General features: G+C 28.3%; 1 protein-coding gene across 1 annotated transcript; it reads left to right on the plus strand.

Annotated features, from left to right (window-relative positions):
- Positions 1–51362: 51362 nt before the first annotated feature.
- On the plus strand, positions 51363–242521 carry br (broad-complex core protein). Its single transcript, XM_075381351.1, has 8 exons — positions 51363–51477; positions 97684–97874; positions 111396–111569; positions 123721–123888; positions 125264–125771; positions 135148–135204; positions 184061–184069; positions 242253–242521. The coding sequence occupies exons 2-8, from the start codon at positions 97689–97691 to the stop codon at positions 242519–242521; spliced, it is 1371 nt and encodes a 456-aa protein (XP_075237466.1). The 5' UTR covers positions 51363–51477; positions 97684–97688.
- The last annotated feature ends 42434 nt before the right edge of the window (positions 242522–284955 follow it).

Raw genomic sequence — 284955 nt, forward strand, 5'->3', positions numbered from 1 at the left:
CAAAAAATAGATAGCAAAAAAATATTAGATGTAAATTTCTTATTTGAATAATGGATATAATAATAATAATAATAATAATAAGTATAAAAATAAACAAAAAATAATAATTTGTAATTATTATACATTTAATAATAATATAATAAATTTAGTAATAATAATAGAAGAAGAGAAACTTCGACAAAACAAAATGATAATTAATTAATTTTTTTAGCGTGTAATTAATAAAGAAAGAATATTTTACGTTAATAAATAAAAACATATTAAAAAATTTTGCTAACTATTGTTTAAAGTTTTTGTATGAGAATAACCCCCACTATACGTGTGACCTTCGAAACACATTAATTTTTCGATCTAAACCCTTTAAATATATATATATATATATAAAGGGTTATTTTTTTCAAGGTCCGATGGGTCACGAAATTAAAACCACACCGAAAATAAAAAATTATTTATTTGTATCAAGTACGTACATAAATACAGTATTTCTCTACATAGTCGCCACTCCGATTTAGACATTTGTCGTAACGTGGTACCAACTTTCCAATACCCTCGTCATAGAACGGAGCCGCCTGTGTTTTCAGCCATGTTTCTACGCTGGTCTGCAGTTCGATGTCTGTGACAAAATGTTGTCCTCCTCCGTTTCATGTGAGCAAAGAGGTAAAAATCGGATGGAGCAAATTTCGGGCTGTATGGTAGGTGAATAAGAATAAGCGAAGAGGAATGTTGTCATCAGGCATTGTCTTTCTCCATGACAATCCTCGGCCGCACACTGCAGTTGTAACAAAGAAGCTCCTGCAGCGTTTTCGTTGGGAAGTGTTTGATCACCCAACATACAGCACGGACTTGGCTAGATAACGCCTAAAAAATTTCAGTATGGCCTCATTTCATTGGGGTAGCTGAAATCCGGGTGAAAATTTTTGCTAGTTATAATTCTATAATAAAGCGGTTTTGGTCATACGTTTGTATGATTTTTTTCCTAATTTTAAGCTCTAGAACTAATTCCCAAATTATTTCCTTTTCCTCCTGGATTACTCAGAATATATATATATATATTGTTCTTATTATTTCTATTATTCATTCCCTTTAAGGAAAGCTCTTGAACCGAGCCAATCATGGCTTTACTTCCTTCTCTTTCTTTTCTTCCCAAAACCTCTTCAGTCGTTCACTATGCTGCATCTTCCTTTCCTCCGTTCATCTTCTTCCTATCGTTTCTTTTTTTTTTGCTCTTGTTCAGTTTTCTTATTTCTAATTTCATTCCTTAATTTCCTTTTTTTCTTGATTCCTTCTTCTGAGATGTTCAGTCTTCCATGTCGTGTTTTCCTAACCTTGTCGGTGATGTGTCTGCACTTTAATATAATTCCTTTCTGCGTCGTTTGATCCAGGATCTATCTCTGAAAAACGCACCGTGGAATTTACGGTTTTGCTTCATGATTACACGAATTTTGGTCATTCCTCTGATTACTGTGGTTTCTGCTACATACAAGACCTCCGGTAAGACAGCTGTGTTGTAGAGTCGTAGTTTTGCATTACTAGATACTGCCCTTTTGAAGCTACCCTATATATATATATATATATATATATATAATTTAAATGGACTACCCGGTATATATATATATATAGGGTAGTCCATTTAAATTGAGACATCTATAACTCAAAAACAACACATTTTAGGGAAAAATATTTCCGATTAAAGGTTTTCCTTTTCAAGGGGGAAATACGTTCACAATCTATATTTTCCTTTATATATCAAATAAATGTAATTTCAAGGTCAACTTATTTTTTTAAAATAAGAACCTATATTTTTACTTCCTTGTACGAAGTAAAGAAAGTATTGTGATCGCAAAAATTTCGGTTTTAAGATTTCAACGGAAATATCCATTTTTTCCATCCCTGAATCCACTTTGACTAGTTTCGGAATTACGTCTGTACGTACGTATCTCGTATAATTTAAAAATGATTAGCACAGGATGTTGAAATTTTGAATTTAGGCCTGTTGTAACATATAGTTGTGCACCTTCCATTTTGATTCCAATCGACTTAACCAAAATTGTCCAAAAAAGCTCAAAATTCAAAAACATTTTAATTAATGACTTTTCTTAACTACAGTAATAAGTCCTCATTGAGAGCTTTTCAACGATATGTCATAAGTGGTACTTGTTTTCATTGGTTCCATAATTATAACCAAATAAAATTTTAATTAATGAAATATTTGGAACTTACAAGAGGAAGGCACATCGGTTCAAATCCGATTTCATGTCCTTTTTTTAACTTTTTCTTTTTTTATTTAAATATATTGATTTATTAATAATTACTAACCCCTGATTGTAAAAGTATGTTTGCGATAAATAATAATTCACTGATAATAATTTTAAAAAATATGAGAAAATATCAAAAGTTATTAATGAAATAAAACTTTATGTACTTTTGAAAATGTTTATATGTAATTTAATAGGCGTACAACGAAGTCATATGGTGCCCACACCAGATTTTTATTTCCTCATCTTCAAAAATACCGTAGACCTATAAATTGGCGTTTTTAGTTTCCTTACGTCTGGTCGAGCTACCCACCGGATTTGTCTAGTGGTGAATGCGTTTTGGCAAATCAGCTCATTTCGAAGTCGATAATTCTATCGTTCAAATCCTAGTAAAGGCACCCTAGTTACTAGCATCCTAGTACTTCATCCTAGCATCCTAGTTACTTTTATACGGATTTGAATACTAGATCGTGGATACTGGTGTTCTTTGGTGGTTGGGCTTCAATTAACCACACGTCTTAGAAACGGTCAACTTAAAACTGTACAAGACTACAGTTCATTTACACTCATACATATCATCCTCTTAAGTAATACTTGTCGATGATTCCCGGAGGCTAAACAGGAAAAAAAGTATATATATAGGTGTCCCACGGGAAAAGGAAAACGGCATACTTCGCAGGCGTATTCCTTTCATCAGAATAATGAAAAAAGTTTACATAAACATACGTCTGGAAACGCTTCGTTTACGAGTTATGGCTATCGAAAGATTTCGTCCGGAATTCACCTTCTGCGGTGAGATGAGGTGGTACTGAGATTTTTAGAACCTTAATCGTGAGGCAAAATAAATGGTTTCCTATATTTTTTGACCTGAAAAATTGAATAAAATAGGTTTCGGAATTGTATATAGCCAGTTGTTTTCATTATATCTGAAGTAAAATGAAAAATTTGTTGTCTGAAAACAGAGTTTTAGGTTTTCAATACAATGACTTTTTTAAATGACTAATAAATTCGTGAAATTTATTAACAAAACTTGTAGAAAATTAAATTTAAAAAATAATGATGTAAAGAAGTTCAATAAAAATGAAATTTTACTGAAGTAGAAAGAGAACAATATATATAATGTATTAGTGTACGCTTCTGAATTGTGTGTATGTTTTCAGTATTTAAAATAATTATATAAATAAATATATATATATATATTTTAAATCTCTATAAAATGGTAATATTATAATAAAAACTGGTATTAATCAGGTGATTTACTACATAAATCATAATCATTGAAATTATTTTCATTGTTTTAATATAACCAGAAAATTGAAAAATGAAAATAAGCCATGGATTTTTAAATTAAAAATGGATTAAATTTTATATTAATAATAATAATAATAACAATAATAAATAATTGATTATTGATTTTGTTAATTATTTGTTTTTTTGTTTGTTTTTTGTACTAATAAAATAATTCCGTAAAGAGATTTATTTAAATATTTCATATACAGCAGATTTCTTCTCTCTCTCACTCACTCACTCTCTCTCTCTCTACATGTCACACACATGCGTATATAACATTTTATATTAATCTCTAATCTCTACCTCCAGTTCTCCCTCCAGTCTGTCTCTCTTTTTTATTGTATTTTTCTCCTTTATCTTCCTAAATTCTCTCTTTTTATAATATATTTTTTGTTCGTTTTTGTCATGGAAAAATTATTAATAAAATTAATTATCAATAAAATTAATTTCTGTTTACTAAAATAAACATTCTTTATTTATTTTAAATAACATTTTACTATACAGAGTGTTTCATGAAATACGTAAGAAACTTTCAGGATATTTTCTACTGGTTAAAATAAATAAATAAAAAATGTATATAAGCATAGGTTTGGAAAGGTTTTGTTTGCGAGAGTCGGCTGGCAACAGATTTCTTCCTGATTTTTACGCTTTTAATAAAATTAAACCAGACTGTAATTCCTGAAATCGAAATTAAGGTGTAAATTTTATAATTTTAAATGAAATATGACAAAAAAAAAATTATACAGAACTGTAAATTTAATGGTTTTTAAAAAATCTGGGGTAAAAGTAGAATCTATTTTGTTTACCTATAAAGCGATATTTTCTCGAAATTGAATTTGCATATGGAACCACAAATATGTACGGCACCTCATATACAGAGTATCTTTTAAAGTTGAGGTCAAACTCTAGGGAGTAATTCTACTTAATATACTGAAGATAAAATGTCCAGTAAACGTAAGTCCGAAAACGCATATTTTTCTGTCTCTCCATAATTTTGTGTTTTTTAAGAAAAAAAATATTTTTCAACAACTGTTGGAGATAACGGAATAAAATTTTGTACTTTATTTTAAACTAATGTTTTTTAACAGGAAAAAAAATAACGATAATCTTGGTTGACAAATTTAAAAATGGCAGACGTTTAAATTTTTCAGTATAAAATATCTTAGGAATTATTACAAGGGTAAATCAATTATTATCCGCAATTTAGTTATATTTTTGTTTATGTTGGTAGTACTGTCGTGTTGCATAGATGACGCATGCGTGGTTTAATTGTTGTTATGTCTATCCAGGTTTGATGCTGTTAGGTTAGTTATATTATCGCTGCCCTGCCCTAAACCATGGCTGCTCCGTTTTCACTTTGCACCAAAGAAGAGCAACATTCAGCGATCCGTTTTTTGTGTTCGGAAGGTGTATCAGGAGCCGAAATTCATCGAAGATTTTCAGTACAGTACGGGAACAGTGTGTTGCCGCAACGGAGTGTCTACGAATGGATTGAAAAAATCAAAAACGGTCGCACAAGTGTTACGCATGATGAAGAAGCCGGACGACCGTTTACCGCCACAAATGAGGAAAACATTGAGCGTGCACGTGACATGGTTTTCTTAGACAGACGATCGATTAAGTGGCACATCGTCTGCAAATTAGTCACGGTTCTGCCTATGAAATCATCCACAACAGACTTGGGTTTTATAATGTCTGTGCAAGGGTCCCAAAACAACTGATACAGTTGTATAAAGAAACGCGGTTGGACATCTGCCAAAAACATTTGGATCGCTATGGTAACGAACGGGACATCTTCTTAGACAGATTCATCACCGGTGACGAAACATGGATGCGTCGTTACGAGCCGGAGAATAAAGGGCAGAGTATGGAATGGAAACATACAAATTCGCTCTGCAATAAAAAGTTGAAGACTCAACCGTCAGTCTCGTACATTTATCAAGTTGTGTTGTATTATAAAAAATTATGAAGCATTTTTTTGCAAACAAAACGACACTTTAGTCGTAAAAATCCGACGAAAAACAACAGTTATTCCAAAAAATATGCCTAAACCGATATGATGGGTATCATGTCTTTTTATTATCGTGGTTTTCTGATTAATATATGTCACACATATACAAAAATTTGATTTAGTTATCAAGTAAGTCACGATAATAAAACAAAATTTCTTTCGGCACGCCGGAATGTGAAGGTAGATTTCACCAGTGCTAAGTAGGGGATAAAAAAGATTTCCACTCTTAAGTTAAGAAAAACTTCAAATGTACTCAATACGACAATGGTTGCATTTGAAATAAGTTTCACATGTTTAGCATACGATAAGCCCCATCTTATTACAATTCCAGCAATATTTTGGTCATCCTTTGCCGTCAGGGTTGTTCATATCAAAAATTGTTTCAGACACAAGTATGAGGTAATGTTTAGAGGACTAAAGACCACTTTAAACCGATGCTTATTAAGGGAGGTGTGTTTATTTTGTCTTTGAGCTCCGTTTTTTCCACCCTCTAGGCTTTTATCCAAAGAATAGCAGCAACTTTAAACGAATTCGATATTTTACTTAAGAAGAAAGTTATAGCGATATTTTGATGTTTTTTTTTTCGAAAAAGCTCTCTAATTTCTACCCCCATGTTCCGATTTTGTTCATTAACGAATTAGACCGAGATTTTTAGATCGTTATATTTTATGTATCAATTTGTCTATTACATATATTTAACATGTATATTTTTTTTAAGAAAGTTTAAAATTAATAACTTTTTTTTTGTTGTCTTCAGTCATTTGACTGGTTTGATGCAGCTCTCCAAGATTTCCTATCTAGTGCTAGTCGTTTCATTTCAGTACACCCTCTACATCCTACATCCAATACTGAGATAACAATACTAACAATACCTAACAATACTGAGATCTGAATTTAAGAGAGCATTAAAAGATTTAAATGGCAGAAAGGCTCCTGGAATAGACGGAATACCTGTAGAATTACTGCGCAGTGCAGATGAGGAAGCGATTGATAGATTATACAAACTGGTGTGTAATATTTATGAAAAAGGGGAATTTCCATCAGACTTCAAAAAAAGTGTTATAGTTATGATACCAAAGAAAGCAGGGGCAGATAAATGTGAAGAATACAGAACAATTAGTTTAACTAGTCGTGCATCAAAAATCTTAACTAGAATTTTATACAGAAGAATTGAGAGGAGAGTGGAAGAAGTGTTAGGAGAAGATCAATTTGGTTTCAGGAAAAATATAGGGACAAGGGAAGAAATTTAAGGCCTCAGATTAATAGTAGAAGGAAGATTAAAGAAAAACAAACCAACATACTTGGCGTTTATAGACCTAGAAAAGGCTTTCGATAACGTAGACTGGAATAAAATGTTCAGCATTTTAAAAAAATTAGGGTTCAAATACAGAGATAGAAGAACAATTGCTAACATGTACAGGAACCAAACAGCAACAATAACAATTGAAGAACATAAGAAAGAAGCCCTAATAAGAAAGGGAGTCCGACAAGGATGTTCCCTATCTCCGTTACTTTTTAATCTTTACATGGAACTAGCAGTTAATGATGTTAAAGAACAATTTAGATTCGGAGTAACAGTACAAGGTGAAAAGATAAAGATGCTACGATTTGCTGATGATATAGTAATTCTAGCCGAGAGTAAAAAGGATTTAGAAGAAACAATGAACGGCATAGGTGAAGTACTACGCAAGAACTATCGCATGAAAATAAACAAGAACAAAACAAAAGTAATGAAATGTAGTAGAAATAACAAAGATGGACCGCTGAATGTGAAAATAGGAGGAGAAAAGATTATGGAGGTAGAAGAATTTTGTTATTTGGGAAGTAAAATTACTAAAGATGGACGAAGCAGGAGCGATATAAAATGCCGAATAGCACAAGCTAAACGAGCCTTCAGTAAGAAATATAATTTGTTTACATCAAAAATTAATTTAAATGTCAGGAAAAGATTTTTGAAAGTGTATGTTTGGAATGTCGCTTTATATGGAAGTGAATCTTGGACGATCGGAGTATATGAGAAGAAAAGATTAGAAGCTTTTGAAATGCGGTGCTATAGGAGAGTGTTAAAAATCAGATGGGTGGATAAAGTGACAAATGAAGAGGTATTGCGGCAAATAGATGAAGAAAGAAGCATTTGGAAAAATATAGTTAAAAGAAGAGGCAGACTTATAGGCCACATACTAAGGCATCCTGGAATAGTCGCTTTAATATTGGAAGGACAGGTAGAAGGGAAAAATTGTGTAGGCAGGCCACGTTTGGAGTATGTAAAACAAATTGTTGGGGATGTAGGATGTAGAGGGTATACTGAAATGAAACGACTAGCACTAGATAGGGAATCTTGGAGAGCTGCATCAAACCAGTCAAATGACTGAAGACAAAAAAAAAAAAATCCTACATCCCTAACAATTTGTTTTACATATTCCAAACGTGGCCTGCCTACACAATATTTTCCTTTATATTTTTCCAAATGCTTCTTTCTTCATCTATTTGTCGCAATACCTCTTCATTTGTCACTTTATCCATCCATCTGATTTTTAACATTCTCCTATAGCAAAATTAATAACATATTTTAATAATAGAAATGTAATATCTGTTTTGATATCAGTATCGTTTTATTAAAAACATTTTTAATTACATTACAGATATTCTTGTTTTAATATTGGAAGAAATAACACCTGCGAAACTCTTAACGTACAGTTTACAAATTCATAGTAACGTTTTGAATCGTACTTTACCCTTTAATACAATAGCTGTTCTATGTATTTCCTCCAGGAATGTAAAAAAACCAGTCAAGTTGAATAAAATCAACAGTTATAATTATAGACCGGATTATATGACCGCATATTAAGGCTATTCTAACCGGTTATTGCATATTTTCCTTAAAAACCTAGTGATGATACATATACAATATTTTTCGGTAGGGTACCTTGTTAATAAATGAAATCTTACTTTGTAGTCGGCCAAACGTATTAGCCTACACAGATCTTAGAGCGCAGTTACCAGCCGCGGAAAAGTACCTCTGATTGTTTATGTTTACAAAAGTAACAAAATGTTAAATAATCGATAATGTTAATTATCGAATTTATCAATATATTATTCAACTGCTTATTAATTGTATGCTGGTTTTGAAATTAAAAAAACTAAAAATTACAATTTTTTTTATTATTTAAAGTTGTATATTTTAAGCATTTTTCATGCATATTTCAAGCTCTTTATGAGGCATATAACTCTGTCTCTAGTTATAAAGTAAATAATGTAAAGTAAAAATCAATATAAAAAAAAATTAGGAATAATTTGTAAATTTTTTCCTCTACTGTCAACCTTTTTTTTTTTTTTTTTTTACTGTTTCTCTTTAATTCCTACTCACACAAAGGATTTCTCTTTTATAAAATCATTCGATAATGATATAAAAAAAATATTTAAAAAATATATATATATATTTGATTACATATAAAAAATTATTTTTTAAAAAAGCTTTTATTTAATTAATATTAAGAAAAACTCCATCACACTAAATTGCCTAGGATTTGCAGATGACCTCGCTCTTTTAGCAAATAATATTCAAGAAGCCAAAACACAAATCATGAGCCTTCAAAACCTAGCACAAAAGATAGGGCTTCATATCTCTTTCGAAAAAACTGAACTGATGGCCATAGATCCTCTGGTAATAGATCACATTACGGTAAACAATCAGAAAATTAAAATAGTAAAACAATTTAAATATCTAGGGGAAATAATAACTTATAATTTAAATGAAAAATTGACATGGCAAAACAGGACAAATAAAATGATTAAATCCCAAAAATTAACTCGGTCAACATATAACAAAAAATGCCTTTCTGCTAAAACAAAACTTAAACATTATAAAACTGTAGTACAGCCAGAAGTCACCTACGGAAGCGAGACCCTTTTTAAAATCACTCAGAAAAACCGAATTGAAAAAATTCTGAAAATAGAGAGGAGAATTGTCAGAACGTGTATCAATAAAAAACACCAAAAAGAAGGCCAATGGTGGATTGTGCCAAATGAGGTGGTGTATCGAGAAATAGAGCCTGTTACTGATATTATGCGGAAAAAAAGAATATCTTTCTTCGGTCATCTCATAAGGACACCGCAAACAAGACTGTCAAGAAATATCATTGAAAAGCTCTGGTTCCAAAAGCTAGAAGTAGGATGGATCAAAGAAATTAGAGAAGATATGAAAGAATTGGGAATTTCCCTGACTGACCTACAGAATAAAACTGGAAAAATTACAAAGCTAAAAGATAAAAGCATTAGATTTAAACAAAAGACAGACAAACGACAAAATACAACGAAGAGGGTGTTTACGGATGAAGAAAAGAAAGCAAGATCTGAACGGATGAAGAAATACTGGGCAGTTCGAAAGAGTAAAATAACACGCTTTTCTCAGAAAAGATCCAACTAAAATTGACTTAAGTGGTCCCATGTTGGCCGTAAAAGCATAATAATAATAATAATTAATAAAAAAAGGAAACAAATTAGAAACACCCTCTAAAAAGTAAAAAATAAGAATTAAATCAAATTTAGAATTTTAAACAAAAAAATATAATATATTAACAAATATAAAAATGCACTGAAAAGTAAAAAATAAATTATATAAATATCTAATAAATAATTATTAAATTTTAAAATTAAAAGTAATGAAAATTTTTATTTAAATAAAAACGTGGCACAGTTTTTATAACAATCTTTTCGAATAAGTATTTATAGACATTTGCTGTATTTTAAAATATATTTTTTGTTTAATGTACTTTATTTATCTGTAATAAAATAACTCAAGTTTTAATTCTTTGATGGTTCAAATTTGCACCGAGATGACCTTTAAGGGTTAATAAGATTAAAAATAAAAATTAAATTTAGAAATCTTGAACAAAGTTATTACATTTTGACGGTAATCTGAAAAATGATTAACTATTATCATTATTGTAATTGTAATCGTAATAATTAATTAAAATGAAACTTTTAGCGCGTTCAATTTGGCTTAGATTTCAAGCAGAATTCGAAGATGAACTTCAACTATGTGAGAACACGTACAAAGAAAGCGAGTGGGTGCATTTTCCCAGATTGTTACTTGTAGCTAGTCAGTCTCAACTGGAGAGGTACCAGCAGATCTTTCCGCCTCCTCGCGTCGTTATTGAAAATGAAAATGTAGATTAATTGTTGTAAAAATAAATGTTGTGTTGTTTTAAATAAATTATAAAAACTGCACCATGCTTTTATTTAACTAAATATTTTCATTACTTTTAATTTTAAAATTTAATAATTATGTTTTAGATATTTATATAATTTATTTTTTACTTTTCAGTGCATTTTTATATTTGTTAATATATTTTTTTGTTTTCTCAATTCTCAATTTGATTTAATTCTTATTTTTTACTTTTTAGAGGGTTTTTCTAATTTGTTTCCATTTTTTATTAATGTTAATATTAATATTAGTTAAATGAAAGCTTTTATAAAAAATAATTTTTTTATATGTAATCAAATATATTTTTTTAATTTATTTTTGTTTTTTTTATTTCTGATTTAAAGTTGCATATTTTGACGATTTTCTTGCATATTTTAAGCATTTTTCATGCTCTTTATGTGGCGTAAAATCCGGTCTCTAGTTATAATAAAAGTAAAAAATGTAAAGTAAAAATCAATATAAAAAAAAAAATATTAGGAATAATTTGTAAATTTTTTTTTTACTAGTCATCGTTTTTTTTCTCTTTCTCTTTAATACCTACTCTCACAAAGGATTTCTCTTGTTTAAAATCAATCTATAATGAACTCATCGTAAAATGCTTTACCTTTCCGTTTTATTTAATTTTTAAAAAAAACAAAAACAGGGTTTTTAAATTATAAATGTTTGAATGAATGATGAATTATATTTTATTATAATGAACTGTGTAACGAGGTACTTTATTTTTAAAGAACAATTAAAATTATTGAAAACGTTGTTCTTTGTGATTGTACAAGTTATGTTTTTTAAATATTAAAAAAAGTTATTTTCAAATGAATTGATTAAAATCATGAAATATTATTATTATTAAACGATTTTTTTTTTTTGAGAAAATTATAAAATGCTACGCTCTAAAAAAAATTGAATATAAGAAAAATTATTACAATGTCATTTTAAATAAATTTTAACAAAAAGATTTCTAGTAATTATGTTTTGTAAAAATAAAAATTAATAATTATATAAATTTTTTGAAGTATAGTTTTTTTTTTTTTTGTCTTCAGTCATTTGACTGGTTTGATGCAGCTCTCCAAAATTCCCTATCTAGTGCTAGTCGTTTCATTTCAGTATACCCTCTACATCCTACATCCCTAACAATTTGTTTTACATATTCCAAACGTGGCCTGCCTACACAATTTTTTCCTTCTACCTGTCCTTCCAATATTAAAGCGACTATTCTAGGATGCCTTAGTATGTGGCCCCTTAGTATAAGTCTGTCTCTTCTTTTAACTATATTTTTCCAAATGCTTCTTTCTTCATCTATTTGCCGCAATACCTCTTCATTTGTCACTTTATCCACTCGTCTGATTTTTAACATTCACCTATAGCACCGCATTTCAAAAGCTTCTAATCTTTTCTTCTCAGATACTCCGATCGTCCAAGTTTCACTTCCATATAAAGCGACACTCCAAACATATACTTTCAAAAATCTTTTCCTGATATTTAAATTAATTTTTGATGTAAACAAATTATATTTCTTGCTGAAGGCTCGTTTCGCTTGTGCTATTCGGCATTTTATATCGCTCCTGCTTCGTCCATCTTTAGAAATTCTACTTCCCAAATAACAAAATTCTTCTACCTCCATAATCTTTTCTCCTCCTATTTTCACATTCAGTGGTCTATCAATGTTATTTCTACTACATTTCATTACTTTTGTTTTGTTCTTGTTTATTTTTAATGCGATAGTTCTTGCGTAGGACTTCATCTATGCCGTTCATTGTTTCTTCTAAATACTTTTTACTCTCCGCTAGAATTACTATATCATCGGCAAATCGTAGCATCTTTATCTTTTCACCTTGTATTGTTACTCGGAATCTAAATTGTTCTTTAACATCATTAACTGCTAGTTCCATGTAAAGATTAAAAAGTAACGAAGATAGGGAACATCCTTGTCGGACTTCCTTTCTTATTACGGCTTCTTTCTTATGTTCTTCAATTATTACTAAGAATTAATAATTATATAAATTTTTTGAAGTATAGTTTATGAAATTGAATCATTTTTTTTTCGTTATGACATAATTTATGATATTTTTATATTCACAACTTTTTATTTGTAATTTTCGTTTAATTTTATTTTTATAAATTTATTATTTCAGTTTACCTGATAAAATTATTATGACCAGCAAGCTTTTAATTATAAATCGAAAAATAATTGAACTGATCTTAGAAAAAATACAATATTTAAATTGTGTCTAGACTAGAAGGTTGAATTAAAATAATTTTGTTTTAAAAAACATAATAATTATCACTACCTTGATCTATTCCATTAATTTTTTTTAAAGTTTGAAAATCATCAAAGAAAAAAATTTATATATATGAAAAAAAGTACAAGAAAAAATTCAAAGTAACAAAACATCATGAAAACTCAAGGATAAATGAATAATATACAGAGTATTCTTTAAAGGTGAAACTAAACTCTAGGAAGTGATTCTACTTAACATACTGAAGAAAAAAAGTCCAGTGAACATACGTCCGAAAACGCATATTTTTCTTTCTGTCCGCCATTTTGTTTTTTAAGAAAAAAATTATTTTTCAAAAATAGCGAAAAATAACGAAACAAAATTTTGTCCTTTATTTTAAACTAACATTTTTTAATAGAGAAAAAAAATACCGAAAATCTTCGTTGACAAATTTCAAAATGGCGGTCGATTCAATTCTTCAATCTTAAATATCTTACGAATTATTATTAGATATATGAAATTGTGTTGTATTGTAAAAATTTATGAACAAAACGACACCCTAATCGAAAAAATCGGAAGACAAAAAACAGAGTTATTGCAAAAAATATGCCTATACCGTTAATGCGGCCATCTTGTTTTAGGTATATTTTATATGAAAACTATCTACATTAAAGGGTACCATGATCTGACTTCTGGAAAATTTCGACATATCTCGCGTTTCACATCCCCCAAACTCCAAAAAAACCGTCAGTTCAAAAGTTTATATATATATATCGTATACATTTCACTTTTTTCTTGTGGACACGATAACTGCCGTCATTTTTCGCCAATCACTTTCAAATTGATACAAACAATAAAACGACCCAAAATATGTGTATATTTTAACTTTTTTTTTTCATTTAAATATAATTATTTATTAATAATTATTTAGAAATAACAAAGATGGACCACTGAATGTGAATATAGGAGGAGAAAAGATTATGGAGGTAGAAGAATTTTGTTATTTGGGAAGTAGAATTACTAAAGATGGACGAAGCAGGAGCGATATAAAATGCCGAATAGCACAAACTAAACGAGCCTTCAGTAAGAAATATAATTTGTTTACATCAAATATTAATTTAAATGTCAGGAAAAGATTTTTGAAAGTGTATGTTTGGAGTGTCGCTTTATATGGAAGTGAAACTTGGACGATCGGAGCATCTAAGAAGAAAAGATTAGAAGCTTTTGAAATGCGGTGCTATAGGAGAATGTTAAAAATCAGACGGATGGATAAAGTGACAAATAAAGAGGTATTGCGGCAAATAGATGAAGAAAGAAGCATTTGGAAAAATATAGTTAAAAGAAGAGACAGACTTATAGGCCACATATTAAGACATCCTGGAATAGTCGCTTTAATATTGGAAGGACAGGTAGAAGGGAAAAATTGTGTAGGCAGGCCACGTTTGGAATATGTAAAACAAATTTTTAGGGATGTAGGATGTAGAGGGTATACTGAAATGAAACGACTAGCACTAGATAGGGAATCTTGGAGAGCTGCATCAAACCAGTCAAATGACTGAAGACAAAAAAAAACAATAATTAATAACCTCTGATTGTAAATTTTTAGAAATTAAAATGAAAAGTACATAAAATTTTATTTATTTCACTAATAACTTCTGATAATTTTTCATAATTTTTTATTGTTATTGAAGTATTATTTATCGTAAAATCTTTTTTACAATCAAAGGTTAATAATTATTAATAAATTAACATATTCAAATTTAATAAAATGTGTTAAAAAAAGGAAATGAAGTCGAATTTGAAGGGATGTGTCCTCCCCTTGTAAGATATAACTATTTCATTAATTAAATTTTTATTTGGCTATAACTCTGGAACCAATGAAAATAATTTTTTTTTTTTGTCTTCAGTCGTTTGACTGGTTTGATGCAGCTCTCCAAGATTCCCTAAGTAGTGCTAGTCGTTTCATTTCAGTATACACTCTACATCCTACACCCATAACAATTTGTTTTACATATTCCAAACGTGGCCTGCCTACACAATTTTTTCCTTCTACCTGTCCTTCCAATGTTAAAAGCGCCTATTCCAGGATGCCTTAGTATGTGGCCTATAAGTATGTCTCTTCTTTTTTTTACTATATTTTTCCAAATGCTTTTTTCTTCATCTATTTGCCGCAATACCTCTTCATTTGTCACTTTATCCACCCATCTGATTTTTAATATTCTTCTATAGCACCGCATTTCAAAAGCTTCTAATCTTTTCTTCTCAGATACTGCGATCGTCCAAGTTTCACTTCCATATAAAGCGACACTCCAAACATATACTTTCAAAAATCTTTTCCTGATATTTAAATTAATTTTTGATGTAAACAAATTATATTTCTTGCTGAAGGCTCGTTTCGCTTGTGGTATTCGGCATTTTATATCGCTCCTGCTTCGTCCATCTTTAGTAATTCTACTTCCCAAATAACAAAATTCTTCTACCTCCATAATCTTTTCTCCTCCTATATTCACATTCAGTTGTCCATCTTTGTTATTTCTACTACATTTCATTACTTTTGTTCTGTTCTTGTTTATTTTCATGCGATAGTTCTTGCGTAGGACTTATCTATGCCGTTCATTGTTTCTTCTAAATCCTTTTTACTCTCGGCTAGAATTACTATATCATCAGCAAATCGTAGCATCTTTATCTTTTCACCTTGTACTGTTACTCCGAATCGAAATTGTTTTTTAACATCATTAACTGCTAGTTCCATGTAAAGATTAAAAAGTAACGAAGATAGGGAACATCCTTGTCGGACTCTTACTATATATATTTACTATATCATCAGCAAATCGTAGCATCTTTATCTTTTCACCTTGTACTGTTACTCCGAATCGAAATTGTTTTTTAACATCATTAACTGCTAGTTCCATGTAAAGATTAAAAAGTAACGAAGATAGGGAACATCCTTGTCGGACTCCCTTTCTTATTACGGCTTCTTTCTTATGTTCTCAATTATTACTGTTGCTGTTTGGTTCCTGTAAATGTTAGCAATTGTTCTTCTATCTCTGTATTTGAACCTTAATTTTTTTAAAATGCCGAACATTTTATTCCAGTCTACGTTATCGAATGCCTTTTCTAGGTCTATAAACGCCAAGTATGTTGGTTTGTTTTTCTTTAATCTTCCTTCTACTATTAATCTGAGGCCTAAAATTGCTTCCCTTGTCGTTTACTAGGAGTGCCAAAGTCTTCGGTAAATTTTATTTTGTTATTATGAGAATTAAAAATGAAAAGAATTGTCTTAATACCATCCAAGTTTTGCTGAAACGCCAGAAAAATAAAAAAAAACAATAGAAATGAGATAATTAGGATTAAGATATAAGTATTGGTGGGGTTGCGGGTGGAAAGGAAATAATAGGAAAGTTATTTTGATGTAAATAAGAATATTTGTATATAATTAAGGAAGCCAAATCAAAAAGTTTTTTTATATTTGTAAATAATAATTCTTACAAAGAATCTTTTTTTCAGAAACAGAAAAGGTAATATCATTTGTTTTCACCAAACACACCCACTCGCGCATGCACGCACGCACACACGCGCACAACCTGTAACAAAATTTAGAAATTATAATACAGTATTAATATTTCTCTAATTTAATCGTGTATTTTATTACACAAACATTTGCAATATCATTCCTAAAATTAAAAAAAAAAATTAAAAAAAGCCACTCGTGAACTTGATATGGTGGTATAACTTAAACTAACTAGTTTTTTGTATATAAAAACAAGATACTTGTTATAGATTTGTTTTATTATCCAATATTTATATAAATGAACAAACTTAACAACTATTTGGAATATTTATTTCAAATTTACATCCAATAATCCTTTTTTTTTTACTTTTTTAAGTATTTTGATAGAAAAATAGAAAAAATTCTATATTAATTAGATTATATATCATTATTTACGAGTACACGATTTAATTTATCTCATTTTTTTAAGTAAATAGAGAATACCACATAATTAAAACTACTAATCGAAGAGGTATTCGAACCCAGAAACTATAATATGAAATTAATTTATTCACAATTTTTTTTTTATATTAATCTATAACTCAAATTTTTAATTAAAAAGAAAAAAATCTGATGTGTACACTAGATGACTTCCTTGTACGCCTAGTAAATTACATATACACATTTTTTGCTGCACTTCATTTAAACTTATTTCATTTGTAAGTGAAATACGATCCGCCAATTCTTTAATTAAGTGGACAATTACATGATTTCATTGTGGTAGACACCACATTGTATCACATTTTTTTGTGGTGTCCGTATCAGCATTTTATATTAGTTTATATATTAATTTTGTTTCACGTCGCTTAAGTGATGTAAGTGAGAAGCGTCGATCCGTAACTATGCACACATTGGTTCGAATCCAGATTCATATACATATTTTTTTTTATTTAAAAATATTAATAATTATTAACCTCCTTAAACATTTTTGAATTAAAATGAAAAGTATATAAAATTTTATTTATTTCACTAATAATTTCAAATATATATATATATATATATATATATATATATATATATATATATATATATATATGTATATATACATAATATATATAAATTATTATTATTATTATGCTTTTACGGCCAACATGGGACCACTTAAGTCAATTTTAGTTGGATCTTTTCTGAGAAAAGCGTGTTAGTTTACTCTTCCGAGCTGCCCAGTATTTCTTCATCCGTTCAGATCTTGCTTTCTTTTCTTCATCTGTAAACACCCTCTTCGTTTTATTTTGTCGTTCGTCTGTCTTTTGTTTAAATCTAATGTTTTTGTCTTTTAGCTTTGTAATTTTTCCAGCTTTATTCTGTAGGTCAGTCGGGGAAATTCCCAATTCTTTCATATCTTCTCTAATTTCTTTGATCCATCCTACTTCTAGTTTTTGGAACCAGAGCTTTTCAATGATATTTCTTGACAGTCTTGTTTCCGGTGTTCTTATGAGATGACCAAAGAAAGAGATTCTTTTTTCGGCGTAGTATCAGTAACTGGCTGTATTTCTCGGTACACCACATATACAATATATATATATATAATTTTTTTTTATTGTTATAATTGAATTATTATTTATCGTAAAAGTCTTTTTACAATCAGAGGTTAATAACTATTAATAAAGCAATATATTTAATTTTAAAAAAAAGTTAAAAAAAAGGAAATGAGTCGGATTTGAACCGATGTGCCTTCCCCTTGTAAGAAATAAATATTTCATTAATTAAAATTTCATTTGGCTATAACTCTGGAACCAATGAAAAGAAGTACCACTTATGATATATTGTTGAAAAGGTTTCAATGAGGACTTATTACTGCAGTTAAAAAAAATTTGGATTTTGGGCTTTTTTTTGGATACTTTTGGTCTAGTCGAGTGCAATCAAAAGTGAAGGTGCACAACTAGATGTTATAACAGTCCTAAATACAAAATTCCAACATCCTACGGCTAATCGTTTTTTTAATTATGCTAGATATATACGTATGTATAGACGTCACGCCGAAACTAGTCAAAATGGATTCAGGGGTGGTGAAAATTGATAATACCGTTGAAATTTGAAAACCTAAATTTTTCGCGATCACAATACTTCCTTTACTTTGTACAAGGAAGTAAAAAAAAAATATATATATATAAACATAGTTTTCAAGATTATCATATTTTTGTTAAGAAAATGAACAAGAAAAAAAACACAGAAAGAAAGAAATAAAAGAGATAATAGTTAAAAAGTAAAAAACACGGCTGCTGATAAACATTGCTTTTTTTGTTCTGTTTTTATTCCACAGTGATAGCACGGAGTCATACATCTATATCGGTTCAGTCGTTGAGCTGCTATAGTGAAACAAACAAACTTACATACATACATCCTAAATATATTACTCTCCTTTTTGGGCAGTCGTGTAAAAATAGAGGGCTTTAAAATTTAATATTACAAAACGACTTTAAAATTTAAATGGCTGGATAAAATTTTAAATGATTTATGTTAAGTGTCTTTTAAAGATACAAACTAAGCTGGTGGACCATGAATTTAAGATATTCAAGTTTAATTAATTTGTAATAAAGAGACATGTAGAAAGTAAAAACTGTAGAGAAAGATTTGTTAATTGAGGATGTAAGAGATATTAAAATATGCTGTGGTTAAAACATCGGTATAGAATAGAAAGTAGTAGAAAAATGCTTTAAATAACCTTTAAAATGAATTTTATTTAATTTTTAAAAGAAACTGTAGTAATTTTAAGATTATCTTTATTAAAATTCCCTCTCACTTTTTTTATTTTACTGTATTTTATTGTATTTTTACTTTTTCGGTTATAGCTTTATTGCTACTGCAAAAGAATACCTATAAAGAGAATGTATAATAATCTACAAAAATTTGGGATATGAAGTTTTTGACAAATCTCAATGTTTCAGAACCCCCTTGATTCAAAGAAAAAAAAAAATTATAAAAATTTCCAGATTGATTGAGGTGTGATAAAAAAATACGGTGAATGAATTTTTATAGCGGCAACTACCGATGCTACATCCATATGCTGTAATTTGTCCAATCGCGTGATCAACTGAGACAGGCAGGGACAAGTTGTAACACATTCGAGCTTGCCAGTCAGCTGCCAGAGCCGCTAGAGTGAGGTTGTATTTATCGTGTCTGTCGCGCAACATGGATTTTGACCAACGCATTAACATTAAGTTTTGATTTAAGTTGCAAAAGAGTGCCAAAAAAACTCACGAAATGTTAGAATCGGTGTACGGCGATAATGTGGTAACTTTGAAGACTATGTACATGTGGTATAACCGATTTAAAAACGGAAGAGAGTCTGTTGAAGACGAGCAGCGTGCGGGACGTCGAGTAACCTCAAAAACAGTTGAAAATGTGTAAAAAGTGGAAACAATGGTTCGTTCAAACAGACGAATGACTATTCGAGAGCTATCGGAAGACCTTAACATCTCGTACGGATCCGTTCCATTTTAACTTATGAATTGCAAATGAGACGAGTGAATGAAAAATTTGTTCCCAGACTTTTGAGTGATGAACAGAAGGAAAATCGTGTGTCAATTTGCACGGAGTTAAAGGGTCGTCTTCATGCAAATCCGGACTTGATGGCCAAAATTGTAACTGGAGATGAAAGTTGGGTCTATGGCTATGATCCTGAGACCAAAATGCAGAATTCCCAATGGAAAATCAGTTCATCTCCTCGCCGTAAAAAGGCACATCAGTCAAAATCCAACATGAAGGTCATGCTCGTTGTTTTTTTGATAGTGAGGGCATAGTGCGATCAGAGTTCGTTCCAAGGGGAAATACTGTAAACTCTGAATTTTATAAGGGTGTACTGCAACGTTTGCGAAACGACGTACGAAGAAAGCGACCAGAAAAATGGACCGATGGCTTCCTTCTTCACCACGACAACGCGCCGTGTCACACCTCACTTCTCATTCGCAAATTTTCGGCCGAAAAAAGTGTTCCTGTCTGTCCACATCCGCCATACTCACCGGATTTAGCACCATGGATTTGGCTCTTCCTAAAAATTATAACTGTGTCTAAAGGAAAACTATTGACACCATTGCTGACATTTAGGGGGCCACGACCGAGCAGCTGAAAGTCCTTCCGAAAGACGTCTTCCAGAAATGCCTCCAGTCATGGAGTCAACGTTGGGATAAGTGCATTACTAGCCAAGGAGCCAAGGACAGTACTTTGAAGGATATTAAATCGAATTCTATGTAGCCTTATTACTTTTTTTAATAAAAAATTATTCACCGTATTTTTTGATCACACCTTGTATGTATATACGTACGTGTGTTGGCCTCTAGTTTTATATTTCTAAAATCATAAATTTAGAGCTTTGCTCAAAAAATGGGATATGGATTTTTCCATTTGTTGATGTTTAATGATCGAGGGACAACAGAAAACTAAAAAAATATCCCTTTCGACACGCTGGAAGGAGAAGGTAGGTGCTAAGTAGCGGATAAAAAATATTTCAACCTTAAAGTTAAGAAAAACTTCAAATTTACTCTATACGACAATGGTTGCATGTGAAAAAGTTTCACATATTTAGTTTACGACAAGCCCCTTACAATTCCACCAATATTTTGGTCATACCTTGCCGTAAGACTTGGTAATATCAAAAAATTTTTCAGACAAACGTTTTAGGTAAAGTTTACAGGACTAATGACCACTTTAACCCGATTTGATAATGTGTATTAAGGGAGGTGTGATTTTTTTTTTGTCTTCGAAACTCCATTTTTTCCAACCCCTGGGCCAGTGGTTGGTGATATCAAAAACCTTTACTTATATAAGATTTAGGTCCTTATCCAAAGAATAGTAGGAACTTTAAATCAATTCGATATTTTACTTAATAAGAAAATTATAGGGATATTTTATTTTTTAGATAAAGCCCCTCATTTCCACCCCCATGGTCCGATTTTGCCCGTTAACGAATTAGACCGAGTTTTTGGGTCGTTATATTTTATGTATAAATTTTGAAAGTGATTGGCGTAAAATAACGGGAGTTATCGTGTCCACAAGAAAGTGATATATATATATATATATAGAAATAAAAATGTAAATGCTCGTTTGTTCAAAATCTTAAATCTCCGAAAGTTCTTCACCGATTGCTTTGAAATTTTGACACAACGTTGCATTCGAATAAGCGCGTGTTTTTATGTACCTACTATTTATATACCTAAGATGTCACACCTGTGATAGGTATAAAAACAGCGCTATCTGTTGGACGTAAAAGCAACGCACGCTATACTAAATATTTTACGATTCAATTTCAATGTCTCCGATATGTGTGTCTGCTATAGACTAAAAAACTAGATATAGACCGATTTACGCGTGGGGAAAAAGGGAGAAAGGGAAAATCGAAAAAGGAAAAGGGAAGAACGGGAAAATGGAAAAAATAAAAAAGGGGAAAACGAGGAAAAGGAAATGGAAAGGGAAATAGGGAAAGATAAATGGGGGTGAAAATTGAAATTGTCCGGAAAATGGAGAAACGGGAATAATTAAGGGGAAATGTAAATTGGAGGGATGAAATGGGAAAATTAAAAGGTGGAAAGGAAAGGATAGAAAGGATAAAGAGGAAAAGGGAGAAAGGGTAAAAGGGAAAACGGAAAGGTTACATATTGTGAAGTTTCCTAATATTCGTTTTGTTAATGTTTTATGAAACTTTCAATTGTGTTCATCTTATCTATATATATATATATATATATATATATATATATACTCAAATCTAGCAATAGCGAAGCTCTGCCGGGTTTGCTAGTATATATATATATATATATATATAAAGATTTGAGCTGACGGTGGTTTTGGAGTCTGAGGGATTGAAACGCGAATATATGTCAAAATTTTCAGGAAATCGAATCATGGTACCCATTACAATAGCTAGTTTTCTTATGAAATCTACCTAATAAGCAACTCCCAATAGCCCAGTGGTATAAAGATTGTATGTATGACAAAGAAATGAGGTGTGGGCCGACGATTCCTGAGACGTTTGGTTAATTGAACCGCAATCATGAAAGTATATAAATGGTTTTTAAAATGTTTTTTTGCATATTTTGCTTCAGTAAAAAATATATCGAGTTTTTCTTTGTCGGGCTGAAGAAGTCGATGAACCGTTTGAATGCGATAAGGTCGTAATTGTAATCGTTTGATCGCCCGATGAACAGTTGATTTAGACAAATTAATTTCAGCAGACAAACGTCTGATCGATTTATTTGTCGAGGCGAGTAAACGGTCTTTAATTTCAGGACTGTATCTGTATTCAATACTAACGTGGATCTTTTGTGTTCCTTGTTATTAACAGAACCGGTCTCTTTAAATTTTGCAACTAACCTTAATATTGATGTTTTGTAAGGAGCTGGTTTATCTGGGTACTTATGGCGAAACAAATCTTGCACTGCAACCGCTGATTTCGTACTGAAGTACGACTCGACAATGAAAACACGTTCATCTAGCGAAAACACCATCTTGTCTCTAGCAATACACTGAACGTTATGATTGCATTGTTGTTACTATCGGTAGTGTTCTACTGCGTCGCCGCGATGTTCAGATGTTGGACGAGTCCATTTCAGTAACGAGTAGGGGGAGTAAGCTTGACTTTTGAAATTTCATGGATGAGTGATTGATGGATTTCGTTTTATATGGGACACCCTTTCTTTTTCCTGTGTAGCCTTCGGTAACTACCGTTTAGATAATTCTTCAGAGGATGAATGAGGATGATATGTATGAGTGTAAATGAAGTGTAGTCTTGTACATTCTCAGTTCGACCATTCCTGAGATGTGTGGTTAATTGAAACCCAACCACCAAAGAACGCCGGTATCCACGATCTAGTATTCAAGTCCGTAAAAATAGCTGGCTTTACTAGGACTTGAACGCTGGAACTCTCGACTTCCAAATCAGCTGATTTGGGAAGACGCTTAACCACTAGACCAACCCGGTGGGTTATATGGGACACCCTATATAATACTGCTCTGATCAAATTTTTTTTATCATAGTTTCCCTTGATCCATCCAGGCATTTTTCTTTTTGTATCCGTGGAGTCGTGATGTGATCTTTATAATATATTTAAATTTATATAAATAATATTTCAATAATGTAGAATAACGTTAAAATTAGTGGTACAAAATTTTGAAGGGCGATAAAAAAATTGTTCCGGCAGTAAATTAGGCAGTAAATAATGAATGTTTTTTAGAATATTTCTTTCTGTTTCACACAAGTGTAAATTCATGATATGTTAAAATGAAATCAATAAAGGATTTATTTAATTAATTTTTTTTTTTTTATAATTTAAATAAAGAAATGAAATAGCATAAATTAAAAGATAAGCAATTGATGATTAATGTTACATCAGTTTCAATTTTTTATGTTGTTATAAAGCAAATTATTAAAGTTCATACTTATCGCTAAAAATATAACCTAGCAAGAGAAAGTTGAATGCAGGGCACAAGGAAAAAATGTTTAATTTATAACGTTTTATATTTTTAATATATATAAAGTAAAGAAAATTAAATGAAAGAGGAAATGTTGTTTCTATAGCAACGGATATTTTCATTATAATGAAAAATACACTACGCTAAATATTATTCGTTAAAAATTTCAAGAGTATTTTATTTGATGTCATCACTTTATTTCATTGTAATTCTTTCCATTTAAAATTTCCTGAAATTTTATTTTTATTTTTATTTAAATATCAAAATACTAGTATTACTCCAAAAAATAAATTTCATTCATAAGATTTTTTTGTAAATTTTTTAATATACAGAGAGATTCAGGAAGAAAACGTAATAATTTGTCAACTGATACTAGAGCTTGAAATAAAGAAAAAAAATATAATACGAATGCTTTGTTATCGAGTTACGTTAAGCGAAATATTTCCTCCTATGAAAAGAGGTCATATTGAAATTTTTAATATGTTATATAAGGGGGTTAACTTGATGGTTTCTTATGTTTTTTGACCTAAAAAATCGAATAAAATAGATCCCAGAATTCTATCTTCCAAAGTTTTTATGATACCCAACGTAAAACATGAAGACTGTAGAACAAAAACACGTTTTTTTGTAGGTTTTAAGTAAAATAACTTTAATAAATAAAAAACCAACTTAAAAATAATTCTTTTATACCAGGGTGTCCCATATAAAACTCAACCCATCAATCACTCATCCATGAAATTTCAAAAGTCAAGCTTACTCCCCTACTCGTTACTGAAATGGACTCATCCAACATCTGAACATCGCGGCGACGCAGTAGAACACTACCAATAGTAACAACAATGCAATCATAACGTTCAGTGTATTTCTAGACACAAGATGGTGTTTTCGCTAGATGAACGTGTTTTCATTGTCGAGTCGTACTTAAGTACGAAATCAGCGGTCGCAGTGCAAGATTTATTTCGCCATAAGTACCCAGATAAACCGGCTCCTAACAAAACATCAGTATTAAGGTTAGTCGCAAAATTTAGAGAGACCGGTTCTGTTAATAACAAGGAACACAAAAGATCTGCGTCGGTGTTGAATACAGATACATTCGCTGAAATCAAAGACCGATTACTCGCCTCGCCAAATAAATCGATCAGACGTTTGTCTGCTGAAATTAATTTGTCTAAATCAACTGTTTGTCGGGCGACCAAACGATTTCAATTACGACCTTATCGTATTCAAACGGTTCATCGACTTCTTGAGCCCGACAAAGAAAAACGGTGACAATATTGTCAACGGTTCCGTCGATTTCTGCGTGAAGGAATTAATGTTATGGATTCGTTATTTTTCACAGATGAAGCACGGTTTCATTCGGATGGCTACGTAAACAGCCAAAACAGTAGAATTTGGAGTGCTTAAAATGCCCACGTTTATCAAGAAAAACAATTACACCCGAAGAATTTGGGCGTGTGGTGCGCGATATCGCGGAAGAAAATAATCGGTCCTATTTTTTTCGAGTACACCATTAATGCAGAACGATATCAGGATATTTTATTTCGGTTCATCGCACTTTTGGAAGAGGAAGACAGACACTGCTGGTTTCAACATGACGGTGCGACATCGCACTACGCAGGTTCAACTTCTGATTTCGTCGAGGAATTCTTTGGTAATCGTGTTATCGGTCGAGGCTTGTGGACACCAAGATCTCCAGATTTGACTGTGGCGGATTTTTTTCTACGGGGTTACGTCAAAGATAAAGCCTACAGCAACAAACCACGAACACTTGAACACTTGAAAGTGAATATTGAACAAGCTGTATTAAATATCCAGCCACAAACTTTGAAAAAAGTTGCAAGAAACGGTGTAAAAAGAATTGAAGCATGCATTCAAGAAGATGGCGGCCACTTCCAACATTTACTCTAAAGTAATGGATGGTAATAATAAAAATTAGATTTACATTTACACATGCCTTATTATTATTTCAATACTTACCAATATAAGTTTGGGTTGCGTTTTATATGGGACACTCTGTATATACGTTCAAGCACTTTCAGAATAAAATTCCATCATCAGGAACTTAAAAAATTTATATAACAATTTTAATAAAACTAAAATTTCTTTCTTTACGTAGATTTATTTACATAATGTAATACAATATAACAGTGGTCGTCAATGTTTAAAATTATGTCGGTTTAACATCCTGTCATTACGAAAATTTCTACTTTAATCCATAATTTGTGTCTCCACCGTTACGCATAACGGTAGAGATATTCATAATGACAGGACATTAAATCCACATAATTTTAAACTTTTGACAACCACTGTTATCACTGAGTTCGTTAAATCTTTTCTGTAAGAGATAACGAAGTCAACGAAATATGTTTGCAGTTATAAACATGACCTAACCTAACAGTGAAATGAAAATTGTATAAAAAATAAAATAAGCGGGAAGTATTGCGATCGCGAAAAATTTCGGTTTTCAGTTTTCAACGGAAATATCCATTTTGACCATCCCTGAATCTATTTTGACTAGTTTCGGCGTGACATCTGTACGCACTTATGTATGTATGTACTCACGTATGTATTTCGTATAACTCAAAAACGATTAGCTGTAGAATCTTGAAATTGGAAATATCCATTTTGACCATCTCTGAATCCATTTTCACTACTTTCGGCGTTGTGTATGTACATATTTATGTATCTTACATAACTCAGAAATGATTAGACGTAGGATATTGAAATTTTGGATTTATCACTGTTGTAACATTTACTTGTGTACCTCCCCTTTTGATTGCAATCGACTAGACCAAAAAAAAGAAATTGGATTTTGGAATTTTTCTTAACTGCAGTAATAAGCTCTTATTGAGATCTTTTCAACGATATATCATAAGTAGTACTTGTTTTCATTGGTTCCAGAGTAATACCCAAATAAAGTTTTAATTAATGAAATATTTGGATCTTACAAGAGGAAGGCACATTGGTTCAAATCAGATTTCATCTCCTTTTTTTAACTTATTTTTAATTTAAATGTATTGATTTATTAATAATTATTAACCTCGGATTGTAAAAAAAATTTACGATAAATAATAATTCAATAGCAATAAAAAAAAGAAAAATTATCGGAAGTTATTAATGAAATAAAATTTTATGTACTTTTCTTTTTAAAAAAAATGTGTATATGTAATTTAATAGGCAAGGTAATTTAATAAAGTTAAGTGGTGTCTCCAACAGATTTTTTCTTTCGGATAACATTTATTATAAGGGTACATTTATTAAATGAATTTTGCTACACATATAAATGAGGTGCTCTACCTGACGTCACTGTAGGGTAATGACATATATCTTTATTGACTGGAGCTAATGAAAGTATACTGTGTGAATGCCAAATTCCATTAATATTAATTTAAAAAAAAAAAAAAAATTGGGGGGGACTGGCGAAAAAGATTCTGTCACCATTGGGGTCGAATCGTGGACACGTGCAGGGTCAGGAAGGCAGCCTCTTTGCTGAGTGCGTTCGGGTCCAGTAGATGTCTGGATCAGGAAGTTCTGATGACGCATTGAGAACCCTCGAGGTTTGTGAGGTGGGCGTGTGATTCAGGGGGGTATGCGTGGAGTGCATATCCGGACCCAGACTGAGTGATAGGGTAGGGAAAGGTAGCCCTCTTGTGGAGAGTCACCATGGCAACCGGAAGGGATGTCATGATGTCTTAATGATCCTAGAGGGTCCCCGTCGGAAGATCAGCTTCAAGCTGCACAAAGGGGGGCCTAGTCTTCAGCCACGTTACTTGGGTTACCGGTTAGGCGGTTTTCGGTTGCTCTCAAGTGGTAAAAAAAAAAAATGAAAAAAACCTGTGATAAAAGAACATTTATTTTAAATTAAAATAAAACTAAAAAAAAAAAATTCAAAATTAAAATAAACTTTTTAAAAATATAATACATTTATGTAGAATTAATAAATTGTTTTTAATTTTAAATTCGAATAAAATGAAATGTTTTTTTTTATTTTTTTTATAAGCATGTTTTACGTAAGCGATACCCATTTCAGACGTCTGGTCTTTGCGGATGACCATTAGCAAAGCATCCTAGCAAAGCGAATGCTTTGCTAGCAGAAATAGAGAAAGAAGCGATTCAACAGGTAGAGAATCTAAAACAGGTGGCTGAGAGAGAGTTCATCTACAGATATGCTTTGATAAATCAGAAAAAATTTCCTACATCAATAACTACCCTAAAAATACAATTAGCACAGAATACGGAAGTTTTGGAGCATGGTCTAGTTTCAAATTACCTAAAAGAAACAGTACAATACAACAGTACGGATATTGCGGCAAGAAGAAAGGGAAGAAACTAATCGAATAAATTACGTTTGCTGACCAAGACGTCTACAAAACACCTCCCAGTAAGGGTCAAACTCAGAGTATAACGCTACAATGATGAAACCAATGGTACTATATGGAAATGAACGTTACACCATACCGATCTGGAACCGTTAAAGGAAATAGAGAGAAGAACACTGAATACGATATTAGGCTCCAAGAAAACAACAAAAGAATACAGACTGAAATCCAACCAAGAACTGTATTAAGAAATAAAGGATATCGAAAAAATTATAAGAAGTTGACTTAAATTCCTAGACCTTGTGAACGGAACTCTTGTGAACAAATATTCTTTAAACTCTGGGAACAATAAAGACAGAAACTTATTCAGACAAAAATATACGAAGTTGAGTTTGAAACGGTGAAGAAGAAGAAAAAAATCATACCAAAGAGAAATGATTGGAAGAGAGAGAAAGATCAGATACATGGAAAGAATATTGGGAAAAAAGAAATAGAAACACGAAGAAATTATATTTGCGTGGTCCATACAGTATCCAAACCGCAAAAAATGTAGGTTTTAGAAATTTACCAAAAAAAAAAAAAATAACAGACTGTAAGAAAGAGGTTAGGTTTTTACGAATATCTAAAAAAAAAATGGAGGACAAAAAATTAGCAAAAATTATTTAAAAATTTTTTTTTTTAATTAAAAATATCAAGAAATCTAAAAAGATATAATGGAATTAAATATTAAAGAAAAATAAATTTTTGACTGAAAAAACTTTAAAAAAACAAAAAATGTATCGAGTTTATTTAGGAAAACCAAGAAGGAAAGGCGGTAGATATATATATGGTGGAAATATTTTTTTTGGCAGAAATACTAAGAAAAGTTGTCTTTTATTGATCTGTGGATAGTTCAAATGAAAAAAAAAGTAGTGTATCGTGTTCGCGGCTCGATCAGGATATTGAGAGATTGGCAGTTGAAAATGTTTATATAATTACAATTTATTGGTTTAAAAACATAAGTAAAATAAGGCAAATAAATAATAACAATGACAATAATAAAACAAATAATAAAAATAGTAATCACAACCATAATAATAATAAATGTCTATAATAAACAAATATTAAACGTAATTACGATAATAATAATAATTATTATTATTTACTATGAGAAGGCTATGACATACTATGAGAAGAAATGGTGAGATTCTTCCTTCGGCCTCGCATGTTTTGACATTTAATAGGCCGAATCTTCCTGAAAAGGTACGAGCTGGCATCCATCGGCTTGATGTACGAGCTTTTATCCCGCAGCCGATGAGATGTTTTAAGTGTCAACGATTCGGACACACAGCAGCAAGATGTGAAGCGCAGGAAATATGTATATGTGGAGAAAAAACACATGAGGGTGACCCATGTAAAGAACCTCCAACCTGCGTTAACTGTAAAGGGCATCACAATTGTCGTTCAAGAAACTGCCCTACATATAAATTAGAAACAGCAATTCAGGAAGTTAAAACGCTTCGGAAGGTAAGCTATCCTGAACCAAAGAAGATTGTTAATAAGCGTACACCACGACCATCGACTTCTTATGCGGAAGCAGCGGCTGCCCCTCCCACATCTAAAATTAACGTGGAGCAGTTGCTTAACACGATGGCACCAAGTCTTGCGACGATGATTGAAAGAATCATTGATTCAAAGATTGAGTCGACTCATCATAGAAAACAAAGTAAAGATGAGAAGGCTCATCCCCGGACTGACGCCGTTGACATGAGAGACACACCAGCGCCGTTTAAAAAACCAGCTAAATCTGCGATTGTAAAGTCACCAACTTGTGTAAGAATTAAAAATCTTGATTTATCTGACAAAGAGAAACAGATCGCTCCGTCGTGTAGTCACAAATCTAAAGAAATTATGACAAGAAAAGCTGAATCTGCGGAAATGGAGGTGCAAGTTATTATAGAAAAAGAACCAGGCGCAGATGAAATAAAACCTGTACCAATAGAGCCTCCAAAAGCGCAAAGATCAGCTTTGGTGAGAGCATCTATTTCAGCCGGACCCAGTACTGCAGTAGAGATAGAGTCCGGCTCATCCGGCGCGGAGACATCATCGCACATTAATTTAGATTCTTTAGCAAAGATGCTAACAGCACCGGCGAAAGTTTCATCAACTGACGTCAGCCGAAGAACGTCACTGGCATCCGAAATAGAGGAAGACGATGCCATGTCTGAGGCCTCAGATACGCTGTCATCAGAGGTTGAAGCCGTCAGAAGAATGGAGAAACGTAAAAAAAGATGGCCGAAAGGAAAGCCTAGAAAGTAATTTTAGTGGTTCAGAAGTTATAAGAAAAGTAAAATTTTGATCATTTTTTTTGACACGTGAAAATGTGAAATATTGAACCCTTTTTTTATTTTTATTTTTTGAAGTGGGATGGGGCTAATGACCAAAGTAGTCGATGCCCCTAAAAACCTCAAAAAAAAAAATAATAATAATAAACAATGATTACATACAAAACAGAATTAAAGTAATCGTCAGAATTTATTCCCAGGTAGATAAATAATGAAAAGCAGAATTCAATCCCATTGACAAAATACATTAATATGACTGCTAGTCTTAATAGTTTTAACTACCAGTCTTGTATTAACAACAATAGCACAATAGATAAGACAAGTATAAAGTTCTTTTATCTCAAATACCTTTGCTGTTCACAAATAAAACTACCCTAACAATTTACGAATGAAATTTAATACATTATCTCTTTCACTTATAGTCTTACAGTAACTCACCGAACCATTTCTTGTTTTGATATACTGGAATTACTTGTAATGTAACCGTAATTGTACCGTACTTAATTCACTTAATTCGCTTCTTCACTGACCTTCTCGCTGATTCACTTCTCGCAGACTCTCCCTCGTGGAACTAATTCCAACTGGTCTTCTCCAGAATATTTATAGTTCTATCCTCTTTACCTTCTGGACCAGACCCAATTCGAAGCGTGACAATGTTTGACCGCTCTCACATTTTCCCATGAAATTCCAAACCTTGGTCCGGTAACTATTCTCATGGAACGACATCTATTTAGGTGTTGATACACCTAAATCGTCTTTTGTAATATTACTCACTATCAGTAAGTAATATTACAAAAGACGATTCTTAAACAAACCTGTTACCTTTACTAAAAGGGTTTCTTTTAGCCCTTTTTTGGGTTCCTCCCATTATTATATTTTCTACTATTTTCTTCTAAATTGATAGGAATCCATTAGTCAGGTCCGTTATACCGATCTTGTTACAGTATATTTTAAGTATCAAATTAAGTGTTAAATAAACTTTTATTTAGTTTGCACGTCTAAAACTTAGAATAAAATAGTATGAGATATAATTTTGTTTTTTTTCTGGTTTTATTTATCATAAAAGTAATCCGTTAAGTCATGTGAGAAGTTTTGCTAAATATAATTAATAAAATATATCTACTGTTTGGACGATCCTGGAAGTACTAAAACTACTTTTTGTTTAAAATAATGTAAATTTTTAATAGGTTCAATATTAGACAATTATAAATTTAAAATAAATATAATTATAATTGTAGTATGTATTGTTAATTGATATAGTATCGCTATCTAGCGGTACTAGTTTGATTCATTTCATAATATGATAATACTGTATATAGCTATCTATAATAATGTACTAACTAAAAGCAATTTTATTAAATATTATATTATTATAATTTTACATAATGTTTTTTATTTATTATTATTATTATTATTATTAGCATTTATTCGGTTATAATTTAATCGGATGGATAGCTTTTGTTATTTATTATCTTTATTATTATTGTTATTATTACTATTATTATTTATAGAAAGCAGGGAAACAACACAAAACACCGCACAGTACCGTACGGTAAAATATGATGAACGAGAGTGATGTGTGCGCGCGCATAATAATATATATATATATGTAAACTCTCAGAGTTAAATGTGCACGCTTCGGGGTCGTTTCCATAGTAACCGGGATGCCTCACCAGGGGTTGCCACACGTGGGTTTCATTTTTATAACACTTGTATTCTAACACTCAATAAAAGAAGGTAAAGAATAAAAATTTATCATAATTCATATTATATATATATATATATATATAAAGAGAGAGAGAGAGCGAGAGAGACCGACAGATAGACAGAGAGAGAGAAATGTTATACATTATTAAATAATAATATCCTGCAGATGAATGCGCTTGTATTCCCGTAACTTCCGTGCAAACAAACAGAAACATATATATACACCATCCTTTCCTTTCGCGGCTTCGCTCGCAGTATCCGTTATCAGAAATTAAACATGAATATAAAGATTAATTGGTCAACGTCAAGTTTATTTTTAATTACAAAAATTGAGTACTTATTCAAAAATACAAAGTATTTTAAATACGTATATACGGATTTAAGATTTTCCATAAATATTTATCAATAAATAATAAACGCATCCTTTGAGAATAATAATTATAAATAAGAATTAAAGCGTGTACAATTTTTGAAAACTATCAGTGTATTGTGTAATTTCTTCAGAGCAACAGTTTGGTCAGTACAGGACCTGAAACTTTTAATTATCTTAAAGTGTGGGTTTCAAAACAGTCGGCCTCCATCTTAAAAATATTAGTTATAACTAGTTACCCATACTTTGTACGGGTGAAATGTATTTTTCCCGGTTCTTAGCGTTACACGACAAACTACGTTACGAAGGAGGTGATTGTATTTCGTTTCTTTTTTTATTTTTATTTTTATTACTTTATTTTTTTTTTTTAGTCAAGGAAACTGAGTCAGGTGCACCCAGTCGCGTCGTACATACAATAACAGTGGCCGTGGCTGTGTTGGTTGAGCCGTCTCTCCGTACCTCTTTGCATTCGTTAAAAAATCGAAATTAAAGAAAAAAAAAACACCGAAATGGTTTTTAAATATTTATGAGAATTGTATTTGTAAGACCCAATTTAGTGAAAAATTAAGTCGGAAATTTGTAAATTTGCCATCATTGTATAAATTTTAGGTAGATTTCATAAGAAAGCTACCTATTATAATGTATACCATGATTCGACTTCCGGAAAATTTCGACATATATTTGCGTTTCACATCCTCCAGACCTAAAAACCACCGTCAATTGAAAAGTTAATATACATATATAAATATTTCACTTTATTGTAGTCACGATAACTGCCGTAATTTTGGCCCAATCACTTTCAAATTGATAAATAAAATATAATGACCCAAAATCTCATTCGAGTTCGTTAATGAGAAAAATCAAACCATGGGGTTGGAAATGGGGGGGCTTTTTAAAAAAAACAAAATATCCCTATAACTTTTTTATTTAATAAAATATCAAATTCGTTTAAAGTTCCTACTATTCTTTGGATAAGGACCTAAAACTTATGTAAAGTTTTTTGATATCACCAACCATTGGCCCAGGGGGTGGAAAAATGGAGTTTCGAAGACAAAAAAAAATCATACCTACTTTAATAGGCATAATATCGAAACGGTTTAAAGTTTTCATTAGCCCTCTAAACATTACCCAAAAATTTTGTTTGAAACAATTTTTGATATGACTAATCCTTACGGCAAGGAATGACCAAAATATTACTGAAATTGTAAGAAGATGGGGCTTGTCGTATGTTAGACTTGTGAAACTTTTTTTTACATGCAACCATCGAAGTTTTTCTTAACTTTAAGGTGGAAATCTTTTTTATCCCCTAGTTACCACCGGTGAAATCTACCTCCGCCTTTCGTCGTGCCGAAAGGGATTTGTTTTTTAATCTTGCTTCACCCCGTCCAAGATCGAATTTTGAAAAATCTAGAAATTGATTTTTAGATATATACATGAAAATTACACACACCAAAAATCAAGTTGATATTTTCATTTGTTACGGAGAAAAAAAAATAGCCAGATTCAAAAAAAAATTCAAGATCAATTTTAACTTTTTTAATTCGGAATTTTAAAAAATCTAGAAATTAGTTTTTAGATATTCACATGAAGATTACACACCAAAAATGAAGTTGATATTTTAATCTGTTACCGATGTATTAAAAAAATAATAAAAATTAGTGTTACCCTATTTTAACCCTTAAAAAACTCGGAATTTTAAAGAATCCTTTCTTTGTGTGCATTTACACCGTAAGAGAGAACATGTGTACAAAGTTTCATCAATTTATCTTCAGTAGAGTTTGATGGGCGTTGATTATGAATCAGTCAGTCAAGTCAAGTTGCTTTATGAAATATATATAAAACGTTTTTTTTTTTTTTTGTTTCAGTCATTTCCCAATAAATAAAATAATATTTTGAATCATAGTAAATACATTTATTCTACTTACATGAATTGGAGCTCGACGAGTAGAAGAACCATACATTATTACAGGACAAATCTTGACCACAATCTACTTCTCATTCTTTATTATCCATCCCATGTCTACAAAAATATGAGATAAATTGTAAATTTCAAGTTAATAAGCTAAAAGCAATATAACTTGAAATTATAGGAAAGTATAAAATACTATTAACTTTTTTTTCACCTTGTTTGATGCAGCTCTCTAAGATTCCCTATCTAGTGCTAGTCGTTTCATTTCAGTATACCCTCTACATCCTACATCCCTAACAATTTGTTTTACATATTCCAAACGTGGCCTGCCCATACAATTTTTTCCTTCTACCTGTCCTTGCAATATTAAAGCGACTATTCCAGGATGCCTTAGTATGTGGCCTATAAGTCTGTCTCTTCTTTTAACTATATTTTTCCAAATGCTTCTTTCTTCATCTATTTGCCGCAATACCTCTTCATTTGTCACTTTAACCACCCGTCTGATTTTTTACATTCTCCTATAGCACCGCATTTCAAAAGCTTCTAATCTTTTCATCTCAGATACTCCGATCGTCCAAGTTTCACTTCCATATAAAGCGACGCTCCAAACATACACTTTCAAAAATCTTTTCCTGACATTTAAATTAATTTTTGATGTAAACAAATTATATTTCTTACTGAAGGCTCGTTTAGCTTGTGCTATTCGGCATTTTATATCGCTCCTGCTTCGTCCATCTTTAGTAATTCTACTTCCCAAATAACAAAATTCTTCTACCTCCATAATCTTTTCTCCTCCTATTTTCACATTCAGTGGTCCATATTTGTTATTTCTAATACATTTCATTACTTTCGTTTTGTTGCGGTAGTTCTTGCGTAGGACTTCATCTATGCCGTTCATTGTTTCTTCTGAATCCTTTTTACTCTCGGCTAGAATTACTATATCATCAGCAAATCGTAGCATCTTTATCTTTTCACCTTGTACTGTTACTCCGAATCTAAATTGTTCTTTAACATCATTAACCGCTAGTTCTATGTAAAAATTAAAAAATAACGGGGATAGGGAACATCCTTGTCGAACTCCTTTCTTATTACGGCTTCTTTCTTATTCTTCTAAAATGATAGGCTGGCTATACTTTTTCGGATTCTATTTGTAATACTAAACAAAAAATATCATTAGAAAAATTTGCAATTTCTCCTTCGTTTTCCTCCTGTCCGTCATTTTGTTATTTTTATATAAAAATTTATATCTCAAGTTTGGGTAGAGGAGTAACATTAATATTTGGTTAGCGTCTTGGTAAAAAGTTATAAAATTACCAAAAAATCAGGAATTTGCAAATTACAAAATGATGGCCATGTTTAATTTTCAATCCGTTATATCTCCTTAAATATTAGTTTTATCAAAATTTATGTTTTACTAAAATATTAAGCGTTTTATTTTGAACAAAATGACATTTTATTTTTTTAAATCGGTTAACAAATGTCAGAGTTATGGGAGAAAATTGATATTGTAATTTTGTGTCTGTTTTCATGTCCTTCACTTTACGTTCAATTCGATAAAATATTAATTGTTTTTATTTATTGATAATTCCAGTACTGTAAATTAATAACAAATTGAGTAATAATTTTTTCACAATAATAGACCTAATGATTACGAACCAAAATTACAACATAAATGTTTTTCCCACAACTCAACTGAATTTTAAATGATTTTAAAAAGTAAAACGTCATTTTTTTCAAAATAAAAGGCTTAATATTTTAGTAAATAACATAAATTTTGATAAAGTTAATATTTATGGAGATATAACGGTTTGAAAAATAAACATGGCCGCCATTTTGTACTTTGCGAAGTCCTGATTTTTTCCCAATTTTAAAACTTTTTACCAAGACGCTAACTAAATATTAATGTGATTCCTCTACCCGAATATATTATTGAGATATAAATTTTTATATAAAAATAACAAAATAGCGACCAGGGGAAGAACGAACAAAAAATTGCTATTTTTCCTAAGGATATTTTTTTGTTTAGTTTTACAAATAGAATTCGAAAAAGTACATCCAGCCAACCATTTTAGAAACCCTCTGTACATACAGATTGATTCCAAGTTTCACGGAAATCAATCGGCGGATGATTCTATAGTCAAAAGTAGGAACAAAATTTCATATAAATATAGATCAGAAAACTGTTCGTTAGCGAGTTTCAACTCGCAAAACATTGCACTCTGATTTCTGCTTTCTCTGTCAAATTAAACCTTATTAAAATTCCTGAGATACAAATCGAGGGATAAATTTGATACTTCGTTACGGTTTTTCATCTAAAAAATTGAATAAAATTGGTCCCAAATATTTACCATATTTAGGTTTTAAGAAAAAAGGGGTAAAACATGTAAATATTTTGTTGGAAAATACATTTTTTTAGGTTTGGAATAAAATAACTTTGTTAATTTACTGATAAGCAAATAAAAATTTGGTACATACGTATTAAAGCCACCACAGCTACAGCTTTATTTAAAAACAAAGTAGTCAATCGGATTTCGGTGGAAAATGGGCCGATATAGAGTTTAACATAGATTCAAAACAGTCTCTTTATTTATTTTATAAATATAATTTAACCAAACTTAACCTACGCTCGCTAACCTTGACTAATTAACAGGAGTGTTTTGATTATTTAAATAATCAATAATTGTAATAATTACTGAATTTATTAAATAAATACTCAAAAATTACGGTGTTAATTAGTCAATGTTAGCGAACGTAGGTTAAGTTTGGTTAAATTACATTTGCTGATGATATAGTAATTCTAGCCGAGAGTAAAAAGGATTTAGAAGAAACAATGAACGACATAGATGAAGTCCTACGCAAGAACTATCGCATGAAAATAAACAAGAAACAAAACAAAAGTAATGAAATGTAGTAGAAATAACAAAGATGGACCACTGAATGTGAAAATAGGAGGAGAAAAGATTATGGAGGTAGAAGAATTTTGTTATTTGGGAAGTAGAATTACTAAAGATGGACGAAGCAGGAGCGATATAAAATGCCGAATAGCACAAGCTAAACGAGTCTTCAGTAAGAAATATAATTTTTTTACATCAAAAATTAATTTAAATGTCAGGAAAAGATTTTTGAAAGTGTATGTTTGGAGTGTCACTTTATATGGAAGTGAAACTTGGACGATCGGAGTATCTGAGAAGAAAAGATTAGAAGCTTTTGAAATGCGGTGCTATAGGAGAATGTGAAAAATCAGACGGGTGGATAAAGTGACTAATAAAGAGTTATTGCGGCAAATAAATGAAGAAAGAAGCATTTGGAAAAATATAGTTAAAAGAAGAGACAGACTTATAGGCCACATACTAAGGCATCCTGGAATAGTCGCTTTAATATTGGAAGGACAGGTAGAAGGAAAAAATTGTGTAGGCAGGCTACGTTTGGAATATGTAAAACAAATTGTTAGGGATGTAGGATGTAGAGGGTATACTGAAATGAAACGACTAGCACTAGATAGGGGATCTTGGAGAGCTGCATCAAACCAGTCAAATGACTGATGACAAAAAAAAATTACATTTATAAAATAAATAAATATAAATAACCATTTATTAAAATTAATAAAGAGACTGTTTTGAATCGTTAAACTCTATATCGGCCCATTTTCCACCGAAATCCGATTGACTACTTTGTTTTTAAATAAAGCTGTAGCTGCGGTGGCGTTAATATGTAAGTACCAAAAATTTCAAGTTAACTTTGTACAGAATTAAATTGTGAGAAAATTAATGTAGAAAATCTGTGTTCAGCAGATCCAGCGCGGGAGTAATTCGTTGGTTGTTCAAACTGTATACATTAAATAATTGCCGGATAACCAGATATTGTTAAGCACTTCCTTTATTTACTTTAAATTTACATTGAATTAATCATTATGTTAACAATTATTAACAATTAGGTACATTATCTTAACAATAGTTTCATATTTTTAGTTAGGTTCACATTTTTAAATATATATTAAATATGCTGTCTAGCTAGAACAGATCTAGATTTTAATAATGTTATTTCTTAAACATTTTAAAGGAGAGTAAAGATTTATACATTAATCATTCTAACAATTATTAAAACTGGTTCATCTATATAAATAAAAATGTAAATTTTGGTGTTATTGTCGATCTTACTTTTATTGTTTTAAAGGAAAAAGGTTAATACAAACATATACCAGAAAACGCTTTGTTATTCAGCTACGGCTAGCGAAAGATTTCGCCCGGATTTCAGTTCCCTCGATAAAATGAGATCATTATGAAATTTTTAAGGCGTTCTACAAATCTTCCGGGATTTTCATAACCTATTTATATTTGTAAAAATAATAGAAAATTTTGATATAAACATATATCCTAAAATATTTCATTTGCAATTTAGGACTAGGGACGCTGTTTTGGGAGGGGCAATGGAATGCTCCAAAACAATAGTCCGATTATCAAAATTCAAACGGGATATTCCTTAGTTGGTTTAAGGTTATTTTTTGTATGCATCACATACATTCTCGATTTAACAGATCATGGTTACTCGGAAATGTGTGTATATATATATATATATATATATATATATATGTATATATATATATATACATATATATATATATATAAATAAAAATGTAAATGTTCATTTGTTTAGAATCTTAAATCTCCGAAAGTTCTTTACCGATTGGTTTGAAATGTTGACACAACGTTCCATTCGAATACGCACATATTTTTATATACCTAAGATGTCACACCTGTGACAGGAAAAACATGTTTTTTTTTAAAAACAGCGCTATCTGTTGCACTTAAAAGAAACACACGCTATACTAAATATTTTACGATTCCATTTCAATGTTTCTGATATACGTGTGTTCGCTATAGACAAAAAAACTACTGGACCGACTTATGTGCGGAGAAAAAGGGGGAAAAAAGATCGGAAAAGGGGGAAAATTGAAAAAAGGAAAAAGGGGAAATGGAAAAGGGGAAAAGTAAATGGAAACGGGAAAGGATAAAAAGGAGGAAATGTAAATAAGGGACAGAGAAATGGTGGAAGGGAAGTGGAATGTGGTAAAAATGAAAATGGGAAGAGGAAAATGGGAAATGGCGGAAAAGGGAAGGGAGAAGGGTAAAGCGGAAAGGGAAGAAAGGGTAAAACGGAAAGGTTAAATTTTGTGAAGTTCCGTAATGTTCATTTTGTTAATGTTTTATCAAAATTTCAATTGTGTTCATTTAATCTATATATATACTCAAATCTAGCAATAGCGAAGCATTGACGGGTTTGCTAGTTAAAAAATAGGAAGATGACAGGAGATGTTTACATTTAAGCAAGAGGACAAAGAAAACAAATTAATCTGAACAACCTTTATTAAAATTAAACACAAATTAGAGAAGTTCAATTTATCTCAAAGAGAGCAAAAATCTGGTAAAATGTTTCGCGAGCCGAAACTGGCAAACGAACCGTTTTCTGATCTAGATTTATATAAATTTATCTTCTTATTTTTGTATGTACAGGGTCATTCACGGGAACCGGATGTTTTTGAAGTGGGTTGTACTCGAGCGTTCGTAGTGGGAGGGGCACGTGGCTGGTGTCTGACGTTTCCTTTGTTCATAGCATTTACATTTTAGTCGTTGAGATGGAACCGTGGACGCTAGACCAACGCCTGTACGCGTATGTCAGTTTTGCGCGAAATGACGAATCCGTAACTGCTGTTCAGCGAGATTTCCGCCGTCAGTTTAATATCCATCACGAGAAGGGATGCAAGCATCCCTTCTCGTAACACAATATCGCGACGGGTAAACGACCTTCGAACAAGCGGTTCAATATTGAAGAAAAAACCACCGTGTCCCCGACGAACCGCTAGCACTCCGGAGAACATCGAACGAGTAAGGGAAGCCGTTGTCAGAAGCCCACGCCGCTCTATTCAGAGGCATTAAGCAGCGCTTCAAATGAGCACAAGTACGGGTGAATTCTGCATACAGACCTGCATTTCCATCCTTACAAGATAGCCGTCGTGCAGCAGTTAAACGAGCAAGATTTCACGCAGCGATTACAATTTTGTCGACAAATGCTTACCGTTTTTGAAGAAAATGAAAATTTGTTATAGTTAATGAGTGACGAAGCCCATTTTCATCTGAATGGCTTCGTCAAAAAACAGAATTGCCGGTATCGGGCAGAAAGAAACCCGCATCGGCTTCACGAGAGACCACTTCATAGCCCAAAGGTGACTGTCTGGTGTGCAATAGGAAAGGTCGGTGTTATTGGACCGTATTTTTTTGGAGAAAATGACGCTGCCGTAACTGTAAAAGCTGATCGTTACATTGCGATGTTGAATACGTTATTCATCCCTGAGTTACGAAACCGGGGAATCGATTTTCAAAATGTGTTATTCCATCAGGATGGAGCTACAGCGCACACAGCGAGGGCAACGGTGGCTGTTCTCCGTAACTTGTTTCCGGGACGGATCGTTTCCAGATTCGGTGACATTCCTTAGCCCCCTCGGTCCCCCGACTTGAGTAGTTGTGATTTTTTTCTGTGGGGGTTTCTGAAATCGCTTGTGTACAGCAATAAACCGCGTAGATTGGAGGACCTAAAGATCGCAATTCGTCATCACGTCACCCAGATTGATGTAGACATGCTGCAAAGAATTGAGGCCAGTTACCGTGAAAGGCTACAACAATGTATTGCCCATAATGGACATCACTTGCCGGACATAATTTTTCGTTCATGAGTAAGTAACAAATGCTTTGATTTAACAAGTGTTTTAGTACCAATAAAACTTTTTTAAAGTAAATATTCAATTTTTTATGATTATTTTAAAAACATCCGGTTCCCGTAAATGACCCTGTTAGAATTATCTCCCCAGATATTGCTGTGAAATTTCGAATCACTCTGTATGTGTACATATATATATATATGTATTAACAATATAAAAAAAATATTACATTTATTAAAATGTATGTATATTAACTCAAAAAATAATAATATAGTAAAAGATAAATTTATAAAATCGTAACAAAAAGAGGGGCTAATGCAATATGAAAGGATTGAAGAACGAAGTTAAAAGGACGAAATAATAATGCGTATATGATATGTACTGTGGTTTAAACAGAAGCGGGAGGTTACTGGATGGTAACATAGAAAATGAGTTCAAAAGAGAGAAATAAATATTATATACATATAAAATCTACGGCATACATTAATAATCAATACAACAAAAATTATTTTAATTTCATCCCTTCTCTATAAATTTCTACCCCCACTATTTTATATATATATCTATATACATGGACGTAACAATACATTCATACACACATACGCACACGCGCGCATCACTTAACGCATATACGACAACAATACTGTTTGTTTTTACGTATAAATAAGATAAAAAAATTTAGTTTAAAGATTATTTAATCTATTTGTTACTATGTATTATATGAAAAGCAAATGGTTGTATCATGAATTAAACTTTATAATTATGAATCTGACGACACAAAACTAGTCATGAAAGAAAAAATATTGTTTTTGAAAAGTTATTTCTAATTGAAAAAGTTGTTTTACCATATTAAATCTTGAATTTTCGAAATTTTTTTTTTAGAATTTTATTTCATTTAATTTCTATTGAAATTACGTCAATTATTTAATTTTTTGCTTATTTTCTAAGTAATTCTGTTTTAAAATTCTGAATTTACGTTTCGTAAGATTTTTAACATAAAATTAAATTTCAAAAAACTTATCGTCTTATTTATCTTTTACCTGTAATAGAAAATGTCCTTTCTTTCTTTCTTTTTCCTGTTTACCCTTCGGTAATTACCTTTCAGATAATACTTCAGAGGATGATAATAAATACATATATTTAAATTAAAAAAAGGAGATGAAGTAAGATTCGTATCCATGTGCCTTCTTCTTGTAAGATCTAAATATTTCATTAATTAAAATTTTATTTGCTTATAACTCTAGAACCAATGAAAATAAGTACCACTTATATCGTTAAAAATATCTCAACGAGGGCTTATTACTGCAGTTAAGAAAAAATAAAACATCCAATTTTTTTTTGAATTTGGACTTTTTGGATACGTTTCGTTCAGTCGATTGCAATCAAAAGGGGAGATGTGCAACTAGATGTTACAACGGTTTTAAATCCAAAATTTCAACATTTTACGTTTAATCGTTTTTAAGTTATACATAGGTACGTATAAGTATCGTATAGACGTCACCCAGCAACTATTCAAATTGGATTCAGGGGTGATCAAAATGGATATTTCCATTGAAATTTGAAAAACAGAAATTTTTCACTATCACAATACATGTTTTACTTCGTGCGAAGAAGTAAAGATATTTTTTTCGCATATACAGAGTGCCCCATATAAAACGCAACCCGACCTTATATTAGTAGGTATTGAAATAATAAAAAGGCATGTGTAAATGTAAATGTAATTTTTATTATTACCATCCATTACCTTACATTTAGAGTAAATATTGGAAGTGGTCGCCATCTTCTTGATTAAAAGCTTCAATTCTTTTTACAGCGTTTCTTGCAACTTTTTTCAAAGTTTATGTCTGGATATTTAATACAGCTTGTTCAATATTGACTTTCAATCGTTCAAGTTTTCGTGGTTTGTTGCTGTAGGCTTTTTCTTTGAGGTAATCCCGTAGAAAAAAGTCCGCCGCAGTCAAATCTGGAGATCTCGGTGGCCACAAGCCTCGACCGATAACACGATTACCAAAGAATTCCTGAACGAAATCAGAAGTTGAACCTGCGTAGTGCGATGTCACATGTCATGTTGTAGCCAGCAGTGTCTGTCTTCCTCTTCCAAGAGTGCAATGAACTGAAATAAAATATCCTGATATCGTTCTGCATTAATGGTGTACTCGAAAAAAATAGGACCGATTATTTTCTTCCGCGATATCGCGTACCACACGCCCGACGTCTGCGGGTGTAATTGTTTTTCGTGATAAACTTGGGGATTTTCAGCACTCCAAATTCTACTGTTTTGGCTGTTTACGAAGCCATCCGAATGAAACCATGCTTCATCTGTGAAAAATAACGAATTCATAACGTTAATTCCCTCACGCAGAAATCGACGGAACCGTTGACAATATTGTAGCCGTTTTTCTTTGTCAGGCTCAAGAAGTCGATGAACCGTTTGAATGCGATAAGGTCGTAATTGTAATCATTTGGTCACCCGATGAATAGTCGATTTAGACAAATTAATTTCAGCAGACAAACGTCCGATCGATTTATTTTGCGAGGCGAGTAATCGGTCTTTGATTTCAGCGACTGTATCTGTATTCAATACTGACCAGATCTTTTGTGTTCCTTGTTATTAACAGAACCGGTCTCTCTAAATTTTGCGACTAACCTTAATACTGATGTTTTTTTAGGAGCCGGTTTATCTGGGTACTTATGGCGAAACAAATCTTGCACTGCGACCGCTGATTTCGTACTGAAGTACGACTCGACAATGAAAAGACGTTCATCTAGCGAAAACCCCATCTTGTCTCTAGTAATACACTGAACGTTATGATTGCATTGTTGTTACTATCGGTAGTGTTATACTGCGTCGCCGCGATGTTCAAATGTTGGACGAGTCCATTTCAGTAACGAGTAGGGGAGTAAGCTTGACTTTTGAAATTTCATGGATGAGTGATTGATGGGTTGCGTTTTATATGGGACACCTGTATATCAACATATCGATGTACAATAATATAACAAGTATATACCTGACTACCACGAGACATGTACCAATGATCGGGATTTTCCGCTAGTGATCGGTACATTCCGGTGCTAAGCTAAGGGCGATGGACACACGTACAAATGCCCTTTAGTAAGGTAGGATTATTCAAATCAAATTTAGCGAAACTTTAACCCCTTCTTTTTTTTTTTTTGTTAAGTTAAAACTCGAATAATATGTAATACCAGATCAGATACATTGTCCCCTAATGCATCATTGGAATATATTTTTTTTTACATTAGGAACTTATAATAGCTTTCAATAATAGATACTTTACATATATATATATATATATATATATATATATATTATTGAAACAAATTAGGTTATAATAAAATTAATTATATTTTTTAATTATTATTTTTTTTTATATTTTATTTTAAATAAAATGAATATTATAAGAAATATATAAGTACTAAGCAAGTTGGTAGTTAATAAAATAAATGTGTGTGTCTGTAATTTGTTGCGGTAAGCGGGTAGGGAAAGCAACAGAGTTTAGTTGAAATCGGTGAATTCAGTGAAGTGAGGTGCAATGCCGACTGACGGCAACTTTTCTGTAAAAGGAAAGCGGTACGAAGACATGAAATTGTATACGGCACGCGCCCGCATGCTTGTAAATAATTTGTGTGTTTATATATATATATATATTTATAAATATATATATATTTTATATATATATATATATATATATATAAAACTAGAATTTTTTAAAATCTTTTTATTTATATGAAATGTAATAAATTGATAAAATATTTTTATAAATTTATTTAATAATTGAAATTGTTTTATTAAATTTATCCATTATACATTTTATTATCTAAATCCCATCAAATATAACTATTTACAATAATAAGAGGTACTTCTTTCTTTGAACATGAATTTTATGACCTGATATTATTTCCTCCTAACTTATAGTACATTTTTTTTTATAAACTTAATTACATTTTTTTTTTAAATGTTAATCTATTTATCTATTTACTATAAAATAATTTTGTACCATTAAAATTTTATTATAAAGTTGCCTTTAAACATATTACCTATTTCATGTAAAATATCAGTTTTGTTGGTGGTGGACGGAGGGGGGATTTTATTATTATTTTTTTTTTAATTAACAAACTATTACTTTCCTAACATCTTAGTTTTAGATCTATTCAAAAAGGAAATTAATAGTAATCAATCAAAAATTGGATATGAATTTTTGTCGAAGTTTCATGATCCAGGGACCCCAAAAAACAAAAAAAAAAAGTGGGTGCAGGGGTAATGTTCGTACCTATATACGTGTGTTGGCGTGTTTAAACCTTAATAACTTTTGGCTGGATAAACCGATTTTAATGAAATTTTGTACAAATACTTGTGTATATTTCGGATATATACTGATGAAATTTTAGGTTGAATTTCTCTAGGGAGTAGTGGCTAATTTTTTTTTGGGTCAATTTTCTTTCAATTTTGTATACATAACCCCACTTTATATTAAGCTAAGTATATTCATATGTGTTTATTTTACCATTTAAACAAAAGATGTTGCCCCAAAAAATCCTCTTTACCCAAAAATCAAAAATCTTTTTTTTTATTTTATTTTTTAACCGATTTTTTATTTTTACTATCTTCCTAGGCATAGTAGTAGCGTAATCGCGTCAAGAAAATAATATTTTCAGGGAAATATTTGGGTTGGGACCGATCAGTGTTTAAAAATATATTTTTTTTGTATTTAAAAAAAATATTATTTGGTTTATTTTAATTTTTAATAATATTAAAGGTTAAATAACACAATTTTAGTAATAATATTACAATAAGATATCATCATAATTCACCCTTCCACCCCCAAAAAATAAATTTAGATAATTTTTTTTATTGGTTGTTTATTTTTTAGTTGTTTTTTTTTTTTTTAATTTCTTCCATTTAACATATTAAAAGTAGAAAAATCAAAAAAATTTCTTTGATGGAGGTGGGAAACCAGAAAATGCTTTTAAAAAACCAAATTTTTAAACTTTTTAAAACTTTGTTTGGTTTTTTTTTAAACATATAAAGATAATTTTACAAAAAAAAAACTTTATCATATTTTAACTACGCACCCCAAAAAAGAAATATTAGTTATCTTTTTTCATGTAACATTATTTTTTAACTAATAGTAGAAAGAAGAATAAAGAAAGGCAAACTGACATACAAGGCATTTATAGATTAGAAAAAGGCATTTGATAACGTAGATTGAAATTAAATGTTTAGCATTTTAAAAAGTTTAAGGTTCAGATATAGAAATAGAAGATCTAACGTTTTCAAGAACCAAACTGCAATAGTAATAATCAAAGAGCATAAGAAAGAAGCAGTAATAAAAAAGGGAGTCAGACAAGGATGTTCCCTATCCCCGTTACTTTTTAATCGTTACATAGAACTAGCAGGTAATCATGTTAAAAAAACAATTTAGATTCGGAGTAACAGTACAAGGTGAAAATACAAAGATGCTACGATTTGCTAATGATATAGTAATTCTAGCCGAGAGTAAAAAGGATTTAGAAGAAACAATGAACGGCATGGATGAAGTCGTAAGTAAGAACTTCCGCATGAAAGTAAACAAGAACAAAACGAAAATAATGAAATGTAGTAGAAATAACAAAGATGGACCACTGAATATGAAAATAAGAGAAGAAAAGATTATGGAGGTAGAAGAACTTTGTTATTTGGGAAGTAGAATTACTAAAGATGGACGAAGCAGGAGCGATATAAATTACCGTATAGCACAAACGAAATTTCATTCAGAAATATAAGTCGCTTACATGAAAACTTAATTTAAACGTCAGGAAAAGATTTTTGAAAGTATATATTTGGAGCGTCACTTTATATGGAAGTGAAACTTAGACGATCGGAGCATCTGAGAAGAAAAGATGAGAAGCTTTTGAAATGCGGTGCTATAGGAGAATGTTAAAAATCAGACGGGTGGATAAAGTGACAAATAAAGAGGTATTGCGGCAAATAGATGAAGAAAGAAGCATTTGGAAAAATATAGTTAAATGCAGAGACAGACTTATAGGCCACATATTAAGGCATCCTGAAATAGTCGCTTTAATATTGGAATATTGGAGAGACAGGTAGATGGGAAAAATTGTGCATTCAGGCAAGGTTTTAGATTATTTAAAACAAAAGGTATGTAGGAAGTATACTGAAATGAAACATCTGGCACTGGATACGGAATCTTGGAGAGCTGCATCAAACCAGTCAAATGACTGAAGCCAAAAAAATTACATAAGAATAAATCATAGGAAATTTTTATATTAGAATTGCAACATAACATTTCTTTTAATTTCATCTGTAATCCCAAAATAAACGTTTTTGAGTGGAGTTTTATGTACATACGAATGTATGTTGGCCTTTTTGAGGCTTAATAACTCGACACTCGGGAAGAGTTTTCTCAAATTTGGTAAGAAGATGCCTTCCTTAAGATGTAGTCAGGGTGATCTATTATATTAAATTTTTACAAAAATTAGAAAAGGGGGTGGGGGTGTTTTGGGCAAAATAAAATCTTAAAATTTTACTGGAGTTTTATATAAAAAAAATTTCTTACCAAAGTTTAAGCCATTTTAATCAGGATAAAAAAATTATCCAAATTTTTATGTTTAATATTCATCCCCAACCCCCAAAAAAAATGACTTGAAAAATTTTTTTCCCCTAGATAATGAGTTAATGGAATATTTTCATTTGAATTTTTTTTATATCGATGTACCTTTAAATTACTAAAAACATTTCCCCCCCCCCCCCCGGTTCAATTCGTAAAATTATGTGGCACCACATATTTAAAAAATTTTTTAAATTCAAAAAAAGTTTGTTTTTTAATAGTTAAAGAGATAAAGTATTATACCTCAATGTATAATACCCATACATTTAAAAAAAATGAAAGAATCGATCTTTCATTATTCTAAAATATCTGAAAAGTGATCAAACATTTTTATCACCATTCTAAAAGGTGATAAGTTGAACTTATTTAAAAATATGATTTTTATTTTTTCAAAATTTTTGAACAATTTCTTTTTCAAATTTAGTATTGGGATATATTCTTTAACATTAATTTAAGAATGAAAATCACCGTACCTAGTATTAATGTTGACTACATAGAGAAACGTTTTTAAAAAAATTGCATCCTGTCGGATGAGACGTAAGAATTTTGTTTTTTTATTATTTTTTTTTTTTAATAACTTTTAATAAATCTTTTCTTTTTTTTCAAGTTGTCGCAAACCGGTTTTTAACAGTTGATTTTTGAAGTCGAAAGTTTCCAAGTTCAAATCCTAGTAAAATTTAATTACTTTTATACAGATTTGAATATTAGACTGTCGATACCGTTGTACTTTAGTGGTTAGGGTTCAATTAATTAAACGTCTCAGGAATGGTCGGCGTGAGTCTATACAAGACCTCATTTACATGTCATCCGTATCCTCTTCTCATTGGGCCATGGTTTAGGAAGGGGAATTGCTTATTTTTCACTTCTTCCTTTTTTGCTGTTTAGCCTCCGGTAACTACCGTTTAGATAATTCATCAGAGGATGATATGTATGAGTGTAAATGAAGTGTAGTCTTGTACATTCTCAGTTCGACCATTCCTGAGATGTGTGGTTAATTGAAACCCAACCACCAAAGAACACCGGTATCCACGATCTAGTATTCAAATCCGTGTAAAAATAACTGGCTTTACTAGGATTTGAACGCTGTTCAAATCAGCTCAACTTCCAAATCAGCTGATTTGGGAAGACGCGTTAACCACTAGACCAACCCGGTGGGTTGCTTATTTTTCACTAGTTGGATAGCAACATAAGGAAAATAAAAATAAAATAAACAAAAAAATGATTTATATTTAAGGATGGAAATAAAAAAGATTTTCAATAATCAAGGTTTATTTACAGTTGTTTCTATTAAGTATTTTATTTGTCTAAACAGTTTAGTTTTAAAAGGATATTTTTGAATGAAACTTTTGATGGTAGAGTTGTTTTATAGAGATATACAGTTCTAGAAAGAAAAGTAAGAGTTAAAAGATTTGTGGTTTGGTATTTGAGAGAGATAAAATGAGAGAGAGTAAAGTAGGTTGGGAATTTAGGTTAACACCCGTAGATTCACAAATTGGAAATTCAATAGAAACAAACGTATAATAATTGACCTAGCATACAGATTAAAAGCAAGAATAAAGTGAAATAAAATAATAATAATAATAATAATAAATAAAATAAATATGTTTGTAAATATATAAATTAATTTATAACTGTAATTTTTAATGAAAAGAATTGTTTTATAAATTTACTTTAAATAAGGTGTTTCTTTTTTTAATATTCTAATCAAACCAGTTTAACAATAAATAAAAAAGAAATAATTATAAATAATTAAAATTTAAATACACATAACAAATAATCTATAATAAAACAAAAATAAATTTTATGATCGATTTAACAACACTATATATTTAAATATATAATTTTTATAAATATAAAATTAAATTAATAAAAGAAAAATAATATTTTTATTTTTATTTCATATATAAAAAAAAAAAAATCAAAATATTTACAACACGGAAAATATTTAACTGTAAATTTGTGTCAAACGCGTGTTGAAAATTGAATAAAAAAGATTTTTCAACTAAATGGCTATATATAGTACAAACGTTTTGTTCAAAGTTTAAAAAAAAAACATCAAAAGGTTTTATACAATATAGCATGTAAATCAAAGTAGTACAGAATAACATTACCAAAAAAAAAAAAATATATATATATAACATTAAAAAAAAAGTTGTAAATAGCATCTGAAAAATTTAGTAGCCTTACGCGGCGATCCAGTATTATTGTAAGTTGATTTGTTTTTTTTTATTTTTTTAGATGGTGTCGTTCGCATGGTGTTTGTAATGTGTAGTAGTATTACAGAGTTCGCTGTTGTGTGATGTACGTAGAGAACGGGAAAGTGTAGGCCTGTTGTTATATTTTTCCATTCTCTCATATTCTTTGCATCGGCATCGTATTGATTTGAAAGTCGTAAATTTCATTCCTGGGCTGTGTTTTGTGTGTATATATATATATATATATATAAAGTATCGGGGTGAGGGGGGTAAAAATTTAAAGGGATGAAGTTTTGTAGTGTGAGTACGCGCGCGGGGGTAACTAGATGCGAGGGATGGAATAGGTTTGGCGCGAGCAAGCGAGTGTACCGATCCTCTCTTTGCTGTATGGTTGTGTCGGACTGGGGGTTGTAGGGGGTTAGGAAACGTTCAGATGGAATACCGAGCGAGGGGGAGTTGATGTTGTAGAGGTAGCGGAAGGGGAAAATTCGAGTGGGATGAAAGTTGAATAACAACATTGTTCACTATTTACAGTAGTGTGTTAAAACGAATTAAATTTTTTAGTGAGACATGCGCAGTTGAAAAGTTTGAAGGGTGCGGACGAATTTAATGATTTTTTCTCTCTCCTCCCCTTTTTGTACGAGGGGTAGGAGGGTGAAGAGGGGGTAGTGCGAATTGAGGGGAGAGAATCAGTCTCATTAAAGTGTACGAATATGCAATTTCGCTCCCCTACTTTAGTTTATTGCGAGTCATCTTTTGCCCGGGTGAGTAGTGCTTTTTCTCTTATGCCGTGTAAAAACCGGTCAACTATTGTTCGTACAGTTCAAAAATATTCAAAATCGTTCAAAAAAGATAGGTTAGATTGTATATAAACAGTGTGTAAGATTCCCCGTTTGGTACACGCTTAGTTCGAGTGTTTTGTCGCGGATATTTTCCCATATTGCGCACTTTTCATTTTCTTTATGAAGATCGGCGCCATTTTTATAACAGAGCCGCCCTCTTAACAAAACAGTTACTTCCGCTACCGTACAATACAAATAATTTATTAAATTAAATTTATCGTATAAATTATCCGTTAATTTGTTGAAACACTCACTAAAAATGGCACGCAAAACATATCAAAATTAAACAAAACAAAAGTGTTGATATGTCTGTAAAATTTAGTTCAAATGTTTACAACTCGTCAAATTCAAATCCGGCGCCTTATAAAGAAACATCGTTATACAGTGCGTAGATTGAAGTCCGCGCATGCCGGGTCCAACCTTGTCAAAAGCGTCTAAAATGGCCAAGAAAGAAAATGCTGTGATCTTAATTTAGGAACTTATATTTTTTTATTTTTTGTGCTATTATACCAAAGTTAAAATTTTTAAACTTCCATACAATAAGGTAAGACTGCATACTGTTTTATTTTGCGTTATTATTTTATTATTTAACGCTAATACCGGCAAACTTTTAAAATGTAAACAAAATACATGTTGTACGATCACCGACAGTATGTTGGGTTATGGTTAGGTATGTTAACGATTGTAAAAATGAAGTATAGTAAAGCCAAGGTTGTTGTTGTTATTTTACTTTTTAAGATTTTTTAAATTATCTCATAATTATTTGATTGCTTTTTATCAATTTGTTATCTCTTGTAGTACTTTTTTTTAAATAGATTCGTTGTTAGAAATGAGGTGTTTGGTTTTTATAATTTAACTACTCTGTGTAGTCTGCTAACAATATTAGGTTAAACCATACAAAGGTAATCATAATTTAAAATGTTATTAAGTATAATATGTGTTAAAACTATTTAAAAATAATTATTGTTTTTATTTTTTACTTAAATTTTGTTTAATATAATTTCTTTAAAAAAGTTTAAACAAAAATTCAAACTTTATCAATTGGTTTAACAGCAGTAAAATTTCTTTAAAGAAAATTTACATAACCTATCATTCTTTTTGATTAAAGGTTGATTGTTTTTTTACATTTTAATTGTTTTTATGGATATTGTTCATAAAGTTTAATTTTTCTTTTTATCAGTAGCAGTGTTATCAAAAGTTCTGTTGTGTTAAAAAATTATTACCTCAATTTTTTATTAGATCTTTACATTTTCCCAGTGTTTTATATTTTCCCAATTATTTTAAATAATATTCTTCTAAAATAGTTGGCCTGAAAATATTTTTAAAATATGAATTATTTACAATATAGTAAAATATATTTCAAGTTAACCTGAAAAAAATTATATTCCCTTAATTTTATTAATTATGATTCAAAGCCTAACTTAACTAAAAATGTGTTATGATTACGAAATTTTTTCAAGTGCTATATATGCTAAATTTTGTTAGTTTTTAATTTGAAAAAGCTTTTTTTTAATACAGTTATCAATTTTAAACACATAATTATTATACATTTTACTTCTTACTGATAATCTTTATTTAAAGCCTACAGCTATTATAAATTAAATTATTAATTTGTTTTTAATTTTAAGTATTTCTTTTAACCAGTTTTTGTTGACTTTTTATATATTAAATTATGTAGTTTTATTTTGATCAACCTTGTTACCAGTTGTTATTTACTAAATATGTAAAAATATAGTTGATTTTAAATTCATTACATTTCAAAAGTAAATAAAAATTTCTTTAAAAAGTATCAGTATGTATCTATGCTTTGTCCAACCAAATTATTTATTTTTAAATTTAAATGAATTCATGTTTTGTAAACAGGTTATTGAGTTTCAATCAAAATTCTTTTGATGTATTAATTCCAATTAGGATTATATTTTTGTAAAGTATTTTTTCTCTACGTTTTTTATTTTCATTATTTCATTCATTTATGAAAGTATTTATTTTCTAATTATATTTGGTAATTTGGATAAATTTATGAGACTACAAATGACAGCAATACCTTTTCATAGAAGAAATTAGTTTTTTATATTAATTTAACATTTGTTTCATTAAAAAATATATATAAACGTTTTTTATGTACTAATATTTTATTAAAAAAAAGTAAATCCTTTTAAGGTGATCTACCCAAACTGAAAATGTAAAACAGATATTTTATTTGCATCAAAACATTTATTTGCAGCTAAAAATAATAAAAACATTTTAATCTTTACATATTTACATCTTAAAGAGATTGTAATATCATATATATATCTTTTTTTTCATAGTTTCAATTTATAAACTATTCTACATATTTTTTCTCCAAACTAGTATAGTTTCTTGACAAGATTCTTTCTCAAATTTCTCTTATTTTAAACAGCTTTGACCTAACCAAATTTCACTTTCTATAAAATGTCAGTTCTAATAAGTGGGTGCAGCTAATGTTTCTAATCTTTGTTGATTTATAAAAACCTGTTGATAAATATAGTTCTGACAATAGAGGTTATACTTCTTAAAATGTTCCAGTTACAAAACTATTAAGGGACACAGTTTATTGTTATTATTCAAAACCCAATAAAAGCCTCATATATGGATTTTATCATCGTTATCAACTCCATGTTTTGCTGTATTCCTCACATGTATTAATTTATATATATATTTGTTATAGTGGGACATTAATTATATGTCAGGAGTTAGTACCACAGTTTTTTATTGTTCATAAAAATTGTAAAAGATAGAAGAGTTGTGTTTTCTAAAATATTACATATATAGATATAAGTAATTAAATATCTTATTCTGATCAGTACATAATAGCACATTATATAGATCATGTAGGAATAGGAAGATGTGCTACTCCATTTTTAATAAAGGAACTAGTCCCAGCATTTACTTCGATAGTCTAAGGAAAACTGTGATGAAATCTTGATCAGAGCAGCATCAGAAAAACACAATTAATACTGTTATAAATAATAGATGTAATTAAAATCCGTGTTATTTATTTAAAATATAGATTTTTAACTAATTTTTAATAACTAAAAAATAATTTACAATTCAGAAGGCATTGCTAAAAATTATTTGAGCTCATATTTGAACAAATGTGTTATATTTATTAAACAGGATGCAGAATATTAAGGTTTTATTAATTAGGATTACTTAAAATTTATCGACAGCAATGTTGTTTCTGTAAAAAAAAATTTTTAATTGTATTTAAAATAAATTGTTAAATTATTTTAAATGGTTCGGTAATTTATTAAAGACGGCAATGAAAGTATAATACAGTGCTTTCTTGTAGGCCAAAGTACATGTTTAGAAATAAAACTACAGTTTGTTGTTAGTATGTTTGATTGATTTAGTGGATACTGTTATTTTTTTATTATTTATTTTTTTAAGAATAAGACTTATTAGCAAAGATTGTAAAAATTCATAAATGCAAACAAATGGGTAAATTAATGTATTTAATTTTCTAGTTATCTGTCTATATGATTCATACTTGTGCCAGATTTTTGTACCTTGAAAACTCATTTTGACATTTCAAGAGAGTTCCAAGAGTTGATATTGTACTTAAATCACTTTTTTAAATAAATAATTAATAATGATGACAAGTTAAGCGTTTTGTTAAGATGCTTAAAGGTTATAATAACAAATTTGTATTATACAACAAAACTAATTCAATGTAACATGCATTATTGTAGTAATTTGGTATAACAAGAAAAAACATCTAAAAGGACCAGTTGTAGAATGGAATTTTTAGAACTAACAAAAAGAAAACAAATATATAAGTTATTTCCTAAAAGTTACGCTATATTCACTTTTTTTTTATAATTTTCTAAATATCCATATTAATAATTTGTTAACTTGTCATATTTTTAAAATTATTTAAATTAATTTTTATATAGATATAAAGTAAGTTAAGTTTGTGATATAAAAAAAAAAAAATTTAATGTTTTTTTTAATTGATATTGAAGTAAAACTGAATTGTTGCAATGAGATTTGCTTAGATAAAAAAAAAAATTGTTAAGAAATAAAGTAAGATCGTAATTTATTTTTTAAGGTAATTATGAAAGAAGTTATTAAATTTCAAACTTATCAGCAAAGATATATTATGACTTGTACAGGGAGAATATATTCCAGTGTAGTACACTAGTTCGTATAGTATGACATGATGGTAGTGTGGGTGGGCAATCACTGCTGGGAGAGGTTTTTTATTTGGCCCTGGAGGTCAACAGGTGACTTACAGATAAACAAGGTTTTATTGTTGTAGAAAATATTTCATCTTCTTATTATTTGTTATAATATTATCACCTAAGTATTAAGATTCATTGTATGTGTTTTTATTGAACTGTTTCTGGAGTACGTGCATGTACTCCTCCAGTATGTCATAATTCAATCACAATTTTTTTTTTTTTAATGTAATGTATTCTATAGGGGGTTATGAATATTATATTCTGAGTATTAATCTATAATAATAATTATTATTTTATTACATTTGTGTTAAAAAAATGGGATTTTTTAAAATTTGAAATGATGATTAGCTCTTTAACTTCAAGTTTATATATGAAAATTTGATTGTAGAACATCTTTTCCGGTACTGCGTTGCTTAGATGTCATTAATATACCTTTTCTTGAATGTAGGTTGTGTTTTATTTTGTTTTTGGTTTTTTTTTTTTTTTTTTTAATAATTTAGCTCATTTGATATCTGTGTCGTGTTTTTGTTTATTATCTATTATTATAAATTTAATCAAGTAATAACTATTATTAAGTAATTAATTAAGGAAAAGACAATTATTTAATTAAATAATATTTGTATGTGCGTGTGTAGGTGTATGACTGTTAAATAGCCAGTAAATACGGAAACTTTATGTAAATATATATTCGTTTCCTGTCTGTAGGAGTAAATAAAAATTATGTATCTTGTTTTAGCTGAAGGTGGTTTAAATGTTACTAGTATTTTCTTTTTCTTTTTTTATCTTATGTTAAACTTCTTGAGGGAGTGGTAAATATCATTTCAGCTTTTCTTATCGAAGTTTCTGGTTTCAATTACCAGTCAACTTTGGCGTTCTCATACTCTACAAACTCCATTCATTTTTATTTTAATTTTTTTTTTTTGGGTTTTAATTTTAAAATTAATTGATTAGAATTTTTTTTTACTTTGTTAGGTAATTATTAAATATACAAACTGAAAAATTATTTTATTGTCAGTTGTTTTTTTTTTTTTTTTTTTTTTTTTTTTTTTTTTTTTTTTTTTTTTTTAACAACCCTTTTAGAGGGTGTGATAAATCAACTTTGGCTATGCTTCCTTTGTGCGCTCACATTTCTTTCATCCTTCAAGAGTATCATTTCTTCTCTTGTTGTATCCATTGGTTGATTTTATCCTTTCCTGAAAACCTGTTTTCTAAATTACCTCTCCAAAAAAGTATCCAAATTACAGTTTTAATATTATGCTATTATATATATATATATATATATATATATATATATATTTTTTTTTTTTTCTTAAGGAAAGATATGGGGTCTTATTGGTTGTATATCACTACTTCTAGCTTATGTATTTTTTAATTGACCAACTTCTCTTCATTTTATTGTATTTTTTTTTTGTCTTTTGTAATATGAGACAAGATTTCATTTTTCAGATTCGACTAGATATTTAACATTTTTTTGGTCATCAGAATAAATAATTGTAATTTCCAACCAAATTTGTTTTGTTGTAAGTAATAAATTAAAATTTTTGTTCAATTTTATAATAATTTTTTCATTTATTGATTTATTTTTTTAAATATTTTTCTCAAAATTTAATTCCCTGTAGAAGTGGTAGTTGTATAGCAAATAAAATTCAGTAATAAGTATTTATTGAAAAAATTTACAACACATGGAAATGTAAAAAGTTTCGATTTGTATTGTATTTATTGGTACCAATCAAATATGGTATGTGAACTGCGGACGTTTAAACTTGATGAAAATATTTTTTTTAACTTTATAGCTATTCGAATGAATTATTTTTTTAAATTACAGTTTCTGCTGAACCAATTTTTTTTTCTGTAGAATATTTTTTTAATTAATTGATATCATTGTGATGTCATAATTATTCCTTGTGCTAAATCATACATAATATTCATCACATTTACATTTAAATATATTCTAAATCTCGCTGGTTTTTTTTTTGTCATGATTTCACTGTTTTTTATTTATTTATTTATTTTTTTAACCTCGGAGACCACCGTTAGGTATTGCTTCAGAGGATGAAATGAATGATTTGTAGTGTGTATGAAAACGCCATGCCTAATTGGGATTCGAACCCAGGAACTCCGGATGAAAGGCTGAGATGTTACCACTTGCGCCACGTAGGCTGGCACAATATATATTTATTTATATTCTTTAAAAATAACTATTTCCGTCATATCGGGCAACACAACTATTTACAAGTAACAACAGGATTTATTGACTTGAAATTAAATATAATATTTTGTTTCGTTGTTTTAATAAATAAATCAATCTTTTATTCTGATCGGTACATAGTAGATTATACGTAGATAATTTTGGCGATGGTAGTACATATGCAAATTCGATGGATAGAAAAAAACAACTACCCAGCACTTGTCTTGCTGCATCAAGCGAAACTATCATAAAACCTCGGTCAAAGTGGTATCAAAAAATACAAAATTAAGTATAATATAAAAATAAATTTAATGAAAATTAATTGAGAACGTATTAATATAGATGGTAAATTGAATGCAGAGAATGTAGGGTTTTTAAAAATTAATTAAAAGAGTAATATATTTATAATAATATATAAAAGAAAATCTTTTGTTTTCATTTTAAATAAATTGTTGGAAAGATTTTCTTCGTATTTTTTATATGCTCGGTAATTTATGAAAATGTCAGTGGAAGCATAAGGTCCTTAAGTTGAATAATAAATATTTAATAATAATAATGACAAGCTTAATATTTTATTTATTAAGATTGTTCAGTACGATTTGATTTTGTTGTTAATGTAATTAGTTTGACCATCCAAACAGAGTTTTATTATCCAATAAAACACCCGGAATTGTTTACTTTATGGGCAACAGAAATAATATTGCTATCATTAATGGGAATTCTATCTACGTAATTAGCAGTGTTACATCTTTGTTATGGAATACATATTTTTTTATCCTCCTGTTCATTGCAGAGCCCGGACATCCATCTCTTGCTGCCGGTTCTTTCTATTTATCTGGTGGATATTTTATCGTTAGTGGCTATTATATGTTTATTTTTAGTTTTAAGACGGATGGAGTTTGGGATTGTGTTTTGATCTTTTATAGAACTTGTTTTACTTGTGTTATTACTTGAGAAATTTCCGTCTTTCTCCTGATGTGATTCCCATTCAGTCTAGCCATTTAAGGCCTTTTGATCTACCGGGAATATATATGATAAGGCTTAGTTTTAGGAGGGTCCAATGTATTTCCCGAGTTGCATGAGGTGTCTTATCTAGTTAAAAAGAACTGAGATAAATTATCGACTCATTTACAAAATATTCTAAACATTTTATAAAAAAATAGATAAAAATATTTATTCCAATAATATTTACAACATCATTGCCATCTTTTTCTCATTAATTTGACATTTTCAGTGATGTCTGAATTTTATTTTAAGTATTTGATGCTAAATTGTGCTATTTTATGTTTCAAGTAGGAAAAAATCAATCTATTTACAGCATGGATTTTTATTTGTGTTTATTTTTATGATTGTGCAATCTTTGATAAAATGATAGTTGCTTATTCTTATAAAAATAAGTAGTATTCATCTCTATTGAACCAGTTACAGAACTCTTCTCGTATAACTCACCTTAACACAATAATTAGCATACAAGAAAGGGTCTTATTTATTATGCTTCTGTAGCTGTTTTAATGAATTAAAAAAAAATTTGAAAAATTTTGCGATTCATTCAATTTATTTAAAGTTCAATTAAAAGATTTTTTTTACAGGAACAATTTTAATTTGTCGATGAATTTTTTGCGTCCAACGTGTATAAATGTGTGCTCAATTAAATTTTATTAACATCTGAATAGCATAGTTATTTATATATATATATATATATATATATATATATATATATATATATATATATATTATTGTCATTTGATCATAGTATTATTTCACTTGTTTATATTTTAAATAATTAATATGCACTTTAAAATTACATATATTTTTTTTTAAATTAATTGTTTATTTTGTAATGCTGCTCTGGTCAGAAGGTTTACTGCAGTTTTCTCCTTAATGCATCTCTGTAAATATTTGGGGCAGTTCCTGATTTTGTTATTCATGGAGTAACCTAACTACCCATTTCTGATATCATCTACCTAATGTATTGTTTACCGATCAGAATAGAAGATATATTTATGGAGAGGTAGTACAAGGCAGTGAATATACACCATTTCATGGTTTATAATCGTTCAATAATTCTAATTATGTATAATTTTGGATAAAATTATTGGTTTTCTTTCATTTTAACGCTGTATAGAAATTATATTTATGCAAGCAAAGCATATTTTTTAAATAATATAGAAATTCGTTGTAGATAGATCAGGATTAAATACAAAAATTTACCGATGAACTTAAATTGTTTTATTAAAAACAAAAATTAACGTATAGTAAAAGTTATTTGTAACAGCGGTATCATGATCAAAGAAAAAAGCTAATTTTCTCCCGGTATATCAATAATTCCAAGTACTTTTATAAATTGTAGGGGTGGTAATGGATGGGGAGGTAGGACGGTTGAAAAAGTGAAAGGATGAGTTTATTGTTGTGTGAGGGGTGGTTGCTAGGGGGAGTGAAAGTGGAGAGTTTCGTACGTAAAGCTCTGTTTGTATTGGTAGGACCGAAAGATGTTCTATTAATACTACCTAACAAGTAGCTTGAACATCTTCATCTGCGACTGGTTAAATTGTATTTACTGTACAAATTTATTTATGGATATTTTAAATCAATAATTCCAGGCCATACTTTTTATTACAAAAATGAAATAAGAAAAAAGTAATATGCCTATATGTTACGTAATAGTAAATTGTATAAATTGAATAAGGTATTATATGAATTTTTGTTTATAATTTATTTAAAACACATTTAGAAAATTTATTTTTAAAAACGTTTATACTAAACAACTGAATAATTATGGATTAAATAAAGATAATTAGTAATAATAGGTAAAGAAATAATTTTATAAATTAGTAAGGAATTATTAAATTATGATAATAATTCCCTTATTTACAATAATTTAATTATAATTATATAGTAGTAATTTATTTCAGCTGAGAAAATTACAAATTTGATTTATTTGCCTTCTGTCAGTGTGTTTGTTTTTTTAATTTTTTTACATTCACCAATATTCGTATGTTATTTAAATTATTAAATTACATTTGCTACTTATTTGTCATTAAAGTAAAAACTGATAAAAGTTAATTACTAACAAAAATAAACATAATTTTATCAGCTAAATTGTATCAAAAAGGCAGAATGAAAAAAACCGTAAATAAAAAAATATTTTATTACAATCGGTATGTAACAATAATTACATTGATCACTTTAGGAATGGTTGATCACATCCTTGTGGATTGCATATATTTAAATTACCGAAGGACATTTATTGTGTCCTAGGCAATGATAAGAACTTACTAGAATCGAGTATTGTTATTGCTAATAAGAATTAATATATTTCATAAGATTTAATAATAACCAATCATAATTTTTGATTTTATTTTGTTATTCTTGTTACATATTTTGTCGTAATGGTTACATTTCTTTTATTATTTTAGTTTTGATCTTATTTTATTAATGTGATTTTTAATATTCATTTTTGTTAATTTTTTGACTCGGGCAATGATAAGGTGAAAGCATTTTTTGCAAAAAAATAAAAATATATATATATATATATATTATATCCATTCAGGTAAATGCCGCAGCATTTACGTGAATGAATCAAGGGAGATCATTGTAAAATTTGGATCGGAGCAGAATCATGGTATACACAATTGAATTATAAAATATAACAGTCTACATTAATTATTTAAAATAATAAACACATGTAGTAATGTTAAGTTAATTATATGTAGGTACTAAATATAACCCACCGGGTTGGTCTAGTGGTGAACGCGTCTTCCCAAATCAGGTGATTTGGAAGTCGAGAGTTCCAGCGTTCAAGTCCTAGTAAAGCCAATCCTTTTTACACGGATTTGAATACTAGATCGTGGATACCGGTGTTCATTGGTGGTTGGGTTTCAATTAACCACACATCTCAGGAATGGTCGAACTGAGAATGTACAAGACTACACTTCATTTACACTCATACATATCATCCTCATTCATCCTCTGAAGTATTATCTGAACGGTAGTTACTGGAGGCTAAACAGGAAAGAAAGAAGGTACTAAATATAAACCCACCAGGTTGGTCTAGTGGTGAACTCGTTATTCCAAATCAGCTGATTTTGAAGTCAAAGAGTTCTAAGGTTCAAATCCTACGAAATGCAGTACTTTTATTATGAATTTGAATACTTGATCATGGATACCGGTGTTCTTTGGTGGTTGGGTTTCAATTAACCACACATCTCAGGAATGGTCGAACTGAGAATGTACAAGACTACACTTCATTTACACTCATACATATCATCCTCATTCATCCTCTGAAGAATTATCTGAACGGTAGATACCGGAGGCTAAACAAGAAAAAGAAAAGGTACTAAATATAAATCCATCAGGTTGGTCTAGTGGTGAACTCGTTATTCCAAATCAGCTGATTTTGAAGTCAAGTTCTAAGGTTTAAATCCTATGAAATGCAGTACTTTTATTATGAATTTGAATACTTGATCATGGATACCGGTGTTCTTTGGTGGTTGAGTTTCAATTAACCACACTTCAAAACAGTCAACCTGAGACTGCACAAGACTACATTTCATTCGCATTCATACATATCATATTTTGAAGTAATACCTTATGGTAGTTCCAAAGGCTAAACAGTAAAAATGAGAGAGGTATTAAATAAAGACATTACTATAAATAATTGACAATTCAGAAGGCAGTAATGAAAATTATTTGTGTACATATTTGATGAAAAAATCATGAATGTAGGTGCAAAAAAATTCATTCTTTTTTAATACTATTAAAACGTTTGTTCCAGAGTAATATTGTTTCTGCAAAAGAAACAATATAGGTATATATGTAACCGTAATAATTGTTTTTAATAATGAAGTTAACCTTAGCGTTTTATTAAGGTATATCTCAAAAATAAAAAAAATGTTCGTTTAAATCAGTATGTAGATGTTGAACTAGGAATCATATTGTGTACCTTTGCAACAAAATAAATGGTACGAAATAGATGCCAGATAGTAGTTATAAATAGAATAATTAAATTCTGTTTTGGGGTGCATAAGAGGCTATCTCTTGTACCACAGAAATCAACACTTTAACAGTGTAAATTAAGAAATATAGTACAATCATAGTGGTAAATTGATTGATTTGTATTTGTATCTCCTTTTAGTTTGTTGATATTTAGGTTCCTTGTCTGGATAATAAAAGCACATGTAGCTTGTTATATCTCTAGATTTCTAGGACAGAATGTGTTGTTAGTTAGCAACACAACAACAGAATTGTGGCCGGATGAAAGAACAAGGAGCCAACCACATTAAAATATAACTAGTCTAGCCAGGAAGTGTTTACCACCCTCATGGGAAGGCCGTTAACCCTTTATGTAACTTTAACATGCATCACAATGATGAACGAATAATTTAATGAAAATTTAAAAAGAAATATTTGTGAAAGTAAAAAATGATTTTAAAATAAATAAATTAAACTACAAAAAAACACAAAAATTCAAAAAATAATACTTGTTCAATTTTTTATTAAATTTATGTTTTTTTAAAATGTGACTAAAAGGAAAAAAATCTTAATAAACCTCTTAAATTAAGTAAGATTGTCAAAAGTAGAAATTTTTTTTGTCTTCAGTCATTTGACTGGTTTGATGCAGCTCTCCAAGATTCCCTATCTAGTGCTAGTGTTTCATTTCGGTATACCCTTAGATCCTACATCCCTTAACAATTTGTTTTACATATTCTAAATGTTGCCTGCCTACACAATGTTTTCCTTGTACGTGTCCCCCCAATATTAAAACGACTATTCCAGGATGCCTTAATATGTGGCCTGTAAGTCTGTCTTTTCTTTTAACTATATTTTTAAATGCTTGTTTATCAATTTGCCGCAACACCTCTTCGTTTGTCACTTTATCCACCCATCTGATTTTTAACATTCTCCTATAGCACCACATTTCAAAAGCTTCTAATCTTTTCTTCTCAGGTACTCCCATCGTCCAAATTTCACTTCCATATAAAGCTACTTCAAAAAATATACTCCTGACGTTTAAATTAATTTTTGATGTTTTATATTGCTTCTGCTTCGTCCATCTTTAGTAATTCTACTTCTCAAATAACAAAATTCTTCTACCTCCGTAATCTTTTCTAATTCCATTTTTATATTCAGTGGTCCATCTACTGTATTTCTACTACCTTTTATTACTTTCGTTTTGTTATTGTTTATTTTCATTCTGTAGTTCTTGTGTAGGATTTCATCTGTGCCGTTCATTGTTTCTTCTAAATCGTTTTTACTCTCGGCTAGAATTATTATATCATCAGCAAATCGTAGCATCTTTATTTTTTCACCTTTTGCTGTTACTTAGGATCCTAAATTGTTCCATATAAAGCGACACTCCAAACATATACTTTTAAAATTCTTTTCCTGACATTTAAATTAATTTTTGATGTAAACAAATTATATTTCTTTCTGAAGGCTCATTTCGCTTGTGCTATTCGGCATTTTATATCGCTCCTGCTTTGTCCATCTTTAGTAATTCTACTTCCCAAATATCAAAATTCATCTACTTCCATAATCTTTTCTCCTCCTATTTTCACATTCAGTGGTCCATCTTTCTTATTTCTACTACATTTCATTACTTTTGTTTTCTTCTTGTTTATTTTCATGCGATAGTTCTTGCGTAGGACTTCATCTATGCCGTTCATTGTTTCTTCTAAATCCCTTTTACTCAGCAAATCGTAGCATCTTTATCTTTTCACCTTGTACTGTTACTCCAAATCTAAATTGTTCTTTAATGTCATTAATTGCTAGTTCTATGTAAAGATTAAAAAATAACGGGGATAGGGAACATCCTTGTCAGACTCCCTTTCTTATTACGACTTCTTTCTTATCTTCTTCAATTATTGCTGTTGCTGTTTGGTTTCTGTAAATGTTAGCAGTTGATCTTCTATCTCTGTGTTTGAACCCTAATTTTTTAAAAATGCTGAACATTTTATTCCAGTTTACATTATCTGATGCCTTTTCTAGGTCTATAAATGCCAAGTATGTTGGTTTGTTTTTCTTTAAACTTCCTTCTACTATTAATCTGAGGCCTAAAATTACTTCCCTTTTCCCTATATACGTTTCCTGAAACCAAATTGGTCTTCTCCTAACACTTCTTCCACTCTCCTCTCAATTCTGTATAGAATTCTAGTTAAGATTTTTTATGCATGACTAGTTAAACTAATTGTTCTATATTCACATTTATCTGCTCCTGCTTTCTTTGGTATCCATGACTATAACACTTTTTTTTTAAGTCTGACGGAACTTCCCCTTTTTCATAAATATTACACATCAGTTTGTATAATCTATCAATTGCTTCCTCACCTGCACTGCGCAGTAATTCTACAGGTATTCCGTCTATTCGAGCAGCCTTTCTGCCATTCAAATCTTTTAATGCTCTCTTAAATTTAGATCTCAGTATTGTTTCTTCCATTTCATCCTCTTCAACTTCCTCTTCTTCCTTTTTTCTTTTAAGGTTTATTTTTAATGAAGCTATATACAAGAGTTATAAATGCTAGAAACCAGCATTTTTATAAGAATAGTAGAAGAAAACATTTTCAAATTATCTTGAAAAAATTTAGTGTTATCAGATAAACTCCTGTGGTATGAAGATGAAGATTATTGAAATCTCAGTCTATATATTAAAGAATTAAACTTGTAAATAAGTAAAAACAGAAATACGGCTTAAATAAAAAATCTTTTCCTATTGTTAAAATCAGTTTAAAAAAATAGTAATAATATTGTTTGATTATCGTGCTTGATTTATTGTAATTTGATGCATATGTTTAGCATCAAAATTTTCTTCGTTAAGATGGTAACGAATGAAAAGGAAACATTAACTGAAGAAAGTAATCAAATAGTATTTAATAAGTACTATTTAACTTCTCTAAATCCAAAAGTAACAAAGATGGACCACTGAATGTGAAAACAGGAGGAGAAAAGATTATGGAAGAATTTTGTTATTTGGGAAGTAGAATTACTAAAGATGGACGAAGCAGGAGCGATATAAAATGCCGAATAGCACAAGCCAAACGAGCCTTCAGTAAGAAATATAATTTGTTTACATCAAAAATTAATTTAAATGTCAGGAAAAGATTTTTGAAAGTATATGTTTGGAGTGTCGCTTTATATGGAAGTGAAACTTGGTCGATCGGATTATCTGAGAAGAAAAGATTAGAAGCTTTTGAAATGCGGTGCTATAGAAGAATGTTAAAAATCAGACGGGTGGATAAAGTGACAGTTGAAGAGGTATTGCGTCAAATAGATGAAGAAAGAAGCATTTGGAAAAATATAGTTAAAAGAAGAGACAGACTTATAGGCCACATACTAAGGCATCCTGGAATAGTCGCTTTAATATTGCAAGGACAGGTAGAAGGAAAAAATTGTGTGGGCAGGCCACGTTTGGAATATGTAAAACAAATTGTTAGGGATGTAGGATGTAGAGGGTATACTGAAATGAAACAACTAGCACTAGATAGGGAATCTTGGAGAGCTGCATCAAACCAGTCAAATGACTGAAAAAAAAAAATCCAAAAAAAAAACTTTCTTTCATTTCTTTGTTGAATTTCTACTTTTTGATATTTGTGTCTAAAATTAAACAATCCAGATTCTCCAAAAGAGAACAAGAAATATATCGCCATCAATATCTTCATTATAAATAAACTAATAATAATAATGATAATTACAGTAACAATTTTGCTATTTTATGATTGTACTGGCTTCTATGGTAGAGTGGTAGCATCGTTGGTTTTCGTCTGAAAGAATTTGGGTTTGAATCTGATCAAGCTTATAATTTATTTTTATACTTTTACTTTCCCAGTGATTATATATAAAACAGCCATATTAAAGGGGAAAGTATGATGATCATGTGAAATATCGGATTTTTGGGAAGTTGTTACGTTTTAGGGTTTGAAACTAGTTCAACTAGACCAAAAAGTAACGTAGTATGTATGTATTTGTCGCAGTTTTTTTGACCTTATATTATTGGATTGACCAAACATATTGTTTCAAATTTAGCTGAAATATTTCTATAAATGAAGCACCGATCACATTTTTTTTTTTTTTAAATTGTTCATGGGATGGGGGAAAATGATTGCAGAAAAAATGATTTCAATTTTCTTCAGCAGTATTTTACAGAAAAATTTATTAAAGTAAATTTGTTATCTAGAATTTGTATATAAATTATCCAAAAAAATTGTAGTAAAAAAATCGACCGTCACTTTTAAAATTAAAATATGTTTTTTGTTCTTTTGCTTTATAGTTTAAATATTTTTCAAAAAATATTTTGAAAATTTTTACTTTAGTATAGAAGTATCAAGAAATACTAAAATTTTTTTTAATTATAGGTCCTGGACCTAAAATGGAGAAAGTTTTTTGAAAATTTTGTTTTGCGTAGTTTAGCCTTCATTGAAGGGAGTGTTAGATGTTAGATTTAGAAAAAACTTTACTTAAGCAAATTTATTTAACTTTTTTTATATATGAATATTTTAAGAAAGTTTTCTTAAAATTTTTTAAATATTATTCTGCTTTTTTTTAGGCTAAAAAAAATTGCTGTATTTTTCTACGTTACTTAAAAAATTAAAAAAGTAGGTTTGGCAGCTATATTATATTTAGTACCCAAAATGAGAAGCAATTTTTTTCATTACTTCCATAAAAGTTATACTTTATTTTTTCAATATTTTTAAACAATTCACTTTTAAATTAATCTTTTTTTGATGAGATCATTTCTTTATAAATAAATTTTTCCAGCGCAGAAAGGTAGCTCCTTAATCAAAAAATTTTTATTCAGAATTTGGAAATTTTTATGCTTAAATCTTATTCTGGTTGGTAATCATAATCATCATCATCATCAATAAAAAAGCAAGGAATTGTATGACTTGATCAGCGTAGCCGAGAAAGTATGCAATACTTTACCAACTTTTCTTTCTGTTATGACCAACTATGGATCTCATTTAACATACCTTATTCCAGTGTTTTTTCTGGATTTCTGGTATTCTAATTCTCATTTTTTCCAAGTTCCTCTATGATATGATGTTTCCTTTCTTTGCTTCAGTTTTTCAGAATTCAAAATTATAGACCTTTTTTCTAAATAAATCTCTTTCTAAAATATAATCAGCTGAAATATTCTACTCTTTTAATTCTTTTTCTATTTACATGAACCAATTTGGTTTAACTCTTTTACTGCTGTAAAATTCAAAAACATTATTAATTAATTCATTTGGAAAATTTGCCCATAAAAAGACAATTTTTGCTTTTTTATGCTTCGTAAAATATTTTTGTGTTTTTCGTAAATTTTATTATTAGATTTTAATCAAATTCCATGTTTGATTTTTGGGCCTAAGATTTTTCTTTTTTCCCCCCATAATATTTTCTAATCGTGTGGCTTTATGTAGTTAAACATTCAGATGCTTATAAACATAACAGTTTTATCATTAAATAGAATTATTCATTATTTTATATATAAAAATTATATATATATATATATATATATATATATATATATATATAGTAAGGCAGCCTAATTGGGCGTTGAACTGTGTTTACTAAAAATAAAACAAAAATTAAGTACCATTACATGATACTGTGATTATATCTGCCAGCCTCTGTGGTAGAAGATTGGTAGCATCTCAACCTTTCATTTGAAAGGTTCTGGGTTCAAATCCCGCCAGGTTTGGCATTTACAAATTTCATCTAAAAGTGACTGTGGAGTAACTTGTCGATGTTTTAAGAATAAATAAATTATTATTTTAATATTCTCTAAATTCATAATTGATAAATATCATAGTTTAAAAGAAATTGTAAAATATCAGTATATGTATTTTCTGTATAAAATTTTTATAGTGTAAACTTCTTTTAATCAAGTACTTTGATGCGGGTGTTTGTATTGTGAAAAATGTTTATTCCTGAAAAACTGAATAATTATGGAATAAATAAAGATAATTGGTAATAGGTAAAGAAATAATATTAAAAATAATTTTTAAAATAAAATAAATTTATGTCATTGTTATTTGAATATCATTAGTGTTACCAAAACATAACACTAACTGAAAATGAAAGTTATATTAAAAACTTGTTATTTTTAATTCATTTTTTTTAAATATAGCTAGAAGGTGTTTGATTTATTTAAATTACTAATTACATTAATGATATATTTCTTACTATTGTAGCAGAATGGTAGTATTTCTATCCTCCTTATTCTTCTCATCTGGATGAGAAGGTTCAAGGTTTGAATCCCGAGAAGGTTTGAAATTTTTTCTATTTATCATACTATTATAACTGTTTAAATCGAAGCTGGTTTTTACCTTCTTTCAATAAACTCTCACTTGTCTGACTTCTACTATTTCTTCATTAGTTTATAAAGAGTTTGTATATATTTTTTTGGAACATGTTCAGTGGAATTTCTAATCAAGTGTCTATTGTAAACAGGATTTTACCAGATATTTATATAGGTTTTAGGTTATTTCAAAAAAAAATAATCAGTTTGTGTAATTACCAAATTTTTTGTTTTTCCTGTTTAGCCTCCAAGAATACCCATTTAGTTATTACTTCAGAGGATGAATGTGGATGATATGTATGAATGTAAATGAAGTGTAGTCTTGTACAGTCTCAGATCGATCATTCTTGAGATGTGTGGTTAATTGAAACCCAACCACCAAAGAATACTGGTATTCACAATCTAGTATTCAAATCCGTATAAAAAAAACTGCCTGTACTACGACTTGAATGCTGGAACTCTCGACTTCCAAATCAGGTGATTTGGGAAGATGCGTTCACAACTAGACCAACCCTGGTGGGTTCAAATTTTTTGTTTAAAGGTATTAATCGTTACTCATTGCCTACAAAAAAAAAAATCCAACATATGGGTTATGAGGGATGCAACTTGTTGTCTTGTTCTCTTATCAGTATTCAAGCTTGCAGTATAACATACATAATGTTGATTAAAGTTTTTTTTCTTTTTTTTTAATATTTTCAGATGTATATTTTCAAAAAAAAATAAAAGCTTATATAGTGAACTCTGCCACAACGTATATTTTCTTAATTCTTCTTTTATAATCAGTTGTATTATTAGGCATTATTTGTTCCAGTTTCACACTAGCCTTTTTCTGGGCCTTCCAAAATATCTTTTACTTTTTCAGTGATAATGTAAACTTACTATTAAGGTCCATTCTTTTTGTAGATTTCATAAGAAAGCTACCTATTATAATGGGTACCATGATTCGAATTCTGGAAAATTTCAACTTATCTTCGTGTTTCACATCCCTCAGACCCTACAACCACTATCAGTTCAAAAGTTTATATATTTCACTTTCTTGTGGTCACGATAACTGCCGTAATTTTGCGCCAGTCACTTACAAATTGATACATAACTACCCAAAACCTCGGTCAAGTTTGTTATTGGGCAAAATCGGACTATGGGGGTGGAAACGGGGGGCTTTTCAAAAAAACAAAATGCTGCTTATATCTTTCTTATTAAGTAAAATATGGAATTCGTTTAAAATTCCTACTATTTTTTGGATAAGGGCCTAAAACTTATCTAAGTAAGATTTTTTGATATCACCAACCATTGGCTCAGGAGGTGGAAAAAATTGGGGTTCGAAGACAAAAAAAAAATCATCATACTTCCCTTAATAGGCACAGTATCGAATCGATTATAAGTGTTCTTTAGCCCTCTAAACATTACCTAAAACTTTTGTCTGAAATAATTTTTTATATGACTAACTTTTACGGCAAGGGTGACCAAAATATTGCAGGAATTGTAAGAAGATGGGGCATGTCGTATGCTAAACATGTGAAACTGTTATTCACATGCAACCATTGTCGTATTGAGTAAATTTAAAGTTTTTCTTATCTTTAAGGTGGAAATCTTTTTTATCCACTACTTAGCACCGATGAAATCTACCTCTGCCTTTCGGCATACCGAAAAGGACTTTTTTGTTTGTTCTTGTATACTAACTTAAAAATAGTTCCGTTTCTTTCTGATTCGTCCTTGACATCATTAATATAAGGCATCATTATTATCATTAAAACATCTCTTAACAGCAATTATAAATTTAAGTTCAACAGCCTTCATCCTCCTCAGTCATGCCATTCTAAATACGTTTGACTCAACCATGTGGCAATAATGGTGTATATTCATTATATTTTACATTCAAAATTGCATATTGCTTTTAGATTTTTGTTTAAAGGGCCTGTTTTGTAAAGCTAATAATCTTCTGATATTTATTGACCCTTTCAATATCCTCATACTTTCTTCATATATGAAATGATTCTTCATATACCAAAATATGTTAAATGTGGAACCTGCTCCATAGATTACCTTATTATTTGCAACCAAATTTGATATTAATTTAAAAATACACTTTTTTTTAATAAGATAAAAACATTTTGATTGTACAGCATTTGAAAATATTCATCTAAATTATCAGTTTTTTCTTTGTTCTACTAAACTTTCAAAAAAAGAATTTTAATAGTTTGTTTTATTAAGCCGGCCCTTTGTGGTGCAACTGGTAGTGTCTCGGCCTTTCATCTGGAGGTCCCGTATTCGAATCCCAGTCGGGTAGGGCATTTTCGCACACACTACAAATCATTCATTCTCATCCTCTGAAGCAATACCTAATGGTAGTCCCGGAGGTAAAACAAAAAGGTTTTATTTATAAGTAAATAGAATGGTAAAACAACTATTTCTTTATACTTAAAAATAAAAATATTGAATATTTCTTTTAAGATTATTATCTGCCTGACCAAAAAATCGTTTTAATAAAATAAATTTCCTTTCCAGTTTTGCATTAATAGAATTTTGTTACTACAGGGATAATAATAAATGTTACAGTTTTATTGAATTTCATTTGATCGATGAAATTTGTTATTAGAAGAATTCATTTATCTCAGTTCTGTTGCCAGCAAGTTATATTATAAAAAAAAAAAAATCATAAAAGTTTTTTTTTTTTCTTTAAAACGATTCGTCTCAATAGAATTCATTAGATGAAATTATCAGATTAATCATATATCTAATATGTTTCGAACAGTTTAAAAATCATTTAATTTCTAATTTATATCTATACTAGCCAGTCAGAGGGCTCGTTTTGCTCATCCAATTATCTAGCCAAGGGCTTTGCTCCCTGGATCTCTGATGCATCCTCACGATTGTGAGAATATTAAATATCATCAGATATTCATTAAAGAAAAAAGAATTGGTCATTTTATTTCGTTATATTTCTGTTGCCATGATGACAGAAACGTAATGAAGTAAAAGGATTAAGTTTTGTTTCTTTTATGAATATCTTAAATATCGTAATTGCCAAGTGGACTCGACCTTGATCTGACCTAAAACCTTCCCTGGGACAATTTGAGTGTATTCTGAAAATATGAAAGTCAGTTTGATCTCACATGATGCTATTGCAAACACGCAGATGCATAAACTTCGATATTTATGTATAAAGATTAGTTTAATTTTGTTATATTACACAATATAGTTGAATACTGGGCATATGTGGTTATAGTTTACGTAAACACATGTTGCCATACTTATATATATATATGTTTATATTTATTTATTTATTTTGCACACTTTCAGTGTAAATTCTTTCGATAAAACATATAAAACGTATTTATGAATATAGTTTATGCAGGAATTTGATACCTTGCTGTTTTATTACATTTTTTTTTTTATGTTGTAATTATGGAAATTAAGTTCATTTTCGTCTAAACTGAACTTTTTCATTGGGTTTTAGGTTATAAAATTTTAGTACAGGGTCGTCGTGTACTAGTTTTTTTTATTTTTTGTTATTTATTATTTTTCTTATTTCTTGTATTTGTGAAATGCTTCAATCAGTAGATGGTCTATTTAAACAAGATATCTTCTTGAACTGTTTGTACTACACTTATTTTTAATATAATTTCCAGATACTTTTCCTGTCTGTTATTTTTGTAAACCAGAAGCAAAGAATTTTTTTTTTTCATTTAGTATTTGTTAATGTACTTTTTTATTATTTCTTTGTTATGTATTTCATGTAACTTCTTAAGGAAACCAAACTAAACAGAGTTTTACGAAGCAAAGTCTAAAACAAGAATCGCCTAATAAATCGGTAGTTTCTATATGATTATGCACTGTGCAGAACAAGTGGTATCCTGTAAAAGGATTTCTTTTTCTATATAAACTGCCTTTTTTTTTCACTATCCACTGACTTAATTTTATTTTCAGGTAAATCTCTGTAGTACTGGGTGTTTTTAATTACTGCTTTCCTTTAAAAAAAAAACTGCACTTGTTCAACTGTTTTTTGAACAGCTCAACTCTATTGTAAAAATTTATTAGATTCATGTTTATAACTTTTGTAGTATTGCTCGAGACATCCAGGAGTAAATTTTAGATTGTCTTAACATCCATTGAAATTAAAAGTCTGTCATCGATCAATTCTTCAAAAGATGTTTTTTAAAAGGCTTATCATCATTGAATAAATGGTAAAAGTTAATGGTCAGTATATAAAATTTATGACAGGGTTGCCAGCTTTCGATTTCAAAAATACTTTACTTATTTGTAAGGACCATTAAAAAAATTTAGATTTGTGTATTGTTGTTTCTATTTCTGAATTTTGCTATATATTATATGTAGGTAGTTGTTATGAAATTATCTAAAAAGTTGTTGTTTAGTGGTTACTTTATTTTTTGTAATCTGTGAATAGTAGAGCTCACTTAATTTGTATTCAATTTAAACAAATGAGATCTCAGAGGAATAAATTATAAAAAATATATTTATTAAATACCAATATAAAATTAAGTACATGGTGGCCCATAAGTAGTAGACCAGAGTTTCAATTGCCATAACTGGAAGTGCATTTTCTGACAGTTTTAACTTTTAACATATAGCAGAGGTGTCATATTGCAATGCTCCAAAAGTTTTTTTTTTTTTTTTTTACTGATGGTACCTGCAGTTTGTTGAGTGGTTTACCAAGTCGGAAGAGGAGGTGGAACAGAGTGTAGTGTGGACTGATGAAGCCAAATTTCACCTGTCTTGTAATATAAACAGACATAATTGTGTTTACTGATGTACGTCGAATCGAAATGTGGTAGTCAAGTATGATGATAAAAGTCCCAGCATCATGGTCTAGAGAAGTGTTAACGTACCAAGGAGTCATTGGTCCTTTCTTGAAGATGGTGAAAATTACTTGGAGCTCATTAGGGACACTGTTTACCCTTTACTTCGACAGAGAGACCTCTTTGATCAGTTCTGGTGGCAGCAGGATGGAGCTCCCCCTCACCCCGTAACAGTATGGAATCAGTTGGACCAGGCATTTCCCTGAACATTGGATCGGATATTGCGGAAGAATCAAATGGTTGGCCTGCTCTCCTGGCTTCACCCCACCTCTGCGGGGTTATTTAAAGGACAAAATTTATTCCCACAGTATCAACACCCTAGGACATGAAGGATGTGATTATTAAGGAATTTACTGATGTTCGTCATGAACTGTCGACAAAATCTTGTGAAAATGTTCCTTTACGATCACAGATTTGTATTGATGCTACTGGCATCACACAATGGAAAACTGATATTAAAGAGTAATTGTGCTACAAAATAAGCCATCTGTTTTCTTTTCATGGCTACACAGTTTGAAGTTATGCCATGTAAAAGTATGGTCTACTACTTATGAGCCACTCAGTATTTAATAGTACAATTCCGTACTGTATCGAACATCTAGTGATGGATTAAAAAGTTAAATATCGTAACATTTAGCCATTGAAAGACAGACTAAAAAATGGTGGGTAATTTTAAGAGTACATTTGGGATGGAGGGGAAATCGTGTTGCTTGTTCATGAAATCTTTCTCTCAATGTCGCCTTTCTTTCTCACGTCTTGGAACAACAAAAGCCATTTATTTTGAAATGGGAATTTTTATAAAAAAATCATTATGCGTACTTTGTTCTGATTATTAGTAAAGAATCTTACCGATGAAAAATTTGTTATAAAAATCTTGTTAGAAATTGTGTTTGGTCGTAACTATGACATAAACAGAATGATAGAAGGTAACTTGGAACAGCACCTTATTTTGCTTGATCAGTAAAATGATGTATTGAAAAGTAATGATAAAAAAATAATAATTCTGTTTTAAGTTTAAAAAAAATATTTCTCTTATAGTGAACACATTCACAAACACATGTACGAATTTCTTGTAGTACATATGTGATATATTATACTCAATTTTTATATTTTTGTCTCAGCTCACACTATATTTTTTTACTCTGTAGAAGGTTTTTTTTTGACTATAAATTACCTTACCCATTGATATTTAAGAGTCGGCTAGCTGTAAGTTAATTATCAAATAAAAAGTATAAAAAGTTGTGTCCTTCAAGTGGTGATAAAATTATCTGTATGAAAGCATTATGAAAATTTAAATCTAAGTTTCTTTTATAAGAAAAAGATATTAATAGTGTGTTATAGACTATAAAGATAAAACAAGAATCTTATTCCAAAATTTGAAATTATGTTCTGTAAGAAAAAAGTATTATCGTAATAAAATGATACATTGGATCCATCACAAAATTACAATTGTTTCACACCATCTGCAATATCTTGCTGAGGAGAATTTAATATAAAATTAAATTAAATTTCAAATTTTACTTTTTTTTCTCACACCTTTGATTATTTATAGTTTGTTTTCAGGTCTGATAAATATCAATTATTTAAATAATTAAAAATCTTAATTTATTGATGTTATTATTTATGAATGCAGATTTAGTCATTTATTCTTAAAAGGAAACATCCACCTCCATAAAACCAGATAACAGAAGTATTTTCTTAAAATTCAATACAATACTGGGCAATTCAAAAAGGACTTCATTACTTTAAAAATATTTATTTAGATAACTTACAAATTCGGTTGAGGTCTAATTTCATAAAAAATCACATCAAGTTTGTCACCCAACATTCATTTTGGTTCAATATGGGTTCCATTTTCAATGTAACATACATTACAATTGAAGTCGATTTCATTCCAAACTGTAGCCAGCAAGTCCAGCATTACCTCTGCAACTGCGGTGTTAATTCAAAGTCTTAGCTCAACAAGATATTCACATATCTAGCGGGGTCAAATCTGGGGAACAAGGTGGTCATGCAGTAGGACTTTCACGACCTACCCACCGACCTGGGAATCGAGTATTAAGAAAATCATGGACTTCTAAGCGGTAGTGAGATGGTATTCCGTCTTGCTGATAGTAATGACATCATCTTAGTTTTCATTGTCTTAACTGAGTAATTAGAAAAATTTGATGCATATAAACGATACCAGATATGGTTGCCTCCTGACAAAGAACAGGCTTTTGTTTTTTAGGGCACAAAAATCTGTCTTGATGAAGGTTTGGTGCCAAGAGTAAATTGTACACCTACTGAAATGCTTCCTACTGTACTCTCTACAAAAATTATGTTAACTGCAGTTGCTGAGTACAAATCGTGAAACCGAAACCCACAGCGAGCATGTTCTAAATCAGTGAATATATCCATTTTTAACAACACTGGTGAAAGTGGTGGTGGCGGTCAAATTCAGTACTAATGAACTACGTGAGTCAAAACTTGTTATGTTTTATTATGAAATGAGACCTCAACCGAATCTGTAAGTTATCTAAATAAATTTGTATTTGCTTTTATAGTTGTGAAGCCCTTTTTGAATCACCCAGTACTTAAGCTTATAAGAAAGACCTTTATTTTGCTTCTATTGTGTTTTTTAATAAATTACTGAACAATTTTGAATATATTAAAAGATTTTCTAGTAAAAATATTATTGTACCTGTGAGTTTTTAAATAATACTAATTAAAGAATGTTTAAAAAGCTATATTTTCCACATCCCATTCATATGTATGTAAGTATGCGTGTGTGTTTCATTAATGCCTTTTGAATTATGAATTGTTTAATAGTAATTTTTCTATATGTAGTAACTTCATGTAATTTTTTTAACATTATATCACGTGTTTTTGTAGTTCAAATTATTAAAATTGACTTTTGAAAATGAATCTTTATTTTTTTATTTTGTAATTTATTGTGATGCTGTTCTGATCAAGATTTTACGTTGGTTTTCTTCAATTCCTCCAGGAAAAATGATGAGGCAGGTCATTTTTTTATTATGAAAGAAGTATATGTATGTATTTCTTGCATGGGTGTACATCATTTATTATTTGCTGATCAGAATAAAAGATTAATTAAATTATTTATTTGTAAAAGTTTCAGTAGTCGTTAAAAGTATAAAATTATTAACATAGTTTTGATTTTATTTTTCAATGAATGTTTATTTGAGATGTAATATCTTTTCATATCCATCTTATTAATCATTTCTTTCTATTATTAGCTGTATAATCATTGTGTTTGCATCATTTTGTTGTCGTTGAATCGATTATTATATGGAATATTCCTTCCTAGATAATTTTATTTTATATACATCCTAATCCATTTCCTTGGTAAATATTCATTTTCAACAATTCTATTTCATTGTTTATTTCCTTCTATATAATTGTTTTGTGCTAATAATGTAATACCGTTCCAATAAAATCACTCTTCCTTTTTTCCTACCATAAGCAAGAAAATCATAATAATAATTTTAGCTTTGATTTCTACTGAGAATAAATTAAAAAAATAATCATAGTTGTAAAACTGTAAAAAAAAAAAAAAATGTAAATAGCTAAATTAATTCTTCTAAATGCAAGATATTTTGGTTTCTTTATATTTATAACCATTGTAGAATATAAAAAAAAAAATTATGAAGAAAAATATAAAAGTAATAAATCGCAAAATTCCATATAAAAAAAAATGTAATTCTATAATATTTCTGGAACAGGTGGGATATAATATTTAAAATTTTATATTCTCGTTTGTATTATAGTTTAATGAAAATTAGACAAGGAATGGATTAATTTCTCTTTAAATTTAATTCATTATGATTCCTCTCACGTGGTTATACATTTGGTACATTTTGGTGAAAAATTCTTTGGTGTTATTTTGAAGAATTAGTTGTAATTTTTAAAAAAGTGTTTTAATTATCTACCTTTGTTTTATCAAAGAGAAACAGTTAGGGGTAAACACTCTGGGAATCATGACTACCATCTTGACTTCACTGAGATTTGGTTAAAGATTGCGAGGAATTAATTTTAATTCTGTTTTACCAAATGAATCAAAATCTTTTGACTTTTTCTGATTTTGATGCAGTTAAGGGAAAAACGTTTTTGAATTTTTGTGAAGTTTATCTGGAACATTCCTTGCTGTCAGGAGAAATAATGTACGTATATATATATATATAGACGTATATTTTTCTTTTCTTTTTTCTTTTTTATATAGACGTATAGACGATATTTTTCATAAAATTTCCCAAATCAAAATTGCATTTACTATTGTTTGTTAGAAAGGATAGTGGGAGAGGTATGGCAACAAGATATATTTTATTACCAGGCCAACAACCACATAGTCTTCTTATCACCACTGATGTGATGTGATACCTCTTGTCACCCGTCGTCTGTATCTTAGTAGGTATATGTTTCACACAGCTTTGTGTATATCGAGATACTTAGGGTGACCTTGCTCTATTAAACTTAAACCTTAGACCTTTTAAGTTGAAAATTTAATGGCATCAGTGCCCTGTATATGGAAGTAATCTGACTAAGTTTGGTCAAAATCCAGTAGTTCTGGAGATAAGGTGTGAGACACCAAACACACATGTGTATGTACGAACATTCGGAAAATTTTCATCTGGTTTTTTGGGTTCATTAGGTGTCAGAACTTTGGTGAAAACCGCATATGCCCAAGTTGGACTGATTACAGTACTTTCTATTCTACTGTTACAGCGCTAGACAGGAAAGTAATAATAAATAACATATAAAAAATAAATTATGTATCATACTAGCATAAGTAACTCTTCGACAGACATCAGTGATGTCAACTGTTCCTGTAAATTTTCACATTACAGTATTTTCATGCGTGGCACTGTTTAAACCTTTTGTAAGTGTGGGATAATAAGATCAATATTTCCCTACATTTGTACTTCATTTTAATTTTCACTTTATTAATTTGTTTTATTTTATTGCTCAGTTGTGAACAGGGAGGTCTATTGTTTGTAGAATCACATATAATAGTGTAAAAAAAAATTAAAGACTTTCCCCTTCAATAATAACAATAAATTTTCCTCCTCAATTCCAAATAAATTCGGGATTTAAAATATTTTCTACATTTTAGAGGAGAAATTCGTGTAAAGAATTGTATTGGTGCCAAAATGAGCACAGCAGCACCCTTTTGGATTTGATGATGGAAGAAGGTAACTTTTTTTTAATTATAATTGTTTTTTTAAAAAAATTGTTTTATTTTATTTATCTTCACTGGTTAAAAAAATTAAAAGTAAAATGAATAATAAATTAGCCTTCTATTTGGTTTCAATTTAAGATTTTATATTTTATTTTATTTTATATATATATATATATATAAAATTCCAAAATTACACAAAACTTTGTATACTCATACATAAAAATTAAAAAGAGTAATGCTTGAGCTTTCTGTAAAATTATTTCTTCACTTAAATCAAGTATCATATGTTTAAAGTTCACATTTGAAACTAGGCCCATTGCTGAGTGTAGGCCTCTCCCACAAGTTAAGAAAATTAGCTAATTACAAAAGTAAATAAACTTGTAACAACGTTATGAATAACGATCAAATTTATCAGTCAGAGAAAGTTAGTAAATTTAAGCTCTTAACAAACGCCAGGAAAGTGTGATTGGTAACATTCTTTTCACCTTGTTTTTAATTTTCTATAAATTTATTTTTTATTTTTGAAGTACGACTAATATTTTTGTAGAATTTTCTAAAAATATCTCTCTTACATACATATATATAGATAGATGTGTTGGTGTTGTTTAATGGTTGGATACTTTCTGTGTTGTCATGGTTACTAATTCACTGAAGTTAAATTTAAAAAAGTTTTGTTAATTGGATTCTAGTGCAAATACATGTTGTATAAAACTACAATGGATTTGTTTTTTTTTTTTTTTTTACCCTGTCAGTTCCAATTTTACCTGCTGTTTCAGGACTAAACTTACTTTGATGTAATAAAATAGTTAGTTTTTCCAATAATAAATCTTTGATTGCATTCATCTAGAATCGGATATTATTGATCATGGCCTAAAGCTTATTTACTCTGATGATAAGCCCAGTCGTTGTTTTTGATATTTTGTAAAAAAAAATTTTTTTATTAATTAATGAATTGAAAAAATTATTTTTCTTTATGAAAAATATAATTTCGAATCATAAACATTAGTGTTTGTTAAAAGGCTTACATTGTTATTATAATATATCCGGCTCGGTTAGTCTAGTGGTTAAACTCGCCATCACAAAATCAGCTGATTTTTTTGAGTTGAGAGTTCTAAGGTACGAGTCCTTGTAAAGGCAGTTGCTTTTATATGAATTTGAATGCTAGACTGTGGATACTGTAGTACTTTGATTACAATTAACTGTATGTCTCAGGAGTGGTTGGCCTGAGTCTGTTCTAGACTCGCATTTGCTGGTAGATTTACAATTACACGCCAGACTGCGCACAGATGCCGTGACATCTCTGCAGAGTACCATCATGTCACTTTCTTGCTTTTTCCTCTTTAGCCTCCGGTAACTACCGTTTAGATAATTTCTTCAGAGGATGAATGAGGATGTTATGTATGTGTGTAAATGAAGTATAGTCTTGTACATTCTCAGTTCGACCATTCCTGAGATGTGTGGTTAATTGAAACCCAACCGCCAAAGAACACCGGTATCCACGATCTAGTATTCAAATCCGTGTAAAAATAACTGGCTTTACTAGGACTTGAACGCTGTAACTCTCGACTTCCAAATCAGCTGATTTGGGAAGACACGTTAACCACTAGACCAACCCGGTGGGTTTACCATCATGTCACTGTGCTGTTTGTCTGTAACCTGGTATACATAAATAAATATACATTGCTCTTCTTTACATCTACTGATTTTGACAATAGTTATTTTTTGGTTTGTTTTTTTCTATTAGTAATGTTTTATGGGTTTTTCATGATATAAATTAAATTCTGTGGAGAAGTGTACCACATGCATGTTTCGGTATTTCCGTGATGGCAAATGGATGACAGACTTGATCAGAAGGACTTGATCTGAAGGACTTGTGATCCTTCAGTAGGATCACAATCCTACTGAATCTAAATAAAGAAAAAGAAGCTATCCAGTCGGCTATTAAGTACATCAGACAGTAGTACTGGGTGGTGATCACACCAACTCTAGCATAATTCTTATCCAAAGTAGAAGGAATAAATGATAAGTAAAGTGGGTTAAAGTGGAATGCAATGATCACGCTACATCGGGATGACCCTATGATTGATAGGGTGATTAATCGTGTGTTATTAGGATCATAGGATTTTCCTAGATAATTGTGGATGAAGACAAAAAATTAATTCTTTAAATAGATGATTTGGAAATATTGCCATATATTGATTGTGTTTTTGTATGAAAATCCTGGATTATTACGGTAAAAAATTAAAAGTATTTATGTACATCAGTATCCATATCCAACATATTCGATGTAAACTACAGATTTGCTGTTTATCCAATCTACCATTTCTGGTATGCCCTATATAATGTATATGTATTATATAATCTTTTTTTTTTTTTGTCTTCAGTCATTTGACTGGTTTAATGCAGCTCTCCAAAATTCCCTATCAAGTGCTAGTCGTTTCATTTCAGTATACCTTACCATAATTTTTTCCTTCTACCTGTCCTTCCAATATTAAAGCGGCTATTCCAGGATGACTTCAAAGATATCAAAATTCAAAGATATAAGACAACAAGGTATAGCTTGGTGCTTAGTTCAAAGTAACAGTCTCTGTAATTGTGTGTGTGTGTGTGTGTGTGTGTGTGTGCGCGCGCGCGTGTGTGTGTGTAAATATACTTGCTAAATATATAATATATTCATCTAGTATTATTAATATTATTATATTAAATACGAAAACTAGAAAAACTGCTTTACAACTTCTTATAACCAAAACTACTCCTCTCTCCCCTCCTGACACTCATATAACAACATGCTTAAACCAAGAGCAAATCAACAATTTACTAAAAAACTACAACTAAAATTCATCTCACATACACACACACACACACACACACACACACACACACACACACACACACACACACACACATACACACACACACACACACACACACATACACACACACATTTCATCATCACTTACAACTCTTTAACCCATCGGTAATAAAATAATAATTTTTTTTTTATCTTCAGTCATTTGACTGGTTTGATGCAGCTCTCCAAGATTCCCCATCTAGTGCTAGCCGTTTCATTTCAGGATACCATCTACATCCTACATCCTTAACAATTTGTTTTACATATTCCAAACGTGGCCTGCCTACATAATTTTTTCCTTCTACCTGTCCTTCCAATATTAAAGCGACTATTCCAGGATGCCTTAGTATGTGGCCTATAAGTCTGTCTCTTCTTTTAACTATATTTTTCCAAATGCTTCTTTTTTCATCTATTTGCCGCAATACCTCTTCATTTGTCACTTTATCCACCCATCTGATTTTTAACATTCTCCTATAGCACCGCATTTCAAAAGCTTCTAATCTTTTCTTCTCAGATACTCCGATCGTCCAAGTTTCACTTCCATATAAAGCGACACTCCAAACATACACTTTCAAAAATCTTTTCCTGACATTTAAATTAATTTAAAATTCTTTAAAATCAATTCAACTTAAAATCTCTTTATTTCATATATATCAACTGTTTCTAATTTCAATAATCTTTTGTAATATATTTTAAATGCTTCTATTTTTATCGGTTTTCTTTTGAAATCTCCATTTTTTGCTTCAATAAAGTACTAAATTAATAATAAATTGACTGAAAAAATTTCTTAAGTTCGAAAGAAGTTTACTAAGGAAAATCCATGGTCCTAAGGAAACAGAGGAAGGATACAATCTAAAATCTAAAAAGATCTACTGAAATCAAGAAGACTTAAAATTAGTGATAAGGGAAAAAAGTTAAATTTCTCGTATCCGGATGGATTCGAACAGAGTATATAAACAAACAAATCTTTTACGAGCTGTGACATGAAAAGCAAATCAGATTATTTAAAACAGATTGAAGAAAATCTTCAAAGGATACGGTTAAAAGAAAAATTATGATAAGTGATAACTTTTGAAAAATAATTTCTATTATAAACGTTTTTGTGGCAAATAAAAAAGGACAGATGAGCAAAAACAAAGCCATGCCGAAGAAATGAAAAATATATGCAAGAAGATATGCTACGTGGTCTTAAGTTGGCATTTTTGCATAAAAAAAGTCCATAAAAACTTATTTCAGAAAATAATTAAATGTAAAATATTTTTTCCCTAATAAAATGTTGTAAATAGAAATTTAAAAAGAATGATTATGTCATTTTAAGTTTTTGATTTTTTTATAAAAAAAGTTATTGAAATTTGTGTCCTGATAAATGTTTTTTACAATAAAATAGAAAATATCTCTGTAATGATGATATAAAAGATAAGGTGTCTGAAAGAATAAAACTGTTTGTTCTTAGTTCAGATTTTATCTTTATTAATATGATGAAAAAATGCGGATATAAAAATTATAACATTTGGTGAAATTAGTTTAAAATATGGTTCAGAAGCGTGGATACTACAATAGATAAAGAAAAGTCAAATAGATTTGAAAGGAAAATTGCTGTAAAGAATAATTGTCAATGAAAGACAACAGAGTGGTGGAGATTTATGAACGAATGAAATTTTAGAATAATTAAGTAGTTGGGAGTACTGTATAGAATGAATATATTATCTTCATCATAAGGTATTTTGCACATTGGCAGGTCTCTGACAATAATATAAATATACTGAAATTAATTTTGAAAGGAAGGCTTTTATAAGGATAAAGATGGCAGATCGTAAAGGAGATGGATAAGGATCTGATGTGTTTAATAGAGTAAAAAAAAAGGATGGAAGAGATTTGTTGATGATGGAATAACCAGGAAGAGTATTATGTAGAAGATGAATGTTCACAATGGGATGCGTCAACAAGGGGGACTCTTGTTCAGATCAAAACAGGTTTTTATTTTACGAGAATACATTTTAGTTTTAAGATTTAAGCTGGAAAATAAGTACTGTAAATAAGAATTTAAACAACTTTCTTAAAAAATGTGAAAAATTTTATCCAAGTTTTGCTTTTGGATAACAGATAAATTTTGGTACTTGGAGAAATGAGAGGTATAGTGTTAAATAAAACACACATACATATGCATCTTCCTCAATATCCTCTTTCTCCCTTCTCTCTCTCCCCCTCCCACACCATCACTCTCTTTCTCTCTCTCTTCCTTGTTTATGTATTTATTTTAATTATCGTATTGAGAAAAAGGTTTGTTTTAAATTAAATATGTATTTGTCTATTAGTTTTAACTTATGTTCTAATGAAAACAAAGTGATTCATGTTGCAATCTATTGTTCAGCTAAGGAACTAATGTTATCATTTATTTATTTTACACGAAATATACTAATTAATTGTTATGTTATGTTTTGTTTTATGACTTATTAGTCATGAATAGTTGTTCTTATTAATTAATAATAAATATTATCAATAAGTTAATTAGAAAATTTATAAATTATAATTAATATATATTATTATAGTTGGTAATTTTTTAATTTGCAATCTAGTTCATTATCAGTAAAGTAACTATATGGAACACATCGTTGGGTAAGATTTTTTTATTTCTAATTAATTAATTTTGTTTTATTTTTTTTTTTGCATAATTCTTTTGTTGGTTTTATATTGCTATTCTGTATTCCATTTTGATTTCTTTGTTAATCGTTTAATAAAAAAATATTTATTTCTTTTTAATACCAATTTAAATAGTTCTTAACATGTCCTATGGTTTATCAATCCGGGTTTTTCTGCAGATATTTTTTTTTGCGATTTATTGTAACATCTCTTTATTTAGTAATTTATTTATTCATTTCCCTTTTTGATTATTTTATTTTATTATTATTACTATTTTTATATCTGTTCTGCATAATCCCTCTCTCTCTCTAAATACATATAAACCATTCATCCAACTGGTTTAATGCTATTTTCTCTTAATCTCTATTCTGTATTGATGTTTCAAGATCAGTACCACAAATAATCTTTTTAGTATATCTAGCATAATTTTTATCTATTGATAATTGTGAATAATTTCTTTTCTAGAACCAACTGTTGGCCACATTTAACACATTTTTTAGTGCTCCTTTCCTCTTCCTTATTTAATAGCAGTTTTTAAATTTCTACCTATCTTTTTTTCCTGAACTTTTCTGTTTTCATTTCTTTTTCGTTTTAGAGCTTCTTCATAGAAGACTATCCTTTCCAGTACTTATTTTAATTTTTTATTGATTAATTCCTATTTTGTAAGTTAGGATTTCTATACCTGATTCCTTAAACACTTTAATAACTTTATCACTATATATATATATATGTATATATTTGTATAATTTTTGATGTCATTTTATGACATCTTTGTTTCTGGCGATGATAAAGGAAAATACGTTTTTCACCAAAAAAAAATGTTTTAGTTTTTCCCCTAGATAAAAGCGAAGGATTTTTTTTGAAAATTCTATTCTTTCTAACTGAAAGTGTGGCTTACAAAAGCTGATTTCCTCTTGCGGGTTATTTCTTTAAATTTCTATTATAACATTTTGTTAGGATATAATTTATATAAATTGTATGTCATCCCTTTACAGGACCAAATATTTTCCTTAAAAATTACTTCTTCCTTTTTTTTGATTTATTTTAAAAGGCACTTTTAAAAAAAAATTTGCCAGATGTTTTACAACACAATGCGTCAGGTAAATTATAGTATTCAAATACCTTAATTTTTGCATTTATATAGATTTTTTTTGTAATATATGTTTTGCGTAAGATAATAGGCGATTGAATTTTATTCAGTCAATTTCTTAGGTCTGTATATTTTTTGCTGTTTCATTGTAATTCTACAACGGATACCAGCTTATGGTGGTAAGCCAAAACGTAAATTGTGATATGGCAACCTTTTTCATCTATTTGCAAAATTCTACCACAAATATTTCTCCTATTGTTTATTTTACAATGTTTATATTGTTAATTTTGTCTAACCACCTAATTTTCAGTGTGAATATAATAATCTACGCGATTCTGTCATTGGTTGGATTGTACTTAATTAATTTGGAAGATTTTGTTGATATTGTGAATTATTTTGGAAAATTGTTGATGTCACATTTAAGTAAAAAATCTGATGTGGGCATCACATGACTTCTTTGTACATCTACTAGGTTACATATACACATTTTTTTAAAATGAAACGTACATAACATTTTATTTCATTAATAACTTATGATATTTTTTCATATTTTTTTTATTTTTTATTATTGAATTATTTATTGTAATTTTTTTTACGAACCGGGGTTAATAATTATTAATAAATCTTTTTTTTTTTGTCTTCAGTCATTTGACTGGTTTGATGCAGCTCTCCAAGATTCCCTATTTAGTGCTAGCCGTTTCATTTCAGTATACCATCTACATCCTACATCCTTAACAATTTGTTTTACATATTCCAAACGTGGCCTACCTACACAATTTTTTCCGTCTACCTGTCCTTCCAATATTAAAACGACTATTCCAGGATGCCTTAGTATGTGGCCTTATAAGTCTGTCTCTTCTTTTAACTATATTTTTCCAAATGCTTCTTTCTTCATCTATTTGCCGCAATACCTCTTCATTTGTCACTTTATCCACCCATCTGATTTTTAACATTCTCCTATACCACCACATTTCAAAAGCTTCTAATCTTTTCTCCTCAGATACTCCGATTGTCCAAGCTTCACTTCCATATAAAGCGACACTCCAAACATATACTTTCAAAAATTTTTTCCTGACATTTAAATTAATTTTTGATGTAAACAAATTATATTTCTTACTGAAGGCTCGTTTCGCTTGTGCTATTCGGCATTTTATGTAGCTCCTGCTTCGTCCATCTTTAGTAATTCTACTTCCCAAATAACAAAATTCTTTTACCTCTATATTCTTTTCTGCTCCTATATTCACATTCAGTGGTCCATCTTTGTTATTTCTACTACCTTTCATTACTTTTGTTTTGTACTTGTTTATTTTCATGCGATAGTTCTTGCGTAGGACTTCATCTATGCCATTCATTGTTTCTTCTAAATCCTTTTTACTGTCGGCTAGAATTACTATATCATCAGCAAATCGTAGCATCTTTATCTTTTTACCTTGTACTGTTACTCCGAATCTAAATTGTTTTTTAACATCATTAACTGCTAGTTCTATGTAAAGATTAAAAAGTAACTGGGATAGGGAACATCCTAGTCGCACTCCCTTTTTTCTTACTGCTTCTTTCTTATGCTCTTTGATTATTATTATTGCAGTTTGGTTGTTTGAAAACGTTAGTGACTGTTCTTCTATTTCTATATCTGAACCCTAAACTTTTTAAAATGCTAAACATTTAATTTCAATCTACGTTATCAAATGCCTTTTTCTAATCTATAAATGCCCTGTATGTCGGTTTTTTCTTTAGTCTTCTTTCTACTATTAATCTGAGGCCTAAAATTGCTTCCCTTGTCCCTATACTTTTCCTGAAACCTAACTTCTCCTAACACTTCTTCCACTCTCCTCTCAATTCTTCTGTATAGAAAAATTGAGAGGATTGAGAATTAATAAATCAATATATTTAAAGTTAAAAAAAATTGAGATTAAGTCTAATTCGAAACAATGTGCCTTTCCCTTGTAAGATAAAAATATTTCATTAATTCAAATTTTATTTGGCTGTAACTCTGGAACCAATGAAAATAAGTAAAACTTATGCGTTGAAAGCTCTCAGTGAGGGCTTATTTCTGCAATTAAGAGAGTGCAAAATCCAAACTTTTTTGGGATTTTGGATTTTTTTGGACACTTTTGGTTCAGGCGATTGCAATCAAAACGAGACATGTGCAACTAGATGTTACAACACTCCTAAATTCAAAATTTCAACATCTTATCATTTTGAGTTATGCAAGATACATATGTACGTATGTACCTACATATGTACAGACGTCATGCTGAAACTAGTCAAAATGGATATTTCATTGAAATCTGAAAACCGAATTGTTTCGCAATCATTCCTTTACTTCGTTCGAGGAAGTAAAAAGATAGAGCAAGCCCTGGGCATATGTTGCCCTTGACACTTGAAGAAGAATCTGCCTCTACCTGACATAATGTCCCTGCCAACAAACATATTAGGAAAAACTAAAATATACCTTTTGATCACCTAATCAGTGGTCATTTTCTTCAAATGAGTTTTCTTTAAATATCTTCTTCAAATATGAATAATATTAAAATTATATTATGTATATAATTTACAAACACTAAAACTTGAAAACAATTACCGTAATTTGGAACTGAAACAGCTGCAACCAAATTTATATTTTATTAATATCATAATTTTAGTTGTTATTTTTTAAATAATTGATTTTGTTTCAACGATACAGTGCAACCAATAACCTGGTGTTATAAGCAAGTAGATTGTGATTGACGTAAAAAGGCAGTAATGATATATTATTGTTACAACTTAAAGGAAATGAAATAATATTATTGTTTCAAAAAATTTGAATACATATTGTTATATGTATTTACACGTAGACGATAAGAAATCAAACTAAAACCATTTTTGGGGTGTCATCCTCTCTGTGCCACTATATATAAATAAATTACTTTTTCCAATCGATACATAATAATACGTTATATGAATCGCATCAGAAACTGGTAGATATACTAATTCATGGTAAAATCTTGATCAGAACAGCATCACAACACATTTAATTGTAAAATAAAAAAAATTGTGTGTAATTAAAAGTCCATATTAATTAATTAACAGTATAAACACATGAAATAATGTTTAAGTAAAATACTTGAAGATAACAAATATAAAAAAAAACTAATTTAGTAGGCTTTAATAAAAATTATTTTAACATATATTTATATTATATGTTGATTGGGATACAGAAAAGTCAGGTTTTAATTTTATTTTAAATAAATTGGTTGGAAAATTTTTTAAATGATTTTGTGATTTAAATTTTTAAATAAAAACTGAAGCATAGCAAGACCCTTTCCTGTAAGCCAAAGTAATTTATTGATTTACACGAAAACAGTGCTGTTTGGTTTGATAGAGATGGACTTTGTTATTTTTTTTTTTAATTTGTGATAATTACTATTTATTTTTTTTTGCATTTAAAAAATAACTGAATTTACTATATTTTATAATATTTTTCTTAAGTTTTTTTTTGTATCCATGTGAAATTTAAGTCAAATTGGTTAGTAAAAAAATTTTTACAACCATCAAATTTATTAACTTCCTCTGTTTAGATATTTAATTTGAAATGATCAATGATCATTCAAAAAGTTCTTTAATCAAATGATACGAATTGGCCCACAATGAAAAGAAAAAATCTTTTTGATAAATTTTGACATCTTAAAAATTCAGGTGAATTTATTATTAAATAAATGAAAAAAGAACAGAAGATATTTTACATATTAGAAAAAAAAGTCTTGATAAAAAGAAATCTAGGGAAATTGTACATAATGTAAAGGTTTCTGCGGTAGAAGAGAAAAAAACAGAAACATTCGTGGTCTAAAGAGAGAAGAAAAAATTAAAGTAAAGTGGTGAAGGAAATATGGAAGAAAAGAAGAGAAAAATTGATGATATTTGTGTGGTTCTCTTAGAAGATCGATGTATGATAAAAAAAACCTGTCTGGGATGATATACATCAAAATAATATTGGTTAGAATATTATTTTGTGTTTATAAACTTCTTAAAAAAATTTTTTTTAATTTAAAGAAATAACAGAGATTAATACATGAGAGGAAATTGGCTTTCATAAACCGTATTTTAATGACTAGTGATAATAAATTACCAAGAACATCTTCATCTTTTAATTAGAAATAAAAAACGAAAGTGTATGTTGTGTTAAAGTTAAAAAAGAGTTAATCAATCACGAATAGAAATAATGAAATTAATCAGGAGTTAATAAAAAAAAAAAACTTTTGGCAAACTTGCACATTCGTAAATATAAACAAAAGGAAAATATCATTTTTTTAATTTTTAAATATCGGTTGATTAGATTAAATACATTTTGGCTATTATTTTTGATTTGATTGACCTGTTTTGGTATCTTACTTAGGATTAAAGAATTAATAAAGTTGTATAATTATATAAAAAAAAACAACAATTTTTGGGTGATGTTTGCAACTAATCCTTAATGTATTTTTTTTTTTAATGTGGAATGATGGTAGTACTTTATTTACCGATGTTATTTGAATTTGTAATTTTATCTTTCAAAATTATTATATTTTAATGTAGTAACATAGAAAATTGAAAAAAAAAAAGTTTTTGAAGGGTCATCAGTAGCTGCAAGTGTAATCTTTAAAAAAAAAATTGTTAAAAAACAATTCTTATCTTCTGTTTGTTAAATTGAACATTGATTGGGGGGGGATCATCAAGTGTTATTGTTATTGTATTTTTTATATATATATATATATGTATATGTTTAAATTGAATGCAATTATTTTTTTAAGACAGTGAAAAAGGTTTAAGAACAAAACAGTGTTCTTAAATATCCAAATAAAAATTATTAAAGTTTACTCTGAGTTAGAATTAACCCCTTGTACTGTTACCTCGAATTTAGATTCGGGGTAACAGTGCAAGGTGAAAAGATAAAGATGATACAATTTGCTGATGATATAGTAATTCTAGCTGATGATAAAAAGGATTTAGAAGAAACAATGAATGGCATGGTTGAAGTCCTACGCAAGAACTACCGCATGAAAATAAACAAGAACAAAACGAAAGTAATGAAATGTAGTATAAATAACAAAGATGGACCACTGAATGTGAAAATAAGAGGAGAAAAGATTATGGAGATAGAAGAATTTTGTTATTTGGGAAGTAGAATTACTAAAGATGGACGAAGCAGGAGCGATATAAAATACCGAATAGCACAAGCAAAACGAGCCTTCAGTAAGAAATATAATTTGTTTACATCAGAAATTAATTTAAATGTCAGGAAAAGATTTTTGAAAGTATATGTTTGGAGTGTCGCTTTACATGGAAGTGAAACTTGGACAATCTGAGTATCTGAGAAGAAAAGATTAGAAGCTTTTGAAATGCGGTGCTATAGGAGAATATTAAAAATCAGACGGGTGGATAAAGTGACAAATGAAGAGGTGTTGGCGGCAAATAGATGAAGAAAGAAGCATTTGGAAAAATATTGCTAAAAGAAGAGACAGACTTATAGGCCACATATTAAGGCATCCTGGAATAGTCGCTTTAATATTAGAGGGACAGGTAGAAGGAAAAAATTGTGTAGGCAGGCCACGTTTGGAATATGTAAAACAAATTGTTAGGGATGTAGGATGTAGAGGGTATACTGAAATGAAACGACTAGCACTAGATAGGGTATCTTGGAGAGCTGTATCAAACCAGTCAAATGACTGAAGACAAAAAAAAAAAATTCTGAGTTAAAAGATTAAAATCTTAATAATGAGGTAAGTGAAGTAAAGAGAAGGAGAAAGATAAAGCAAATAAAAAAATAAGTTAACGTTCAGTTGGGAAAATATGTTATACCAAAAATTGAAAGAATTTTATTATTTATGTAGTAAAACGCAAAGGATTAATAAAGTAAAAATTGGTGTGATACTAACCAGGTAAATTTTGATGAGAAAAGAAATTTTTTGGTGTAAGATTTAGGTTATATTAAAAAAACAATTATTTAAAATTAAGTGTATCAAATGCAGCTTTTTAAGGCAGGGAATCTGAAACATGGAAGTTTAAGAAGTCAAGTAAAATGAATTATGGAGTCTTATTAATTAATTAATCTATTAAAATAAATTGAAAAAATTTATTTAAAATATAAATAAATTGAAACAATTTATAAATAATTTGATTAATTATAAAATAAAGAACGGTAAAAATGAATCGAAAAGGACAAAGATTATTGGCAGATTATTTTTATTAAAGTAGACAAGATTGGTGGGCCATATTATATTATTAGGACTCCCCAGGATTAGTTAATTTTATTATAGATGAAAGTATCAATGGTAGAGATAGTAAACAGAAGACAAAGGTATGTTGATAGTCATAAGATAATAGGTAAACTTTGATATGAAATAAAAAGAACAAAAAAGTGTATAAAACCAATCAAATGGCTGATGACACAGTAAAAAGTATAAAAGTTTGTTTTTTTGTGTGTTTTAATTTTGTAAACAAAAATTTGAAAATAGATTCAATAATATTTTTGAAAGCAATAAATTAAATGTACTTAGTATCTACTTGCAACTGAAAAGTAAATAAGATATTAATTTGTGGTTTTGTGGAAAACCTGGTAGAAAAAGTCATTTTACAAGCTCACCACTCCCATAAAAAAAAACTATTAGATATCATTTACTGTACATCTCATGGGTGATAAAGGATTACAGGTAATCATTGTACTGATCTTATTGATGCAATGGTAACATCTTTGTCTTTACATCTGGAAAGTTCTGCTTTTGAATACCAATTAGGTTTAGATATTCATATATTACAGAATCTTATTTCTTATAAAAATTGGGAAAGAGTGGTGTAATTTTGCATCGGCCTATTTGTCATAATAAATAAATAAATAAATAATGTAAGTTAGGCCAGCCGAGGCATCCCTTTTAGTTCGATTTGTAGAATTTTGTGTTGCATAAAACTTAACACTGTGATTAATAACTCGCAGGAATGTTTAGTAATAATTTCGAAAAAGTTAAAAACTGTTGAGAAATATTTTAAAAAAAGGAGGTAATTTTTTTTCCTTTTGTGTGTGTTGTCATCTACTCTAGTTAATAATTCAAGATGGCTGTATAAAAAAAAAATCTTCAAATTTATCATTGTGATATATATATATATATATATATATATATATATAGCATTTGCATTTCTGAAATTACACTTTCCAATATGGTGGCCAACTACATTATTTTAAACGGAAACCTCATGTTTTTACTTCATTTTTGAGTAGAAAATAGTATTTTAAGACATTTTTATTCTTTGGTATTTTTCTCTAAATGCGTCCATTACGGACAGAGCTGTCGGCTAACAATTGTAAAATCAAATATGGTGGCCATCTGTATTATTTTAAGTGGAAAAAATAAAGTAAAAGTAAGGTTAAACGATTTTTATACCTTGAACAATGTGGTTCAAGTTTTATTTAGGAAAGAAGAATTCCAGTGACAGTTATAACAGATTTTAAACTGGCCATCATTAGTAAAATTACAGGGCAGTTACTCCTGAAAAGTCATTAACGACATTTGAAAATGTTTTGTGATGGATTTGTACAAAGTTAATTGTTATTTCTTCCAATAAAGCGTACTAAGATGTATACATCGGTCTTTTATGTATCTCCTCGGACATAATCTTAACGGGGAAAGATGTTTTGGAATGAGCGTTTAAATATTCCTTTATTTTGCCAGTTTTATGCTGGAGCTCCATCTTGTTGGAAATACATCGGTGGGAAACCACTTCGTTCCTCATTATTCCTAGAAATCCTGACGTATGATTCTTGTTATAACTATGAATTTATATGAACACCTTTCTCTTAGTGGTTATTTGTTCATGGCTTCATTCTTTAGCCTCCTCTATTTTTCTTCTGATGTTGTTTAACTGGGTTCATAAAAATATTTCACAAATAGTAATCAAACAAGGATAAAGATATCAACATTATTTATTTTGTAATAACATCGACCAAAAAGTGAAACAAATAGTTCATTTTAATTCCACCACAATGGCGTTTTGTAAGCAAGAAAGCTAAGAAGAACTTTAAATGGTGAGGGATTTTTCCCCGATTTTTTGAGTGAATTATTAAAAATATTCTATTGACATGCGTGATTGCTCTACCATTTTTCCAGTATGGTGACCGGCTTAATTTTCTTTAAAAATTGAAACCTACCAGTTTTTATAACATTTTACGTACAGTATATTACAACAGTAAGGTATTATTTTCTCATAAACACAACCATACAGGAGTTGCTTCTCATTTCCAGTTATATGTATCTACAATTTTATAATACTGTATAACACATTTTCTTGAAAAGTTAGTCTTGCCCATTATTTTCACAAATGGTTTTGAATTTATTTTCATAAATTTTTATTGCACATTAATTAAATTGATTCTTTTTTTAATTTTGTCATTTTTTAAATTATTTATTTATTTTTCCGAAATATTAATAAAAAGTTTATTAGTCAAATTTTTTTTTTATTATCTAAAATAATAATAGTCGTGATACCAAAGAAAGCAAGGGCAGATAAATGTGAAGAATACAGAACAATTAGTTTAACTAGTCATGCATCAAAAATCTTAACTAGAATTCTATACAGAAGAATTGAGAGGAGAGTGAAAGAAGTGTTAGGAGAAGATCAATTTGGTTTCAGGAAAAGTATAGGTACAAGGGAAGCAATTTTAGGCCTCAGATTAATAGTAGAAGGAAGATTAAAGAAAAACAAACCAACATACTTGGCGTTTATAGACCTAGAAAAGGCATTCTATAACGTAGACTGGAATAAAATGTTCAGCATTTTAAAAAAGTTAGGGTTCAAATACAAAGATAGAAGAACAATTGCTAACATGTACAGGAACCAAACAGCAACAGTAATAATTGAAGAACATAAGAAAGAAGCCGTAATAAGAAAGGGAGTCCGACAAGGATGTTCCCTATCTCCGTTACTTTTTAATCTTTACATGGATCTAGCAGTTAATGATGTTAAAGAAAGATTTAGATTCAGAGTAACAGTACAAGGTGAAAAGATAAAGATGCTACGATTTGCTGATGATATAGTAATTCTAGCCGAGAATAAAAAGGATTTAGAAGAAACAATGAACGGCATAGATGAAATCCTACGCAAGAACTATCGCATGAAAATAAACAAGAAGAAAACAAAAGTAATGAAATGTAGTAGAAATAACAAAGACGGACCACTGAATGTGAAAATAGGAGGAGAAAAGATTATGGAGGTAGAAGAATTTTGTTATTTGGGAAGTAGAATTACTAAAGATGGACGAAGCAGGAGCGATATAAAATGCCGAATAGCACAAGCGAAACGAGCCTTCAGTAAGAAATATAATTTGTTTACATCAGAAATTAATTTAAATGTCAGGAAAAGATTTTTGAAAGTATATGTTTGGAGTGTCGCTTTACATGGAAGTGAAACTTGGACAATCGGAGTATCTGAGAAGAAAAGATTAGAAGCTTTTGAAATGTGGTGCTATAGGAGAATGTTAAAAATCAGACGGGTGGATAAAGTGACAAATGAAGAGGTATTGCGACAAATAGATGAAGAAAGAAGCATTTGGAAAAATATAGCTAAAAGAAGAGACAGACTTATAGGCCACATACTAAGGCATCCTGGAATAGTCGCTTTAATATTGGAAGGACAGGTAGAAGGAAAAAATCGTGTAGGCAGGCCACGTTTGGAATATGTAAAACAAATTGTTAGGGATATAGGATGTAGAGGGTATACTGAAATGAAACGACTAGCACTAGATAGGGAATCTTGGAGAGCTGCATCAAACTAGTCAAATGACTGAAGACAAAAAAAATAAAAAATTATAATATTTATTTTTGTAAATTGTAATAAAAAACTATGCCAAAATAAAGTAAAAAGACATGGAGTTGTACTTATTTCATCCATTACCTCAGCTTGGGAATGTGTTTTTTCCTTTTATTTTTTTTAATGTAGAGTCTCGGCCCTTTATAACAGTTATTTCATACCTTTTAATTGGACTTCATAGAAAAAATTCTTGTGTTAAATGTTTTATTTATAAAGCCTTCTCTCAGTAAATTGCATTTATGCAAAGTGGTTTTGTGTCTATATAAAGTATTAGTTTAATACTCTTAACTAGTCACGCTGATGATGGATTAAATTTGTAATTTTGTAAAAATACTATAAAAATGTAATATGTTTTAAAGGAGATGTTGACTTAACAGTAAATTTTATCTAGTTGTTGTAGGGTGTAACAAAAAGGTATTTTTTTTAACGTTAGATGTAATTTGTTGACTACTACGTGTTTAGTTCAGTTTTATTATATTCTAGTTGAGCATCATATTACATCAAGGTTAATTTTTTTTTTCATTATTTTTGGCTCAAAGTGCAGGAGGAGGACATATGTAGGTGTGTACTTGTCTTATTACATACTGAAGTACAGTTTTTGTTTAATTTAATATACTTAGTTATAATTTTTATTAATTGATAATTTTTTTCTAAGAAAATTTTTAAAATTATCTATTTTATGTTTTTTTTTTTTTCTATGTAATTTGTGTAAAATTGAACAATTTATTATTTTTTTTCAAGTAGTTTGTATTATTTTTTTATCATAATTATATTTGGCAAGCTTAAATTCAATTGAATGCAAAACTACTTTAAAAAATAAATAGCTAGGCTCAGTAAAAAAAAAAAAAATTGTATAAAAAAATTCAGATAAAATATATTTTATTGTACTGTATGTGTTTGTTGATAGATAAAAGTATTACATTACGATGGCCTTATAAAAAAAAGTTATTTTTATTATTACTTTCGTTAGTTTAAAATTATTATATCTATCTGTAAACCATTAAATAGCGAAATAAATTGTTATATTATTTAAGCTATTAAGTTTTTGTTATCATTATCTTTTTTCTTCTTTTTCTTTACCTAAATTGTCTTCTTTTTTATGTAGGTTGAACATTTTTATTTAATTAGAACTTTTTATATTATAATAATATTGAAGGATGACATCAGAATTTTTTCTTTGTGTGTGTGTGTGTGTGTGTTTTTTACAAATATATATGTTGTAATGTATTTTTTTATCTCTTCTTATTGTCTGTTGCTTTATTCCTTGGATTCTCGTTTTTCTCTTCATTCTTTATAAGTTTTATTTTAATAAACTTAAAAAAAAAATAGGGAAAACATTTTCAGTTCAATCGGTTTTAATTGGTTTTTTTTTTTGTTGAGGTAGTTCCTTTGATTTTCCTATAGTTGAAATGTTTTTGAGATAAGCTTAAATGAAATTTCTTTCAACAAGAGTACTAAGTATTGTACGCATAGATAATTCAAAGATAATTTTTTTTAATCATCACTTAGTTGATTCTAATATTTAAAGTATTTTCACGTAAAACTTAGGATAAAAAATAATAATATACATTATTTTAAAATACAAATATTTTTTGTAACAATAAATCAAACAAAATGTATATTAAATCTTTTGCCGCACTCGGATGCATTTATCGTAAAATGATTTCTTAGGTTTATAGAGGATTCTGAATCTTATATTTGATTTTTAACCCACAGGTATGTTTATTTATCAATTTATAAAATCTTGCGAAAACACAACTTCAACAGGAAATGGTGTCTAAATTAACACAAACTGATTTAGTGTACTATTTTGTTATTTTTTTACGAATCTGAATAAAAAATAAACACAATGGAAATTAGGATATAATATAGATGAAATATTATTTATTTCAGTATACAATAAATATATCAAGTTTATTTTTTATGGTAATCGGTAAAAGGTTTTGGGTGAAGTTCAACTTGTACCCTTAACACACAAAAATACCGTTGTACTTTTACATCGTCGGGTGCGGATTATTTTATTATTTACATTTTGTTCAGGAAGATGATTATCAAGTGAGAGTCGCCAAGTTGTTGCAGTTAAAAACATTGTTGGTTGTCCAAGTCTCTGCATATGTGGATTAGCAATCGCTTTCATGTTATTTGTTTTTGATGATAATTATGCGATAACTACAAATCGTTGAAGTTTGAGTCACTCGACTTTTTCTTTGTGGACGTATTGATAAAACTTCCACAAATTTACTGAAGCTACATCAAGAAAGTTTGAAAGCAAAGGCTACCATAATTTTTTTCTTTTCATTGTTATTTGATAATTGCTGATACTATTGTCCAATGAATCAACCCTACGCACCCATATATATTATTAGCCATCCATAATTTTACACAGGATTCAAATTAAGCATTTTTTTTTTTTTTATATTAATACTGTACTGTATTGAACATTTTTAAAAACTTTTTTTTCAATTTATGAATCCAGTTTTTATGTCAGGGAAAACTTACCATTTTTGTCTCCATTTAAACTTGTGAACGAAATAAATCTGGTTTATTGAAAATCTAGAATGTTGCAAATATATTGTGATAAAAGAGAGAAATATTTTTGTTAAATGTTTCATGAAAAAAAAATCGTGTGTATTTAAGTTAAAATAATTTAAAATTATTTCTAAGTATAATTTTTTTTTCTTTTTGTTAACAGGGGCAATGGGGGATTTACAGCATTTTTGCCTTCGTTGGAATAACTATCAATCAAGTATTACATCAGCATTTGAAAACCTCAGGGACGATGAAGACTTTGTTGATGTAACACTCGCTTGTGAAGGAAAAAGTCTGAAAGCGCATAGAGTTGTCCTGTCGGCATGCAGTCCATATTTCAGAGAATTATTAAAAGTATGTATGCTTTATCTAATATTAGATTTTTCCTTCTCACTTTTACCATAAATGTTTTTCAGCTATGTTAATCAGGTGGTTCTATTTCAAAATGTTGTTTTCAATGTTACAGTGTAAAATTTCACTTGAATACATTTTACACGTTGCAGCCTAATGAAAGGGTTATATATTTAACAGTTTTAAAATTTATTTGTGTAAGTGAATTTATTTTTCATCTAGAAGTTCTGGGTTCAAATCCTGATCAGGTGTGGCATTTTTAGTATGCTATGAAATTTCTACTCTAGTATTCCTTTGCTCACGCTTTGTTTGAGCTAGTGAAATGAATTTGTTAAAAAAAAAAGAATTTCATTAATTAACTGATCATATTTTTTTTTTAACTTTAGTATTGTACAATGCTTTAGACAATGCACTTGTTGCATACTAGTACAACAATACATAATATTGACTTAGTTTACAGTAATTGGGGTAAGTGGTTTCTACGAACATCCAGATATATCTGCAAAGGTTTTTTCTTTTTTTTTGAAGACTTACAAGTTGGTCATATGAAATGTTGTTGGTGAAATCATGAATAACAGGATGAAGTTCCTGGAGTCTGTAGAGATTTCCTCATTACTTTTTCTTTAACCTCAAAAGTAAACATCTAAAGTCTGGAAAACAAGGTTGCCACAAGCTCTAAGAAATAATTCGATCTTCAAAAATTTCTTGCAACAAGTTCATGGACTACCTACCTGGCTGTATGCACGGTCGTGGTGTCTTGTTGAATCCAAGCATTATTGATTTCATACTGGGCTACTTCTGTCCATGAACTGGTGAATAATTTCACAATAACAAGTTGAATTTATTGTTTCTCTGAAAAATATCAGGATGATCATTCTTTTCATCATTTAGAAAAATTTCATTATGGCTTATGAATTGTTGGCAGATCTTAAACTTCAAGTTTTAAGCTTCCAGATATTCTGCACGTAAATGGAACCATGCCTCATCAGTATTGAATACGTAGTCCAAAACATCGTCAGAATTTTTTGCTAGAAACTTTGAAACCATTCACGATATTGAATTCACTTTCCACAGTCTGTGGGCAGTAACTTTTGAACTGCTTTTACTTTATATGTAATGATACTGAGCTTCTTATGAATTGCTTTGTATTGAGGTGTAACATCAGTGTTTTTCAGTTGTATCAGTTTTCAAACAGACTTATTAGGACTACCTTGTATACCAGCCAGTATATCTTGCAGTTTTTCTTCATGTATTACTGATGGTCTACCGTTTCACTCATAGTCCTTTACCCATACCATCCCCTTAAATTTCTTGATCAGTACTTTTACTCCTTGTTGATTAGAAACTGGTGAATGTGGAAATCTAACGGAAAACTGGGCTTCCACTGTCTACGTTTACTCACTGTGCTCATGAAAGATGTATTCAGTGAGATAGTTTTACTGTTCTAAAGTTAACACCCTTCTCAGTGCACATGGAAAGACCTAGTCTCGGCTGTTTGCATACAATGAACAAGAGAGAACCAGACAATGCCATGTGTGAAGATCACCAACTTGATTGACTCATGAAACAAACTGTACACAATGCAGGATTACCAACCTTTGAAGAAATCATTACTCGCAACTTATATCAATCTCGTAACTTATCATTTTTAAATAGGTGTGTAGCTACTTTACAAATGCATTACATAATATTGGTAAAAAATAATTGAAAAGCAGTAAATTTTCAATAGAGAAACATAGAAAAACCTTTTTACAAGGTAATTTATACAAAATTATTAGAAATTTTGGATGATATAAAATGACATTTTTATATGCCACCAAATTTTTAGCATCTCATATATATTTGATAGCCAAGTCTAGTAAAGAAAATAATAGAATTAAGGTAAATTTACAAATTAGATAAGGTATGTTATTGATACTGTTTAATTTATCAATGTTTTTTCCAGATTCTTTGATAATTATAATAAGTTCTGAAAAGAACTTGCTCTGAGAGTTTTACATTTTTTAACAAAAAAAAACAAAAGAAATGACTTTTTATGACAAGGATTTAATCAGAACAAAAGTTGTAATTGAAAATAAAATGATAGAACAAGTATTGAATGCTAAATATCTGAGATGTAAAATTTCAGTTTGGTGTGAATAAGATGTAAAAAATCTCATAAGTTAAAAAATCTCATTATTAGAAATGTAAAGTCAGTTGAGCTTTCAGAAATAAACCTAGAAGAAACAGAATAAAATTTCTTAAAACTGTGTCAGTCTTGGCTTTTATGTATGGAACAATCGTGGCATCTTATTAAGTATAGTGAGAAAAGAATTCGGTCAGCAGAAATGCTTTGTTTGTTATATACAAGGTGCTAACCAAAAGTTCGGGGAATTTCACCATAAAAATAAAATAGCTTACTATAACTAATAATTTCCACTGTCTCCTTCAAAGTAATCCCCTTCGGCATTTTCCAATGATTCCCTGCATCCCTGGAAGTCTGCAGGTGTAAGTGTTCGAAGCATGTACTGCGTTTCTTCCTGAATCTCCTCAGTTGTGTTAAAACGATGACCTTTCATTTGAAATTTTATTTTTGGAAAGAGAAAAAAGTTGCACGCGGCAAGATCAGGGGAATAGGGTTGGTGGGGAATCACTACCGTCATTTTAGAAGCCAAGAAATTCCGAGCGGCTAGCGATGTGTGCGCGGGTGTATTGTCATTATGCAGAACCCAGCTGTTGTTACCCCACAGATCTGAACGTTTGCGCCTAATGCTTTCATGTAACCGCTTCAAAACTTCACAATAGAGCATCCCATTGACAGTTTAACCAAGAGGAACAAATTCCTTACGGATAATGCCTTTGATGTCGAAAAAAACAATCATCATGGACTTCACGTTGCTGCGAACTTGGTGTGCTTTTTTTGGCCACAGTGAACTTGGCAACTTCCACTGCGACGACTGCTGCTTAGTTTCAGGGTCATACCCGTACACCCATGTCTCATCACTGGTTATGATGTTGTAGATGAAGTTAAGGTCATCTCTTGCTGAATATTTCAATTCACTACAGACAGCTACGCGATTTTGTTTCTGGTTGCTGTTCAACAGTCTCTGTTCGAATTTTGCAGCAATGCTTCTCATGTTCAAATTGTCCAATAAGATGCGTTGCACGGACCCATATAACATTGGTACGACTGCACAAACATCATGGATTGTTTGTCTACGATCTGCAACATTAGCCTCTCACACTTTTGCGATGTTTTCCAGTGTTGCGCTTGTTGATGGTCTTCCTGAACGCTCATCGTTATCGACGTGTCGTTCGTCCATCTTTGAATCGTTTGTACCACAAAAAAGTTTTACTTTTACTCATAGCATTGTCACCAAATGCTTCCACAAGCACGCGATGAATTTCTGCACCAGTTTTTTTAAGCGTGAAGTAAAATTTGATGCAGGTTCTTTGCTCTTTAAAATCTGCCATTGAGAACTTTGCCGAAGCAGTAAAACACAGCGTTACACAACCGCACGAAAGTCGACAATGCAGCCTCTCACCATCACAGCTGTTGGAACACTGATTCATAAAGAATACTGTTAGCCACATCTAGTGGCAGCAGGTCATACCAGCAATGGTTCGTGCGCGAAATTCAAATTCCCCGAAATTTTGGGTAGCACCTCGTATTAGGGTTACATCTTCATCATTAATTTTATGTAAAACTAAACTCCCATCACGGTAACTGAAATCTTGAAAGAATGTAAATAAATAACAGCACACCAGACTAGTTGAACAATTACCACAAAATTATGATTTGTCATTTTCTTTTATTGTCATTTTGTCATTTTCTGTGATATATGAAAGAATTTTTTTTTTTAAAGAAAACTGTTTGAAGGCTTCAAAAAGGGAAATTAAAATATGAATGAAATATAATATAGAGGAACAAGTGCTGTTGATGATGGTGTGTAATATCCTGAATGTTAAGAATCATAATAGGTTAGGGAAAAGTTTATTTGTGGTTTTTTTTATATTTCAAATAAAGTTTATTAAACCAAATATATGACGTTTTGATTGACTGCCTTTTGCCACTTTTGAGGTAGAAATCATAATCTCATCATCGATGAGAACACAGAGAACCTCTGTGTTTATTGAATGAAAAACTGTGATAAATGATTTTCACAGGACTCTTTGTTAGCCACCTTCATATCGTTCAAAGAGTTCAGTAAAACTGGTGGATGCATCAAAACTTCACAACCAAGCTCGTCGATTTTCAACAGATCTCCAAAGGTATGTCGACGAGTCTAGTGTTGTCATGGTGGAAGTATGAACATTTCCTGTCAATCATTTTATCATGATTGTTTGGCATAATCTTTTCAGTTGTTGGTAGTAGAGGTTAGAATCATTTGTTTAATCAAACAGCGGCTAATAGTGAACTATTCCTTTCTGATTTCAACACACATGGCATAGTAACACTTTTCTTATGTATATCTTGGTTTTGCCACTGTTTACGGAACTTACCTTTCTTTGATCACGATATTTTTTGTTCATTATTAAAATTAAATAAAAACCCATTAAAAAAAATTATTAATTAAATTTTTATGTGATCCATTTTTCTTCACCGGCATTGACCCATTCAGTAACGGTTTGATTTCATTCAATTTTTAGTAACAGTTTGCAGTTTGTAATTCGTTCCATTAAAGTTTTCATTGTTGAATCATATAGCTACCAAATATTGAGTTTTTTTTATATCCAGCCTTCATTAAATGATTTTAAACCGTTTTGTAGTTCATGATTTGTTTGTTACTGGTATCACAATCAGTAACATGATTTCATCAGCTTTTTTAGTCATTGACCGTCCATTACTGACGTCAAAGTTTTCAAATTAAAAATGCTGGAACTAACTTTCTGCCACACATACTGATACATAACATCAAAAAACATCACAGATTTTTTTTTTAACAGCCTGAGTTACATTCTTCCCTTTTCTGTAATAAAATTTCAAAATGTATCAAATTTCTTCTTTATTTTCACTCATTTTCAAACTTTTAAATAAATAAAACTTTTATATTCATAACCTTTCTAAAAATATTTAGTATTTAATACTAGTATTTAAATATTTAGTATTAATGAGTTTTTACAAACAGATGTTACAATTCCTTTAAGAAAAGTATTAAAAGTTTCTTATAGAATAATTGTAATTTTTTTTACTGACTTTTTAAAGAAAAGTATGGTATTACTTTCAGTTTGCAGGATGGGAATGGGGAGTGAAAATGATTAAATTTTTTTTACATTTTGAGTATGAGTACGAAAATACCGTACACTTAAATTATGGTATTATTATATATTTATTTATAGGCTAAGTGTAAAGTTTGTGGCACAAAAATCTCCAAAATTACTTGTTCAGTTTCATTGAAATTTAGATATTTACTGTAATAATGTAGCTAAAGTTGTGCATGTAAAAATTTGATCAAGAATTGGTGGTTCGTTTTTGAGTTACATTCAATTTAAGGTTTAAAAATTTGAGCAGGTATATTAGAAGCATTGTTCATTACGATGCTGCAAGTTGGAAAGTTGATGTTTCTTTATCTGCGGTATTTATTGTTAGCAATATTGTTTGGTATATTCAGTTAAAATTATCTACTTTGAGGGTCATGATGACTGGGTATGTGTTAGAGTAAGGCAAAAGGATAAAAAATAAAATAATGAAAAGTCCGCCTTGTTGCGAAGAACGACGCAAGAGTTTTTTTTTCTTTTAATCGGTTAGTTTGTTTTCTTTTATATTTGATTTATGATTATTGTTTGCACTTTTTTCTGTAGTATATAAGGTATATTTGTAAGTTTATTTATTTTTTATTTTACTATTTTGTGGCTGCTTATAGGGTTTTACTGTCCTAGCAGCAAATTTAAATAAAATCAATCATTTTTTTCCCATCCTCCTCTGTTAGTCTTATTCTTTCATCTACCTATTTCATGCTTTTCTCCATTTTCTCAGTTTGAGAATATCAACCAGTTTTTTGTCTGATTTCCTTTTCCTCCCCTGTATTCGTCAATTAAAGTAATTTTTTTCACAGCTCTGCTTTCTGGCTTTTTTTTAATATATCTTTTCTAATGTTGTATTTCTTATTTGCTAGTTTTATAATTCTTATTCGACATATACTTTTAAGTCCGATTTTGTTAGCATATACATGCAGAAGATACAAGTATATCTTCTGTTATCCTGGTAAAGGCAGTTACTGTTATACGGATTTGAATACAGGATACCGGTGATCTTTGGTTGTTGGGTTTCATTTAACCGCACTTCTCAGGAATGTTCTTGGAGGTGCAGTTTACCATCTTATCAAAGTTCTAATTTTTAATATAAAATTACAAACATTTATTAATAAACTAAAACAGGTTTTGATTAATTTTAAAAAAAACTTTTAAGATGAATCAATCCGAACTTATCAACAAATTGCTTTTAAAGACTTCATAAGGTTTACAGCCCTACTTACTTCTAAATGCTTATTAATCTAATAAATATATTCTTTAACCACAAACTGAATCAGGTTTAATGGTTTTTTTTAAAACGAGGTCTTTCGTTGTTGACATTCCTGGTTGCAAAAACAACTGAAGATACTTCAAGAAAGTTTTCTGAAGCATTTTATCATAAATTTTGGTTTGAGTTATCATCAGGAAAGTTTGTATGTTTTTAATTAGCATCATCATTCTTTGTAATAAAGAAAAACAGCAAATTCTAATTATTGTTTTATATTGAAAACATCTTAAATATTTTTGTGATTTCTATTCAGAGTGGTGCTGTAGAAACATTTTTGTATTGATTAATAATTTAAGCGTTTTAAAGTTAAGATCAAATTTTTTTTAAATCGTCATCTATTGAAAAGTTTATTTAAAACAAGCTTTCTTGGCCGATTAATTAAAATTGATAATGGATTCTGTCAGAAACAAACCAAACTTAATTTTTATTCAATTTTCTATACTTTTTTTTTTAACTTCTATTTATTTATTTCAGTTAACTCTTTTCAGTCTCTCTTAATTAATTTAATAAATCATTAAACTGCTATTTCTTTATTATTAATAATTGATTATACTTAAATTTGCAATTTATTTTCTGAGATTTAGTTAAGTGAAATTTTGTTATTTCAGCTAAATTTCAATATTTTTAGTATTTTTTTTTTATTTCAGAATAAATATTATCCCCTTTTTAAATTAAAAAAAAAAAAAAAATACGTTTGATTTTGTATCATTTGATCATTTTTATAGAAAAGAAAGGTATTTGTTTATAAACGCACTGGCATTATCTTCTTTTTTTTTTATGCAACTTCAGATTTCATGAGAAAATGAATAATATCACTTTTAGATTACGTTGACCCCTTTTTCTGACAAATCGTTCATATATCAACATAACCTAACCAAATATAACCTACTCTTGCTAACCTCGTTGAATCAATATTAAATAGTGTGCGTATTTAAAAAAAAAAAAACAAGATTAGTGAGTGAAGTGAGTGTAGGTTATGTTTATATACGTATGATTTGTCAGTACACAAAATCAACATTTTTTTTTGTCTTCAGTCATTTGACTGGTTTGATGCAGCTCTCCAAAATTCCCTATTTAGTGCTAGTCGTTTCATTTCAGAATACCCGCTACATCCTACATCCTTAACAATTGTTTTACATATTCCAAACATTGCTACCTGCACAATTTTTTCCTTCTAACTGTCCCTCCAATATTAAAGTGACTATTCCAGGATTCCTTATTATCTGGTCTATAAGTCTTGTCTCATTTTCTAACTATATTTTTCCAAATGCTTCTTTTTTCATCGATTTGCTGCAGCATCTCTTCATTTGTCACTATCCACCCATCTAATTTTTAACATTCTCCTATACCAGCACATTTCAAAAGCTTCTAATCTTTTCTTCTCAGGAACTCCGATCGTTCAAGTTTCACTTCCATATAAAGCTACACTCCAAACATATACTTTCAAAAATCTTTTCCTGACATTTAAATTAATTTTTGATGTAAACAAATTATATTTCTGACTGAAGGCTTGTTCTACCATCTATTTGGCATTTTATATCACTCCTGCTTCGTCCATCTTTAGTAATTCTATTCCCAAATAACAAGATTCTTCTATCTCCATATTCTTTTGTCTTCCTATTTTTACATTCAATGGTCCATCTTCGTTGTTTCTACTACATTTCATTTTGCTCTTGTTTATTTTCATGTGATAGTTCTTGCATACGACTTCATCCATGCCATTCATTTTTCCTTTTAAATCTGCTTTTCTCTCGGCTAGAATTACTGTATCATCAGCAAATCATGGCACCTTTATCTTTTCACCTTGTACTGTTACTCTGGATCAAAATTGTTCTTTAACATCATTTACTTCTAGTTCTGTGTAAAGATTAAAAAGGAACGGTAATGGGGAACATCCTTGTCACACACCCTCTCTTATTACAGCTTCTTTCTTATGTTCTTCAATTATTATTAATGTTGCTGTTTGGTTCCTGTAAATGTTAGCAATCATTCTTCCAACTCTGTATTTGAACCCTAATTTTTTTTAAATGCTGAACATTTTATTCCAGTCTACATTATCGAGTGCCTTTTCTAGATCTATAAATGCCAAGTATGTTGGTTTGTTTTTCTTTAATCTTCCTTCTATTATTAATCTGAGCCCTAAAATTGCTTCCCTTATCACTATACTTTTCCTGAAAGCAAATTGGTCTTCTCGTAATACTTCTTCCACTCTCCTCTCAATTCTTCTGTACAGAATTCTAGTTAAGATTTCTGATGCACGGCGAGTTAAGCTAATTGTTCTGTATTCTTTACATATATCTGCTCCTGCTTTCTTTGGTATTATGATTATCACACTCTTTTTGAAGTCTGATGGAATTCCTCCTTTTTCATGAATATTACACACCAGTTTGTATAATCCATCAATCGCTTCCTCACCTGGACTATGCAGTAATTCTATAGGCATTCCGTCTATTCCAGGATCCTTAATGCCATTCAAATCTTTTAATGCTCTCTTAAATTCAGTATTGGTTCTCTCCTTTCATCCTCTTCGACTTCCTCTTCTTTCTTCCTCTATAACACCATTTTCTAATTAATTTCCTCCGTATTGCTCTTCAATATACTCCACCCACCTATCGACTTTGCCTTTTGTGTTGTAAATCAGTTGGTCATCTTTGTTTATTTAGTATATTATTAGATTTTAATTTATGTACACCAAAATTTTCCTTAACTTTCTTGTATGCGCCATCTTTTTTTGCCAATGTTCATTTCTCTTTCCACTTTTGAACACTTTTCTTTAATCCACTCTTCTTTCACTAGTTTGCACTTCCTGTTTATAGTATTTCTTAATTGCCGATAGTTCCTTTTACTTTCTTCATCACTAGCATTCTTATATTTTCTATGTTCATCCATCAGCTGTAATACATCGTCTGAAATCCAAAGTTTTCTACCAGTTCTCTTTGTTCTACCTAAGTTCGCTTCTGCTGATTTAAGAATTACCTTTTTAACATTCTCCCATTCTTCTTGTATGTTTTCTACCTTATATTTTTTACTCAGACCTCTTGCAATGTCCTTCTCAAAAATCTTCTTAACCTCCTTTTCCTCATGTTTCTCAAAATTCCACCAATTCTTCTGACACCTTTTCTTCAGGTTTTTAAACCACAATCTAAATTTCATTATCACTAAATTATGGTTGCTATCAATATCTGCTCCAGGGTAAGTTTTGCAGTCGTAAGTTCTAAATCTTTACTTAACCAAATCTACATAATCTAAACAAACACCCATCATTCACTTGCTAACATATTTTTTGTTTAATACATTGTAATAATAATTCAATAATACATTGTTTTTTGACAAAAAAGTTGCATAAAAAAAAAGTGGTGGTGTGATAACTAACAAGTACCAAAAGAAATCCTGTTATAATTTGCATTTTAATAAAAACATCTTTAGATTTACCATTATCATTAAAATAAAACTAAGTATTGAATCTTTTTGGCAGACTTATTTCAAAGGTTAAAAAACTTTTAAGTTTTTTTTTTGGAGGGTAGCACGTTTCATGGTAAAAGTTACAGATAATTTTATAAATGAGGTTATTTGAAGTAGATGTCATATGTTGTACTTAGTCTTCAACTAAGTTAAAAAATGGTAGTTTGCATGGTGGTGACAATTTTCTAAAGAACATCCTGGGCATAGATTTTGATTTCATGCAGTAATCGTATAAAAATAAGATAATTATGGTAAGAGGGAGTGTGTCCTTTTTTTTTACCATATTGTCTTAGTTTAATTGTACATTTTCATCATCTTTTTCCTGAAAGTACCTTCTCTACATTTCAGAGCGTATGAGTTCTAGGGACTTAACATAATTTATATTTAACATTATCGATATATTTCTTATTACAATTATGTTTTTTCCTGCCTGATTTTAATTATTTATTTTTATATCGGCGCTCCAGAAGATTTTTCCTTGTTAAATTTTCATTATTTAAAACTGGATTTGAGCGACAAATATGATCCGTGTTGTGCAATTGTTATCAGATGAGACACTATGTCAGAATAAAGATACACAGTCATGTGTATGTTGATTCATTTTGTTTGGTTTTGCTGACAGATATATAATTTAATATATGACATATCATTACTATATAATTTAATATTATTTTAGTAATTTATGTAAATATGAAAATTAATTATATTTCAGTTAAATATTAAAACATATATAATATGTAACTATTTACATTATACGTTTATATATTTCAGATATATTTTGAATTATTTATCTTCTACAATAATAGATTGTCTAAACTACAATTGATTTGTTTATTAATTCTTATATGAGTAGTCATTGCAGATTTATAATTGCAATGCTTTTTTCTATTCTGCAGTGTTTTGTTATTAGCCATTAATAAGTGCTAATAGCGTTGTGTGAAACCATTCTGAATATTTAATTTTGGTGATCACTTTGAATCATTTTATTAATCAGGTCGGGGTTTCAATCATTGACACTTTTATCTTTGCTTTATATTGTTTAATTTCCAGGATACCACTTCCTGAAACATTTAAGATTGTACAGTAAAGAGGATTATAACTATTTATTTTTTTAAGAAGTGCTATTTTTAAAATAATTTTGTTATAGTAGTGTGTAGTTTATACAGTAAAGAAAAAACTGGCTGCATCTCATATTATACAAAAATGTAATTCATAAAATTGAAATTCATGAATTGAACATTATTACATTAAAAAAAAATCTGAAAATGAAAATTTATGAAATAATATTTTATTAATGCTGGGGCTATTCATTAACTTATAAAAAGTTTTGGATCTTTTATTTGTGATATCATATAATGTAACTGTTTCTTCTACGGTTCATATAATATTTTTAATTTGTTAAAATTGTAATTTTCTTTTTTTCATAAATGACATGATCAATTTATTTTATATATTTTAATTATACTCTGTATACATATATTGGAAAATTAATTAGGTCATGTGAAAAAGTTAATTTAAGTTCTAAGTATAAGAACGTTAAACATTACCTGACTTTCTTGGTCCAACGAATTAATCTGTCGTATTCTGATGGATTAGAGGCAAGTCTGTACATCATAATTCTTTTGGTACAATTTCTCAGTTGTTTTGAGTTTCATGAATGAATGTTTACCATGTCTGTGACGATCTAAATTTAAAAGATGGGAATTAAATTTGTAGTGTTACAATTCATTTTTACTTACATATATGAAGTAAAGGAAGTATTGTGATCGTGAAAAATTTTGGTTTTTAGATTTCAGTGGAAATATCCATTTTGACCATCCCTGAATTCATTTTGACTAGTTTTGGCATGACATCTTTACATACGTGCATATGTATGTACTATATGTAGGTTTAGCTATGTAGGTGTATCTTTCATAACTCAAAAACGATTAGACATAGGATGTTGAAATTTTGGATTTAGGATTGTTGTATCAAATAGTTGTGCATTTCGTTTTTTGATTGCAATTGATTAAACCAAAAGTGTCCAAAAAAGCCCAAAATCCAAAAAAAAATTTAGATTTTGGGCTTTTCCTTAACTGCAGTAATAAGCCCTCATTGAGAGCGCTTTTCAACGATAATCATAAGCGGTACTTATTTTTATCGGTTCCAGAGTTATAGCCAAAGGAAATTTTAATTAATGAAATATTTTGATCTTATAAGGGGAAGACACATTGGTTCAAATCAGATTTCATCTTCTTTTTTTTTTTTAATTTAAATATATTGATTTATTAATAATTAATAACAATAAAAAAAAAAATATGAAAAAATATCAGAAGTTATTAATGAAATAAAATTTTATGTACTTTTCATTTAAAAAAATGTATATGTAATTTAATAGGTGTACATGGAAGTCATGTGGCTTCCACATCAGATTTTTATCTGAAGGAATAACGAGCAGTATGAATAAAATGTATGTAATGTAAATTAGGTGAGATTCAGTCACAAAAATTTATTGCCTTATATGTAAGCAGTTTTTGAAAATTTCTAAGAATACACAGTGAGTGTTTCAACAAATTATTTAGCATTGTGCAACCATTTTTTAAAAAACAACACACAAAATTGATTATATTTATGACTGCTTTAGAACTATTAATTATCAGTTTTCAAAAGTTGTAAAATAATCTCATTCCATTCATTTCATCAATTTCCGATGCCATTGATGGGTTTAAAACTGACAATGCATTACTAATAACATACAGTAATACATGACTAATAAATTTTAAATTAAAATTTCAAAAATGAATTTCATGAATGACATGAACACATTGACGTTTCAACATTATGTACAGTTGAACAATTGGTCCAATGGTACTAACATCCAGCTGTTGGGAAGAACCTAAAATTGGATAAACTGGATGGTTTGTTCCTATCTACCACCTTAATATTGGGAGGATTAATGCGGATGTAATCGGAGCTACATACTAAGCAAAGCTGAGTAAAATATAGGGATCGTAAACATTAATTTATAAGTATACATAAAGCACAGTACAGTTTGAGTTTCTCATTGGCCAGCTTTCAAGAGTTTGTATGCTCTGAAATGTTTGATAAATATTTATTTACTTATTTACTCCAGCAAAAACAGCCTGGCATCCAATTGTAGCTTTTCCTCCCTTTACTTTTCTGATGATTAGAAATAATTTTGTAACATATATGGAAAAAATGTTAGCTTGATCAGGACAAGCGTAGAATTCATAATATTTAGTCAATAGACTAAATTATGTTTCTGGTTGTGTAAATTGGAGGAGTATTTTTTTACCTATTGTTTAATTAATTTTGATTTCAGAATTCTTACTGGACGAAGCTGATTTTTTATTTAATGCTATTTGAAGAATGTTGTTTTTTATAAAAACTGAATGATGTTGCCGAACTCCATATTTTTCTCCCTCAAAGAATATTGAATAATTTAAACCGTTTCCTTTAGGCGTATAACGTATTAACATATAAAATAAAAGAATGTTATACTAAACCAATTAACAGTTATAATAATTTTTTTAATTTTATGTTTTTTTTTGTTTTTTTTACAGAGTACTCCTTGTAAACATCCAGTTATAGTTTTACAAGATGTAGTATACGAAGACTTACATGCGTTAGTAGAATTTATTTACCATGGTGAAGTAAATGTTCACCAACAATCGTTGTCGTCATTTCTTAAAACAGCTGAAGTATTAAGAGTTAGTGGTCTAACGCAACAGGCTGAGGTAAATTTTTAATTTTTATTGATTTGTGTTTTGATTTTTTGAACTATATATGTATCAATAAATATGTTATATATGATTTTTTTTTTTCTTTTAAGAAATTTTAAAACGAATTACTTGTTATTTGCATGTGATTTGACTGTGATTTTTGTCTAGTTGAAAACATAACTTTTGAAGATCATAAAAGAAGAAAATGACCACAATAAGAATTGTTATTTATGTCTCCTAAAGAACTATTAATTATCAGTTTTCAAAAGTTGTAAAATAATCTCATTGCATTCATTACGTCAATTTCCGATGCCATTGATGGGTTTAAAACTAACAATGCATTACTAATAACATACAGTAATTCATGATTAATAAATTTTAAATTAAAATTTCAAAAACGAAATTCATGAATGGCATGAATACATTGACGTTTCAACATTGTGTACAGTTGAACAGTCGGTCCGACGGTACTCTTTTTTCTTTTTTCCTGTTTAGCCTCCGGTAACTACCGTTAAGATAATTCTTCAGAGGATGAATGAGGATGATATGTATGAGTGTAAATGAAGTGTAGTCTTGTACAATTTCAGTTCGACCATTCCTGAGATGTGTGGTTAATTGAAACTCAACCACCAAAGAACACCGGTATCCACGATCTAGTATTCAAATCCATGCAAAAATAACTGGCTTTATTAGGACTTGAACGCTGTAACTCTCGACTTCCAAATCAGCTGATTTGGGAAGACGCGTTAACCACTAGACCAAACCAATGGGTTCGGTCTGACGGTACTACTAACATTCAACTGTATGCAGAAATTTTGGGAAATGGGATAAACTGGATGGTGTTTGTTCCTATCTACTACCTTAATATTGGGACAATTAAAGAAATTACAAGATTTAAAAAAAAAAATTTGTTATTTTTCAACATAGTTAACTTAAAGTTTTTTTTTTTTTTGCTTATTAAACACCCCAGGAGCAACCAGCAGTCGCCTTTCGGCATTACCTCAATTGCTCCCAAGTGTCATGCCAGCACCTACCCTGTCTCAGCTCCTACCGAGCCGCCCATGGAGGTCTCCCCTGAATCACTGGAACATTCCGACTCCCTCTTCTGGATAGTCGAAATGCCCTCCCTCCTCAGGAGAGCTACCCTTCCTGGCCCTAGCCTACAAGGATCTGGACATGCATTGCAAATGCCATACACCTGCCTCATGCCCTCACATACTTCGAGGTCTCCCATGCCATCATCAGAAGTCAGAAGCACCCCAACTCCCCCATTCTTATGTGTGAGTGAGCCAAGGTGTCCTAGGCAAGTTACCTTACAATTGGATATATTTAAACCAACTTTCTAACTTTTTAATACCCCGCAGTGTGATGCGGTTTGACCAACTCTGCAAAATAAGTGGTTATCTCAACTTTTACCTCATTTGAAGTGAATTTTTATCCACCGAGCCGTTTCTTCAAGTTTGGAAAGTGAAAGTAATTGTTAGGAATCAAATCTGGCAAATATGGTTCATGTGAAAGCATTTTGAAGCATAGATTATGGAATTTTGTAGCAATAATCCGAGATACGTGTGCAGGCACATTATCGTTGTAGAAGAGTACTTTTCGTTTTGGCCAGATGTGGATGTTTAGCTACATCAAGAGTAGATGAATATCATGTTGCAGTCGATCCCATAATTGAGCATAATATTCACTGGTGATACTTTTTTCTAGGTAGTCTATGAACAACACATTATGGTAATCCAAAAAAGCCATAGCCATAACTTTTCTTGAGGATGGAATTGTTTTGAGTTTCTTTGGCATACTTCCTTCTGTTCCAATCATTGCTTGAACTGCTATTTGGTTTCTTCACCAAACTGCTGTTAATCCATGTTTTATTACTGTTATAAAATCTCAAAGAAACTGTGTTAAAATACTAAGTTTTCAAGAAGTGTTCAGTTAAATTCATTTTTGGTCGATTGTTAACAAACATAGTATCCATTGAGCAAAAGCTTTTCATAGCCAAAACCCAAAACATTGAGCAAAATTTAGTGGATATAATCTGTCAAGATGTTTACAATGTCAGCAAGTTTAGTTACCTTCATTGACGATCATTTAATAGAGCATTGTGGATTTTGTGTGACAATTACATCAGTTGTAGCTGGTTTTTGGGCGTCCTGAGTGTTTATAATTTTGAATGGAAGTAAGACCACATTTAAATTCAGTAACCCACTTTTTTACATAAAAAACAAAGGAGATAAATCCTTTAAAGTGGAATCTCACTCTTTTGCATGTTCAGTAGGATTAAACATTTTAATAACTGCTTGACATCAGTTTTATTTATTTTTCATATAATGATCAAAAGTTGTTTTCTTTACTCGATAACCACAAACGACCAATTAAATGCTTGTGTCTGATACTTCACAGCATGACATCTTAAGGGTCATAGTATTTAGTCATACTTGTGCCATCTCTGTGTAAGGCCGAAAACTTTCCGAACGATTGTCATAGTCTGTCATTCGTTTGTTGAGTAGTCACAGTTTGAGATTAAAAGTACTATTTGGTGGTTTCTTTCTATTGTATAACTTGATTGCTTTGAGATTTTGGTAAATACATAAAATAATAGTCTATTTTGTCTAGTGTAAAATAGATTCAGTCAATGATGCAAAAGAAATTATATTTACTGTTATGTTGTGAAGACGTCTTACTGAAATTTTATGATTATAACTTTTACACTGTATTGTTAAATATATAAGCAACAGTTATATGTTTATCACAATGGAAAATGCTAATGTGATTAAATTCCTGCACTACAAACAATTAACATGTTGAAGTATCATACTGTAATGTTAAAAACATATCTGTTTGTTCTTTAAGCATTATTCCAGTTAATTTAATAAGTGAAAGCCTCATATCGATTGCATGACTTATGAAAGCTTAATTTTATGAAGAGCTCGAAACTATGAGACTGTTTGATAATTCAGTAGTCAGCATATTGATTAACAGTGCTTGTTTTGTTTACTGATAACGGTCCCATACTTTAATTCACTTTTCCATTCTAAATTTTTCACTGCAATTATTGATTATTATTATTATTATTCTGTAAGAAAATTGTATTTTAGCTATAACAAAATTATCAGTTACGACAAAATAGTAATTAGTTACTCTGTGCGTAATTGTGATACTAGATGTTTTCAAAATATTCATTCAGTTCCTTTTTCATTGTTGTGTAAGTGTTAATATCAGGTTGTCTTGTGGAAGTTGTTAAGAAACCCATTTTAAATGTATGATAGAATAGTGTATTTGATTTTTATGTTTAATTTTACAAAACGAAATATTTTTATTTCAAATTAAATTGTTACATTTAAAAAAATAAATAAAAATTAAATTAAAAAATGTATATAAATTCAACAGTAATTAAATTGTTGTGGATTTTATGGTGTTTTATGAATATTTGCAACTTCTGTAACTGAAGTAGATTATCAATTAATAGCAGCGATGAAGAGTTACGCATACAAAGTAAAAGTAAAAATTAATAAGCAAATGATTTATCACCAGTCATTTTTATAGTTGCGCATGAAAAAAATTCAATTTCTTTCTGTTATGATTGTAATCATACAGAAGATTAAATTTTTACTCTATTGGCAAATGGATTTATCGTGAAAAATTGGTGAACGGAATAATTAAAATTGTACCACAGTTCATATAGTTTTAAAAATGTAATTTAGATTAATTGATGGTAAACTTATTTATTGGTAAAAAGCTGAATAAAATTTAGTGGATTTTTTTCATTTTTTCTTCGTTTTACTTGTTAACATATTAAAAAGTTGTTTATTTTGTGCGTTGCCTGAATAATTGCCATTTAAAAAAATTTCTTCAGGATTTATAAATATTATTTCATAAGATTATTGTAATAATTATCCTAATCTATTTTTTAATAAATTATTTTAAAATAAGAAAGAAAAATGGGTAACGCAAGTTTTAGAAGTGGTTTATCTAATATTAAGACACCACCTACAACATTTTTATTTTATGACTCTTTAACATGTTTGACTTGATTATTCCTTGGGTGAAATAATAGTGTATTCTGTGGGATGATTCCCTAAGCCAATCCCAGGTGTATAAAGTCTTTATTTTTCCCCGAAGGATAAAATTTGCATTCTTATCTGTGGAGAACTTTGATATATCGTTCTGATCAGCTTCGATTTTACTGTGATGTAATTTTATCCATTTCCAATTGATCTCACTGGATTTTCTTTTTATGGAAAGATAATGTGATGCAACTATCAATATACTTATAATCACAAATTTTTACTGTATTAAACTAAGGAAATTATGAGATTTTACGTTTGAATGAGGTTTTTAACCAGACAGTTTGTTGTGTGATCAGTTTGTTAATGTTTTACATTTTATTTCACTGCTATTAATTTATTCATTTTGAAAGAAATTAAGTTTTTAATTTGCATTAATAATAATTGTAGGAACGGGAATTTAATTAATTGTGGAATTACATTTTTTATTTTATGAATAAATTATGTTTTCCACTTAACAGGTGCTTTTTTTATATTGATATATCATATTTTGACGAATTCATTCATTAATCCATCACAGAAGCTTTGTTGAAGATTGTATGTGGAATATCGAAGTAGAATTTATAGCGTATGAAAAATACCATCCTTGACTGGGATTTGATCCTAGGACCCCTAGATAAAAAGCTGAGATGCTACGATTTTGGCATGAAGATCAGCGGAGTGTATTTTATAATTATATAATTAGTAATCATTTCATTAATTAAATATTTATTTTTAAAAAAATATTAAATAGCATGAAAAACTAATTAAACACTTAAAAAATATTAAACATTTTAAAAAAATAACATACAAAATAATAATAAAATACATAAATACAACAAATAAATTTTGATTAAATAATATATAAAATGGTGAATCTTCTTTAAGATACTTCATGCACTTTTTTTTTACTCAAAAGGAAAGAAGAAATATTTTATTAATGAGTTAAAGATGAAAGCCAGAAAGAGTTTCTATTCTTCAAACGAAGTATTATTTCTGTTAAAATCTAGACTGGCAAAAGTTAAAAGAGTTTATCATCTCTGAATGTCATACTTTATTAATAAACAAAAGAAAATAGAGGGGAAAAAAGCAAAGCATTCTCTCCAGTAATACGAATAATAATAATCAATAATAAGCAGTATACCAATAATAAACATTCTCTCCAGAGAAAACATTACCTTTAAATATAAATTGCACCTTAATGCAAACTATAATATTTTGCCTGTTTTTATTTCCTCCAGTAAATGTAATAAAAATTATCAGCTTGCATTTCGGTGCACAAACGAACTGCCGGGTTAATTGTCTGCAATAACTTTATTGTTCGTCAACAGATTTTTACAAATTAGGTGTCATTCGTTCAAAATAAAATACTTAATAAATTTTATAAGTAAAAATTTGATCAAACAAATAATAACTAAGATATTGAAGATTAGAAAATTAATATGATCACCATTTTGAAATTTTTTAAGGTGACATTTTCAAATTTTTTCTTTTATAGAATAAGACACTAGTGTTAGATTTACCAAATTGTAATTAAAGTAGGTTTACCCGTTTGTGAGAAATAATTTTTTTGTTGAAAATCACAAAATGGCTCAAGAAGGAAAACAAAGGAAAATAGGACTTACGAGGTGCGACAATAAAGTAATGAGACTGATGTGAAAAAAAATGTTGCTTACCGTTTTAGTCATGTTTAGTGTTGTCTCCTTCAAAGTAGTTCCCTTCTGATTGCACACACTTATTCCAGTGCTTCTGCTATTGACGGTAACATTTCTGGAACTCATCTTCTGTAATATCCTCCAAGACCCTCGTCACAGCTTTTTGGACATCTTGTGTTGTTTAACCGCCATTTTGACTCTTGGAAATAGAAAAAAGGTCGCACAGAGCAATATCTGGTGCATAAGGTGGCTGTGGTAGTACTCAAAATTTGTTTTGAGGTTAAAAATTGCTGTACTTACAGAGCAGTATGGGATGGCGCATTAGTGTGATGCAGAATCCAATTATCAGTAATGTTGGCACAGACACGAAGGACTCGTTTACGAAGTCTTTCTAAAATTTCTTTATAGAAATATCGGTTAACTGTTTGTCCAGGAGGCACCCAATCTTTATGAACAATTCCCTTGGAATCAAAGAAGCACACAAGCATGCATTTCACTTTTGACTTTGACATGCAAGCTTTTTTTTTGTTCTGGGTGATCCCTTTGAGCACCGTTGCGAACTTTGGCGTTTTGTCTCTGGATCGTATTGAAAAAACCAACCTTCATCACCAGTGATAACACAGCTCAACAAATCTAGATTGATTTCCGTTTGCTCTAACAGATCGGCTGCCATATTTTTCCGTGTTTCTCGCTGTTGTTGTGTGAGATTTTTGGGGACCATTTTTGCACACATCTTTCACATACCAAGATCTTCAGTTAATATTAGACGAACCATTTCTCGATCGATGTTGAGTTCTTCTGCAATCATTTTCACGGATAATCTTCGATCAGATCGTACGATTTCACGCACCCTGGTCAAGTTGACATCTGTCCGTGAGGTTGACGGTCGTCCACTGCGGTCTTCATCTTCAACATTCGTTCTGCCTTTACTAAAACTTTTACGCCACCGAAAAACTTGAGCTCTTGACATAACCTCCTCTCCAAAGGCCTTCTGAAGCTTACCATAAGTTGTCGTCGCGTTTTCACCCGATTTAACGCAAAAAGAAATGGCATACTGTTGCGCAATATTTTGCGGTTTCATTTCTGTGACGAGAGACACAAACATGTGTTCACTTATTACAGCACAACTCACGACTGAGCAGTCGCATCAATGTCCCGCTTGGACTAGAAGTAGCTTATAAACCAAGATCAAAGATGGTGTTGCTACGCAAGCTGCAGGGTTGCCACATCTTGCAAAGAAAAATCAGTCTCATTACTTTATTGTCGCACCTTATATGTTGATATGAAGTTTTTTGCTCACTTTGGTGTTCTGAATCAGTACCTGAAATTCAGGGAAAATGGCCTATAACACTCCATATATAACAAAAAAAAAAATACATACATACACAAGGTCTGTAAATAAAGTAATGAGACTAGTTTTTTTTGGCAGCCAAAGTGGCAACACTGTAAAGTTACCAGCAAACATATGTTTATATGTACAGCTGATTTATATTAGGTATTAATATTTATAGTCCATTGTTTCTACGTGAGATGTAAACAAACTTTTCATGAAATGAGTTTTTTTGTGCGTTACAAAAATGAGTGATACTAATTATGAGCAACATTGTGCAATCAAGTTTTGTGTTAAAACTCTGTGAGAATGCTACTGAAACTTTTTAAAAATTGAAAAGGACGTATGGAGATGACGGTCTGTCATGAGCCCAAATTTTTAGGTAGTTTAAAGCATTTTCAAATGGCTGGGAATCAGTTGCTGATGACTACACTCTGAAAGACTGGTAACATCAAAAAGTGATAATAATGTTGAGCGAATCAGAGACTCGATATGGTAAGACCGGCGATTAACTGTCAGAATGATTGTAGAACAATTGAATTTGAACTAGTCCATAGTCCATCAAATTTTGACAAACAAATCGGACATGAAAAAGGTTTGTGCAAAATTGGTTTGAAAAAACCTCGCTGTTGAATAGAAAAACAACAGGGTGGAAGTATACCCTGATCTTCTAGGAAGAATTGAAACTGATCCTGAATCCGGTTTTTTTAAAAACTGTTATTACTGGTGATCAATCTTGGATATTTGAGTATGATCCAGAAACAAAACACCAGGGCAACGAGAAGGACACTTCAAACTCACCACATCCAAAAAAAGCAAAAATGAGTAAATTAAAACCATGCTAATGTGTTTCTTCAATAGTAATGGCATTTTCTATAAGGAGTTTTTGCTTACAGGACAGACTGTAAATCAATATGTTTACTGAGAAATTCTTGAAAGACTGCAGAAAAGAGTTGCCCATGTGAGACCAGCCATCAAAGACAACTGGATGCTGCATCATCACAATTCACCTTGTCACTCTCAATTAATGATTTTTTGGCAAAGAAAAATATTCCTGTAGTTCCTCAACCACCTGGTTATTTACCTGATTTGAGTCCTGCTACTTTTTCCTGTTCCCGACTTTAAAAAAAACACCTCAAAGGACACCATTTTTGAGCATTAGAAAACTTTTTAAAAAATGTTACTGACCGTCTGAATAATCAATTTATTCTGGTTTCTGAGTTCCAACACTGCTATGAAGAGTGGAAAAACCGTTTGAAGCATTGCGTGGCTTCTCAAGGGAATTATTTCGAAGGTGATAGAATCCATGAGTAATTTGATTGTAAATAAAATGTTTTTTTTCGAACCAGTCTCATTACTTTATTTACAGACCTTGCGCACATGTATGTATATATACATATATATATATATACACACACATATATATTTCCATTGTAAAACAATGAAATCTGATATTCTAGATAATTTGAGGAGACATTAAAAAAAAACTGTATTGACAGCAGATGCTTAATTTTTTAGAACTGATACTAAAATGATATATTCCTTATTTGTATTCTGTGATTGGGAATAAAAAATGCTGTCATATTCTCTACTTCCACTACTCAGCAGCTCTGATTGCCTTGTCACTTGGTAGTAGCAGTTCTAATTTGTACAAGCTTCTCCCATATTTGGCCTTGGGAGCAGATGTTCCATTGTCTGGATCACCTCACGACCACATCTATTACTCTCTGCACATTCCCACATCACCATATTTATTTGACTTCTTGTCACTCTAGTCCTAAAGTGCCCACAGCTGATGTCCTCTAGGGAGCTCCTCTTTGGGTACTAGACCTATGTCAGCTAGTAACATCTCCTTTCACAACTGTTCACACCGGATCTCAGGTGGAACTTCCAGAGGTGATGTTCTATGATGAAGCTATTTTTAGATTTAAGTCAACGAGCGAAAGCCACATTGCTATACAAAAACGAGCGAAAGCCACGTTTTATTAAACGTTATTGTTATACAAACAGTTGTTTAGAGTTACTCATTTATTTTTGCTATTTCTCTCAACACTTTGCATCTTCGCCAGGAAATGTTATAACAAGGGTAAATCATGTGAAAATGGTGTATTGTATCATTCAGAGCTACATCGACATATATTCAGTTGCATCTTGACTATATCTAACTAGTTGACAGATATACTGAATTATTAATTGATTGGTATTGGCATAATTTTTAATCTTATTATAAATTTATTTTTATTTTTAAATATTAGTTTTACTCATTTTTGTATTTGATTATGTTAAATTATAATTTCATATTGCGTAACAAGTAAAAAAAAAGGTAAAATGTGGGAAAAATGTATTTATTTATTATAGTTTATATCTGTATCATGTCAAATAATCTTTTGATAGAAACTAGTCATATACTTCTATCAATTAGCAAATGATATTGTCTGCAATATTATACTTCAGAGCTTCATAATCTTTAACACAGGGCCTTTGTATATTATTTGATATATCTGAGCTTCTATTATAGTTGTGGTTTCCAATTATCAAATTGATAGTTTTGCCGATCATAGTGATTGCCTTTTCTGTGAATTTACTTGCATCATTCACTTCTGTACCTTCATATCCCAGCAGTTGTTTTGATAAGTTTTATAATTTGGTCAAATATTTATCAGTATGCTCATGGATATTTATATGTTGTTATATAAATAATTAAAAAAAAAAATCTTGTTATCAAATTTTACATTACATGAAGATTAGGCAACTTAGTAAATATGGAATATTGTAATGTTTTCCTGTAACTTAAAAAATTCCCTAAGTTACTAATATTGCAAATATTGTACCATCAAGTTTTAATTGCATATAAAATAGTAAAAAAAATTAATATAAAAAATAGTACATTTTCTTTAAATATACGAGAGATTATCTCTGAAGTAAAGACAGTTTCATTGTAAAAAAAATTATTTTTTTATTTCTCTTAAGCTACATACCTTATACTACTTCTCTATATAATCGCCACATGAATTAAGACATCATAGCAATACACCAGCTTCAATATATCCTTGTCATATTCTTCTGCCGCTTGTCCATTTAGCCACTGATTAACAGCATTTTTAAGTTCATTGTCACCTGCAAATCGCTTACCACTTAAAAATTCTTTCAATTTTCCAAATAAATGGTAATCAGAAGCAGTTGGACTATGTGTTGGGTGATTGTTAATTTCCCATTCAAATATGCTCACTAAATCACATGTTCGACCTGCAACATGTGGACATGCATTATCGTGCAGCAGGACGACGCCGTTAGTCAGCCGCTCACATTGCCGATTTTTAATGGCTTGTAGAGTTTTGCAGTAGGCTTTCGCATTTATAGTCGTCCCATGGGGCATGAAATCGATCAGCAGTATTCAAAACTAATCCCAACATATAGTGGCTTGACCTTGGTCGGCGTGGTTGGTGATTGAGAATGACGCCATTCATTTGACTTTAATTCTCTTTCTGGCGTGTAATATGAAATTCATGTTTCATTGCCAATAACAATTGAATTAAGTAACTCATCACCTTTTTTTTTTTTTTTTTGTGAAACGCATCAAAAATTCCAAAGCAGATCCCATTCGGATTTTTTTGTGACTTTCCATTAGACATGCGTGCACACCTTTATTTAGACTCAGCGTGCACAACCTTTCTGAAGTCTAAATGGTCATGAACAGTGCAACCAATAACAGCCCGTGAAACATCAGGATAAAGAAAAGCCTGGTCAGAAATCATTGAGTGATAATCTTTGCAGATTTCATTATCGACGTGTTTCAAGTCCTCTGTGATTATCGAGGGCCTCCCCGAACATTCTTCATCATGCATATTAATTCTGTTATTTTTAAATATTTCACATCATTTTCGGACATTTCTTTCATTCATTACATTATCACCATACACAGCAACAGACTACCTATGAATTTCAGCTGGCTTAATGTTTTGATTAGAAAATATTTGACTCCACGTATTTTACAGTTGGCGGCAACATCGTTTTTCCTATTCATTTTATAACGTAATAACTCAAACGTAATCAAAGATACTACAACGTGACAACTTACAGATAACAATGCAGTTGTACATTATTAGCGTAACCATGAGCGACACAGGTTCACCAACCTTAAGCAGAGAAATTTCCCATCAGTCCGATCAGAAATATTCCTCGTATATAAAATTCAAATAGTGCTGACATATAAATTAAATGTATTTAATATGAATAACTCTAATTCAAACAAGAGTTGGCCCCAATTTATAAACTAAATGCCATATAACTTGTCAGACAACTTTGCCGTGTTACTATCAGAAAAAAATTTAATTACATAATCAGAATCATCACTCTTTACTGTATAAAATACATAAGGTAACACTTGGATATCCATCTTTGTTTTCTCTCTTATTGATATAAAAATTTATTGTAGCTATTTAATACAAAATTTATTATGGTTATAAAAAAAAAGAAGATATTTCTCACTTTACAAAAAATCAGTTTGATTAAATGGTTTTTAAAATGCCCATGATATTTTTTATTTAAGAAGTATGTTTTGGTATCTGATTATGTTTTGTGATCCATTATGATATTTATGGATAAGAATATCATGTTTCTGTTCAACATGAATTCAGCTATTATAATTTGGAATCAAAATAAAAAGGATGGAGATGTGTGATGGATGCAGATTTGTATGAATTATTGTACGAACTATTATAACTATTGTATGAATTGAAAAGATGTACATAGAATGATAGTTCTCTTGTTTTTCAGGAGAACTGTGTTTTTTATATTTTCAGGATAATAAAAAAAAAAATTGATGACATGCAAGTGTTGTTTTATACAGATAAGATTTGTGTTTAATAGTGTAATTAAATTTGTTCTATGGTTTTTTAATGACTAATCAAGTTACATGATGCTTAGTTTAGTTTTAATTATAGAGGTGTTGGCTGTATTTCGTAACCTGTTGTCGCAAAAGTTTTTCTGCAGCCATTACACAAACTTGTTCATCTGTGTACTCATTTTTACTATTTGATAGTTTGTATTAAAATGATTTTATTTTTAAATTGCTTGTAATAATAAATACTGTTGTTTTTCTATATTTAAAAATGTTATATTTTATCTTATTGTAGGCGTCAGGAATGGGTGAGAAATGGTGTAGAGATAGTATACCAGATGAAAGAGGTGCATCGCCCAGTCATTTTTTATCGAGGCCAGGCCGTCCACCTTTAAATTCTCATCACCATCGTGGCCCACCTAGAGAGCGGCCGTCTTCGGCCGGTGAAGCTAGCGATCAACAGGTACATCAGGCGAATAATTTTCTATTCTTGTTGTATAACACTATGTAGTTACTGCATGTTTTATCTTATATTATCTATCCATATTTGTTTGTGACATATGAAAATCAACTTTTTAACTGACCGGTGCTTTTATGGTGATGTAATTACCATTAACTTGTTGATTATTGGAATCAGTAGCTCTTAATTTGCTCTTTTGAGCGAAATGAATAAAAGATTTGTGTGATGTAGATCTTAGAATTAGATTTTATGAGGGATAGGCGATCTGACTTTATCCAGTAAGCATTGTAGCTACTAGTTTGGTTTTTATTAACCTTTAGTACTTTGAAAGTTCCATCAACACATAAAGTTGCTATCCCATTGATCCTGATAATGATTCACGTGCTGTGTTCCACTAATCCACATGTGGAACCTTGGTGGCGGCTGAACATATATCAGTGAAAAAAAGAAATAAAGGTTAATAAATAAATTAGAAAGAAAATAAGAAATAAGCAATTTATAAAGGGACTGTCTCTGATTGATGAAATTTACTTTCTTATCTAAGACGAATTACAATTGCAATTGTAGGTTAAGTTAAAGTGGTTTTTATGTTTAATTATAAAGGTATAATTATTTATTGCAGATTTGTAGTCCTCCATATTGTAACAAGATACATTTGTTATTATGAGAAATCAGGAGGCTGTGTTTTATAAGAGAAGCATCTCAGCTCTAGCTTGACCGAACAGAATCGTATTCCTACCAGGAAAATGTTCGTTGAAAAGTACATCACACAGTCTTGTTTTCAGATATCAATCATTATGAGTAGTTTATAATAAACCAAATTATAATAGTAGGTTGATGATTATCAAATTTTAATTGTTTTGACAAAGAAATATCTATTATTATGATTGTTTTTAAATATTTATTTGGTGGTCATATTTGAACAATATTGTTTATAGCAGGTTTAAATTTTGGGAAGTGTATAAAGTGAATCTTTATCTGATTAAGCACTGATTAACTACTAGTTTTAATTATTTTTTGAATTTCTAAACAAAAAAGCAGTTCCTGGAAAGTACCATTAGTCCATTAAGCTTTAGAAAGTAAATTTATCCTTTAAGTTGTATTAAGGCTCAACATTTAAATCAATGGCTGCCTTTTGTGGGTCAGCATGAAGATAGAGTGGTACTTTGATAAGTAGAAGAGATGAAGGTTAACGAAGTGGAAAAGTAGAAAGTGGGAATGATCAAACTGCAGAGGAAACAATTCAGATTGGCTGTTTATCATCTCCCTTAGAATCGAAACCTTGTAAATAGTACTTGTAAAGTTTTTATTTAAGCAGATAATTTGAACATTAATTTAAATTTTAAAGAATAATATTTTCTTTGTTATTCTGTTACAGGACAACTCCGTGCCAATGAAACGAGCAAAAACTTCCAGCGAATCAGTAAATCATATGACCGGTGGCGATAATCAACAACAATCGCAATCATTATCAGGCGGCAATAGCGGTAAACAAGAATCAGAATCCGATCAAGAGCCGCCCGTCGATTTTTCGACAAACCCAGTGCCAAAACAACCGTCGACTAAAAAAGAATTATCGTCGTCCGGCGATCTACCGTCCCCGTTAAATAATCTCGTTAAATCTGAACCGATCGATATGGCTTTATGTAGTATTAGCGCGTCCGGTGAAAATAATGATGATAGTAACGATTCAGCGAATGATATTATCAGTGAATCGGGTGGCGGTAATGGGAATGGTAATAATTTACAGCAGTCGCAAGAACATGACGATAATATGCAATCAGGCGGTGGAAATCATCATGGTTATTTAGATAGTAAATTATTTGCTGCTGGTGCTTCATTTAATTTTAGTATGGCTGCTGCATTGGCGGCAGATTCATTAGCTGGTAAGTAAATATGTTTATATGTGCTTTAATTTATGTTTGTACATTTTTTCATAAACTTTCTTCTAAATCAGCTGTTCTTTTATGCAATGTCCTATTTCAGTTTCTTGTTATATTTCATTACTCCTACATCTTTTATTCTATTCTGTATTTCCTTCTTCCTCTAAGGTGTAACCTTTTATTAACAATCCTTGTTAAGATGTGTTCAACATTTTAATTTCTTGTTTATTACTTCTGGAAATGTTACAAGTAGTTTTTGAACTTGTTATTGATATACTTCAAACAGCATATTTTTATTGACATCATTTGTGCATAAGTGATAATAAAATTGATATGTTCATAAGTGATAGTAAAATTTGATATGTGTGATTTTTTTTTTAAATTGTAAGATTTATTCTATAAAAGTTGTGAGAATTTAATTCCTAGCATAATAATAAATTTTATATGAAAAATTTTTAATGTGACGATCCCTGAAGTAGGCAGCCAAAAACAAAAATGATGCCCCACAAATGCAAATTAGTAGGAAATCGTGTACGATCTAACTAAAAGTTAGGGTGTGATTAATGATAATGAAAATATTACAAGTTCATACAAAAAGGGTGGAAATCATGACTGATTAAATTATCCATCACAATAATGCACAAAGCCTTAATGTGCTGATTGAGAGTTTTTCTGGCTGAAAAAATACCAAATTAGTTTGTCCTAGTTATTCATAAAGGTACCAAGTATCTTCCAGGATAAGAAGATCCCCTCTACCAAGTGTCAACAGCCTCTTTCAGGGTGGATGAGCAGGTAGAATTGTATTGTCCTTGGGGCAGAAAATGGCTCCAAAAGGCAAAAGAGCCAAAATTTGTCAACGGCATTAGGATTCAGAAGGCAACGGGAAACCACTGCATTAAAGATCCTAAAGGATATCTCTTTCAGTTCATATGGTATGACTATACAGAGCTGGCTATGTGGTGCGCCAACTGTTGCTAACAAGAAGGCGCTTAGAAGAAGAAGAAGAATTATTCATCTCACTGTTTTTTATTGTTTTTCTCAAAATTGAAGACTTTGGTAAGAGACCCCGTTACTTTTTAATGTTTACATGGAACTAGCAATTAATGATGTTAAAGAACAATTTAGATTCGGAGTAACAGTACAAGGTGAAAAGATAAAGATGCTACGATTTGCTGATGATATAGTAATTCTAACTGAGAGTAAAAAGGATTTAGAAGAAACAGTGAATGAATGGCATGGATGAAGTCCTACGCCAGAACTACCTCATGAAAATAAACAAGAACAAAACGAAAGTAATGAAATGTAGTAGAAATAACAAAGATGGACCACTGAGTGAAAATTGGAGGAGAAAAGATTATGGAGGTAGAAGAATTTTGTTATTTGGGACATAGAATTACTAAAGATGGACGAAGCAGGAGCGATGTAAAATGACGAATAGCACAGGCGAAACGAGCCTTCAGTCAGAAATATAATTTGTTTACATCAAAAATTAATTTAAATGTCAGGAAAAGATTTTTGAAAGTATATGTTCGGAGTATCGCTTTATATGGAAGTGAAACTTGGACGATCGGAGTATCTGAGAAGAAAAGATAGAAGCTTTTGAAATGCGGTGCTATAGGAGAATGTTAAAAATCAGACGGGTGGATAAAGTGACAAATGAAGATGTGTTGCGGCAAATAGATGAAGAAAGAAGCATTTAGAAAAATATAGTTAAAAGAAGAGACAGACTAGTAGGTCACATATTAAGGCATCCTGGAATAGTCATTTTAATATTGGAGGGACAGGTAGAAGGAAAAAATTGTGTAGGCAAGCGACGTTTGGAATATGTAAAATAAATTGTTAGGGATTTAGGATCTAGGGGGTATATCGAAATGAAACGATTAGCACTAGATAGGGAATCTTAGGGAGCTGCATCAAACCAGTCAAATGACTGAAGACAAAAAAAAAGTAAGAGATTGAAGATTTTCTGATATCGCAGCCTAATGTAATAAAGCAGTTCAGGAGAACTTCAGAAAAGAAATTCCAGCGTTGTTTTTATAAATTGAAACATTATTTACAATAGTGTATTAAATCAAAAGGAGTACTTCAAAGACAATTATTTCCACTAATTTATTGTTCCAAATATATGTTTTTTACTCTGGCGGATTCTGGAATTAAAGTATTACATCTTGAATACGCAAAAATTATCCGTTTTTTCTCAGTAAAAATTCCTTTTTAAAAGTGTACATTCTGAAATTTTTGATAATACTTATTTTTTAAAGTTCTAATATATTAATATTTCGTTTAATTTACAAATTTTTTGGTTGAGAAAGAAATATTGCTGCAAAAAAAATGTTTTTACTTGCATATTGTTTCTTGCATTTGAGTAAATTTCTTTTATAATACATCCAGATTCATTGGTGTACTTACATAAGGATTTTTATCTATATTATAACTGCTGGTTTTAGGTTTAATTTCTTCAAAATTATTTACTGTTATTCAATTGTGCATGAAATCTTCTTTACTTTTTCATTTGCAACTTCTCAAAACTTTTAAGATAACCTTTTATCTTTTATCAGGATGTTTAAATTTTACAGTTTTACATCAAGAAGTACTTTACAGACTTTTCAGTTTTGTTCTTTACGTACTTACATAAGATTACTGCATATTTCTTTCTTTGTGTATCCTTTTTTAAGAAAATTTTTATGTCCAGAACTGAAGTAATCGAAAGACAAAGTTTCCTGAAAATGACTAACAGGTTTTTTCTAAAAGGTTTTTTAAAAGATTTTTGGTTGCTATTATACATTTTTCATATCAGTAAAGATTAAAAATGTAACATTATAGCGTTTTAAATGTTCAATTGTGAATGTAATTCTTTATAATGTGTGTATAATTATTTTGATATCAATACTAAATTGTTTTAATATTTTTGGAAAGTGTTATCATTTTTGTGGTTGTAATAATATCATTGGATTGAGGTTATAAAGATAGAGATTGATTATGGAGGGAGTTGTTTAATGATTTTGCATATGTGAAATTTTATTGAATTTTATATGATCATTTGAATTCTGTCAATTCACTCATCTTTTAAACACTTAAGCTTGTATATTTTATACTTTTCAAAATGCGTATTGTTTTTCTTTTGTTTCTAATAGTTTTTCTGATTAATTATATCTGAAGCACACCTTTTAATCTATATATTTTATATAACTGTTTAAAAAAAAATTACTTATTGGTTGAATTTTAAATATGTGGCTTTAAAATTAATGAAAAAATAATCTGAAATCGCAATTAAAGTAGGTTAGATTAGATTTAATAATGAATAGGAGGCCTGGCTCTATCGAGCCTCAGTTACTAGTTTTACATTTTGTTCGACTTTCAGGTATGAAATTGTATCATTTTACAGTTCTACTGGCATAGAGAGTTACTAATATTTCAGTATTTCATATTGTATCACCTATTTTTCTGAAATAAAAACTGAAAAATATGAACAAAATTTATTACTTAACTCATAAAAACAACGTTTACTTACTACTTTTCTACATATTTGCCTTTAGCTTCCAACAAATTTTTCATGGTGTTTCGCTAGCTTCTTCATTCCTTCTTCTAGAAATTCTAGAATTTCTTTCTAGAAAATTGAGAATGAAAGTACTTTATAAGTTATTTAAATCCCAAAAATTTAAGTCAATCAGATTTAGGATTGGAGGGATATTCACCATTATTTCTAAATGATTTTTACCCCATATATTGTAAGCCCATTGACTAATATATATATATATATATATATACGTACACATTCACACACATTTTCATTTTCCACTCCATCAGTAAGGAAGCATCACAAAACTCTTTTTTTCTTTTATTGTGTAATACTTCACCAAATCAGGCTGACTTATTGATGTAGACAATTACTCCAATAAATAAAATTTTAAGCCCTGAAAAACAAGGAGTATAAATGGGACCCAAACTTGAAATGTCAATTTTTAAAATTTTTATTTTTAAGACTGATAATCCAACTGTATAATATTAATGTAGCTGACATGAGAATGTTTTAAATAAATGGGGTTCCATGATCCCAACTTAGGAATTGAAAAAAAATTATTATAATCTGTTTTTCATGTTGTGATTCTTTATTATTAAAGAGGTTTATGAGGTAGCTATTGAGCAAGGGAATCAAAATCAGACCCAAATTTTTTTTATTATTTATTTTTTGTCAAAAAGGTCAATTGGGACCTAAAATTTAAAAGAAATTTTTTACTTAATTACACTTTTAGTGCTGTATAATTTTTAAGTATGTCATTTGATCCAGGCGGTTAAATCAAAGAAAATGTTTTTATTGAACATTTTGATCTTTTCATGTATGCTACTCTAAATATTGCGTAATAAATTCTTTAATATTTTACAAATCCTGTGGTGTGTTTGTATTAAAACTGTCGAGGACAAAGCCAGGAAAATTTTGGAATTCTTTGCTAGCTAATATAAACTACTAGAAACTGGTACTATAAATTCTTTTTATTTTATGAAGACAGATGTAAATACTCTTTTAGTAGAATTTCATAAATATTGACTATTTAAAATTATTATTAATTAATAAAGTTTTTTTTGTACTTTCCTCATTTTTATATTTATATCTCAAAAAAACTGCTGATTATGGTTGTTAAGCGTGAAAATTACTGACCCAAATATTATAAAATTTTAAACTGTAGCTTTTTTATGACTCCTGAGAATGTTAACCACTGTTGAAACCTCATCAGTCTCACCACTATGTAAATCATAAATTAAAAAAAAAAAAGTATATAAATAAATAATCTAGAATTTCTTTTACTAAATGTAATATCACTGTTCATAAAATATCTATTTGTATTGCTATCTTAATATATATAAAAATAAATCAGTTTGACAATAAAATTGAAGAAAATGATGGTTTGAGGAATATTAAATTTTGATACTGATATAGACTTCTTTAGAAAGTTATGTTATTTACTAAATTTAATGTCTAATGTGATGGTGATCCGCAAAGTAGCAAGCACTCTGTAAATTTTTGTATTCTGAACTAGGTAGTTCCATACATATAATTTGTATGACTTCTACTTTCAATTTGGTATTAATATTTTCGAAATTCATTGGTCAGTGAGGACACAGTTAGGAAGAAGAACTTGTAGGGAATTTATGATCGAAGACGATCATGAAATTATGCCAGAATGTTAATCTTGTATATAGTCGGCTCAAAATCAAGTTCAGTTTTCAAAGATATTCAAATAGATAACATGATTAAATCATGTAACCATTACAGTGCTAAAAAATGGAATGATGAAATTCCTGGACTTTGTTTTACTGCAGGCCAGCATTTCTCAACCTGGGGATTGTGAAATTAGCCTACAGCTTTACACATAAACAATAATGAAATTATTTTATGAGAAACAAAATCATTTATTATAAACATTTTACTTCCATTTATAAGTACAGATGTAAAGAAAATAATGAGATGGTTACATTTGTTTTTCATTTAAAAGTTTCTTTGTATGTTGATTGATGTTAGAAAGTTACACAAAAACAAATTGTTTTTAAGTGATAAAAAACTATTCTTTTATTTAGTTTTTAGCGCAAACATTGATTGAAAACCCTTTTTACAGAGGTAAGATGTTTCGAAAGGGATTAATATTTTCACTGTGACTAAATTTTCATATTCATTTGACGAGCAAGCCAAAACATATCTAAATCTTCAGATGTGAATTGTAGTTGTAACCTTTTATTGGCAAACATTTCAATTAGTGGTCGTGAATTTCAAGTGATAACTTAACAGCTGCAATAATGTTTTCATTAAAAGTATCCATCTCTTTGAGAAATCATCTTTATCTTCTAGGAAATTTTCCCCCAACTGAACTTTTAGCTCATACAAATGCATCTTCATGCTATCCAAACTGTGTTGGATAGCATGTTATCCAATAATACTCTTTTCATCATCCAAATTTTTCTCAATATAGTTGGAAGTGATGGAAACATATCTAAATTTTTTTTTTGAAGGTGAATAATTCAGATAACAAACTTTTTAATGAAAGCATTAACTTTGTCATTAATAAAATATTTTTATTACATCCTTGTAAATTCACATTCAAGATGTTTGAATTTGAACGTACATCAGCTAAGTAAGCCAACAGCAGTATGTACTCATTATTCCAAAAATAACATTGAGAATAGTATTTGTTTATCCTTTTTTTTAAGAGGTGACAGAACCCCATTTACGGGCGCCTAAGCAGTGTCAGGCTCGCTAACAGGTTCTGCCAATTATAACCAAGGATGTATGTATACCTGCGCACTACCAACTAAACCTCCACCCCTGGCTTCCCCCTTCCTGGGATGCTTATAAGAACATTTCATCAGAAGAAGGGGGAACTGCCCACACACACAGTCATAACAATCGAACAATGTCACATACCACACAAACAACACTACTGGAAGCAACACATACATCACATCAAATACATACATTGACAACAATAACAACACACAAGAACTTGCAGAAAACAGGACACGCTACTAACATCCACAACACCCACGCGTTACACGCCCACACAGCCGTCAAGACAGAAATCTTAAATTGTCACACCAATTATCAGTAGCCACCATCAGATGCACGAGCAGAGGGTCTCTGGCCTATCGCACCCAGGCAACCCCCACACCTACGGATGGGGGGATACTCTAGACACTCAGCCAAGGACCTGTCCACCCCTGCATCCACTGATGCCATTCTCCTCTGCAGGACTCCTCATATAATTGGAGCTTCCTCATGACCGTCCTCTTGAATCTTTCCACAGTCTTCCACTGTGCCTCACCTTGTAATAGGACTTGTAGGGTATCTTCAGGGCAAAACATGTGCTCACGTCTCAGGTTGCCGAGCATCTCTTTACACTCTATGGCGAATTGTGGACACAAAGAAAACATGTTGGGGGGGGTCTCTTCCACCTCGCATTCCAGGCAATTTTCAGATTGATCGAGCCTGAATCGATACAAATAAGACCTGAATCCCCCGTGATCCGCCAGGAATTGCGTTAACTCAAAACTCAGCATGCCATGGGTCCTCCGGCACCATGCCCTGATGTTCCCAATAAGGCGGTGGGTCCACCTACCCTTTGTGACCTGATCCTAGCGCTCCTGCCATGTTCATGCGACCTCTTCTAGTTCTTCAGCAGAACGCTTCCTTTCCTCAAATGGGAGTGTTCTCAGTTCCCTAGTTCTGCTATGCCGCATTATCATCAAGTCTACAGGCGGGAATCCAGCAATCACCTCAACCGCCTCCCTGGACACCGTCCTATAGGCGGCCGCTACTCTGATGCAACACCTCCTATGGATGGATTCCAATTTATCCCTGTACTTGGCAAATCTAACTGTGCCCATCCACAATTTGGCACTATATAGCAGGGCTGATTAGACCACACCAGTAAGCAATGTTGGGACCAGTAAGCACCTCCTATGTTGGGAGGGCCCTTTTGTATTTGGGAGTAGGCTAGCAGTAAGCCTCCTTGTTTTCTCTGCCTTCTCACAAGCCCGGAGTATGTGAGCACTAAATCTTAGTCTGGAGTCAATGCAGATTCCCAAGTATTTTATGGTAACCTGAGACAATTTCTCTGCTATCAAAGATTAGATGTAAAGTTGGCTTCCTCCTGGCGGCAGAGATCACCACCATCTCTGTCTTTGCAGGAGCCAACTCCAGTCGTATCCCAGCCATCCACTTATTAATCCTTGTATACGACACAGTTATTTTGCCTTCAGCCTCATACCTTGTTTCTGCCTCCACTAGCAACGCTATATCATCTGCGTAGCCAAATAATGTAACTGTTTGTGGGAGAACAACCCAAAACACTCCATTATAAACCATGTTCCAGAGGGTCGGTCCAAGGTCCGACCCCTGTGGCACCCCTCTATCTTGGTTCCTCTCAACATACCTATCATAGAGTCTAAAGGTCATTTGAAGCCCAATGAAGTAATTTCGCACCATCCGTCGCAGGTCAGAAGGGACACAAAGGTCCTCCATTGCTCCCATTATTGCTGAGTGCCGAATCAATTAAACACATTTTGTATGTCCAGTGTAACTAGGACGCAGATCCTCCATCACCTCTCCTCAAGGCTCTTCCCGCCAAGTTGCAGACAGCAGCCACAGCCTCGAGGGCGGACTTACGTCGGCAAGTGTTTGTTTATCCTGGAAAAATGTTATTAATGATCTCGCAATTCCAATAACAAGATTAACACTTTCCACTGCGATAACCATCAGACTTCTGCATGGAAAAGATTTATTTTTTCTTTTCACCCATTATACCAAGCAAGCAGCCTATCTGTATTTGACTTTTAATAAAATTTATCATTTTTACAACTTTAGAAAGAATTTGTTTGAGATTTTCCAGCATATTTTTTGTTGAAAGAGCATGACTGAAAGAAGCAGTGAATCCATTCCGCGCACAGTATAAGACAATCTTTTCAGAAATGAGTTCTTTCCTGTTATTGCCTTTCCCCCATTACTACACACTACAATACATGTTGTTAATATGTCTTAGAGTTTTTAGTAGCTTCAAAAAGACCTGTTGTATGACCAGGTACTTATTTGCCAAACAACATATTTTCTTTAATTGAACTGACCTTATTGCATTCATATATCACAAAACATAAGAACTGAAAAATGTTTGCTACATATGTTGATTCATCAAATTTAATTCTAAAAAATTCACTTGAACTTGCTTAATTATCTGATTGTGAACATTGGCAGCCATGTCATTGTTTCACCTTGATACTGTGTCGTTAGATTGCTTCTTCCATCCCTATTAAAACATCGACCATATCAATTGCAGCGGGCAATATGAGGTTTTCTGCAATTGTATGGGGATTGACATCTTAGCTACTCTTAATGCTATGAAATAAGATGCTTCAATTGTACTCTTTTATCAGTATGGCTTTACTTACAAATGGAAGATTATTGATTTATCAAAGTATGTAGTTTTCTTTCAAAAAATTCTAAGGGTATATATATATATTTTTTTTTTTTTGAAATCATGAAGGTAAAAAGGTTGAGAATCACTGCTGTAGGCAAAGTAGTTAGTAATTTAAGTATCTCTCCTGATTTCATTAAAAATTTGATTTCGGTAATGTATCCTTTATCTAAACATTTTATTTTATCTGATAAGTTATGAATAATGATTACTCTGAGAGCACCACTTATTATAACTAAAAAACTATTTCCAGTTTTTGAAGTTCTATATTCATGTAATATATCACTGTGAAATCATGACAATGGTTGCTAGAATAAGATAGTAGATAACAGTGTGATGTTTTAATATTCTCTTTTATTAAATTTATAATTTATTTATATTTGTAAATTTTCATTGTTATTTATTTTTTTTTTTTTTTTCAGGACTGAACAATCAAAGTCATGTTTCTGGAGTTGATGGATTAGCCGGTACATCTCAAGGTAAGAGAAATTTTTATCATATTTTTCTCTTAATTTCATTTATTGGTATCACTGTCAAAGTGTTGTTTTTAATATTTTGTTTTATGAATTTCTATCTAATTATTTTTTTAATATATATATTATTTTTATAATTATGTAAATTAAGTTCAAAGAACTCTTTCCAATTGTTTTTTTTCCCCTAATGAATATATTAAATTAAATTTTTTATTCAGCATTAAATTTAATTTTTTTTATTTTGACTTTCATGAAATTATTTATTTCAACTTTGTGATGTAATATTTTTAATCTTGCTAATTTGTATATCAGCTATTTCTTATACTCATCATGCGGTTTTTTGTTTGTGATAAGAATGAAATTTATCTGCTTATAAACTCTTATTTATTTGTCGTCTGTAATTATCATTCTGTTCTTAAATAACGAAATTTGTTAAATTACCCCCCTGTTTCTGTTTTACTCTGTTGTCCCTGAAATCTAGTACGGTAATTACCTAACCAGTATTTTTGGAATTCAAACATTTATGAAAATTCTTTTTTTTATTATATTTTCAAGTTGTTACATAAAATTTGCATTTCTATCGACTTTGTTGATTGTTTCAATCGCAGGTCAACAGTATTTAGTGATTGTATTCCATGTTTTTAACTTTTTTGTTGGGTATAATATCTGCATGAACAACCAGAACGCCACAATTTCTTGCTAGAGTGGCAATTAGAACTACTTTTAATGATTCTTGATGTTCCCTTGAATACACACTGCTGGTTAGCGTGTCTGACATATTATATTTTCACCTCACTAACAAACTATTAACTTACACTTCTCTGAGGAACTTGTTTTACAACAGTATTTTTTCCAATTCCTTTTTGTAATTTTGTTCTCAAAACACCAAGCAGTAGATAAAACAAATGACTTTTAAGGGGTATAATTATGCCACAATGTTTTGTTGCAAACCCATCTCTGTAAAGCTGTTGTGTTTTATGAATCACACAGACACAAGATGTAAATAGTACCATATTATTTCTGAAGGAATACAACAGCAGAAACCAAATCGTAAACCCTATTCATAAGTCTAATGAAATTCATGTTAAGCACTGGAAAACAAGTGACATTAAACCTGCGTCATTAAAATACAAAATAATAATAATTTCAGTGTTTCCTAGTAAAAGATAGTTATCAGAATGAGTAAATTATTAATTAACAAAAATCGTAATTAAAAGTAATGAATCATTCCCTAAATTTTGTTTTTGTTATCAGAATAAAAAACTAATAATTAAATATAAAAGAGTGGCTGACGTAAACCAGGAAAAGTATCCTAACAACGTTATAGGTAACAGTGCAGTACAACAAAATTCAGATTTATACTACTTTTGTTAAACATACAAGGTCTGTTCAGAAAAAACCAAACATTTTTAATTACGCACCACCGTCAGAGATATTTAGTGATGTAAGGTTGGCAGCATTATGTTCCAGATAACCTCCTCTGTAACCACATGGTTTGGATTGTATCTCATTTAGTTTTTTTGTTATTCTTATTTGTGTGCAACATATTAATAGCGATTTTTGTAATGTGTAATTTTTTGATAATTGAACTTTTGTCTCAGTATTGTAGTAATAAACCCAGTTTTTGTCTCCCATTATGGTCGTTTGCATGAATACGTCATCATCATCGGCTTGTTTAAGAAGTTGCCGACAAACATCCACTCTATGTTCTTTCTGCTGTTCGGTCTTCAAATGAGGAACAAACTTTGCTGCAACTTCATCCATGTTGAATTTTTCAATCAAAATGTCATGACACGATCCAATAAAGACGTTAATCTCTTCTGCAAGTTCTCTGACAGTCAGTCGGTGATTTGCACACACTAGAACGTTGATTTTCTGAACGTGGGTGTCATCAGTTGAAGTCAAATGGCTTTCCTGATTGACGGTCATCTTCAATTGACTGACAACTGCTTTTAAGTCATCAAAATCATTGGTAACATTGCTTAGGACCCAGAGAATCATCTCCGTGAGCCTGTTTCAAAAGTTGAAAGTTTTCCCCAGTTTACACTGTATTGTTGCTACTGAAAGTCGCACATTACAAATATGGCTACTAACACTTAAACATGTTGCATTCAAATAACAATAACATGAAACCTAAACGAGATATCAACAATCCAAGAACATGTGGTTACAGAGGAGGTTATATAAAATACAATTCTGCCAACCATGTCACGAAATATCCCCATTGGCGCATAATTAAAAATTTTCAGGTATTTTCTGAACAGACCTCGTATGTGAGCTTGGACTACATTGTATGTTAATTTTAATTATTGAATTGGGCAGTTTTATTTTGGTTTGATATCCTTCAATGTAAGAATCTAAAATTTTCCTAGATTAAGTATATAAAACAAGATGAAATTACCACTGATGAGATGCGAATTGTGGTTTATGTTTGCATAGGTAGTATATTTCTGAATTATTATTATGTAAAAGCTGAATTACCTGGTTTTAATCGAGGTATCACATTACTATTTTTTTTATTCAGAACGGAAACCTTAGTAAAAAATTTACCCAACATTTAATATGAAAATTTTTCGAAATTTTATTTGCTTTTAATTCTTCTCCTCCGAAGTTATTTTTCGTAATTTATTCATAGCAAAAATATTTTCTTGTATGATTAGCTATGAAATCCTCATTTGAAGTTTTAAAAAAAAAAATGTGTGTAAAGTTTTACAAAATCCTATATGCTTCAATCTTCATTAGTAGAAATTTTTTGTCAAAGTGCATTTTGATGTAAAAAGTTTTTACTGAAACGGGAGCTGGTTCAATGTGCTGAAAAATGCATCCTGAATGAATAAATAGCAAAAATTACTTTTTTGGAGATTTAGCGCTGTTAAATATATTTCTAATTAAGAAATTGCTTAGTTTCAATCATGTAAATTGTAATTTGTAGTTAAAATAAACTCATGCATCAGGTTTGGTTAGAATATATTCAACAACATTGATATGCATTCCTGTAAAAGACAATCACAAATAGGAAAAGATTTTAATTTTATATTTAAAATTAGGGAAACCATTGAAATGAAACGTTAAATTTTGTATTAAGTACAAAGATAACATAGAATAGAATTCATCTTAGTAATTCTTTACAGAAATAATGTAATTACATATGATAGATTTCTCTATAAAACACTTTATCAGTCACCTACCAAAAATGTTTTATGGAATAGCAGTTACAAGAACAGTCTTTCTATTATTGATTTTTTCTTAATTTCATGTTTGAACCATCTCTTACAGATAGTGATTTAGTCAGAAGCTCAAAATATTGCTCCAGATAAGTTTTATACTGCTCATGTAATAAGGGAATTATCGGAGTAAATTTATACTTAAAATTTTCCTCAAATTTCAATAAAAATTATTCAAATCTATTAGAAAAATTTGTTTACAGTGAAATAACAACCTGGATTTCAAATCTTTATATTTTATATTAGTACTACAGACGATTTAACAAAATATGTTACTACAGACGTATCTAATAACTACCATTAGTCTTTTTTTTCTCTTTTTTTTTTTTTAATTTTTACAATCACTGGATAGTATACTTGAGCAAATCCATAGTTGTATATTTTTCAAGTTGTTTTGCCTTAATTAGCTGGTGTTCTGTTTGCTGTTTTGTTTACTGGTACGGTACGTAATGAAACCATGAGTAGTGACTGACAATTTGTGTAGTACCTAATTTAAAGAACGAAGGAATGATGATTTTCTAGATCAGTGTAGTTTTTTAGTCTTCTCTCTAGAAAAAACAAATCTTAAACAGTCATCAGCTTGTAATAAATTACAGTTTATTATGTTTTTGCAATTGGATTTTAAATATGATTTTAATACCGTTCAATTTTTCAGTATGGAAAAATAAATGTTTGTTACAATTAAAATAATGTAATTATTCTTATAAGAGTTCTTTGAAAGTATTAATTAATTGTTTATTTATTTATTCATCAGTTTTTTATTTATTTATTTTTTTTTTAATAATTCCTTTTATATGATTTGTTGATGTTAATAATTTGTTTGTGATGTGTGATTGGTTGAGTAATTTGTATCTGGCATTTGTGTATTATTAAGTATTATTATTACCATCACTGTTTTTATTAATATATATGTGGAATTAAATTACTACTGCATTCATTTACTTAAAAAATACGTATTTGTTTTTGTTTTTTTTTTTATGTATGTATTATATAGATTGTTTTTTTATTTTTAATTTTATCTTATATAAACCAATAATTCTTTTTTATGTGTTCTTGGTTTATGTTATAGTATATAAAATATAAAAAAGCAGTTAAAATATTTACGTAATTTTATGGGTGTCCTGAATTAGTTGGTGTGTTTTTTTTTTTTATGTTATAAATGTGGGAGGTGCTATTTGTGTATGTATTTTATGTTTTATTGTAAATTATATTGTCATAATTTATTTGGTAATCGATGTTTTTGTTTTACAACTGTTCTTTTTATGTACAAATATGAGAATTTTTGCTATAATTAGTGTCTCTATGGGTCTATTTGTCATGTTTTATGATAAACGTAATATTTAAAAAAAATATATATCAGTATGGTTTATATTTATGTCGTGAAACATGTAATTAAAATTAATTTACTCTTTTTTTCTTTAATTTTGCTGTTTATATTAGTTATTGGTTTATATTATTTATCGTGAAATAAAAAGTTTAATTTCGAAAGTTATATCATATGGAATCACTCAGTCGAAAAATAGAGTTTTATACCATATTAAACATTGTACTTATCTTTGTTATATTATGCATTGAAATTTAATTAAGGAAAACACATAGGAATTATGTGAAAAAGTACCAAGTTTTTGCCCGTTTTTCCAGATGATGCAATTTGAACATGATTATATAATTTTTTTAGTGCAATTTAAGATATTTTACCATTCACTTATACTTAAACAGAATTTCTTTGTTGTGTAAGTTTTCTTTGGATCGGTTTCAAGTAAAGATCATTTTAAAAAAAAATTCTTTCAACTCTGTAAAGGTGGAATTTTTTTTTTTATAAATGTGTTTTAACAATACTATTATGTAGTGCATATAGTTTTATAGTTTTAATTAACAAAATTATAATAAAAAAGGATTACGATAGAAAATTTGCATTAAATTTTACCATTATTTTGGCCATATATTAAAAAAGGATTCAAGTCGTCCACAGCAATGTACTGACATTTCGCATTTAAGCACAGAACAATTGTCTCTACTTTGGCATATTCTTTGATGACGACGTGACTGTACTCTTTTTTAACAGATGTCCAGTTTTGGAAGTGGTTCTAATGGAAATTTTTCTTCTCTTTACTTTTTTTCTTTCCGTTCCATCTATAATTGAAAGTGTGAAAATATATCGGTACAATAGTAATGTTAATAAATGCATAGTTTTAAGAAGAAAAAGAAAATTCCTACTTTTACTGAAAACTGAAATAGTAATTTTTTATCGTTAGAAAAAAATTGTTTATTATATCTTTCAATGAAGTTATGAAATTTTTAGAGTTTTTGCACTACCTGAAAAACAGGTAACATGTAATTTTCTATGGTTCTGCAATAATCTTTTTTTCAAATAAATTACTACTCATGACAGTAAAGAAAAGGAATACATATTTTATTACGGTATAAAACTCAGATGTTTAAATTTAGTGGTTTATATGATGTAGCTTCTTAGCTTTATCGCACTCTACATGTAAAAATAAAATTTTCATTATTTTTCTGAATCGTTGTGGTCTTCTTAAATGTTTTTATTGGGTGGGATGAATTTTGAGTAAGCCTTAAGACACTGAAGGTTTTTTCACTAATCTTTCTTTTTCTGTAATATTTTTGAAATTTTGACTAGGTATTTTACATATATATATAAAACTTTTTTTTGTTCGATGGTTTGTAGGTATAATAATATTTTTCTTCCTATATTATTAATTAAAAATTTTCTTTGAATTGAATTTCATGTTTTTCTAAAAACAGTCATTACGATCTGATTAAATGTAGTGTTGTCAAATTTATGGATAAAATATTCTTGTATTCTTAGAAACAGACCGTAAGATTTTTTTGCAAACTACACTCATCTATAGATTATGTTATTGATTTGCTTTAAAAGTTATTTCAATTTTTTTTTTTGAGATTGGTTGTTTTAGGTAAATCTGAAAAGTACTTACTTTTTAAGTCTGATTTTTTTTTGAAGGCTTTACGTTTTTGGTGAGAATTTGCAAAATGCATAACAAGATTATTCAAATTTTACATTAATAATAAATCTGTCTAGTCTTGAATCTTTATTAGCATTTTGTTTAAGTCATATCAGCACAATAGTTATTTTACGAGTAGATATATGTCATGGCTGTATTAGTTTCATTATGCACTCGGTATTGTAAATAAAATAGATTTTAAATTACGATCAGGAAATTTTTTATTACAATTTTTAAAATTTATTGTTACATGTTAGATGTGGCAGCATGGAAGGGACTTAAACACTACTAGATCCCTTTTAGATATAAATTTAAATAAATTTTTCCAGTTGAAACACTTGGCAAATTGAAATGAATGTGGCATTGTTGTTGAGAGAGTCCCTTTCTTGTTGTGTTCATTAGTAATAATAAATTCAAAAAATTATAATAAAAAAATCTACTTTTCTTTATTTAATCTATTATTTATGTATTTTTATAACTGTAGATTCATAACAAAGGTGGTACAGCATGTTCCATATCTACATACATGCAAGTTGTAATTTCAGCGATATAGTATCTTTATATAAAATAAATTACTGTGTGAGTGTAAAGTGATTTGAAATTTGGTAGATCCAGTTGTATTCATCAACAAATTGATGAATATTGTATAAAATTTTAAACAATGTAGATTTGAATTTGATGATTTGTATTTTGACAATTGTCTTAGAAATCAGAACCATAAACCTGACTTTCAGGTTTACATTCAAAAAGAAAGAAAAACTTCAAAATATAAAGCTGAAGATTTTTTAAAGTTAATTAGGAAATATAAAGAGCTGAATACACTAAATTTTTACTTATATTTCATCAAAATATAAAAATATGTTTACAAGATATTTTTCCTATAAGTTGACCTCGTGTGTGTGTAACCATTCATATAATCTTTTATTGGTATTTACTAATTTTTGAACAAGAGATTAATTAGGTATATTGATTTATGTCGAAATTAATCTGAATGTTAAGATGGAAGAGTTATAGTATTTATAAAATAACCCACTAGGTTAGTCTAGCGGTGAACGCATCTTCCCAAATCACAGCTAATAATTTGGAAGTTGAGAGTTCCAGCGTTCAAGTCCTAGTAAAGGCAGTTACTTTTATATGGATTTGAATACTAGATCGTGGATACCGGTGTTCTTTGGTGGCTGGGTTTCAATTAACCACACATCTCAGAAATGGTCGAACTGAGATTGTACAAGACTACATTTACACTCATACATATCATCGTCATTCATCCTCTGAAGTAATACCTTAACGGTAATTCCTGGAAAAAGAAAGAAAAAAAATAAAATAACCAGTCTTTCAAATGATTGTTCTTTAAATTTTTATGGTTTATATAATTATATTTTTAATAATTTTTATTGGATGAAATTTTCATTACCCTAGATGTAATGGATGTGATTTTTTTTGTGGGATAGATTTGGTACAAGTAATTAGTTATTCTGATGGTTTTTACATTTATATTACCCTATTTGCATACAATTAATTATAAGATCAGGTAATATCCTCATCTTAAATCAATATGCAAGATGAAATAGATCAATCAGTTAAGGAATCTGTAGCAAATTAGTTCTAACTGTTCTTGTGTTATTTTCAAATAAAAAGGCACCATTTTTTTTTCTAATTCAAAGATTCTTTAATGCAGTGAGCTCGTATAAATCTTATGCAATACATGCGATTTCACAGATGTTTAATTAGATTACACGTATTCATTGCAGAAAATAAATGTTTGAATTAAGAAAGTATTTATAATTTAAATGTTGCATTGTTTCACAAAAATACTTGCTTGGTTGATATGTTAGATAAATTTGATTAATCCAGTGATTATGCATAATTACCGGTTGTTAATATGTATAATCATCTCCAATGTGTTATGTTTAGTTAGGTTATCTTGATAAACCCACCTGGTTGGTCTAATGGTGAACTCGTCATCGCAAATCAGCTGATTTCAAAGTCGTGAGTTCTGAGTTTCAAATCCTAGTAAAGCAGTTAGTTTTATACGGATTTGAATGCTAGATTGTGGATACCTCTGTTCTTTGGTGGTTGGATTTCAATTAATCACACATCTCAGGAACGGTCTACCTGAGACTGTACATCATTACACTTCATTCACATTCATACATATCATTCTCATTCATCCTCAGAAGTAACCTTATGGTGGTTCTGGAGGTTAAATAGAAAAAGAAAAAAGAAAATGTTATTTTGATGTACGTACGATGTGTCAGTACACGAAATCAACATAATCTAACCAAACATAACCTACGCTTGCTTCACTCGCTCACCTCCACTAGCAGTAATGTATTGATTATTTAAATTATAAATTCAGTTATTACTGCTTATAGTTGTTAAAATAACAACTTGACTATATTAAAATATGTAAAATAACCTCTATATTTAATAAATTGCTGTATATTTATTAAATTCTCCAACACTGGAGACGATTATACATCTAACTGGTAATTGTGCATAATCGCTGAATTAATCAGATTTATCGTAATAGATATGTGTAAAAAAAAAAGATGTCTAAGATGACGTGCAGATGCTCTATACTGACAGGTTTTTTATTGCTTTAGTTATGACTTTTAATTTTTTACATTTTTTAGGGTTAATTTATGGTAGTGTTTAAGGAATGATTGATCTGATATTGTACAAATCAATTCTGAAAGCGGGTTTATCAGAATTATTTTGACAGTATTAGTGCTTTTTCCATCCAATCCTTGGCACTATCATCTTTCTGAATTATGTGTAAATTGATAACAAATTTTTTAAAGAAATTTATAGAAAATATATCTTAAAGAACAGTTTTGGTTTATTTATTTGTTAAAGTTTTGTAGTGAACGCCTTTTTGTTTCATTTTTAAATGGAATTTTTAAGTTAAATGTAAATTATAAAGATATCATAACATGTTGATCGAACTTATTGGCCTTCTAGATCGATCGAAATAACTCATTTAGAGGAAAAAAATTGTTACCTGGACTTTTATAAGTGGAAACGATAAAGGAGATTATAATAACGTAAAAAAATAAATTTGGGAGCAGGGATGGTGAAGGGTTGATTTGGGGGTTTGAAATGGGGTGAAAAATTGTATTATTGTGATTTCTGGCGAAAGTTGATGATAAAAAATTTGTGGTTGTTTAAGACACAGAAAGATATACCTTCACCTAGTTTCATCAAGATTAAATTATTTTTTGCGGAAATGTAAAATAAAAAACAAAAAAAAAAGATTTTTTTGCATTTTTCTCAAAAATTTTAAGGTAAAAAGTGATCTCTACAAAAGTTGTATTTTTTTGCATGATCTACAACTTTTGTATTGGAAAATTTTTTTCAATCCCCAAACCACCTCTCCACACCACCGCTCACCCATTTATTTTTTTTATGTTTATTATAAGCCCCTTTATCATTTCCACTTATAAAAGTTACAATTTTTTTTTTTCTCGAAGAGTAATTTGGTTGGACTATTCAGTGATCATTATTATAGTTTTTTTGTATTACACTACAATACCCGGTTTCAAATCTGATAAAAGGCATTGTGATTTCATATAATTATGTGGCTTGATTAAATAAGAGCATATAATACGATTTTGGAATTTCTGGAAGAAATTCCACTTGTTTTTACGGCATAATCAGCTGCTTTAATCAGAATTATTTTATATTAATAGGATTATACTGTTGTGTGTAAAAATGATTTTATATAAATTGGATGCATGGAGGTGTCTTAAAGATATTTATTGGGTAGTGTTCTTTATCTTGTACTGTGTGTGTAAACATTAAAATATTTTATTTGGATTTAGTATTTAATTATTTAGATCATATCATCAATATACAAGCGTGGTACTTGTTAGATAAAAAAAGAAAAAGAATTACTTAGTAATTGCCCGAATAAATTTGTTATAAAATAAGTAGACAAAAAAACTTAAAACGGCATACAGTATAAGTTATTTGCACAAATGAAGTTGCAGAAAATTGAATATTTTTTAAAATTTCACCTAAAGAACCCATTTAAAAATGTTGTTTAAGAAAATAGTTTAATTTTAAATAAATTTACGGGAAGATTGTTTAATCAGATAAGTAGGTTATTAAAGATAACAAAATAATATTGTAGTAATTCCCTTATATATTTTTCAGTCGTGAGTTTTATGGATGTAGGTCAAGCCACTGCACATTCTGGTTGATGTTGGCTGATATTGTAATAAAGGCCTTTCCAGAAACCAGTTTCCATACTAATGGCTGGTAAATGTATCATGTGCCATCTTAATTCCTTCTATTTTGTTTTTGAGTTCAGTTGGCTAATGAAAGGACACAGAAAGGTATACTTTCACCAAGTTTCGTCAAAATTAAATTATTTTTACGGAATGGAAAAAAAAACAAAAAAAATCTTTTTTCACATTTTTCTCAGAAATTTTGAGGTTGTGAAGTGACCTCTACAAAAGTTGTAGATTTCTGTATGATCTACAACTTTTGTATTGGAAAATTTTTACTCTTAAGTGTAATTTGGTTGGACTGTATTACGTGTCTGATTATAGCAATATATGCTGCTATAGCAGCGATATAACAGGAAAGTATATAGATTGCTAAAAAAAACTTTTTTTAAGTATTGTGTCTTAAGAAGACATAAAAAAGAATTTATTTGTTAGGTGTTTATGTGTATGTACTTACATATGTATGTTGGCTGTATTTGGTCTTATAACTCTGGACCCCGTTTATTGATTTTCTTCAAAGTCAGTAGACAGGTACTACCTTCGATGGGAGAAGGTATATTAGTTCTGCAAAAATTGAGAAAAAGGGGTGCGGGTGTTTTGTAGAAAATAAAATTTCAAATCTTTACCGAGTCACTTTAGCAAAAACTTTTTTCCAATAAGTAAAAGATTTTTCTTATAAAAGGTGATGGTTTTTTATCGACCAACTATCAACTCCTTTTCCAACCAAAATACCAAAATATAACTAAAAAAAAATATATATATATGTCATTTTTTGGTGAGAGAGTGAATATTAAATAAAATTTTTTTGTAATTGGTAATCTCGATAAAAAACCATCACCTTTTGTAAGAAAAATCTTTTTCTTAATGGAAAAATGTTTTTATTAAAGTGTCTCGGTAAAGATTTGAAATTTTATTTTGCCAAAACTCCCCCATCTCTTTTTCTCAATTTTTGCAAAACTAATACATCTTTTCCTATTGAAGGTAGTACCTGTCTACCAAATCTGAAGAAAATCAGTAAACGGGGTCCAGAGTTATAATACCATATACATTTAACATACATATGTAAGTACATATACATAAACATCCACCTAACAAATAAATGTTTTTAACTTGGAGCTTTAGAATAAAACATTTTGGTAGTAGTTTTCATCATATATATTTTCTATATCATTAGGCATTTAAATCATTGTAAAGAGTTTTTGCTCATCCCTCTCCAGTGAGTGATTTGTGAAAACAAAAAAGATTTGTCTATTTTAAAGAAATTTCTTTAAAATTTAAATCGATCTCGCAAGTTACACATTGCATTTAAAATGTAAATCTTAATTTTTTGTTAGCCCTTACACTTTAATATTTCTTAAAAAAAAAGAATTATGCAAAAAGGTTAAAATTAGCCCTTCGTAGATAATTACAACTTTGTTTATTTAGAGTTATGTCTGTATCTTTGTATTTTTAAACAATTTTAAAAAGTAATTTTTTTTTAATTTACTATCACCGCTTAGGGATAATTTTATCCAAAAGCTTAACCCTTGAATATGGGAGCCCCCAAAATGAAAAAAAAAGTTTTTGCAATTTCAGATTTTTATTAATGGTCAGAACATATTTTGTTAAACAATATGAAGTAACCAAAATTCCCCTTCCCTGGCTGGGGAGCTCCCAAATTTTTAAAAATATCAAACAGTTTTTTTAAGTTTCAATTTATTTTAAAATCAGTTTTAAGAATTTTTTTTGGTGATATCAACACAATATGATAAAAGTAGGTGTCAAACATATGGCACAGCTGATTCACATATCAACAAAAGTCATTCTGTATTCCCTTGCTGTACTTTTAGGTAATTTCATAAGAAAGCTACCTATTGTAATGGGTACCATAATTCGACTTCTGGAAAATTTCGACATATGTTGGCATTTCACATCCCCCAGACCCCAAAACCACCATCTGCTCAAAATGTTATATATATATTTTTTTTTTTTTGTCTTCAGTCATTTGACTGGTTTGATGCAGCTCTCCAAGATTCCCTATCTAGTGATAGTCTTTTCATTTCGGCATATCCCCTACATCCTACATCCCTAACAATTTGTATTACATATTCCAAATGTGGCCTGACTACACAATTTTTTCCTTCTACCTGTCCTTCCAATATTAAAACGACTATTCCAGGATACCTTAATATGTGGCCTATAAGTCTGTCCCTTCTTTTAGCTATACTTTTCCAAATGCAAAATTTGATATCCTTCATCTATTTGCCGCAACACCTCTTCATTTGTCACTTTATCCTCCCATCTGATTTTTAACATTCTCCTATAGCACCACATTTCAAAAGCTTTCTAATCTTTTCTTCTGAGGTACTCCAATCGTCCAAGTTTCACTTCTATATAAAGCAACGCTCCAAACATATACTTTCAAAAATCTTTTCCTGACCTTTAAATTAATTTTTGATGAAAACAAATTATATTTCTGACTGAAGGCTCGTTTCGCTTGTGCTATTCGGCATTTTTATATATCTCCTGCTTCGTCCATCTTTAGTAATTCTACTTCCCAAATAACAAAATTGTTCTACCTCCATAATCTTTTCTCTTCCTATTTTCACATTCAGTGGTCCATCTTTGTTATTTCTACTACATTTCATTACTTTTGTTTTGTTCTTGTTTATTTTCATGCAATAGTTCTTGCGTAGGACTTCATCTATGCCATTCATTGTTTCTTCTAAACCCTTTTTACTCTCAGCTAGAATTACTATATCATCAGTAAATCGTACCATCTTTATCTTTTCACCTTGTACTGTTACTCCGAATCTAAATCGTTTTTTAACATCATTAACTGCTAGTTCCATGTAAAGATTAAAAAACAACAGGGATAAGGAACATCCTTGTTGAACTCCCTTTCTTATTACGGCTTCTTTCTTATGTTCTTCAATTATTACTGTTGCTGTTTGGTTCCTGTAAATGTTAGCAATCGTTCTTCTATCTGTGTATTTGAACCCTAATTTTTTTTAAATGTTGAACATTTTATTGCAGTCTACGTTATCGAATGCCTTTTCTAGATCTATAAATACCAAGTATGTCGGTTTGTTTTTCTTTAATCTTCCTTCCACTATTAATCTGAGGCCTAAAATTGCTTCCCTTGTCCCTATACTTTTCCTGAAACCAAATTGGACTTCTCCTAACACTTCTTCCACTCCTCTCAATTCTTCTGTATAGAATTCTAGTTAAGATTTTTGATGCATGACTAGTTAAACTAATTGTTCTGTATTCTTCACATTTATCTGCCCCTGCTTTCTTTGGTATCATGACTATAACACTTTTTTTTAAAGTCTGATGGAACTTCCCCTTTTTCATAAATGTTACACACCAATATATATATATATTTTTTTTTGTTTTCACTTTCTTGTGAACACAATAACTGCCATAATTTTGCCCCAATTACTTTCAAATTGGACCATAGTGATGGAAATGGGGTGGTGGCTTTTTTGAAAAAACAAAATATCGCTATAACCTTCTTATTTAGTAAATTATCAAATTCTTTTAAAGTTTCTAATATTTTTTGGATAAGGGCCTAAAACTTATCTAAGTAAAGTTTTTTGATATCACTAACCATTGGCACAGGGAGAGAACAAATGGGGTTTCGAAGACAAAAAAAATACCTTCCTTAATAGGCACAGTAAAAAAAATCCAATCAGTTTAAAGTGGTCTTTAGTCATCTAAATATTACCTAAAAATTTTGTCTGAAACAATTTTTGATATAACCAACCGTTACGGCAAGGGATGACCAAAATGTTGCTGGAATTGTAAGATGGGGCTTGTCATATGTTTTCACATGCAACCATTGTCGTATTGAGTAAATTTGAAGTTTTTCTTAACTTTAAGGTGGAAATTTTTTTTATTCCCTACTTAGCACCAGTGAAATCTACCTCCTCCTTCTGGCATGCTGAAAGGGATTTTTAGTTATTGTGTTTGTTTAAAAACACAAGAATAATCCCACTGTTCAGTTTCCATTAAGTCTTCTACAAGTATAGAAATAATTTTTTATTTATTTATTATTTAACTATGTATCATAAAATTAAAAATAAATATTTTTATGTAGAAATGTGAAAAATAAGAATTCATAATTCTGATATTGTTTTTAATAAAAGAAAATTATTTTATCATAAGATACAAACATAGTTTAAAATGATTGAGTAGAAAAATAAATTTTGAGAGAAAAAATAAATTGCATAACTTGACTGCATAAGCAGAAAAGTTAAGCAATTCATTGCCAGCTTTTTTTTTAATAATCTTTCTAAGTTATGATTTTTTACTGCTGACATAGCTATTGTAAGTGAGAGGGATTGATTCTCTAATGTTATTTGAGTAATTTATTAATGAAAATTTATTTAATTTGCAAACCTACAACATGTACATTAAATTGTTTTAAAATATTCTGTTGACGTTTTATTGCTGTTTATACTTTATATCTGTAGCCTGCAGTTTAAATAATTATTATTTTTTGTATTGATTTATATAACACATTCTATATTTATACTTGTAATATTTATTAATAAATGATGTAATTTGAGCAGGGATATAATTGAATTTTTCATAGTATAATAAAAGGGGTTGTTTTAGTACTGATTGGCGCCCCTTCCTTCTGTGTTACAGAGCACGAAGGAAGGGGCTGGGACGAAACGACTGGTATAATCGAAGGCGAAGAAATCGATGAGGGTGGGTGGGATCAAATGATGATACCGACATCGTCATCTGTGATGTCACCGTTGTCATCATCATCATCACCATCTGTTTCGATGCCTTCGGCGTCGACGACATCGATTATTAATTCATCGTTTTCTTCATCTTCGAATTGTCGTACAACATGTCCCGTATGCGGAAAACGTTTTTCACGTTCGTGGTCATTACAGCGACATATGGCTGATATGCATTATCCGAGCGAACGACGTCATAATTGTGTCGATTGTGGACGATCGTACAGGTCGAGGAATAGTTTGACTAGTCATCGTTGTCAATATCATGGAAAACCGAAATCTATATTTAATTAATTTCTATTTATTTATGTTAAATATATATAAATACTTGATGTTCTGTATAAATTATTGTTAAATTCAGAATGTGTTTTGATAAAATACAGAATGCAAAATACATTCTGAACAGAATAGCTTTATCAAAAATATTGATTGTAAAATTACTTTGGAATATTTGTTTGTATAAAACGCATACCATGAACCTGTTCTGTACCATGCCTTATTTGTTAACAAAGCATGGTAACATTCAGATATAATTAGGAATTTTATAGCTACAATTTACTTTTGAATACAATGAGGTAATGTATGCAATATTTCTCAGTCTATTCTATATCACTACTATTCTATATCAGTACTCTTGTTCCATTTTGTTTTTATTTTTCTTGATGATCTGTCCTTGCATTGTATTGCACAGTATTGATGATCTTCAGATTTAAACTGAATTTTGTCACACCTAAAAATTCCTTAAATGGGCCAAACAGATGGGTAATTGATGTATCAGAGTTGTATGTAGTGTAACGTACCACATCCTACTTTAGCTTTGATAGCTTTTTCGTAGTTAAAAGTGAAAGTACGAGGGGGTAAGAAATGCTTACAGGAAACCAATAGACAACTGTTCAACTCTCTTTTTGGTACAAATTGTAGGTATTCTTTTATATTTTTATAGTATGGTACTGAGCAATGATAGGTATTGTTCTTGAGATGTTGACATAAACTAATCCTATAAATGCCAAAAGAAAATTGCTATTATTTTTCCATAAAAACATCATTTTTCTTTGTGTGGTGGATGTGAACTGGAATATCACCTTAGATACTTGCCGGTTTTGACACTAGGGTAGAATTGTGGATCTATGTTTCATCGTACATTATTATAGACTGAAAATTTTTGTTCACTTTTGATATTGCTATAAAAGTAGTATATCAACGACGAGTTAAAGCTGTAAAAGACTAGAAACTTAGGAGGGTTTCACTTAGCTTAAAGGTTTCACACTCGTTTAGCTAAATTTGAGATAAGATGTTATATTATTTTTTTGGACTAATCCAATGCTTATTTTTAGAGATTACCATAATTATAATTTGGCACAGATTTTTTTTTCACAAATCATTTTTTAACATCAGTCTGTTTATCTTTATTGCCTGAGGTTCTTGGATGATGAGTATGTACTTCATAGTTAATGCTCCCTCAATCTTGAGCTTGATTCTTTCATACCAAGATGGAATGATTCTTTATTTTTTCAAAAATTAAATAATTGTTGCGCTACATTACTATGTACCTCTTGATTACGTATCTCTATTATAGTCAACAGTGGAAAAAGAGTAAACAAAACTGATCAGGCAGTTTTTGTTGAATGAATCACATTTATTATAAGAGCATTCATTGTAAGAACACAGCATGAGAGTACATATTTATATCTGAATTTCTCAACAGTGTACTAGTTGTGCGCATTTCTTCAATAATTACAAGTAAACCATTTAATTTTACTTTTTTTCTTTCTCTCAGTATAATTAATATATCTGTTATTGAATTTAATCTTTATAATATAAATTTTTTGGAAAAATCATCTTAACACATTTATTTAACTTGTAACGGCCCTGGATCTTTATCTTAATATTATATTCTTGAATATTATCCAGTTTGTCAGAATAATATTGTGTTTTACGTGAATTTTTCTTAAGGTGGTTTACATAGAAGTGGTAGATAGCTTTATGTATTGTTTTTTATCAGTAATATTGTTGTATATTTAGATGAGTTTTATAGCAAAATTCATATAAATGGATGTTGTATTTCATTGTGTGTGGAATTTAGTGAAATTTAAAAAAAAATTTAATTCTCACTTTTTTTTATTAGTGAAAAGCCACCTTTTTATAAATAAAAGATTATTTTTAAGTTAATACTGGTCTGTTTGTTTTTGTGTTATATTTTATTATGAAAAGTAAAAGCCAATTCATATAATAGTTTTTATTATCAACCAGTATATTAATTGATAACCCATGTTATATAAGTAAAAATAAAAAATGGAAATTATGATGTTTGTTACACGTTTATATATATATATATATATATATGTAGAGAGAGAGAGAGAGAGAGAGATAGAGAGAGAGAGTAGCATGCAAATTAATCCGAACACAGTGTTACTAAATAAAAGGTAATTTTATTTTTTTTAAATTTACGTGCACAGTTTGTGAATATTTTGTAATTAATATGTCCCCCTTTATTCTTAATCACTTCACATATACAATTTGGCATTAATTCAACAAATTTACTACACATTTTTTTTTAATTGTTCATCATGAAACCATATCTATGTTATTGCTTTAATGAGGTCAATTTTTATGGTACAATTCATTTTGAGTCATTTTTTGACTATTGCCCAAAGATTTCCAATTGGGTTTAAGTCTGGGGGGTTACCTGACCGTGGGAACACTTTAATATTTTATTCTTCGAAAACTTTTTCCACTTTTTTGGTAGTATAGCAACTCCACCACTTGGAAGCTATTTGTTGTTGTATCATACTGGTACGTTCAGAGCGAAACAATTATAGAACACTTTCTTGGAGTTAGGTCCAATACTATATACTCAAGATTTTTTTTTGACAGAACAAATTTTGTATTCAAAAAATGAAATAAATTTTCTCAAAATACTATTTATAACATGAAAATTGCTAAATAAAGAACAATTACCTTACATTACACAGATAACTTAAAGGATGGCTGGGGTCAAGCAGTTTTGCTATAACATAGAAATGAAAAGAAAATTCCTGTGTTGCAGATTAATTTGCACGCTAGTGTATATATACATACATATGATTTTGAATCTCGCTAATAACCAATACTGTGTTGGAGTATTTTATATATATATAATTCAGATCGCTTGTAATTTTATATATATTTTTAAAATTATACCTTAACTAACAAAACTGAAAATCCATTAAAATCAACTATAACAAGAGATAGCAAAAACAATTTTCAAATATCAGCAACCTAATCTTAATTTTAATTGAAAAATTTTAAAAAATTGTTAGTGGAAATATAAATTTTGTAAAAATCCATTTTTATATTCATTATTTTAAAAGTTGAAATATGAAATGTTTTTGTTTTACATGACGATCTACCTCTTCAAAAATGTTAAATTTTTGCCTCACCATTTATACAAATTTCCACTACCAAATTCTGAAATTTTTTAGTTGAATTTATTTTATAAAAAAAAAAAAAAAGTTAAACTTCCAACAGAATTTAATAATTTTTGATCAAAGTTCTGAAAGTTTTGTGTTTTCCTAGCAAATTACTAAAAGTTATAGTAGTCTGGATGTATTTTTAAATTATTTAAATTAATTATATATAATCAAAAAGATCACAGTAGAAAATGAAATTAAACCACCATTAAGAGGTTGACAGGTAAAAGTTTAATTGATTGATAGTAAAAGAATTTAAAGAGATTCTTAATTGATTTTTTACGCAAAAATATTAGAAATTTAATTACAGATGTGTAAGTTGTAAATTACGTGGAAAATTTTAATTCACAAACAGATTAATTCAAACAATTTTATGCTATTATAATAATTTTGAAAGTGGTTGATATTTTTGATTGTGAGCTAAAGAAAGAATTATGATTTATTTATAAAACAGAAATTTTGTGGATTTTATTACCGATTTTTAAGATGTAAATTTCCCAAATACAAACTTGCTGGAGAAATTATAAATGCTAAAAATCTGGTCTAGTTTTATTATAAAATTGTAAAGGTAATGTTATGGAAATAACTACAAAATTATCGCAAAATTTTAAAATCCTTGTTGTATGTTACAAAATAGAACTTGATGATTTAAAAATTAAGGTTTTGTTAAAAAATGTACCTGCTATTTGAAAAGACATTAAAAGAAAGAATTTTTATCTTTTAGATTTAGATATTATCCAAGATTTTACGGGTTTTTTTTTTTTTAACAAAAGTGAGATGGAAAAAAATATGTAACTGAGAATTTTTATTTTTCTGTTTTCATCACAGAGCTGTTTGGAATTAATTAGGCCTTAAATATACTTATACCAACATTTCGACATGTAGTTACATGTTCATATTCCATGAGAGCCTTGCGGACGATTAATAACATGAACTCCAGACATCCTGTTGTCTGTGACGTACAGTATCTGTTATCTCTGAAATGACTCTGTGAAACACATCCATGAGCTTCTGCTGGATCCCTAGTCATATTGGAATTTCAGGCAATGAGCACGCCGATTGTGTGGCAAAAGAGGCCTGTTTGCAGCTCCCTTTCATTAATAGCGTTGATCTGAACGATGTTGACTGTTTTCTGAAAAGAGTGGTTCATGATGAGTGGCAAAATGAATGGAAAGCTATATCAACAATAAATTTCATCCAGTTAAGAACACTGTGGAGCCCCTCATGCAGGAATAACCATCGAGAGCAAGTTATTATTTGCCATTTGCTAATGGGCACATTAAAGCCGTTTACTCATGGACATCTCATGAATCAGACTGAAGCACTTGTTTGTATTCGCTGCGACTGTCAGCTAATGATAGACTACATCCAAAATATCTTAGGCAACAATGAATCAATTTTAACTAATGTCTTAATGATTTCTTAAGGCCGTACATCTGAATTCAAATATTTGATTAAAACTGTAATATGTTTTTGCCTTTTGACATATGGCAATTTTATTGTCTTATGTTAGATTTTTAATATTGTTTGTATTTTGGTTTTATTTCGCACTTAGTGTACTGCATAGGCATTTTACATCCTTTTAATTAAGGTAAATTTTTATTTTTATTCGTTTACTATAGTAATTTTATGTCCGGGTACTGATGACAACACCTCATTGTGCGTCCAGGGAAAAAAAGCTTGACTTTGAAAAGATACGTATAGTCTGCGTTAATAAATGGTATGAAAGATGTAAGTTTTTTAACTTTAAATAAAATTTAATATAAAAATTGTTTACAATTTGTGAAAATAAAAAAAAGTTAATTCAAAGTGAGCTGTAATTGTAATGCACAGTCGCTCATAACTCGCAAATTAAACAAATATGGTATAAAAATACATTTCATTGGCAACAAAACCTTAGATTTATTTTTCCATGTAGTCATTACTCCTGATGGTGAATCAGTTTTCGCATTCAATCAACAAAGAATGCTAACGATCTTACCTTTCTATGATCCACGACCTCATTGCATCCTTCAGTTCATCATACATAGTGAATTAAATACCCTTAAATATCCCCTTTAATTGTGGAAAGAAATGAAAATATTATTATAAATATTTCCATATTATACATTACAGTCCTTGTTTTAATTGAAATAATCAGAACTCTTTTGCGATTTCATATTTTATAATTTTATTATGTTGTTTAAGATTAATATTTTAAGTTTAAAACAATATAACTATTTAGTTTTATTAGGGTGGAAATAATATTTCTTTATATCCCATCCAGAAGAAAAAAAATACATATTTACAAGAATTTTTTTTTTGTTTGGGAAATTTACTTTTACTAGGTTGGTTGTAAAGATGAATTTTATATTAATAATTATTGTTATTGTTATTATTAAATATTAAATTTAGAATTTTTTTTCTTAAAATAAATAAAATTATAAAATAAAAAGGGAAAAAAATTAGTAGGTTGGTACTTAGTGGCTCTGGTGTTCTCTCCTCCCCAGGTGTGACGTCGCAAGATCAATCTGGACAAGAACAACAACTGTGCTGTCCGGAGTGCGGGAAAGTACTTCGGAGTCGGGCGACATTGCTCCGACATATTCAAGATCTACATAGAGAACAAACGCAACAATTCTGGTGCGGTCGGTGTCAGAAGAGTTATCGAACACGTAACAGTTTACTTGTACATAATTCTAAATATCATCCAAAAAGTAAAACTACTACTAGTACCACAAACAGTTCTACCAATAATGCAAATCAAAATAATAATTCTAGTAACACAACAGTCGTAGTAAATAATAATCCTAGTAGTAGTAGTAATAATAATAATATGAATGAGTCAGAGTCGCCAACTTCTGGTTATTTTTAATAATTATTTTTAAAAAATATATAAAAATTCCATGTAATTATCAAAACAAAATGTCAAAATATTTGTGAAAATCTGAAACTATTAATTTTTTTAATCAAATTGATTGATCCAGAGCTTATTTTGAATCAACTTACGTTACGGTTTTGTTTAAGCAACAGCTTTTATATAGAGACAGATTATCATATTGTGTGGTTTCTGTACCTGACATTTTGACATAATGACAGGCTGCTTTTATTATACAGCATGTTGTATCCTATTCCCTCTCCAAAATTGTTGCCCTATTACAAATTGTTTCAAAGTTGTATCATTTTTTTGTTTCTTTGTGTATACTTTAATGTATAAATTTTTTTTATGTAGCGCTTTGTTTTTGTAATACGCTTTCTATGTTATTTGTTGTGAAAGATTATTTTTTAATCATCTATGGAACCTTGATAATTCTAAAATCATATTAACGTGATTTTCAATTTATAATCCAGGATCTAAGGTTATAAAGGAATTTTATATGATTTTTCATAAAGATTGCATCAATAAAGTGTTCTACCAGTTATCTTCAATTAGTTTCAGATGTAATTCTTTTGTTTCCTCATATTATTAATAGAAAATATTTTTTAATATGTTACGTTAGTTTAATTGAAATAAAAACTCTTTTAAGTGAAAGAAAATTGGAAAATTGTATGAAAAAGTATATATATATATATATATATATATATATTATAATATATAATATAATATAATTTTAATTAGATAAAGTCAATTTATATATATTTATATTATATATTATTAAATTGACTTTATCTAATTAAAATTAATGAAGATAAAATCATAAAATATTGTTTTTATATTATGAGACATAAGATAAATTTGCGTATTATGTTAATGTAGTAAATATAACAAAAGGCGTTTTTCGTGTGATAGTCCTTATAGTCTGGTTGTAATTTTTTTTTAAATTTAACCAGTTTCATGTCATACTTTCAGTAAACTTCGACCAAAATTCAAATTAATTTTATCGATTAAACATTCCAATTAAATTATATCAGATAAAGCGATGAGTAAGGGGCCTTCAATTTTTACTCATTCATTTGTGCTTTTTTCATTTTCAGTTGTCTTTCAATGCATCTGAATACCCTAATACCATTTAATTCTAAGTCATATTGAACTATCATAAGTCCAGTTCCTGTATTCTGTTCATTTAAAAATCTCAGAAAAAATGTCTTTTCATTTCTCTTTTGTTCTAATAGTAGTTTTGGTATAATTTTCACATACACGCTCAAACAAACCGTAGTCATATTTAAACTATACTGTACAATTTTCATCATTATCTCCTTTCCTACCATTATCGTTTCTTCTGTAATTCTAATATGTATAAATTGTTTTGAAATATTTAACAATGATTTTACGTGATGTTTTCATCTAATTTTAAACAATTACATATTGAATGTATAAATTTGTTCTTTTATGTGTTATTACTTTTATCAAGAAAACATCCATTGCAGATTTATTATGTTGAGTGAGAAAAACTTGCATTTAATATTTTATCTGTAACTTGAAAAAGTATACTTGTATTAAGCTCTGCTTTAGTTGTATTAGTTAACTTAAATTATCGAGTCAAGTTTTACAACAATATTCACGAGTTGTATGTTAAAAATATTCACTTTTCATGAAGTGAATACAATTAACGTTACACATCCAATTGTGGAACTTAATAGCCACTAAGCTTGTAGCGTAGGACATAAAACTTCAGGTTGTTTTATATATATATATATAGTATATCAGTGTGCTGCACTGAAATACTACTTGAAAGAACCCAGTCTTTACAGCTGCTGTCTAAACAAAACCGTAATTTTATAAAAAATGATTAAATAATTGACCCTAAGCCAGTTACTGAACAGTAAGAATGCCAGTACCAGTTAATCTAATTTTCTTCTCTTATATCAAATTCTACTTTATTTGTAATATATATGTATGTACATATGTATATATATATACAGTTATATTTAGAAATGGTAAGGGTTGTATTTTTCATTAGAACGAAGTTAGGATAAACAACGAGGAGATTATTAATAATGTTAAATATTTTTATATGAAACTGAATTAAATATTTACAATATTTACAATTAAATATTTACAATTCTAAATGTTTAATTAAATATTTAGATAAATATTTACAAGGTGGTCATGAAAAGTTTGAGATCATTGCGAGAATCAGTGAAGAATATAACCTGTAAACGTGCTTAATTTGACAGCCATCAGTCTTCTTATCATTATATATTCCCTTGTATTCTCTTCAGAATGTGAGGAATTCACTTCGGAAAATAGTGGTCGTCCTTTCCTCAAAATGATCCAAATCCTTCACTGTCACACCTTAGATTTCAAAATGGTCCATATAGTCAAATCCATACGGTTGAGATCAAATGTCCTTCTTCTCCTAATTCAACATACATGTCATCTAACCGCATTCTGTCAAATGAGGTGGCATCATCTCTTAAATAATCCATTCAGGATGGCTGCCAATTATAGGTCTGGTACTATTTATAATCGTACGACATGTAGAGAGGTAATCTTCTTTACAGACTTTCAAGTCGAAGAAGAAATTTCTCAGAAAATCGTACCGCCCCGTCAATTCTGAGGAGATTTACGTCTTGCTAAAAGTGTACAGATTCGAACAGTACCTGAAACACAGCTTGTTCACCTCCGTGGTAAAATAAAACCCCTATTTGGATGCGACATAAGAATTTCCTAAAGTCATTTTTCTTCTGTTATTGTCATTTCTTAACTATTATAACAAAATATCATCATCATTGGTTAAAAACTTTATGTTCACTCGTAGTATGAACTTTTTTGTTTAATTACTAACGACGTGAGATTTATGTATATTGTAATATTTGTGTTGTGATAATTATACAAATATTTTTATTATTTTTTAAATTTATTAATAACATAATATCGTCTTTTTTAAGGTGATTTTGTTGCCTTTTGGCAAGTTCTTTACAAGTAATTATGTTGAAATCTTTTTCTTTTTTTGTTTGTTTCTTGTCATGTTTATTTTTTTTTTCTGTGTTTAACTACCAATTGGTTTTGTTCTTTCCATTGTCTATTGTATGTTAATAATATATTTATTTCTCTTTGACATTATTGTCGTTTTTTTTTTAATCATGTTGTAACATTTCATTTTTTTATACTTTTGATACAGTTTACTTCTATTTCCCTTTCTTATTATTTTGATAATACTTTTTTTATCTACAAATAGATTTTTTCAGTTACGTTGGTTTTTGTTATTTTTATTATCATATTCCAAGTCTTCGTTGTTCTTTTTTTTGTATTATATATCCTTATTTTTTATTTAATTATCATGCATTGTCTTAGGTTCATTATAGTTTTTTTTTTTTTTGTTAAAGAAGAATGTTTTCTTTTTTTAACGTATATAAATTGTAAATAAATTAATGTGTATAATCAAGAAAATTTGATATCAGGTTACCGTTTGTAATTTCTTTCGAAAGAAAGAAAAGTTTACTTTTTATTTCTATATTGAAATTATGTTATGAAATATTTTATTATTGTATTTGTACTTTGGTGAAAATAAAAAAATTTAATTTGTCAGTAAAAAAACTGTTCTTATAATTTTGGGATTTCTTTTATCCATCCAGTCATAAATCTGGGTGAGTTAATGGTTATAATATTATTACTCTTGGTCCAGGAAACCTCAAATGTTTCCATGGTTTTGTATAGTAGATGGTTTGATTAAACCAACCTTTAGGTCAGTATATATATATACTTAATATATGAACATAAACTTAAAGTTACTTAAACTATATTGTGTCGATTCTAATTTTTGTCTAGTCATTAGTTATAAGCTCTTTGACAGGTCCTTAAACTTATCAATCTATCATTTCATTTTGTTAATTTATATTTGTTCCATTTCTGTCAGTATTTACTTAATGAATAGCTTTCTTTTTTTTATTTCTAACTGTTTTGTTCATTATTATTATTATTATTATTGTTATACTTTCTGTTTGTTTAATTAGTTTTATTATGAATTTTTCATTTTAGACTTTCTTGTTTTTTCATTGTTCTAAATGACACACTTGTATAATTCTTACTTATAACTTGACTGAAACTTATTTTTATTTACTTTCTTGATTCGTTAGGAGGCTATCCATAAAGAAGTACATAAGCATGAAAAATTATGGTTTATAGACTTCCCTACAAAAAAAAAAAAAAATGGATTTTAAAAGACACATTGCCTCCTTTTTCTGGAATATTTAGTTTAAAAGTAAAATTAGAAAGTGAGGAACAAAAAACTAAATAATTTTTTCCAGTTCAAATTTTAATTAAAATTTCAAACTGTTCAGTATGATAAAAATATTAATTAGATAAATGTATTAATTTTTTAATCAATTAAATCGGTTAGAAAACTATAAAACCCACCGGGTTGGTCTAGTGGTGAATGCGTCTTTCCAACTCAGCTGATTTGGAAGTCGAGAGTTCCAGCGTTCAAGTCCTAGTAAAGCCAGTTATTTTTACACGGATTTGAATACTAGATCGTGGATACCGGTGTTCTTTGGTAGTTGGGTTTCAATTAACCACACATCTCAGGAATGGTCGAACTGAGAATATACAAGACTACACTTCATTTACACTCATACATATCATCCTCATTCATCCTCTGAAGTATTATCTGAATGGTAGTTACCGGAGGCTAAGCAGGAAAAAGAAAGAAAAGAAAACTCTATAAATAATTTAATTACTGCAAGGTTATGAAACATTTACTTTTTTATTAAATTATTTATATTTACCATTTAATAAATTAGGGTTAACTGAGCTCAGTAGATGCTCATATATTAGTAAAAATTATAATATTTTTAAAAATAATATTTTCCCTAATTCGTTGCATTAGTATATTAATTATTTTTAAAATATCAAAAATAAGAGGTTTTTAAATAAAATCTACTCTAGTCTATTATTATTTTTTAACGTAAAGTTTAATTATAATAAATTTCTTTTTTTTTTCTCTTTAATACAAGATTATAAATCTTGTGGTAGAAATTGAATATGCTACGCCACTTTTTATTACTGTGAAGTTTTAACAACTTTTTTTTTTTATTTAAAAAGAAATTATTGTAATATAATTGTTCAAAAGTTGTTTTATTTTTATTTAATTTTCACCCACAAAAGAGGGATAATCCAATAAACTTTTTTCTGGGTCATAGATGAATAACGATATTTTACATTCTCGTAATACAAAAGATCAAAATTTTTTAAATACCTTCCCATCATCTTTATGTTATTAAAGGACGGGGTCCCTCTTTGGTTAAAAGATTGTTAGTAATCAGTAATATTTTTTTTTTGTAATATTGAATAAATGTAAAAAATTTAAACATAATAAAAGTTTAAGAAGTGATTGAAAAGTTTTAGTTTTTCAATCTCATTCTGATGTATGAGATTTTTATGTTTGATTTTTCTTTATATACAAAGGTTAAAGATTCCTTTGTTAATTTATATAGTGATTTTTAAAACTCTTTCTTCGTTAGTTAAAATAGATTAATTTATAAAACCTATTATAAATAATTATATAATGAAACCTCATGTAATTTAAAACCCGAAACAAGTATTAAAATTATTCTTAATAAATTTTCCATTGATGGTTGGATTGATATAATCTATCCTATTCAATGCCAAATGTATCCGTACATCTAGATTTATTAACATCCCAATGTTAATAATAATAAACATTTTGTCTGAAATGGCACAGCTTCTTTATTTATTTTTATATTAATTTCACTATGGAGAAGATCCTCTATGACGGTTGTGAATTGTATATTTTATGATTTAAATATATATGTATATATAAATAATTATAACAGCTTGTATGATAGATATGCATTGAAATGACATATTTGTAATAATATAAAAAGTAGTAAAAAAATTATTTTCAGCGAAAATGTTATCTTTTTTTGGGATAATATAGTCGATTAAATAATATTCCAGGTTTTATGCTGTCATTATAATAAAAATTGATATACTGGCTTATCAATCTTCCAAATTAATCACCGATTTGGATTTTCTTATAATTCTGTGACCATATAAAATTTATTTGTACATGTGATTTAGAGGATTTTTTAGCAAATTTTCAAAAAAAATTTGGAAATCGCTACTACACCATTATGTATGTTTAAGATTCTTTAATCCGCACAACCAGACACAAATATAACCAGTTTTGATGAAACTTGGTGGTTTGATGATGTAAAATTATTGAAAATGGAGCCCCATTGTTTTTCAAGCAAATTGGTTCACAGGAACTGGAGTTAGAGCCAAAAAAAGCGGTTTTTGGGTTCATTTTCAGCTTTTTTTGTTCTATTGTGCACTATTAAATCATGAACTTAAACTAATATTTTCATAAAAACTATAGCTACATTGAAAGTATACATCATATACTATAGCTATAAATATACATAAAATATAAATATATATAAAATATAGCTACACATAATACAAATAAAATAATTAATTATTTTAAAATGTATTGAATATTAAATTATTTTTAAAATTATAACAACAATAATATTGATAAAAAGCACAGATCTCTGTGGTGGAGTGGTAGTGTCGGCCTTTAATCTGGAAGTACTAGATTGGAATCCTGCACCATAAAAAAAGGCATAAAAAAGCGTAATATTTAAAACTTAAACATATAATAATTTAACCTATGTGCTGCGATTTAATGTATTTAATTTATACTAAAGAGAGCTGTAGTTTTCATGAAAACGTTAATGTGAATGATTTAATTTAATGGTGACGCATAATGGATAAAATCCTTTTTTCAACCTTGCAGCATTGTAATGAATCATGCTGTAACTTGTCCCACTCAAATCTTTTCGAAATTGAGTGTAACTGAAGAATCGCTCAACCAATCTTCAAATTTTGATACGTACAACTTCAGATACACTACTACAGCATAACTAAATTTCAATGAAATTGATGCAATAGTTTTGGGAATTATTTTCAAGCCTCAAAATTTTATACAAGGCAAGCCCGATATATATATAAAACCTCAATTTAAGTGAATGGTATTTTTGTACTCCTCGTACCTCAAAAGGTTAAGAAAATTAAGTTTCATCCATGACTACCATCTTGTGCCCAAAAGCAGTACCCCAGTACCTTTCTTCAAATCTGTAAAAACAAAAATGCATTTACATCAACAAAAAAAAAAGCTAATTTTGCTATATTGTTTTAGTTTCACTATAATCCAAAATCTGATCTATTATGAAAGAAATGGGTTGGTGTAAAAAAAAAATCAGTTTTGAAGTTTTAATTATTTTGAACACATGACGTTAACGTAACATGAAATATAAAAAAAAAAAAACACCTAAACCAATATTATTTTCAAAAATCATTACAGCAGTGCAACATCTCTTTTCTTTCTTAAAACTGGAAATCTGCCCTTCTGACACAAGTTTTATTAACAAAAGATTGTTAAAAAGTATAAATTAGAATTTTTTATTGTCCTATTTTATTTGTAGCACTGGTATAGTAAAAAGTAATTTTCCAAAATTTAAATGTTCATTTTTTAAATCTGGTAATATGTTTTTACTTTCTGCCAATCCTTCAAAAAACTTCTCCCCCTAATGTATATCAGAACTACGAATTATATTTTGTACATTAACTTTGTTAAACAGGAACGTTTCAGATTTCTATACAGTAATATCTTATACAGACCTTTCGGATCATAAGGGTTTGCATAATTGATATTCTTATAATTGATACTCTGGGTGTTTCTTTATAATGAAATTTGATGATAAGTTGTTAATGAATTAATCTCTGTTAAATATTTATTTTGCTCAAAGTAATTTTAGGTTCAATCAAGCACTTATAGATAATAGAAAGTACAATTTAATAAAAAATTAAGTTCTATGCTTATTAATATTGTTTATTTTTTTAAATATATAAATTAATATTTTAGTTGAATTTTTTTAAAAATAATTTATTAAATTTTAATAATACAAGTGATAAAATTAAACATTTTAATAAACCCATGAAGCTGTTTTGAAGAAGCATATCTACTGCAGTGCCTCCTGGCAGCTTATAACTGTAAAACAAAATTTAAGAACCTACTCTGAGGTAGTACATATGTAACGCAGAAACCACATCAAAATCGGCCCAACCGTTTTAGAGAAACATCTACTGCAGTGGCCTCTGGTGCCCTATAACTGTAAAACTAATCTAACAACCTGCTCCGAGGTGATACCTATGTAATACAAAAAACCGCATCAAAATCAACCGAGTTGTTTTAGAGAAAAACATTATTGCAGCATTCCCTGATAACTGTAAAACATGTCTTAAGTACCGGTTCTGAATTGATACCTATGTAATCCAAACAATTGCATCGAAATCGGTCCAGTAGTTTTTGATGAAAATAGTAACATATACACAAAACAAAACCTCTTACCCCAGACATATATACCGTCCATTCTGTTGTGGGTAAAAAATATGTTACATGATTAAACTTCTGTATTATAATATAAAACATATTTAAAGCTAATCTATTGCAGTTTTGTCAGGCCAAGGAGTTATGAAACTGAACATTTACACTTTTAAAAAATAAAATCTCTTTAAGCAGTTCTTTTTTATCTAAACATTTTTTTTTTTTAATATTAGTATGAAATTGTAAAAAATAGTTTGATTACTGTTCTGCCATTTTACAATATACTTTCAAATTGTTTTTTTCTAGTCATTAATAGAACATGTAATAATTTTATCCCCAATAACTATTCATTCAAAAAATTCATTAAGATCTTTAAAATAAAGATGATGCTTGAGATATTATAATCTTGTACAGTTTTTCTTATGTATAAAAATAATGATTGAGTTCATCTGATTCAATTATTAGAAACCTTCTCATTTTAAATAACTACTTGTGATAATTTCCCAAATTTTGTCACATTTATAATCAAATTTCACTTCAAAAATCTGTGAGTGTTACATGATTATTATCTTATTATTCTTTGTAATTACCAAAACGAGATCAGCTGATACAGAAGTTTGTGTGTTCCCTTTGTAAATTTTTCACATCTAACCATCAAAAAATGGACACTCGATTACCGTATTGTACATCACTGAGTCAGAACAGAATAGAGTTATAATATTTTAAATTTAGGCAAAAGTAATGACAATTATTTGAAAATAATTGTTTTATCTAGTAGTGAGCAGTATCTAAACTACGTTTTGGCAAAAATATAGTTGGGTATATTAAATTCATCAGTGGTAACTGAGCAGAGAGATTTATTGATTTTGTCTCCCCTCTTGTGTCAGTAACAAATTTTGCTCCATTATTTTTAAGTATTTATACTATTTGTTAAAATTTGTCATAAATTTTAATTATTTTACTATATCATAATTAGTGGTATTTAACAATTAATGGTATTGACAATTTTAATTATTTTACTATATCATAATTAGTGGTATTTAACAATTAATGGTATTGACAATTTTAATATAATTTTCTGATTTCATTTCTAATTTGAATTTATATAAAGTTATTAAATAAAATGCTATATTTAATTTAGTATAGGTAAATGATCGAGTGGTAGTTTTGAATCTACAAATATTTTTAAATTGTTTGTTTTAAAAACTGTTTGAATTACCGACATATAAATATTACAAGAAAAGTAAAACATTTGCAGTTGTTTTTTTTTTTTTTTATTTATTTACACAAATGTAGAAGTTGAACAATCAAATCATATTTCCATATAGACTCCTTTCTATGTTACACTTAGTCCAATGGTCCACAAGTATGCATATTCCCTCAAATAAGAAGGTTTTTGATCAGTCGCAACAACTTATTGCTTTCTGCACTTAGTGTCCATTGAAAATGATTGATTACATCATAAAATATTTTTGAACGATCCAAACAGATGGTAATCAGAAGGAATGAAATTTGGGCTGTATGCAGGGTGTTCCAGCACCATGAAACCCAAACAGGTAATTCTTTCAATGGTATGGCCAGCCATGTGTGGCGTGCATTGTCATGCAACAATACTCTTAGATAGACAATAGACCTCGGTATTTGGTTTTAATTGCTGGCTTCCAGTTGTTGACCTGCAAATCACTATGTTTTTCACTGTTGATTCGTACGTTACATTGTATCAGTGGTAAAACCAGTTTGCCAGTGTCATTTCTCAAGTTTGCTGAATTTTATGTCGATGGTGGATATTGACTATTCCTCTTATAAATCATGCTTGCCCGACCACTTTTAAACTTATCAATTTTCTCGTACATGGTAGAGCATTGTTTTTATATTGTGTAGTAAGCCTCCGATAAATTTCTGATCAGAAAAATCAGATGATTTCTCTTTATTCCTAATTGGTGTACACTGCTAGCAAAGCAGACATAATTACACCAAAATGACACTATCAAGGTCAAACTGCAACTTGACTGCATAGTATTAACTCGTAAGCATGTTAGTGTGGATATCTTTCATTCACCTACGTATTTTTTTAATAATTGATAATTACTATTTGTAAAGGTAAATTATAACTAATTTTACAATTAACTAAATTATAACAATGTTAAAATAATGGTAGCTGGTATAAAATGTATCTAGTGTGGTCTATATTTATTTCATTTTTTTGTGTCAGAAAAAGGTGACGACTACAAGTTTATAACATTAAATAAAATTAATAAAACAATTATACAATATTAAACTTATTAAAATTTAAAAGGTATAATTACACCGTAATTACTTTTCTTATTAATGTTATTATAAAATAAATATTTAGATTATAAGTGAGGTTATTTATGGTTTTTGCATGTATTACTTGTATACATATAAACAATTAGTGTGCCATTTGAAAGTGTTTTTTTTTATTACATTTTTTTTCACTGGTTTCATTTTTTTTCTAGTTTGATGAAAAAAATTTTTATCATAATTTGTGTGTTATTTATTTTTTGTGTTGTATTCTGTGTGCTTATTTTATGTACAGTGTTTATCAATTCGTTTTTCCCTTTAATTTTTTGTAATTTTATGTTTTGAGTTTAACCCTTTTGGTGTTAAATTAAGAGTATAAAAAATTATCTCCCTACATTAGCTAGTTAAAGGTCATAAAGTAATTTATATACTTCTCACTTCTTTTATTTTATTCTTTTACATCTTAAAAATCTGGATAAAATCTGTAATTTTATTGAAGATATTGTGTAATTTTATTTTTGTGTACGTAGTGGAATTAAGATATATATATATATTAGTTTTTATATCATTATCATTATAACGAGAGAAATATGTAATTCAGTTTAGAATTATAGTTATCTCTGTTTTATATATTTTCGTTCATAAAAATTAAAAAGTGTAGCATTTTGTATACATGTGTATACGAAGTTTGTCTCAAAAGTAAGTGTACTAATTTTTTAAATTTAATTATCTATTATTAGACTTAACTGAAATTACAAGTTATCTTGTTATGACCCTTAGGAAGTTACACAGCAGTTCTAACATTTCTTCTACTGTTTATAGCAGTACCAGAAGTCATTTTCAAGTGTGTGTAGGTCATCGATTACAGTTTTTTTTATGTTTTTCATCGTCCAGAAATGACGACCCTTGAACTTCAAATTTCAACTTAGGAAAGAAGTCGCACGGAGCTAAATTTACTGTGGAAGTAAGGAAATGTTTTTCTTGAATTGAAAGCGAAGTTTGCTGGCGCATTATTGTGATGCAAGCACCCAATCATGTGCAGTGTCCATTCGAACTCACTATACCCATTTTTCGAAGTCTTTTCAAGACATTTTTGTAAAAGTTGTTATTAACTGTCCATCCTAGAGGTATAAATTCTTTGTGCACAATGCACAGTTTGCACCACTTCCAAATTTTCATAGTTTGTTGATAAGGTTGGTATCCAGAACAAGAGTCATTTTCAACACAAAAAGCAGTAGCATGCGACTCACTCAACCGAGCCAATTGAAACAAGTATGCACATCTAGCCAAGGTACTACCTACGTGCTGTTATACATCAAGAACATTTAGCATTACCTTTTACATGTGAACATTTTACAGTTTTACATGTCTATAGGAAAATCAGGGTACTTACATATTGACGCCACCGCAGCTACAGCTTCATTTAAAAACAAAGTAGTCAATCGGATTTCAGTGGAAAATGAACAGTCTCTTTATTAATTTTACCTAACCAAACTTAACCTACGATCGCTTCGCTCGCTAACCTTGACTAATTAACAGGAGTGTTTTGATTATTTAAATAATAAATAATTGCAATAATTACTGAATTTAATAAATAAATACATTAAAAAATTACGGTGTTAATTAGTCAAGGTTAGCGAGCGTAGGTTAAGTTTGGTTAAATTATATTTATAAAATAAATAAATATAAATAACCATTTATTAAAAATTAATAAAGAGACTGTTTTGAATCTATGTTAAACTCTATATCGGCCCATTTTCCACCGAAATCCGATTGACTACTTTGTTTTTAAATAAAGCTGTAGATGTGGTGGCGTTAATACGTAAGTACCAAAATCAGTACACTTATTTTTGGGATAAAGCTTGAATATCTGTTTTAGGAAAATTAAATCATTAAAAATAGCTGTCAATATTGATATTTAATATAATAATTTTTAGAATCTATTTAACAGATAAGGTTTTGTAAGATTTACTTACTGTAACAATTATTTAAATATTATTATTGAAAGTACCATTTTTTTTTTTATTCAATATAAATTAGGTAATCTTATTATCAGATAATATGTATTGTATGGCAACTAATGGATGTAGTGATAAACACAGTTCCAGTGTCACCAAAGGGTTAAAAAGAATGGTGTGTTGTTAATTTTGTATTAAGGATGTATTTTTATCCTTTTGTATAGGTGTAACGTTCCGTTTTTAATAATTGTATTTATTTGTTTATATAATGTAAATTCTGTTTGTTTTTTTTTGTTTATTTTATAAGTATGTATGTAATTATAAATTTGTATAAATTTTTTTATATTTATAAATATTGTACTTATTATTGATATAAATATATTTTTTCTATATACTTAAAAAAAAAAAAAAGATTATAAAAGTCGTGTAATAAAAGAATTTGTTTTGAAATTAGAATTTGATTTTTATTTACTTGTATTATAATTAGTAGCCTTTGTAGGTATTTACTTTTATCAATATTTTTTCAATTTTATTTTTTTACGTAAATCGAAATACTATTCAGGTTCTACTCTATCTATATAGTTATGGAATGGTTGATATAATATTCCATTGGATAATAAAAGGAATTGTTACAGCTCTGTAATGGATAGATTTAAGGGAAACCATGGGAAAAATTTGACCAGAACAAAATTACAAAGTAAAATGATAATAAATTAATAAAGGAGAAAGGTGAATATAATCCATATTAACTTATAAAAATAACTATTTGAAAGAATAGGTGTTGTAATTTTACAAAGATAAATAAATAAAATCGGTACAAATTAAAATAATTTTTTAATAGCTGTTATTTAATAATTATTTAAGTAAATGTATTCAACATAAAAAAATTCATGTGTAGAAAATTATATACAGAGGGGTACAAAGAAAAGTATCACTGTTTACTTGTCCATATCTGGTGACAAATTTGACTTGGTGTCACACTTTTTGGCACTGAGAGAGGGTTATGGTATGTGTTCGAAATGACCACTAGCAGCTTCACCGAACTATAGCTGTTAGTGTATCTGGCGTATTGGCAGCACATGCTACTATTTTTTCATGTAGCTCGCTAATTGTTGCTGGTTTTTGACGATACACATCATTCTTGACAGAGAGGTAGAAGTCCAGAGGTATCAAATCAAGAAACTGAGGTGTACACTCAACAGCACCTCTTTAACGCACCTGCCGTCCAGGTAGAATTTCATCGAGGTACAACCTAAAATCTCGATGGTAGTGAGGCGGGGGCTCTGCCTTAATACATGTAAAAACGTTCATCACCATACAGGTTTTGGATGGCAGGCAAAATTCTTGTCTGAAGCGTATCAAGATACGCCTTACCAGTTACTGTATCCTTGAAGAAGAAGAAGAAGAGACCAATCAAACCATGCAATGATAAACCACACCGCACAGCGACTCCTGATAGATTCACTATCGATTTAGGATTTTCAGGAGCCCAGTAGACATAATTGTGGCAGTTCACAGTACCATTAAGTTTGAATTCCACCTTGTCAGTCCACACAAACTTCCCTGAAAATTCCTCATCGTCACCAACCATGGGCTGAAACCATTGACAGTATTCCATTTTTCGATCTAGGTCATCGTCCTTATTCATCATGTGTAGCAGAAATGTACACTTTCCACTTTGAACTCTTCAGAATGCATCTTACATTTGACTGGCTCACCCCACTTTCATGTACTCCTTGGTTCACTGATTTTTGCGGTGATTGGGTGAAATGTTGCAGCACTGGACACCGGACTTGTAACTGTTTATGGTTGGCTGGGTCTTTCCTTCTGCAGATCTTTAAACTCTCTGCCACTGCTGTTGTACGTCATGTATGTTCTCATACTTCTAGTACCACTTCAGTATAGCCTTGTATTCAACAAACAATAAGCAAACCTCAGCCATTGTTGCTGCTTGACTGTCTTTTGCTGCACCAGTTCATTCTACTACCAACCACCTGCGCATGGGCGGCATAAATTACCAGCTCCACATATTACAATAAATTTAATACTTCACACTACACATTAGATTAGTAAGTGTAAGTCTTTTTGTTTAGATATTATTTAATTACAAACAGTGAGTACATTTTTTTGGAGTCCTCTGTTTGTTTTTTTTAAATTAATTTCTTTTATACTAGTTGGCACAAAGGAAGAAAATGATTTTTAAACATTTATACAATTTTTAAATTATTAATTTATTTCAATGAGAAATTTTAAACTATAATTTATGAGATCTTTAAAAGCTAGTGGTAAATCACTACATCATACAAATGATTTATTTCCTGTCTCACAAAGTTTTTAGCGAGTTTTCCATGACATCAGTTAAAATACTCAGAGTCAAGGCTTCAATTTCGCTCAAATATTTCTTGTTTTATTTTTTATTTTTTGGATGATCATTGGCTTATTAATATAAATCTTCTACTTTAGATAATCCCCCAGAGAAAATAATCTGTAGCTGTTATATCCAACAAACAAGGAGGTTGGTTGATTCCTGAGCCCTTTGAAATTATCCGTTTACCAAAAATCTCTCTTAAGAACTGTATACAAAATCTGTACAGTGATTCCACTTTGTTGGAACCATATCTTGGTTGCATAAAAGTTTGATTGATATTCCGTTATTGCTAAACAGTTGCGATTACAGCATTCTTGTCATCATCTTAAAAAAAATATGGTTTTATAATCCTTTAGGATTTTATACCACACCTGACCTTGCATTTAAGCAGATGTAATTCTTCTCACTGGTAAATAATCTTGGGATTTTCAGTTCTCCATATTTGGCAATATGAAAGTCGGTTTCATCATTCATTATCAAATTACACATGAAGTTTTTATTCTCATATCACTTCTTGAAACTGTATGGCATAGTTTAGATGTTGTTTGAGATCTCTTGGTTTCAATTCTAACACGAGTTGAATTTTGTATGAGAACAGTCTTTAGTGGTAATAATCTTCGAGTAATGTTTTACTGAAGAGAACATCTTTGAGTTGTTGTTTCTGGGTTATCCTCAACACTGTTTCATATTCTTTAAATATTCTCTTCACTTTGGGCTGAATTTTGATATGACCCTTATTTAACCTTGCTGTCAAAAACATTCCATCATGTAAGTGATGGATGGATTCCTTATATTGAAATGGTGACAGTAAGTTCGTTGCTGTATTATTGAATATTGATGATAAAAATAAAATAATATGATTTTCATTGGTTGAGAAATTTTGTATCTTTCCAGCATTAATTTCTCAGATTTCCTTTATAAGGTCTAAAAAGAGAATGAACAAAATAAGTTAAAATTTAAAAATTATATGAATTTTTTAAATCGTTTGGCTTCTTTTGAGACATCGTGTATAATTAGATTGAAAAATTTGTGTATTAATTAATTAATTTATTAAAAATGCTAAACTATGCTACCATCCTGTCTTGTCACAAATAGTATACTGTGCAATATAATTTTTTCATTATTCTTATTTACTGGAATCAAACAATATAGTTAATTTTTATAATCTGATTGCTTATTCTGACATATGAACAAGAAGATAGGGAGGAGAGTGGAGTATTTCAAGACGCATAGCGATAGAATCATTGTAATAAGGATAAAATCAAACCCTAAACCGACAACGATTGTTAACGTCTATATGCCTACAAGCGCCCATGATGATGATGAGGTAGAGTGTGTATACGAAGAGATTGATGAAGCAATTAAACACGTAAAAGGAGATGAAAATTTAATAATATTTGGAGATTGGAATGCAAGCATTGGAAAAGGCAAGGAAGGAAATATAGTGGGTGAATACGGGCTGGGCAAAAGGAATGAAAGAGGGGACCGACTTATAGAGTTTTGCACGAAGTATAATTTAGTAATTGCCAACACCCGATTTAAAAATTATAATAGAAGAATATACACTTGGAAAAAGCCAGGCGATACTGCAAGGTATCAGATAGATTATATCATGGTTAAGCAAAGATTTAGAAATCAACTCGTTGACTGCAAAACTTACCCTGGAGCAGACATTGATAGCGACCGTAATTTGGTGATAACGAAATGTAGATTGGGGTTTAAAAACCTGAAGAAAAGGTGTCAGATGAATCGGTGGAATTTAGAGAAGCTTGAGGAAGAGGAGGTAAAGAAGATTTTTGAGGACGACATTGCAAGAGGTCTGAGTAAAAAAGATAAGGTAGTAAATGTAGAAGAGGAGTGGGAGAATGTTAAAAAGGAAATTCTTAAATCAGCAGAAGCAAACTTAGGCGAAATAAAGAGAACTGGTAGAAAACCTTGGGTTTCAGACGATATATTGCAGCTGATGGATGAACGTAGAAAATATAAGAATGCTAGTGATGAAGAAAGTAAAAGGAACTATCGGCAATTAAGAAATGCTATAAACAGGAAGTGCAAACTGGCGAAAGAAGAGTGGATTAAAGAAAAGTGTTCAGAAGTGGAAAGAGAAATGAACATTGGTAAAATAGACGGAGCATACAGGAAAGTTAAGGAAAATTTTGGGGTACATAAATTAAAATCTAATAATGTGTTAAACAAAGACAATACACCAATATATAATACGAAAGGTAAAGTCGATAGATGGGTGGAATATACTGAAGAGTTATACGGAGGAAATGAATTAGAAAATGGTATTATAGAGGAAGTTGAGGAGGATGAAATGGGAGAAACAATACTGAGATCTGAATTTAAGAGAGCATTAAAAGATTTAAATGGCAGAAAGACTCCTGGAATAGACGGAATACCTGTAGAATTACTGCGCAGTCCAGGTGAGGAAGCAATTGATAGATTATACAAACTGGTGTGTAATATTTATGAAAAAGGGGAATTTCCGTCAGACTTCAAAAAAAGTGTTATAGTAATGATACCAAAGAAAGCAGGGGCAGATAAATGTGAAGAATACAGAACAATTAGTTTAACTAGTCATGCATCAAAAATCTTAACTAGAATTCTATACAGAAGAATTGAGAGGAGAGTCGAGGAAGTGTTAGGAGAAGACCAATTTGGTTTCAGGAAAAGTATAGGGACAAGGGAAGCAATTTTAGGCCTCAGATTAATAGTAGAAGGAAGATTAAAGAAAAACAAACCAACATACTTGGCGTTTATAGACTTAGAAAAGGCATTCGATAACGTAGACTGGAATAAAATGTTCAGCATTTTAAAAAAATTAGGGTTCAAATACAGAGATAAAAGAACAATTGCTAACATGTACAGGAACCAAACAGCAACAGTAACAATTGAAGAACATAAGAAAGAAGCCGTAATAAGAAAGGGAGTTCGACAAGGATGTTCCCTATCTCTGTTACTTTTTAATCTTTACATGGAACTAGCAGTTAATGATGTTAAAGAAGAATTTAGATTCGGAGTAACAGTACAAGGTGAAAAGATAAAGATGCTACGATTTGCTGATGATATAGTAATTCTAGCAGAGAGTAAAAAGGATTTAGAAGAAACAATGAACGGCATAGATGAAGTCCTACGCAATAACTATCGCATGAAAATAAACAAGAACAAAACAAAAGTAATGAAATGTAGTAGAAATAACAAAGATGGACCACTGAATGTGAAAATAGGAGAGAAAAGATTATGGAGGTAGAAGAATTTTGTTATTTGGGAAGTAGAATTACTAAAGATAGACGAAGCAGGAGCGATATAAAATGCCGAATAGCACAAGCGAAACGAGCCTTCAGTAAGAAATATAATTTGTTTACATCAAAAATTAATTTAAATGTCAGGAAAAAATTTTGAAAGTGTATGTTTGGAGTGTCGCTTTATATGGAAGTGAAACTTGGACAATCGGAGTGTCTGAGAAGAAAAGATTAGAAGCTTTTGAAATGTGGAGGTGTTGTAGCAAATAGATGAAGAAAGAAGCATTTGGAAAAATATAGCTAAAAGAAGAGACAGACTTATACGACACATATTAAGGCATCCTGGAATAGTCGCTTTAATATTGGAAGGACAGGTAGAAGGGAAAAATTGTGTAGGCAGGCCACGTTTGGAATATGTAAAACAAATTGTTAGGGATGTAGGATGTAGAGGGTATACTGAAATGAAACGACTAGCACTAGATAGGGAATCTTGGAGAGCTGCATCAAACCAGTCAAATGACTGAAGACAAAAAAAAAAAATATTCTGAATTTTGAAGTAACATCTTTGATTAGTAACACACACGTGTGTATATATATATATATATGTAGATGAATAAATAATAGTTATGAATAGGAACATAACTTTATTCTTGAAAGAAACCATTCCAAACATTTTTTTACTAAAAAACTAAACTTATATACATGAGTATTTAGATTTTAATTTTAAAAAAATTGTATAAATAATTTTTTGAGCTTAATCTTGTTTTCTAATTTATTTTAATAACCATTTGTTATAATTATTTACATTATAAATAATAATATAATCTTTCATTGTTCCTTAAGACATAAATACCACAGCCAGTGATTTGTATTAATTTAATTCTTTTTGTGTTTGAATAATTAAGTTCATACTTAAATGTTTAAACACTTTTTTTTTGTCTTCGCTAATTTGACTGGTTTGATGCAGCTCCCTAAGATTCCCTATCTAGTGCTAGTCATTTCATTTCGGTATACCCCCTACATCCTTCATCCCTAACAATTTGTTTTACATATTCCAAACGTGGCCTGCCTACACAATTTTTTCCGTCTACCTGTCCTTCCAATATTAAAGCGACTATTCCAGGATGCCTTAGTATGTGACCTATAAGTCTTTATCTTCTTTTAACTATATTTTTCCAAATGCTTCTTTCTTCATCTATTTACGCAACACCTGTTCGTTTGTCACTTTATCCACCCATCTGATTTTTAACATTCTCCTATAGCACCGCATTTCAAAAGCTTCTATCTAATCTCTTCTTCTCAGATACTCTGATTATCCAAGTTTCACTTCCATATAAAGCGACACTCCAAACATATACTTTCAAAAATCATTTCCTGACATTTAAGTTAATTTTTGATGTAAACAAATTATATTTCTGACTGAAGGCTCGTTTTGCCTGTGCTATTCGGCATTTTATATAGCTCCTGCTTCGTCCGTCTTTAGTAATTCTACTTCCCAAATAACAAAATTCTTTTACATCCATAATCTTTTCTCCTCCTATTTTCACATTCAGTGGTCCATCTTTGTTATTTCTACTACATTTCATTTCTTTTGTTTTGTTCTTGTTTATTTTCATGCGGCAGTTCTTGCGTAGGACTTCATCCATGCCATTCATTGTTTCTTCTAAATCTCTTTTACTCTCGGCTAGAATTACTATATCATCAGCAAATCATAGCATCTTTATCATTTCACCTTGAACTGTTACTCCGAACTTTAATGTAATTTTGTAATTTTTTTAAAATTGATCCATCATTAACTTGTTAGAATTTATCTACACAAAGTTCTTTTAATATAATTAAAAAATTAAATTACAGTAATTAGATGACAGTTTTCCTTGTAAGATGAAAAATAATTTACTTCTTTGTAAAAAAAAAAAAAAATATTTAATAATTATGACAAGCTCAGTTTTTGAATATATTATCCTTAAAAACAAAACAGTATGGCGTGATTTTATTGAAAATGAAACCAATTTGATATTATCCCAAGGAAATTTACCATCTAAAAAAAAAATAGAGAAATTTTGCACACTGGGTAACAAAACCATTATATAGTTATCATTAATGGAAATTTTATTCATGCAATTAGCAATGTTATGTTTATCGGAGAAAGTGCGTTACAATGGGTTTATTCGTATTAGTGTGTCCAATAGTCGTAATGAATCATATAAATGATTTTCTTGTATTGTTAATATAGTATGTTTATTAAAGAGAAAAAAGCTGGCAAAATTTTTATGGCTGTTTTGTCAGAAAGCTTTTGGAATTCAAACATTAAGGATCTGACTTTTATTTAAAACCAAAAAACAAAATTAATTTAAAAGGGAATTGTTTTTAAAAAATTGGAAAAATAGGCTATAACGTTTATGAAAAAAGTTTCTTCTCATTTTGTGTTCAGAATGTAATATAGGTGCCAAAGCTACTTTAATTTTAATAGCACTTTAAGTGATGAAGACAAATACAAAAAAAAATGTGTACATTACAATCTGTTCAACTATTGACAAGTAACTTCTCCTATAGGCCAATGATATGAGGATGACATATAAGACTTGTAAATGAGGTGTAGTCTTGTACAGACTCAGACCAACCATTTCTGGAACGTGTAATTAATTGAACCCCAACAATGGATACTGGTATCCACTTTATAGTATTCAGATCCTTATAAAAGCAACTAACTTTTACTATGATTTGAGCTTCAGAACCTTTGACTTGGAAAATCAGCTCTTGTATTAATGCCTATCATTATAGGCTCATTACATAATGTATTATTAAATAATAGATTTTGTTTTAATAATAAAAGGTTTTAAAATGACACAGCCTAGAATTATTGTTTGATGGGTTGTTAGAAAAAAGGATAGAAAATTGGGCTTTGTTGGCTCTTAGTGTATCAAAGTTATGGAGGCGTTTCAGGTTCGATTTTGTTTTGGTGAACTAGGTATAATCATTGTGGTGCTGTGTCAAGAAAATAGGACAGCTTCCATGGTTTTGTTTTTTTTTTTCAGTCAAAATTGCACCGTTTTGAGAGAGATATGAGCAGATGTATCGTTATCGTGCAATAGCCAATTTTGATTTTACTAAATTTCTTATATTTTATGTCAGATATTATTTCTCAAGAGTTCTAAAACATCATAGTAAAAGTCTGAACCTTACTGTGCATGGTTAACTACCATGCATTAACCACTAGATGTTTTTAATAAAAATTAAAAGAGTTAAAGCAAAAAAAAACAGAATTTATATTTTCTAGAGGTGGGGATAAATACTTCGTTCAATAAAGGCTAAAATAAGAAAAAAACTTTTCTGAATTTTGGGTTTAGTGTCTATAATTTTAAAAATTGTAGATATTTCTTCATAGACCTGTTTATGAAGTATAAACTTTCAAAAAAATTTGGGAAAATATTTAAACCAAAGGGAAAAATAATAGATAACCAAAAATCATATACTTCAGTGTGAAGAGGTGGAGGTTGATTTTTTTTAAATTTTGAATATTTATATGTGCATTGTAGATAACTAATTTGCTCTAATAAATTTTTCCCAAAAATACCATTGAAAAAAGTCTAAATCAGATTTTTGGTGATATCCCCCATGATCAATGCCCTATAGAAATATTTCAGCCAAATTTGAAGAAAATAAGTTCAATCAATCTTGAAATATAAGGCCAAAAGCCTTATATGGCTCTTATTTATGTATTCACAACATATTAACGTACATATGTTTTTAGATCTACATAATCTAGTTGATCATAAAACATAAAAGTTTGCAAAAACCCTTGTAGGGTAAAGTTAACAAAAAACACACAGCTAGTATTTGCCAAAAGAAATTGGACTTTAATTGAAAATAAAATAAATGAACTTATGTTAGAATCATAACCTTAAAACATAAAAAGAAATTATGAAATTAACATAACTTAATGATACTTAAAATATCAGCTGAATCAACATATGAACAATGATGTTAAATGCAAAAATACATGAATATACATTTTTTAAATACACAATGTAAAGCCCAAAATACGAAACATAGTAAAATTTACTATGCCTGTAACAAACAACATGACCTAGCCCTAGCTTTGAATTCATTGGAAATAACGGAACTTTACGCATGGCGTAAACAACCCTGATACCTAATTTTTGACATTACCACCATACTTTAGTTATATTTACCAGGAAAGTAGAATAAGAAATTGATGGCATGGTCATCAAAAACCTCAATTTTTTTTCACTGATAAAATAGGCCAAATTATGGTTTAAAAGATACAATTTTATGTAAAGATATTAAAGGCAAAATAATATTAATAAAGAGAGTTTTTATACAGTAAAGAAGTTTTCTTGTATCTATTATAGAACTAATAGTTACAAAAAAAATTCAGTATCAATTTACGTTAGGGAAAAATGGAAATAGAAACCAGTTTAAAAAAATAATTGCTTTTGAAATTTGATGTTACAGGAAGATGATTTTTTTAAAATTAAATGTAATAATAAAACTCAAAATTAATACAAAAAAGAAAAATTTATACAGCAATAAAAGTAAAATGTATCTTGTTTTGAGCACAAACTGCTTTGGTACAGTATACAGGTTTTAAACATTAGAATTACACATCATAACAATAAGGGGTCATTATGAAACAGATTTTCATTATGATACAGCTGTTAAACCAATCAAAATTCTACTCTTTTCAACTACTGTTTCAGAAGCAGGTTTTTTCTTTGATTTTAATGCGATTTAGTAGTTAGCAAGTAGAAGTTAATTTGAATGTAGGTAATTAAGCTTCTATATTATTACACTCTTTATTCATTTGTTAATTATATCAAATTCTAAGGAAGAAATGTTTTTAACACTTATTGATATTAAAGAACAGGCAGAACTTATAACTAATAACCTTTTATCACAGAAATGTATTGTTTAATGTATTTTTTGATAAATTAGAAAGAAAAATATATTCCTTAAAAAATGTCTTCTATTATTGATTTAATACAATAATCCCAATATTTTCTCAGTTGTACAAAAAATACGGTATGGAACTCTCTATAATGACCATTAATACATTAATACACTCTTGCAAAGTTTACAACAGTTACCAAGGTTCATGTTGTAACTCACTTCCTGCTCTTGTATTAATGCCTATCATTATAGGCTCGTTACATAATATATTATTAAATGACAGACTTTGTTTTAATAATAAAAGGTTTTAAAATGACACAGCATACAATTATTGTTGTTAGGAAAGAGGATAGAAAATTGGACTTTGTCGAAGCAGGAGCAATATAAAATGCCGAATAGCAAAGGCAAAACGAGCCTTCAGTCAGAAATATAATTTATTTGCATCAAAAATTAATTTAAACATCAGGAAAAGATTTTTTAAAGTATATGTTTGGAGCGTTGCTTTATATGGAAGTGAAACTTGGACGATCGGAGTACCTGAGAAGAAAAGATTAGAAGTTTTTGAAATGCGGTGCTATAGGAGAATGTTAAAAATCAGACGGGTGGATGAAGCGACAAATGAAGAGGTGTTGCGGAAAATCTATGAAGAAAGAAGCATTTGGAAAAATATAGCTAAAAGAAGAGATAGATTTATAGGCCACATATTAAGGCATCCTGGAATAGTCGCTTTAATATTGGAGGGACAGGTAGAAGGAAAAAATTGTGCAGGCAGGCAACATTTAGAATATATAAAACAAATTGTTAAAGATTTAAGATGTAGGGGGTATACTGAAATAAAACGACTAGCACTAGATAGGGAATCTTGGAGAGCTGCATCAAACCAGTCAAATGACTGAAGACAAGAAAAAGTAACACAACCATTTTATATTATTATACAAAAATAAATACAAGAAAATAAAACTATATTTTGCTCCAAAACTGAAAACATAACCTACTTAATCTGTTAAACAATATTGGACTGGTCTTTCTATTCAGCCAAACTGGAAATTTGATAAATAATACAAATTTTTATTTGTTCATAACTAAAATTGTGTTTATTTTTTTATTTTTTCATGTTTGGATAAGGCAACTTCATATTTTTGATATTTATAGTCTCTAAACGATTTTTTAAATATTGGGCAGTTTGTCCTATACATTGTCCCTGGCAATCATTACATTGAATACAATATACTAAGTTGGATTATTTAAGTTTTTCTCAACTGGCGCTTTCAATTCAGAGAAAAGATGGTTAAAATTGTTGATGTTTTTAAATATAACTTTGAATAATTGTTTCAAAAGTTGTATCTTTAATGAAGATACTATTGTATCTTTGAAAATTGTTCTTTATAAAGAATATAAACATAATTTTAATTATTAACAAGTAAAAATTTTAGATTATGATATAAACAGGAGGTTGATACTTTAAATGATTCATATTTTCAAATATAAAAATTCTATCAACAACAGAACAGATATTAATGGTTTAAGTGGTGTATATGCTAGTATAATTTAATATATTCTATGTGATGTAAATTGAATGACTAACAATCGATTAATATATAGGATTAGATTTTATTGTGTAAAAGAAGTGTTATGTAGGTAAATGCATATTATTTATTATTATCAAATTTCCAGCCTGGCTGAATAATAAGACCAGTCCAATATTTTTTATTATATGATTAAGTAGGTTATGTTTTTAGTTATACTTGAGAAAGCTTCAAATTTGGAGCGAAACATGGTTTTATTTTTTGTATTTTAGTTTAATAATATTATAATAATATAAAATGGTTGTGTTACCCAAAGAGTTATAAAATAAAATATTTTGTTGTCTATTACGCAAACAACCGAGAAGTTTATTTATTTATATATATATTTAATACATAAAAGTTATTCTTCTAAAAATTTCTTAGATAATTTTTTCAGTATAGGTAGTGGTTTTATATAGTAATGCAGTATATAGAAGAATAATTTTTTGCATCATTTGAAAACGAGTTGTTAATAATTTTAAATAAATTATAAACTTGTAACTACAAGTTTATTATGCCTATTTCTCTCCACCTGCCCCAGAGTTTAGCTGACCAAAAACCATGCGAGGCAACATTTTACATACATTTCTCTTTCTATTAGGCGATTTCTTTCCTAGTCTTTGCCGTCTATCTTTTGATCAGACATTGTTGGTTTCCCCCTCTTGATCTTGAACCATTGAGATCTTTACCAATTTTCTGAACATTATTCTATCGTGTACTATTTCTTTAGGTTTTTTATTTCAAGTCTTTTTGAACTAGCCTATCTCATGGCACGAGTGGTAAATTATCATCCTTTCATCCAGAGGTCCCTGGTTTAAATGCTAATCAGACATGGCATTTTTACATACTGTAAAATTGTCATCGATTTTCATATATTTTTTTTTTTTTTTATAAATGTGGTTGAAGTTTGTTCTGTGAGTACTTAATCATTCTGAAGAATTTGGCTCTTCATTTTTCAGTGAAATTGACATTTTCTCAGTCTCATTGAATTTGTAAAGAACTTTATTATTTCTGAATTTTTATTCGTTTTCATATATATATTTATTAGTCCTAGGATTTTTTATTACTTTTTTTTTTCTATTTCATTTGATTTCAAACGGAAGTTGTATTCTAATATGTACAGGCCATTTGGTTTGATTATTAAATTGTAATGCCTTTTGGCGTTTATTAAATTTTCTTTTTGTTATAAATATCTTTTTTTAGTCGGCAGATAATTCCATTTTTTCATTCTTGTTTGCTTGGCTTTTTTTTTTTATATTAAGTTGGAGGACTTTTAATCTTTGTTGAATTCTGTCTTTTTAACGTATTTTTAACCCTACTTTTTTGTAATTTCTTTTAAGTGGTTTATTTATTATGCTGCTATTTTGAGATTCTCTGTGAAAAATGAAATACTGTCAGCAATGGCTAGGTCGTTCATTCAAGTAGTACTTTCAATTTTGGACCTAATTTTATTTGGTGGTTTGTTCCAATTTTTTTATCTTCATTTCCCGTTCTCCTATTACTTTCTCTAGAACACAGTTAAAAAAGAATCTGTGATAAGCCCTCATGCCATAGTCCTGTTTTAAGTTCATTTCTTTTAAAAGTTCTCCCATTAATATTTACATAAATTTATTTAATTAAATTTAACATGTATTATAAAACGTAGAACCATGAATGGTTGATCACTCTGCAATCGATGGATAAGCAGAGTATTTTAATTAAAAATTTAGATTTTAACCATCTTACTGCTTTATTAACTCACAGTTATTATATAATTAACTACAGGTTTTTTAACTCGCTTAAATTCACTGGAAGAAGCGTACAATTATTATTTTATGAAAACATCACCGTTATTCTTTTTTGTTATATAAATTTAAATAGATATAAATATATATTTTTTCAGTATGTGAGACATTACATTGCATTTCATTTATGATGTAAAAATGTTACAACTGAAGAGTACTTATAGAATGTATAAAAATAATACACAATATTAGAAGTAAAGGAGGAACATCGTATTTATTATTATGTGATTGAACTGTCATGTTTATATCACACTGTATCGAGCAGACGTTAAAACTGACTTTTCTTTTGGAGAAGTTCTTCTGTATCATAGTGTATTTATTTGATATTTTTGTATGGTTTTTTTTTCATTATGTTCTTGATGATAAAGTGACATATGAAACTAATGAGTGATTTGGTGTGATTTGTCGGTGGATTCTTGTTTTTTGTCCAGTAGTTTGTTAATATAAAGCTTAAAGTGTCTATCAGGCAAAAACTTTTAAATATTAACTACCTATAAATATTAATTCAATATCATTTTTAAGTAATCTGCTGCAGTAATATGGCTGAATTATATTGCTCAGATTTTTTTTTTAATGTTGGTATTTTTAAGAATAGGAGTTGTTTATTAGAAACAGATTATTCTTTATTTATACTTTATGCTAATAGTTTTGAAAAAAAATAAATATATTACTCCATATATATTAGCTATTTGATACAAAAATTGAATATTTTTTTTAATAATGTCTGTTTTGGGTTCCTGATTTATTGACCTGTTGGGTTAATGAAAACCCTTTTGTAGGAATCTGATTGAACAGTGTACAATTTAATTGATACCTTTTGCACAATTTTGTCGTTCTTCAAAGTGGAATGATAGCATCTTAATCTTTCATCCAGAGGTCTTGGGTTCAAATCCCAGTCAGACATGTCATTTTTCATGTGCTTCAAAATTATATTTCCACGTCCCACGCACAACTTCAAGTTTATATGGCGATATCATCAAGCTAAAAAATAAATTCTATAGAACTGGCAAGGAGGTTACTTGTAAAAAAAAACCTTAATATTTTTTTTATTTGTTTCTTTTATTAGAGCTTGATGAAACGAATTTATTGCAGTATATGGGCAATATAAAATAATTAATTGGTGGTCAATATTGATTAATAAAATGTTGATGCTATTCTGGATAAAATATCCTGAAAAGATTGTGGGTAGAATAAATGGAATGAAGCCTTTAAGTACTTCTTTGGATAGGGATGTTTGATGTCTGCGGCTTTGTCCAGGCAGATGCCATTTCATATCCAATCCAGTGGGTTTCAACACAATACACAAAGTTTCAACAAAGAAAATAAAGATTTTTAATCTCTATTAGAATAGTACATGTATATGAATGAATATTAAATGAATGTAAAATCGTTATTATAAAATCGTTTACTTTTGGTCGTATGGTTGTGTTTTATGTTTAATGATTTTTATTTATCACTCCCATTTCCTTTACCTTGTTCTTTTTCTTTCTTTTTATACCACAAGAAATTATGTGTTTTGTGAATTTATCTGCTTTATACTACTCTAGATGCATACTATTTTGAATCCTTCATGTTGAAATTGTCGAACTGTCTTTATTTTTTAACATTTAACAATTAGGTTTTTTATAATTATTTTAGTTTTAATTTTTAGTAATAATTATTATTAATATATATGTTGGATTGAGTGTTTTCTTGCTTTTTTTTAAATGATATTTAATAAATGATGAAATTTGTCAAAAAAACAATTAATGAATAGAATAAATAAATAAACAATTGATTAAATAAAATTAAAAATAAATATTAATGATGATGATATATGATGATGGTGAGTCGTTGATGAGAAACTGATATAAGCGATGGGTTTGCTCGCAGGGTGCCGGTGTCCATCATGTGGAACCCATTGCGATACACCACAACGACTCAGACGTCATATTCAGCATCAACATTCGAATATCGTCTTATCAGCGCCTTCAGATATCATCCGTTCATCATCATCGACTACATCGGCCGGGTCACGTGGTGGCGGTGGAGGTGGTGGTGGTGGTGTCAGCGCAGGAGGTGGTGTACAAGGACATATGTCATCCGGTAATACTTCAACGTCTAGCTCTTCGATAACGACATCAGGAACGAAATTGTTATGCGATATTTGTAATAAAACGTATAGTACTATGAATAGTTTACGTAATCATCGTAGTATTTATCATCGTCAACCGAGAAATACTTCTTACACTCATCATCTTATCGATTCGTCGGTTACATCGCGTCATTCATTAAGAACTGATCAGCAGTGGAGTAATGAATGATATAAATTTCAACGAAAAAGAAAATTTATAAATAAAAATTAAATAGTTAAACGCTCAATCCAACTTATAATAAAGTATATTACTATTTATTTTATTTATTCAAAAAAGTAATTTAATTACAATTTTTTTCTTTTATGTAGAAAATCTTCTACTCTTATTTTGCAATTCCATTTTTTTGGTGCAGAAGGGGCAGACTGGTTTTACCCAACTTTACCTATTAGGTTTTTTGCCCAAACACCAGTTAGGAAACAAAAATCCCTGAGTCTCTCCACAGAAATCTTTCCACTCCCGCCTGCTAAGAATAATAAAAAAGACTGTACAGGTCTTGCTGTTGTAACCATGAAGAATGTAGCACAGTCTGATCCTCACCCACAGAAATGATAATAGGAATGTAATAGGGATTATAACGAATAGATAAGGATGAAGGATGAGTAGTGAGAAAGGATAAATTTTTTATAAATTGAAATTTTATTATCGCATTTATTTTTTTAAAAACCATGTTGTAGAATGATTTCATTATTTTTGTATGAAATTTCATCAAGAAAAATGAAAAGAAAATTATATATATTCCCGGTTAGTTTTAACTTAAACTTTCCATGATGTGTAGCTTAGGAATAGACTGCTATACATTTGATTGATTATTACTTTTTTTTTGGCAAATTTTTATTGTTTTTATAGGAAATAATAATTTTTTTCCTAATAAAATTTGTGAAATGATCACTGTTTATTATAAAAATTGAAAACTACAAAAATATTTAATGAATTAATTTTTTTTATATATAACTAAACATTGTTAATATTGGATTCATACAAACTCTTTTCTTATCTAGAAATAAATTAAACTTTATACACGGAAGAAAATCTAAATCAAAGAACAAGTTTTATTCCTTTCAAAATATATTTTTATATAAATTTTAATTTTTATAATATAGTTTATGTATTAGAGAGCACAGTTACACAGTTAAGAGTTTAGAGTTACACAGTTTATGTAAGGGAGTGCTGAAATAGGAAGACAATTGTCTTCCTATTTCAGCACTCCCTTATATCAAAGTCTTAGGTTCTATTTCCTGTATGAATAGAATATCCCTAACAATTTTATCAACAATTCAGGAATTGTTTGTTAGTGGGTTTTTAATTATTAAGAATATTCCTTTCAAAATAAAAAAGGCAAAGAGGAAATAACTTCCTGCTTATAAACATTGTCATTGCATATATGATTCAAAAGAATCAATTGTTTATTTCAGTCATTTGGGTTCAAATTACAATTCTGTCTTAAGAATAACCTGCTGGAAATTGGAAAAATATTAATTAGCAAAATGAAATTGACATTTACATCCTGATTTTCTATAATAAAATATAAAAAGTAATTTTTTTTTTTTCTTTAATGATATCGACATTAAGAAAAGAATTAGAATATTTAAGGAATTGTAGAATATAGATAAAAGATTTTTAAAAAATATTTTTTTAATGATTTTTACAGTAGATCCATTTTTGTGGATTATAGAAAGCTTAGATAACATTGATGAAGTTTATATATTAAAAGTTAATCTAATAATCTGTATTATAATATTTAATTTTTTTATTTTGCTAGTTTTGTTCAAAATGTTCATGCAATTTTTTTTCCATCTTCCCCTCTTTGGATGAAATAATAATAATTATTGGATGAAATGTACTTGTTATATTGCTTTTACAATCATGAAAATGTTTCTGGAATAATTTATCTGGTATCATTTCCTTTAAAAATTATTTAAATGGCTGCAATATGTTGTTTATTCTTTGGTTATTTATTTTTTTTTACCATTGAAATATGCATTGTTTTATAACTGGTAAGTGAGATCGTTATTTTGTTTTATTTTTGGCCAAAAATTCAGACAAAGAAGATTAATGACATATAAGCTAAACACATTGTCATGGTGTACCTTGTAAAAATGCTGTTCGAAATATCTAACTATATTTTTTTCTGTAGATACCTTTACACAATCTTGATATAATTTCAGCCTGTAACAATTCATGATAAAAATTGAATTAATTCAGTACTATTTTGATTAAACAAAACTCCTTGTAGAAATTTAGTATTTGTTCATAATCTGTGATTTTGTTTGTATTTGCTCATATGAGAGAGTTTCTATTAAAGACACTATTGGACCTTTGTTTTGACGTCAAAGCTGTATATCCATCATTCGTCATCACTTAAACTGCATTGAACCAATACTGTATATAATTTTCTTAGTAATTTTGGTTGATATTCAACAATTTCAGAGCATTTTTATCATTCAATTCCTAAACTTTTCAAAAAAGTGTTTTTTTTCCCACATTTTCACCACATTACAGCTTAATTTCATTGAGAGATTACAGTAGTCAACTCTTCATTTTCTTATCACTAAGGTTACAGTTACATGGTAGATTTGTAATCAATCAACAGTTGTCGATATCTATAAAAACATCAACATTAGTGCAAGTCCATACACAACAAACGCTGTTCTCTGATAGAGTCTGTTTAGACTCTACCCTTTAGTTTAAAGCAATCATTGAAACTTAATATTTAAATAATCAAGTAGCAGTCGATCAGCATGTAGTTAGGCAGCATGTAGTTCAGCATGTTAGTTGCTGTTACAGCAACTGTTAGGAGTGCATAGATGATTGAGATTAGTTTAATTGATGATTGACTGTCAGTTGTCCGTTTTTCAGTAAAGCATGTGTACCTAACATCAAAGTACAACATTTTACTTTATTTAAAATCAACAATTTGTTTTTGTTAAGTTTGTTTAATATGTTTGAAATGCTATATATTCTAAATAAATAATGTATGGTAATTTGAAAACTGGCCCATTAGTAATTTACAATGTTGAAAAAGTCGTACTTAAAGCATGACCAGCATTATATATTAAAACCCTAAAAATGGATAGTTAAGTTTTTTTCAGTATATAATAACAAACGCAGTAATGTCTTTCTGTTAAATATTTCAAACTAAGCTTCTCTTAAATCATACCAAACTTTGATATGACCTGTTAAATCGATGCTATGTACTCATGTATCATGATTTTTCGTCGATTAGCAATCAACCATCTAGTTTAAGTATCAGACGATTCCAAACACAATTTTTCTTTGATTTGATCAGATTAAATTCTATGAAGAATACTAAGCAAAGCTTTACCCAATAGATATCTCAGTTATTAGTTTGGTTTTTTTCTACCCTTCAAATAAAATACAAAAGTCCACTGGCAGAAAGGGTCACTACCGTATTTAGCCTCAATAAAAAAGTGACTGGTAATGCTGAATATTTGGTACTAAGAAAATGTCATAGATGGAATTAAAGTGATTCAATATCCGTGGTATTCATCTAAGTAATAGGAAATAAAGAATTATTAGATTAGGAAAGGATAAAGAAAACAAAGATGACAATCAGTTAACAAAGGAACTGCCTTTTATATATCTTTAATATAACCAAATTTAACTTAATTAGGTCTCAAATCTAAATTACACGTCCGATATGATTGAATATGTAGCTCGATAATCAAGGACAACAGGTATATCAACATTAAAAAAAAATTTATTTCAGGAAAGGAAATTCTCAAAAATTGTACAAACATTTTGATCAAATCTCATAATCTTCTGACTTGTGTTTTGTTGTTTTTTTCTTCCTCTTATTTTTACATCTGTTTTGAGATTATATTTCTATGGATTTAGTTTTTAAGTTAATTAGTATGCTTTATATTTTGGTCAATTAAATTTCAATTGGAAAGTTAAACATAGGTTAATGATAATGAAAATGAAATAAAATCTACTTAACACGCAGATTTTGTATTTCTATAACTGATATGTTTCTGAACTGTTGATATTTGTGAAATATTTTTTTCATGAATTTTAGAAACTATTTATGTTTACTAATGATTTGAGAAATTTATTTTAAATTGTTAATGTGACATTGTAAAATTATATATATATATATATATATATATATATATATATATATATATATATATAATAATGTAAAAGTAAAATTACAATTATGGTGACAGTCTAGTAAAACTGATGTAAATATGAAAAAAAACATTCTTTTTTTTAACTGTGATATATTGCTGTTTGAATGATTATTAAAAAATGCCGGTCTTCCAATCGCAAAATTATAATTTGAAACTCATGTAGTATATAATAATGTAATAAAAATTATCAATAGATGGATAGTTGAACTGCATATAAATTTAAAAAAAAAACCCCTTTCGACATGCTGGAAGGCGGAGGTAGATTTCCAGACCGGTGCTAAGTAGGGGATAAAAATGATTTCCACCTTAAAGTTAAGAAAAACTTCAAATTTACTCAATTCGACAATGGTTGCATGTGAAAAAAGTTTCACATGTTTAACATATAACAAGCCTCATCTTACAATTTCAGCAATATTTTGGACATCCTTTGCCATAAGGGTTGGTCATATCAAAGATTATTTCAGACAAAAGTTTTAGGTAATGTTTAGAAGACTAATGATCACTTTAAACCGATTCGATACTGTACCTATTAAGGGAAGTATGATTGTTTTTGTCTTTGAAACTCCATTTTTTCCACCCCCTGGCCAATGGTTGGTGATATAAAAAAGCTTTACTTAGATAAACTTTTAGGCCCTTATCCAAAGAATAGTAGAAATTTTAAACGAATTCGATATTTTACTTACTAAGAAAGTTATAGCGATATTTTGTTTTTTTTTAAAAAGCCCCACATTTACACCCCCGTGGTCCAATTTTGCCCATTAATGAACTTAACCAAGATTTTGGGTTGTTATAGTTTATGTATCCATTTGAAAGTGATTGGCTCAAAATTACAGCAGTTATCGTGTTCACAAGTGAAATATATATACAATTGTTTTTTTATAATCAAAAACCAACTTGAACAACCCAAGATATGGTGTAAACACCATTTACAATATATTGGTACAGAGAAATATGGGTCTAATAAGCATTGACTTTAAAAAAATCATTACGAATGCCGACCAGGCAAAGTTATCATTTAGATTTTATAATTTATATATTAAACTTCAAAATATAATACACTGTTAATAAAATGTGCTTTAAATTAAACATCATCCCTTAAAAGAATACAATACATTGTTACAGAGGAATGCGGGTCTTATAAGTATTGACTTTAAAAAAATATATAAATGTATATATAAACTTTTGAACTGACAGTGGTTTTGCGGTCTGGGGGATGTGAAATGTGAAGATATGTCAAAATTTTCCGGAAGTTGAATCATGGTACCCATTACAATAGTAGATTTCTTATGAAATCCACCTAAATCATGAAGTATATTGATGTCCAGGAGAAGTATATTAAAATTAGTATGTACAGTCAGAGTTTAAAGTATTTTATTTGATATATATTTATTTACTAGTTTACTCTGAATATGTGTTATACAGATCACAAAATCTGTTTATTTTTAATATTTAAGATGTAAATATATTTTACTTTTTTACCAATTAGATTTTATTGTTTATTTTATTTTTAAAATTTTATAAAAGTCTTTGTTTTTAATTTGTGATTTTTACTTTGAATAGTTTTGTAGTTCAGAACTTATATGACAAAGATTTGAAATAATACAGTATTTTTTTTTTTTTATTCAATAATAAGACAATTTTGAAAGATTTTTCAATCATTAGGTGAAATTAAGATCTAAAACTATATAATAAGACGTAGATTATATCTATTAGTGAACAGATTTTATATAAACTATATGATGCTTATTATAATAAAATTTATATATTTTAAATATTGCATATGTATTGTTGTATAATTTTTATATAAATCATTTTGGTTAATCGAAAGTTATGCCACCCGTATTTAGAAAAATCTTTATTAAAATAATAATTAGCGTATTTTATCTTTTATTTATTTTTATTTTTTTTAAATTGGTTGTAATTATTTACTGGTTGTTTCATCAACATAAATTTGTCTTTGATTTTTCATTTAAGTACGCAAGAGATATTTTTGTAAAAGTAAAGTTTTCTGTACACACATCAAAAGAAAAAGATTTGGGAAGATAAATCATTCTGTTAATATAGGCAGACATAGTTCACAAGAAATTATTTTCTACCCAAAAAATTCACATAATAGTAATAGTATGTTATTTCTACTATTTCACCATTTTCGGCAAACATCTTTCACGTTCATTTTTTTTTTTTTACATTTAACAATTTGTTGATAATATTCAGGTGTTTTTATGAAATAGATTATCATATCCTCTTTTTCACTGTTCTATTTATGAAATTGTTGAACAAATGTTTTGTAATTGTAATTTGGTCTGATGGAAACAGAATGAAGGTTTTTTGAGCTTTAATATCTATTACGCTGGTTATTAATATATTCATAAAAGAACTTAATATAAAATATTATAATTAATTTTAAATCACTTGAAAAATTTATAGAACTGTATTTATCCGAATTTAGATGAAAATCAAGGTGGAATAAAAAAAAGTCAATATTTTGTTAAACAATAGCAGAATGGTGTAGCGTCTTGGCTTTTCATCCAGAGGTGTGGGTTCAAAGTTTATTTGGGTACTGTTTAAAAGACAAAAATTACGTTTTACAGATATATTCTCCAAATGAATTGAAAAGGTTTTTGATGTTTACAATGGCAGAAAAATTAAACCAAAGTAATTCATGGTAACGGCTCACCAGGGTGGTTAAGTGGTTAACTTATCATCATAAATCAGCTGATTTCAAAGTCGAGAGTTCTAAGGTTCAAATCCTAATAAAGACAATTATTAGACCAATTATTAATCCTTTTATATGGATTTGAATACTAGATCGTGAATAACAGTATTCTTTGGTGGTTGGGTTTCACATCTCAGGAATGGTCAATCTGAGACTGTACAAGACTACACTTCATTTATATTCATACATATCATCTTCATTCATCCTCTGAAGTAATACTTTACGATGGTTACAAAGGTTGAACAGAAAAAGACAAAAAGTTCATGGTAACAGGAAAAATCTAGAAGAATTAAATATTTCAGTTGATGATATTTTAAAATGAGACTTTATTTAGGAAAAAGGTCCATAATTTTGAATTCAGAAAATTGAAAGAAAGAAAAAAATCACAGAACAATATCATGAAAATTGAAAATTATAATATCAGAAATACGAGGGACATTTAATAATTCAGGAGACAAATTGATGCATGAAAAAACTGTGTATTTTTACAAAATGAGACTTTTACTACTTCTCAAAATAATCCCCACCAATATTAATACACTTGCCCCAACGATTAACTAGTTTTTTTATACCTGATGCAAAAAAGTCATTGTCTTGTTTTTGACCCACTTTCCCACAAATTCTTTGACTCCCTCGTTATTGCTGAACTTTTTTCCATGTAATGCCTCCTTGAGTGGACCAAACAAATGAAAATCTGAGGGAACCAAATCTGGATTGCAGGGAAGATGTGGTAGTATCTCCTAACCCATTTTTTCAATGGTTTCTTGGGTCAGCTGGGCGGTGTGAGGATGAGCATTGTCATGTAGCAATATCACGCCTTTTCTTTGAGATTCACAAAGTTTTATTCTCATTGCTGGCTTTAATTTTTTGATCAGCATGTCTGAGTAATATATTCTGTTTATTGTATGCTGATTTTCCAAATAATCACAAAAGACGACACCTTGGCATCCCAAAAGATGGTCAACATGACTTTTCCCCGCTGATGCTTGTGTTCTGTATTTCTTTCAGACAGGTGTGCTGGTGTTCTTCCATTCCATGCTTTGTCTTTTGGACTCTTGTTCAAAATGGTGAACCCAAATTTCATCGCACGTTAAAATCTTGTTTAGAAAAGGGTCACCTTCTCTTAGTGTTCTTTCAAGTCTGTACACACTTTGAGTCTTGTTTCCTTATGTTGTTGCGTTAACTTTTTTGGGACCCACCTTGCACTTGTTTCGCTGTACTTGAAGTTGTTACTGATAACGTTATGAACTGTGCCAACACTTACTGCAACTGTTTTTGCTATATGTTAAACTATAATATTGTCAGTCTTCACAAATAATGTCATCAGTGCGGGTTTCAAGCGAAGGAGTTGACGCTTCAACTGGCCGGCCTGGACATTGCTCTTCAGTAACTGAGGTTCGACTATTTTTGAACTGTTACTTATAAAAATTTCCATGATTCATAACAACTTTCACTGTACTGTAAAATCATTCGAGAAAAGATTTCAGCTGGTTTTTGACCTTCAGAAAGCAAAAATTGGATGACTGAACGTTGTTCAACTAATATGGAAACTTCAAGCGTACACGCCGCATTAAATACAATATTGAGGATATAAGCAAGACAATTTTTATCTGTCAGCTGTTCTCAGCTCATCCCAGTGATGCCAACCTAACGTCATGAAAGTATAAAACTCTTTCTACAAACTGTTTCATTTCTACATCAATTTGTCTCTTTAATTATTGAATATCCCCCGTATAAAGAAAATGGTGAAATATGGAATTGTAAATGTGGTCTATGGTTGGGTATGACAAAAAAAGAATATTATTGTGAACTAAATAAATAAGTTTCTACCAAGAATGTTTTGGTTTTCGTTATCTGGCTTTTCAAGTTAATTCACAACATGAATATGAAACAGAAAAAATTTTAATTTTTTGATATTTGTATGAGAATCCCAATGTAACATTAAATCGTATATTTTCTTTGTTTTTATAGATACTTTTGATGAAATTTTTTTAGAATTAACTCATTTCAGTGATTTATGATCAGACTTGTTTTTTCATCCACATTCAAGGAAACTATCAACTGGTACTTGTAGTTCAAAAAAAAGCTACCATAAAGTCTTTCCTAATATTTTAAAAACACTAATGATTTAAACTTTCAAGTGTGAACACATATTATAAAATTTTTAAGTAGATTATTTGGTCATTACCATATTATAACAAGGTATTTAAATGTCGAAAATGTACAAAGTTGTGCCAAGGTAAATTTCTTAGTATTTTAGATTTGTACATTGAAGGTTGCATAACTTTTAGTGTATGATTATGTATATATTGATTAATGGACTGAATATAGATTGAATCATTCAATAAATAAAAAACTTTTAATTTATGTTTAAATAATTAAAAATGTTAATTTTGTAATATAATTAGAAACCGAACATAAAATTGTGATGTGATGTAATGTAATGGACTGAGGCTATTTTATATGTTCTTATTATTTAAAGTATTTTTTAAGTTTAAATTGTAAATTTTTTTTGGGGAACAATTTTATATTTGTATATTTGTTGTAAATAACTTCGGTTAATTCAGCTATCAATTTTTTTTCTAACTACTGCTTAAGAAGTAGGCATGTATAAGGGATATCCAAAAATTAACCAAAATTAAAAAAAAAAAAATTTATTTAATTATGTATATTAATTATCATATAATAAATATTTTGACCCTTTGTTATTAATATTGTACTTTTTTACATTATTGAAAAATGTTTCGGTGATCTCTTAATAATGTAGAGTTATACTGGGTACGTGGATACTCAAGAATTAAATATAATAAAAGACTTGACTTCCTATTTATGAATGGACAAAATCCCATACATTCTGAACCTGTTTTTGAAGTTAGCAAATTTTGGTTACAATAACATAGAAACTAGTGGTTTCCAGTTAAATAAATAAACCTGCCCTTTAAAATAATTTTTTCAGTGAGGAACCAAGTCCTTTACAGGACAAAGATTGAATAGACAAAGTCTTAGAAAACCTTATAATAGAGTAACTTTATTTGTAGATTATGCCAAAAACTTTAAAGAAATTGTTTGGTATTTTTTCGTGGAATGAGAGAGGAGAGGGGGCTTCAATGCAAAAGAAACGGTAATCTTAAAATATTCCTTTTTTTCAATAAAATCTGAGTAAGTTAGATTCTGCATTTATTTAAGGATAAGGAGCTAAGTTTGTAGGTTTAAAGTATAATATGGAGTACAAAAGAAAATTTAAAAAAAATAAAAACCACGAAAAAGTGAAAACCTTGTATAAAAACAAATTATATCAAACAGTGTAACCAATCCTGAATAAGTGGTTTACATAGAAGAAAATTAAGATGTATGATTTTGCCCCAGTACTGGAAAATCTGTGGGATCATTGCAAATTAGCATCATGAGAATTTTTCAAGTTGTTCTTTAGACGTACAAATCCGGAAATGAAACTATGTTTTTTTTTTTTGTATTCATCCAGTATTCAACCAGATTCCAAACAAATTTCATGAAATCTTACTTGGGATCATCCCCTACCAAATAATATTGAAATCATTAAGACTGTTATTGTTCTTCATGCCAGAATGGTTAGCATCTTTGCCTCTCACCTGGTAATTTTAAGTTCATCAATACTGCTTATCCTGGTAAAACGTTATATACGATCATATAGAAAATATGAGAACAAGACAAAAATAAAACACAGGTGAGAAAGATGAATTTGTAAAAAAATATAGTATGTCAGAAGAAATTAAGCAAAAAATTTGGTACAAAAAGAAGACATAAGATGTTTGTTTAGAACATTACAGGAGAAAATCCAACAGGGCAGACTATGAGGTTTATGCACTTAGAAGGATACCAAATAAAAAATTCAAAAAGAAAATTATTAATCTTTAGTGTAGTTGGAAGAAGAGTTAGAGGATGACCAACAAAGAAATGGTTAGATTATGTAAAGAGATGTATGAAAAAGAGAAATGTTGGAGAAATTTTTGAGAAAGAATAGTGGATAGATAGAATAAATTGGAAGTCCATAATCTGCAGTCTAACCTAATAATTGGATAAAATGGAAAAAGATGTTAACATTGAATTAATTAAGAAAATTCTTCTCATGCTTTAAATAGTTTTGATTTAAATTTTTGTCAGTGATAAAAATCCCATATAAACATGTTGCTCTTATCGATAAACTAACGATGTACCATCAAGCATATTTTATTCAAACATCTGTTGATTGTAAATCTATCGTCCAATAGTATTTATATGAAACCAATATATTTCCATATATGTTACTGCTAGATCAATTATTTCTAATACAAAAATAATAAAACTAGTTTTGAAAAAAAGGTTACTGAAATTCTTTATTTTTAATGTAGTATTTCAGTTTTGTTAAATTCCATTTACTACATTTTATTGTTCATTGTACTCTAAATTATCAGAGTATGGCAACTCCAGGTCATTTCATTTTGATAATCTATAAAAAATTTTGTATTAATTGTTAAAAAAATAAATAAACAATTTTTAAATACTTGTTTAATCCCTGACGTGGGACATTTGTTTTTCTTGGGAATAATTGTATCTATGTCAGTTTGTTAACAACTATTTGGTTGTGACACATTACATATACCAGGTCTGTAAATTTGAAACCGGAATTTGCACATAGATGACCCTAGTTGTCAATGTAGTTATCCTCAAACCGCATCATTTTTACCATTTTCTTTCTTTGACAGCTGACAAAGATTTTCAACTCACAACAATACAAGTTTCATATAACAGCATAGTTTTAATTAGTGTTGAACATGTCGAGTTTTGTACCTACAAACTACGGTTTGCGGACAGCATTGATTTTCTGTTACCATTTAAAAAAAACTGCTACAGAATCACATCGAATGCTTGTCGAAGCTTATGATGAGCATGATCTTGGTAAATCACAGTGCTTTGAGTGGTTTAAAAAATTTAAAAATGGTGATTTTGACATGAAAAACGAAGAATGTGGAAGACCACGGAAAAAGTTTGAAGACAATGAATTGCAAGCATTGTTGGATGAGGACGACACTGAAATGCAACAACAACAAGAAGCGGATCAATTAAATATAGCACGAGAAACCGTCTCCATTGTTTGAAAGCCATGGGAAAGATTCAGAAGATGGGAAAATGGGTTCCACCTAAACTGGATGAAAGACAACAAAATAAAATGCTGCCCACCAGGTACAAAATAAAGTCATTTCTCCATCGAATTGTGACAGGAGATGAAAAGTGGATATATTTTAAAAATTCTAAGTATAAAAGATCATGGGTAACTCCAGGCGAACCATCAGCACTGATTTTAAGGCTACAACACTATGGAAATAAGACAATGCTCTGTGTTTGGTGGGCTACACGATATTCATTCTTTAGATTACCAAACTAATGAAAGATTACGCTCTTAGATTATCAAGTAACTATCATGTACTAGTTGGTTGATAGTAATCCAATTTTTCACCTTTTTTTTATACATTTCATATAATGCATACAAAATAATGGGTATAACTCGAAGAAGACATTTTAAAATCATTCTTTTTCAGAATTTACCGGTTTGACTCATAAATACTATAAATGATTTTTGAAACAATTTAACAAGATGAATTCATTTTCATTTCAAAATATTGCCCTATTTGTAGTGAAAAAAAAACCGTGTTTTCATTTACAGTATAGCCCCGTAAAAGAAAATACTAATTAATTATATGATCATTCATCAGTAAAACAAAAAAGCTGTCAAGTATTGCATGACTTTCTCGACTATTAATAATAAAAATTAAAAAGGGAGGGAAAAAAAATTTATATTTTTTTTAGAGGTGGAAAATAAATTATAAGAAAAACACTTATGTACAAGTTAAGCTTAACAGGTTTGCTTAATTAAAATTTTCTTTAAAACTAACACTTCTATCAATAGAGATTAAAATAAGAAAAAGAAAATGCTCCTAAAACTTTTCTGTATTTTAGATCCGGGGTTTATATTTAGAAAAAAAATTGTAGACTTTTCTATGTTGTAATGTACTTTATATGAAGTATAAACTTTTAAAAAATATTTAAATCGAGGAAGATAGAGCAACAAAACAAAAAAACCTTTCAGTTTTTTAGAAGCAGGATTGATTTTTTCGAAAAAAGTTTTTGGATTTATATTTACATTGTAGGTAAAAACTTGCTTTAATAAAGTTTTCTCTAAAGTGTCTCAAAGGAAAATCATAATTGTTTTTCTCCCTTATCACCTCCACCCCTTTAATGGATTTTGAAAAAATTAATGTAATCAATGCCCCATATATATTTGTGCCAAATATCGGAAAAAATTGGTTTGGTCAGTCCTAAGATACAAGGCCAAAAGCAGTATGACACACACATATGTATGTATGTGCATCCCATATTCTATTATATTTGTCGCATATCTATTCGAACTAGTTTTTTTTGGTCTATATGAACTAGTTGGACCACAAAACAAAGATTTGGGGGAAAAATCCGTTTACCTTTTTTTTTAATATCGTCTCCATACTTTTCCCTTTAGTAATACCTATTCTAACTGCATTCATCAAGAAAGTGAAATGGAATTTATAGTCCATAACAAAAAACTTTTTGTTTAACAAAAAAAAAAACATTATTTTATGTTTCAAAACCTTGATTCATTATTTCTAGTGAATGAGCTTTGAAAATTTATAAATATCAATGGTTCTATAATAAAAATGGTTGTTAAAATAAAATTAAAAGGTCAAATTATCAAATTCCTCCTCTTCCCTTATGATATAAGCCAAACAAAAAATCTAAGATTAATTATCAACAAAGCAGAATGGTACTACACAAAAAAATGGACTTCATTAAATCAATTATATTAATTTACGATAAAATTGAGTAAAGTTGTTTGTGTTGTTTATTTAATCCATTCTAAATCTTGTACATGAATTAATTAAGAATAAAAGGAAATGTGTTTAACACATTTATAACTCATTATTAAACAAAAAAATGAGTTCAACGTTCGATAACAGCTGTGTTTTGAATTTGTTGCACATTATTGTATTGTATTTTATTTGAAATGTAAAATGTAAATAACGAAAAAAGTGTGTTTAGTTTTAATGTAATATCATCGATTTAGAGGCTAATAACATCTATTGGATTAGATTTTTTGTATATTTGTATTATTTAACTTTGTATTGTTTTTTTTTAAATGTGGTTTTGTTTTATATATATATATATATATAAATCATATTAAAAAGATGTTTTTTAGTTCAGTTTTATTATATTTGATTTGGAATTTAAGACAATTATATTTATGTTAAAAATTATTTGAGAGTTTAAAGTTTCTTTTTTTTAAATTTAATTTGATCTCATTTGTATTATTACCAAAAATTTATTAATTGTTGTTATTATTAGTAATAATAATAAGACTGAATATATAAAATTAATAATTAAAAAAATTAATTAATTACAGAATTAAAAATAAGTAATTAAATAAATTAATATATATAGTATTTTAGTGGGTTTTCATTAATGAAATATATAATTTAATTTTTTTAAATATTTTTTCAGAAGTATAATGGGAAAAAATAAAGTAAAACGTTTTCATTCTATCACGATGATAGTTTTAGTTAAAATTACTATTTCTACTATAGTTTTTAATTGAATTATACTTAACTGGTACAAAACGTCATTTTTTCTTAGATAACTATTTTCATTATACAGCTATCCCTTTGATGAAAAGATTAAATGTATTAGTTATTAAACTAATATACCAAAATTTTAATGTGTAATAATACATTACATTTGTAAAGTAATTATACAGCTGTAAGGCACTAGTTCAACAGTACATAAATGACTTAACTTATAGTAGTTGTTGGAAACTGTTCTCATGAACATCCAGACATACCTACTCACATTTCTTCTTGTTCTTGAACATTTACAAGTTGTTCATGTGGAATATTCTTTCTATAATTACGAATACCAGTTTGAAGTTCCTATGGGAGTTTCCTAATAAAGCATTACTTTTTGAATAATCCGAGATGTAAATATCCGGTGGGCTTAAGTCCAGAGTATAAGGTGGCACAAGCCTTTAGAAATGATTCAATCTCTAAAAACTTCTTGCAGTAACTTCATTGATTGTTTGGCTCTATATACGATTGCATGACATCATGTCCCAAATCCAAGCATTTTTAACTTTATCTTTGGAGAGCTCTCCCATGAAATTAGAAATAATTTACAATAATGAACTGAATTTATTGTTTCTGTGAAAAATACCTTCTGGATATTGCAATTCACATCCCAATCTTATAGTTATATAAAGGAATTTCTTTTTTTGGCATATGGTTTGTCAGGGTGTGTTTATCTTAAACATGAATTCTGTGCATGAACATAAATAAAACTATGCCCATCAGTTTAGAAAACATACTCCAAAATGTCATCAGAATTGTCTGCTAAAATCTGTTGAAATATTCGCATTATTGAATTTACTTTCCACAATCTGTGGATTGATAACTTTTGAACTGCTTTCACTTATGTGGGATGCACCTGAACTTCTTACGAACTGTCTTATGTGCTACACCAATATTTTTCTGTCGGCCTGACTTTTACATGGATTTTTTAAGACTGTGTTATGTAGCAGCTGATATATCTTGCAGTTTTTCTTAATTTTATAGTGATGGTTTACCTCTTTGCTCATAGTCCTTTACTGATTCCGTCTCCTTAAATTTCTTAATTAGCACTCTTACACTATGTCAATTAGGAACCGGTGTAGCTGGAAATGTAATGGAAAATTGATCTTTCATTGTCTGTATGTAATCAAAATTGAGAAATATATTTAATGTTGTTAAAGATAATACCATTCTGAGTACACATGGAAAGATACAATCTCAATCATTCAAAGGCGATGAACACCCAAAGAACTTTCTCGTCAAACAAATTACACCTCATCTCAAAAAACGTTAAAAAGAAAAAAGGCTTGATATTTTGCATTTAATTCTATTATTTTGTAAAAAGCCATTCTCTTAACATTCAAACTGTTTTCAAAGCATTTTGTTGTAGGAGGATGCAGTTTTTTATCCAATAAAGAACAAAATATTTCATTTTAATGATAAACTGTTCGATTACTTAAAGTCTTGTTGATCGAATATCCTCTAATTTCATTTACCCATGGAATCATTATTCCATGGGTAAATCCTGTGGTAATTATATCCACTTCCACACTGGTTATGTTTACATTGTTGAGTTGATTGTATATCCTCCTTAAAAAAAAACGAGCTTACTTTGGTGAACTTTAGTACGTCAACTGTATCTTGAGGTTTGTCAAGGAAGTCTTTTTTTTACACGTACAGTTACATCAAAAAGTCAAACTTGCTTATTGTTATGCCCACACTGGGTTAAATCAACTTTCCTAATCTTCTTCTAATAATAATAATAATAATAAAATAATAAATAAAGGGACATTCAATATGTTTGTTATGGACAACGGTAATCTATAAAATATAATTAAATTGCAATATAAACTATTTACCGTTGCTTAATGGATACATTTATTTGTAACTTTATCTCATTCTTTCTTATGTTAGTAACAATCATAGCACCACTAATTAATAATTTTCCCAGCAAACTGGTTAGAATTATTTCTCTGATAGTAATAATGTTTATTTATGGATTTGCCATGCAGATCTTTAATATTATATTGACTCAGTGATAAAGTTTTGGAAACCCAATTATCATTTTTCTTAATTAACCTGGTGAGCTGTTTGTTTTTTGTTTTTTTTTTTAGATAAATTAATGTAAGCATCAGGTTGCTGACAACTGTTTGGTTACAAAATGTTACATTAAAAGAAAAACTGTTTTTCTTTGTCGGTTGAATTTTATTTTGATAAAAAAATAGAATAAAATGTAAATAATGTCTTGTTATATAAATTTTTATGATTATCCAAGCTAGGTTTATATTTACAAATTTCTTTATTGTGTCAAATATCTTTCATGTGCACTGTTACTGTTTTTGTCAGTGATAATTAGTTTAATTTGGTTAGTAATTAAAAATTGATAGTTTATATGAGATATCAATTATTTTTTTCCCTAATAATTTAAAGTTTTTAATTTTCATTTGAATACCCTTGTTTAATGTATATTTTTATTACTGGCGTTCAGTTAATTTGAGAGTTAACCTATCTTAGAAGCAGTTGACCTGATGCCATATAAGGTATACTACTTTTAAACAGTAATCACTGTTGCAGAATTTTTTTAAATGTCATCAACCTTTAGTCATCTAACATACTACATCTACTACAACATATAACCTGTCTAAAGAAAACCTGCACCCAGCATTGTTTAATTATGGCAATCTATAAGAACCAGTTAGTTTTTAATGACAGCCTTTCCGTAAGTAAAAAAATGAATGACCGTTGTTTGAATACAGTTTACTCAATAAATTTAATAGCTTACCTGTTTTTCAACATTATTTTCAACTACAACTGTGCCTACCTCTCATCGGTATTCTAATTTTTTTAATGCCAACAACAATAAATTCATCATCTTGATGTCTAAATCCATTTTGTATATTTAATTTTATTTCCTTATTGCTATAAAACTAAAATTCACATATCAAGGGCCCAAACAAAAAGAAATTTTATTGAGGGAGATCTAGATTATAAAATTGATTTAGCAGAATCCCCTAACCTAGTTTTTAATTAGTTGCAAATGTTGATTGTGTTAGTATTATTTTGAAAAAAAAAACACTAGTTTTATTTATAAATTGATTTTCATACGCTATGACTTAAAAGGGCGGGCAGTCAGTGTATAACAGAGTTTAATAATAATCTTTTGCTGATTGGTAGGAAGAAGGTCCCTACTTTAAATATAAAATAGCAACTTCTAACTTGATTTCTTTTTTGTGTAAACTCCATTTAAAAATTTCCTAGTAGTTCAGTAGTTTATTTGTATATCTGCTAGCAACAATAACTGAGTTGAAACTGTTCCATTCTCATAATCTAAAGGTCTTGGGTTTGAGTCACTGTCATTTTTTTTTAACTTTATTCTATCCTCATTAATGCAGATGATTTTTTTTTAATTTTGAAGAAGCCTACTAAGGACTGTGCCAATATTATATTTTTTTTTGCTTCTTTTCAATATTTCATTCATTTTCACAAAGTGTAAGAATTTTTCTTGTTTTGTCCATTTTATTACATATGATTTTTTATAACATAGTATCTTTCCCATAAAAAATGATGGTGCATAGGCTTGTTTGTGTGATGTATATGCTCACTTTTTTTATGTTGCTACTGGCACAAAGCAGACCATGTGATGCACCAGGCAGCGTACTCAGCGCATGAACGATTTATCTAAAATTATATTTGTGTTTTGGGGATAAAAAAGGAAAACATTGGGGTCAGAGGGTCTGTTTGTGTGTTAAAAAATCAAAACTCAAGAAATAGTTAAAAACGTTAAGGATTTTGAAGCTTTTCATTGTAAAAGTTTTTGTTGTTGTTAGTATGCTAAATTCATGAATATTTAGTTACAGTTTGTAAAAACATTTAACAAAATCTTGTATAATGTGACTTAAACTTTTTTTTTGTCTTTAGCCATTTGACTGGTTTGATGCAGCTTTCCAAGATTCCCTATCTAGTGCTAGTCGTTTCATTTCGGTACCCGAAATGAAACAACTACATCCGACATCCCTAAAAATTTGTTTTACATATTCCAAACGTTGCCTGCCTACACAATTTTTTCATTCTACCTGTCCCTCCAATATTAAAGCGACTATTCCAGGATGCCTTAATATGTGCCGTATAAGTCTGTCTCTTCTTTTAGCTACATTTTTCCAAATGCTTCTTTCTTCATCTATTTGCCGCAACACCTCCACATTTCAAAATCTTTTCTCCTCAGATACTCCGATCGTCCAAATTTCACTTCCATATAAAGCGACACTCCAAACTTATACTTACAAAATCTTTTCCTGACATTTAAATTAATTTTTGATGTAAACAAATTATATTTCTGACCAAAGGCTCATTTCGCCTGTGCTATTCGGCATTTTATATCGCTCCTGTTTCGTCCATCTTTAGTAATTCTACTTCCCAAATAACAAAATTCTTCTACCACCATAATCTTTTCTCCTCTTATTTTCACATTCAGTGGTCCATCTTCACTATTTCTACTACATTTCATTACTTTCATTTTGTTCTTGTTTATTTTCATGCGGTATGTTCTTGCGTAGGACTTCATCCATGCCATTCATTGTTTCTTCTAAATCCTTTTTACGCTCAGCTAGCATTACTATATCATCAGCAAATCTTACCATCTTTACTTAAACTATGTAACATTTTTGTGGTGGACCTTAGGCCCACCTTTTTTTCTAGTTTTTAATAAAAATAATAATATTCATAAAATTTGGAAAAAAATTATGAATTTCATATTTGCGGATTAATATTTTATATGAATATAACAGTTATTACAATAAATACTTTTATTTTAATTTTCACCATAAAAATTACAATAAAAATTTTGTTTTTAGTCATCTCATGGATTATTGCAACAGAAAAAAATTTAAATTAAAATAGATTTATTTATTTTTAAATTTTTTCAAGTTTTATAAAACAAAATCTGTTTGTTAATCCATTCCTCATGTGACTCCTATTTACAAATGTTCATAAAGATTTTTAGGTTGATGATTGTTATATTCAATTATAATAATCAGCATACATGAAATTCATCATTTTTTCCCACATTTTCATATTCTTCTTCTTTTGATTAGACCTTTTTAGATCTTGTTGCATTTTATTTCATCTTTTTTCAGTATTTTTTTCATTCTTTCTGTAAATGCTTGTTTTTGCTTTTCTGTAAATTTTCTGAAGCTATACTTTTTGGTTTTCCTTTTTATCTAGCTTAAAATCTTCCGTTATTTTTCAAAACTCCTCCATTCTATCTGTTGTTATTTTTATTTTGTTTTTCTAGGTCTTGGTTTACTTCCCAGTGTCATCCTATTTTTGTTTTTCTATCTTTGTAAAAGTTAAATAAGTTAATTGTTTTAACAATAAATCGCTTGCATATAAGGTTTCTGGCAAAATTACTGTTGCTTATTGTAAACATCTTCTGTTTTACAATCCTACTTTTAATTCCTTCTTTTTTAATTACAGTTGGTGTTATTATCTCCCTAAAATTTACCTACTTTGTTTATTTTTGTCCTTATTTTAAAGATTGTTTCTCTGCGCAATTCTTATTATCGGTTATAAATTCTGTTTTTTTTTCATAGGACCTTTCTAAACATATTTTTTGCTGTTTACAGCCAATAGATGTACTTTTAATTTTGCTTCTTCTATATTTGTGCATAGAATAACTACATCTTTTACAAAGGTTAAATGATTAATGGTTAGTTTTTTTTTTTTTGCTTTCTTAAATGTACAGACTGAGATTCGTTGTTTAATCAGTACTTTATAAAGTCGGGAGATTCCATCACCCCAATTTATAAATATTGTTATTATTATGAATACTTTTTATTATAATAAATCATCTGCGTTAATCTGTATGTAAAAAAAAACTAAAAGAAAAATAAACCAATATCGAGATTGAAACCCCAAGACCTCTTGATTATAAAACTGGCATACTCACCTCATGATTAATCTCTATTGCGACTCAAAAATCTTTAAATGGAGTTCAACTCCAAAAATTAACCAAGTTGGAACTTGGCATTTTGGATTTAAAATAGGGACTCTTCTCTTACCACGCTGCATAAAGGGCTTTAATAAACTTTTTTGTAGTAATATAGTTTATCAGTAGATATAAATCGATGACAGGACACCAACTTTTAGTTTAAAATTGTCCTACTTCTTATTAATTTTTTTTTTAAATTATAGATATTTATTTATTGACTGATCCTCATGTAAGTATATTAAAAAATAAATTATAAATAAGTATATTTAAAAATAAATTGTTAATAATTCCAGAATTCTTTATATAATTGGAGGTGATTGATTTAAATAGAACTTATCTATGTATAAATAAATGTATATAATAAAAACAATATAATGGGGATGTTAAAATATCTTTTCAATATATTTAAATTATATGAATATTTATTGTTTAGATATGTATTGTTATTGTTGTTAGCTAATTATCTGTTTGTTGTTATTGTTTATTTTATTATTATTATTATTATTATCGATTATAAGTATTAGTAATGGATATTTTTTTTTTTTATTTATATGTTACATAATTTATTGTGATGGGAAGTATATTGTACTCTTTTTATTATAATTATTAAATTTATTTTTCCTTCATTATTGTTTGTTGTTTATTTATGGTTAAATTAGATCTTATTTAAAAAGTTATTTTATTTAATACCAGTTTAACTAAAATATAATACCTATGTCATTATATAACAATTATATTACCGAACGTTCCATGACAAAATGGTAGCACATTTTATCCAGAAGGTTCTAAATTTGAATCCTAATCATTTTCGCATATTAAAAAATCCATTTATCATTTTAAAAATCTTGTAAGTTGCCATAATTAATTAATAAATATTAATCGAAGATATTTATTGATCTTTGTTGTACGGCAAATGATATTACTCTATCTCTAGATTTTAAATCTGTTTAGGAATTAATATATTTTTAATATTTATAAATTTCTGTTAACCATTCCCTCTTGTAGGTTGGAGTCAGAAAGAGTACCCAGATATAAATTTTTCTCGAAAATCTTGTGTCTAACCTAAAACAGAGAGAGGTAAAAAAATGATTTTAATTTCATCGATCAGATATGAGTGATTGATTGTCTTTATAAAATGAGGCCTGTTTCTAGGATAAGTGGTGCAATTAGTTAATAAATACTGAACAGTATACGTGTAGCCTTTGTTTTTCTATTATACATGTAGAGTTGTTAGGTTTTTTGAATGAGAAACTCCAGGATAGTTTCTGGATAAATCTTTTAGCGGTCATTCCCATCAAACCTCACAAATCCGAAGGATAGAAGTGAAGAACTTAATTGGATACAGTAATCATTTTATCAGAATCTACTGCATACCACCAATGGGGAAAAAACAATCAAAATCAAGAGAAGATAATAAGAAAGAGAAAATTTATCTCCAAGGAAACAGAGATACAAAACAAAAAAGAAATAGTACTTAAAGACTTTACAGTCATTCATCCTGATCAAAATTTCATGACAAGATATTAATCCAGGATAGCAATATCACATGGTCATTAATCATTTTGCATTGATTATCTTAAAAGAATTTATTTTTAATCAGTTACTAAAGTCATTACAGAATTGTCTCGGGCTTCCATCAGGAAAATTCATAAGATGATGTCCTAGAAGGATAATGTTATGAAATATTTACCTGAATTGTCTCAGAGGCATCTCTTAAATTCATTCCTGGTGATATTCCATGGATATAAATTTTTTATTTCAAGATATATATATATCACTAGATGTATCGGCACATATGTTAGCACAGGGACTGAAAGCCTGTGTACTAGCATTTTGCACGCATTGGCCTTTGTTACAAATAAACTAAAAAACATTGACATTTTCTATCTGTCTTGTGATATGGTAATATTTAAGAAACAGGTTTGTTAAACCTGCTGTAGCATATATAATTGTTTAGTTTTATTCTAAATTATATATTGATGTTGTGATGTAGGCTTACTTCCTGTTTTATAGCAACTAATAATAACAGAATCATTCATGAGTTATACATGACTAATATGTTATTTATAAATTGTTATAACACAACACTATAAATTTAATATACTTATTTTTAATCTACTCTAATCATTGCGCTGTGAAGAATCATATGTCACACATTACTTGTAATTATGTTTTAGTAGTGTTTATTACAGTACAGAAACATTTATTGTGGTGTATATTTTACTTAATGAAGTGAATAGCTGATAGTAAGAACTACCACATGAAAATAAACAAGAACAAAACGAAAGTAATGAAATGTAGTAGAAATAACAAAGATGGACCACTGATTGTGAAAATAGGAGGGGAAAAGATTATGGAGGTAGAAGAATCTTGTTATTTGGCAAGTAGAATTACTAAAGAAGATGGACGAAGCAGGAGCAATATAAAATGTCGAATAACACAGACGAAATGAGCCTTCAGTCAGAAATATGATTTATTACATCAAAAATTAATTTAAACGTCATGAAAACATTTTTGAAAGAATATGTTTGGAGCATAGCTTTATATGGAAGTGAAACTTGGACGATCGGAGTATCTGAGAAGAAAAGATTAGAAGCTTTTGAAATGTGGTGCTATAGGAGAACGTTAAAAGTCAGATGGGTGGATAAAGTGACAAATGAAGAGGTGTTGCGGCAAATAGATGAAGAAAGAAGCATTTGGAAAAATATAGCTAAAAGAAGATACAGACATATAGGCCACATATTAAGTCATCCTGGAATAGTTGCCTTAATATTGGAGGGACAGGTAGAAGGAAGAAATTGTATAGACAGGCAACATTTGAAATATGTAAAACAAATTGTTAGGGATGTAGGATGTAGGGGGTATACCGAAATGAAACGACTAGCACTAGATAGGGAATCTTGCAGAGCTGCATCAAACCAGTCAAATGACTGAAAACAAAAAAAAGCTGTTAGTGATTTATTTTTACTATTTGTTGTGTTGTTTTCATTTAAGGCTTTGTCATAAATTCATTCATTTAAATTTTTAATATTTCAATACAGTTATTTTCTTTTAAAATGCCTAAGTTAGGAGGAAAAGGTACAGTAGTTCATAGTCAGGCGAGGGAAATTGTATTCAGTGTTTATAATATCTTTTTACAAAACAGTGCTGGAACAGGAATAGTGAGGAAAACTGAAATTCTAAATACAGTTCAAGCAACAAAAGTATCAAAACGAATGGCCCAAAGAATTATAGCAGAAGGGAAATCAAGTGAAACTGAGAAGCTATCTGTATTCGTTTTGCTGAGAAAATGTGTAAATCACCCCCAGTACTGTGTGCAATTTAGGTTCATTTGACAATGATGCTTTGAGGCATTTAATAAATTTTATGTAACCGAAAAATGTGTTTCTACTCTGAAGAGAATTATGCGAAAAAGCTCGCGAAAGTGAAATTAATTTCAAAGGTAGTGAAAGATCTTTAAGGAGAATATTACGTAAAATAGGATTTAGATGGAAAAAAACAGAAGACAATTTGAAAATACTGATAGAACAACCATGACATTAAAATACAAAAAATGAGATTTCAATGAAAAATTTCCCTGTTTTGCAAAGAAGGAAGTCCAATTGTATACACAAATAAAACCTACATTCACAGTAGACATGTGACACAAAAAACGTAGATAGACATAACAAACCTTCATGAGGGACTGAAAACACTAGTATCCACAGTCCCCCACTATTAATAATTGTTCAAGCCGGCTGTAAGAAAGAATTTATTAACAGTGCATTACGTATGTATGAGTCAAATAAGTAGGAGATCACATATTGATAGATTTCGAAAAGAACACAAAATGGTTACGGGAGAAGTGTATTCCCAACTTGCCACATCGGTCGATCATTGTACTACATAATGCATCGTATCATAATGTTCTGCTACAAAAGCAGCCAAATTCTAAATTTAAAAAGTGATATGATTAAATGGTTAGCCAAACAACGAATTAAATGTTCTCTGCTATGACAAAAACTGAATTATATGATATAAAATTATACAAAGAAATTTCTAATAATGACATTTTTTAAAATTATGGTCACACATGTTTTATTGTTACCACCTTATCACTTAAATGCCATTTAGAGTCAAATGAAAGGACTGGTAATTAAAACAAATACAACGTTTAACATATCGGATGTTCTTAAGTTAGCTAAGGAGGAATTTTATAAAGTGTATGAATCTGAGTGGAGCAATGTCTGCAAGCATATTGTCAATGTTGAAAAAAAATACATTGAACATGAACATTCATATGATGTGCACATCGACAATTTTATGATAAATTCGAATTCAGAATCAGACACAAGCTCTTTAAAATCTACCCAGCGACTTCAGAATTTGTGAGCTACAGCAATAAAGGGAGTGGAAAAAATAATTATTTAAAGTACTTTAAAATAATTATATTAATTGGGATACTAAACTAGTTTTAATTAAATAGCATTGTATGTATTTTTGGTTATCAATATCATCTGTATTAAACTGATGTCTTTAGTCGGCCTATGGCCGTGCCAAATGTTTGCTGAATACTAGTAATTTTTTGTGCCGATAGTTCTACCATATACAAACAATGACTTTTTCTTTTGTTCTTGATAACCATAGAAACTGCTCAACCAGTCATTACAAAATTTTAACTCTAGCTTTTTAATGACCCCCAGAATGTTTACCACAGTTCAAATTCATCAATCTCAGTACTATAAAATCATAAATAAAAAAAATGTATAAATAACTAGAACTTTGTTTCGTAAATTTAATATAATATTCTATATAGATAGATATTGTGTGTATCATCCATTTTCTATAAAAGATCAATTTGTATTATAATATTATACATGAAAACAAATTAGTTTCATTAAAAGATTAAAGGGAATCTTAGATTAAAATGAATAACATCCATTATACATATTTAAAAACTGAAAAAAATATTCATCTGGTAAGTTATCAATAGCAAAAACACAATAGAGCAACAGTCCACACATAATTACAAAAATATATATATATACATATAATGGGGATGCTAGTGTGTGTGTGTGTGTGTGTGTAAATATATATATATTATATTAATCCGATCAACCTAAGTACAGAATAACGAAATAAAATAGGATGACACCTAGCTTATTCCATAATTCAAGCAAGAGCACTTTCTCAAGTCCTCACATCATCAGTTGCTCTATATGATTTTTCAAATCATTTGTACCAAATTACAGATTAAAATTCCTATAAGATTTAAAACTTTTAAATTGTTAAAAGATCCTTTACCAAATTAAAATCAAAAGAGAAATTAAAACTAAAAAAATTTAAATTCAAAATTCTTTATAAAATTTAAATTAAATAAAAATTGTATATATATAAAATTGAAGTCATTTAATAAAATTAAATTAAAAAGTCAAAATTAAAATCAATAATAAAAAAAATAAATAAATAGAAATCCATTAGACTAGCTACCAAAGTTATGTGAATGTAGTACAGAGTACAGGTTTCTATTTAATTTTTATTATTGATTTTAATTTAGACTTTTTATTTAAATTTTAAAAAGATTTTTTTTTTTTAAGTTTTTTAGTTTTAATTTCTGTTTGGTTTTTAATTTGGTAAAGGATCTTTTAACAGTTTAAAATTTTTGAATCTGATATATAATATAGGATTTTTAATTTTAATTTGTAATATGGTAAAAAGGATTTGAAAAGTCATATAGAGCAACTGATGATGTGAGGGACTCGCGAAAGCACTTTTGTTTGAATTATGGAATAAGGTAGGTGTCATACTATTTTATTTTATTTTATTGTTGTCTACTTAGATTGATTAGATTAATATAATTTGTATATTGCAGAGGAATATGATTCTTGAAAGAACCAATTTCAGTAAAATATATATTTATGTTTGTAAATAGGACATCAAAGATTCATTAGGATAAAAATATTCCAAACGCATCGTCAGGTTATGACATTTGTACTCCATAGAACACATATTGGGATATCAGATATTATTATTAATTATAAATATACCTTAGTAACAGGACTTGAATAAATGATTACATTAATTAGATTGGTAGGTAATAACCCGCCGGGTTGGTCTAGTGGTTAACGCGTCTTCCCAAATCAGCTGGTTTGGAAAGTCGAGAGTTACAGCGTTCAAGTCCTAGCAAAGCCAGTTATTTTTACATTGATTTGAATACTAGATCGTGGATACCAGTGTTCTTTGGTGGTTGGGTTTCAATTAACGACACATATCAGGAATGGTCAAACTGAGAATCTACAAGACTATACACTTCAATTACATTCATACATATCATCCTCATTCATCCTCTAAAGTATTATATAAACGGTAGTTACCGGAGGTTAAACAGGATAAAGTAAAGATTGGTAGGTAATAATGTTTGTAAGGACATGGCAGTATTTTTATGGTAGGTAATATATATAGATCATATAAGGACATGGCAATATTTATAATTATGGTGTGAATTATGCACAGTTCTTAAAATAAAATCATATATTAATAAAATATAGAACTAGTTAATAAAGCCCATATTAATTTAATTTAGAATATAAATATATAGAATAAGAGGAAATTAATATTTAAAGATTCTAAATTTATATAATAATGAGAATATAAATCTCAATTTAGAGGGCACTGATGAAACTTTTTTGAGCAAATTCTTCGACAGAATAATATTGTTTCTTTAAGAGAAAACCTTTTAATTTTATTTTAAATAAATTGGTTTGATGATCATTTAGATAGATGATTGATAATTTACTAAAAATAGCCTTGGGAGTATAATAAGGGATTTGAGTAAGCTGAAGTGTTTTGTTAAATTGTTTTAAAACACATCTGTTTTGGGTTTGATATAGTTGATTATATTTTTTAACAAAGGTTACATATTTATAAATAAAAACACATGGATAAATTAAAAGATATAATTTACTAAATTTTTCATGTAACCGGCTTCCTTGGCGCGACTGGTTGCCATCTTGGTCTTTCATCTGGAAGTCCTGGGTTTGAATCCCAGTCAGACATGGCATTTTCACTTGCTAAAAAATTGTCATTTCATCTCATCCTCTGAAGTAATACCTAACGGTGGTCCATGGTCCATAACTATGGTCATGGAAATCATTAGAACGAGCTTAATTAAATATTTTCCAGCTGATTTCTCCATCGTTTTATAAGCCGATCTAAACATCTATCCGTAGGTTTACACTGATAATATAGTTTAGCTAATTCTGCTAATATGCTTCTCCAGTGTTCATAGAGAGGTGGATTTTTCATAAATCTAGTAAATACTCAGCATTTGGAAAGATATAGCTAAAAGAAGAGACAGATGTATAGGCCACATATTAAAGCATCCTGGAATAGTCGCTTTAATATTGGAGGGACAGGTAGAAGGAAAAAATTGTGTAGGCAGGCAACGTTTGGAATATGTAAAACAAATTGTTAGGGATGTAGGATGTAGGGGGTATACCAAAATGAAATGACTAGTACTAGATAGGGAATCTTGGAGAGCTGCATCAAACCAGTCAAATGACTGAAGACAAAAAAAAAGTAAATACTGACTCATAGTGGATAAATTCAATGGGAAATGACATAAAAAAGAAAAGATTGGAGTTTCAGATAATTTTATGTAGATATTCTGGATGTAAAAGGATTAATTAAATTTATTTGTTATAATATAATAAGTATATTATGTACTTATAATAGGAAAACAACAATACAGTTACAAAAAAAACCGAACATGTAAAAAGGCATTTCTGTCTTTTGTTTTTAATTTTTTTGGTAATGTCAAAATTCTTCTTATTACGAAATATATAATTGATGTCTGTGAAAACCTTTGTCGTGGAGTAACAGCATCTCAAGCCTCTTGTCCAGGAAGTCCCTGGTACAAATCCTGGTCAGACGAGGCACTTTTTATGTTATCAAATTTCTAATTCATATTTCCATTATAAGCTGTAAACTTGGCAAATTAATTGTTTATTTTTAAAAAATGTTTATTATTTTTGGGTACCAAACAGTGATCTAATAACCCATTTTTGTAATATTTAATAAAAGTAATTGTAAATTAACTAACTGTATTTAAAGCCTGCAATTTTATACTTAGCATAAGAAAATATTTTACCAATATCATCAGATTCATATAAACAAATTTTTTTCCAGCTGGTTTGAGAGTCAGTTTCGCCATCTTGTATATAAACTTAGAATAAAAAAACAGATTGCTTTGATTACATATTTTAAATTTGACAAACAGGATGTAACTTAAAACAAAGATGAAATAAACATATAACAATATATAGGCAACATTTGTGAACCATTTTATTGAAATAAATCTCGGATTCATTAATAATAGGAACAGCTTTTATATTCTGCACATATAAAAAATTTGATCACATTTTTAATTTTAAACATTAAGAAATTTACTAATACTTAACTACAGTATATTAATAGACTTTTTTGACAGTTTTTTTAAAAGTGTGTAAATATTAAGGTACGAGCAGTACTAATAAAGTTACTTTCTTTGAGAGTAATGATGTTAAATATTAATTGCACTTTGGTGGGGTATACATTCCTGGTATATTACAGTAAATATGCTTCAGCACAGAAGCAAAAGGAAACCACTTTATTCTTATTATTTTTTCCAATAAGCGTTGGATGTTTTCTTTTTCTTCAGTTTTTTTTTATGTTACTTTTTGAGATTATTTATTTTAATTCTCCTTCAATAGTTTGTTTATGTTACATAAAAGACATGTACACAGATCGCTGTAAAAATTATATGTATATTTGAACGACAGGTAATATCTTTGTTAGAAATATAATTATGTTTTTAAATAGTGTATTTTATATTATTTATCTGAACTTGAATTATATTTTCTACATTTGAATTTTCTAGATAAATGATCTAGTTGCCTAGATTTTCTTAATTTTTTTTTTATAAAAAATATAGTACGATTGTTTGATTGAATGAATATTAAAAGTGTGAATGAACTGTATATATAATTTAAATAATTATATAAAATATAGTAAATACTTAAGTCATTATTTATATAAATTATAATTTAAATAATTATGATAGAAGCATGATTGTAATAAAAAAACAAAAATCAAGTTGGCATTGGTTGATGATATCCTCTCATTGCTAACTTTAATCATATTAGTAATTTTATTTTATATTTTCTTTTAATTTTTCTTTTTTTTAATAAATGGACGCGTTTGTTAAGATATCGTCTTGTCTGTCTGTGTGTGCAGACATGACGCAGTCATCGCTGAAGATGATCCGGAAGAAATCGTCATCTTCTTCATCTTGTTTGAATTTATTGCCGTCATCATCATCGACTACATCGATGTCATCAGAAACATCAGATGGTAATTTTTATGACGATACAAATAATACAATACTGGCGCCATCTTCATCATCAACAGTTTATCAAAAATATATATGTAATATTTGTGGTAAAATATTAAGCAGTCATTTGACTTTAAAGAGACATAAACAGCAACAACATTTTTCACCACTTCATTCAGCTATCTGTGCTATTTGTAATAAAGTGTTTCGTACGCTTAATAGTCTTAATAATCATAGAAGTATTTATCATAGAAGACAAAAGTTTTCAAATGTTAGAAATAATAATAATAATAATTATGTGTGATAATTATTTTCTATTTATACAGTAGGTTTTTTTAATATTAAAGAACAAAATATTAAAGAACAATTTTAATATTATGTTATTTCAGGGAAACATAATAAATACAAAAATGTTATGTAAAAAAAAACAAAAATTTAGGTTATTCTCAGTGTCTTCCATCTTACCTTATCATTTTTTAAATATTAAAATTAGTTATCTTATTTATCCAGCCATAGCCATAGTGTAATTTTGAAAAGTGACTTAATTACTAGCTATAAAGACTTTAAGAACTATATTTAAAATAGTAGGATCAGTTGCCCCTTTTTGTCTACTATAAATTGTATGAAGAAAACAAATTATTTAATTAACAGAATGCATTATAAAATGAAATAGTCATAATTAATATACTTCTAAATGTCAAACTTTCTAATGTTCTAGATAGCAGTCTTGAGTTTTAGCTTTCATGTCAAAACAGGTGTATTCAAAAAATAATAAATAAATCTATATATATCTGGTGTGAATACTTTTTATACCTTGTTTTATAATATCAACATAAGTATTCCTTTTTACTATTAATTAAATTTTTTATGTTCCCATTTCTTATTATTTTAATTACATGTACCTTATTATTTTGCTTTAGTCTGTTGTTGTTATAAAATAGTGATATTTTTTGTAACTTTTATCTCTATAATTATATATATTATATATATATATATATATATATAAAATGTCATTCATAATCAGTGCCCAGAAAAACCTACTGAAGATAAGTTTTGCACACCTATTTTTCTTATTGCGTAAGTGCATACAAAGAAGGATTTTTTTTAAATTTTGAGGTTAAAGGGTTGAAATGGATATTTGAGTTTTTTAAACCCAGATACTTTTTTAAATTTAAAAAGAAGATAAAGAAGTAAAAAATGAAAATATCAACTTGATCTTTGGTGTGTGCTAGTATATATGTATTTATTTATTATCTTATCACTTAAAAATATTACTTAGTATTGTAACAAATTTATTGTTATATCTAGTAAAATAAAATGGTTCTTGTTAGTGTGTTCAACTTCTCACAAATAAAATTTTATAAAACTAAAATATTTTTTGCAATAATAGGATAACTTCTTGCGCTTTATTAAGTTGATAATTTTATAAGTTATTCTTTGAAGAGTATGTATTATTCAATTATCTAATGATTGAAATAAATGAAATTTACTATATTCTTAGGTGTTAAATGTTTTCACTTCTTCAATCGACTCTATTTTCTGCTTTCTTCATTTCATTATATGTTTAACATCTTCCAATTGTTTATTTTCTTTAGACTTTTCTAAATAGAAAATATTCTCATGCCTTATATACATTTTCATTCATTATCATATCTCCAGTTCTATGAATTTTTCTATTATGCCGTGTTCAAAAGGGATTAATTTTATTTAACTTCTTCTCCTATTTGTCTGGGTTATACATCTACAGGACAATAATTGTAACATATCAAACTGATTTTTTTTTATTAAAGAGACATTTCTTTTTGTGTTAATTATGCTTTAAAAATAAATTTCTTTGTTCCCTTTCTATTTTTCCCTTTTCTATTTTTTATTATTTTACTTTATGTCTTACATTAAAGAAACTAAGTTTAAGTTTTTCATAATTCTGCTGAATCCAGCTTTAAATCTTCATATAATCCATTAATCTCTGTTAATTGTTTTTTATTATACAGAAAGATATGCGTTAACTGTTGATTATTCAGTAGATTTAAAAACTAAAAGATATTTTTAAAAATTATGAATTTTTTACAGTGATTTTTAATATTATTTTTTCTTGATTTATAGATATCTAAGTAAAATTTTCTTTTTTATGAGTTATGAATCATTAGTTTGGAATGAAAATTTGAGCTTCGTTTCATATTAAATCTTGTTTTTCTGCAATCATCAAGCATTTTAATCTTATAAAAAAGATGCCTCTCAAAATTGCAATAAATTATAGATTAAAACTATTTGTTTTCCACTTGTTTTGTTGTAAACCAATTTACAGAATTCCATTATTTAATTAATAATGTGATTAACTTTGTAATTAAGATTTTTTTTTAAATTGCTTTTTCATCTGTGTGTAAGGTTATTTAAGCAGGATTACGTTTTAACCATATCTATCATGGTACATTCTTAGTTCCATAATTTTAGTTTAAGTTTTAATATTGTGTTTAGATTTCTACTTTATACTTTGAAATAAATATATAGATAAGTTAAACTATGTTTACATTTTCATGAAGTAACTGTACCGTTTTGTAATTGATATCTGAGATCGCTAGCAGAATGGAAATTTTTATTTTCTTAACAACACTTTTTCTATCACGTTGTTAAATAGAATTATAAACTTTCCTCTGACTTCGACAGTGAAGTAACAGTAATATCTTTGCCTTTTATCTGATCTTGGGTTCACATTCCAGTCAGATTTGACATTTTTCACATTAGCACCTGTAATAGCCTTTGGTCATTTGAAGAAGGAAATCGCACTGTTTTTGTATTTTTAAAACATATGTTTCAGTTGAAAAATACTTCTCTGATTTTACTTAAAGCTGAAATGACAATTTTTATTAAAATCAGCCATCAACAACATTTTTAATAAAGGTTCTTAATTACTTCACTATTTATTAGTTTTGTTTAGAGCCATCAGTCAGTCGACCGGTTTGATGTTGTCTCCATTTCTTTATTCTCTGCATTAATCGTTTAATCTTGACTTATTTGCAACTTTTACCTTATATTTTTCTCTTTATCACCAAATCAACTAAAGCCAGATCTCTTTATACATAGACTATTTAACCTAGTTCAACTATTATAGATTTTGTCAAACATTTCTCCTTTTTTTATTTATTCTATGACTTTGAATTTTAACCAACATTTAATTTTAAACGTGGCCTGTATTCTTTTCCTTTTTTTATATTTGGAGTAAAATTTCAAAAATGATGTATCTAATGTTCATTCATTAGGAGAAAGATTAGAAAATGGATGACATTTGGAATAGTTGCGTTAAAACTTGAGGAGGACACATGTTGGTGGCTTGACAGTTAAAACATTCCCTCTATTTTACTTCATTACTCTCTTTACGTAAAACAGCAGTTGCTATTTTTAAAACATTTTTCTTGTATCCTTCATGTTTCACAACTATAAAGTGTTTTCAAGTATTTTCTAAATATTATAACTTTTTATGTAAACTCCTTATTATGAAAACTTGGAAACGGATTACCAGGAAACAGAGGAGGGGAGAGGTATAAACTGAAGATTGTCGAAATAAAAACAAGGGAAAAGTGAAATACATGATATGGTAAAAACAAGAGATTATTTCTTTATAGTAGTTTGTAAAAAAATATTTAATTTCAAAGACAAGCTTTTTCCTTATTTAATACATACTTTAGTTATACACTTAATTACAGCACTATCTTGGGCATGATCAATTTTAATGGGCAAAATTAATTTTTTTTTTAAATAGTATAATTAAAAACTTTTTTCTACTATAAAGTAATGAATTGCTTATACGGTCGTGTTTATCCAACTTTAGATTAATGTAAAGTCTGATTACTAAAGCAAGATTTTATAATCGGATAAGACAATCAAATAAAATGATAACCTATTTTAAAACTGTAATGTAATGGTTGTTAAGAAAGATGTTTTAAATTTTATCTGGAAATTATACATAAAAAAAAAAACCTGATTTTAATTTTATATAAAAGTTGCTTCTTAAAATTAGAAATTATATGTCGGTATTTACCTTCTTTTTTTTTTTTTTTAACGTATAATTAAACTATTCTGAAAGGTAATTAAAAGGCAAGTGGTTAAAAATTACACTTAATAAATATGTAAATAAACCAAACTAACACAGCCTAAATATTTCCTTTTTATGTTATTAACATGACAAGGTTAGGTTAGGTTAGGTTAGGTTAGGTTAGGCTTATGAAAATAAACACTATAGCATTCATTTTCATTTTAGAGGTTACGTTATGACAGGATTTGAAGGTTAATATATATATATACAAAAATATATTATTATACATAGAAAAGTGTGACTCATGAATTGGTATCACAAATATACTAATCATTTTGACTTATTCCTCTTATTTTGGGAACTTGCTTAAATAAATACTTTTCTCCATATTGCTGGTAGGATGTGTCAGTAAGTACAATGAAAATGATTAATTCGGCTGTCAGTCAATATTGTTAAATTAGTTTTATATACTTTCTTGCTGCTACTAACATATCAAGGGATGAGATGTCTCTTAAATATAGGAATAGTTTGTTTAATATCAATTCTAAACATAAGTCAAATAGGTTTTAATATTTATTTATAGTCCATTTGTTTTTAGTTAGAAAAAAAATCATACATCTTTCTAATGATCAAAAGATTTCCAATAAATTATTGATATAAAATTGTATATTTTAGTTTATAAAAATTATATGTATAACATAGTGTGTGTATGCGTGCATGCATGTGTGTGTGTGTTAATAAATGAGTGGTAATGCCTAAATGAGTAATGAAATATATCGTTTAGGGCCTAAATCACCTTAACTTTTAATTCCCAATTGCAATCTATAAAGCTCATAATTTGTATGGAATCATTTTATAATGAACTTAAGTGAAAGGGGTTCATTTTCAATTTTTATATAGTGGAATGGATACCCATACTACAAATTTCAGCAATCTGCCAGATTTGTGCATCTGTCTTTGCAAATATGATGATTAATGTGATTTTGGAAAGCGTGAATTGAAACTTCTCTCGATCTTCTACTACAATGAAGTTGGTGACACTTGTTCTGCCCAATTTAAACTGTTTGATCCACTTATCAAAATTTGCTACACTTTTTTATCTTGTGTTTGAATATCTACTAATGAATTTAGGCTGGTTTTAGACTTTCAGAAAATAAAACATTTTCCACAACATAGTATTCTTTCACGGTATGTGTTTCAAGTGGAGCTGACATTTTGAAATAAACAAGAGGTTATAATAATGGAAATTCCTTACAAACAGATATTACAAGATTGCTTACTTTAATATTTTATTAAATAGTTTTTCCACTGTTTCCATTTATCTATTTAATCATTGAATGATGATTCTTGTATATTCTGATATCAGTAAATTAAATGATGAAATTACAACTCGCTAAACAATAATTTTTTCCCGTTTTTGTTTTTCCCTCTATTTCCTTTTCCTTTCTTTTTTTAATTAATTATTATTAATGCACTAATAATTATGAGTAATAAATAATAATTAAGACTTAAAGATTACCCAAAAAGATTAATAGATGTTTTTTTAATTATTGTTGAACCAATTTGGGCATTATTTTTATTAATATTGATATCGATAATCAAAATAGCATAATAGAATGTATATATTAATTTTATTGGAAATATGTGTGTATACATGAGATCTATTTCATGAAAAAGACCTATTCAAAAATTGTTTATTGCCATTTTTATAAACAGTGATACAAAGCATAAAGTTTTGAAAGGTTATACATAAAAATTTGTACTTACCATTCGGATTGTTGAAATTTAAAAATAGAAATTAAACACTTTGAGAAAGTACATTTTTGGATAAAAATTGTGTAAACAGCAAAGTCCATTGAGAAAGTAGGTTTTAAGAAAAATTTCAGGGTCATTAAATACTAGAATTTCATGTTAAATTAAGAAGTAACGCCACATTTTTATAAACAAGATTTTTAAGATTTTTATTTTAAATATTTTCTGCATTATATGAGATGTGATCAATATAAAAAAAACTGGTCATTTAGTTTAGCGATTAAATTCACTGGTTGTTGAAGATCAACAGGTTTTAAGTCCAGTTCCCAGCACAAAGCTGGTATTTTTTAACAGTTTATCCATCCCATTCTACTTTTTAAAATATGTGTCAATATAAAATTTATTTAATCAACTGCTACAGTACTTTAAAATCTACTTCTATTGTAAGTTCTGGTAGAATTATGCCTGTTAATTTCTGCTGCTTAGTTAACGATCACCAAGATCAATTTTAAAATCATATTAAAGAATTTATAAATAAGAAACATTTGTAAAAGGAAAGAATATCCATAGAGAAACATATAAGAAAATAGTAAATTAGTATTAGAAAAAAGCTCAGAGGTTTGAAATAGAAAGAAAGTCGATTTTAGGTTTTAGTTACATGAAAGTAAGAAAAACAGAAATTGTAATTTTTTTTTACAAAAACACAAAAAGATAAACCAATAAAAAATCTAATTTATATAAAAAATAGATAACTTCAAAAAATGAGAATAATAAACATGGTTAAACCATCATGATAATTCATTTGATGGGGTAGGCCCCCTTCTCTGTGATTTTTTTTTCTTCTAGATATGTAACATCCGTAATTGAAGATTATTGTAAAATGAGATGAATTCATAAGATAGTTTTATGATAAAATATTGAAATATTTTCTTGTACAGGAAGTTATTTCTGTATGTCTGCTCTGATACATTTATGAAAAAGAGTACAATGAAATTTTTTTTAATAGAATGTAATTAGCAACTGACAGGATTGATATAAATGAGTGATAAATCCAAATTCAATTGATAAATGAAATGCTTTTAAATATATGATAAAATATATTCAGTCTTACCTGATGTAGAAAATATGAAGTACTATAAAAAAAAAAGGGAACGTATATTTTTATGAATTATCCAAGCCATTCAGACAGGATATTGCCAAACCAGAATAAAATACATTATCTGGTGTTTTAATTTATGGAATGGTGATTTTCATTTATCATTTAATGGCTTTCATTTATAAATTATTTTAGATTTATTTCCTAATCCAAAGGTTTTTAAATACAAAAAAGGAAATGAAAACCTCAGTATTAAGGTATCATTAATTTTAAATAGTTATAAAAATATTTATGTGGATTTATTAAGCTCAAAATGACTTTTCTTATTATAAATTAACAAAAATATTATTTTTGATGTGGCTACTGCCATTATTCTGTAATCGCCCTGATATTATATAAAATTAATATATTTAATGTAGTGTATTAATGTAATGAAGGGTATACCGAAATGAAACGACTAGCACTAGATGGGTATACCGAAATGAAACGTAGCACTAGATAGGGAATCTTGGAACCACTCAAATGACTGAAGACAAAAAAAATATTTAATGTAGAAACGGTGATAACAAAATTGTTGTCAATAGATTTTTAATAAATTTAAGTACAATTAACAGTGTTACAGATACAAATAACAAACAATTTTTAATTTTTTTGAAGTCTGAATCAAATTTAAAACAAAATTTGTTAACTATCAATTTAGAGATAACTTAGAATTAATCATTAGTCAAATTTCTTTTCTTTTGTTCTGACCACTATGGTTCACATTTACATAGTTTTGACTTCTTTTTCTTTTCCCAAAAGTTTTTCATTCTTTTATTCTCTTATTTCCATTCTTTCATCTGAGTATTTAGATTTTTACTATTCTTTTTCCTTCTTTCTGGAAACGTATATTCTCAAATCACTTTTCTAAATTTAACAATTTCTTTATACAGATACTTTGTTTAAATGTTAATTTATTTGGATATGTTTCTATTTCTTTAAACTGGTTGCTAATTGTGGCTCTGTTTATGTAGAAATTAAATATTTATTTTGTCAATTTTTGGTCGTTCATTCTTCATAAATGTCTAAAAAAAAAAAAACTGTAATCTTCTTTTCCGGATTAAGTTTCCTATTTTTTCTGTACGTTTGTAAATTTCTTTTTCACTTTTCAATTCGTAAATTACATCTTCATATTTTGGCCCATAAAGTTTTCTTAAAATCCTTTTTTCTACTTTTGCTATTTCTTGTTCTAAAAAAAATTGTAGACCTTCTGCCCCATACAGTGTTCTGGTAGGATTACAGTTTTGTATTGCTTCAATTTGGAGTTATATGACAGGGACTTTTTATTGTAAATTTTCTTTGTGAGATAGGTGGTTTACATTTTTCATTCTTAACTCTTCATTCCATTTTTTTCAACTATATTCGGTGTTATGATTTCTCCTGAATATTTAAATATTTGAACTCTATTTATTTATTTGTTTGAAATTTTAAGGATTTGAGCACTCTCTTCTCTTTGTTATTGGAAAACCAATTAGTTTTTTCATAGATTTGAAGACCGGTTTTGCTTGCGCATTCACTTAGTTTATAAATTTTGATTTTAGTCTCATCTATATCTCTTGTAAAAATTGCAATATCGTCTGCAAAGGCCAGAATGTTTGTATTAATGAATTAAGTTTTAGCGCTCCATTTTACTGTTTTCGTGTATGTTATTATTTTTAAGTTCTTTCCCCCATTCTCTTATAATATTTTTAATTGCACAATTAAAGAGACAGTACATCACCTTGCTTTACACCAGTTTTAATTTCGAACAGTTCTAAAAGTTCCCCTTAGAATTTCACTTTTGATTTTCTGTTTTTTAATGTTTCTTTTGTAATGTTTATTGTCGTGGGATCTATTTTAAATTCTTCAAGAATTTTAAGTATATATTCCCTGTGCATGGAGTTGTAGGCTTTCTTAAAATCTAATGAACTTTCAGGATATGTTCTACTGGCGAAAAAAAAAAAAAATTTCATATTAACATTGGTTCAGAAGTGCCTTTGTTAGAAAATGTCGCTTTATGAAAGATTTACTCTGATTTCAATATCTTTGGTAAAATTTAGCCAGACTGTAATAATTGGAACTCAAGGAGTAAATTTTGTGGTTTTATATCAAATTTGATCTGGCATTATCAGTGATTAATTTAACTGTTTGTTATTTTTCTAAAATAATTCTTTTGTTTTGTAATATTGAAAGTTTTATTTCATTTATTGCCTAGCTAAAATCTGTAACTTATTTCATATGTTTTATTTTTAATAAACTTAAAAATTCTTATATTTGTATTTAGTTTTCGTGGACTGTACCACATGGTCATACCATTAACATTCATAATCAAATTCTCTCTACAAGTTTTATTTTTAATTTTTTCATGTTTATTACTCACAGTTATTTTTTGCCTAACGTAAAGTAGTGTGTTTTTCAATCTCTATCTTTTGTTTTACCACAGATTTTTTGAAAACACTAAAAATACAGTTGTGGGATTTTTTTCAGGTCAGTTATCATTTAAAATCACAAAATCTTTCCCTTAAATTGGGTCCCAAGAATTAGTTTCACTTAGTTTTTCTGTGAAAGCACCAAAATCCAAATCTTTCGCCAGCCATCGCTCTTTAACCAAGCTTTTCTGAACTTATGATTATATGAACGTTCTTCTTTATTTTCACTAATAGAACATGCCCTGATAGTTTGTTACTTTCCTTGCAAATCACTGTATGATAGATCCACTTGGCCCAATAGTAAAATCATCTTTGTAAATCATTTGTGTTTAACAGCTGATTTTCAAATTCAAAAGTTTTGATGTTCAAATTCCGCTAAAGGTAAGTTACTTTTGTATGCATTTGAATACTAGTCAGTGAAGATTGATGTACTTCGGTGGTTGGGTTGGGTTCAATTCATTAGGGGAATGGTCAGCCTGAGGTTATATAAAACTACACCTTATTTACATGTCATACATATCGTCATCATTTCATTGAGCTTATTGTTCACAAGTTAAATCGATCGTAATGTACACATTAAGAATAAAAAACATTTTTAAAAAGTATAAAGAAATATGGTTCTTAAATTATTGGAACCCTAACAATAAAAATAAATGTTGATTTAAAATACTAAAACTGTATCTTAAATATTTTTGAGGGAAAAAATGATAAGCATAATTGCAGTAAAAAATAAGTAGAAAAAAGAGTAAAATTAAAATAGTCATTATACGTTCAATAAATAATTTATTCTATAATAGTTATATGATGATTTGATTTATTTTGGCATTCTCAATTAAAAACAATCCATGTTATGTATTACAAATCGTTCAACATATCAATTTATGTTTCATCAAAGTTAGATTACAAAACCTCCAGATTATGGAAGGAGAAACTTTCAACTCAAAGCTTTCCCACTTTCAAAGATTTTATAGAATTCCTTGAATTTAGCGGACAAGTTGGCTGCATGTAAAAATCCCAGGACTCAATTCAGGAACCCTGGATGAAAGGTAGAGATGCTACCACCCCGCTATAGTGATCTGCATAATAATACTAATAAAGTAAATTAAAGTTAATTGATTTATTTGTTTATTGTTATCAATTGGTACCAATTAGAACTAAATTAAAAATAGGTTAATAAATGATAATAGAAACTGACAGACATAATGCACGTTAAAATTATATAAATTAATGATATTTAAAATGTTTGTTTATATGTTCTGAAATTAGTAACAAATAGAAATCATTTATTTGGTTATAATTTTACATATTTTTTTAATCTCCAGCTAATTTGTTTTTTTTATTATTTTTTTTATTACATTTCTTTTTCTTAATTTAATCCCTTATTTCTTCCTAAAGTCAATTTTCATTAGATTTAAGAAAAACCATATCTGGTTATAAATTCATAAATAGAAAATAGTTTATAGAAAAATAATAACAATATTAAATTAGATTTGTTTTACAGTTGTTAAGTAATCATCAATGGTTGATAATTAGAAAATTGGTAACTTAAACAAAAAAAAAATAATAAAAAATAAAAATTTAAGAAAAAATAACTTTTTTTTAATATAATTTATTTTTATAAAGTGAAATCATCTATTGGCAAAATATTGAACTATTTTCATTTCTAAATCGTTCTAAAATAATATATGAAAGTTGAATAACAATACTTGTATTATCGTAAAATCAGCTTTTCTGTATAGTAATTACCATTAATTTTAAATCTCTTATTACAAGACCAATTTACATATTTACTGTATATAATAGTTTTTTTGTTTTTTTTTTAATTTTATTATATATTTTATTGATGTTTATGTATATATAAAATTATAATAGAAATTTATATTACATTATATTTGATTTTATATTTTATTTAAAATTTATTTGATTTTAATGATAAAAGTTACTTAATAGTTTTGTTAAGTTTTTCTTTTTCTTTTTTCAATTTTAATCTGTATATAAGGTTTTTTAGGTACTTACGTATTAACGCCACCGCAGCTACAGCTTTATTTAAAAACAAAGTAGTCAATCGGATTTCAATGGAAAATGGGCTGATGTAGAGTTTAACATAGATTCAAAACAGTCTCTTTATTAATTTTAATAAATGGTTATTTATATTTATTTATTTTATAAATATAACTTAACCTACGCTCCCTTCGCTCGCTAACCTTGACTAATTAACAGGAGTGTTTTGATTATTTAAATAATAAATAATTGCAATAATTACTGAATTTATTAAATAAATACTCAAAAAATTACAGTGTTAGTCTTGGTTAGCGAGCGAAGATTAAGTTTGGTTAAATTATATTTATAAATATAAATAACCATTTATTAAAATTAATAAAGAGACTGTTCATTTTCCACCGAAATCCGATGGTCTACTTTGTTTTTAAATAAAACTGTAGCTGTGGTGGCGTTAATACGGAAGTACCGTTTTTTATTTCATATAGTTACACATATACAGGGTTATTTTTAAGTTTAATTTTCATTGTATTTTTATTATATATCATAAAAATTATAAATTTGTATTATATTTTAAAGTAAAAATAAATTATATTTAAAAAAAAATATGTTGTATTGTTTGTATATATCTTTTTATTAATTACATTACAATTTTATTATATATTATTGTTGTTAGCACAATTAAGCGTTTTAATATTTAATTATTTCTGTTATTTATCCATTTTGTTTGTGGTAAAAAATACAGTTTTTCCAATACTTTTTTACCTGTATTGGCAGAGATAATATAAGTAAATGAGTTTTATTCATTAAATAAAATTGCTAATCCTTGAAAAAGTAAGTTTTTTTTCACTCTGCACATATCATAGTCAGACAAGAAATATTCCACAGAAGGATAGCTTTAGTATCAAGTAGTTGCTATTTTTGATAGTTTGTTTCCATTCTTCCTGTAACAGTGTTTGCTGTGAAAACAATATTAAAAAATTGCTTTATATTTATTTATAAGTATATAAGTATATGTGTAAAGTTTTTTTAAAATACTATATTATATTTTAGTGAGGCAACACACTATAGGAATATGAAGTATGAATCAAGAGACTGTTTTTTGATTGGTAAAAAAATTCAAGAAGTAAATGAAATTTATTTCAGTTAACAATGAACACTGATAACAATAGAATCAATAGTGATTGCTTTTATAATAATAATATTATTATTAACAAAACCAAAACTAAATTACTTAACTTGGTGTATCTAAATGAAATAAATCTTTAATGTTGTTACTCTCTTTATGGTATCAAAAGAAATAAATACATCGCATTACAGGGTCTGTTAAAACATATTTAGTATCCCATTATCAGATGCTATACAATGAAAAAAAATTATTCTGTTCAAACAGGTGTGCTTATTTATTCATTCATAGTGTTCTGCCGTTAGGCAAGGCCTGTCACAGCTGCTGTTCTTTTGTTTCACTTTGTTCTATCTTTGGTAACCTCTTTGTTTCCATATATTTTCCCTTTTCTATAATCCCATCCATCATTTGAAATCTCTTCCTTTACTTCCATTCATCAAACTTTCTATCACATTTGCTAATAAACATCTTCTCATACACTATACTAGCCGATTCCTTTTACAGTATTCAATCCCATTTGGCATTTTCTTGTTCTCTCTGATTCTCCTTAATACTTCCTCATTTGTTTCACGATCTTGCCATCTGACATTTATCATTGTACATCACGCTCTCATCTCAAGATCCTCAATTTGTTTTTTATCTACCTTTCTTATCGTCCACGTTTTAGCTCCATAGAGCATCACACACTAGATAAAACATTTCATTAATCTCTTCCTTGACACTAAGTTTAACTTTCCACATAACAATCATCCCTTGTTTTTAAATCCTTGCTTAATTCTTGATATTGTTGATTGTTGTTTAGTTTCTCCTGTGAAATTAATGTGATGGGCTTATTTAATGTGAAAATGTAGGAAACAGAAAAAAGATAAAATATATGACATATGAAAGAAAATAGAATATATAAAAAATATATTTCCCTGTGATGTTCATATGAAATAGGTTTTAATAGTGTATAGCTTAAAATTTTAAATACTATGTTCTAAATCGATGAAACGTGTTTGATTTCTTATTTTACACTTAACGTTTCCCCAGTCTGCTGTGGCCAACTTTAGGATTAGTATATGTCTAAAAAATAAAATAAAATGCTGCAGTTTTGTGTTTCATTAAAATTTTTATACTGTTCTTACAAAAAAAAATTATATAAAACAGTTTTGTATAACTTTGATTCGTTCTTTGTGAAATTTTATTTAAAAAGTTATTTTTTTCGCATAATGAATATTAAGTAAAAAGTTGTTTTAGTAAAAGCTAACAGATGTAAGGTTGTACCTGACAAATAGCAGCATTGTTAATCGTTGCGTTTCATAATTCTCGATTATTTTCATTACAATTTTAGCCATAAAGCACTATAAACAATAAAACATTATACATCGCTAAAATTTATTTTCCTCTTTTGAGCATTACGTAAAAAGTATATTTCACAAACTTCATGGTTTTTTTTGGTTTACATAATCATCAAACAGAGAAAATTGGGTCTGTTAAAGGTTTACAGATACTTGAACATACTCATTCAGTTGAAAAAATTGTTAAAGTATTGCTAAAGATCTAAAAATATCAATTCCGCATGCTGTCGATGGAAATTACACATTGTATGACCATCATTCGGTGAATTGTTAGAGCAATTGATTTTATATGCATACTAGTGAATCCAGTAATGATTCATTATTGACAGAATTTTTACCATAGTTCAAACCTCACCAATCTCACTGCTATATAAATCATTAAAAAAAATATATAAATAAGTAACCCAAAACTTCTTTTACTAAATTTAACATCATTGTATATATCAAGAGGTTTATATATATATATCAATTTTCATTGTCAGTTGCTGACTTTGTCAATATCGACTCCTCAGACAGTTCTTATGTGATTAAATATTATTTTATTAAATATTTTGAAACTAATAACATGTAAGCATTCCTGGAACAAATAATAATAAATTGTGAAATTCTCAACAAAATCAATTAAGTAGTTCTTTGAGTTATTAAAATACATTCAAAACAAAATTGTCTTTTATTTATGTAGATAAGATTAGTTGTCTTAGCAATTGAATTCCACAGATAATAGAAAGTTTTTTCTTTCATTTATTAGGTGATAAAAAGCAGTCAACAAAGATTTTTGTAAAAAAAATCACATGTTTAGTAATGAAGTCCATTTTCATTGCAGAGGGTATATAACATGGAAAATTGTTGTACTGAGTGATGGAAAATCCATAAACAATTAGTGTGATTTATAGCTTTGAATTGTTATTGGACCCTAATTTTGTTTTTAATTTGATGGCTATATATTGATATACAAATGTTTTTATCAGTATTAATTGATTTCTCTGAGCTGGTTCTAAATAATTTGAAAATAACTGAGAAAATTGATGCGTATGAGGTATCAATAGAATTAAATTTTGGATAAAATTAATAAAAGTGCAGGGGTAGTTTTTGTCATTTTGAATTTACAACTCTTTGAAAATTGAGCTTTTGTTCAATGAAAGTACTCATTATTTAAAATTCCAAAGCCTTAACTCAATCGGATTTAAGAGTGGGGGGACATTCAACAATTTTCCTAACCAGTTTTAGTTTTATATCTCAGATATCCTTTGAGCAAAGTAGTTTAATTTGGATTCATACATACATATATATATATATATATATATATATATATAATATCTCACTTTTGGTCTAATTTTCAACCCAATTGGTCAAAGGAAGCATCATTGTATTCATATTTAAACTAAAATTAAAACTATAAATTTGTTTATTCTTATTGAATATTATTGCATTGAATTATTAGCTAACTTATTTAAGTAAATAATTACTTCAATAAATAAACTTAAATCCAAAAAAAATAGGAGGGCTGAATGGGATCTGTACTTAAAATATCTGTTTTTTTAACTTTAATTTTAAAGATTGAAATTCCAACTGTATCTGATATAATTGTAGAAGACTAGAAAACATAGGAACTTTTTTATAAAAGGGATCCTATGAATTTAAAAATTTATTTATAATTTATGATACTTTATTTTTCAAGTAGTGGCTATTATTAAAAACGTTATACAAGGTAACTATTAAGAAAGGGTAATCCAGATTTTTTTATTGAAAATTTTCATTTTTTTTAGCAGTTTTACTCAAAATAGTGTAATTTTGATAATAAAAATGTCATTTCATCATGGGAAGTAAAATTGAATCGAAATTTGTTCTCGGTTATACTGGATCATTTTTAAGGTAAAAATTCATTTGATCAAGGGAATCAAATCAGACCTAAATTTTTTATATTTTTTTGCAATTGTAAAAAGAAATTTAAAAACCCTTCAACATATCTGAAATAAAAATCTAAATGGGTAACACCTGTTATTGCAGTTGTGCAGACCTTTCTGTGAGAGGTGATAGTCAATAGACCTGGCTAAAGCAGATAATCACACGTCCTGTCTTGGGATCTAATGTTGTAACCCAGCTGTAAATTACATACATAAAGCAATTATAAATATCTGAAGACTTCTTATACATCATTTGAATCTATAAAATAAAAAATAATGTGCATTAGATCTTATGCAAGGATAGCCATATTTTAAGTAAAAGTAAATAAATTTTTTTTTTTTGTCTTCAGTCATTTGACTGGTTTGATGCAGCTCTCCAAGATTCGCTATCTAGTGCTAGTCGTTTCATTTCAGTATACCCTCTACATCCTACATCCCTAACAATTTGTTTTACATATTCCAAACATGGCCTGCCTACACAATTTTTTCCTTCTACCTGTCCTTCCAATATTAAAGCCTTCTATTCCAGGATGCCTTAGTATGTGGCCTATAAGTCTTTCTCTTCTTTTAACTATATTTTTCCAAATACTTCTTTCTTCATCTATTTGTCGCAATACCTCTTCATTTGTCACTTTATCCACCCATCTGAATTTTAACATTCTCCTATAGCACCGCATTTCAAAAGCTTCTAATCTTTTCTTCTCAGATACTCCGATTGTCCAAGTTTCACTTCTATATAAAGCGACACTCCAAACATATACCTTCAAAAATCTTTTCCTGATAACAAAATTCTTCTACCTCCATAATCTTTTCTCCTCCTATTTTCACATTCAGTGCTCCATCTTTGTTATTTCTACTACATTTCATTACTTTTGTTTTGTTCTTGTTTATTTTCATGCGATAGTTCTTGCGTAGGACTTAATCTATGCTGTTCATTGTTTCTTCTAGATCCTTTTTACTCTCGGCTAGAATTACTGTATCATCAGCAAATCGTAGCATCTTTATCTTTTCACCTTGTACTGTTACTCCGAATCTAAATTGTTCTTTAACATCATTAACTGCTAGTTCCATGTAAAGATTAAAAAGTAACAAAGATAGGGAACATCCTTGTCGGACTCCCTTTCTTATTACGGCTTCTTTCTTATGTTCTTCAATTATTAGTGTTGCTATTTGGTTCCTGTACATCTTAGCAATTGTTCTTCTATCTCTGTATTTGAACCCTAATTTTTTTAAAATGCTGAACATTTTATTCCAGTCTACGTTATCGAATGCCTTTTCTAGGTCTATAAACGCCAAGTATGTTGATTTGTTTTTCTTTAATCTTCCTTCTACTATTAATCTGAGGCCTAAAATTGCTTCCCTTGTTCCTATACTTTTCCTGAAACCAAATTGGTCTTCTCCTAACACTTCTTCCACTCTCCTCTCAATTCTAGTAAATAAATATTTTTTTAAAATTATTATTACTAAGGGCTAAGCCCCTGGCCGCTTTGCACCCAGCATTTTGACATTTTTCTTACCATATTATAATATAGGAAGAACCAGTGTTCACTCACATGTTGACTTGAGGAAAAATTTTCTTATGTTCTTCAATTATTACTGTTGCTGTTTGGTTCCTGTACATCTTAGCAATTGTTCTTCTATCTCTGTATTTGAACCCTAATTTTTTTAAAATGCTGAACATTTTATTCCAGTCTACGTTATCGAATGCCTTTTCTAGGTCTATAAACGCCAAGTATGTTGGTTTGTTTTTCTTTAATCTTCCTTCTACTATTAATCTGAGGCCTAAAATTGCTTCCCTTGTCCCTATACTTTTCCTGAAACCAAATTGGTCTTCTCCTAACACTTCTTCCACTCTACTCTCAATTCTAGTAAATAAATATTTTTTTAAAATTATTATTACTAAGGGCTAAGCCCCTGGCCGCTTTGCACCCAGCATTTCGACATTTTTCTTACCATATTATAATATAGGAAGAACCAGTGTTCACTCACATGTTGACTTGAGGAAAAATTTTCGGTTAGGTCTCATTAGATATGTCTTGATTCTCCCAGTATTTTAAGATATTTCCTGTCCCAGTAGATCAATTAGATCTCGAGTTATTACAGTTTTTGTGTTTTCAACATTTTTCTTACCACATATAATGTAGGAAGAACTAATGTTCACACATGTCTCAAATCAGAATTGAAAATAAATTCCCGGTGAGGCTTTATTATGTGTAACTTAATTTTTCGAGTATTTTAAGACATTAGGTCTCGAGTTATAACAGTTTTCAGCATTTTTGTTACCTGTTATAATATAGAGAGAACAGTGTTTGTAAATATCTCGAATCAAAATTGAAGAAACATTTTCAGGTGAGCCCGGTATGACATGATTCTCAGAGCATTTTAAGCCATTGCCCAATCCAGTAGATCAATTAGGCTATTTCAAGTAATAGAAATTTTTGTGTTTTTAGCATTTTATAATATGGGGAAGTAGGAGGAGGATAAGCACCTAAAAAAAATGACCATAAAAGCATGAAAAATATTGTTTTTAGTTTCTTTAAAGTAAAAATATAAAAATTGTCTTTTTTTTTTTATTTTAATTTTTATTTATTATATGAATTCTTATTAAAATAATATCTGTACTCTTATATAAAAAGGAAGAGGGTGTTTTTGTTTAGGATAAACAAAAAACTACCCAACCTAGCACTACTATATTTTTATCCATGTTTCTAGGCATAACTGAGAAGGTTTTTGGATATATTTCATCTGGGAAAAAAATATATATGTAATAGTGAAAGACAGTTGCAGCAAAAACTTTATATAATTGAATTAATGAACTATGAATAGGGTTTGAACTGAATGATTCAAAACAATCAAATGAATAATAGTGCATAACAATAGAATTAAATGTAGATTAAATAAAATAATCTGTCTATATTTCATCTTGAAAAATCTAAAAAAACAATATATATTTTTTTAAAAGCTTTTATTTAACTTGCTTTAGGAATAATCAAATCTTGCAACTGCTATATCTTTTGATCTATCGTATGAAAATCAATGAAATTTGGTACACGTATGTAATTTCGATGACAATACAGCACTACGGTGTCGGAATTTGATATGACTCACCCCCATGCGCTACCCCTACGCTAGATTCACGCATTTAGTTGAAAATTTTCATTTCTCATGAACTATCGTATGAAAATGATTGAAATTTGGTACACGTATGTAACTTCGATGTGTAAAAATAAATATTTTTACTTTTTTTTAGTCTTAAAAAAAAATACAAAAATATATTTGATTACATATAAAAAAGTTTTTTTTTAACTAATATTAATATTAACATTAATAAATAAAAGGAAACAAATTAGGAAATTCAATAAACAGTAAAAAAATAAGAATTAAATCAAATTGAGAATTTAAAAAAAATATATATAATATATTAACAAATATAAAAATGCACTGAAAAGTAAAAAATAAATTATATAAATATCTAATAAATAACCAATAAATAAAAAGTAATGAAAATATTTAATTAAATAAAAACGTGGTGCAGTTTTTATAACAATGTTTTCGAATAAGTATTTATAGACATTTGCCGTATTTTAAAATATATTTTTTGTTTAATGAGGTTGTTTAGTATATGTATATACTTTATTTATCTGTAATAAAATAACCCAAGTTTTAATTTTTTGATGGTTCAAATTTGCACCAAGATGACCTGTAAGGGTTAATAAAATTAAAAATTAAAATTAAAATTAGAAATCTTGCACAAAGTTATTACATTTTGACGGTAATCTGAAAAATGATTAATTATTATAATTGTAATCATAATTATGAATTCGTTAAATAAAAATTCATAATTAATTAAAATGAAACTTTTAGCGTTAAGAGTGCATTCAATTTGGCTTAGATTACAAGCAGAATTCGAAGATGAACTTCAGCTATGTGAGAACACGTATAAAGAAAGCGAGCGGATGCATTTTCACAGATTGTTACTTGTAGCTATAGTCAGTCTCAACTGGAGAGATTCCAGCAGACCTTTCCGCCTCCTCGCGTCGTTATTGAAAATGAAAATGAAGATTAATTGTTGTAAAAATAAATGTTGTGTTGTTTTAAATAAATTATAAGATTTGTGCCACGCTTTTATTTAACTAAATATTTTCATTACTTTTAATTTTAAAATTTAATAATTATTACATTTATTTTCTTTTTATTTATTAGATATTTATATAATTTATTTTTTAGTTTTCAGTGCATTTTTATATTTGTTAATATATTATATTTTTTTGTTTAAAATTCTCAATTTGATTTAATTCTTATTTTTTACTTTTTAGAGGGTTTTTCTAATTTGTTTCCTTTTTTTATTAATGTTAATATTAATATTAGTTAAATAAAAGCTTTTTTTAAAAAATAATTTTTTTGTATGTAGTCAAATATATTTTTGTAATTTTTTTGTTTTTTTATATTAGTGAAGATTTGCCAGTTGAAGCACAAAATTTAATGATTTTGAACTGTGATTGTCTCACTGTTTGAGCTTAGTTTAAAGTTGTTTGCACTTAAAGTATATTATTGTAATGTAAATTTGTTTGCATGTTTGTTCAAGTTTATGTATTTTTTCTCACAGTTTGTATTTTGTAGTTGTACATAACTGTATGTTAGTTAATTTTTTCATAATTTTTTTTAACATTTAATTATTATTACCATTTATTGTAGAAAAATCCTTAAGCTATATTATTTGTTGATAATTTTTTTCAGTCAAGCAATGCAAAGCATTAATGTAAACATGTTATCCAATATTTATATATACCATACATGGAGATGCATCAGTGAAATATCTACATTGATTACAAATTAGTCATTAATACAGTCATTCTATTTCTACACCGTAATATTTTATTTATTTTTTTTTTTATTATTTATATAATTATATGTTTTTCTTTTTAATTTAATCTTTCAATGTTATAAAATTATGATAGTAATGTTATTGTAATTTGTTCTCTGAAAACATTGTTTTGTACATGGCATAAACATTCAAATAAATACTTGTAATTTGCTCTGAATTTAGGGATGATAATACTTAAGACATTTACAACTTTAAACTGATATCAAATATTTGTTGAATAAATTTTTAATTAAATTCTAAAAACTTATATCAAAATTTATAAAAAAAGAAATTTGGTAATTTTATACAAAGCTATCTTGCATCACATTTCATAAATAATTAAATTGTGTATCCTGATCATTGGTACATTGTATAGATTAGGAATGTATAGATTCCAACAGCTAAAAAAAGGAATTGTCCCAGCATTTGCCTGGATGGGTTAAGAGAAACCATGATAAAATCTTTATTAGGGCATCAACACCTATCTGACAATTATAAGTTGAAAAATATATTTGATTAATGGCTTATTAATTATTTAAATACAAACACGAGAATAATATTAAGGTAAATACATAAATATATTTTATGTAAAAAATAATTCACAATTAAAAAGGCATTATCAAAAAAGATTTGAGTATATATTTATGTACACGTTAAATGTTTATATTCGTATAAACATATCTTGTTGTATGGGTATATTACATACTCTTAAATAGTTTATAAATCTCCAATTTATTTACTAAATATTTGAAATAATATTTTATTTTTTATAATAAAAGAAAATAAATTAAAACAAGAAAAATAACATAATGTATAATGTAATTTTTTTTTTTTAATTATTTATTTTTAGAATTTAGTGCTAACTTCATAACAATAAAACTTTAAATTCAGAAATTTCTTTTAGGTACTGTTAATTTCATTTTACAGATTTTTATTAATACAAAAGTTAGCCAAGAAACAAAAATATGTTTGTAAAAATGAGTAAATGAATACAGGGAAGTGTAAAATTCCCTGATACTCAGGGAATTTTACATTTTCCTTCACTGATGTGAACCTTCACTGAGTATTCACTACATGAACCTTCACTGAGTATCAGTGAAGGTTGCCCAAAATATGGGATATTTTTTTAATCATAAATTTCGCTATTATCATTTCTTGAATTTTTACTTACAATATTAAATAAAAATCTTTATAACTATCATTTACGTATTTATTTATCTTTTTTTAACGCAAGGATTTGGTTGAAGTTATTGGAGATACTAAAAAAAATCAAATTCCTACATTTACAGGAAGGATTGCTATTTGAAAAAGAACATTCAAGACAGAAACATAAAATAGGTAGTGCTGGAGAATACACTGAATTTAACTATGAATCAAAAGAACTGCTTTCTTTAGAATTTGTGAGATTTGAAAAAAAACTTTTTGACCAAAAAGAAAAATTTATTTAATTTATTATCTTTTAACTTGTATTAATTTTTTCAAGCTTATTACAACATTTGTAAGGTTAAAAGTAATGTATTTTAAGTAAAAAATAAAAATAAAAATAAAAATAACCAAATTTTTACCCCATAACTAGTTGCAGTGTTCCGTTTAGTTCGTTGTTTTTTGTCAGGCTTTCAGGTTTTAGCTTGTACATGTGTATAACTAGAAAAACAAAACTTAAGTTCAACGATAATCATCATTAATTTTGAAGATAATATTTTTAAAACAAAATTGTTTGTATTGATGCAAGTAACTTGCATCGTGTATGTTTAGTTGACAGTAATTGTTAATCTGTATGTGGTGAGCTTACTAATAAAGCTCACCCTTAATAGGCACTATTTCTTTCTGTTACTAAAAGTTTTAGCTTTAAAATTAGAAATTTAAAATTATTTGTTATTCATAGTTCAACACTAGTTAGTCAGTATTTTATTTTTTGAATCTTATTTATTTATTTTTATTTATGTTAAAGATTTAAGATATTATATTGCTAATTAAATATTTTGATATGCATAATTACATTGAGGGGGCTTGGATTCTACAGTATGTGTTATTTTATCTCAAAAAGATAAGCATTATTGTATCATCATAATTTAAAACTCAACCAGGTAGGAATTATATGGTTTTATTTATTTATTTTTTAAATTATGACTTAAGAAAGAGGAATCTTTAGTTAAAAGTTAACAGTATTTCATGGTGATTACGTTATGAAACAGGCTTCTTTACACGTTACATTTTTATGTATTTTTAGAAATGCTGCTGGTTAACAGATTCCATATTTACCTGATTGTATACATTTTTAATTCTGTTAATTATCTGGTTGTTTATATTTCTGAGGTGGAAAGGAACTGACCTCAGAAAGTTTTACGTAATACGTCTTTTTATATTACAACTGATGGTAAAATTACTTGGATTAAATATTTCGGCTTATAACTTGTTATATAATATTTTATTTTTATTAATTTGTACACAGATTTCGCTCTCCTCCTCAATTTTTGTTTTTTTATTTTTTTCTATTAGTACCGTTGATTTCTTTTTATTTATTTAAAATAAAAACAATGTATGTGTAATCTTTTTTAGATTCTACATATACTTATAAGGAACTAATGCCATGTTTTTGTATAACACAAGTAAGTATATGTTAAAATTAAAATAAATTGTTGAAATTTTTTTTTGTATTTGCTTGTTAATATTTTCATAGTAGAATTTTTTTATTTATTTTTTTTTTTTTTTTAATAATTGTCGTAACCTTTTTTTTGCTTTGTTTGCATTATTATTTTTACTTTATTATCTTGTATTATGTCCTTTCTTTATTACAGTATCCTTTATTATCATTGTAGGGTTTACTTTTATTATGTAAAGTCATTTTTTTTTAAATTGTAACTTTTTTTATTTATATACATTATGAAAATGTTAGAAAAATGTGGTATTGTGGTGTTGTAGTAATGTGATTGGTGTGGTTCATGAGGGGGTCGGATTTTTTTTTATAAACAATATTAAATAATAAAAGTAAATATAAACAAAAAAATGGTGGAGGAGAGAAATCTGTCTTGTTGATATTAAAAAAAAGTTCAAAAAAACCAGAAACGGTGATAAAAACGTGATGGACGTGATCTATGATAAAATGATATAAATAAGAATAAAAATATGATGATATGATATTGGCTGTGTGCGCAGGTTTGAGGAAAGTGTTTACTTGCGTGGCGTGCGGGAAGGTGTTATGTTCTAAAGCGAGCCTGAAACGTCACGTCGCCGATAAACATGCGTCGAGACACGAGGAGTATCGCTGCGCTATTTGTGAAAGGGTTTATTGTTCGAGGAACTCGCTTATGACACATATCTACACATATCACAAGACTAGACCAACCGATCCTCCACCATCATCCGCCGCACATCTATCTAGTTCGCATCATCCGTCTTCAACATCGGCACATCATCTACTTCAGCACCATCATCCGCAACACCACAATACCACTACTGCTGATATTAAGTTCTAACCTTGACAGAAACGTATAACAGGTATTTTGTCATTAATATTTATTTATTTTATTTTTAGTTATTACTTATTTTTTTTTTTTTTTTAACTAAGAAAATAAAGAAATTATCCAAAATTTTCTTTTGCATCATCCCTTCTCTTTCCTTATCTGGAATCCTTTCTTTTCCATTTTATGTTCTATGAGAGTAGATCAGATCTGCAATTATTCTGGCTAATCTTACAGGGACAATGGAAACCATACAGCTTTATGTGACCCAGTGGCTGGAGGTACCTGCTTTTTAATCTGTATTACAGCTTGACAATTAAGTCTAAAGGCCCATCATTTAAAACCATATCACCTAATGCCTATTAGAATATTATAAATGCTGTAGTAATCTAATGTTGTTTTTTTTTTTTAATTTACTCATGAATTTTATAAATATTTATATCATTTAATCCATCATGAATTTTAGTAGTAATTTCTTTATGTCCAGCTCTGTTTCCAGCCCTTGTCAGTTATTAAAAACTGACAAGACACATTACATATGACTTGATTTTAATAATGACAATTAGTTGTTATATTTGTAAAATATGTTTTTATTTACTTATCACTTTACATGTGGATTATTATTAATATATGTACAATTAGTTACAATACGTCCCTGAAGATGGAAATAATTTTCTGAAAGAGCTAGTATGTAAATTTATACAAATATTTGTTGGTAAGTGGATTATATTTATATTTACAATTTTTTTTAAATATAATTATATATATATATATATATATATATATATATATATATATATATATACCCCAACAGCCTTGTTAAATAAAATTAATATCACCAGTTGTTTGATATGATTGAAATTTCAGTCAGCTACATCTTTTGTCACAAAATTTACTGACAAGATAATCAATTAGTGCTCAGAAAGTTAATTATGTCCAATTGTTCACTAAACAGTTGACTTCTTTTATAGATCAGGAAGAATGTGATTCATTATGTAGTTGTATCCACCATTTTCTTTTTAACATCGACCTAAGTTTAATTTTAGTGACAGAACTGTGTGAATGGTTTTCAGGTCAGTAGGGTATTTCCGCATATCACATACTTTTGTGAATAGGATTTTCCTTAAGGAAGCATGAACCTTTCCACAGGTAGCTCTGTAGTATATAAATAAGGAAATTATCTGAATTGAAAAAGATTTATTGTTGCATATTTTTAAACTGGACAACACAAAATTGTTCATAGTGATGATTTTCTTTTCCATCATAAATAAAAAAAAAAGCTGACAACACAGTTGTAGGACTTTCCCATCATGCAGCTTTTTTCTGATGCACAGCTTAGACGCACAAACACACACAATGTAATTTAAAATATTTATCATTTTATTTAAATGTAATATTTTTTTTGTTTATTTAATTCAATGCATTTTAACGAAAGCATGCGCGCATACTGTATTTAATTCTACCACTCATCTGTGATCTTACAGCAGAGCTGGTGCAGAGGCCAAACAGAAAAAGAAAGAAAGATGATTACAGCAGCTGTACATCAGAGTTACAGCACACCTTGTAGTGAGAGGGGGTACTAATGACAAACTGTACCCACTTAGCCACTAGTTTATTTAGAGCGTTTTTTGGGTGGGTGTGCAATTTTGCAAAAAATGTTTTTTTTGGAAATATTCGAGTTATAGCCAAATAAAATCTTAATTAATGAAATATTTGGATTTTAGGGGAAGGTACATCAGTTCAAATCAGACTTCATCCCCCTTTTTTTTTATTTATTTAAATATATTGATTTATTTATTAACCTCTCATTGTAAAAATATTTTACGATGAATAAATAATAATAATAAAAAAAAGAAATATGAAAAAATATCAGAAGTTTTTAATGAAATAAAATTTTCTGTACTTTTCATTTTAAAAAAGTATGTAAATGTAATTTAATAGGTGTACAAGGAAGTCGTGTATTGTCCACATCAGTTTTGTTTTTAATTATTAACAAATGTGCCTAAGAAAAATAAAACCTTAATTAGATGAAATTTCGAGATGCTGAGGGTGACCTTGCTGTGCAGCTTCACCCCCTTGATCTTTAAGTTGAAAATCTAATGGCATCAATTCCCCATATATAAAAGTAATCTGACCAAGTTTGTTAAAAATCGGTCTAGTAGTTCTGAAGATAATGTGATTTAGAGGCCAACACATCCTGAACACACACGTACATACGAAATCCGGAAAATTTCCATCTGGTTTTTTAGTTTTTTTGGGTCCCTTAGGTGTCAGATCCAATGACAATCACATATGTCCAAGTTAAATCAAATACCTTACTTTTACCTTCAATAAGTATAACTTTGCTATAGCGATAGGCAGAAATATAAAAATGTTGAACTTGTACAGGATGTTATTGTTGATCGTTTATAGTCCTGCAGTTAAATTGCCCCTTTCACTATTTCCTTCTTCTCCTGGCTGTTTTTATACCTTTTTGCTAGATATCTATTGGCTCTATTTTAAAGATGTATTAAATCCTTGATTTTTTGTGTAGTTTAATAAGGTTCTGGTGGTGGTACAAAAAAAAAAATTTGTAGGTTAGATACTTTTCTAGAAAAGCCAGACGTACGAGAGGTGTTGCATATGGAAAAATTGAATTAAAGTAATTGATCATAATTTACAATGTAATTTAGGTTGTAATAGCTAGATTGGTTTTTTTTTTGTACAACTCCTTGAACAGGAAACTGAATTATTGGATAATTCATCGGTACAGAGGGTCACATTTATACCCTATCAGGTTCCAATAAAGAAATGCTAATTACTATAATGTACCAGCATGACTCCATATGTAGAACTTGATAAGCAGCCGATTCAATTCTCATGACACTCATCTAGACGGATGAAGAAGGAGGGTGAAACAAAAATGGGATGATCGATCCACTGAGGACGTGCCTCTAATCAGGATAATTTACAGTTTTCCTCAGGAACAGATTTAGAAGGTTAATCACAGCCGTATTTAATATTTAAATTTTGTATAAATAATTTTAATCGTGCGATTAATTTTTTTTTCTTTTGTTTTACAGGATTAGTGATGCCGCCACCATTATCCGGAGGTATTAATGAGCCACAAGACTGTCCATATTGCAGGCGGACGTTCTCCTGTTATTATTCATTAAAGAGGCATTTTCAAGATAAACACGAACGGTCGGATACATTATATGTATGCGAATTCTGCCACAGAAGATATCGAACTAAAAATAGTCTAACAACTCATAAAAGTTTACAACATCGTGGGACGTCAGGTATGCTTAAAAGATTATTAAAAACATCAGCTGTGTTTGGACAGCCCCCATTGTAAGAGGAAGTTTATATTAGTTGATATATTATATTATAAAATATATAATATATATATATTTTTTTATTTTTTAAATTAGTTATTAAAACCTGTACTGATATTATTTTTAAGTATTTACATTTACCAAGTTTTTTTTTTATCGTAAAATTGTTAAATGATTAATATGCTATATATTTTTAAATTTTTATTTATTATAATTAGCTTTAAATGAGATTTTTAAATTTTTATACTTGCCAATTACTAATAACCAGTGGCATAAATGTTTTATCATTTATGACTATTTTTGCTGAAAATTGTATGGTAGAATTCTACAATGATCACCAGCGATTGGATCCACAGATTTGATTATAAGACCAAATTGTATATATTAGTTACTGCAACTCAGCTGTTAATATAGTATGGTTTTACTCTTGTAGAAAAACACGGAATTCATGATTTATTTGGCTTTAATTCGTTATTTTCATTTCAAAAATACATCTTTAAATGGGTAAAAAGTTCAGCTTATCCAGCAGGCAACGTGGTTGCAGTTTTTTTTTTTTTTTGCTATTTCCTAATTAGAAGTTCAGCCCCTCAGATTTGAGTCACCACTCACAGTTAATCCTGTTTAAGTGGTATTTTCAGCTATTAGCACAATTCCTTTGATATTTATCTAAGGATTTGAAATATGACAAGCGAATTTAGAAATCTTAATCAATACATAGGATTGCCTCTGATTAGCTTAGTTTGTTATTTATCTGCGAACCCTAATTCAAATTTTTTATATATATATATTTATTATTTGATTTGTTCCAGAAGTAGAAAAAATTACAGGGAGTCTGGGGTTTTGTCTGAAAATATTTTTCCATTTGTTAAAAGTATTAGAAATATATTGTATATAAATTTATTTGTTCGTCATTGTTTTTTTTGTATGGAGAAAAAGAATGACTTAGTTAAAATTTAAACGATCATAGCTCACACAGAATTTTCTATACGTTCAACTTTCACACTCTCCAATAATAAATAAATAAATAAGCAGTGATTAAAATTACAATTCATTTGGTACTCATGTTTACGAGTGTTTGGCGTGATACTCCTCCATAATAACCAGAAATTTTGGATGTCAAATAAGAACGAAGCCAACATTTAAAAACATATTTATTTAATAAATGGATTCATATGTATTGCTGTAGTTAAACAATTTTTAATATATAATCTCATCATTGGAATCTTTAACTGAAGATCTCAGTAAAATCAGTGCCATTTAAAAGTTAAAAAACAGTGAAGTCGTAGTAATTTTATTAAATTGGCAAGTATGCGTTACATATTTTATATTAATTTATTAATCTTATTGAATAGAATAATTTACACCTTTTTCTCTTAGGTTTTTCTTTTTATTTATTTATTTATTTTTTTTTTTTTTAATAAAGAGAAAAAGTGAATAAATGTTACCTTTATGATGTGTTCAAAAAAAAAAATTGTTCATTATATATATATTTATAAAATATATTATCACAAGGTGTAAGTTATTTTACATTTTTTTTCTTATTGAAATTAATCAAAACTTTTTTTTTTATAATGGTACTTAGTTTTTGTATTATATATACATTAAAAATCAAGAGAATTATGAAAATTATAATTTAGTATGAGTTTAAATCAATTTTTAAGTTATCATGTGATAGGTTTCCAGTAGTCTCTTTTAATTTATATCTCGTTCTCTTTTTAATCAAGATTTTTCCAGTAACGAGTATTTGTTTGCAATTATTTGCTATATTTAGATCATTAAGTTTGGGTATTTTTTGTATCATCTCTTCCATGTATATTCAAAAACAATTAGTTGAAGTTTCCATAGTTTTATTATCATTCTTTAGTTGGAAGGACAATTATGAAAAAATAAAATAAAAACTTGTCTTTCTTTAGATAATATTTTTTCTTCCATTTTTATCTTGATTAGGGTGATTTAGAATACTAGTAAAGTTGTTACTGCAATACCAAAATCTTTGGTTCATCGACAGTAAATTACTAATATTTTTAATTTCCAGTCTTGTATTTTCCTTATAAATAAATAAAACTGTGATAGGTTTCTATTGATTTTTACTGCTTATGGCCTTTTTTTTTAGAATGAAGACGGAACATCCTTTTTGTTTACCTTCATTTTTACTGGGCAGATAAAGATAATTTTATTTTGTTGCCTAGTTTCATCCGGTTCTACTTTTTATATTTTTTTTCACTTTAATGAAAAGGAATAAAAAATAAAATTCTCACAATTTACTAAGTAATCCTTAGATGATATTCTTGTAATTTCACTTTCCCCTCCCAAGTGTTTATACATTATTTATCGCCTGTATGTTCTTGTAGTATCGTAAATAATCCTGCGATAGATTACATATATTCTTATCGATTCATTTTTTTTCTAACGTAATTATTTTTTTGGGAGATTGATGATTTAAGTAAAAAGAAACTGTTTTTCATTTATCTTTACATTCTCTGTATCTTCCATTTATTTCATTGTAAATAAAGAAAGCTTTTGCTGTTTTTTCGACTGTCGCTTCTCTTTGATATGTAATTCTGAAGTAATTTCATTTTAATTAATTATATTTTCTCAGTGGTAATATATTACTTGCCATCTACATAATCATGTATAGTTTTTTTTTCATTATTTTTCTTCTGTATATTCTTAGATAAGTTTCATTAGATTTTATTTATTAAGATTAATTCTCTTGTAAAATTGATTATGATATTTTTTTTTTTATTGAAAAATTAGATTTAAATTTAAAAAAATATCTCTCATTTAAAGCTATTTATTGTTTGTTTTTTTGTTTTTTTTTTTTATGAAATATCAATAGAGATTTACATTCCAAAATAATATGGAAAACCAATTTTTTCTTCGTCTTATGTATTTTTGTTGTTATTTAATTGAATTTGATTGATTAGTTTTTTAAATATATTTATATTAATTACTTAATTAAATTTGTGATTTGGTTGAACCAATTTTAGTTTGAAATTTTATTTTTTGTTTTATTTTATTTATTTACATTGTTGAAATTTTTTTTTAGTGTAACTTCATTTTTGTTTCTTTAATTTAAAAAAAAAATTGTTTTAATAATCTTCAATTTTGTCTATAATCTTAATTTTTTTTTTTTAGATTTCTATTGTAAATTATATTTATTTAAAATCATGTATTTATGATTGGTTAAGAACCTTAAAAAAAATACCACCACCAGGTAATAAAAATAAAAGTCACAGTAGGCCAGTCCTTAAATAGTGATATTAGTAAATATATATATAAAATGTAAAATCCCATCCATCCCTGTGCTGAAAGTAGATTTTTAAGTAGTTAAGCCAACCTCTATGGCAGGGTGTAGTATCTGCTTTTCATCCAGAACATTTGCCAGATTCAATATTTTTTTTTTTTTTTACATGTGCTATAAAATTCATTTCCTATCAAATATAAAAATAAAAAAAGGTTAGGGTTGGTATAATTGGCTGTAAGCCTACATTACAGGAGAAATAAATGATCAGGTAATTACATAAGTTTTTTCTTACATTTTATACAGGTATCACCTACAGAGGTTTATTCTGTTGATTGTTTGTTTCTAGCAGCCATTTTATTTAATAAAAATGATTTATTAGAATTTTTTAAATTAAATTTTTTATTATTTGGTTTGTTTATTTTTATATATGGCTGTGTGTCTAGTCTTTTTTAAAAAAGTATTTAATTTAATATACATTAAATTTATTTTTTTTAATTTTTAGACAATAAATTCAATTTAGTGAGAAATTTATATGTATAGAATATAATAACTACATGATATTTATTTTAATTTTTTTTTTTTTTTTTTGTTATATGATAAATTTATTAAATTTGCTTAAAGCATTTAATTGTTAGATTATTATTTATTTAGTGTTTATTTTAATAGGTTTGTGATATAATTTTTTTTATAGTTTTTAGTTTGCACACCTATGAGTTGTAGGGCACATTTTGTCTTTCTTCTGTTTAAAAAAATATATGATTTTCTTTTCTCGAGTCAAAAGTCTTCCAAAAATCAATTTTTAGCAATTAGGTTTTTTTTCGGTTTGATAACAGAATGAATGATGGTTGTTTAGAATGTGATTGAGGTGTATGAATTGTAAATGTTATAATGAATTTTTATGCGGAAGGAACTGGCTACTTCATAAACTTTGGCCAAGAATATTTCTTTACTTGCTGTATATAATTTTTTTTAAAGTCCTCTGTTTTCAAAATGTTTTCTTCAAGGTAAAAAGCCTTGAATTCCATGACATTCCAAGGTTAACCTTGATGTTTTCATCAAGTGAAAAACCTTTTCACTTCACAGAAATAGTGATTGAATGTCCATCAGCATTCTATAAAAAATTAAACCTGATGATGTTGGCTTTAGTGGTTTCCCCACACTCGTACCCGGTTATTGTCCAGTGTTAGAAGCTTCCTCTTCTGACTCGTCATCAGAAGGCGCTGTAACAGAGAAAAATAAATATATTACCAACCTCAAAAACATACTTAAAAAATTATAATTTTATTCATAAAACGTAACTGAAGTGATATACTAAATTGAGCAGTCAGATTCAGCTTCTTCATCTTGAAGAATTTTCTCCAGTTCTTCCTCGAAAGAGATTTTTCTTATTCAACCATCAAAACAAAACAATACAATACCATTTACATTAAATTTGTTTCATAACAGCTGCTGACAACAGTACTGTTTTGAGGTTAGCTGTTCTTTTCAGATCCTCTCCTGAGATCTGGTGACAGAGAGTGGAAGGACAAATAACATTATGTTTTACTACAAGGCCACCCAAGATCAAATTCGTATAGTAAGGAAACATCAAGTGTGTATCAATATGCTACACCGGGTTCAAATAAGACTTGTGAATCAAAGTTATACGCATACCTCAGATTTCACACTAGAAATGTATATAAAATTGATGCACATGGCAGCAATGTATTAAAGCGAATTTTTACCTGCAAGCCTTGTATAAGTAATAAAAATAATTTTTTTTTCAAAAAATCAACCGCCACCCCACCTAAAATTGAAATGTTTTTTTGTTTTTTTTTTTATTCTTTTGCTTTATCTCCCTTTAGTTTAAATATTTTTAAAAAATTATAGACCCTGCATCTAAAATACCGAAAAGTTTTTTAATAGTTTTCACTTTTTTATTTTAGCCTTTAGTTAGGGAGATTTGGATTTGGAGAAAACTTTAAAGCAAACTTGTTAAGCTTAATTTATATATGAATGTTGTATGAATTTTTTATTCTTTATTTCCCACCTCAAAAAAATATAATTTTTGATTTTTGGGTCTAATTTTTTTAATTTGTATTATTAATAGCCTGGAAGTTATCCAATATGTTGCCAGATTTTTATATATTCAAATGAAAATGATTACAGTCTTTAATTTAAAAAAATAATTCAGTTTTATAAAAAGTCTTTTTTTTCCTAAATGAAATGTTAGTAACAATTTTATATTTTGTGATTTATTTTTACCATTATATAAAAATTTTATATCTTCAGTATATAATCTTTTTTTTATTAAAGACAAGATTGAAGATTATTACTTTTGATTTAAAAAATATATATTTATTTATTATATTACTTAAGACTTTAAAAGTCATTAAATTTATTATTATAAATATTTTATTTATATTTTATAATAATTTTGTGATTCTATTTTTATTGTATTTAATTATTTTTTTTTTAATATAATTTAAGTTTAGTGATAAATGAAATAAATTGTTATTATTTATTAAAAGAAAAAATTTAGTAAATTGTGATATTTGTTTTTAATTTATTATTACTATTATTTTTATTATTATTATGATTTTATTATATGTATATATATTATATAATATTATTATTATTTATTAATAGAAAATTTATTAATTTATTTAAAGAAGTTGGTTGGGAAAAAAATAAAAATTGGTTTTCTGTACAAAACTATTTTTTTTAATGTTATTATTTATAAGTTTATTTCGGTATGGTGTGATAAATATCTTCTTTTTTTTTACTTTTTTTTGTTATAATTCAAATGTCCAATGTAATTTTATGTACATAACTGTTATGTTGTATATGTTTGTATGTATACGTATGTACGTAACTATATAACAATATTTATAGAATTTAATTTTTTTTTTCATATTTTTTCTCTTTTTTTTTGTTTGTTCATTTGATTTTTTATTGAAAATAAAAACATTCCTTTTTTAATTATATTATATAACATGTAAAATTTTAAATGTACTATCTGATTACATCAGTTAATGTAGATAATTATTGTTAAGTATATGAGTATGTATGTAAATATTATATATCATTTGTAATGTATTTTCAAATAATGATTAATTATTAAAGGAAAAAAAAAGTTTCATTGCTCAAATTGACAAATTTATGGACTTATTAATATATATTGTATATTATTATTATTATTAAACATACTAAATATTAAGCGATGACATTTTTTTTCGTTTATTTTTTAATTAATATACTGTTAATGTTTTTACAACACTCAAAATCAGTTTTTCTTTTTTCTCTGAGTTTTTTTTTTCTTAATTATATATAGTGTCTAGCATAATTTTGCACATATATACATATATATTTTGTTAAATCTAGATAAAATTAATTATGATAAATTTTTTTTCAGGATAATTATTCACTAGTTTTTTTTTTTTTTTAAATACACGCAGATATCTTGAGGAGCATTTCTATAATGATTTAAACGGGTAGTTTAATAAAGAAAAAATTTATAATTGTAATTTTTTTTATAAATATAAAATTACAGTTTTAAAAATTAAAATTATAGCTTACGCTAAAAATATGTCTTGATTTTAAAAAAATATCTTTATGAACACATTATTTATTGATAATTAAATCGATATGCAATGAAAATTGTTTACTATAACTCTATATATTATTTAGATTTTACTGAATTGTAACATAATAACATAAATTCTTTTCGTATAATAATATTATATCTAATTGTTCAGAATAAAAAAGGTTTTTTTTTTAGTTATATGCTACGAATATTATATTCTATTTTATTTTCAAACACTGTAAACCGAGCGACAAAAGTTCAATAATGAAGTATGTACTTACACTCTCTCTAGGCAAGTGATTATAGGTATAAAGGCTATCTCTCGAATCCCAATTGCCAAACTCTTCTATCCTGCTGTATTCCCTCCAAATTCCTTACCTCCATAACTCCAGACATTTACTGTTTTGAAGGTTGTCCACGTTTCCTCGTATCCCCTGTAGTCGATTCCAACATCTTCCTAGGCCATCTATACTCCTCCATTCTTCGAACATGCCCGTACCATTGTAGTCTTCTTTCCACCAAAACATCAATCACTGTGCCGGTTTCCCCAATTTTGCTGATTTTGTCATTTTACGCCGCATTGCGTTCTGGAATCACCACAATTCCTGCGCAGATGTCCTTTTATTTATAAAAGTTTATCACTTTTAAAACGAACCACTTCATTTGTTGGTTAATCAATCATAACTAAGAAGTACATACTTTTTGTGGAAACTATCTATGTAGTTTTTAATTTTTTTTTTATGAAATAATTATTTTGAAAATCAGAAAATTATTTAAAAAGATATATTTTATCAACTAATTATATAACTTGAATGAATTAATCTACCATAAATTCTTGTTTATTGAATATTCCATAACCAAGTAAGGAATCAGTGTTTAGTATATAATAGTTAGCGCTTTGTTAATGCCTCCACTAAAGGAGTTTTATCAGGAATTTTTTTTTTATAAGGCCTTTTATGTTGTACTCCTTCTGTATCTCTGTGTATACCTCTTTTTTTTATTTTACAGGTTAATATATCCTGAGAATCAATTGTTTATTCTTAATTTTTATCTTTTAGATTTATGCAAAGTAGTATATCCTTATATCATTGCAATAGAACATTAGGTATACTTAGGTATTAATTAGTTTCATAATTAATAGTTAGTTGTTTTTTTTTTATGTTATTAAAATAAAAGTTAAACGTTCAGTTTCATCAAATCTTCCTGAATTTATTATTATACATTTTTATTTCGTCTTCCGTTTATTTTAATTCTATAGGTATAAATTTTTATCATTTTAAATAGTGTACTTAAGTAATTGGGTTTTTTACTAATTATAATGTAGTCATATGTACTTATTTAATTTTTGAATTTTTTATTTACTTATGAAAGAAATCCTTAACGTTTTTAAAATATAGAAAAATTTAATTTTTGTTTAGTTTAGTTCTATTTATTAAATTGTGTAAAATGTTTACTTGATAATATTTGTTAATTTCATTATTATTGTTTATTTTTTTTACATCAGATTTTAATTCTATTTTTATCAATTAAGTCTGTTTACATGCCATAATTAACCCTTTATGTAGATTACTTGTTGAGTTAAGTAGTTCAGCGAGTGAGTAAAATCATGTTTACGTATATTTTTTTTGGTAATTTAATTTTTTACAAGAGAATTGTTTTATTAATATCTGCTTACTTATCGAATAATTTTTTGTTCTTAACTGCCACTAATAGTTGAATAGGGCCGCCACAATAATAAATAGTTTCACTTACTAGTATTTTGTCTCCAGTATTTTTTCATTTTGTATTTTTTATGTTCTTGTTCTTTCCTTCTGAAATCTTTCTTCACTTGGTTTAATTTTTTGTTCAAATATATCTCTTGTGTTAGGTGATTTCTTGTGGTTCTACCTTTACTTCTTTTAGATCTTTGACCTGTTTGAAGCTTTGGTTAGTTGTCTTTCTGTTATTTCTTTGGTTAATATATTTTTTTCCATTCTCAGCAATTGTTTATAGAAGGCAAGTCTGTGTTTCCTCTAATCTTATCTGATAGTTTGTCTACTTTCTTTTTCAGTTGATTTTTTCATAGTTTCCAAATATTGCTTTTTTTGGATTCTAATATTTTCCTTTTTTTTTTTTTGAAGTCGTTTATGTTTCCCTGGTCTTAAGTTAGTGCATTCGGCCACTACATTGGGTCTTATCACTTTTTTTGTAATGCCTCAGTTTCTCTATTTTTTAGATCTGTTTCGTATTATATGTATACTTTTGGTCATTCCATGAGTTTTTGTAAATTTTGTGGTCCTGGTTTTATATCGGCTTCTTTGTGTAGCCTGTCAGGCTGTATTACTTCTCCAAGATACTTGACACTGTCAGCTCTCGTGATTTTACCTCATATGTTGTATGTATCTCTATTTAGGTTACTTACTAGTTTTGGTTGTAAATCTTATAAAAAGAAATTATTTGTATTCTTTTTTTAATTTGTTTATGGGATTTCTTTCATTAAGTCGTATTTTATTAAATAATAATAATAATTTATTCAATACAGTTATTTATCATGTAAGTAGTAATTTTCTTAAATACAATAAGTAAATCATAAAAGAAAAAAAACCGGTACATTACAATAGTTGCAGCTGAGATATTTATAATTACAGTACTTATATATATATAAATATATTTAAATACAACCATTTTTTTACAGGTTACATACAGATTTTTTTATTATTACTATTATTAGAATTATATATTATACATTTATATAAATATATAATTAACTGTTAATTACTTAACATATATATATTTTTTTTATTATCGACCAATCATAACAATGCAATAGTACAAACAGTTAAATCAGGTTTTTATTATAATTATTATAGTTTACAATAGTTATCGTATTCCATCATTAATATTATTTTTATTAGCGATTATATTATGTTTAAAAACAAAATAAAAAACACAATAGTTGACAGTAGTTATTTCTCAGTACACATGTAATTACATAATATATATTTATTATGTTAATTTTTATTGTGTTTTGAGAATCCGTATTGTAACTATGTAAGTTTTATGATACTTATGATACTTATCATTGCCTTATTTTATTTTCTCCCCGTTTTGTTTTTATACAATTTTGTTATTTTTTTATAGCTATTTTCTTATTGAAATATAATATCTTGTTTTTCTATTCTTATGGCATTCATTATAAATAAAAGTATTTTAGGGAAGATATTTTTTTTAAAATAAATAAATAATAAATAAAATAATAAAAAATAAATAATTAAATAACAGTCGGTTCTTACAGTCTTTTAGTGGGCCTTGCCACCATGCCTCCTGTGTATGTTCCATAACAACTATTCTTTTACTGGGTACAAATGTTAATCCCATGTCTAACTTCCTACTTGAAGAAGTTTTTCAGTCGGGGATTTTCTTCTCTTAGTCGATAAGTCCTTGCTTTAAGGCACCAAAAACTCACTTTTTCACTTTCTTCTGTCCTGCTACCTAATGGCAACCTGTATGCCACAACTAATTGCCAACAGGATCAAGTCATGGATTCTGGGAAGTATTTATTGGCTGAGGTAACTAACTTCTGATAAATTGCTCTGTATTGTAAAATGAAAACACTAGAATTTAATGGAATTTATCTCGAATCTCCATCAGTGTTTTTGATTACAGCCAAAGCATCCCATAGGTTAATTCCTAGGACCTAATTAATAAATAATACTGTAAATTATTTTCAGATAAAATTAATTTTTTGCAGTAAAATTAAAAAACAAATACAATGCTTAAAACTCGTGTTAATTTTTTTGCAATTTTAAAAACTTAATTCAAAAACTAAAATTGTGTTTAATTCTATATATATCCGAGAAATGTAATGGGATAGATCTCATATTTATAGGCTACACCCCTAAACAATATTAATTCATTAGTCTTACATTAAAATAATAATAGAGTTGTGTTTCACATGCATAAAAAATGATGGACAGGTGAAATTTTATTGTTTTATATAAATAAAAATTATATCATAAATAAAAACGATAGATTATGCATATTATTAAAAAAACATTTAGATGATAATTATTTTAATACTTCATTTTATGTACCGAACTCCAGAGTCCTGTGACCCACCAGATATATTTAAGAATATTTATATGTTATAGATTTATTAATTAGTTACAAAGAAATCTCTTGTTATAAATTAATTTTCTGTTTAAATATGTGTAATTTATATATCTTTATTTTAAAATATCATTGAACCCTAAGGTACAGTAACCTCCTTTAATGGTGAATATAAATTATATTCTAACTTTTTTAGATGTTATTTTATGCCAGAAGATTAGAAAAACATTTTATTTATTAACAGCAATAATGATTTTAAGATTGTTTGCAATAATTCATTACCTGTTATGTAAGTAAAAGGGTCGGTAATAGTTTTACGTAACAGTTAAAGAAATAATTATAATGTTTTTGTATAATCAAATGTTATTTTAAATAATTTTTCCATAATATGCAATAGTATATACAGTGCTTATATATAATATACATATATATATCGTAATGTTGAAATAGTGTTGATTAGTTTTACATAATTATATATTGTTATTAATTAATAATGATTACCCCCTCAATAACTCAGGTGTTAAGTAATCAGTACATAGCTCAGGTAATTTTTTTTTTTTTTTGTTATTATTTTGTTTAAACATACGCCATACAATACATACAAGTATAAGTAAACTTATCTGTGATAATTATATACATACATTATGTGTAATTTATACTTAAACATTATAATTTTATTGTATTATATTGCAAATATATTTTATAATTATTATTTTTGGGTTTTTCAGTTTCTTTAAGATATTTTCTTCTATCGATTGGTCAGACTAATAGTTAAATCACCTTGCTAGTTCATTCGTTAATGAATTAATTTTTTAAAAAACTATTCTTTGTATTTTTTTTTACACTTTCAAGTGTTAATTATTATCTCTTTTTGTTTTAAAAATATGGGTAGAGTGGCTTTATGTATGTAATTCAAAGGATTTCTACAAGTGTAGACACAAACGTTTGTATTCATTTTGAAATACACATTGTCAAGTCTCTGGATCAACTTGATTTTTTTTAATAATATAAAAATGTATAAATTTATCAAGAAATTATTTTTTATTATCAAAAAACTGTGTTATTTTCCTTCTAACAGCAATTTAAAGCAATTTTCCATTTTTTAACATTCCAGTATCAATATATATATATATATATATAGTGATTTGTTAATTGAAAAATAAATGTCCATAATTCGTATTGATGTTTCAGTCTTTATTTAAATTATGAATTACTAAAATTATGAGTTTTATTATACAGTAGAACATTGATTATCTGAATTTACTTTTTGCACGAGCTGAATCCTGATAATTTTGATGATAAATATGTTATCACATATTTTTAAATTATGAAAATTTGAATGCTTTACTGGGGCTGTGCATGAGAGTAGGAGATGACTTCAAAGTGTTTCATTGAATGGATTCAATTTCGAATAATTGGTTAGTTAATTATATGGAATTTATTTTGCTGGGTAGATACAGGCCATCATTTTATGCAAATGTGTCTTTAATTTATAGTTATTTATATTTTTGAAATCACCACAAATTTTCATTTGTTCATTAATATGTTTCTGTTGATTCTTAAAACAGTTTGAAATTTTGTTCATTTTTTGGCTATTGTTTTTCTTCAACATTTTCTTTATTATAAACCATTTGTAGTTCTTGTTGGCTTTTAAAAGTGCTCTAATTTCAATATCCCTTTTTTTTAAAGTGTTATAACAATTTTTTTTTCAGTAGCTGTAGCTCTCATTTCAAAGATTAATTTTGTTTTTTTAGCGAATTACACTCAAAGATATCTTTCTCAATAAGCTTTTCAAATCTGTCTTTAGCTGATGAAATCTGAGCATTTTCTTTTCATAATTGGTTATAACATAAAAATAAATCTCTAGTAATATCGACCTTTTTTTTTTGTTCTATTTGATCCGTACAGTCTTGAACATATAGTAAATGGGTACTATATTAACATATAAACAGCATGTTAAAGGAAATTTTAATATTATAATGGTTAATTTTTTTTTTTTGACTGAACAAATATTTGTTCTATAATTTTTTTAATTTATCATATCTATTGTGTAAATGTAAAAAAGTAAAATTTATAAAAAAAAAAAAAAACATTACTGAAGATGGGCATATGCCCGAAAGCGGTTTTATGAAGAAAAAAAGAAGTAATGTAAGAATGTTCTTTAATTCTGTACTTTGTGAAGTGGCTGAATAATTTTTTTATAATTAGCTAGATTTTACTTACAGAGGAGATATGGATTACAAAAAATTTAATTTAAATAAATTGATAATATATATTGTTTATCATAGACACTTTATACATCTTTAAAGTTTAATGGATCATACATTTTATCAAAAGACAAAAATACAAAAAAAAAAAAAACAAATGTATTTCAGTAAAATTCATAAGATACTCAGAACATACATAAAATTTAATAAAATAATACGTTACAAAAATTCATTTCATAGAAATTTGTTAACAAAAAGAGATCAGAATTTACAAAAATTATCGGATTATTAAAATTTACTTCTTTGCTGTTTTATGAAAAGTCAAGAAATTTAGTTAAACTATAGTATTATTAAAAAATAGCATTTCTTACAAATATAAAAAATGAAACAAAATTGCCGTACAAAAAGACAGTCAATAACCAAAATAAACCGTGTTTCTTCTATTAGAAAAAAAATTTAATCTTACTAGCTTTAATGTTGATCTTTTTTTTATGAGCTACAAGATCACATAATCATTTTAAACAAAGAATCTGTATAAAATTGCATTATTTTAGTCACTTCGACTAATTCGTAGTAATTGTCAAATATTCGTATGCTTTTTCATGCGATGGCTTTGGATGCAATCATTACAAAATCATAGTTCATGCTTCACTAATTAATGTATTTCCATCAGTCTTTTCAGAAGTTAATTTTATAACTTGTTTTAACATATTTTTTGCAAAAAGTCAATTTTTAAAAACCCAGTAAAAATAAATTTCCTGTTAAAGCAAAAGTTCATTTGAATAGTATTTAATATTTTTCAAGTTGCTTACTGCAGATGTAAGCATTCCATATAGTTAGATATCTGGAAAATTAAGAGTTTGGATAATCAATGTCTCATTGTAATTCCATTTCTAGGTTTAATGTGTCCTAGCGCTTTTGGAAACTAATTCCATCTTCAGAAACTTAAATTTTTTTTAATAACTAAAGCTTTGTCATCGTGAATAGATTTGTAATGTGAAGTGTGTAAAATATATAAAGGTGGTCGCCATGTATTAAAATTGCGTAGATTTAATGCCCTGTCATAATGAATAATAATAATAATTATAACGGTGGAGACATTCATTATGACAGGATGTAAAATCAACGCAATTTTAACACTTGGCGACCACCTTCGTATATATATTTTGCACACTTTATATAACAATTATACTCATGCTAATAAAGTTTTAGTTAATAAAAAAATTTTAAGTTCCTGAAGATGGAACTCATTTCTGAAAGCACTAGAACACATTAAAAGATTTTGGTAAGTGGGTTTTATATTTTAATTATTTACATTAGAGTAGATGTGTAGATTGAACATTTATTGAGTTTTTATGATTTAAAAAAAATAAAATTGTATTTCAAAATTGTTTTCGATTGATTTTATTATAGCAGTCAATGTTTTTTGTTTAATTTTTCTAACTTAATATTTCAGTTGAAGAACCTTCTAATGGGCAGACCAATGACTTTTTTTTTATAAGGCAGTGATAAGATTTTTTTTTTTATATTTAATATTTTAATACTTTTAAGATATTATATCTATACGTTCATTCAACACTATTATCTTACTTACATCAACTTATTTATAGATTATAATTTTTTTTTGTTTATTTTTACTGTAAAAACTGGAAACTGTTATTCTTATAGTATGTAATGATAGATGTGTTTGTTCACATATGAGAGCTATTCTTAAAGAAACTGAATATTTTTTAAAAAAAAAAAGAACATTTATTTTGTAACTAAAATTTTATTCTGGTTTCCTTAAAAGTATTGTCCTGTATTTAGAATAATTTTCCGAGTCTATCGGAAATTTCATTTTATCGTTTTTATTGATTAGAAATAGTGGCTTTTCAAAGTAGATTTCATTATTTTACTGAATACTCAACCATAGATACATATTCAGAAGAATCTGATGTATAAAATAACACCAAAACCTGTATTAAAGAATGATATTTTGGTAAATTACCCATGAATTGCTGGTGTATACTTTACTTTTTAAAATACTATTACCATCAAATGGAATGTTTTATTGAGAATTTTCTCATTCAGGAAGAACTCCTAATGAATAGCAACATACATGTTTGAGCAACTTCATCACTTTTCTTTTAGGTCCCAAGAATGATTAATAATTGTTCTCTTCTTGTTTTCATGTCAAAACTATTATATACATATATTAACACCAGTAGTAATGTCTTATTGTCATAATTTGACCAAAACCACTGGACGGATAGTGCATTTCTTTCTTTGTTGGCAATTACATTTTGCCAGTACATTAGGTTAGATAACTCATATTTCTCGCTATAACCTTTTGCTAATTGAATATCAAACGTTAGCAGTGAGCATTTCTGTCGTTTCTGCAAACTGTTCATTTAAAAAAAAAGAAAAGAAAAACAGGTTGAAGTTTTAATATTTTAATATTCATAGCTTTTTTTTTCAACACTTTGGCTCACATCAAAACACATTTTTCTCAACACATTGGCTGCAGAATGTTTCGTTGATGCTTCCAAATATCATTTAATTATTTATCACAGGATTTTACAATTTTATGACTTTTTTCCTCTTTAATATTACAAATTTTCATGAATAACCTTATTTTGTTTGATTTTAGTGATTAGCTTAACAGTGTATTTTAATATACACTTTGCTGGACTGGGCAAATGAGCTATTCTGAGCAAACGGCAAAGTGTTGAATCACTTTACCTGTTTTCATTAACTTAAAGTTTGTTAGAATAAGCAGCTGACAGCTCTTCTTGGTAATTCAACACGTTTGCCATGCAGTATTATTGTTGGGGGGAGAAAAAAAAAACAGTTTGTACCAAAATGAAACTTTTTTGAAAAACAGTTTAGTCAAATCGTTTGATATTTCCATAACTATAAAACATAACCTCATTCAACCTATCATTGAATATAAATTGTGACATAATGAATTTATAAAAACCTCATTATACAGCAGTGTAAGGTAATATAGCCTCATAACATCGTACCATATGCTCTTTTCAAGTTTGATTTCTATATGGATAGCCCTCATATTCCATATCTAACATTACATAAAATGATACAAATGGTATAAAATAATATTAGTGTAATATTATAGCCTTAACAATATTAAACATGTTACAATTTATTTTTTTTTTTACTTTTCTGCCAACCTTATTTTCTTTTGTATAATTTTATCGCATTATATTATAAAGATATTTTATTATTGTTTTTATTAAATATTGCTTTACAGGAAAAATCAGGTATAATTACTATTAAGATGCTACTCACACACACACAGAGACAAATATATATATACCTCAGTTAATGAGTTTATGATTATTATTATTATTTTCTACAGCATACCTCAATTCCTCATAATTATTATTATTTTTTCTTTAATTAAGCTTAATAAGTGTATAAGAGGTTATTAGTTATATGAATTATATAATACAGGTTTACCGTTATGATTTTATTTTATTTTTTTAAATATGTTCATTCTTATTTGTTCATCATCATAACCTGGTAATGTCAATTACTCTAGGGTTTATGTTTATGTAATCATTTAAAATTTTCTTTTAAATAATTTTAGATATATTACTATTTTAAATTTTTGTGGTGTTTATCTGAGATATTTCTTTAGACAATTTTTATTTTTTAATATTTTCTGATCTATTATGTCAAATTTATGATTTTTTATCCAGATTAATTTCAGGAACTATTTATATTAAGCCAATTAAAAAAAAAAAAATGTATACACTATTTAAAACCATACTTCATTAATTATGTATACGAAGTAGTAATTACATTAATTGCTTTCATCTGTCTTCCCTAATTTTATGCTCTTTTTAATTATGTATACCTCTTTATTATGTTATTAATAACATAAAATTGATTTTACAAAAAACGTTCTACAAATGAATCAAAATCTCATATTTGATGATTTATATTTTATAAATCATTTATTATAAATAAGAAAGTTTTTGAGATTATTTATTTCTCTACTTTTGGTTTTTTTATTTAAAAGAAAAAAAAATGTTGAGATTGTAATCTATTTCTTTATACTGTCAACTCTTTTTTACATATGTGTTGTATGTAAAGAGACCTAACATGTACAAATTTGTGATTTTGATTCCACTTTTCACTCCTACTGTGCAAGGATGCTCTTAACCACATGGTACCCTAATCTTTGTGTTATGTTTAATTTCACTTTATCCATGTAGCTATGAGTAATTTGTTGTGTTCGTATAAATATTTGGTTTTACAATTTTAAAAATAAATATTAAAAGTATATTTATGATCTGTATTTTTGCATTGAAATTAATAACGTAATTTACTTCAAACTGTGTAGAGCTGGGCCGTTTTGAATTATATAAGAGTTGCTTTCTCTGGGAGTAATATTGTTCAGTATATATACAACGTTGCCAGTTCCTACAATGAACAAAGGTGTTGTTTATAGTGTTGAATATCAGTTGTATTTTAAAATTGGTTTAGCATTATGATATGCAACTAATATATATTCGGTTTAGGGTGAAAAAGGTAATAGATACTCAACTTTTCTATGGTAATCCTGGTATACTTGTTATTCTTTTGTGTCATTTCAGGGAATGATTTCTGAATTATGTCAGGCCACTTAAAGGGCTGTGGTGCTTAGTGTACATAGTTAAAGAATTTTATAGTGTTTTTAATTTCATTTTATAAAAGAAAGATTAAAACACTGTAAAGGAATGGAAATTTTAATTTAAAATTACTTTGAACGTATACAATTTTAACATGTTATGCCTCAAAACAATTAAAAGTATAATACAAGGTCTGTAGTATTACTTGTAAATAATATTGTGACACTTTTTATATTGTCAAAGATATTAACAAAAATTATTGATTACATAAGCATAAACTTAAATTGATAGAATTATCAGTATGTTTTTAATTAACATAATTTTATTTTATCGTATCAGATGTTTACCTATGATCAGTTTATATATTAATATAACAAAAACATTCATAGATATATACATATAATTCTTTTTCCTTCTTCTTTTTTAATTACATGCATACACGTTTATTCTAATTATTTTTATTATTCTTATTCAGAACATTAGTAGTTGTTAAGTATAATAATTTGCCATAGGTTTAATTTTTAGTATCATATTTAACTTTTTTTTTTATTTCTTTTTTTTTTTTTAATAAATATTAAAATAAATATATATGAATACAAACATGTTTTAATTATTGCAACTAAATAATTATTAGCCATTTTATATATATATTATGTACAATATTAAAAAAAGGAAAAAAATGATTTTGAGTGGCTATAAATAACCTTCAAGATGATGATGCATGATATAATTATTTTTTATATAATATAATATATATTGTGTAAATTATTATTATGGTGAATAATAATAATTATGTGTAATTAGTTATAATGTATTAACAGTTATATCATACAATTAAAATTGAATATTAGGTAATGTGTCTTTTAACACCTCAAAGTACAATATTATTCCATTGTTGTTTTGTGTTTTTTTTTTTTTTTAATATAAAATGAAAAAATTTTTAATTTATTTTTTTTATAATTTTTTTTAAAAAACATTATTATTATAATTACTACCTCGTAATAATTTTTTGATCAGCTCTTAATAAGGAGATATAAATCTCTTTTAAAGGGTAATTCTATAAAACATTCAGGGATTTAAATTTTTTTATATATATAAAATGAAATACCTCTTTTAAAATACCTCTTATTTTAAAATTTAATGTTATTTATACATTATATTTAACAAATATATATATATTTTTTTTTTAATCAATTGTTAAAGAAATGTGTACATTTTTCTTATCATATACTATTTATAATAAATCTTTTTATCACAAAATTAAAAAAAAAGTTTTATGTCTTAATGCAGTTGCATGTCTATTCTTTTTTTTTAATTTTTTATATTATAATTGCCATAAAGATTTCATCGTTTGTCAATTGTATTTGAGAAACACAACGTTTAACGCAGGGTTCGTCATGTTTCAGTATAACTCTTCAATAACTTATATATAATTGTTTGTCACTTTTTCTATTATTGTATTGGTTACATGGGATTGTGTCAGTAATCAAAATCAACACGTTAGTTGGCGCAGTATTTTAAGTGACAATGTAAATGAAAGAGTTGGTTTTATCTTTCATTTGTATTTTATTATCTTATACTTTATTTTTGACATTTCTTCTAAATTCTTTTTTAATTTTAGTAATTCTTATGTTTAATATTTTCAATCGTATGTGTGTTTGTTCCAGTACTGAATCGAGACAGTGTATGTGTTATTTTAAATTTGATTAATCTGGTGTATTACCGGTTAATATGTATAATCTCCTCCAATGTTGGAAAATTTAATAGATATATAGCAATTTATTAAATATTCCAATCATTTTACATATTACAATAATTCTACTATAAGCAGTAATTCTGGATTTTTTTATTTACTTAATTGAGGTTAGCAAGTGTAGGTTATGTTTCATTAGAATTATGTTAATTCCATGTACTGATGAATCGTACGTATATCAACATAACCTATACTTACTTACCTCCAACGTTAATATACAAATTATATTTGTTTATCGCTATATATTTATTAAATTCTTCGACATTAGAGACAATTATACCTTAACTGGTAATTAAGCATAATCACCAGATTAATTAAATTTGCTATATAACAATAAACTCTTTCATGACAAATTTTAGATTAATTTTTTTTTTATACAATTTCTTTTACTTTTTTCTTACAATTTTAGCACACAAAGTGATTGTAAGATATATAGTTATTTGTAATTGCTTTCTATAAGAGTAATAATGTTTCTTGTCTTTTTTTTTCTTTTAGATATAAGGCAGCTTGATTCTAACGCATTTTTAACAAAATAAAATAAGTAAAATTCTTACAAGAGAATTTTAATTTGAAAGTAATGAGAAAAATGTACATGTTTTATTTTTTTTAATTAAGAAATAATAATTGTAATTTAATATTTTATTAAGGTACAGTTTTATTATTTATAATCTTTTGTAACTTTGATGGTAATGCTATTGCTATTATTTGCCTAAATAATAAGTACAAATCATTATTATTGTATTTTACAAACAAATAATACAAACTTATAGTGTATGATTAATAATTCCATTTTCATTATTATTATTATTATATTTGGATAACAAAAATTGAATTAATAATTCAAAAATAATTTTATATTTTTGTGTAAATCACATTTTATTAAAATGTTCAATAAACTATGGTGTATGTTTAATTGATATATATAATTTCAAAAGTAAAATATTACGTATAGGACTTATATTTTCATTATTAATTATTATTGTTATTGATTTGTTTTAATTAAAATAAAATAGAGCTTCCATGTTGATTTTCATTTTTTATTATGTTTAGTTATTATTGTTTAAATGTTTTCTAACATATTAATTTACCTCTTTTAATATGTTATTTACTTCTTATACCTCTTTGTAAGATTATATTTTTATTACATTGTTGTACAGTAATAATTGATGTTCAATTTTTGTTTTTATTGATTGTTTAATTAGTTAATTTATGGTTTTTTTTTTAATTAGTAAATATGTGTGCAATTGTTATTATTGTATTTATAAATTGTTATGTGTTTGTAGTGGTTTATTTTTTACATAGAGGATAAAGAAAATGGTCACATGAATATTTACTCTGAAACTTTTTTCATAATAAAATATAATTTTTATATCGATAATTTGACATTGTATGTTATTCAAAATATTAATTTTTAAAATTGTTTATTGTTTTTGGTGATTAAAATAGAAACTAATTTTATGTTAATAATGCAATTATCATCTCTTATAACCAAGACAATGAACATTTTGATCATTTTTCATGTATCAAATAAATATCAAGAATATATAAATAAAAATAAAAAATTATTTTACATATTGAAAGGTATGTTTATGATGTATTTTTTTCTAATAGCTGATGCCATTTTTACATAGTTTATCCATGACTATAATATAATATTTACAGTTAAATTTTTTTATTCAACTTTGTTCTTTAACTTATATAATGTAAGCTTTTTGATGATAAATCTACATTTCAAAAACATTGTAGAAAGAAATTTGGTGCTGTTAATATGAAAATTTTATTGACAAATTGGGTAGGAGGGTCATAATTTCATGAACTAGAGTAAAATCTAAAAATAAGTTTTTTAAGACATTATCAAATATCTACAATTAATACATCTTGTTATATAACTATTAACTTGTAATTTTACTAAAAATAGTTTTGTAAATGCTTTATTTAAACTGAAAAAAAAAATCCTACACATTTCAGTATAATGTATAGATAATTACAGTGGTGACCACGTAACGGTGAACTTAGATATTCAGCCTGCACGTCAGTGTTATACTATTGTTCTCTGAAACATTGGTAGACCATGATTAGTTATCTCTTAGTAGCATAAACATGATGCAACTTATATTAGGTAGTAATCATCACCATTCCTAGCTCATCATTACTTTGCGGCAACTATAATTCAGTCGCTTTTTTCTATTTACATTGAAAAGAAGCCGGTGATGTCTAAACATACCTATACACACCAGTGTCACCTATTTTTTTTTTTTTTTTTTTTTTTTTTTTGTGCGGACAAATTCTTTTCATCCTTTTGGTTTATTTTTAAACATAAATGACAATTTTGTTTGCTTATTTGATATGATAACTGAAAATTAACTTTTTCCAACATAATCAAATTACACAAAACTTAAGGATATTCGTGTACCAACTGTTTAGTATGCATTACAAATTTTATTTTCAAATTAAATTATTCATTTAAAGGTCTTTAACTGATGTATAATTTATATAGATAAAATTCATTCAATGTCTTGTTGAGCTTTGTTAACAATTAATTACCATTTATTACACTCCTTCTCTCGGTGGTTTCTGGTAACCGTTTACATATTTTTTTTTTTTTAATCCTTCATAAAACAGCAAAAATTTCATATTTGTCAATAACAAACCAATATTTTTAAATTTGCATTAATAATAATTTTATATTTAACTGAAATTACACTTGATTTTATAATTTGAAACATTTTGTTGTATTTCATATAATTAAATCCTTTTTAGTTATTTATATGTTGATTAAAATTCATCAGGTTTTAAATTTTATTTATTTAATCTTACTAAAAAATTGTTTAAATCTTAAAAATTAATTGCAGTTATAGAATTTTATTCTTTGATGATTCGAACAACTTTGTTTTATATAGATTTAGATGTATTCATGTGACTGTAATAATTATTATAATATTTATAAGCAAGATTCATTTCAATTTTTTTCAATCAATAAAATTTATATATAACAAAAAGTACAAAAAATAGTGTTTCAAAAGAAAACAAATTTTTTTTTGTATTTTATATTATACTAAAGTGTATATATATTTTTTTAATTTAAATATATATATATACATACATCTACAAACAAACAATTGTACAATATATTAAAAACATATAAAGGTATGAATATAAATGTTGTATTAATTTTTTTTCATCACACATTTTTTCCCTAGTTAATAGGAAGAAAAATGTGTATTTTTAATTTTTAAGTATTTTATACATATTATTATGTATTATGATAATTAATAACAAAAAAGAATAATAATAATTAATGGTTTTTAGAATTATAATTATGATATTGCATTTAAAACAGTGTTTATTAATTAATTAAATTATTGTACATAGATGAATTAAATAGAACAGTGAAGTGAAGATATTGTACAATTTTTATTATTATTATTACTGTTAAATATAATAATAAAGTACAAATAATAAGATTATCTGTTAAAAATTAATATATATTTATTTATTAACAGTTTTAATAGGCATCTTTTGGTTTTATACACTTTTTTAAATGACACATGTCGATTAGAATTGTTAACTTCAATTAAATGATAATTTAATAGGTATAGATTAAAAAAAAGTAATAAATCCATTCCATAGTTGTATTGAGACAATGTTTTCAGTATCATACATTAAAATAGACTGTCAAATAATTATTATAATTATAAATTTTTTTTTGTAATTAAAACAACACTTCATCTAGAATACACTGTAAACAGTTCCCTTAATACATAACATAATCATGTGAACTTATCAATATTGAACACATTCTATATTACCTCAAAGTAATTTTATGTCGCAATTTTAGTAGTTTTAAAACTAGTTTTTCCATAATCGGTCATGTGTAACATCATTGATTCAAAGCAGGTTAATGTTACAATTGAAAATTCTTTAGAAAAGGATTTTCTCATAAGTATTTCATTCTTATATGATTATTGTGTAAAGTGAACTCTATGTGAATGTTGCCAGGATATCTATCAGTAAATCACATTATTGCTGACTGTCCATATTTCCAAATAGAAAGAATGAAACACAAGATACCTAGAAAGAGCAAGATATTTATAAGATCTAGAAAAGTGCTTAAATAACTTGAGAAAACTTTAAATATCTGGACTTGAATTTTCAACATTATATATAAGTGTAAATTATAAGTAATAAATTCTTATTCTAAGACATGTCTCTTCTAAACCTGTATTAAATCCCTAAATTGTATTTATTGCTACAAACAGTATTTTGTAATTTAATATTACATTTATTTATATATATATATATATATTAAAGTGATAAAAATCACATATATATATATATATATGTGTGTGTATAACCACCATGTGAACCACTTAGTGTCAATAATGACCAATAAAGTTGATGTCAAAAAGTCCAGAAAGTTAAGATTGTTATTTTAAAAAATCAAGATAATTAAATAACAATTTTTATTTTATATTTACAGGAACCCTTAAACTAGATTTCAACATATTTTTTTCTATACCTACATTGTATACACTTCTGCCACCAAGTTCTTCAACCATTCATTAACAACTTCTTTCAGTTTATCGATTTTAAAGTACTTGCGTTTCTAAAAGCTCTTTCAAGTTGCAAAAAGGATAGTCACTAGACGCCACATCAGGGCTGTATGGTGGATGCTGCAACTTGAGTCTTGTTGAGCATTATCGTGGATGAAGATGATGCACTTTTCTTTTTTTAACTAAGCTGGGTTTTTATAATTTCATGAAGTAAAAGTTCTTGAAATTCTAAAAAAGAAACTTTGTCATTAACTTTTTTCTTGAGATTTTATTGATGAGGGATGATAGTCCAGAACATTTGTTTGTCATTTTACACATTTATTTCGTTAAAATAATCCATAATCTCTTAACCAGTGCTTCATTCATCACTCTGTCACCATAAACTCGCCTATTTATCTAAACATTTTTTCAGTCAAAAACCAAATCACATTACGAAGTTTGTATTTGGCAGGATTTTCCATTTTGTCACAGATTTTGAAAGCATGTAAAAAAAATGCAAATATCCATACAACATTGTAGTTTGACTCACTCTGAGCTTTTAGTAGAAGGAGTTCAATGACATGCTTACAATGGCTCTTGGGACTGGAGATGTGTGCCAAGATCAAACATTTTTTAGTTTTTGGATAGCCCTTGTATTTTACATTTGGTTTTCAAGAAAACTAATAGAAATATGCTATAAACTTGCATATATATTTTATTTAAGAAAAAATGTTGCAAGGACCATTTTTTCCCTAATAAAGATCATGACATTAACACTGTCCTTATTATAGTAGTTATTATAGATCAATGAGAAAATTCTATATTTGTCAGTACATTTCCAAAATAATTGAAAATTAACAGTTTTATGTTACTATTATTGTTTGTTAGACTTTGCTCATTTTTTTTTAATGATAAAGATTATTGATTATTAATTATTTTTGAAGGATTTCTTTTCTTATATTACTCATCCTCGACAGTGAAGTAGAAAAGATTACCAGAGAAATATTGCAAGTGTATTTTAGGAGGTTTGAAATTATACTACAATACTTCGTTCATTAGACTTATGCAATCACCAGACAGAATACACAAATCCCTAGGTTAGCCAACAGGCAACTTTTTCCTAATAGAACTCTCCACCTTTAAAATTCTTGTCATTCATGGTACACATCTACCAAAGTCAGATTTACATCCATAGAATTATAAATGAAGAAAAGATAAAGAGATGGGTAATATAAACAGGACGATTGGAGAATCCTGAAAAAGCATCTGGAAATTTGTTCGGAGTTCCTAAAGGATCAGCCATACACATCCCGTCAATTTATATGGCATATGAATACATCAGATTGAATTTTAATTATCTGCAGGTAATATAATATAGTAAATTCAAGTTTTATATATTTTTAAATTGTTTCTTCTATTTTATTGATTGTATTTAAATTTTTAATAACTAATTTCTACCTTAATAATTAGTTTTTGAAATTTTAATAAAAAATATTTTGTTATAAATGTAAAAAAAATACTGTTAGTAAAATTTCTCATCACAAAATTAATTTGAATAGAAGACACTGTTTTTTAAAAAATTCTGGATAAGAGAAAAATACCCTTTTTTTGTTTAAAAATTTATCATGTATAATATTTTTTATTGCTCAACAATATATGATGTATAATTAGAAAATTTATCATTTAAAAAAAAGTAATGTCATAATGACATGTCCTATTGTCAAACCATTCCGAATTTTATTACTAATCACCATCTGGGTTACTAACCAAAAACTTATTGTTCTTGACAAATAGACAATTTATATTCATTGATGGGAAAACTGGACAGATATTACTTAATTATTTTACTTAATGGTTAACCATTGAATGAATAATTATTATAGTTGTATTTCTATCATTTAAATTGACTACAGCACCATAAATTTACATATTTTATAATAGTTTGTATTCCGATTTTAATTATCAATTTGTTGCTGGCATTCCAGCTGACTTTAGCGACGATACTCAGAAAACTGTATTGAAGGCTGTAATCATAAAATTTTTGAACTAGATAGATTTTTATTTTACAACAGAAAAAGGTAAATAATAAAAAATGCTTTACTGTAGATAATTCTTGTATATCAATGCAGTGTACATAGACCAGATTAAAGATTATTCATACACTTACCGCGTTAATATCAATGAAAAAAAGTAAATATATTTACACATTATATGTAACAGAATATAGTTTGAATCATAAATTGTAAAATAATTAAACCCAGTACATTTAATTAGTTATGAAATAACAATAATATATATTTATATATTTTTTTTAAAACTAGATAAATTATATCCACCAGATACAGTTCAAATAAAAAGATAGAAACACTCGTCTAATGCTTACAATTTTTTTTTATCTATAATCAGTTAGTCAATTTACAAATTACACACCATTAAAATGTAGTTAAAAATATGCTTAACATACCTTAGATATACAAAATAAACTTCTTTTTTTTTTAAATATGTCATTAACAATAAAATGTTAAAATGAATAAAGAAATTGAATATGTAATAAAATAATGCAAATATAAACTGGTGTAATAATAGATTCATTGATAAATTAATTAAAAAATATTTTAATAATAATCAAAAATATAATAATAATTCACAACATAAATATATTTCATAAAAATTGATATAAAGTTTCATATGTACCAGGTAAACCAATAAAATATGTTTTACAGAAAAAAAATTCAAACAAGCACATGCGAGGATACATTACAAAAGTTAACTTTCTTACACAATATTATATGAATTATTTATTATTAATGGTGCAAAATAACGTAAATACAATATACACAAATGATAAAACGTTTTATTGATAAGAAATGTGAACTAGCAATGAAATCCAAATCTGTCAACGGTTAAATCCAATTTGTGATTGAAATATTTAAATATGAGCATGATCAAAAACAGTTCACTAAAGAGTAGCAACATCATTCATTGAACACACTTCTTGAATGAACTATGTTATAAGCTAGTGTGTGACACTTGTTTTTTCTCAGTTGACTCCCCATCCTGAAGCCTGTGTTAAGAAGCTTCACTTCAGTAATAAAGTTACTTTATGGTATTTATAAAATTAAATGTAACAATTGTAATATATATATATATATATATATATAGGAAAAACCAGCTGGTGAAAAGGTTTTCAGAGCAATAAAATTATAAAAAAATTCCTTTCGGCACACCAGAAAGAAGGTGGAGGTAGATTTCACTGGTGCTAAGTAGAGGATAAAAAAGACTTCCACCTTAAAGTTAAGAAAAACTTCAGATTTACTCAATATGACAATGGTTGCATGTAAAAAAAAAGTTTCACATGTTTAGCATTCGACAAGCCCCATCTTCATACAATTCAAGTAGCATTTTGGTCATCCCTTGCTGTAAGGGTTCATCATATCAAAAATTGTTTCACACAAAAGTTTTAGGTAAAGTCTAGAGGATTAACGACCACTTTAAATCAATTCAATACTGTGCCTATTAAGGAGGTATGATTTTTTTTTTGTCTTTGAAACTCCATTTTTTTCCACCCCCTGGGCTAATGGTTGGTGATATTAAAAAACTTTACTTAAATAAGTTTTAGGCCCTTATCCAAAGAATAGTAGGAACTTTAAACGAATTCGATATTTTATTTAATAAGAAAGTTATAGCAATATTTTGTTTTTTTCAAAAAAGCCCCCATGGTCCAATTTTGTCCATTAATGAACTCAACTGAGATTTTGGGTAGTTATATTTTATGTATTAATTTGAAAATGATTGACACAAAATTATGGCAGTTATCGTGCCCACAAGAAAGTGAAATAAAAATATATGTGTGTATATATTATATATATATATAAACTTTTGAACTGACAGTGGTTTTGGGGTCTGTTGGATGTGAAACACAAGATAATTTTCCGTAGTCAAATCATGGTCCCCATTACAATAGTAGTTTTTTTATGAAATCTACGTAAAAAGGAAATATTAAATTTTAAATGACACTGACCATCTATTGAAAAATAAACATAAAATTACTGATGTACGTAATAATTTTGGAGTATTGGAAGTAAATAATAATAAAGAAATTAATGTATTAGAGAAGTATTATATTAATAAATATAAAAATAAAAAAAACTTGAATAAATAAATTGATAATATTGCTAAGTCTTGGCATCTAGGAGAATGTCTTCGAGAAACCTTTTATCTAAACAATAGAAAATACAAAGTCATTCTAACTTGGCTGAGGATTGGACGTACAAAGCTTACCTGCGGCCATCTGTTTGGCTCTCCTCAGCAGAACTGTAAGGCATGCAATGTAAAATGATCCATAAACCACTTGCTCATAGATTGCCAATATTTGGGTCTATTCGATAACAATTAAAAACCTGGGTTCAGATGCGAAGGCTTTACTGAACTGGAACAAATAGATCTAAAGAATCTTGTGGTTTCTCTGTGATAGTGGGATGAAGAACTTAATTTAGCTGTTTTGCTTACATGAGATCCCTTACAGAGTACTGTGTGTACAGTAAAAATAAGACTAGTGGTGATGTTCCAATATTTAACCAATCTGATATTCATGTTCAAGTTTGTTTTCCAATGTTTGGTGTTTATTATTTATGATCATGTAGTTTTATTTAAGTCGCTAATGACTATTATCATTGATTATAAATAAACGATGGGGAAAAAAAAGAATATGATAATATAATGTTTATACTGGTCGACCTGACATAATAAAATGAATAATTTAATACCACATACTATCTTATCGTGATATATATATATATATATATATATATATATATATATAAGAGGTTTTATTTGTGACAAGTACTTGCATACTAAAAAAATTCATTTTTAAATGTGTAATTCGTAAATTTGACTGCTGATTGATAAAAAATTTGAAAATGCTACAGTTAGGTGAGTGTTCTTACCCTTTTATTCAAACTGTATGAAGGATATAAATTATTTATTTAAAAAATATATATATACTTTATTTAATACAGTGGTATATACAATATTTAAAATATATATATATACATAGAAAAATAACACTTTCGACTAATTTATATTTTAAAAAACATCCAGTTCTGTAAATAATCATTATTTTTATGGATTTCAACAAAAAAATTGTTCAAGTGATGGGTTAATTAAAAATATTTAGTAATATCTCAACATTCTATAAAAAAATTCATGGTTTGAATATCATGTTTACTTTTAAAATCTTAATGCTTTAATATCAATATAAAATCTCTAGTTAAAGAAATTATTTTATTTGTTAAAGCTTTTTAAGTTAAAGATAAGTGTTAATAGATAGACGAAAATAATATTTCATGTTTTTTTTTACCCATATAACTCACTAATTTTATCATAGTTTTTTTCAAAGAGAAGAAAAAGAAAGAATTACATCAGTTTAATCAAGAGATGCCTATATACATTTAGATTTTAAAGTAAAATATTTGTAAGAATTTAAAAAAATTCTTTTTCAATGTTTATTTTTTTTTTAAATATATCTTTAAATTTTACTAATTAAAAAAGAAAATAATAATTTGTCATTTTAATATTATAAAAATTATAATTAACTGACATAAATGTATTTATCTAAAATAAAAATTTTAAAATCAAAATTAAATTACAATCTTATTTATAATGATTACATTAGGTGTAATATATATATGTATTTTCTCTATTATATATATATATATATGTTCTTAAAATGGAATAAAATATTTTTAAATGTTCAAAACAAAACTAAAAAAGAAAAAAATAATGTGTAATTGTTTTTTAATTATTGATGTTTCTTAAATTGTAATTTGTTCTCTTTAATCTCTATATCATACAAATTAATATGTTTACAATAATTTTTTTTTTTAAATAATGAGCACTGTATTCAGGTATATTTATATATATATATATATATATATATATATAAATAAAATAATAAGAAATAAAAAAAAAAATTATAGAATATAACGGTTAGAACATCTACAAAAAATAGATACTTAAAAAATGTTAAAAGTAATGATGAAAGAGAAAATGTATAAAAAAATAAAGAGTGAAACACAGGAGTGATTGATGAGAAGATTTACAATCATTTATGAGTGTGAATTGATGATAATGGACTTAAAAAAAAGGATTATTATTGGTCATAGAGCCACTAAACAGGAATAAAATGAAAGAATTTGTTTAAATTAAATAAAAAAACTTATACAGTTAAAATTAAGTTTTCAAAGATAATTATTTATTTAAAAATTGGTTATGATTTTTGAAGTTTATTTATTTTACCATTACATTTATATTTTATTTATATATCATAAATCCAATAGGTAAATAAATTAACCTGTGCATAAGAACTGGTTATATAATATTAGCTAAATAAAAAACATAATTATTTTATGAAATTCAACAGATATATCCTCTTTGATTCCATCCTACGCATTATATAATATGTTGTTATGAAACAAAGTTTTACCAAATCCGACTTCTCAACTTTCAGTGTGTAGTTACAAGTTTTAATAAGTCCTATTCGTTCTTAAGGTCATTCAGTATATCATTAAATGCTTTCGTAGAAACTAGTTGCGGAATACCGCAAAACTAGTTATTGAAAATTAAGGTTGGTTTAATTTATCTAATTACTGTGTTTGATGGTTTATATTTTATATAACATTAAATTTTATTAGCATAATGTTCAAAATGTTGATGAATTATTTAAATATTAAAAATAAACATGAATATATCGGGGTTTGATACTTTTTTTATGTTTAAGTCCATGATTTTGCTAATGTATTAAATAATTTATTTGGATATTGACAGTCTAATTTTGTTTTTTTATGCTAATTTATATGTAGAATATAAACGTCTCATTGAAACATTCATGATACTTATTTTTAAATCAAATTTACTGTATTGTGAAATGTTTGATTCAATTAATACCTTTTCAGCTGTTGTCGTTCCCAGTTTTTTTTTTTTTACTTCAGTTGATGACTGGTTTGATTCATTTATCTACTACATTCTATTCCATTTCAGTTTTGAATTTCAACCTAATCTTACTTAATGTTTTTAATTATTTGCTAATATACTGTACTAGCCTTACTCTTTACAAGATTCAGTCCCAAACATCTGTTTCTTTCAATTTATTTTAAAAAGCTTCATTTTATATTCTATTTATCAAATTACAAGGGAAATTCAATAATTAAAGAGGCAAATTGATCTAGGAAAAAACTGTATTTTTACAAAAAGAGGCTTTTACTACTTTTCAACATAATCCCCACCAATATTAATACACTTGTCCCAACAATGAACTAGTTCTTTTATACCTGATGCAAAGAAGTCTTTGTCTTGTTTGAGCCACTTTCCCACAAATTCTTTGACTTCCTCGTTGTTGCTGAACTTTTTTCCACGTAATACCTCCTTGAGTGGACCAAACAAATGAAGATCTAAGAGAGCCTAATCTGGACTGTAGGGAGGGTGTGGTAGTATCTCCCAACCCATTTTTCCAATGGTTTCTTGGGTCAGCTGGGCGGTGTAAGGGCGAGCATTGTCATATAGCAATATCATGCCTTTTCTTTGAGGTATGGAACATTTTTCTCTCATTGCTGGCTTTACTTTTTTCATCAACATGTCTGAGTAGTAGACACTGTTTATTGTACACTGACTTTCCAAACAATCACAAAAGACAACACCTTGGACATCCCAAAAGATGGTCAACATGATGCTTGTGTTCTGAATTTCTTTCAGACAGGTGTGCTGGTGTTCTTCCATTCCATACTTTGTCTTTTGGACTCTGGTTCAAAATGGTGAACCCAAATTTCATCACACGTTAAAATTTTGTTTAGAAAAGGATCACCTTCCCTTTCATAGCGTTCTTTCAAGTCTGTACACACTTTGAGTCTTGTTTCCTTGTGTTGTTGTGTTAACTTTTTCGGAACCCACCTTGCACTTGTTTTGCTGTACTTGAACTTGTTACCGATAACGTTATGAACTGTGCCAATACATACTGCAACTGTTTTTTCTATATATTAAACTGTAATACATCAGTCTTCACAAATAATGTCGTCAATGCGGGTTTCAAGCGAAGGAGTTAACACTTCAATTGGTCGGCTAGGATGTTGCTCGTCAGTCACTTACGTTCAATTGTTTTTGAACTGTTCTACTCACTTATAAAATTTCCGCTGTTCACATAACTTACACCATACTGTAAAATCATTCGAGAAAAGATTTTAGTCAGTTTTTCACCTTCAGAAAGGTTCAACTAAGGTGGAAACTTCAAGCGGGCACACCATCGTTAAATGCAATATTGAGGTTATAAACAAAACAATTTTTATCCATCAGCTGTTCTCAGTTTATCCCAGTGATGCCAACCTAAAGTCATGAAAGTACATAACTCCTCCTTTATTAGTATAAAAAATTGAATTGTAATAAACATTCTGGTAGGGACACTGAATATTTCATCAAAAAATTTATTTCTAATATTGGTAACAATATTTATTTGCTCTGTCCTTATATTAATCCACATCACATACACCAAGCCAGCCACACCACCATCAATCTGTCTGGGATATCGGATATCTTCTCTGTTCGAATAAATTCAATTGGAACAGAATATTCCCCCGGCTATCTCATCCAATCGCCAGGAATACAATTTTCTAACCATGTTTATATAAATTTTGACAAAATGAGTCAAGTCGACCATCAAAAGTTTTAAGCATCTAGAAATATATCTATAATTGCCCAATCTCTCGTAATACCTCGACCATAAATATCGGCTACTTGACCGATTAAATGAAGTGGCATATACAGCTGATCATTAATCACAATAAATGTTAAAATAACAGTGTTAAAGCATTATTATTGTATTCATTGTTATTTGATTGTTATTAATCTAGAGAAATTTGGTAGATCTCAATTCGACCATTTTGAATTTTTCCCCTTTTTTCACAGCTTTTAGTCTTTAATATGCTACTATTTGATGAGATGCTCTAGCTGCATCAGTTTTAATGAATCGATTTAAACGATATAAAAAATTAACTATTTCTTGTAGTTATGGAAAGATTACATTTTTTTTTTTTTTTAATCAAAATATATTTGTGTACATTTATTGCCTTTTTAAAACTAAAAGATAATTTTATAAATATTTTGATAACTTTTTTACCAAAATACGTGGTTGTCAACTTGTGGTTCAAAGTGATAAGTATATTAAATATGATGTATCCAACCATAAGTATTTAATAGTAAATTAAAATTTTTTTATTATTTTTCTGTTAAAGAATTCATTTTGAGTATTCTATTTTATTTTCAATTCCTTTCTTTTAATTAAATTGTTTTTTTTTTCTTTTTATAAGTATATGCTGCAAAATATTAACATTTTTAATAAGCTGACATGCTAAGTAAAAAAAAAAAAATTAATTTGATTAAAAATAAGTTCTGAGGATGAAGTAAAACTAAAGTGCGTTCTTTCCTAAAAAAAAAATAGATAAAAATAACATACATATTGTTTACTGCTTATGATGGAATTTATAAATTTAATTAATAAATTGATAAGATGGTAATTTTTAAAAACTAAAAATCATATACAATGCAAAAAATCATTGTATTATTAAAGAATATCAGATAATACTGGTGACTTGATGTCTATGGTATTATGCAACAATTGTTTATTTTTTGGAATTGTTGATAAGGTTAACGATATGGTTTCATATCATTTCTTGCATTCAAAATATAATTAATTGATAATTAGTCCATATTTTCAATTCTCTTAAATATCTAAAATATATAGAACAAATTATAAATAAAATTTATTTCTTTAACAGCATCTCTAACAAATTAATATATAAAGGTGTTCAGCATATGTGGAGCTCGGTGTTTTTTTTTATATTTGATCTGTTTTATGAAGAACACCTTACTTTGCATTATTTACTTCTGTGCCATTTATTTGAGTAGTAATTTTCAAAAATGTTAAGTTTGAGAAATCTTATTGTTTTCTGTAATCTGTTTTTTGAACCTGTTGTTTAAAGTTTTCATCTTTAACTTAACCTAACCTTAACAAACGTGTTAATCCAGATGAGTACAATACATTATTTCTGACTATGTTATGTTAATAAAGGTAGCATATAATTGGTCTACTCACTTTTATTATATTTATTACTGAATTATTATTATTTACTACAAATTACCAAAAAAACTTTAATAGGTTCAAAAAGTAGAATATAGAAAACAATATACAGATTTCTCCAACATTAATTTTTTTTTAAATTCTGTAATTTATAATTATCATATAAGATTGTAATTTATTATTTCATAATAATAACGGTATGAATTCACATTTAAAAAGATAATAAATCAGATTATATGTAATATAATCTAATAATTAATGAAATTAGAAAACAATGGTAAGCTATAAAGTAAAAACAAATTTTAGTGGTCTCTTTGTCACAAGAAAAAGTTGTACTAGTATAGTCAGATATATGTAAATCAAGTTTAGTTCACCAAACAGTCGGTTTGTTAAATAACTTTGCAACGTAATATAAGCTACATTTTTTGTCATCCAAAATTATAAATGGCAATTAATGTACATAATTATTTAGTTTTTTAAAAATTTTATTATATTTATAATATTGCTTTTGTTTTATTATTGTTGAAAAAATAATACTATGATTTATTATTTTCCTATTGTCAAAATTTCAGGAAATAAAATTATTAATTTTTGCATTTATTTATTATCATTATTACATTTGTTTTACATTTTCTTTTTTAATCGGATTATAATTTTTCTTTTTAAATTATAATAAAAAATTCTCAAAACTATTTATGTATGCATGTATTTGTTGGTTCCCTTCGTTCAGTTGTATATTATAAATATTTTGTTTCATGTTGTATGTTTGTGTACTGAGTGTGATGTTATATGTTTTTATGTAAGTACATAATTATATGTATTGATAATTTATTTAAAAAAATAATAATAAAATAAATTTTTATATAATTTTTCTTTTCATTAATGTATTTATTTATTTTATATAAATAAAATAAATCAATGTATCGATATATTTTATATAAATTAAATAAATCGATACATTTTAAATTTTGATTAAATAGGTGTTATTAGAATTAATTAAAACTTATTAAAAAAAAGAAGTAATATATGTATATATATTCTATTTAAAAGAAAAATAATGATCATGATAATAATAATAATAATAATAATATTGGAAAATGCAGTGTATTATTTAAGAAATTAAATTAAAAATTTGAATATTATTATTATTATTAAAAAAAAGAACTAACAAAAACGAGAAAAAAAATTACAAGATGTAACATTAAAAACAAAAGGTAACAACATATCTTACATTAATACAAAATGTAAAAAATAATAAAAATAAAAATTTACAAAAAAAAAATTTATGTGCCAATTTGTATATAAAAATATGTATGTAATTATATTACGTACATCTAGGTTAGTCTATATATATATATCTACACGTAAGAAAAAAATATATAAATATATTAGTGTAATTATGTTATAATTGTATATGTAAGATATTATTATATAATTTAACTAAATAAATTGGATCATAACTAATAATAATTACAAAAAAAAACTGCTCGTTATATTAATATGTATAAAAATATACTTAAAATAATATTGATGTTTACTTTTGGGATGTGTTGAAGCTATGTGTGATTATTATTATTATTTATTATTATTAGAAGTGTTTTTTACTATAGTAATTCATAACTATTTTTTGTTATTTAGTTAATTTTTTTTTTTTTTCATTAAGGTTCTTATTCATAATTATTAAATTAATGTATAATAAATGTTAATTATTAGAAAGTTAAGATTTACGACATATTATTTCAATTAACTGTTAATTAATTAAAAGTAACATGTGTGATTTCTTGTTTTTTTTTATATAAATGAAAAATTTATTTATTTCAGAAATTTTTTTAAAAAAATAATAAATAATAATAATAAGTGTAGTTTTTTTATATCAAATCATATCATATAAATTTAAATAATAATTTTGAATTAAAAAACATTTTCACTTTTTTTATTAATCTTAAATTAAATAGTTGTAATTTTTATATTACATTTTTTAAATACATTCATAAACAAAAAAAAAAAAAGTGATAAATAATTATTAGTAAAAAGAGTTATTTTTTTAAATTGTATTTTTTTTTAAGTAATTTAATATTTTGTTGAATTTCTCCAAAGTATTCCTTTAAACTATTGGAAATTTGAACGATATTTTTATCTGTCACATATTTGTGTCAAAAGCAATTAATTCTCATCACTGAGAATTTCAGTAATTTTGTTTTACTTAATCCATCCTCTTTATCTAACCGTTACCTAACATGTCGAAACATCGTTCCAATACTATTTTTTGGTAGAAAAAACAAATTTTTCTTTCACATAAATCTAATTAATTTATGGTCTACCTTACATTTTATTTTAACATAAAGAATATAACCTAACTTATAAGAATTAGACCACATAAAAATAATCCTTCTTCCAGGCAAGTTTTTTCAGCTATAAAGGCCATCTCTCACATCCCAATTGCCAAACTCTTCTATCCCGCCAACTTTCCTCCTCCAAATTCCTTCTTTCCATCGCTCCAGACATCCACTGTTTTAGAGGTGGTTCACATTTCCTCCTCTCTTCTGGAATTCATTCTAGCATCTTCCTAGACCATCTGTACTCCTCCAGTCTCCGAACATGCTTGTACCATAGTCTTCTTCCCTCCAAAACATCAATAACTGTATTGGTTACCCCCGATTCTTCTTCGGATCTCATTCATGCAGTGCATTCTAGAAAACCCTACACAACACAGCCGCCAACCTTCTATCATCTCTTTTTCTAATTTCCCATGCTTCTGACCCGTGCAATAGAATGTTCTTGATAACATTCTTGTACTACCACATTCTTAGTTGCTTACCATATCTTTTCAGACCACCATAAAGAATTGCACTTTCAGATACCCATCCTTCTCAAAGCTATTTTGCTTGCTGCAAAATAATCCTTGCTTTTGAATATTTGTTACCCACCGGGTCGGTCTAGTGGTGAATTCATCATTGCAAATAAGCTGATTTCGAAGTTAAGAGTTCTAAGATTCAAAATCTAGTAAAAGCATTTACTTTTATATGGATTTGAATATTAGTTTGTGGATACTTGTGTTCTTTGGTGGTCGGGATTCAATTAACCACACATCTCAGGAACAGTCGAGACCTTAGACTGTACAAGATTACACTTCATTTATGTTTATACATATCATCCTCTGAAGTAATATCTTACGTGTTTCCAGAGGCTAGACAGAAAAAAAAAGGCAAACAACAAAAATGTAAGTCGCTAAAAAGCCTGGTTCTTGTACAACAAGAACAAGATAAGTTATTATTCTTATTTGAAATAAACATCGAAATGAATTTTCATTTTTCATTACATTATCATGTATGTAACTTTCTGGGGCTGTGAACTATATTCTTATGTCTGCTATAATACAAAATCAAACATTCCAATACTGGAAAATTTACGGGTGCATTCCTGGTTTTCTGTCACCATGAATATTTTTACCACGACTGCTTGAAAATGATCAAGAGTTATTCGGGATATCTTTTTATTTACTCTTCACTATCTATGATATTTTATAAGAGTTTATATTTTTGATCGTTCTCATTATGTGGCCTAAATTTAAATTATTTCTGGCAACTTTTTTGCCGTTCTTCATAGTATTTCACTGTAAAATACATAATATTCAACAATAGTCATTTTTTTAAATACCTAAAACCTGTTTTGTTATCAGTTTCCATGATTCTACTCCATACGGTTATTCCATATAGTATCCCATTTTTTAAAAATCCAACCATTTTCATTTATAACTGGTATCGTCCTCCCTTTTCAGCCTGAAATACATTGATCAGGTATTTCGCTTACTTAACTGTTGATTATTTTTTTCTCTTAATTTCATTATCTAATTATCTTAAACTAATATATTATTATTTAATCTAATTGTTTTAAATTTAACACATTTTTTTTCATATATGTTGCTCATTTTCATGAACACATTTTTTTTTTTTTTTGTTAATTCCATTTTTAGTAAGATTTTATTGTAAATATTGTCATTTTTAAAAGATATCAAATCAGTTCTCTCTACAAAGATAATAGTAATTAGTGGAGGATAATTTTAAAAAAATCCTTGGAGAAATTTAACAATCGATTTTTAATACTTATTGTAAAAATAAATTTCATTTACAATTATTATAATTTTATTTTTCATACGGACATTCGTCTATGATTAATAATACTTTTTTTTAAATTAATTAATATTATTATTTATTTATTTATTTATTATTAGACGGAATAGAATACATGACTGAAATAGCGTAAAAAAATATATAAATAATATTATATATTTATAAAACTATATATTTATATAGATAAGAGTTATTATTACTTTTATTATTGACATTAAATGGGGATTTTTCTTCCTTTTTTTTTAATTTTTTTTTTTCTTTTGTTTTAACAATTTAATATTATATATAAATATATGTGTATGTTTTGCTGTATTCAATGGTAAAAATTGTTGAATGTGTATTATATAATATACATTATAACTTAAAACATTCCAGATTATTATAATTATACAAATATTAAAGTAATTTTTTTTTTAAAAAAGAAAATAAAATAATAGAAATATTCAATGAAAACCTACGTAAAAATAATTTTTATATATGCTGTACCTATAATTTATAATAATAATAATAATACTAATAATAATATAACAATATTTAGAAAATTTTAGCTATATATTCATGTAATTACTTTTTATGTAGTACATAGTTCAAAAAAAAAAGTTTGCTTAAAAAGTACGGATTATGTTATGTGTAATTTTTAAATGTTGTCATAAATTTAACGTTATTAATTAATATATCTTACAATTAAAAAAGATTACATAAATTTTTATTTTATTTATTTATTATTTTATTTTGTTATTATCATTGATAATGGTGGTTTATTAAATTGAATTATATTTTAGGAATTTTTGTTTAGTTTTTTGTCCTGTTTTAATGATTTACAAGTACCAATCATTATCTACAAAATTAAGGATTTATTTTAAGTTATTTCAAAATAATTATTTATATAAATTACTACTATTATTTATTATAATAATTACTACTACTTGCAGTACACATCAACCACTATTTACAACAAAAAAAAAAATACTGAATTTTTAAACATACCTATAATCCTTGAGTTAATGATGCCGCCCATTATAAGATAGAATTTCATTGATAACTCATTATCACTCTTGCCATATTTAACTCAATGACCATAACTGTATTCGTCTTTAGTTTTTCTAACAGTGTCATCTTGAAATTTTAAACCCCATAGTCTGGTTTATAGTAAACTCCACATAACAATAAAATTATTATATATATAATTCAATTATTTCTCCAAAATTTTGAAGAAAAGTATTGTTTTATTATTAAATAAATTTAAAAACCTCTTTTTATTAGCAAAATGTAATAATTAAAGTTCAATTAATGGCATTATCAATAGTTAATTATTAAATAAGCTTATTACAACCTACTTGATGTTCAATAATTAACAAGAAAATTAATGTAGAGAAAAAACAATTTATTTGATAACAACGAAACTTAAATATTTTTCAACATATGTCTCCAGCAACATTTAGACACTTGTCCCATCATTCTGTGACCTTTCTAATTCCCACAGCATAGAAGTCTCTACCTTGCTGTTTGAACAATTTGCGGACTGCTTCATTGTCATCGAACTTCTTGCCGCATAAAATGTCTTTGAGCAGGCCGAACAAATGAAAATCAGATGGGGCAAGGTCTGGGCTGTAAAAAGGATGGTAACACCTCCTGACCCAACTTCTGGGGCATTTCTTCTGTTCTTTGAGCAATGTGGGGACGTTCTCTTGCAAGAGAATCACACTTTTTGAGAGAGTACCCTCACATTTTCACTTTTATCTCATCTCACTTTCTGTCACAGTATGTTGTTCTAAATAGTCACTAAAAATTGGGCCTTGCGAGTCCCAGAAGATTAACATCACTTTACCGATTGAAACATGAGTTTTGAATATTTTTTTTGGTGGGCAAATCTGGATCTTTCCACTCAAGACTGTTTGGATTTGGGCTCAAAATGGTGTGTCCTTGTTTTATCACAAGTTATATAAGTCATTACCTTCCATTTCAAACCATTCTTTGAGCTCAGAACAAGTGTGAATCCAGGTATCTTTATGGGCTTGAGTCAATGAGTCAACTGCCTTGGAACCCATCTCAAACACATTTTACGATAATTCAGCACATCATGAATGATTGAATGCACAGTTCCAATAATACTATTACACAAACTAGCAATTTGGTAAATTTTTAATTGCCTGTCTTTGTGAATAAGATCATTTATATGATTTTGTAGTGTGCTAGTTGAAACTTTAAACTGGTATGTCAGAGCGATGTAGATAAGTCACACTAGTTCTGCCCGAATTGAACTGTTCCACTCACTTAAATGTATTACTGTGGTTTCAACACTTTTCACCATACTGTTTCAAGATTCTTAAATAAATTTCCACCAGTTTCACACCTTTCTGTTAGCAAAATTCTTATCACTGAATGTTGCTCTTATGATGTACCTGTTTTTCAAGTGGAGCTGACATTCTGAAATCAACAAAAGAGGTTATGTTTAGATTAATTATGATCGAACAGCTGATTAAATGTATTCTCAAGGTTGCCAACTTGACCCTCAAAAAGTTTCATTGTCAGTGAATGAACCGTTTTTTTTCTCTACATCAATTTGTCTCATTAATTATTTAACATCTCTCGTAATTAAAAATGATAAATAAGCCCCTTAGCTAAATATTTTTTCTTGTAAAGTTATTAGTATACATTTGTGTTTTCGTTTAATAGACATCTTTTTTCTTTTTTAATAATTTTATCTGTTTATTGTTTACATTATGTTTTTAATTATATTTCTTTTTATTGTAAGATAACGGTATTAAAAATAATGTGTATGATATTTACTTAATATTTATACACATTTAAAATAAAATAGAAAATAATTCTGGTTTGTTAGATTGCAAATTTGAGTTCTGCACCAGAATATTTTTCTGTTAACAATATTAATAAATTAAAGCATAGATTTTATTTTAAAAAAAAGAAATATATATATATATACGCAGTGTTATATTAGGCAGTAAATTACGTACTGTTTTTCGTAAATAATTGTTGTTGGAGCCTGAATGTTGGATATGATTTTTACAAACAAATAACATAAATGTCTGTGTTTATATGTATTTATATGTTTATTTTATATACGTACATATATGTATAGGTAATAAGCCTGAGTACCCTATCTGGTTATTACACAAAGAAAGGTGGAAGGGACTTTCAGGTAATCTTTATTTGTTTAGGGTGTATATAGAATTTCTAACAATAATTATAAGTATAAAGTAAAAAACATGAATATTAATTGTAATCTACATTTCTGTTATACTTCAGTCATTAAACGCTAATTTTTTACCAGATTTTTACATATAATTAAAGAACAAATATATATCTTTTGAAAATAAATTGTTTACTTCGCTATTAATATACTTTGGGAAGATTTATGATTAATAACAATAAAAAAACTATTAATTTAAAATTATGTTTAAATAGCTCAATAAATAAATAAATGAAATTAAAATAAATCTGGCTTCATAATAACTAAATCTTAATGCTTGAGATTAATAGCCCATACAATTTTAAATAACCTACAATTATAAATAGCCCATCGAAGAAGCTCAATTAAATATCAATAGAACAGGAAAGCAAACTATAAACTATGAAAATGATTATTTTCAGAGTTGCAACAGTAAAACATGAATATAGAAATTTAAGAAAAAAATGATTAAAAATTGTAGAATAAATAATAAAAATAAAGACTAAGATTGTTTTGTTACATCTATATATATAAAGATTAAGGTTTGTTTGTCTGTTCCAACTAAACTCGAGATCTACCGGACAGATTTGTCTAAAGTTTTGCACACCTACACTTTGAAGCCCTGCGGTGAACATAGGCTAATTTTTTTGGACCTCCGACGTAACGAAATTTAAAACATTTTATTTCTTCCTTAAAGTTTATTTAATTTTCAAAATGACCTTGATTTTCAAGAAAAATTTAATTTTTAGCTAACTTTTTTTGAATCGATTAAGTTTGAAAAGAGCTGAGGTTTTAACGTACAGTTATTCGTAAGTTTCAATTGATTTAGCGCACATGCATTTGTAATTTTTACGATTCATTTATTTACAATTTTTTACAGCTGTTTAAAAACATAAATAAATAGCTGCTTTTGTTTATCATGTGTGTGTTACTAATTTAAAGTGTGTAAAGTATTTAACTGCGATCTTTTAAATTATGTGATCTTTTTTCGAAACATCATAC

The sequence above is a fragment of the Lycorma delicatula genome, chromosome 13 (genome assembly GCF_047948215.1).
Source record: "Lycorma delicatula isolate Av1 chromosome 13, ASM4794821v1, whole genome shotgun sequence".
In the NCBI taxonomy this organism is placed as follows: domain Eukaryota; kingdom Metazoa; phylum Arthropoda; class Insecta; order Hemiptera; family Fulgoridae; genus Lycorma; species Lycorma delicatula.

What these genes read in the sequence shown, in the direction of transcription:
- br (XM_075381351.1), top strand. Translation starts at nt 97,689, where the DNA reads ATGGGGGATTTACAGCATTTTTGCCTTCGTTGGAATAACTATCAATCA. An exon ending in ATTTCAGAGAATTATTAAAA is followed by an intron (nt 97,875 to 111,395) that starts GTATGTATGCTT and finishes TTTTTTTTACAG; the next exon opens with AGTACTCCTTGTAAACATCC. An exon ending in GTGAAGCTAGCGATCAACAG is followed by an intron (nt 123,889 to 125,263) that starts GTACATCAGGCG and finishes ATTCTGTTACAG; the next exon opens with GACAACTCCGTGCCAATGAA.